We start from the raw sequence: 288,358 nt of genomic DNA, 5'->3' as shown, positions 1-288,358 counted from the left end.
TAGATACTTAAAACGCGGGGGGGGGGCTGTTTGGAATTGAAAGTCTTGGTAACAGAATCCAAAAGAAAAGTAACCATGTTTTTGAAAATACAATGGGCAACATTAGCACAACCATTAACATGTTTATTTCAAATACATTATATCTGTAAATTAGAATTTCTTTATTAATCAAGGAATTTTAAAATAATTATTTCACTAAAACTGAGCCCCACCCCGCCAGGGCTAGAATCGCCTCTGGATATGGTTTTAAATATACTCTACGTTTGTTACTAGTGTGCACGGTAACTCACCGCTCCACTGCTTCCCTTGCTCGCGATACAAGGTTTGCAGGCTGTTGTTGAATGAAACAGTTACAAGAATATAACCGTTTTTCAGTTGCAGTGCGGTGGTGGTGGTGGTGATTATTGTTTTAAGAGGAAGTACAACTAGGCAACCATCCTCTATCTAACTCTAATCAGAGAGAAAAAAATGGAAGGGATCCGACACTTCGAAAAATGAAGGTATCGGCCAAGGAAAGACAAGGCCCACGAAGGGTGTGAAAAATGAAAGACACCATAGGCCTCCTTACGTACTGTAATACCGTCGGGGTCGGCAAAGAACAAGAGTTGACCAAATGTGGTCGGATAGGATAGATGAGAGAAGAGAATATCGTCTACTGCAGCTGGTTATTCAAGGGAAGGTACAAGGCAAAAGAAGACCAGGAAGAAAGCGCATTCCTTGGATTGATAATTTGTAAACTTGGTTCAGCTGTTCCACTATTGAGCAACATGCAAAGCAAGAATCTCTATAATGGTAGCCGATCTTCTGAAAGGAGATGCACCGAGCTCAATAGCTCCAGTCGCTTAAGTGCGGCCAGTATCCAGTATTTGGGAGATAGTAGGTTCGAACCCCACTGTCGGCAGCCTTGAAAATGGTTTTCCGTGGTTTCCCATTTTCACACCAGGCAAATGCTGGGGCTGTACATTCATTAAGGCAATGGCCGCTTCCTTCCCACTCCTAGCCTGTTCCTGTCCCATCGTCGCCATAAGACCTATCTATGTTGGTGCGACGTAAAGCAACTAGCAAAAAAAGGAGATGGCCCTTGAAGAAGGATACCGTAGATGAAAGTGAGGAGCCCGGCACAAGTAAGTGGAAATAAAGCTAGGACTCAGCTAAGGGCTTCGTGGTCGCCAACCCAGACTCCCAAGTTCAGAACTCATTGGGCCCACTTTAGTCACCTCTTACGACAAGCAGGGGATACTGTGGGTGTTATTCTAATACCTTCACCTACAGAGGGAAGTTGCAGTGCTCTTCAGCACCGTTTCAGAGTTTCATAACGGGTGGGTAGGCTATACAATACCGTCCTTTAAAATCCTTGTATTTCTTGGAAACGGGGTTTTCCAACGTAACTACAATAACTCACAGGTCAGATAGAGCAGCGCTGCTATTGGCTAAAGCGCCTGACGTCACCGAGAGCGAGAATGAAGTGGTATTTTTTTTACCTTAGTAGTTACTCTAATTACGCTCCACTCAAGTCAAGAAATACAGAACTAATGGACCTTTAGATGCTGTAACATTTATTATTTAAAACTTATACGAAAACATACGACTTCAAATCCATCTTTGTAAAGACAAAGAGACTCTCACAACGGCTCGAAGGATGGAACGCAGGCATTCTGCCCCTTGGCAGGTTCGATCATGGCTCAGTGCGGTGGTATTGAAATGTGCTCAAATATGTCAGCCTCGTGTCGACACGTTAAAGAACTCTTGCGGGACAACATTCCGGCACCTCTGCCGTCTCCGAAAACACGTTATTTGATCGAATCCAAATTTTAACACAATATGCAATGGGATGTGTTTTACACATTGTTTATATATTTCATAACTGTACGTTTCCAAGGAAGAAACTGTTATAAATTTGTAAGTTAAGGCTTTTTTACTTGAGGTTGTTGGAAAATTCCTTTCTTGGTCGCGTTACAATCTTTATATTATGTCCAATGTATCACTGTGTGACTAATAAATGCGTAAATTAATTCACTTATTTTGTATCAGTTTGTATTTTCTTTTTTTCTTTTCTTTTTTTGCTATTATTTTGCTTTACGTCGCACCGACACAGATAGGTCTTATGGCGACGATGGGATAGGAAAGGCCTAGGAATTGGAAGGAAGCGGCCGTGGCCTTAAGTAAGGTACAGCCCCGGCATTTGCCTGGCGTGAAATGGAAAACGACGGAAAACCGTCTTCAGGGCTGTCGACAGTCGGGCTCGAACCCACTATCTCCCGATTACTGGATACTGTCCGCACTTAAGCCACTGCAGCTATCGAGCTCGGTGTTTGTATTTTCATTGGATAGAATAATTATAATATGTATCACTGACTGGCCGGTACAGGGAAAAACGTGAGGCGGGGACGGGGTTCATGCACTACTTCATTTCAACATCGGAAACAGTGTCCGGTGTGCTGGCCATAATTGGTTAATTTCTCTTGCATGGGGGCTGGGTGTATGTGTCGTCTCCATCATCATTTCATCCTGATCACGACGCGCAAGTCGCCTACGGACGTCAAATCAGAGGACCTGCATTTGGCAAGCCGAACTTGTCTTCCGACACTCCCGGCACTAAAAGCCATACGCCATTATATTTATTTTTGTCGGAAACAGTACGTTATTTTAACTGTTGACGGTTGACTGTTTTGCTCAGCACTAACCCATGCTCAATAATTTCCTGGAATGTTTCGCATTCCGTACAAATGCCAACATCATCAGCTCCGTGCAAGTACTGTATCACAACTTCCCGGTGACACACTATGTAACGCTGGAGGGTGAGAAGGGAATCGCTCGCTTGGCCTTGGCTTTTCTCACTGCCATCTATGCACCCGCGATGTAACTATCAGTGGAGTTAGCTGTCGACAGCAACGAGACTAGTGGCGATATTTTGAAATAAAAGGTGGATCTAGACTTGACTCCAGCCGCCTCTTAAGGTCACAATTGCTTCCTTCTCAGGCCCATTCCATCGTTGCCATAAATCGGTGCTATATAAAACTCATAGCCAAAGGTGGAAAACAAGTGTGTTCAGTTCATGTTCAGTATTGTAATTCAAAATATGCCAAACATATGCATGTTGCAGACTCAATTTGTCTTAATTGCATATTTGCTGAATGGGAAGTGAAAATTGAAATGTGGAGTTATTTTCCAGAAGAGTGAACCTTTCAAACATGTGGTTTGGTGTCCTCATAGTCTGTTCCTTTATATGAGCTCATCATTTCTGTAGAATTGTGCGATAAAAATCAAATACTGAAGTGGAAGTGTCATGTGATATTGTGTGGATGAATTTTGTTAAGAAGTCATAGTTTTGGTTAAGCATCCATTTCTACCAAATAGGTTTCACTGAAAATTGTGTTTTTTTGGAAACAATTTCTCATCAGAACACAAGAAATATGTTAAGCTCTCTTATTTGCAATTTGTATGCACACCCTCCTCTACAGAAGTATGTATTCAATGTCCAAGTAACTAAATTAATATTTGTTAATTTTGTGTTGTTGGTAACTGATACATTTGATGTGATGGTAAAAGTTGTACAAACTTTCCTGATAATAGTTGTCCCCCTGTGGGTGGGGGCAGTAGAATAACACCCAAGACATACCCTGCCTGATGTAAGAGGCGACTAAAAAGGGTCCCATGGGCTCTGAACTTAGGAGCTTGGGTGAATCCTGGCATTGCTTCCGCTTACTTGTGCCAGGCTCCTCAATCAATCAATACTGATCTGCATTTAGGGCAGTCGCCCAGGTGGCAGAGTCCCTATCTGTTGTTTTCCTAGCCTTTTCCTAAATGATTTCAAAGTAATTGGAAATTTATTGAACATAGACGACAGTGCGAGAGATGCCTAGAAGTCTGTTCGTCTCCACATTTGCACAATGAGTCCCCATCATGCACGATGCCCCATTTCATATACACCATCCCTCTTCGTGACCATGTGGCAACATTTTTTTCAATTTCAACACAATCAATCAATCAATACTGATCTGCATTTAGATTTCATCTATCCTATCCGTTCTACCGCGGTCACCACCTGTTCTTTTCTAACCCCGACTGTATTATGTATGGAGGCCTAGGGACGCCATAAACTGTACATAAATTAGCGACCAATTCCTTGGATGTAGATCATAATACATGGGGCTATCTTGTAACGTGCCATGGGAATTTTTTTGTGCTGGATCAGCTGCCATATAGTAGTACGTAGATCCTGATGCTACGTATTTCTTTCCATTTATTGGGACTCCTCTCCTGCGGATGGACTGAAAGGGAGCATTATTTGTACCTCCTGCATGTTGTAACAGGGAACAATCACAGAATCTGTAATCGCTCTTTTGTCTTTTAAGCCCATTAACATATTCATAATTCTATCCTTTTCCGTTTAGCAGAAAAAATTTAAATATATCCTACTGATACATGAAATAAAACATTTTTAAGTACTGTAAATAGTGCAGAACAATAAATACAAAGGATGCATACAATTTGTAGCTTGACATTATTTATAATCTAAATGCAGATGATTGATTGAATGATATGTTGTGTTTTGGTGCAATATGTAGGAACAGAGTACGTGCTACCATGCCTTGGTTTCTTCAAACACTACTCTGCCAGAGACTTGCCATCCTCTGGCAGATACAAAAGAAGTACAAATCTCCATATTTCCCAGTGTGTGGCCCTACGTGCCTCATTTGACAGACTGAAAGATGTACCATATAGTAAGTTCCTTGGGAAAATACAAATGGTGTTGCTGAAAACTTTTGACGTGTCACTGCAACGTTAGACTGCAAAAAGACAGGAAAGTATTATGTTGTAACGTGTCAGTGCAACGTTAGACTGCAAAAAGACAGGAAAGTATTATGTTGCAACGTGTCAGTTCCACACTTTCTTTCATAAATGAATGATTTTGTATTTGTATTGTATTGTTTTCTGGCTGATGATTATATTAATTGATGATTAATACTACTGAATCTAATGTCATGAAATTATGATATACCATGATCACTATAACTTTTGTGGAAATTTCTACACAATTTTTATACCTGTAATACTGTGGATAGTAGGTAGAACATAGCTCTAATAATCACACGATCATGTACCATTTATGTTTACGTTTGAATCCTACAAACTTCCTCCTTAGCATATAAGTTTCCTTTAATCATTTTGGTTCGTGTGGGTGGCACTCTTTCTTACATTGTATTTCAATTTTATACTATTGTCTGTTGAGGTTGGCTTGGATAGTGTTAAGAGGACTGACGTACGAGGTGATGTTAGTGTCTATTTCTGTCGTAGTTGTTAATTCAAGATAAGGATTGCCAATCTCACTCACTTTCTGGTCACTTCTTTCCTTCCTTCCTTCCTCCCTTTGTCAGTTGGCTTCTTTTTCCCGCAGCACAAAAAAGAGCTGCACAGGCCAGACCGGTCACTCCCTTCCTTCATGGCTTTGTAAATTAATAAAAGTAATATATAATAAGCAGCACAGGCTGGTTAACTTTTTTTCTCCAGCAAAATAATAATGAAGCACAGGCAAACCTCCAGGTGTATTCAATGTTCAGAATGAAGTATTTCAGAAAAAGGTAACAGAAAGAAAGAAAAAAGATATGAAAGAAATTGATTTATTTAAGAGTGGGGGGAGAATGAGATCCTGGGGACCTTACGCGCTAAACGATTTAAATCGCCCGCCCGGTAATTTAAGTTGCGGCCTACGACGGTCAGAGGCGCTAGCGTGCAATTCCCAGCAATCTTTGTGGCAGCCGATGAATACAGAAGTGAAAAATAACGTTCAGAGTGGACTCTTACTCATTCTCTATGGCAGTCACTCAGTGATAGTGGTACGGTACACTACTCTACTTGCGCGAGTCAGAGGTGCGCGGTAGTGGTAACCACTTGTGTTTTCGTTCAAGTGTGGTGCGGGAGTGACAAGCAATGGAGACCGACGGTGGAGGAACGTCGGCGGTAACCGGCAATTCCTTACGAATGGAGCGTGAAATTGTCGTACCTATGGATGAGGAACCCATAACTAATTCCTCTAGTAATACGACACGACAGCAAGGTTCTCAGTCAACTGAGTCTGATGTACAGAGGCGTAACACGGAAGTGGTAGACCGTTCTAATTCCGAACAATCTAACAATCAATCCGAGGCGTCCCAAGTGGCTTCTACCCCGGAATATTATAATCGTTTTCATCATGGACCTTTCTTTGTATTTGTTGAATCTATAAACGAGCAAAACATCGGCAATTTACACCCTATGGCACTTGGTCGCCGATTTTACGAAACTAAACTCAATGTCAAATCGATCCAACGTAAAGGACGTAATCGACTACAAGTTACCTTCCATACGGCTTCTCAAGCAAACGCATTTTTGAGTAATCCTATGCTTGAAACCCTCAAAATAAAAGCTTACATTCCATCCTCACAAGTGTTAAGAGTCGGCATTATTCGCGGAGTTGAAAAGGGTTTATCGAATTATGACATATTACAGTACCTGGAATCCGAGGCACCAGTTAAAAGCGTGCAACGACTTAATTGCCGTGCAATTCAAGATGGAGAAACCCAATACCTTCCTACGGGTTCAGTAAAAATTGTTTTCAGATCACAAACATTACCCTTCCATGTCGCCTTATATAAGGTGTACATGGAAGTTGAACCTTACATCTTTTCACCCATTCGCTGTCGCAAATGCCAGCGCTATGGGCATACAATTCGGCAATGTCAAGCGAAAAACGCTCGTTGTGGGAAATGTGCTCAACAACATGAAACCCTGGCATGTACTGAGCAATTTATACAATGTGCGTACTGTAAGAAAAACCATGTCACAGGTTCCTCAATTTGTCCTGAACATAAGTATCAGGTCACCATTAAAAATTAATGAGTACTGAACACATATCTTTTCACGAAGCTAAAGCCCGAATCGCCCTTCCAATTTATCATTCCGAGCAACAAGAACTTCAGTTCCCTCCTCTATCGTCGAATCCCCCATCCCCTTCGACTCCAAACCCGCGTAAGCGTAAGTTCACCCAAGTAATCATGCAATCTCCCCCTCCTACACCTGAACCCGGTTTCGACCGACAAGGATACATGGGCATTCTGCGAAACGAACCTTCGGTTCCAGTACATTCGATCCCGTCAACGAGTGCCATGCAACAACCTCTGCAACTAGCATATCCCTCAAGTGCGCCCACATCTGCTAGGCAGCAACCCTCTGCAACACCTCAAGATATACATTATCCTCCTTCCAAGGAACGCCTACAACAAGAAATCCAGCAATTGCTGGTAATGTTAATTGAAAGTATGGGTCACGAGCCTCAACTGCACCATGTATTATATAAACTACGAGTCTCTATCATGTACATACTAGCATGATTACTTTACTCCAATGGAATTGTCGAAGTGCCGCCTCTAAAAGACATGAGTTACAAATATTGCTGAATGAAACACGAGCTCATTTTATCTGCTTACAAGAAACGTGGTTTCAACCGCATTTCATTTTTCGATTACGAGGTTATCAAGTTTTCCGACATGATGGTAACGGCTGTGATGGAGTTGCCACATGTGTTCATACTTCCTTATCAGTTACACATTTCTCTTTACAATATATCATCCCGCACACTTATGCTGTAGGAACAGTACACCATAATACTTGTTTCATAAACATCTATTGCCCTCCCCACATTTACATTACTCAGAATCAATGGATGCATTTTTTTCAACAATTTGACACATTTCCACATCTTTTCCTTCTTGGTGATTTTAATTGCCACCACACTGAATGGGGATGCATGGTGGATACAATCAAAGGTTCTAATTTACTTACTACTTCAACTCATCAGAATTTGTTCCTTTTAAATGACGGCTCCCCGACCCGTTTAACTCCGCCTGGATCTCCACCCAGCGCAGTAGACCTTACTTTCTGCCGCACAACTATGGCCCCTGTCACCACCTGGCATACATTATCTGATACTCACACTAGTGACCACTTCCCAATTCTCATCACATATGGTATTAACCCACCACATTCCCAGTTTCAGACACCCTCTTGTATAAGTAACGTCCGATCTTATAAACATTTTAATGTTTCTAACTATCAGTCATACCTCAATTATATTTTGCTGCAGAAACACAAGCCCCCTCTTTCCTTTTCCCTCTTACTCCCTTATTTAACCCAATATTTAAACATGTTTCATCCGTGTCGACCATTAAACGTGACGACCCATCCACAGGAATATGAACTAAAATGGTGGGATAAAGAATGTCACGATCTTATTCATAAGCGCAAACAATTATTCAAACAATATCGCCAATCAATGACGCAGCAGCATTATTTTCAATTGCGAAATCATATTGCGAAAACAAAGCTCGTCTTTAATGCAAAAAATCGAAAAGCTTGGCAATCTTTTATTTCTCAATTAACTCCACAACTTCCAGCAACGAAATTTTGGAACGCGATTCGCATGATCACGAGAACTTTCCAATACCAAACTTCTTCTGCTTATCCGCGACAAGTTCTAGAAGATTTTTTATACACCCTTGCCCCTGTTACAGTAAATCCATTCTTTCTACCCACCTCACAGAATAATTCTTGTTCTTTTATTTCCCTTTTGAATCCAATTACATATAATGAATTACACTCTGTATTATGTACCGTTAATAGCTCATCACCAGGACCTGATGCAATTACTTATCAATGCTCAAGGCCTTACCCCCCTCCCCATGTCCAAATTTATTTACTCAAATATTATAATAGTATTTTCGAGACATTACATGTACCAGCATCATGGAGCGAGTTTTTCATCACACCCATTTTGAAACCAACAAAACGACCTACCGAACCTGAAAATTTCCGAGGCATAGTTCTGGGATCGTGTATACGCAAAGTCTTTTGTAAACTCCTTATGAAACGAATGGCGTGGGTATTGGAATATCACTCGCTATTACCCAAGTATCAGTTCGCCTTTCGACGTGGTAATAGTACACAAGACCCTATCATTATTTTCTTACTCGACATCTTATTAGCAAAATGGCGAAAACAATCTATCGTGGCAGTTTTTTTGGATATTAAAGGTGCCTATGATGCTGTGTTATTGCATATCCTCTGGGAGAAATTATTTAGTGCTGGATTCCCCATCCAATTCCTTTCTATTTTAAATCAACTATTTACTAACCGCCGGTTAACTATTAAATCTCCCCAACACACAATTGATAGCCGTTACACATCACAAGGTTTACCACAGGGTTCGATACTCAGTGGAATTTTGTTTGCCCTTTACATGAAAGAGATCGAATCTCTTGTGATTCCACACGCTCGAATTCTAGCTTACGCGGATGATTATGTTATTTATTGTTCTGACTCCCACATTGACCTTTGTTGAGGCACAATATCTCGGGTTTTAAGTTTAGTCTTTCAGTGGCTAACGGCCCATGGACTTTCACTTTCTATACCTAAATGTGCAGCGATGATCTTTACACATAAACGAACCTTTGATAAAAGCTCTATTAACTTTGACACTTATAGCATTCTCTTGGTTTCACAACACTTATATTTAGGAATATATATCGGTCAAAAACTCACATGGCAAACTCATCTACGGCATCTTATTAGGAAATCTGATCGTTATATCACCATCTTACGAACGGTAACGAAGCGTGCATGGGGTGCTGACCCCTTGTCAGCACTACAGCTATATCATGCAACCATTCGGTCCATACTTGATTATAGCGCCCACATTATTGATTTAACCTCTAAACATAGTTTATTAGCTTTGGATCGTCTCCAATTTTCAGCACTACGTATCAGTGTGGGTGCCATCCGCACAACACCAACTAACGCTTTATTAGTAGAAACTACGGAAGAACCACTGTATATTCGCAGGATAAAAATTTCCAAAAAATTCCTATTTAAACATATTAGTAGAACGAACTCCCTTCTTGTCCCTAAATTACAATTATTATATGAATATTATCAACAGCGTCCTCCTCCCAATCATCGGTATCCCGCCATATATATGGCTTATGCTGAAATCCACCATCTTACTGAGACTATACTTCGTACACCACGCGTTAATACGCATTCATACCACTATGATATTCAAACATTCCGTCCTTCTATTATCATTGCCCCTTCTGATGCATCAAACCAATCAATGTCTGCACCTTATCCCACATTATATGCTCATAAGAAATGTAAAAGTCCCATAACCTCATCAGATTACCACCTATTTACCGATGGGTCAAAATCAAATACTGGAGTCGGAGCAGCATTTTACGATCCACAACTACACACTAGCTTTAAATATCCGTTACCTAATAATTTAACTATCTTTACCGCAGAATTATATGCCATATACCAAGCCCTCGTATATGTTCAACAGTTGCAATCCAAAAAAATAAATATATTCAGCGATTCTCAAAGTGTTTTACAAGCTCTGCAATCACTCGCCCCTCATACAAATACATTTTACGAAGTTAAGTCTCTTCTATTTCGACTTGAAACATCCGTTTTTGTTATAACGCTAATATGGATTAAAGGGCATAATCGGCACGTAGGCAACGATATGGCCGATATAGCAGCGAAAGACGCCAGTGCAGATACCGCGAATATATTACAAATCAAAACTCCGATTCCCGACTTCTTTCCACATATCAAAACTGCAGCTCAACACACATGGTGCACACAATGGCGATTATCTGCTCGTACGAAAGGCCAACATTACTATCAAATTCAACCGAGTATTTCCAAACTGCCGTGGTTTGCAAATGATCCGTATACACGACGTCACATTACCAATATCATCCGACTACGTTTTAATCATGCCTTAACCCCAGTACATCTAACTCGATTTCAAATTACGAACGACCCAACTTGTTCCTGCGGAGAATCTCAGGGCGATAGTGACCACTTGTTTTTTCATTGCCCCCAATATGCACATCACCAGGCCATTTTAATGCAGAAATTACTTAAAGTTCACGTACCTTTCCCTACACGACTTTCAGTTTTGTTGCACCAACCTTCGCCTACGATCATTACTATTTTAAACGAATACCTTGATAACACCAAATACAGTACAGACAATACACGACACTGAGCGAGATATCTAGGGACAGCTATTGGAGCTCACTCTAGCGGATAGACCTGAACGGTACTGATTCTGTCATAAGAGCACGTGTATTTTTGTGTGAAGTTTTTGGTGTTATTTATGCGTTTTCAGTGAGTTGGCATAATTAAATAGTAGCGTGTGCCATTCCTTGATATCTCCTCTCAACATGAGGGGAAAGGTATGTGCTGTGTGTGGCTGCAGTAATTACGAAGTAGAGAAAAATGCGCGGTCGTTCTTCAGGTTCCCTCGTGACAAGAACATGTAAGTAATATTGTGTTTGCATATATATTCTTCCAGTGACAGCGATTTTTATAGTACTTCATAATCTTCTGACCTGCTCGACCCATATTTTAACGGGCTTAAAATATAATACGCATATTTTATTGTATAGTGCAGCAGTTAACCTTCAATACCGATGTGTTGTTGTAGGTGTGATCTGTGGGTTTTGAAATGTCACAGAAGCGATTTGAATAAAGTGTACAAGAAAGAAGGGACGTTACGCTTGTATAAGAATTATCTGTTCAGATCATTTCCAGGCCAGCGACTTTAAAAATCCTCGACTATACAGCCAAGGGTATGTTATATTTTTACTCTAATTGTACGTAGATATTCCTCAAAGCATCACTATCGACAACATTATCAAACTTTTCTTTCTTTCTTTTATCCCTCTTCTCAGATTAAAGCCGAGATTTTATAGATTTTCTTTCTGTTAGTAGGCTTCATGTTAAGAGGAAAATTGTCCAGCTCTTAAATGTTAATTCATTGCATCATATGTATAAGGAATGTGCCGATATTTTTTATTGACAAATGTCCTAATGTGATGATACAATGTTTTCAAATGAGGAAAAAAGACAAATCCAACCGTAAGATTTCAGGCAGGTATGCTAAAGCTAAAAAAGTAATGCATAAATGGAAGATCAAGCCATTTCACAGCAGTCCATTTCACACCTTGTTTATATGTCTAATTTCAGTCTTTGAATAATAACTTTTTAAATAATTCTTCATTCATTTATTCAGAATTGCTTTAGCAACTTCGAAGTTAATATCTCAATACCACTTTCTTTCTAGACGTAATTTATTTATCCATTTCCGTATATACATTTCCATTGATATTTGAATTTAGCGCGATTTGTTCAGGTCAAGTCACTAGGAGCGCCACCGTCGAATTGTCTCCCATTTTAGCAAGGCGAAATCCGTAAGTGTCGTGTATTGTCTCTACTGTATTTGATAACACTCACATCAAATTGTAATTATGATCTAGTTTTTCAGTTGTTTTGTTCCGACATGTTTGTGAGGTGGCACTTCTATATGTTCCTGGTGAGTGGATACTGTATCAAGGTTTTTATTACTTTCCGATCTTGTTCAGTGTAACACGTTACTCCTATTACAGCTTACTAAGTTATTTATGTCTCTGCTCAGTACCGAATGTAATACTTCCATGAACCTACTGTACTTATACCCGATATAATATTGCTTCTTTAAGTGCATCTATCTACGTGTGATCATGGTAAAATCGGGCATTAGTGATGTAATCGTGTGCTTTTGTGCCATAAGTGTAATATATTAATGGTCTCGTGACTGGGAAAGAATTTATTGAATCCCAAATAAATATCCGCAAGACAAGACAAGATTCTCTATGGCACACCGTGAACTTTTCAATACAGTTCTCTCTTAGCAGTGATAGTGTGCAGTTGAGTGGACAGTCGCTGTGAAGAGGTAGCATGGACGGTATTGAGTAGTTATTCTACGAGTGTAATTCGTACGTAATGGGGGAGCAAAGTGGTGGTGAGGAGTCTCCTGATCCTTCAACCCTCACAGTTGCTAGGGAAGAGACAATTCAAATGGACCAGGATGAGGATGATAGTTCAAGTGAGAATAGTGGTACAGTGAATAAATCGCATACACCAAATGAGGTGGTGAATAACGAGACTGGTGCTTCGATTTCGAAGACTGAGTCGCAGGAACTTTATCCTAGTACTCATTATGGCCCTTTCATTATTTTTGTGGAGTCCACAGCAACAGGCAATGTCGGTAACGTACATCCTATGACCCTGGGTAGAATTTTCTATGAGAAAAATATTCCAGGCATAAAATCAGTGGCCCGCAAGGGACGAAATAGGGTACAAATAGAATTTGTATATGCCGTACAGGCAAATTCATTTTTGAAACACCCTTTATTAGTTGAGCTTAAGTTACGGGCATACATACCTAGTTCTAATGTATTGCGGGTAGGAGTTATCAGGGGAGTAGAGAAGACATTGAAAGAGGATGCTATTTTAAAGCACTTAAAGTCTCCTGCTACTATCAAATCTGTAAAGCGTTTGAACTGTAGAATTGTTAACGAAGACGGAACACAGTATGTCCCTACTGGATCTATAAAGTGGTTTTTCGTGCGCAGAAACTTCCCCAGTATGTGTCCTTATATCAGGCGCATTTAGAGGTGGAGCCATATGTTTTTGCTCCCATTATCTGTAAAAAATGCCAACGGTACGGTCACGTTGATAAGCATTGCAGAGCGACAGGTCCACGGTGTGGGAAATGTGCATTGCACCATACTACGGCGAACTGTACGGAAACTTTCCTGCAATGCGTGCATTGTCGCGGTACCCATTCAACTGGGGATGTTGACTGTCCAACTCACCAACAGCAAGTCCACATTAAAAAGATAATGAGCCATCAGAACTTATCGTTCAAGGTCGCTGTACAAAAAGTCCAACCTAGTGAATATAATGTAGTAGACAATTCTCAAAATTTCCCCCCTTTAACTGGGGAGGAGCAGACTCCTACACAGTCGAATCCCCGTAAGAGAAAATTCACACAAGTACTTTTAAAATCACCGAGACCAGTACCAGCCCCAGGATATGATAAGGAAGGTTATCAAAATTTGGTTCGGGAGATTCCCCGCATGGAGATGGCAGCTTCAAGAGTTACACCTGTTTCCAATGGCGCAAGCCGGCGGATGGCGGCACCTTTGGACGAACCTGTTGCCACGAGTAGCGCCTCAATGGCGCAACCACTTTCGTCATTTCATAGGCAACGAGAATATCTTCAAAGTTGTCTTTATCAATCTATTCAGCAATTGGTATAATTACTGGGTGATCACCCCGAGTTAGCTCATAATGTATTCCAGTTAAGAGACAGGGTTTGTAGTTTTATTCAATTCTATGATCAGAATCACTCAATGGAACGCTAGAAGTCTCATAAACAAACGTCATGAGCTATTTAAATTAATTCAGGAAACAATACCTAACTTTTTAGCTATACAAGAAGCTTGGTTTAATCTTGAGACTCGCATTAAGTATCCTAATTACAAAGTTTTACGGAATGATGGACCAGGTTACGGTGGAATTGCCTTTTTGGTCCACTCGTCTATACCATATCGAACTCATTCGAATATTCAGGCCGTACCCCATACATATGTTATAGGATTATATTATATGAATATTTTACTTGTAAATATCTACTGTCCTCCTGAAATTTCCATTACTGAGAGACAATGGAACCAATTCTTTCAACAATTTACTACCGAACCATATGTTTTTATCTTTGGGGACTTTAATCTTCATCACACACTGTGGGGAGGAAATTTGGATACTCCTCAAGGTACACAGTTCCTTAATGCAGTAAATAACCATGCTCTTGCTATTTTGAATGACGGCTCTCCTGCGCGTTTGACTGCGCCGTCTGCCCCTCCTAGCGCAGTAGATTTAACACTGTGTAAGCGAAATATGTTGTCTATCACTACGTGGCATACTTTGAGTGATACTTATTCCAGTGATCATTTCCCTATTGTTACTTCTTATGGTGTAGGCAGACCCTTTTCTCCACCGCAACACACATCTCAAAATAACATGATTCGATCTTTGAGGAGATTTAAACCGCAAATATATACCGCTTACATTGAAGATGCGTTACAACAAATACCGGAAAATGATTTTTCATATCACACTTTACTGCAGATTTTAACAGATTATATTAATATTCACCACCCCATCATCGTTTCACCCCCTTTATCTTCTAGGAAACCTGCGCACGTTAAATGGTGGGACGAGGAATGTCATTTGCTGATTCAAACCCGCAAAGTACTTTTTCGACAGTATAGGCAGCACGCAACACCTGAAAATTACTTCCGGCTCAAACGACACATAGCACAAACTCGCCGCATTTTCCATCAAAAACGTCGTGTCGCTTGGAGGGAGTTTATATCGTCCTTCACGCGTCAGGTTCCACTTGCAGACTTGTGGAATGCCATCAGGGCAATCACACGAGTTACGCAGCACTCCCCTGCCACGACCATCCCAGGTCAGGTATTATCTGATTTTCTTGTTAAAGAGACGCCAGATTTGGTTGTTCCACAGTATGTTCATTCCCAAGACCCAATAGACGCACGTTTTTCCGTATTGCTACAACCATGCGATTATCGGGAATTAGAGGCAGTACTCCAATCGTGCTCAAATTCCTCCCCAGGTCCAGATAATATATCATATCAAATGCTCAAATTGTTACCTATTAGAGCAAAGAAGGCATTATTAAACAGGTATAATGATATCTTTCGCAATCATAGTACACCTGTTAGTTGGAATGACTTTTTTCTAATTCCCATTCTTAAAAATAAGCAGTTACCCACTGAGGTTAGTAATTATCGCGGTATCGTCCTTGGTTCGTGCCTCCGTAAAGTATTTCTAAAGATCTTACTTCGAAGAATCATATGGGTATTAGAAAACTATAACTTGACGCCTCGTTATCAATATGCCTTTTTTAAGGGACGCAGTACATCTGATGCATTTAATAGTTTTGTTATCGATTTATTATTAGCTCGTCATAGAAAACATAGTACCATAGCGGTTTTCCTTGATATTCAACGGGCCTATGATTCCGTACCTTTGAACATATTATGGGAAAAACTTGCAACTCTTCACATTCCTGAGGGATTCATTATCATTCTCAGACGACTTCTGACTTATCAAACACTCAGATTTAAATCGACACCTTATACAATCCCGCCCCGGCAGGTAAGTAATGGGTTGCCACAGGGCGATATTCTGAGTGGTATTCTTTTCGCTCTTTTCATGAAAGACTTCGAAACGGTCATTTTACGTCATGCTCGACTACAGGCGTATGCTGACGATTTCTTGCTCTATTATACACACGAAGATTTACAGCTCTGTAGACAACATATTAGTTACACGCTTCATGAAGCTAGAACATGGTTAGAGGCCCATGGGTTAAATCTTTCCATAGCGAAATGTCGAGCGATTATATTTACACATCACCGAACCTATGACCGATCGCCACTTGTTTTTGATCAGTATGAAATACCAGTGGTTAGTCACCATAAATATCTTGGGTTATTTATCGATCAAAAACTTACATGGAAACATCATTTTTTATACTTGCGTTCGAAGAGTGAACGGTATATTCAGGTAATACAAGCTGTAACCCGTAGGCAATGGGGGGCAGATCCCGTTGTGGTGCTTTGTACAAAGCCACTATTCGCTCGATATTGGACTACGGATCGCATATTTTTGACTTGGCATCGTATACTAACTTGAATATTCTTAACACTTGTCAATATAAAGCACTACGCTCCTGTATTGGAGATTTAAAGTCCACACCTACCAATGCACTTTTAGTCGAATCCTGCGAAGCTCCCTTACAAGTACGTAGAAAAATACTTGCGACGACATATTTACTTAAAAAGTTTTCTTTAACAAGTCATCCTTTAATTCCGAAGTTGCAGTTACTTTCGGAGTATTATTCCGTACGGCGGCAGGGTTTACGCAGATTGCCAGTACTGTTTCATGCTTTTGCTACATTGAAGTCGAAACAGTGTACCTTAATACACAGTGTTAATTTCATACCCTATACCTTACCCTATCAGGTTTCTTATTATAAGCCTCAAATAATATGGCCTATCCGTAATGGCTCTACTAACGTTACTTGTCTGCAGGGGACCGAGATTTGTCCTGTTAAAAGAGTGAAATTTTCTAATATTCCACGAAGCATAAACATTTTTACAGATGGGGCAAAGGACATTAATGGAGTTGGTTCCGCTTATTATATACCTTCTCTAAATGTTAAAGAGCAATATGGTTCGCCTAGTGACTGTTCGATTTTTACAGCGGAGTTACTCGCTATACAGCAAGCTTTACTTCTTGTTCAGCGACAGGGATATACGAGAGTTACAATCTATACGGATTCGCTGAGTGCATTGCAATCTTTGGTTTCGTATGAGTTATCCTACAATTGGTATGTATACAATGTCAAGAATCTCCTTTATATGCTTGACAACGTCGGTACTTACATAACTTTAGTATGGGTACCAGGTCATGTAGGTATTGAGGGCAATGAAAAAGTAGATTGTCTTGCAAAACAAGCTTCTCGTCTTCCTGTTCCGAATACTAACAATATTGTTCCAGCTTCTGATTATGTAGTTGTTACCCGACAGGAGGGGCGTCAAGACTGGCAGCATTTTTTTCGACAGACTGCACAAGTCAAAGGTAACTTCTATTATCATTTACAACCAACACTTTTAGTTAAACCTTGGTTTACGCGAGGATCTTATACTAGACGACATATTATTAACATCATTCGGTTACGGTTTAATCATGCCCTTACACCACAATATAGATCACGTTTCCATTTAACGCAGGATACAAACTGTTTGTGTGGTACAAATATCCGTAATGGCGACTCCAACCACATTTTATTTGAATGTTCTTTATGTGCTAACCCCCGTAAAAAACTTTTGACTAATCTTAAGCGACTCAAGCAGGTTTTTCCAACCAGTGTTTCTTGTTTGCTCTGTAATCCTACAGTCGAGATTATTCGAGTGCTAAATTTGTTTCTAGATGAAGCCAATATCGTGTTATAATTCTGTCTGTAATATCGGGTGAGCATTGCTCATGCTTTTGAAGGTTCCATTTGAGTGATTCCTTATAACATTAGTGTATTACTTGCGAGTGCTATTTTGGATTCTTCGTGTGGGTGAAGCTTTAGACACAGTGTGATTGCAAGATTGGAAATTTCCCGTATGCAAACAGTATGCTCTAGCAACATAGGGTTGTTATGTGATATAGTGAAGATCAGTGTTTTGTGTTTTTCTACTTGCAAGCTCAAGCATCCATTACTGCACTGCAGTTTTTCATTTATACCAGTGTGTTTATATGAGTAAGCGAGTATTGACTGGGTGAAATGTCGTAGACACAGCCCATAAGCATCAGCAAGCAAGCAAGCAACTTTTCAATAAGTGTCATATATTCTTAGATGCGCAGGTCGAGTTAATGCAGTTGACGTAATTTTGTCGCGAGGAGTGAAATCGATCTAAAGCTCGCTCTTTGGATTCATTTAAAAATTTACAAGGCATTCGGTGTTCGGCTGTTGTGCAGTGCACACGTCTCGCTCCGGTCACTGGTGCAGCGGCTTTTTCCTGTCTGTAGATAAGTAGAGTGTTTTATGTTTGTGTTTGTATCCTAGTAATTTTCTTTTGTGTTTGTTCCGGTGCTAGTGTAGGGTAATTCCTTTTTGGACTACTATGTCTGTAGATAGTGGCGGTGGCCCTTTAGGACGACCTCCTGATATTGGTAAAGATGCCGTGCGTAAGGATTTACACATGGACGTTAGTAATACAGCTACCCAACGAGACAGTTCTCAAGATACAATACGTGATTCGGATCAGCGTCCGCACGTTCCTGTATCTACCTATTCTAACACTCATCTTGGCCCTTACATAGTATTTGTCGAATCGATTGACTCTACAAATAAAATAGGACATATTCACCCTATGGCTCTGGGACGGATTTTCTACGAGAGGCAAATTGGTGACGTCAAGGCCATCCATAGGAAGGGAAGAAATAGAATTCAAGTTACTTTCATGTCTAGTAAGGCTGCAAACGCCTTTCTTTCTCATCCCATTCTTACAGAAAAGAAATTGACAGCTTTTATTCCGTCTTCGAATATTCAGCGAGTAGGGGTAATACGGGGAGTAGACACTACTATTTCCGAATCCGACATTCTCACCTATTTAGACTCACCATATCCTGTAGTGAAAGTACAACGTCTAAATAGACGTTCATCTAAAGACGGAAAAACTGAATATATCCCTACAGGTACTGTGAAGGTTGTATTCGAAAGTCAACAACTTCCGAAAAGTGTGTCCATTTTTAAAGTCATTTTAGAGGTTCAGGCCTTTATATTCTCTCCTTTATTATGCAAACGATGTCAGCGGTATGGACACACCGCTACTAATTGTCGTTCCAGGGAGCCGAGATGTGGAAAGTGTTCCCTTACTCATTCTACTGAAGATTGCACTCACCAAGTCGTTAAATGTGCTAACTGTGGCGGAAATCATCCTGCGGGAGCAGAACATTGTGAAATCCACAAACAACAAAAAGAAATTAAACGCATTATGAGTGTTGAAAACAAATCATATTTCGAAGTGAAAAACTATTTTGCCCCATTACAGTCCCTATCTAACCCCCTTCTGATGCCCCAACATTTTCCTCCTTTACCCAATAGACCATCTCAATCGGACGAAACTCTCCCTCGAAAGCGTAAATTTACTATGGTGGTTAGTAACCCTTCCCGCCCACCCGTTAAACCAGGTTATGACAGGGCATCATATCTTAATTTGATCAGTAATCCGAAGACGGTTCCAGAACATTCTGGCACTCCAGTCGTGCCTTTGATACCTGCTACTTCTAACGAGCCTGCATCTACATCACGGAAGCCAAGTCCTCAAGGGCAACCTTCGGCTTCCCCCGCGCCAATATCGGCATCTCCCTCTGTCAAGGCTTTACATTGTAAATCAAACGTTAATTCTAATGAACAGTGTCGGAAAATCTTTAACAACTTTGCAGATGTACTCGCAGAAATAGACCCAAACGACCCATGGAAGCCTAAGATACAATCAGTATATGAGGAGATTCTTCTATCCATGGGACTTTCCCCTACTTGCCAAGTAAAACATGCGGATACTGCAATGAAATTGTCGGAACATATTAAATAAGAAACATCATAAAATATTCTGGAATATTAACAGCTCTCATTTGTACTGACTCCTAAAGCACCTTGATGGCTTTAGACAATCCCGAACATACCACTAATTGGTACATTCAAAATTTCCGCAAATTACGTTATGACTTGTCCCTCCGTCATGTTGAAGTATTCTTCGCATGGCTTCCGGGCCATTCTGGAATACACGGCAACGTCACAGCGGATATCCTATCTAAAGAGGCCGCCCAGGGTACTGGATTGGTCTACTATATCGCAGTTTCACACACAGACTTATGGGAACACTGTCGTCACTTCATCCGCGATCAGTGGTGTGCAATGGCGCCGAACTTCCCAGTTGAAAGGTAAGCACTTATTCACGCTTATGCCTGATATTCTTAATAAACCGTGGTTCGCCTTTGGTCACTACACTCGGCGTCATATTACTACAATCATACGGCTCCGCTTAAATCATGTGTGTACGCCTGCTCATCTCTATCGCCTTAATCTTATCGAAAGTAACTTATGTCCATGCGGTCGGGCAGTAGGTACTGTCAATCATATCTTTTTTCAGTGTCAGACATATGAACATCACCGTCGCGAATTCGTAGCTAAGCTTCTTCATGCGGGTTACCAACTGCCGTTAAATGTTTCGTGTTTAGTGTTTCAACCGACTTTTCGCGTTGTAGACTTCATACTTACTTTTTTAGTTACCTGTACCATCCAATTGTAACCTTTCCTTTCCCTATATGTACGCACTTTCGCATCCCAACCCTTATTTGTGGTCCGGTCTAGTTTGTTTGTAGTAAGACGTCGTGGCAGACCACACAGACGTGAAGCATTAGAACCCTGTGTCCCAGTGTTTTTGTGTTATGCCTTGATAGTTTAGCCTCCATATTCTTAGTATATTCCTCAGTTTCATTATTGCCGGCTGTAATTAGCCTCATCACATAGCTAACCCTACTATCTCGTAGTGTACTAATTTCTTCTAATGTTGGTACCTTTCCCAGACATTACTTGTCTCGCAAACCAGTGACTGGACGTAGCGTCTTACGACGATGTCCAAAAACTAACCAAGGAGAAGAAGAAGAAGTGTCATATATTCTGGAGTTGTCACTGGTAATACATCCTTTCCTAAATTCAGCCTCCTTTACTGACTGATACAAATCAAATCCGTTCTTCAAGAGTTTGTTTTAAGTGATTAGCAATGGCAAACTACCTCACTCCTCATCCTGTCTAGTTCGCCTCATTTAGGCTCTGCCATTGGTTTTTGCGGTTTCCCTATAACTGCATAGCCTTTGGTAGTGCTATTTGAGGATCTAACCAGCCTCTGCGCTGATGACCTAACAAACTGTAGAATACATTAAAATGGTATTACCGTTAATAAAATATTATTATTATCAGGTTTTGTCTCGAAGTGTGAGGTATGTTGTTGTATCAGGCGCGTGTTAACCAGTTGTACAGTTTATGCCGTTAATTGTGTTTCAGATTTTCTTCATTGAGGAATTGTGATTTCTATCACTTTACACTTATTGTCGGTAATGTTCAAGTTTCAGTAATTTACTTTTGCCAAACTTATAGATCTCAATTGAGAACCGTTAAAAGTTAATGCTAATGTTTCTCAGTTTCAGCATTATACAAATTTTTAAAATTTTCGTCATTTTATTTTTATTTAAGCATTAAAAATGTATAAGCATATAACTAGCTTTCTTTTTGAAACCTCCTGGCCTTTGCGTTACAAGTACCTGCAAATCGTGTGTTGTAGCAATATATCGGATATCTAAATTTATTGGAATGAGGAATGAGGTGAAGAATTGCGGATATTAGTTTCAGAAAAAAGTGACAAGATAGTGTATCGCCGGGCTGAGTGGCTCAGACAGTTAAGGCGCTGGCCTTCTAACCCCAACTTGGCAGGTTCGATCCTGGCTCAGTCCGGTGGTATTTGAAGGTGCTCAAATACGACAGCCCCGTGTCGGTAGATTTACTGGCACGTAAAAGAACTCCTGCGGGACTAAATTCCGGCACCTCGGCGTCTCCGAAGACCTTAAAAAGTAGTTAGTGGGACGTAAAGCAAATAACATTATTATTATTATTAGATAGTGTATCGGTATCATTTTAATTATTGTGTTGCTGTGTTATTTGCCTCTTTGTGCGATTTAAAAGTGGCGCTATGAATGTTTGGTTGTTCTATACACTGTAGGCTGCGAAAGATTTTAGTACTGGTAGTGTTCGAAATCTTGAGAGTTGTTCTGTGCAGGATATCTGTGAAAATATCTGCATATGTAGATTTCTTAGTATATCAGTGTTGTTATGAAGATTCTTCTGTATCACATCCTTATCCCACAACAGCTATATCCGGTATTTACTCCTGATGTTTTAGTTAACAGTAGGCTGCCTCTCTTTCGTAAGATATTTCCTGATTTATTGGTGTGTAAAAGATCTTCTTCATGGGCGTGTGGCAGTGAGTTTGCATGGGTTCAAATCCCAGGATAGGCAGCCCTGAAAATCGTTTCCGTGGTTTCCCCATTTACTCGTTAATTAACCTTATTTAACGCAGCTACCTTCTTAACCCTAGCACTTTCGCTTTGACTTGTTAGGGCAATATTAAACCAGTAGCAGGAATGGAAGAAAAATCTTCAAGAACATATTGTGGCTCTGGAAACTGTAAAAGGTAGTTACTGTACGCGCACTTTTTAGTGATAGATTTTTGTACTCGGTGAGTAGTAAGAAGGAAGCACTGCCGGTTCCGGTAAATACTGCCAACTGAATGGAAATGAAATCTGAATTGAATCGATAATATGATCGATCGATATGAATTTTCTAAATCTTTATTATCTTAATGCCAACAACTGTGTCACACACACAATATATAATACTATATAATATTTCCCGATGCGAATCTTGTTCCTCGCATGAATTCTATAGTTTGGCTTTGCTATGTAAACAAAACAGTACGAGTACTTTAAGTGTACGCCAGATGTCGCACAGCGATGACAAGCGATTCTTAGTTTGTGTTTCAAAAGTTGCCAATACGAATCTCGAAGATAACCGAAGTCGATCGATTCTGCACTAGCGTGTAAATCTATCGCTAAAAAGTGCGCAGATAGTACTTGAAAGTGAAATCAAGAATATATTAATAGAATAACCAGTGAAGGCCTGAACAAGTAGGCCTAGTGTCCCCTACGTTGCAATATACAAAATACAATTGATCATAGTTTCCTGAATAGATATGTGTTTCCATAGAAATCTGTTACCTGGCAATGAGTAAGAATCAACGCAATTGGCCACAGGAACGAGCTCGTGTTACATGTGTACATTATGTTTACTTTTACAGTAAAATATCACAAAGTGAATAACAAGCACTGTTATTGGCTGAAATGAATTCAGTTAGGCACCACTCGACGTATTCAACACAGACTAGTTTCATACCATGTGGGGAACAAACTGCAAAACATTTAAACCAGTTGTTTGACACAGAACTCCCTTCAAGGGGTGCTGTGTTAAGCAACCCTCGGTTGTGTCATAAGACATGACATGCACAGACAAATAAAGAAAGTGCACTTAAGTAAAGGTTCGATGAAATGAGCTGGTAGAAGTGTTGAATAAATTTTTGTCTTCATTTCAACAGATTCTTCTTCTTCTTTTTCCATTTCCAGTCTTTTGGGTAGAGTTGTGAATTAAGGACCACCTCATCTCATTTTTCTGTCTCCACAACTCCCTTATTTTTTCCAATATTTTTTTTCTACTTTTACTCCTCTCTTCTCTGTACTCTCTTTCCCCGCATTCATCCACCTCTTTCTGGGCATTCCTCGATGTCTTTCTCCTTTTATTTTCTCTGTAATCACTCTCTGGAACTCTACCCTGTCCCATTCTCATCATATGTCCATACCATTTCAGGTTATTGGTCTCTATCATGTCTTGCAGTTTGTAACGTGCTCCCGATATATATGTTTTCTTACCTTGTGCATATTCATTGCTTCCTCCCAGTGACATTGGACTGCTACGCTTACCATCCATCTGTTGCCTTGTCTGCCTCACGACTGTGTGTGTGCTTGCTATCCTCTCCCCGCCATCCCCTGACGTCATCATTGTTCCCGCACATTCCACGCCTGGCTCTCCGGCCTATATAAACTTGCCGTTTCGCCTTGATCGGCGATCAGGTGTGTGCATTATGCTATTGTAAGCAGTGGGAGTTTTATATCGTCCGCGGCTGGTCGTGCTGACTTATTTAACCTGTGTGGAAACCTTCTATGTCTCACTGGGTGAGCAGACTCATGTTTTATTTTACATATTCATGTTGATATTCTTTCTAGCTCCTCACACACTTTGTTACAAATATCAAGCTTGTAAAATTTCGGCCCTTTTTTGGACTTTACTTTCACTATGGAGCACTTCCTTCATTTCTGTGAACTTTGACAACTGTGATTGGGGAGTTTTCCTTGGCGGACCAATAAGCGAGCTGGAACCTTACATCGTGTGTTCAAATGAACTTAACCTTCAACGGGTTTTTGCAGGCTGATCGCTGCCTGTTACCGTAATGCCCTCACCTGTGTTTTGTTTTTTCTTTATCCATTTTCACTACCTCTCCTTCTACCGGTGTATGCCCTTGTTACTTCCTATTCTTCTTCTTCTATGAGAAATTAAAAATGCACTAGAAAGATTAGTAATAGTCTGCAAATTTTCATAGGTGTTCTTTCTATTCAATGGTTTTAAAATTAATGTCAAGTTATTCTTCTAGTTGATGAAATTCGTATTCGGGGGATTAAATATTGTGAAATATCCATGTGGTGGTTTCTATGCATTGCTATCCCAATGTTTACTGAATGTATCATTCCACTAGTAATATTTTTTTGATGTATATTCGGGGTACGTCCTTGTTACGATATTGTTACCATTGTAACTATTTGAATCTAATCATCTGTCCACATTCTCACAAAGTACTTGTACATACGCCTTATTTTCTTAACTTAATCTTCTAACATGTCTACTATTCCAGTACCTGACCAATACCAAAGATTATGAGTTTCATTGCCATGTATCGTGTTTATAAGCATTCTTTTGATGTTGCTACAATATATGTCATGATTCTTAAAACCTGATCCCTTGGGCTTTTTATTTGTTTGGTGTCCCCTTTTTATTCCTATGCTCCTACTACGGAATACCTCTCGGGAAGGGCCTTGGTTTGTGTTCTGTGCGACTAACTGCGCATTGCCTCGTGCACGCTTCCACTCTGTTTGGCCTGACACGTAAACATTGTGCTCTGTCATATGATTGAGGGAGACTCTCCTCTCCTTTTTTTTGAGAAATCGTGTTTTAGAACTGATCTATGCTAAAAACATAAAAGGTAACAAGTTTAGGGAATCCAATTCTTTCCCTGATTTCTATGTTTCTGACTTTATCCCTTCATATCCTCCCTATCATTCCTCTAAGGAATTTCATCTTAGCCTCTTGTGTTCTGCTTTCATCATAGTTTGCTGTTGTCCATGTGCCTGATGCATATGTCAAAATTGGTGTGTAATACATAGGGTGCAACATTTTCTTTCATTCCTTAGGGACGTCCCAGTTCCAGACTATAGATCTCACACATTGATAGAACTCATTGGCTTGTTCAATTCTCTTTCCAATTTCTTAATTTATTTTCCCATCTTCTGCAATTACTCTCCCCAAATACTTGAAGCTTTCCACAACTTCTAATGGTCTTCCATTTACTTCAATATTCCCACTTCCTTCTCTATTACCTCTCATCACCACTGCTATCATATACCTCTCCACACTTATGTGCATTCCATATACCTCTGGCTCCTAATTCTATACAATATCTTGTTCTTGTACTTCCATTTCATCTTCTCTCCATACTACTATGTCGTCTGCAAAGAGTAAGGCCTTTGTTTCTTTGCTTTCCATTTTTTGTTGTATACTCTTGTGGATTTCATCCATGGTTGTAATGTAGAGTAGAGGGGATGATACACATCCTTGTTGAAGTCCTGTTTCTACTTAGAACCAGTTTGTTTGTCCTGTCATAGTCTTCTTACTACTTACTCACTTTTCGTGTATGGGTTTTATAATTGGTTCTTCTCCTGTCCCTCCGTTCTTCTTTATCAATCTATCGAAGACCGCTTGCCCTGGTACACTGTCATATGCCTTCTCAATATCTAAAAATGTCATCACTAAATCCTACCTAAACTCCTATCTTTTCTCCATTGTGTTCTTTAGATTCAATGCATTGAAGAACTTAAAATTGATGTTACACTGAGTGTGGAGTACGGCACTGCATGGAAGTGAAACATGGATAATAACTGGTGCTGAGAAAAACAGAGTTGAAGCCTTTCAAATGCCGTGTTATTGGAAGTTGTTGAAGATCAGATAGATATAACATGTTAGAAATAAAGAGATAGTGAATCAGCTTGATGAGAGGAGAAGAGTTTGAGAGAATTTGATCCTAAGAAGGAAACTTTTGATAGAACAGATCTCAAGGCACTCTGATCTTGTTCAGTTAGTTTTGAATCTAAGTGCAGAAGATAACAATGTTACGAAGATTCCAAGATATGGACCCGGGTCATCAGAATGATATGCAAATGGAATAGTCACTGAATTTTCAAGAAGTTTTGTGCATTTTGATCAAAGTCAATGTAGTTTGATTTTTAACAAGAAAACCCGTCTGCTGTGGTTTCACTTCCATGTAAAACTGTATGTTATATAGCTATGAATACGATATAAGGTGTCATGTAAAACTAGGGATCCTTTGACAATGAACTCGATATTGACAGACATGTTAACTTATATTTCATATGGAAGTGATAACTGTATTTGAAGTCATGTAAAACTGGAGGTTCTTAGCTCTGATCATAGTATCAGTCATAGAAAACTTGTGGTCCTATAGGTATGTTCACAAAATCCACAGGCATGTGAAATTTTTTTGGCTTTTTTGTATGATCATGATATTGAGAGTCATGTAAAATTACAAGCTTGTTGCTTAGTCTGTTGAAAAATAACCTAAGTAACAATAAGGTAATACATTTTTCTGGTCTGTGTTTCAGTGTAACATCATTGGAAGAAATCATAAACCCCAGTACCTTCTAACTGCTTCAGTTGCAGTGTGAAATGGACTTGCAAATAAAGATCAAGGAGGAACCAGCCTGGCTTGAAGGAACAACAAATGCATCACTTGTAAGTCTTATTCCACATAACTTCATGGAGGTCAGAATTTAACCCTTACCGGCTGAATAAGGTTGGCAGGGGCATAATTTACTATGTGCTTCCCCAATATTAACATCAGCAGTCATCTTTTGCTGCTTGGGCATCTAAGTATGGTATGTATCTGTTTTGTTTCTTTGTCTGAGAGTATGCCACAGTGTGCTACACAAAGCTGCCAACACTTACAAACTAGAAATAACAGTATTGATGTACATCTATGAGTCCAGCTAGTGACAAAAGCATTGTTCGTGGGACAAGGAAAGGGCTTCTGGTGGCATAAGCTCCCAGATAATTGCTGCCGAGTGGACAATTGGCCTCTAGCATTTACTAGGGAGATGGCAGTGCATTCTATGTTTGATAGTGGCAAAAAGCTGAATTAATATTGTGGGCTTGATAGTGAAGGAAGCATGGTTAGGTCCAACTAGTGATGAAGTTGTGATAGGCAGTGTCTCAAGATTGAGGCTTCAGGGCATTTCATGTGTTAAGTACCCTTTGACTGACTGTCTATTGTCTGTTGGTTATTTAAATTGATGTATGGAAGGGGTGTGGTAATGTCTTTATTCTGCTTGGTTTGGTAATGGAATCTTTGTGGGATTGACATCATTTCCTATCATATGTCAGCCAATTGCAGTGCTAGTAGTTGCTGAAATGTTGGGAGCTATATTGAATTAAGTTATGGCCAGTAGGTCCATGGCTCTCATGGTGAACATATTTTTCTTCCAAAAGAAATTCCAGGTAAGATTTGCATCATTTAAACTTTTTTATATTGTCACTAATGTTGGGTGAGCACGTATTAAAATTCTGCCTTGGCAGTTTACTGTGAGTATAGCTTGTCTAAAGCAAACACCCTGATGAAGGTGAAGATGCAGTGAAAATTATTTAGAAGAAGCATGATTTTTCATCATTTTTCCTTGCTCTATCTGTTGCTACTCTAGTCACAGTCCATTGCAATCTTCTGAGTGTGTGACTTTCAGTTCTGTGGCTCTTCATCTGATAGCTCAGAGGATAAACTGATGACATACTAATTTCGTGTTAGTGAGTGTGATTCATGTTCGGTCTAGAGGTATTTGAAGAAGCTGAATTATCCCAGCACACGTATGTTGTTATACTGGCAAGAAAGTGAATTCCTGCACATCATTGTTGCACCTCAGAGTCTTTGAAAACCTTGAATGTTGGAAGAGAGATATTCAATGAATAACTGTGATTTGAAAGTAATAATCTATTGCAAACAGTGTGAACTGCTAATTTATAGATCATACATTGCCCAAGAGTTGCTTAAAGCTAAAATTCAGCAACTAATGCACGCTGCTCTCGGAATAATTGTGTGCTTGTTGAGGTTTTCTTTTCTCTCTCTACCTCCTGTGGGTTGGGCTGCAGACGAAGAATACATCCACAGTATCCCCTGCCTGTCGTAAGAGGTGACTAAAAGGGGCAACCAAGGGATGATTGAATTAGAACCATGAAACTACTTGTGATTAGTACCATCACCTGGGAAAGCCATGGGTTGCCTTTACTTGCAAGTAGTACCACTATGTTAGGTACACAATAGGTTTGTGATTAGTAGCAGCAGAGCGTGGCTCACTGTGGGTTTCCAGTGCCTGTGATTAGTACCACTATATGTGGAACATAACGGGCTTATGTTGCCTGTGATTTGTACCAATTTGTAAGAAACACCACGGGTCTGGGCATCGCCTATGCTTAGTACCACTTTATGAGCGTCACTTTTGGTCAACATTGCCTGTGATTTGTACTCATTATTTGTGGAACACCACGGGATAATGCTAGTCCCTGTGATTAGTACACCTATGTGAGGTGCACCATGGGTTTGCTTTGCCTATGAGTGTCGCCATTATGTGAGAAACACCGTAGGTCTATTTTACCTGTACAATGTACATTACTTGTAAGTAGTACCATAAGTTGTTGGAACACCGTGAGTTTACGCTACCTTTGATTAGTACCGCAACTTGAGAAATGCCATGGTTCTACTTTACTAGAATTAAATGCCATTATGAGGGACCGTTGACCTGGATATAGAAACCCTTTATACAACAAGCATCATTGATTCAGGATCGTGCTTTGGTAGGAATCCCTTGGTCGGTAATATTGTTTCTGGGAAGGTGAGGCATTGCAGGTCGGATCCACTAATTGTTTTAAATTCATATTCATCCATTCGTTCTTCATCACGTTTTGAATTCTGGTCATTGGGTGATTATTGTACTTTTAAATTAGAATTTCATTTCGTACCATTACGGGCCGATGACCTAGATGTTATGCCCTTTAAACAACAAGCATCATCATCATCATCAAACTAGTCTACTAAACAGAGTGTTGGGCTGATGACCTTCAATGTTAGGCCCCTTAAAACAAGAAGCATCATCAAACAGGATGTCAACACAGGTGTGATTACTCTGGGTTACTCTCACATCCACAATCTGCTGGAAGATATGTGTGTTAAGGAAAGAGCAGATTTGCGTATGGCATATGAGAGATAAAATAGCTTAAAATCTGAATGTAATTTCTCTCATAATAAGTATTTTGCTCAGACTTTGAATTCATTGAGAAAGGCAGAATAGTGATTAGCTTATTTTATTTCTCACATTCAGGTCTGTGTCTATGTTACTTATAGAACCCTGCATAACTCTAGAATACATGATTTTTTGAGAAAATTTTCTTTAATATGCCTCTTCTTAGAGGGCTCCAACACTCTCAGGATGTAAGGAACATAAAAAATTAACTTTTCTTTCCCTTTGTCATTATTTCATTTTGTCATTTTGTGCATCATTTTTCTTCCTTTCCTTAGTTCAGCCACTGTTCTTTTTCTTCTATATTGAATGGGTTAAGTCGGTATATTCTAGAACTGTATAACTTACTATAATTAATTTTTTTAGTAAATGAACTTATATTAGAACGTCCCTCGCCCACATCTTTATTGCCAACGAGGTTCTATGAATCCAAGTGAGAAATTTCAAGGTCTTATTGTAGATCATGAAGGAGCTCCTGAAACTGCAGATGTACACTCCAACATTGTTGACTCTCTACTGATGGTGTTCTCATACCCACATTTCTTCATGGAACACAACATAACATCCTCTTAGTAGTACAACATTTTATGTGTAGGTGCATTGAGTTTGGGCTACATCTTTCCCTGGTATATGACTGTGATAAGCCTGCTTCTTTCATGTTTGTTTTTTTCTTTTTACACTTGGAAGCATTGAAATATGCTGTTTGAAACAGAACTGTCTCAATGCTTTATGTAGCCCCTGTGAGCTCAGCAAAACCGGAGTAGAGAATGTGATTCAAATATTTCAAATTTTTTAAAAATGTTTCTGTAAACAGACTCTATGCTGAGAAGAAAAATGATTTTGAACAGTTTTAACACCTGGAAGTGGTTCAAACAACCTCTAAGATTTGATTGATATGATTGGACATATGACAACAGTTCATGCGATTTACTTTTTATGTCTGTGGCAGCTTACTCCCAAATTCTGTGCGAGACGACCTCAATTCCATGGCCAGTAGGATATCTTCTGTTATGGCTAGGAAATGTTTCTCATATTATATTTGGTTCTCAGTCTGATCCTTTTTTATAACATAAGGAGTGATCAAGGATATCAGTATCATTCTCAGTACAACCTTTGGTTTTAACAATCCTCTGCTGGTAGAAATCTTCCTTAAACATTAGTGAAATTTTGAAAGTAACTGTCAGGTAATGCTTTATCATGCTCATTTGTTGGTGACTTTATTTGTAGATGTCTGTTATGTGCATACCTAATATATCTAACTTTCCACAGGAAAATATTGAACATGTATCAGGAGTGATAGCTCTGAAGAGCGAAGCCACATCAGAGTTAACAGAGCCAGGGCCAACAGAGGAAAGCTCACTTGAGGTAATGTGCATAATTTGATAACCCGTCATCAGGTAACGAAAATACCGTATTACGCGAATAATCCCCGCCACCGAATAATCCCCGCACCTTCATTTTAGGAAGGATCATTTTGAAAAAATGAAATGAACTAAAATTACTTGCATTGAAGGAGTAACATAGGCACAAACAAAATTTTATATGACTCCTCGAGTTCCACCTGTTTTTTTTTTTTTTTGCTACTTGCTTTACGTCGCACCGACACAGATAGGTCTTATGGCGACGATGACACCTGGTCTTTGTACAAATATGAACATGACGGATGTAGCTACTTTGCCTAAACATATTAGAGTTGATAAAAATGCATAATCACTGCTATAAAATATATATGTCATAAACTAGCATGTAGTCCTTCTTACGTGACAAGTATTTAATTAATCTGAACTTGCATTGGGGTTGATTTTCTGTAGATCGGAAGATTCTTTGTCTCTTTCATTACTAGAATCCTTTCCTAAATTACTTAAAAATTCATCACACTCCACATCTAAAACACTGTACGAAAACTACGTGACCCCGTAGTGTGTTCAAAATCTTGACGCAACTAAAACCTGCACCCAAATTTTGTGCCTAACATTAAAAAAAAAAAAAAAATATGCAGGAATTATTCGCGTAAATACGGTAGTTAGAAAATGGCTCAAGAGATATCAGTGTTTGACTCTTCATTTCAATGCATACAATTGATAGGCTTACGGAAAATATACTTTTTTCATGAGATTCACTGTTTACTTACCTAATATTCACTTTTCCTTCAAGTTGTTCCACGATCTTGCGTTATGTATTGTGTAGCAGTTAGGATTGCTCCAAAGACCTCTACTGTATATCATTTGGGAGCTGGTTTGATTCCTACTGATACTTTTCACTACTTAAATATTTCAAACACAGATTTTCTATAAGATACATTTTTTTGTTACTGGATATTTTATTAGTTGCTTCCAATTGAAATACCTTCGTAATCTTATTGATTATATTTGTTACGGAGTTTTGTGGATATGCAGAGGTGAAAGAAGGTGCTGGGATGAACAGGTCTCAATCTACAAAATTAAAGTTAAGATAAAATTTAACAAGGTTATATTTTCTTTTCAAGATCAATAGATAACAATTATAACAGGTACTCAGTAGCCTAGCAACCCTTCGAGAATGTACAATTACAGAGTTACAGGATTTGGGCTCCGAGAGCCAGACACACAATTCTTGAGCAGGAAGCAACTTTACTTATACATAAGGTTTAACAAAGGGCCAGAAAACCCCAATCATGCCCAGGAGCACTTACTCAGAAAATCCTGCTCGAGGCACACAGAAACCAAATTTCAAAAGAGCAATCCGCTCTCAAAGTTCCGGCCTATAAAAGACCACACCAAACTCGACATTCAAGCTGTCCTCCAAGGACATACACACAGGGGTAAAATACCCAACCTACTGAGGCCTGTTAAGTGAAGAAACAGTTCAATTACATGGCCTCCAAAATACCAACTTGAGAGGAGGCGAAACTGCACTCCTAATATGTTTTACTAAAACCTACCTGGCACTAGGCCGCTTATGCAAGGGCTAATCCCATACTAAAGAGGTGACTTATATAAGAAAATGATTTACATTACATTAGAAGGGAAGAAACGGTTGTGAAAATAAGTTCACCTCAAAGCAATATGAATGAGAGCGTGAGAGGTTTAAGCACTCTCTATCCCGATTTGTAGTTTAAAAAGATAGAATAGATACCAAGTGTCTTTACATTTTAGGGGAAAGTTACATGGTAAAACGCTTCGGACCTGCCCCGAGAGTTAAACTGCTGAGCTAGCAAGAAAAGCAGTTATTAAACGGCCATTACCTGGGTGTAGAACGGCTGCCCGAAGAAAGAGGCGCTTCCCGCCCCCCTGCTACATAATTTACACACTGTTAGCTGTTGCTGAAGTGGCACGGAGACCCGAAAATCAGCAGTTTATATACCCTCGTGGAAGGTTCGAGGCGTTTCAGGAATGAGAACACCCGCCCGCAATCATTTTATTGGTTAATAACGAAAACCCCTACACTAGCTGAAGAAGAAACACATTATTGGTGGAAAATTAATTACAGAAATTCTTGATTGGTCAAATTCAAAACAAGGGGAAAGAAAGGGTTAATATTGCCAGCTTAAACAAGGACTGAAAGAAATTTAACAAAGAACAAACTTTGGAACACAAAATTTCTCCAAAACACAGTTCTTTCACTTCGCACTAGGGTGCACCATTGTAGTTCTTCAGTAGTGTCCTCTAGAAGAGAATGTTCACACTTCTTACTACAGGCAAAACAAAAATACATCGAAAATGACACTGTTCAGAACACTTCAAAATTTACAAGTAGTGACATCTTCTGAAAAACTTGAGAATTAGTACTGTAGTTAAAGTTCAGGCTTCCTCCAGTAGGGGAGTTTCAACTGGCGCAAATTTTAAATTAGCAGCGCCGAGGTGTACCGCCCGGTACAGACCTCCCCCCACAAAAGTTCCTCCAAGGGGTAACACATCAAATTTGTTTGAAAACAAAGTTCAAGTTATGATGTTGATATAGACATTAATTGCAGAAGAGAAAAAAAATTACGTAAATGATCGGATCCAGTTTCAGATTTCTTTGCAGTTATTATTGATGTAATGTCTTTATGCTTGTAGAAGTTGAATTCAGAAGGAAAAACTTTTAACAATTGAAAGTGAAGCAAATTTTCAAAGTCCACCAAATATTGCAGTTGAATTCAAAAATTGTAGTAATTGTTGATATTAAATGTCCATGTAGCTGATTAAATATATCAGTTGCCGATGACTTTGACGGCCAGATTAGCCGCCGCTGCTTGAGTCCAGAGGAGGCCGCTCGGACCCCTCAAGTATCCTGAGATACTGCTCGACCGCACTATGAGAGGAGCCATGGAGTTGAAGGACGCCGCGCCCGCGGCGAACATACAGGTCGCGGGCAAGTTGCAGGATGTGCGCTGCACATCAGCCTTGGCCGGGAGGAGAGCTCCGGCTCGCCGTACACAGGTTGGCCTCACTGAAGAGGAGCGGGCCCATACCCCACCTCAGTGGTGGTACGACGCCGCGCTGCTGCGGGAGCACTGAAACATTAAAGCTCGGCGGCAGAATTTTGTTGGACCAGATGATTCTAGGGTACATTCATTGTGGTGGAACTGAGGGGCCAGCGGCGTGGAGATATTAATTTCAATTCACTCAGCCACTGTTTTATGTAAGCAGGAGATGGGAGCAAGGTAATGGCCATGGCAATCACAGGATGGCAGTTTAGCTGGTCGGGGAAGGTTTACAAAAATGCTTAAATATAAGGAATACTATTGAAAGGGCAGAAGGCCTTAAAGGTGAAACCCCTAAAAAAAAAATATAACCTTCATATTTCTTTCAGAATTATATGAAGCAAGTTAGCACAGAAATTACACCGGTTTCACCTGTGACAGGTGAACCCTAAATATCCTCTCGGTGGCTGGATTGCTTAGCAATAAGGTAACGGGTGTAAGGAAATTGAGAATAGTACACGGCCCATGAAATCTGGGGGCAAGCTTGCCCGCGGGAACAAAATTCTTGACCATCACCTGGTCGCCTACCTTCAAATTGGTGGGTCTCCGTCCACGATCATATCTTTCCCTAACCTTTTCATGAGACACTTTAAGATTGGCTTTAGCCTTCTTCCAACGATCTTTAATGTTATCTGGATCTATTGTCTCAGGTAGAATATCACTCAGAGACCAGATGTTAGAGAGCGGCGTGTTGGGAACAAACTTGAACATCAGCGAAGCTGGAGTAAATTTATGTGATTCATGAACAGCCGAGTTCAAAGCAAAAGCTAACCAATGCAGGGACGTGTCCCACCTAGAATGATCTTCGTGATGATAGGCAATAAGCGCGGACCTGAGATTATGATTAACCCGTTCAGCCAGAGATGGTTGAGGGTCTTTCTTTCTTTATTTGTGTCAGAAGTATCAACTTTACTTATAGACATTTAACAAAAAGCAACAAGATATCTACATTCCTACTATACAAATATACAAGTCTATTATACAATCACAGATAGAGCAACAATATTCGAGAGCTAGACGATGCTTGCCCAGTATTGGGCGACGTCAATAGCGTTGGGGGAGGCTGCAATCAAGTTTTTCATAGTGCACATTGAAGGACATAAAACACACTGATAACCTGTAAGGGGGGGGGGGATATTACGGGGTTCGAATCCGTAACCTCAATTTTGTATTCAGTTAAGTCAGTCACACTTAGATTTTCCGAAAACACGTCGGGAAATGACTGACATAGAGTTAGCCGAAACACATTTTATAGAAGAAGAAACATATTCAGGATATTTACATCAGTACTTCAGGTTGTAATACCATTCTACCGAAATGGTGGACACAATACTTCCTGAATCTAAAAGGGGCGTGACCAGTGCGATATCTCAATTTTGAGGAAGGGCACGAAGCCTGGAGTATAGGAGGCACCTTTGAGGCCGAAGATGGTCTTCCTTCTTGGTTATGTGACGTAGTACCCTCAGGTAATGAGCCTTCAGATGCAGATATGGGTGAGGACGCAGCGAAGCACACTAGTTATAGTAATCGCCAATTTAGGCCCTACACTAAAAGGTATATATCACCACCCTGTTCTCTTTTCTTAAGGCGCATCGTTCTGCCAACATGACTAGTTACATATTAAAATCACCAGACATAACAATATCAAACTATCCTCAATATATACATCCATAGTGAACGTTCTCTTACAGCAGTAAATGACACAATTTATGATGAAATAAATCAAGATATTAATAATTAAGCCCGTTCCCATGCTCAATGAGGAATTAAGAAAATAAACCCACTTTCTCACTCAAATTAATGTTACATATTTCTGCCTTTAATTTGAGACGCATTACAATAACCATATCCTTGAAAAGAGGGGTATCTTAAACGATTTAATAAGTCTTTGCAGTGTGATTTTCGAAAGTTCCAGAAATTACTCAGTACCTTTGCTTTCTTTTGCACGTACGTCAATCAATCAATCAATCAATCAATCAATCAATCAATCAATCAATCAATCAATCACTACTGATCTGCATTAAGGCAGTCGCCCAGGTGACAAATTCCCTACCTGTTATTCTCCTTGCTTTTCTTAAATGATTATTAAGCAATTGGAAATATATTGAACATCTCCCTTGGTAAGTTATTCCAATCCCTGACTCCCCTACCTATAAGCGAAAATTTGCTCCAATTTGTCCTCTTGAATTCCAGCCTTATCTCCATATTTTAATCTTTCCTACTTTTTAGAGACACCACTCAAACTTGTTTGTCTATTGATGTCACTCCACGCCATCTCCCCACTGACAGCTCGGAACATACCACTTAGTCGAGCGGCTCGTCTCCTTTATCCCAAGTCTTCCCAGCCCAAACTTTGCCACATTCTTGTAACGCTATTCTTTTGCCGGATATCACGAAGAACAATTCAAGCTGCTTTTCTTTCGACATTTTCAGTTTCTTTCTCCCTTCAAATACAAGTAAAGGAGAGAGATTATTGAACATATTATCAGTTTGATTATATCTGGTTATAACTTCAAGCTTATCCAGGAAACATAGAGGAGAACTAATGTGCTCAGCTATGTGAACAGAAATGAGGTCGCTTTCAAGCTCACTGCTGAATTGAGAATAATAATGTTATTATTTATACTAACTAATTCTATGGCTTCCATAATCGCCGAGGAGCGAGAATTTCGTCCCGCAAGAATTCTTTTACATACCGGTAGGTCTGCGGACATGAGACTGGCGTATTTGAGCACCCTCAAAAACCGCCGGACTCGAACCCGCCAAACGAGCTAGTCATACATTCTCTCCTTCACCAGCTTAAATTAAATTTAAATGCCTTTATTTTGGTGTAACCGTATTCTCAAAGGGAGGGCGGAGGCAGGAGAAAGAGAGAGAGATCTAGTTTGTATATTTTATTGCAATTTCCGTCAGTTCAAGGGCATACCACGTAGGACTTATCTGTCCTTCCTTTTGCTTGGATGCTACTTTAGTCTTCTTCTTTCTTCAATAAGCAGTAGGGGACGGGGGATCATTTTAAACATATTTTTAGCTTGCAAGTTGGTGTATCTCAAGCTTTCCACATTAGGGAAACCCAGAAAATCTACAGGGGTACTAATGAGTCAATCACAATTACCAGATTTTTATATATATTAGCTTAAATCACACTGATTGAAGACAGGTTGTAAGGCAAGAATGGCATAGGAAAGAGGGCTGGGACTTAAATGAATGAAAGCGGTCTTTGCCTTAATAAAGGTAAAGCCACAGAATTTGCCAATAGTGATAGCGGGGGAACCACAGAGAAACAAAAAGAACATCAGATCTACCGACTGAGGGTTTCGAATCAACCACCCCCCGAAAGCAATCCAATGTGTTCGAACTGCAGAGCCAATTCACTCAGTTTCTTGTGATGCGCAATACCGCATGGGCTTACTCTCTCCCAAATTACCATTTATACCTGTATATGGATCTTCAGTTCTTCAATTATACATGTAAGTAAGAACATATCGTAGTGTAATGAAAGATACTTCCCTTGTCTGTAGTTGGATTGGTGCAGGTATAATAAACCTGATGATGCTTTTTGTTTTAAGCGGCTTAATATCTAGGTCATCAGTCCCTAATGTTATGAAATTAGACGAAATGTAATGACAATTCAAAAGTTCAAAATCATGCACTGACCAAAATAAAAAGCGTGATGATGAAGAATAAATGGGTGGATATGCATTTAAATCAATCGGTGGATCCGACCCAGAAACTATTATAAACGATAGTATTACAGACCAAGGGACTGCTTCTAAAGTACAATTCTGAATCGAGGATGCTTGTTGTCTAAAGGGGTCCAATAATCTGGTCAACGACCCCTATTAAGTACACTTATGGCTAGTAAAGTAGAATCATAGTACTTGTCATCTTGCTGTACTAATCAAAAATAGCGTAGACTCACGGTGTTCCACACATTATGGTACTACACACAAGTATTTTAATAATAATAAAATTGAAACCAAATGAAGGCGTTTCTTAACTTACGCAAGTCTGATAAACAATACTAAAATGAATGTCTAACATGTGATAATCTCAATTTGGGTGTATAATCGCGTGCATTTAAATCTAAGAAGGTTTATTATTCTACCAGTGAACATTTAGGAAATTGTTCAGTTGTGTGTGTGTACTACAAAGTAACGAAATCTTTGAACAGTTGATACATATGAACTTGCGAAACTTGTTTATTGGAATTAAACTTAGCAAATGATCTGGAGCATGAGTGTCACCATTTATCTAGAACATTAACAGATTTACCTGCGACTTGCGTGTAGCACCCCTTTAATGCATGGGACTTCTTAATGATTGAAAGTAACTGGACAGCTAGTGTCATTTAAATGCACTCAATTGTTTTTTACTCAATTCATATATGTTTTGGTTCCTAATTGACTATTGGATTCATCTTGCTGGTGGTGCATAAACTGGGACATGTGATCGGTGGTCATTTTCTTATTCGGACTATTCCATCAAAAACTCAGCTTGTATCCAGACCACTACCTTATGAAAGTCATTATATGTTGTATATGTGGAGCTTCGGGGAGGGAAACTATTACCGGATTAAGAATTTATACTCTCTGTGAATACTTTAGTGCTGGCTGCATGGCCATTGAAATTCGTGTCCTTAATGTGATTTGCCGCTGCGTTATTCATCAAGTGATTCATGGTCACAGATACCATGGCTTTCAATATTTATAAACATTAACTTCCACCGGCTTTAAAGTTATTAATGTGCCCATCTGTGGTGTATGGCCAGACAGTGACTTTTCCAGTATTCTCCTGCACTCTAGTGTCGTCGGTATGAACCATCTCGCCACTCTCCCCCTCCACCGAGCAAGTATGCGCACGTAAATATTGCGACTGTGGTCTGACATGTAGGCTTCTGGCCAGTCGCCATTATGGTTTTGCTAGTGAGCTGTGTTGGAAGGACGGCGTGCTTCTCCACTTGCCGGGATGGATAGAGTGATTATCATGGACCCAGGGTGACGTTCGCTTGATACGGCTTATGCACTCTTGAACTGTGAAAGTTAATTTTAAATTTTATTACCATTTAATGTACCTCGCCTGGAATTTTGGAGTGCACTCTAAGGATTACTTTTACCATACGTAAGTAAGGATATGACGCTGAAGCGAACTCACGACTATGGCAAGATACACTGTAAGTGTTTTTTCAACTCATCTTTAATATGTTCCAACTGGTGAACTAAATATTTCAAAATGTGAAGTGCGTACCACGACAGGATGTAACTTTGCATCAACTTAACTCTACGTTTTAGCCCTGCGGTGTTTGAACATTATTCGAGTCAAAAAACTTATATGTAAACTACTTTTGTTTACCAGGGACTTGCACCTGCTGTGAATTAATATTAATTCTTATTCTTGGAAATTGTAAATTTAATACTCAATGCTTGGTAGCGGCTTTCTAGCCCTAATAAGTAGGGGTTAATGCAATGTTTTGGCAGGGTTATTAACCAAGCGAGTTGCTGCAAGGATGTGGAACAAACGTTCGTTTTCCATCTTAATTTTCCTACTTCTGGGTTATATAATTAAATTAATTTGTTTGGTATTTTCGTGATTTTTCGACGTCCTGTTTTTCTTTTGTCTCTTAATATGTACATGCCTATTGTTTGGTGGCCTATGATTGGCCATTTTCCTTAACTACCTAGCGTGTTTTCGTTGCCATGGGAATATTATGTTAATTGATGGTGATGCTGATTGTTGTTGGATGCTGGTGGAAATGAATTGATTTCCCTGTTATGAATTTAGTATTGTGAGTTGTTTAACCTGTTTTTCTTTTATTTAATTTTGCCATTTTTGTCTCCCTGTTGGCATATTTTCCTACCCTGTGTCGTGGACGTTATTATTATTATTTTGGGGTAAACTAATTCTTGGAAAATTGATCGTAATATTCCACCCTTCCTTGTGGGAGCTCCTTGGAATATACCCCGAATAACGTTTCAGTATCAAGAAAATCACTATTTAAGTACAACTATATTACCATTCTCTAAAAGAGGGGGTGTTTCACTGACATGGACATGACACATATGAAAAAGATTTCAAAGTCTTTTACGACTTACTGGAATCAAAAATGATAACCTCCCTAAAACCAGTAGCTAATAATAATGAAACTGAAGCAAAGATTTATTTAAATCAAGAGAATTGGTCAGACAGACAAAGGTCTGCCTTCCAAAAATTAAAATTACCAAGTTTCGACAGAGACATAATGTTGTGACTATACTTCAAGGGCAATTTTTGAAATAAGATCACTAGAAATTAAGGCCTAACTGGAATCAAAAGTTTCAAAATATCACCTTGTCCCTGAAAGTTTAGACAAAGAAAACCCTAGAAAAACATTGCCATGATTGAACCAAATATAACCATACTGTAGAACTTAATTCATAACCACTACCACTGCCCTAAGCTGATTGCATTGGAGTATGCGAAGCACATCTTTGAATGTATAAATAAGCTCTAGCCCACTTGTAGCATTATAATGAAGTTAGACATTATTATCAGCATCTCGACATGTTCATTAAGGCTCGTCTCCACCCCATTTAATCCTTCTAATCTGAATGGGTTGCATCGACCCAGATTTAATATTCAATTGCTTGTAACTGACAAAATATGAACTGTATATGCCAAAAAACTTGTGTATTTGTTCATCTCCTTTAGTAGGTATTGACATGATTTAAAAATATTTTTCAGTTGCTGACTACTCTACCAATTCAAAAAATTACATATATGATGAATGGATCAAATGGACATATCCATTAATATCAATGCTGCCCTACATGCTGGTCACTACACAAACCATGTTGGACTACCTCCACGACTAGGGAGTGCTGCATTGTTTCTGTGATCAAATATGGCTGGTCATCAGCGGTTAATGAGAAATCTATATGAAATATATTTTACGAAATTAGTGAGAGTATACATGAAGAGGAAGCTGATGATGCATTGGCTGATCCTGAATTTGTGTTTTCCAAAAAACTGATGACGATCACGTTTCTCTGGAGGGAGAAGAAAATGACGAGCTCCAAGTATCTGGTTATAAACTACAAGATGAGACTGACTCTGTACAAAAAGAACTGTACATATCTCAAAATGGGACGGGATGGAGAAAACAACCATATTGACAATCAGGTGTAAGGTATGTTCCACATTCAGCTGAACCCCTATTTAACGTTTTTACAGGGACCTGAATTTTTATTGTTAAATGGGGGTTAACATATATTGTGCCATCATACATTATTTACAAAATGACAGCAATAATAGAAGGAGATATCTACATTATACACTGTACTGTAGTTACAGTTAGTGCTTCATTTTGGCAATTTTCTGTTGGTGAATGCAAATCTCTTCAGTTTAAGGTTTTTCTTATAAGGTTATGCATGATTTTTCATAAAAGGCAGGAAAGATACTGAACTCACACAAACCTATTAAAATTACTACAGAACAGCAATCAGTTTGTTTAAACATTATTGCGGATGTTTTCCAAGCAGCAGCTGACTCATTAGCATGTATTTTCTAATTCCAATAGACTGAACACCCAGATTATATTTCCTTCTTAAGAACTGCAATAGCATCAGTCCATAGGATTGTTGCAAACATTGCCAGTTTCCTATTTCAAGCGGCATCACCTAACCTAGGTATCAATTGCAAGAAATCAGCTTCATTTCCCGTATCGAATCCTATTTACAAAGAAACAGTAACAGTAAAAATTTCCACCTATTTGATACTTATATTTGCGTTAAGCAAATCAATTAATCACACACAGTACATGTTTCATTCCATTCTGAAATATCTTCAGCTGTATTACATTGCTTAGGTGAAAACATTAAGTATTTATCTTTTTAAGAACATCTCAAACAGGTACCTTGTTTTTCTTAAAATCTACATAAATTTAAAATTTGAAATAAATTAAAATCAATGTGGATGGTTGAATGGGGTGGTGAAATGAGAGGGAAATGGATCTGCTTATGGTTAGCCTATTTAAAAAAAAATCTATTCACTTGAACAGATGTTGTAAATAATGTTTCCAGCACTTTTATCACCAAAATATTCTGCTTGTCTTCTAATAAAAAGTTTTTTGAAAATATAACTTTCCTTTGTCACCGTCCTGAATATTACAAGCTGTTCTCTTCGTTTGCTCCTTCAAAGGTGATTGCTATTTGTTTTAAATTTACAAAAATATCTATTGAATTTGGTTAGTTCAGGATCCCTGAAGCTGATTGCTGTTTTACTATTCATTAAAGAGCTTCCCCATAGTCTTGTTGCTAAAATCTACTATGTCCTTGGAGGAGCACAGCTAATGCAGCCTTCGACCCCATTCAACCATCCACATTCATTTTAATTTATTGCAAATTTTAAATTTACGTAGATTTTAAGAAAAACAAGGTACCTGTTTGAGATATTCTTCAAAAGATAAATACTTAGTGTTTTCACCTAAGCAATGTAATACAGCTGGAGATGTTCCAAAATGGAATGAAACATGTACTGTGTATGATTAATTGATTTGCTTAATGCAAATATACATATCAAATAGGTGGAAATTTTTACTGTTATTGTTTCTTTGTAACATAGGTTTACCGTGCACATTTTATAAAAATAAATTTCAAGCTCCCTGTAGAATAATAACAATTTTACTATAAACATACATGGGAACAGCCATTCTGAAATTTAAGAAGATGCGCAAGTACATAACCTAACCTCTGAAATTAGTTATGCACACCATTGTATCTTGAGAAGTATCACATTCTTATTTAATTTCAGAACATAGTAAATTAAGGAATCTTTTACTTCAGCTTTTATTTCTAAGAGTTAACAACTACTGTCATTGCACTTATTGCAAAAATATGTTTTCCCGATGTTTAATACACCAGTCTGTGTTGTGAGAAGACCTCAGACTCACTCAAGATCAATTCACTCATGCGTAGCAATGAATCAACACAGAAGACGATTGATCACATTCAATATAAACCCTGGAGTAGAGTGTATGAATACTGGTAATGGATGAAAACTAACATGCCTGAATTTGCCTGTGATAATGGATGAAACGGTAAAAGGATTCTCATTGTATTGTAACTAAAGGATATTGCACAGATTAATACAGGAATTTTCATAGATTATAATAACATTGTCATTAAAACGGGGGTTCTGTTCTACTACATCGGCCGCGAACAGATGTCAGTCAGAGTCAGACATCTCATTTTAGCTCTAAGTGCCCATGCTCCAAATTGGTCTTCTGCCTTGAATCATCCTTAGCAAGCTTACGACGTCTTTTGCAGTGGTTCTTAATGTCCCATAACCAAAATATAGGAACATTTTAACATTTCCTTAACGCTAAATGCGAGTTTTGCCCTACAGTATTTTGAATTTTGATTTATGTAAAATTGAATATGGTGCTAAATCGAGGTCACACAAAACTGGGGTTGCACTGTATTGTGAACAATGCTATTGCTTCATTTACATCATGGACATATATCTATAGGCCTATATGCTCTTCAATATTTTAGTTGTTTATATTAATAATACTTCAGAGAAACGTAAATTTCAACTATGCGTATTCCAAATTGAGGAACATAATGAGAATTGCACCTGGACCCACGAGATATGCTCTTCAGAGGACAGGTGATCCCAGATGTTGGCAATGAAGTTATTCATCATTTATAAAATGCTGGAAACCACTATATGGGAAACAAATTTTGAAATGAAGAGGGTTTTTGCAGATAAAAGGAAAGCTACAAGCCCATTTCTTTGAAAGAGTTGAAAAACATTTCTAGATATGTACGGTTTACACAATTTGGAAACAATAGCAGTTTCTGTCTTTTGTTAACTGCTAATAATCACAATCAAAAATAACATGCAGTTATCTATATTTGCAGGCTTGATTTTGCTGGAGTCTACAAATCAGTGGGCAAATCACTTCGAGAAGTATGGAATGAAGCAGACGGTCACCCTATCCTTCGAGCTACAATATCTCTTCAATGGTCCCAAATGATAACCCAGTTTTGAGCTTCGATAATAAGGAAGAGAGACCAGCCCAGAGATGTAATGGCAAGTTAACAGCAAGAAGAGATGTTCATGACATGTTCGTTTCACAACTACCTAAAGTGTTTGTGCCATTTGAAAATAATACTGTGGATGAACATCTGGCTTCCTTTAGGGAAAATGCCTCTTTAAGCAGTATTTATCTACCAAACCAAGAGGAAAATATGGAACAAAATTATGCCTCCTCTCGGATTTGGACACGGTTTATGTGTGCGCCTCTGCAGTTGACAATGCTACATCAGTAAACAGAGAGAGAGAAGTGAACAATGGAAGGAATGTGGTATTGAGACTTGTCAAAGATATTGAGGGAACAGGGAAAAGCGTCACTACAGACAATTTCATCACCGACTTTACCCTAGCTAGTGAGCTTCTGAAAAAGAACCACAATTTCAACAATGCCAATTTCCTACTGGAACATTCCTAGAGACTTAACACTTGCTGATCCCATTTTGCATACTCCTCAAATGGACCTATTCATAAGAACTCAAATTTTCATACACCATTTAATAATGTATCAGCAAACTCATAAAAACTAACCAGTTCTCCAAAACACAAAATTGAGATGAATCTCTGATGGACAGGTTAGTACAATTACTTACGAACATCAAAGAGACATATGCACATGCTGGCCAAGAAAGATTATACTATGGATTGTACACAGGGGTAAGATATAAATAATGCACAAGCAGTCAGGAAAATACAAGGACACTAGTGCATGAACAAGAACTGGCTACTTCAGATATATTGCCATGTGCTGTCCAAAGAGAAACCTGCTGACTTAGTGTCTCTATAGAAAAAATATAAGAACAGGTGACTGAATAAAAGATCAGCATTTTCAATTACAAAATCTGGGCATACAGTAAGAATTGAAATGACTAGAAAATATGAGCAAAGCAAGTTCAAGATAAGACTATTATACAGTTCAGGAATGTAAACAAATTTTTAATTCCAGGATTTTTGAGAGAATTGACACACAAAGTTCATTTTCACATAAATTCCAAAAGCATTCCAAATAAAGGAATTACACATGCAGCTGCACCTTTATGGATATGGGACTAATGACCTGTTATGTTCACAATAAATAAATAAATAAATAAATAAATAATCAATTATTACCACTCAAGAGTCTTGATGATGATGATGATGATGACGATGCTTGTTGTTTAAAGGGGTCTAACATCTACGGTCATCGGCTCACTCGAGAATCAAGCGCAGTTTACAATACCTTATGGTCAAGAATAAGTCCCATACCAGTGTGAAAATTTACACCAGCATAAGACTAAGATTTTGCCCTCTGTCCAACAGCCAAAGAGTGCATCAAGGTAACAGGTAAAGACAACATGAAGAGGGGAGGTAGAGGAAAAGCAATGACACATGGCACTAGAAACGCCGAAAACATCCATGAAGAGTGTACAATCTAAAACCGATTATGCCATCCATGTTTGATGCAGGTAATCGGCTGACTGCAGTCCCGTAACTGCAACAGTGTGCGCATGTCAAATGCCAGGAAGAAAGCAGTGGTAAATGACGAATGCGGCAGAGGTGAGTTGACAAGATAAAACCTATGCCTCATCAATCTCTACTCGTATGCAACCTACAAAACAAAATCACTATTTTGGATAACATAAGAGAACAACACCAATGGAAAAACAGCATGAAGCAAACTTCCAGCAACACATGATGACAGACACGTCAGTTAGATACACTGCATAACTCCCTGTGAAGAAATGCTTTAAAACTTCGTTGATCTAAACAAATGGAAATTAAGCATGTCCTGTCCCTGGAAAGAAACATCTGAAAAATAAGAAGTTTTGCCAGGAATATATTAAATTCATGTTAGAATTCAAATCACTTGATAACATGAGAGGAATGTGAAAACCTGCAGGAAGAAAACACTATTAAATTCCACATTACCCTGTCATAAATCATTCAAGTAAAACAGCAAAAACACTTGTTAATATCAACGCTTCAGTCAAGACTGACAATGGCATAAGTCTCAACTACATACACCATGAAGGGTCATCCACTCAAGAACATCTCTTCTCTATAATAATCTGACTGCGGGCTCAACAAATAGCATTTACATGTGTATGTCAGATTGTTTAGCAATAAAATGTTGCTCTGTGTAAAATGCAAGGCAGCAAAGCTTTAAAAAGATTGGTTTTTCATAACTCTCCCTTCAAAGTCTGATATTTGTGGAGCCTTTCTCTTGACAAGACTATTCAAAGAAAACATTAAAGGCTCCCAGTTTGAAGTAGCTAAAGATACAAATGAGTGGCACCATGTGCCATCCAAAGAGAAACCCGCTGACTTAGTGTCCAGACGACCACAAATGAACACAATTGTCAACAATACAGTTTGTTGGCATAGTTCTGGATGGTTGAATCAAGATCCTTTGAGTAGGAATAAATGAAAACGTGAAGTTCGAATTAATCTCCCAGATCAAAAAATGCCACAAATGCTTCTTAGAGACTTGATGATGACTTATTCATAACAAAAGTTTCAACATTAAAAAAGGTACAGAGAGTAGCTGCATATTGTTTTCCATTTATCTCAGATTTTTATAAACAAGAGTGAAATTCAAGTCCACTGTTCATATCGGGGTTGAACCCTCCACTCAAATGTTGCATTAATGTTCTGTAGAAAATATTAAATCATATTGATTATAACAATAATCATAGATCAAGAAGCTATCTCCTTGTCGGAAGAAGACTGCACAATATCTTAATTCTAGTGGGGAGGAAATATTAGACCATTCTGTATATATATCATCATCTCACTAATCTAATTATCATTGCGGAACAACTTCGACTACTTCATCATGGCACTCAACCCTTAATCACATCTCTGAGAGGCAAGTTTCGGATCCCATCAGCAAGGGGAGCGGCAAAGAAGCAACATTTATGCACGTCTCAAGGGTCGTAAGTTGAATGCAGATACTTCTGAACAATTAACGCGAAATACACAAAGTGTGCGTGTACCCATTTCTTAACACTAGAATAGACTATGCTGGCTCAACTCTCATAAACATTGGCGTGAGATGGAACAAGACCAGACTGCCTAGCTAGCAAGTCTCTCTACATAGACATGATACCTGATCTCACAACAACTACATTGCTCGCCTCTCTTTGTTCACTTATTTTCACAGAGGTCTCCCCCTGAACATTTACAGTGATAATGGCACAAACTTCTTCAGAGCAGCTAAGGAAATCGAGGCCTTTCTGAAAAACAATCCTGAGAAAAACCAGCTCTTCCCTGCAACTGCAGGCATGGGACTGATACAGCATTCCATCCCTCCTGCAGCACTACACTTTGATAGAAAACGAGAAGCAGCTGTCAACAGTCTGATATATCACCTTAGAAGAGTGATGAATTCTTATTACTTGACCAACAAAGAATGGACCACTCTTACAACACATACTCACATCTCCTCACTAAAGTTAAATGACGACCCTTTTGACACTTCTTACCTAACTACATCCAATTTCCTTGCAGGAGAGAAAAATACTACACTCCCTGATCATGATTATACTTCCTATCTCATTATCCAGATGGCTGTATATTCAGCAGCCAACCCAGAATTCCTGAAAGAGATTGTCAATTAAATATCCCAATAAATACCCCATAACAACATAGTCACACTAAAAGTAACACATGCTATGCAGTGGACGATGGCAGTGATCCTAATTCATGTAACAAATGTTCAGGTGAGTAATGGGGAACATACAAAGCCTATTCACAAACACTGTCCTTTACCACATATGAAACAGAAAGGCAAGATCACTCTTGAAGGGCTCATTTATTCATTGAAAGTTTAAGTAATATTATAAGTCACCATAGACTAGTATCATCACAGACCACATCAGGAAGGATAAGAATGTTTTCTACTTGCCACAAGATGGCTACAATGTGTGTAGTACGTAAGTGAATTCTGACAGTAAGCAAGCAATCACCTGCAACTTGTATCTACAAATAATTGTATTATCTAGAAGTCTATAATTAATATAATCAACAAGATTACAACGGTGTTTCATTTGGAACAACTAGTAAAATACCCAGCAACAGTAACAAAAAAGTGCTCCTTATAGCAACTCCGTGTTTGAAAATATTCACTAAGTCAAAAATATTAGTAGCAATGATACCATCTCCCAAATGATATACAGTAGAGGTCTTTGGATCTATCCTAACTGCTGCGTGATACATAACGCAAGATCTTAAAGAATATGAAGGAAACGTGTAAATTAGGTATGTAAACAGTCAATCTCATAAAAAAGTGTATCAATCATATGTATTGAAATGATGGGTCAACCATTGATATCTGTTCAGCAATTTTCTATTTTCAGTACCTAACAATGGCTTATCAAATTATGTACATTACCTCAAGTGAGTTTTCCTGCATTGGCCCTGGCTCTGTTAACTCTGATTTGGCTTCTTTTTTCAGTGGTATCATTTCTGATACATTTTCAATATTTTCCTGTGGAAAATAAGATACATAAGTTATGCATGTAACACACATTTACAAATACTGTCACCAACAAATGAGCATGATAATTTACTACTTCCAAGTATTACAGTTACTTTCAAAATTTTACTACTGTTTAAGAGAGATTTCTACCAGCAGAGGATTTCAAAACCAAAGGCTGCACTGAGAATGGTGTTATCATCCTTGTTCAAACCTAATGCCAGAGAAAGCGTGAGACTGAAAACCAAATATAAAGTGAGAGGCATTTTCTAGCCATATCAGAAGATATCCTACCACAGATGGAATTGGGACCATCTTGCACAAAATTTTGGAAGGAATCTGCCAAAGACATAAACACTAAATTATATTAATTGATTTTATGTATCCAATTACGTCTATCAAATCATTGAGGTTGTTTGAATCACATCCAAGTATTAAAACTGTCCTAAATCTCTTGCCATACTGTGAGAAATATTAATACTATACTCTTAACATACATTTTGTTTAGACAGATCAAACCCTGTTTCCTAAAGATATAACCTACTTTTTATGTGTTATTGTTAATGTAGTTGAGAACCAAGTGTGGTGGTTTTCCAGGGACTTTGCTTTTGTTTGTTTAATATTTTATCTACTGTGCCTGGAGGGTGGTTGTCTTCTTTCATGATTTGTTTAAATATTTGTGCCTCTTCATTGAAATCCATTGTGCTCATTGGTATGGAAACAGCTCTGTGTATCATTGTATTCAATCCAGCTATTTTTAGTGTGTATGCATGGTTAGACTCGTCAATAGCATGCAACACCTGAGTGGGCTTTCTGTACACTTTGTAAGACAGGTTGCCATTATTCCTGCTGATTGTGGTGTTATTTTCTTATTAGATTCTTGCTCCATTGTGAAGCTGGTGGAAGTTTGTAAATAATTTAGTGTGTTTAATAACTGGTGTGCATTAGTGAAGTCATTATCATATGCACATGATGTCACCTACATACCTGCTCCAGTATAATATTCCTTTTGAATGCTGATACGTTCAGAAGATATTTTCAAAGTTATTCAAAATAATGTTTGCTATTATACCTTATAATGGTGAGCCCGTGGCTAACCCTTCTTTGTGACAATACATCTTGTCAGTGAATGCAAAGCTATTTTGGTGTAGCATTGTTCTAATAAGGCTAATTATTTCTTTGGTTTCCTGCAGTGAAGTATTTTCTTTATGAAGATTTTCGATAATTTTAATGGATTCATCTATTGTTACGTTGGTGTACATGTTAGTGATGTCAAAGGGTATCTTTAACCCTTTACCACCCACATTTTTTCTCCGCTTATCCCCAGGTTTCAACCTATTAATTAGGAAACATTCAAACAGAGCACACCGTTTCAGAAAAGGTTAAATATTATAAAAAATATTGATCACATTGTATTTACATTTTCAATAATATTAGAAAATATGCCATCATTTACAACATTTAACATACCATCATATCCATTTCTCTATTCATTGAGTCATACGTTTGTCGGTTCAAACCCCCACCCGTGCTGGAGATACTCAACACTGAGGTAGGTTGTATTTGTCACATTCTCATGTTGTCTAAATCCCCCTAAGCCAATAAAGATGAGATTCTGGAGTGTAATGGTGACCTTGTATATCAACTTTCATTTCCTCTAGCAAGTGTCTTCCCATTCTGTTTCTATTTTAATGAAATGCGCCTGTTTGATTGCTGCATTAATATATATGCAATCGGTAATGTCAATGAATAGATTGTCTCCGCCTAACATATGTAAAAATATAACCTATTTCTCATAATACTCTTTTGAAATTATTGATAGGTTCAACATCATCCGTATAATCATTGAATAATGAAACAAAATATTTGTGTTATCTGAATTGCAGCCGCATCATCATCATCAGGTCCGATTTCTAGATATCCGTTTTCACTTATACCACAGTTATCAGTAAAATTATCTTTGTTGATATGTTATTTACTCACTAAAAATTTACCTCCACCCCTGCTCAACAATTCTGTGTCATTTCTTATGCCGTTATTCAGCTCAGTCTCAATATCCGCAGTATTCAATCCCGTCATGTTTACGAACGAAACAGCTGACCAGCTCTCGCGGAAGTTCAAGACCGTTGTCTAGACAACTTCAAGACAAATTCTCACTCTTCTTTTATTTCCTAAGGCTAGTATATTGTACTGCATGTTCATCAATGCCTAATAAACAATTCACCACCAAAAATACAAAACTGTTGCATAGATTGCACACGTATGCAGATAATGCAGCTGGGTGTTTTCGGGCAATAAGAACCGTAAGGCAAAGTGAACAGTCGGGCGCTTTCGGGCGGGAAGGGGTTGATTAGTTCTAGGCTGGTTTTAATTTATCTGTCTTCTTTATGTGAGACTTTCTCTTTTAGGATTTTTTTTAGTTGTTAGCTTAAATTGTAATTTGGCACATCATAATTTACTATTGGTCTAATGGGACATGAGCTTTTGTGTATTTTGGGGATGGTTCTTACTGTGGGGAGTTTGGGATTTTTTGATGGTGAGGCTTTCTTTTCCTTGTTCTGTGAAAATGAAGTCTGTTTGCTGGATAGCTTGTTTTATTTTGTTTTGAAATTTATTTGTAGGGTCACATTGTAGTTCTTGAATTCCGTGGTTGTTGATGACAGCTATTGTTTCTTTCTATATACCCAATAATAGAACATAACAAGAAGTGTCAAGAGTATAGATCTTGAATAGCAGTGCACTCGCATCTCAGATATGTTCAGACAATGTTCTCTTCTGTAGTGTCTGTAATTTAGAACTCAACCAGCAAACATTTATTCAGAGAACAGTGTGCATAAGCTGCAGAATTTTACCTTTAAGCAACTCCTGGACAATATCACATCTATAAATTAGCAGTTCACAGTGTTGGGAGTAGATTTTTGCTGTCGAGTCACAATTATTCATTGAATATCCCTCTTCCAACTCTCAAGGTTTTCAAAGACTCTGAGGTGCAAGAATGATGTGCAGGAATTCAGTTTTATGCCAGTATAACTACAGACTTGTGCTGGGATATTCAGCTTCATCAAATACCTCTAGAATGGACCCAAATTACACTCGCCAACATGAAAGTAGAATGTTATCACATCACCATATAAGCTATCAGATGAAGAGAGACTGAACTGTAAGCCACACATTCAGAAGATTACAATTTACTGTGTTTACAGTAGCAACAGACAGAGCAAGGAAAGATGATGACAATAAGTCGCTTCTCCTCCAAATTTATTTCACAGCTTCTCTGCCAAGGCAGAGTTTTACTATGAGATCACCCAACATTAGTAACATTGTAAAGAAGTTTAAATGATGCAAATCTTACATGGAACTTCTTTTGGAGGAAAAATATGTTCACTATGAGATTCAAAGACCTACTGGCCGTAACCGAATTAAATCCAGCACCCACAATTGTCCTTCAGTTCAGCAGCTACTAGCACTAAAATTGGATAATGTATGATAGGAGATGATGTCAATCCCACAACGATACCATTACCAAACCATGGAAAATAAAAACATAACAATACAGCCTGCAGATATCCATTTCAATAAACGCCAGAGGTAATCAATAAACAATAAACAGTCATTTGATGGGTACTTAGCTCATTAATTGTCCTGATGCCTCAATCTTGAAACGCTGCCAGTCACAACTTCATTGGTAGCTGGACCTAACCAACGTTCCTTCACTATCAAGTGCACAACTTTAATTCAGCTTTTCGCCACTATCAAAGATAGCATGCACTGCCATCTCCCTAGTAAATGCTAGAGGCAAAATGTCCACTTGGCGACCATAATCTGGGGGCATTTGCCACCAGAACCCTTTCCCTTGCCCCATGAACAAAGTTTCTGTCACTAGTTGGACCTATAGATGTATATAAATACTGTTGTTTGTACTTCCTAAGAGTTGGCTGCCTTGCGTAGCACATTATCACATACTCCCAGACAAAGGAACAAAAGAGAGACATACTTTTCCTAGATGCCCATGTAGCAAATGGCGACTGCTGGGGTTAATATTGGGGAAGCACATAGTAAATTATCCCCCTGCCAAACTTATTCAGCTACTTAGGGTTAAATTCTGATCTCTATAAAGTTATTTGCCATGAGACTCACAAGTGATGCATTTGTTGTTCTTTCAAGCCAGGCTGGTTCCTCTTTGATTTTTACTTGCAGGTCCATTTCACACTGCAACTGCAGTAGTTAGAAGGTAGGCCTACTGGGGTTCTTGATTACTTCCAATGATTTTACACTGAAAAAAAGCCCAGAGAAATATATTACCTTATTGCAGTCATTGCTACTTAGGTTATCTGTCAACAGACTAAGCATTATGCTTGAAATTTTACATGACCGTCAATATTATGAACATACCAAAAAGACTCAAAATTTTACATGACTGTTAATATTGTGATCATACCTATTGGACCTCAAGTTTTCTATGACTGATACTATGCAGAACAATCTCCATAACAACACTGATAACCATAACAAGAATTCTACATATGATATCCTAAACGGAAACTTCTCAAAATTTCGAACCCTATTACCATATGTCGCAGCCTACAATGTAAAGAACAACTCAACATTCACAGCGTCACTATTAAATTGCAAACATAGGTAAATAACACAGCAACACAATAATTAAAATTATGCACTACATATTGTAATTTCTTTCTGAAACTAATATCCGCAATTCTTCACCTGCGTAGCCCTTCAGAAAAATTCTTCACAACAAAAAATTTTGATAGGTAAGGTAAGTTACGTTATATTGCTACAACACACGAGGAACAGATTTGCCGGCACTTGTGACACAAAGGCCAGGAATTTCCAAAAAGAATGCCAGTTGTATGTGCATACAGTTTTAATGCTTAAGTAGAAATAAAATTTAAGAAAATTAAAAATATTAAATGTTAAAAATAAGTAGAATGCTGAAACTGAGAAAGATTAGTATTAACTTCTTACTCTTCCCAATTGAGATCTATAATTTTCGCAAAAGTAAATTATGGAACTTGAACCTTACCGACAATAGAGATTGTGGACACAGTGTAAATGATAGAAATCACAATTTCTCAATGAAGAAAATCTGTAGCACAATAAATTAACGGAATAGGCTGTACAAATGGGTAATACGCGTCTTATGTAACACATACCTCACACCTAGAGACAAAACCTGATATTTTAATTCAGTGTAATCACTTAAAACAAACACTTAAAGAACTGATTTGATTTGTATCAGTCAGTAGCACGGGCTGAATTTAGGAAAGGATGAATTACCAGTGAGAACTCCAGAGTACACGACACTTCTTGAAAACAGCACTGGGTGCAATGTCCCGTTATATTTGTAACTATCAACTATCAATACAGTCCTGCTCTAGTGGGCTTTACACCTGGTCATAGAGAATGAGTAAGAGATGACTCTCAACGTTATTTTTCACTTCTGAGCGCAACGGCTGCGCAAAGATCGCCAGGAATTGCACACCAGCGCCTCTAGTGTAAACAGGGCTGAACTAAAATTACCGGGCGGGTGATTTAAATCGTTTAGCGCGCGGAGGGTCCCCAGGTTCTCGTCCCCCCTCCACTTTTAAATATTATATTAAATATATTTTTTCTTTTTTTCTTTTTCTTCTATTTTTCATTCATTTCCTTTTCTTTCTTTCCTTCTTTCTGTTACCTTTTCCTGAAATACTGCATTCTGAACAACAATACACCTGGAGGTTGGGCTGTGCTTTATTATTATTATTAATAAATTTTTTGTTGGAGAAAAGAAGCTTACCACCTTGTGCTGTTTATTATAATTATTTCAATTATGGAGCTATATTTTAGTTTTATTAATTCACAAAGCCTTGAAGGATCGGAGTGACTGGCCTTGTCTGTGCTGCTTTTGTTTGTTTCTGCTGAGGAAGAAGGAAGCTAACTCACAAAGGGAGGAAGGAAGTGACCTGAACGTGAGTGGGATTGGCAATCCTTATCTCAGGTTAAGACCTATGACAGAAATAGACACTAACATCCCCTCGTACATCAGTCCTCTGTAACACTACTTAAGCCAACTGTAACAGTCAATAGTATCAAGATATGCCACTTATGCAGGAAATAAAATATAAATACAATGTAAGAAAGAAAACCATATACAGGAACCAAAATGATGAAAGGAAACTCATATGCTAAGGAGGGAGTTTGTAGCATACAAAGGTAAATTGTAATGAAACATGATCTTTTGATTTATGGAGCTATATTCTACCTACTATCCACAGTGTTACAGGTATAAAATTGTGTAGAAATTATATTCAGCAGTGTTAATCATCAATTAATATTCATCAGCCAGAAAACTATTCAATACAACACAAATACAAGATCATTCATTTATGAAAGAAAGACTGGAACTGACAAGGTACAACATAATACTTTTCTCTCTTATTGCAGTTTAACGTTGCACTGACATTGCAAAAGTTTTCAGCAACACCATTTGTATTTTCCCAAGGAACTTACTATATGATACATCTTTCAGTCTGTCAAAAGAGGCACCTTGGGCCACACACTGAATAATATTGAGATTTGTACTTCTTTTGCATCTACTAGAGGATGACAAATCTCTGGCAGAGTAGTGTTTGAAGAAACCAAGACATGATAGCACATACTCTGTTCCTACATACTACACCAAAACACAACATATCATTCAATCAGTCATCTGCATTTAGATGATAAACAATGTCAAGCTACAAAATTGTATGCATCCCTTGTATTCATTGATCTACACTATTTACAATAAAAATGTTCTATTTTATGTGACAGTAGGATATAAGAAAAATTTTCTGCTACATGGAAAAGGATGGAATCATGAATATATTTGAGGGTTTAAAAGACAAGAGAGAGCTTACAGATTCTGTGATTGCTCGCTCTTACAACATGCAGGAGGTACAAATAATGCTTCCTTTCAGTCCATCCGCAGGATAGCAGTTCTAATAAATTTACAGAAATATGTAGCATCAGGATCTACATACAATAATATGGCAGCTGATCCAGCACAAAACATTCCCATGCCAAGTCACAACATAGCTCCACCTATTAAGAGCTATGTCCAAGGAATTGCTTGCTAATTTAGTACAGTATTTTGAACAATATGCTGCTACTTCCACAACATTACGGTGTGCAAGGGACTTTGCTGTGACCTAGACGAAATGGAAGTTGAAGACAGTGGAAACTCACTTCAGACAGTGCCATTTGTACCTACTGTATATCGAAGGCAGAAATCTATGTTGGTGGTTGCAGAGTAGGCTGATCTGTGGTCTGACAGCATGCACTCCAACTGGCCAACCAAGCAGAGGAGGGGTGGCTATGGTTCCACCGTGTTTCTACACCTCTGCATTTGGGACACAGAAACAGGCTGTTCCCCTACCACCGGCTGTCCTGAGATTGGTTTTTCCTTTCGCCTGCAGTAAAGCAAATGATGGGACAGTTCCTAGTATATGTCATGGCCACCAAATATCTTGCCCTCACCACAAATCTCCTTGCTTAAGATGATGATGCCTGTTGAATAAAAGGGCCTAAAATCTAGTTCATTGTTTTAAGAGAAAGTACAACTAGGCAACCATCCCCTATATATATTAGTAATCGGAGAGAAGAAATGGAAGGGGGCTGACACTAGGAAAAATGATGGTATCAGCTAAGAAGGACCATGCCCTTTCAGGAAAATAAGACTCCCTAGGCCTCCATACATAATACAATCGGGGGCAGAAAAGAACAGGTCGTGATCGAGGTAGATCAGATAGGATAGATGAAAGTGGGGAGCCTGGCACAAGTAAGCGGAAGCAGGGCCAAAATTCGATTAAAGGCTCCGTGGTCGCCTACCCAAGCTCCCAAGTACAGAGCCCACATGGGACCCCTTTTAGTCGTCTCTTACAGCAGGCAGAGGATGCTGTGGCTGTTATTCTACTGCCCCTACCCACAGGGGGACAACTATGATGAGGCTAGTTGCTTAACGTTGCACCGACACAGATAGGTCTTATGACGATGATGGGACAGGAAAGGCCTAGGAATGGGAAGGAAGAAGCCGTGGCCTTAATTAAGGTACAGCCCCAGCATTTGCCTGGCGTGAAAATGGGAAACCACAGAAAACCATTTTCCGGGCTGCCGATAGTGGGGTTCAAACCTATCTTCCGAATACTGGATACTGGCCGCATTTATGTTTCAAATTATCCGAAATTCAATTGCCTTGGTGTGGTATGTTTTCATGTTCTGACCTCAGGAGATTAGTAAAACAAGAACAGTAAGGATGCTTACCTCAAATATCTTGTACGTTTTTTCAAACACGCAAACGAAGATAACAGATATACGCATACAAATCAAAGTAAAGCAAAATGACACAAACGTCAAAAACGTGGTCGTCCTACGTGGTCCAAGTTGTCAAACTCAAATCGACCAATAGCAATCGGGAGATGTTTCTACCAATAGGAGCTGCCGTATTCGTCACGTGGGCTTAGGGTGAGTGACGTGATGTACAACAGCGCGCCCACGCGAGTGGAGGGCTAAAGTATTCAGTCTGAGCCGGGCCCTCGGAAGGGTAGGACCTATGCCGCTGTCAAACCCTTTCACGTGGTAGTGGTGGGGGTGAGGTTCGGCAGTACGGTTCACTGCCGTCTCAATCCTACATATATAGATTGAGACGGCGGTGGTTCGGTTATTGATGTTGGGGAGGAAGGGACGTTATCGTTGAAGGAGGGATTGGATATGGGTGGGGTATAGTAGCCATTACTGAATGAAAACAGCCCATTTGCGAGCTTTAATCTGAAAATGCAACAACCCGACGACATTATAGAGATCACTTTGCAGTTGCTCACAATCTTGTAACTTATTTATTACTCTTTGCAGAATAACATCATCTGCGAAAAGCCTTTTCTCTGATTCCACTTCTTTACACATATCATTGATATATATAAGAAAACATAAAGGTCCAATAATACTGCCATGAGGAATTCCCCTCTTAATTTTTACAGGGCCAAATAAAGCTTCACTTACTATAATTCTCTGAGTTCTATTTTCTAAAAACAGAGCCACCCATTCAGTCACTCTTTTATCTAGTCCAATTGCAATCATTTTTGCCAGTAGTCTCCCATGATCTACCCTATTAAATGCCTTAGAGAGGTCAGTCGCGATACAGTCCAATTGACCTCCTGAATCCAGGATATCTGCTATATCTTGCTGGAATCCTACAAGTTGTGCTTCAGTGGAATAAACTTTGTAACAGTATGGCTTCTCTTCTGTGTGTGTCCGCATATGAACAGTTAGGTCGGACTGCCTTTCTTTGTGAATGATTTGCCACAGACATTGCAGCTGTAATGCTTCACGCCTGTATGGGTCCGCATATGATCGGTTAGTTTGCCTCGCTGTATGACTCGCCTGTATGTCTCCGCATATGTCCGATAAGATTGCCTCTCTTTACGAATGATTTGCCACAGACATTGCAGCTGTTAGACTTCCTGCCTGTATGGGTCAGCATATGATCGGGCAGACTGCCTTTCTTAGTGAATGATTTGCCACAGACATTGCAGCTGTAAGGTTTCTCACCTGTATGGGTCCGCGTATGTTTGGTTAGGTTACATCTCTTTATGAATGATTTGCCACAGACATTGCAGCTGTATGGCTTCTCGCCTGTATGGGTCCGCATATGATTGGTTAGAATGCCTTTCTGTATGAATGATTTGCCACAGACATTGCAGCTGTATGGCTTATCGCCTGTATGAGTCCGCATATGATCGGTCAGAATGCGTTTCGTTGCGAATGAATTGTCACAGACATTGCACCTGAATGGCTTCACGCCCATATGGATACGGATATGATCGGTCAGACCGCATTTCGTTGCGAATGATTTGTCACAGACATTGCAGCTGTATGGCTTCACGCCTGTATGGGTCCGCGTATGTTCGGTTAGTTTACCTCTCTGTATGAATGATTTGCCACAGTAATTGCAGCTGTATGGCTTCTCCTTTGTATGGGTCCGCATATGATCGGTCAGACTGCCTTTCGTTCCGAATGATTTGCCACAGACTTTGCAGCTGTATGGTTTCTCGCCTGCATGGGTACGCATATGACCGGTTAGACTGCCTTTGTGTATGAATGACTCGCTACAGACATTGGATCTCTTTGGCTTCTCTCCTGTTTGAGTCAGATTGTGATAAGATAAACTACTTTTCTTGACAAATGATTTGCAACATACAGTGCAAAAGTGACGCTTGTTGCCTGTGTGAATATCCATGTGACCTGCTAGTTTTTCCCAGCTGAAGGATTTTCCACAGACGTTGCAGCAGTATCGGGCGTGAGACGGCATAACGTCCGGCCTTTTCCTGAAATTTTTATGAGATACTGAGCATTCGTTTGTAATCGCACCTGTATGCAATCGCGTGTCCCCAGTCAGCATTTTCCTCTTTGTAAAGCTTTTATCAGAAAATCCGCACACTTGGAGCGGGTGGATACTGAGATGTTTCGACAAGCTGCATCGGCTACATAACACCTTTCCGCAGTGATCGCACTTGATGGGTCGATCTTCCTTGTGTCTCATCAGATGTTGCAAGAGGTCCAACTTCCTAGCCAGGACTTCACTGCACACACTACACCTAAAACTAGATGATCCGCCGTCCGGAGGTTGATGATCTCTATAGCTCACCTCTGGTCTCGATCTACAGTGACAAATAAAAACCATGTGACAATTAGTTCAACAGCCAAATCCACTACAACTCTCACACAGGGGATTTGCTACTGGACATTCCAATCACTGATATCCAGTGCAGAGAGCTCGTTACTCATAAACATTACATTCCTGAGATTAAACATCATCTGAGGTTAAATTTCAAAAGCTCTCACTTGTTACGAGAATATGTTGCGTCTTTTCTTAATCACGATATCAGGCGCAAGAAACTTGTCACGGTTTAGAAATGTACGAGTTAATAGACAACCTCATTTGAAGAAAGGGTGAGAAGTGGTTCAGTCTAAAAGGGTAAATACTCTTACAAGCTCTTTAATCCAGCACATATTATTCTATCGAAATCCGAGGTCTGTTCTCCTACATAAAGAACGGCATATGCTTTGGAGTTTTGATCTTGTTGAAGCACTCTACGCTTTGTTGCAGGGAAGTAATAATTTTTGTAAAGGATGTGCCGGTTGGCACACGATTTTAGCCTTTCCTTACTACGTTTTAGGCCTGGGCAAAATGCCGTTGGAAAGTGTATCACCTGGGAATTTTATCCCTACTCTGTTTAGTTTTATTTCCTGTGCGACTTACGTCGCTATGTTTTGGTATCTTCTCTGCCCGCGGGGTTGTGCTCCATCGTTCATTTACGTTGTATTCTGCTCTTATCTTTGTTATCTCATGGTCCGGTCTTGCACCGGGTCTGAAGCGAGTATATCGCTCGAGGCTCGTCGGCTGTCCGGCCGAGTTCGGCTTGGCCTAGATTATTGGTGGGTGAGAAGTTGATTGTCGTCCATCATGGAGCTTGGACGTGTTTTGCGTTGGCTCATGGCTAGAGCTTTGAAATACCACAAAATGCCTGGGTAATTCATAAGATATGAGGGGATTATGCCCTCAAAGTTGATCTGATTCTTCTGGGAGTGGACGTCCGCAACATATGTAATATTCTCATTCATTTCGAAAGTTGTGAGTATAAGATCCCGGGCTGACGCCATGCATTATCTAAAGTGCAACAACCAAAAGTAAGTTATGTTTTTCAAAATTATTCTAATCTTCCTTCTCCTGTTTCTGGATTGCCTCGCCTTGAAACTTGGTTAAATTTGGTGGATGTTACTCCGCCCTACGAATTACATTCTGTTTTATCTCCTTCGGAGAGAACTTGGAAATTTGGTATTGTGGAAAGTTCTCGGCTTACTGACTGCACCATTTCAAACTCCGTACCGCAGGAAGATCTCTATCGAACCTTGCATATCTCTCTGCATCTTTCTGGGATAAATAACTTCATTGTAAATCTTAATTTTTTGGATCATGTAATAGATAAGGGTTAGAAATCTTGTAATTTTATGTAATTAATGTTCTGGAAAAACTGTTTACTTTAGATGCTTTCTGTCAGAAGATAATTTTTCAAATTAATTATTTAATTCTTTAATGTTAATTTTAGTTTTTAACTTAGAGGGCGTCTCCCTTCTCAGAGGAAAATATTTGGACTTAATCTTTAATTATATTTAATTAATTTCTACCTTTTAATTTTATCTTGTCATAAACGGTGCACCGTAGGTTTTAAAGAGGAAGAAAAAGGTATGCTTTTTTTTAAAAAAAGGATAATGGTTTTGCAAAGGAATTGTTAATTAAATGATTTAATTGTTTTGAAAGGAATTAAGCAGTGTTTTTCTTTCCTTCATACTTCAAACATTGCCACCGCAAAAACCGCTAGGTTACGGTCCGAATTGCCTCTGTTTTATGGTCCTGTTCCTGATTAGGGTGAGTATCCACGCTTCCTGTTTAATTTTGTCCTTGTTTGAGTTTTTTTGCCTTTGTTTACTTGTACCAGTAATTGCCGGTACGAACTGGTATCAGTAAGTGGTAGCCTCGCGCGGTTTTTGCAATTTTGGTACCGGTAGTGTATTTTTAATATCCTTTCCGTAGCACGGTGGTAAGTGGATGAAGTATTGAAGGAAGGACCTGTTGGTCAAAAGAGAATAATGTAGGGTATTATTGTAAAAGAAATGCATTCGTCTTCTTTATTCTTAATATTCTTGTTTCATGTAATCTCTTCACGGTGTTTCGTGTCTTTCCTGTTCGTGCGAGTTGTGGTGTCCGTTTGGTGTCATGAGTGTACAGTTGGTGATCCTGCGACCAGCTGTTTTGTTCGCTGTAACCTGCTTCCTTGTTTCCTGCCTCTCAGGTGTAGTGTGTCTTTGCTTTCATCTTTCAACATACATTGGTGAGTACAGATAATTTTTGATATTTGGCATTGTGGTACGTAATGGTACCTTTTGAAATGGTAGTGGGTGTCCGTTTGGGATACAAATCGACTAGCCTTGGGCCATAAGCATACTACTGTTAATCGTGTGTTCTCTGTGTTACATATGGCGTAGCTGTTTTAACATTCATTCTACGTACGTGTGTGTACCTTTTCTAGATCGGTGTGCATTAAATTTTAATTACTACTCGGTGAGCTCGTGTGATTTTGTTCACCGCGTAAAGTGCAGTTGTTTTTCTGTGTTTGATGTGTGTTTACATGTGATAGTTCGTGATCTGGGAACGCTTCATTGAATTATTGGTCCTGGTCTTGTGTTTTGATTCCCAGATTTAATATGGTGATTATTATTATTGTTTCCTGGCCTGTGTATTTGTCAAGGTGTGTACCAACATTTAATATGAGAAACTACTGTTTCTAAGCGTGTTCTGATGTGCTAGTACTGGCGTGTGAACCGAGATTTTACTCAACCTAAATTTAGGCCTAAGCATCGTGTGTTATTCATTTGTGCTACTGGTATTGTACCATCATATATCGGAAATTATCTTCTCCTAGCATCGTATTACCTGTGGTCACGTATTTTAATTGTTTCCGGTGTAGTGTGATTTCCCTGGTGGTCGTGTTTTCCGTGTCGTTAGCGAATATTTATCAGAAATACTGGCCTTAGGCTGGTTTGTTTTGGCTTTCATGCTTGGTGTGTTTTTCCTAAGTTTAGTGTAACCTAACTGTGGTGAACTATTCAAGCTGGTTTTGAATTTAATATGCTCTATAGTATACCAGTTATCTTGGCCTTGTAACCTCTTCTCCTATTATTATTTAATATTTTTCCCTGCGGTGACTCTTTGGCTGGTCACGTTATTTACTGGTGCGATAGCTGAGCAAACCTATTATGCTTATATTAACCTGTGTAGCATTTATTTTTGCCATCTATGGGTTGTGGATGTGATGACTCTAACTTTGTTCTGTGTTTGCTGATCTGTGCTGGCTGTGGGGTAGGTGTTTGCAAATTTGCATAAATGAAGTATTTCATTTTTACCCTGTCTCGCAGGTGGTTTTGGTTGGTGAACTGCTGGGCAGAGGTTTGAGTAATTCACATCATCCCTAATATTGTGGAGTTATGGGGAAAGCATCAGTTATGGTGGTATGAGGTTAACCTGTGAGCATTTTGCCTGTATTTCATGTGAATATGTACAGGTGGTACCTACGTTAGGCCTAACTTATATCGTTCTTATGCTCACCTTGCTTCTTTTGAAAATTTATTGAAATCTACTGTTGAAAATTGTTTAACTAACCTTCTATTTGATATGAGCTGCCATGTATTAGTAATTTTTGAGTTATAATTATTTCTGAGTTGCTTGTTTTCCTTTCTGGGCTACTTGGAGTTCGGTCGTGCTTTCTAGTAGTGTCATCTTAACTTGATTTTGAAATTATATCTCCTGTATGATTTATTCTGGTAATCTGGGGCTGTCATTGGTGTTGTGTTCGTGTGCCTGCTGGGCGATTGCTGGCCTATGCTGATTGTGGGACTGGTGTTCGCCTATGGCGTGAATATGTACTATTCTTACCCTGTCTCGCTGTTGGTGTGGGCTGGTGAGTTGGTCAGGGGTCACTCGAGTTATTTCACCAAGGATTCTGTTTGTGTGGGATCACTGGGTAGGCATTCGTTATGGTTGAATTCTGTCTGGCGGTAACCATGTGTGGATGTCTTGTTGACCCTGTGTCTGGACCTATTCAGGTCTTTACTAGTTCATCCGTGCTGGTTATTGGTTGCTGGTAGTCTTCTATTTCTAACGGATCCCGTGCCCTCCTATTAATTTAACGTGTTCCCTTGTTGTAGTGTAGTCGCTTAGTGTGTGGCCTTCCTCAAGTTTCTGGCTCATACATTTTGGTCTTGCTTTAGTTAAGTTAACTTATGATTTCTGAAAAAGTTGTCCTGTTAACCTCCTTGCGGTTAGGTCTGGTTCATGTGTGGATATTCTTAGGTGGCTAGTAGTTCCTTGTACGGTTTGTGGTACTCTGTCGTGGTCATTGTCTTCATAGAATTCATATGTTCTGAAAATTCCTAACCTATTTTTATTTAACTGCATTCCATTTGAGTTGTAGATTCCATCGGCCTCCCTACCATTTCTATTGTATTGGCTTTTGCCGTTGAGCAAGTGTGGTCTGTAGCCTGAGGATGGAAAAGGCTCTTAACCTAATAGGATTGGGTGCAGACCGGTGTTGGGTGATGATATTGGTACCAAGTATTTGTTCTTTGGGATTTATATTTCGGAGTGGGCATGATAGTTTCGCAGCATGTCGTTGAGGGTTGTAAGTGTCCCTTTTCCCCTATTGGGGCTGGCGCATGCATGTTGGAGCTAGTCATGGTTGTTTTACGGTTTTTGTGTTGTGTTTTTGGGTCATTGTGACATGTCAGGTATGGACTGGTTGTTGGTCTTATTATTGTACCTTGTGTCTTCGTAGATTTGGAAATACCCTTCGATGCGGGTCTATTGCTCTGATGGAATGATTTTAACTTGTGTTATGTAACTTGTTGGCTCTGTGTGTCCTGGTTTCTTCACTTTTGGTCTCACTGCGTTACCTGTTGACCCGACGTTATCTTGTGTTCTATTGGCACTTCTTGTTAAAGCTCAGTTAATGTTCACCTGTCACTCTTTGACATTTTTTCTCTTCAGTGGATCTAATTTGTCTTTTGACAAGGTTGTTTGGTCATCTTACCGTTCTGTGGAGTCATTAACTTGGTATGGGACTCGTTAATGGTCTTTAGGCGGTACCGAAGTCGCCCAACTGTTAGATTATGGGGTCCATGTGTTGAGTTCCTTTATTCTTCATTATCATCGAGCATTTGCTAACGACCTGCCATCTTTCTGCCATGTATATTTTATTTTACCTTGTTTCCTGGTTGTATGGAAGGGTACCTGCTTAGCGGTAATGCGGCAGTATGAATCTGCGGATGTCATATATTATTAGCCCGGCTAGCTCCGAGGTCTTGTAAAAGGCAACCGGTAGATTAGGTTGCGTAGGTCATTGCTCTAATTTCCTGAATGTCACTTGGTTTGAGGTGGATTTCATCGCCTTTTCTTACTTAATCAGGTGTCCTGTGTGAAAGCATGTTGTTGTGAATTCAATGAAGTTTGAGGTTTTGTGACTTCGGATTGGTTTTCCCTCCTGAATTTCTTTCATCCATTTTCTATTCCGTTATTCCTATGGTGTTATCGAAGCAATCATTATGTATTTATTATTATCCATTCCTAATATCATTTTGGGCTTGGTATTGTCGTTGCTTGTTCGGTTGTTGATGACAAACATTTTGCGCACCTCACCATCTTATTGAATCAGAAGTCTCCTTCCGTACTGCCAACGTTATCTTGTCTCGATGACTTTTCCTCTAACCCTAGGATATTTTAATTTTCCTAAACTTGCAGTAGGTGTCTGATATTGTTGAGTTGAAGTTCTGTTTCCTCTCAGTTCTCTTGTTCAATCTGGTAATGTGTTGTGATTGGGAATGTTGAACCTGTAATGGGTGCAAATTTTACTTGATGTCTGTGATAGTCGTGGGAAATTTTAAAATGCATTAATTGCTCACCGAGCGGTAGTATTGAGTTGGTTTTGGTTCTAATAATTTGAAATTAAGTGTGCTTCGGAAGGTCAGCATGTGAGATGGTTCTGGTTAGCAAATTGTATCTCTTGATATACGGCGGGTTATATTATCTACACTGTTACGTGGTTGGTTTTGAGGTGGTTTGGTAAGTACATGTGATGTATGCTTTAACTTAGTGTGTCACAAAGTTTAGTCTTCTAGTGGGTACTGTTGTTTAACTTGGGGTTGTGTTGTTGATATTGTGATGAAGTTAACGGGTAACGGACTCTCACCGTGTGGTGAATCTGTAATGGATTATTGCACTGCTGTTTGAAACTGGTGTCGAAAATTCTATTTTCTAAAACTTGGACGTGTGCACTTATTCAAGTGTCGTTCACTCTGTTTTGGTGGAATTTGGAGAGTTACTTATGTTTGTGCGGTTTACTCTTATACTACTCAGTAGCCAACCTATGCTCTTATGTGGTATGTTTTGGCCCAGGTTCAGTCGATGTAAGGTTAAGAATGTAAAATTTGATCTGTTAATTGAATCTTACTTATCCGTTGAATGTATTCACCAATTTATCTTATTCTTCTTGTTTTCTTTCTTGTGCCTTGCGTCTTTATCTCGCGGTGTTGCCAATTTGATTTGTAGTGAAACAAGACGCTGCATTCCTTACTGCTTAAAAACCTGATGAAAAATATATCTGTCGTGAAAATTTAATTTTAAAGTATGGTCAAAGGTATTTAAAAATTATGAACAGCATTTCAGGAAACTGCTATTTAAAATGTGTTGCCAATAATTTTGATGGACATTACAAATTAAGGAATTGTGCAAAGAAAGGCAATGATTATACGTGGTACAGCAATTGAATTGAGAGCTTAATTTTGGATTTTCGTAGATTCCACGTGGTTCCATGTGCTGAGCAGGAAAGTGTGGTTCTAAGTGTGAAAGAACTTCAGGTAATTTATGAATGACAAGGTTCTGGATAAACATTAATTTGGTTCAATTTATCTTTCAATTGGTTTAAAAGAAAAGGGATTATCATCAGTGCATGCAAACATGGGTTTGGATGTAACAGTTGTGTAAGATCATTTATCTACTGTTGTGATCGTGAGGTTCTCCGAACATTGAACTGTTCTGGTCTGTAATCAACTGGTATTAAAATTTAAAAAAGTAATCTAAAGTGGGTATTCTAGATATGTATTAAGATAGTTTTGGTGCTGTGATCATTATCTTATATGGACTCATTATTTGAAATTTAGTTTGTTTCTGCATCACTGCCCATGGAGGAAATTTATCTTGGGTTTTCCAGGGGGAGGCTGTGCCGGTTGGCACACGATTTTAGCCTTTCCTTACTACGTTTTAGGCCTGGGCAAAATGCCGTTGGAAAGTGTATCACCTGGGAATTTTATCCCTACTCTGTTTAGTTTTATTTCCTGTGCGACTTACGTCGCTATGTTTTGGTATCTTCTCTGCCCGCGGGGTTGTGCTCCATCGTACATTTACGTTGTATTTTGCTCTTATCTTTGTTATCTCATGGTCCGGTCTTGCACCGGGTCTGAAGCGAGTATATCGCTCGAGGCTCGTCGGCTGTCCGGCCGAGTTCGGCTTGGCCTAGATTATTGGCGGGTGAGAAGTTGATTGTCGTCCACCATGGAGCTTGGACGTGTTTCGCGTTGGCTCATGGCTAGAGCTTTGAAATACCACAAAATGCCTGGGTAATTCATAAGATATGAGGGGATTATGCCCTCAAAGTTGATCTGATTCTTCTGGGAGTGGACGTCCGCAACATATGTAATATTCTCATTCATTTCGAAAGTTGTGAGTATAAGATCCCGGGCTGACGCCATGCATTATCTAAAGGGCAACAACCAAAAGTAAGTTATGTTTTTCAAGATTATTCTAATCTTCCTTCTCCTGTTTCTGGATTGCCTCGCCTTGAAACTTGGTTAAATTTGGTGGATGTTACTCCGCCCTACGAATTACATTCTGTTTTATCTCCTTCGGAGAGAACTTGGAAATTTGGTATTGTGGAAAGTTCTCGGCTTACTGACTGCACCATTTCAAACTCCGTACCGCAGGAAGATCTCTATCGAACCTTGCATATCTCTCTGCATCTTTCTGGGATAAATAACTTCATTGTAAATCTTAATTTTTTGGATCATGTAATAGATAAGGGCAAGAAATCTTGTAATTTTATATAATTAATGTTCTGGAAAAACTGTTTACTTTAGATGCTTTCTGTCAGAAGATAATTTTTCAAATTAATTATTTAATTCTTTAATGTTAATTTTAGTTTTTAACTTAGAGGGCGTCTCTCTTCTCAGAGGAAAATATTTGGACTTAATCTTTAATTATATTTAATTAATTTCTACCTTTTAATTTTATCTTGTCATAAACGGTGCACCGTAGGTTTTAAAGAGGAAGAAAAAGGTATGCTTTTTTTAAAAAAAGGATAATGGTTTTGCAAAGGAATTGTTAATTAAATGATTTAATTGTTTTGAAAGGAATTAAGCAGTGTTTTTCTTTCCTTCATACTTCAAACATTGCCACCGCAAAAACCGCTAGGTTACGGTCCGAATTACCTCTGTTTTATGGTCCTGTTCCTGATTTGGGTGAGTATCCACGCTTCCTGTTTAATTTTGTCCTTGTTTGAGATTTTTTACCTTTGTTTACTTGTACCAGTAATTGCCGGTACGAACTGGTATCAAGGACCTTGTTCTTGAGGTTGTTTGAGAGAATGTCTGTGCTGTAGATATTAATAAAGTTGAGAACGTTTGCCGACATTCAGCAAGATCTGTTGAAACACGGCTAATCTTTTATGAATGTTATTTTGTCACACAAATATACATATTGTATTTGTACATTGTTATATCACTATAGCATTTTATTATGTCACTGTGTCGCTTTTCCGAAATATGTATCTTTGATGTGCAATCAAACATAGCCAACCTATATACAGGACGGTAGGTTTATACAAGGACGTTCATACTTACTACCATGTACTACATCAGTCTACGTCTTAATTCCTGTATTTAACACGGTAGCCACTAATCCTGATGGAATCCTGGCAAAGCTGAAATATAACAAGTATACGACGGCTCTCTCGCTAACATTGATACTGTCTTTTCTCCTCAAGACACTGCTGTTAAAGACATTATGAAGGCAACACAGAATATGGCATTGGTGGTAGCGTTTTATTACAATGTCCTAATATCCTAATCTTGAAACCAAACGCAACCTACCACGCCCTTGAATATTCTTACAAGTATTACTATAACAATACGGATAGAAGGAGCATGAAAATCAAGGATTGAGCCAAAATTCGACATGACAAGACGTTGAATTGCACCGTAGTGGATATTGCTGCTATGTAAAAGAAGGAATATTATTCTATTTCGTAGTATAATAAGCGGGTTCGGGCGCCTCCTCCCGCGGGAAATTTGAATTCAGGCGGGAAATTTGAATTTTTGGCGGGAAATTTGAATTGTGGCGGGAGATTTGAATTTGTAAACAAAGCCACGTGCTTTTTGACAGCTGTCATCGACAACAACGCATCGCTAACCTCACTGCTGCCATCTTGACGGCCCTAAACCTCAGTGGTACCAACTTAACCTAACTAGCGTGAGGTAAACAAAGCCACGTGCTTTTTGACAGACAACAACGCATCGCTAACCTCAGTACTGCCATCTTGACGAGCCTAAACCTCAGTAGTGCCAACTTAACCTAACTAGTGCGAGGTAAACAAAGCCACGTGTTTGTTTGACAGCCACGTGCGTTTTGACAGACAACAACGCATCGCTAACCTCAGTACTGCCATCTTGACGGGCCTAAACCTTAGTGGTACTAACTTAACCTAACTAGCGTGTGGTAAACAAAGCCACGTGCTTTTTGACAGACAACAACGCATCGCTAACCTCAGTACTGCCATCTTGACGAGCCTAAACCTCAGTAGTGCCAACTTAACCTAACTAGTGCGAGGTAAACAAAGCCACGTGTTTGTTTGACAGCCACGTGCTTTTTGACAGACAACAACGCATCGCTAACCTCAGTACTGCCATCTTGACGGGCCTAAACCTTAGTGGTACCAACTTAACCTAACTAGCGTGTGGTAAACAAAGCCACGTGCTTTTTGACAGCCACATGCTTTGTTGGCAGCTGTCATCCGCCATCTTTAAACCACAGAGCACTGTGCTGCCCTCTTTATCGTAGTAGATGGAAAATTCGTCACCTGTCATCGGCAGTGCTGCCATCTTGGCAGGCCTAAACCTTAGTGCTACCAACTTAACCTCACTAGCTCGAGATAAACAAATCCACGTGCTGTTCTGACAGCTGTCATCCGCCATCTTTAATCTATAGAGCACAGTGCTGCCCTCTTTAGCTACTTACCTTTGAAATGAGGTGGCGGATAATTTGAAAAATGCTTTTTGACAGCAGCCATCTTGCATCGCAAACCTCAGTGCTGCCCTCTTTAGCTAGATACCTGTGGTGGCAGACAATTCTACGTGACAGCAGCCATCTTTGAGCACAGTGCTGCCCCTCTTTGTGGCGGCGGGAAATTCCACGTGCTCTTGTTTGGAAACAAATTCACGTGCTATTTTCTGACAGCTGTCATCCGCCATCTTGCATCACAAACCTCAGTGCTACACTCTTTAGCTAGATACCTTTGAAATGTGGTGGCGGCAAATTCTACATGCTCTTGTTTGGAAACAAACCCATGTGCTTTTCTGACAGCTATCATCCGCCATCTTTAATCCAGAGAGAACCGTGCTGCCCTCTTTAGCTACTTACCTTTGAAATGTGGTGACGGCAAATTCCACGTGCTCTTGTTTGGAAACAAACCCATGTGCTTTTTTGACAGCGATCGTCCGCCATCTTTAATCCAGAGAGAACAGTGCTGCACTCTTTAGTTGAAATGTGGTGGCGGCAAATTCCACGTGCTCTTGTTTGGAAACAAACCTATGCGCTTTTTTTGACAGCTATCATCCGCCATCTTTAATCCAGAGAGCACCGTGCTGCCCTCTTTAGCTACTTACCTTTGAAATGTGGTGGCGACAAATTCTACGTGCTCTTGTTTGGAAACAAATTCTACTCGCTCTTCAGCTGTCATCCACCATCTTTAACCCAGAGAGAACAGTGCTGCCCTCTATGTGGTGGCGGCAAATTCCACGTGCTCTTGTTTGGAAACAAACCCATGTGCTTTTCTGACAGCTGTCATCCACGATCTTTAATCCAGAGAGAACAGTGCTGCACGCTTTAGTTGAAATGTGGTGGTGGCAAATTCCACGAGCTCTTGTTTGGAAACAAACCTATGCGCTTTTCTGACAGCTGTCATCCGCCATCTTTAATCCAGAGAGAACAGTGCTGCACTCTTTAGTTGAAATGTGGTGGCGGCAAATTACACGTGCTCTTGTTTGGAAACAAATTCTACTCGCTCTTCAGCTGTCATCCACCATCTTTAATCAAGAGAGCACCGTGCTGCCCTCTTTGTGCTGGCGGATAATTTGAAAAATTCTTTTCGACAAGCAGCCATCTTTAATCCAGAGAGAACAGTGCTGCCCTCTTTAGCTACTTACCTTTGAGGTGGTTAATTTGAAAAATTCTATTTAACAAGCTGCCATCTTTAATGAAAAGAGCATCGTGGTGCTATCTTGCGGGTAAATTTTACGCCACAGCTGTCATCCACCATCTTGCATTGCTAACCTTAGTGCTGCCCTCTTTAGCTACTTACCTTTGAAAAAAATCTATTTGACAAGCTGTCATCCGCCATCTTGCATCGCAAACCTCAGTGCTGCACTATATGTGGTGGCGGATAATTTGAAAAAATCTTTTTGACAAGCAGCCATCTTTAATCAACAGAGCACCGTGCTGCCATATTTAGCTACCACAATCTTACATCGCTTACCTCGCTGCTGCACTCTTTAGTTGAAATGTGGTGGCGGTAAATTCGAACAAGTTTAATCACGCATCGGGAAAGCTAGAGTAAGCACGTGCTGCAGTGATGACGTTATTGTGCATGTTTAAACCCGTTCGTTGACTAAAAGCTTTAGTCTTCAAGAAACAGTGATAGAGAGTGGAGTGCAAACATGACGAAAACATTAATAGTTGATGTGCAAGGCTTTAAAGTAAACGGAAACTAATTTGTGTTTAAAGAGGTGGCTGTGTTAGATTGCAGTGTGTTGTGGGCACCAAAAGTTGTTAGTTTAGTATTTAGTCCACCGTTCCCTTACTGTTTGCAAACAGATGAAGATAAAAAGCAGACTCAGTGGATTGAAAACAATTTAGGTTTGAAGTGGGAAGAAAAAGGAATACCTTATCGTTTTCTACCTTTAATGATGAATGTACATTTGTCAAGAGCAGATCTTGTTCTTTTAAAGGGTTGTGAAAAGAAAGACTGGTTGCGTGATTTTCTACCATCATCGTGTGAAGTTATCGACATGCATGAATTGGGGTGCCCATCATTTAAAACTCTTCCGAATGAGCATAGTAGAGAAACAAGTAAACAGTCTTTACAACATGTATGCATGCTCTTTGATTAGTTGTGTCGCAGTGCATGCCGGGAAGTGAACAACATAAGTAAACTGCAGTGTCGAAATAACCTTAGTGTAAAAGAAACATTTCTAGAGTAAAGCCATCATGTCATTTCTAACAGATACTAAGTGTAACGCAGTTGAAAAGGCGATCGTAAAGTTTTATGCATGCAAAAAGAAACTGAACACTTTTACAGAAGAAGAGTTAAATGCATTACCAAAGGCATTTTTGGTTAATGTAGCTGCGAATGCTGTAAAGAAGATTTGGGATAAGGTGCCTCGTGAGTGGACTCAAGATCCTGTTTTGTCAGAGCTTCAAACGTGAAGTTTACATCATGAACACGTGAGTTTAGGTAGAAGACCTTCTGTGAGACAGTGCCGTACATGTCAACTAATTAAACTGTATCACGGACCTAAAACTAACGAGTTGTCTTCGCTTATAAACACTTATCATGGCTGTGGAGAGAGTAAACAAGGAAAAGGTGAAGAAACGTGCTGGGAGAAAGATGAGGAAGCATATTGGGCGTGGACTCATCAATAGAGTGATTGATCTTCTTTTCTTCGTGCTTCATCCCCCCTGCGGCCCTAGAACACGTTCGCCTGATACGTAGTTACATGCTGCCTGCATAGAGTATGTCGTGTAGCTGTTAAAATCTGCTTCGTAAAGTTATGCTGTGTGTGTATGTGTTATTACCTAGTGCTTTAGCTGCTCAGAAGATAGCAGCGCTTGTCGTTGTTGGTGCAATAAAACGAAAACTGAGTGTCAAAGACCGTAAAATAAACAAAGGATAAAAATGTATATATATATATATATATTCTAAAATAAATATGAATTGTCAAACCATATTACAGGTGTTGTTTAATCCTACAGCATGTCCTAGTGACTTAGAAGAAAGGAAACGTAGAGGATTAAAAGAAAACACACATAAGATTTAAAGTACATCCTCTTTATTAATCCATGAATTAAAGCTGTTATTAAAACCAAGCCATTTAACATACAGTTTATTGCCTCGACGTCGAATAACACGTTCAACTAAATAGTGATCAGGATATTTTGTTTTCTGCAGTTCTTCGATGTAGAATCCTCCTTCAATAGGCTGTCCTCTGAGATCGCGAAGTAAATACGTAACTGGATTAGTAAGCTTAACACTTCTGATTTGAAAAATTTCAGTGCTCCAGTTAGGTGTGTATCCTTTTGCAAAGATAGACTTGTGTTTGCTGATGCGAACAAAATCACCTTCTTTAAAGCGATGGCGACGTGGATCAGCTGTTTTAATTACAAGATGAATAGCATTTATACGAGGTGTATTCTTTGTAACAAGACGTGGCTTTGTACCGATAGTGCGATGAGGTGTATCGTTGTAGGTAGATAAAAGTCTAGGTAGCAGATCAATCCAACGATATGAACCTTGCGCTGTAAATTCTCGCCACATCATTGTTTTGAGTGTACGATTAAAGCGTTCTACAACACCTGCCTTGAGATTGCTGAACGTAGAGTAGTGTTGAATGCCAAGTAACTTGAGGTAAGAAGAAAAATCCTTGTTGTAAAACTCTTTACCTTGATCAATTTGAAGAAGCCTTGGGCAGCGTTTCGATTCTTCAACAATATATTTAAATGCTTCTTTAACTTGAGCTGCTGTTTTAGAACGCACGGGTTGTGCAAAAGCAAACTTCGAGTACACATCGATAACAGTAAGTAGATACTTATACCCCTTATTACTAGAGGCATATGGAATCATTTCTACTAAGTCTGCTTGCCAGAGATCATCTTTTCCTCGTGTAATAACGCGTCTGCGACAGTAGGTGCGACGTGCTGGTTTATGTAACTCATGTGCGATGTTCACCTTTACAGGTGAGATCTTCTCTTGACGAGCCATTACAAAATAATACCGGCATAACGTAGTTCTCTTTCTATTTCTAGAATTTCTGATCCGTGACCAGTGTGACCAGCCTCTTGCGATGCTCTTAAAAGTTGTAATCGTTCAACGAGTAAGTTTGGGTCATTCCAGTATCTTACATCCACATACGGCAACAAAGGCTTGTAGATAACATCAAGACTACGTGCAGTCGGAAACAGCTTAGAAATAAACTCACGATACTTGTAACTCTTATTCGCATTTACAGCTTCTGTTCTCTTGTAATTACGTCGTGTTGCATCAGTAGCAAAACTTATTGCTTTATATTTTTAAGATCATCTTGTAAAATTATATCCTTGTCAGGTATTCGTGAGAAAAGAAGTTCTAAGAGTCCTTTCGGAGGTTTATAGGTAACACCTTTTACAATGAGTTTATTGCTATTAATCTTAACATTTGAATTTCCTATCCGGAAACAGTCATCTTCGTAGCGAATACCGTAGGTAGTGTCAGTTTGTCCTGTAAAAAGTTTTTCTATATAAGGTGCAAAGAGAGATCCATAGGTATCTTGAATAAAAGTTCTAAACTTATTGCGATACTCTGGTGTAATCATAACCTCAGACAAAGATGGTAGACTTTGCGTCGATGTAGTAGGTGTTTCAGCAATAACATCTGTAGTTAAAAACTCAACACGCTTAGATGGTGATGTATCATTAAGTTCTTCTTCTTCTTCTTCTTCTTCCTTATCTTCCTCTTCTTGATCTACATCCTGCTTCTTCTCTTCCGTATCTTCTTCATGCTTTTCTTCTTCATGCTTCTCTTTATGATATGATGTTTACATAGAAGCAAAACTTGAAGTAGACTGCGGTAATGAAGTAGAATTAAAAATTTCTTTGAGTGGTGTACTTAGTTGTGTTTTTAAAAATAAATCCGTGTCTGCTTGAATACGTTTAAGCTCTTTAAATTTCCGTCGAATATTGTTCCGAGCTTGGATGATATGTTTTGTGATCTCCTTGCTAGATGTTAACATGATGATGGTTTTTAATCAAGTAGTTACTGTAATTCTGTGTTAATGCATATAAAATGATCGAAACCCATGCGATATCGTCCGTGCTGTACATCACTTTCTTTATCAATAACTAAAAAGCTGTAACGGTGTAATGACCAACATTTAGCACACATACGTTTAAAGTCATCGAATGTCATATCAGTGTTAACATGATCGTTATACACATGTCGCATGTTGCGCTCATCTTGCCGAAAAAGCACAATAACATTTGCGTTGTCGCGTATCAACTGCTTAAGCACACGAGAATAGGTTTGGCACAAATAGATGCAATCAACATATTTATGCCGACCCATACTAAAGAATGCACGAATAACGTTTTGCTGTTCTGTTGCGACATCATCAAAGATCATAAGAGAATTAGGAAGCACATCGTCTGGTGATGGTACTTGCTCATGTGAATTAAATTTAAAATATCTTATTCCATCTTTAACTAGATCGTGCATTACAGTTTGTAGAATAGTATATAGCGGCTGATAGAGTGACTGCGAAAACGTAAATATTCTCGAAGCGTACACCATTTACAGAAGTAATAAATGTGAGTAAAAGATTTGTTTTACCACATCCCGACGGACCTGATATAATACATCGAACAGTGAAAGGAAACAACGTTCCATGACGTTTTCTTGTAGTTGTACTAGAACTAGGTAAGAGATGTGGTACAATGTCGGTAACAGGTAGCGTGTCTTGCTGCTTTATAATCTTCATGATAACTGAATCATAAAGTACGTAATAGTAATATATATATTAAACGAAACAAGAGGTAACGGTTAGTTTATGATTTGCTCTTGACTAGTAAAGTCGTGTCCAGCATGGTGAAACAACGATATGCAAACGACATGAAGAAGAAGAAGAAAGTAAAAACTCTTGGATGGAAAGATGTTATAAAGGCTGCGCAAAAAGCTATTCGAGGGGAATACAATCCTCGTGTAGCTATTACTAAAGCGTTACGCGCAGCAAGAGCGAGAATTTCTCCAAAGTGCAGAGCAATATTTAGTAAACGTGCACGAATTATTCCTGTACCTAAACGAGGAGGATTTCTTCCTGCGCTGTTTGCTGGCTTAGCAGCTTTAGGGTCATTGCTAGGTGGTGCTAGTGCTGTAGCGAGAACTGTCAAAGCTGTAGAAGAAGCGAAGCAACAGTTGAAAGAGAGTGAACGTCATAACAAGACGATGGAGGCAATTGCGTTACGAGGCAAAGGTGTGAACATGAAGCTAGCGCCATACAAGAAAGGGCTTGGTATCTACATTTCTCCAAAAAACGTCTACTGAATGCACTGCCATATCGAGCTCTAACGCATGATGAAGTTTTTACGTTTGCTAAACAACTAGGAATTCATTATTTTCGAGGAGTGTATATGCGCGATCAACTACCAGCGCGCCCACGTGAACGTGAAAGTGCCGTAATTAACTTGGACGACAGTCGTGGACCTGGAACTCATTACGTTGCTTATGTAAAACGTAAATCTAAAGTATGGTATTTTGATAGCTATGGAGACTTACCTCCTCCTTTTGAGCTCATACGTTATTTCGGAAGCAGTGCGGACATTGTTTACAATAAAAACCGTGTGCAAAACTTTAATACACGCATGTGCGGACGATTATGTCTTATGTTCTTATATCAAACCCAGAAAGTAGAGAAAGTGCATTAGTGTCTACGTGATGACGAACAGTGAAAGAACGTTTGCTGTACGTGGAGAAGGACCTGAAACAACCGTCTATTTTAATCCACCAATCGAACTTGGTTATCAGCCGCATAGTCTTGGACTAGTATCGTTTGAAAGCTACAATAAAATCTATAATGTGCGTGATGGTTTAAACAAGTTCTATTACGATGAGTATGTGCTAACACTACCCTCAGGTAGTTATACAGCAGACGATATTCACGACTATATTGAAAGTACGTTAATTGATCAGTTTGGGGAAGATAGTTTTAGTAATCATAATTACAAGTTCTCAATCACTATAAGCAACATTACACATAAATGTGTTATTGAATCATCATTTAAGATTGACTTCTAATCACAGCCTGATTAGATTGGACCACTGCTTGGATTTTCATCGAGGGATCTCCTACCGAACGTACGTTACGAGTCTGATCAACCTATAAAACTCTTCGATGATTATAATGTGAACATTACTTGTAATATTATTACAGACTTGAATAGTAATCTACAACCTTCGCACGTCCTGCACGACTTTATTGTTACAGAGGAACGTGGATATACTATTTGTGAGAAACCAGCAGTAGTTCTTTATCATCCTGTGTCTGTAAAACACATTAGCAACATTACCCTTAGACTTGTAAATAAACATAATCAGCTTATTCATTTAGATCAGCACGCGTACGTAGCTTACAAACTACATCTTAAACCAGTATGAAAACCATCTATAAAACACGGTGTACATTCCGAAGACATACTACATGTGTGCAGAGACTCATCGAGTTAACAGATACCCATAAGCAGATACTCCAAGATTTAGGATATACACTACTACAACAGAATGGAAGAAATGCTAGACATTACGAATACAGTAGAAAGTCGTGAAGGTGTAGTACGAAGTGAGCTTCATTCCTATCAACCTTTTACGTTTGGATTAAATAACAATGATGAAATTCATTTTATTATTAATCAGCAAGATGTTTACACCTTACCACACGAAAGCTACCTCTATATTGAAGGACGACTAGAAAAGTCTGATGGAAGTGGACCAAGCACTTCACAACTAAACAACCATGCTCTAGCTTTTCTCTTTTCTGAAGCGCGATATGAAGTAAATAATGTTGAAATAGATCGAACGAAGAATGTTGGTATTACAAGTGCAATGAAACTCTACCCTTCTTTCTATGATGAAGAAAGTAATCTTTTGCGGATGGCTGGATGGTGTCCAAAAGCTACTAACAACTGGATGATTAATGAGGATGGAACTTTTACGGTTATGTTATCACTGAAACATGTTTTTGGATTCGCAGAAGACTTTACACGTATTATAATCAACGCAAAACAAGAGCTTATTCTAATCCGTGATCGAAGTGATTACAATTCTCTTAAAGCAGTAGAAACACCTGTAGAATCGAAAATAACACTGCATCGTATACTGTGGCGGATTCCACATGTAACCTTATCTGAGCGTGAAAAACTTCGATTGCTCAAGATTGTAGAAAATGATACACCATTACCTATACGTTTTAGAAGTTGGGAGCTGCATGAATATCCTGTGTTACCACCTACAAACAAGCATAGCTGGGCTGTTAAAACATCACGTTTTACTGAGAAGCACTTGTACATTATTTTTGGATTTCAAACTAATCGTAAATTCAATCACGAAAAAGATAGCTCACTGTTTGATCACTGCAAATTAAGACACGTTAGACTATATCTCAACGGAATTACGTATCCCTACGAAAACATCGACATTAACTTTGAGAAAAATAAGTTTGGGATGCTCTATGACATGTTTTGTAAATTTCAATCATCGTATTATCAGAAAGAAAATCGTCCGCTATTTACACCTCAAGAATTTAAAAATAAAGCACCGATTGTAGTTATAGACTGCTCTTATCATGAAGAATCTATAAAAGAATCACCAGTTGATATTCGTTTAGAATTTGAAACATCTGAAAACATTCCTGCTAACACAGCAGCCTATTGTCTTATTATTCATATGAGTGATGTTACTTACCATCCGCTAACGAATATTGTTACGAGACTATAAATAAGAATAGATCTTTATCATTTTCATTAGTGTGTGCTTCGACATCGTACGCTATGGAACAAAACTGTAAATGTGCATGCTGTTTGCATGCTCATACGCAACATTTTATTTATCTTTCACGAGTGAGTGAGGCTATTAAGATGTTCTACAAACGTAGATCGTCGATGCCGAAACATCTTATTCAATACTTACCACCAGGATTTTTATATACGTACGCTGCCTCTTACGTACATAATTTTTGGGACATCCTTCCTTTACACAGTAAGTTGTCGATCGAAGTAGCTTTATGCAGAACTTGTGAACGACATTACAAGCATCGAGGAGAAAATGGTGATGATGATTGGGATGGACCAAATCCGAGGATTGAACACTGTACACAGTGTATGAATGAACTTTCTCTAGTACCTCATGATGATGATGATGATTCCGAAAAGGAATAACAGCAAGGTAAGAAGTATATGATCTTCTCTGTAAAGCATAACATAGGCCTACTTAGTATAATATATTTCTAAATGCTTTGTTTAATTTGAATTTTGCAGGAGGCATTTCAGAAGCATACGTTGTTAAGAAGCACACCAACCTTGTCAGCAGCAAAAACGAACACTGTTGTAGTACATTTGTAAATAAATATTGGTCGCATTCAAAAAATGTTGTACTTATTGCATTGCTTTACACCGACTTACTCTTAAGAAAAACGATCAGATCTAAACATGCACAATGACGTCATCACAACAGCACGTGCTTACTCTAGCTTCCCCGATGCATGTTTAAACTTGTTCGAATTTACCGCTACCACATTCCTTTACACCGACTTACTCTTAAGAAAACGGACAAGTCTAAACATGCATGATGACGTCATCACTGCAGCACGTGCTTACTCTAGCTTTCCCGATGCGTGATTAAACTTGTTCGAATTTACCGCCACCACATTTCAACTAAAGAGTGCAGCAGCGAGGTAAGCGATGTAAGATGGTGGTAGCTAAAGATGGCAGCACGGTGCTCTGTTGATTAAAGATGGCTGCTTGTCAAAAATATTTTTTTTCAAAGGTAAGTAGCTAAAGAGGGCAGCACTAAGGTTAGCAATGCAAGATGGTGGATGACAGCTGTGGCGTAAAATTTACCCGCAAGATAGCACCACGATGCTCTTTTCATTAAAGATGGCAGCTTGTTAAATAGAATTTTTCAAATTAACCACCTCAAAGGTAAGTAGCTAAAGAGGGCAGCACTGTTCTCTCTGGATTAAAGATGGCTGCTTGTCGAAAAGAATTTTTCATATTATCCGCCAGCACAAAGAGGGCAGCACGGTGCTCTCTTGATTAAAGATGGTGGATGACAGCTGAAGAGCGAGTAGAATTTGTTTCCAAACAAGAGCACGTGGAATTTGCCGCCACCACATTTCAACTAAAGAGTGCGGCACTGTTCTCTCTGGATTAAAGATGGCGGATGACAGCTGTCAGTAAAGCGCATAGGTTTGTTTCCAAACAAGAGCACGTGGAATTTGCCTCCACCACATTTCAACTAAAGAGTGCAGCACTGTTCTCTCTGGATTAAAGATGGTGGATGACAGCTGTCAGAAAAGCACATGGGTTTGTTTCCAAACAAGAGCACGTGGAATTTGCCGCCACCACATAGAGGGCAGCACTGTTCTCTCTGGATTAAAGATGGTGGATGACAGCTGAAGAGCGAGTAGAATCTGTTTCCAAACAAGAGCACGTAGAATTTGCCGCCACCACATTTCAAAGGTAAGTAGCTAAATAGGGCAGCACGGTGCTCTCTGGATTAAAGATGGCGGATGATAGCTGTCAAGAAAGCGCATAAGTTTGTTTCCAAACAAGAGCACGTGGAATTTGCCGCCACCACATTTCAACTAAAGAGTGCAGCACTGTTCTCTCTGGATTAAAGATGGCGGATGATAGCTGTCAAAAAAGCACATGGGTTTGTTTCCAAACAAGAGCACGTGGAATTTGCCGTCACCACATTTCAAAGGTAAGTAGCTAAAGAGGGCAGCACGGTTCTCTCTGGATTAAAGATGGCGGATGATAGCTGTCAGAAAAGCACATGGGTTTGTTTCCAAACAAGAGCATGTAGAATTTGCCGCCACCACATTTCAAAGGTATCTAGCTAAAGAGTGTAGCACTGAGGTTTGTGATGCAAGATGGCGGATGACAGCTGTCAGAAAATAGCACGTGAATTTGTTTCCAAACAAGAGCACGTGGAATTTCCCGCTGCCACAGAGAGGGGCAGCACTGTGCTCAAAGATGGCTGCTGTCACGTAGAATTGTCTGCCACCACAGGTATCTAGCTAAAGAGGGCAGCACTGAGGTTTGCGATGCAAGATGGCTGCTGTCAAAAAGCATTTTTCAAATTATCCGCCACCACATTTCAAAGGTAAGTAGCTAAAGAGGGCAGCACTGTGCTCTATAGATTAAAGATGACGGATGGCAGCTGTCAGAAAAGCACGTGGATTTGTTTATCTCGAGCTAGTGAGGTTAAGTTGGTAGCACTAAGGTTTAGGCCCGCCAAGATGGCAGCACTGCCGATGACAGGTGACGAATTTTCCATCTACTACGATAAAGAGGGCAGCACAGTGCTCTGTGGTTTAAAGATGGCGGATGACAGCTGTCAAAAAAGCACGTGGCTGTCAAAAAGCACGTGGCTTTGTTTACCACACGCTAGTTAGGTTAAGTTGGTACCACTAAGGTTTAGGCCCGTCAAGATGGCAGTACTGAGGTTAGCGATGCGTTGTTGTCTGTCAAAAAACACGTGGCTGTCAAAAAACACGTGGCATTGTTTACCTCGCACTAGTTAGGTTAAGTTGGCACTACTGCGGTTTAGGCCCGTCAAGATGGCTGTACTGAGGTTAGCGATGCGTTGTTGTCTGTCAAAAAGCACGTGGCTGTCAAAAAAACACGTGGCTGTGTTTACCTCACGCTAGTTAGGTTAAGTTGGTACCACTGAAGTTTAGGCCCGTCAAGATGGCAGCAGTGAGGTTAGCGATGCGTTGTTGTCGATGACAGCTGTCAAAAAGCACGTGGCTTTGTTTACAAATTAAAATCTCCCGCCAAAATTCAAATTTCTCGCCAAAAATTGAAATTTCCCGCCTGAATTCAAATTTCCCGCGGGAGGGGGCGCCCGAACCCGCTTATTATACTACTCTATTTATTTCAAAAGATCACGGGCAACGTGATTATTTTTAGTGGATTCATAACATAGTTAGATAGCATCCAATACTGAGCCTGTCTCCCCACCACAGTGTAGTTCTACATATTCTACGGAAGAAGGGCGGGAAATGCAAATTTCTTGGTTAAAGGTGAGATCCGCTTACAACTGCGACATGGGAAAATCGATCACGCAGGCTAAAATATATCGTAACATGGACTGGTACTTTCCTATTCATGCTGTATGAACTGAATTCACATGGCCCAGTCAAATGCATGACTGGCTCACAAGCAAAGTAATGGGAGGCTCGACCATGTATTGTTACTGCACTCTTTGGAGAAAATAAGTGGGCAAATGAAAGGGGGACATTGATTCCAGATATGACAGACTAAATCTCTTGATCATCAAACAAGATATTGATGTTGACACCACTAGACAACAGGGGGCAGAAAATACGACACTGGATGGTATGTCATGCGTTCTGTGGCATATCACACCAAGCAAAGTTGCAAAAGTCTGTAACCCTTCTTCTTTACGTGAATACTTGATTCCTGCGACAAGTAATTTATCAGGTTCACAATTAGTTTTCAGTAAAATAATGTTTCATTTTGCATTGATAAATATTCTACACCAACCAGCTATATTGCTGTAATACGTGGCGCTTCCCAGGTGACGGATACGGGTTTCCCGCTGGCCTGCCGATGAACTTGAGCAAAATATAAAAGCTCTCGCGTACCAAACATGTACAAAGTCTTTAATGGCAACTTTGGCGGAGATGGAGACGTTCACTAGGGACCAGATGGCGGAAGAGGTACACTAAATTTCTGGAAGTTAATGCAGAAAAGAGGGTAGCGTTTCTTCTCTAGAGGAGTGGCTGCAAAAGGCATCTGTTCTCCATGTCCGGAGCTGCGTTACTCCCTTCTGTCATGAGCTCTGAAATGCTTCAAGACGAGCCGGCCGTAAAATAATACCGTTACATCATTACAGAAATATGTCTCATGGTATCGGAGCCAAGGTTAGTGCAGCCCCTGGAAGGGACGCGCATTGCCAGTGCCCAGTCAGCATGAAAACTATGCTAGGGTTACCGTCGCACGGGCTGTGACGGCTAACCATGCTAGTACCCCCATTTTGTATCCCATCATTGAATTATGCCTAGGTGAAGTAGCGAATACGCCACTGCACTTGAGAGAAGGCTTGTAGGCATCTGAGAGGTGCGGAAAAAAAGATGGAATGGAGAAAAGTCATGTGAAAAGAGGTGTGGTTACTAACGGGTGTACAACAGAAACCGAAGAACAGCTCATGGTGTTGACATTGTCATATCAGCTAAATTTGACGGTTCACTTTCCGAGGTGCAAAAGTTTGACAATCGCTTGATGTAACTCGTCCGCATTGGGGAGAGAAGGAAATTCCAATTTTTCAGCGCAACGCTCCACAAACTGACGTGCGCATGGAAACCAAAGATGCGTTCTGGGCACAGCCTGACAAGACGACCGCTGACTATCTTATCGCTGCCGCTGATCTGAATGGACGTGTCCGACCGAGGAAACAAGAACAAACAGTCCATGGCGTTCATGGATATGGAGAAAAGAACGACGATGCCCAACAAATTCGCGATTATGCAGAAACTGATCACCGCAAACACACGGTTCAAAAAGAGTGATATTCATCTACTCTGTACTACAGTGGCTCCCATCCAATTCGCATTGACTACATCCTTGTGAGAGGGTGAAATCTCGAAGATGTTCTAGAGATAACAGTTGTCCCTTATTAAATCCTTGCGATGCAACAACGACCAGCCATCTAAGCTGCGGACAAAGTCACCAAGAGCCCAATACTTCACAGGAAATAGACAAATTGGGATCAAATGGTTGCCCCTGAAGAAGGAGACTAACGTCGTTGCAAAAGTTACAGAGTCACAAATCACCATAGTTGAAGTGAGCCGGACTAAACTGAAAGACGTCTTTCGCTCAATCCTGGAACAATTAAGTCAGGGCGACGACAACGAAGGATTAAACATGATATATCGCCAAGAAATGAAGATGTTAAATATGCAGTACGGTTGAAGAAGCAGCTGTACCACGAGTTTCTTGCTCGTTGGAATGCCTACAAGGCAGCCACTCGTAAAATGAAGGAGGTATTTGCCGTAACAAAATCAAACCGGTAGGCAGGTCTATATGTGAAACATGTCATGCGCGAATTCGAGCGGAATTTTTAACGACTAGTCCAATCGAGCCATCGCAAAACGTCAGAAGTCCAACGTTTTTACGGCATCAATGAGGAAACAGACGATTTGCTGCTGGACAGGCGGGAAGCGCGAGTACACTGGTGGAACAATTTTGACAATATTTCAATCATGGAATTTCCGTATCTACCAATCGTAATCACCTCCTCTGTTGAAGGTCCAACGAAGGAAAATGACGTCACTAAAGTCCAGACTATGCTGAAGGAAATGAAACCAGGGAAAGCCATCTGTCCCGATTATCTTCCAGCAGAGTTTTGTTTCTCTCAATGGGAGGATGCAGCAGTGTGGCTAAAGCAAGCTTTTCAACCATATCATCAAGGAAGGTCAAAAACAAACAGACTGGCGACGGATTATCAATTCAGAAATAAGGGAAGCCCTGCCAATTTTTCTAATCACGGGCCGAACATACTTCTGAGCCTCGCAAGGAGAAACTTAGAACAAATCTTCGACAAAAGGATTAGCGATTTAGACAAACATACAACAAGCCAAGCTGGATTTGTGTAAAATTGTGGCGCAATAGGAGAAACCCATGCTGCCGGACTATTACTTGAGAGACACTGTGAAAAGAATAAGAGGCTTCATCACAAATTTTTGGACCCTTAGAAGCCCTTCCATCGGGTACTTCATGACCTAATCAGTCAGCCCTACAAGTACATGGCATTCCAGAGCACCTTGCTGAGAGGGTATAATTGCTCTACAAAGAACAAATGAGTTGTGTTCAAGCTGCCGCAGGAGCGTCTGATGACTTCCGCATAACTGTAGGAGTCCATCACGGCCCCGCCTTATCACCACTGCAGCTCATTCTTGTGATGGACATAACTACCACAAACCTGCGCAGTCCAATACCATGGACACTTGTCTAAGCAAATGATATCATTTGGCTGAAGAGAATAAGCTAGACCTGCAGCGTCAAACAGAGGACTGGAACAATCGACTAGCGCAATAAGCCCGCGCCCCAACAAGAAAAAGACAGAATACATTGCATTACATCGTCGAGAAGTTGGAACCATGCATGTTGACGTTGAAGATATTGCACGAGTAGAGATATTTAAGTGTATTGGCTCCACAATCTATGATTATGGCCGACTTACTGATGAAGTCAACTTAAGGATATACAAAGCCTGACTGAAGTGGAGAATGACAACAGGCGCCCTTCCGAACTTTGGACGAAGGGCCATTTCTAAACTAAGTTCTACCGAACTAATATCTGTCCTATCGATATCCATCCTGTCGTTTTCTACGGCAACCCATGCTGCCCACCTCTAGAGGTAGAACGCCAACTAAGCATCATGGATACAAAGTTGCTTAGGTGGAAGGCTGGCATAATTAGGCTAGATCACATTTCAAATGATGTTATTAGAAAACGTTTCGGCATTGCAGCGATCCAGAAGAAAATTGGTAAAAGGCGTGTGCGCTGGTTTGGTCATGTGTTGCGTGTAGAGGACGATACATTGGGAAAGTCAGAGTATTACACAGAAAGTCGGTGAAAAGAGGCGCTAGGGACGAACCAGACAGCAAAGACTTATAAAGTGCACAACGGCCTGAAAGTTGGAAGACTACATGCAGACATGGCCCGAGACCGAACTAACTGGAGTCAATGAACCACAACACCGGACCCTGCCACCAGATGCAGACTGATGAATATTCTGTTACAAAAATTGAATGCAATGGATATTTTACACATCCTAACATTCAAATTAGTTTATTGTATGTTCAAATTTTCTCCCCTAATGTCTATGTCCGATATCTATAAAAACTTATTTTCACAAAATAGTGTTTGAATGTCTGAACGCTTCTGGATTTCGTGTTTAAGTGACTCCTATAAATGCATTGTGAAGAAAAACTTATAACTAAAAAAAATAAAAAATGGGTATATCTGTATTAAATGGGAAGGACAGTTTGAATATCCGGTGAAATTCTACGAGTACCTACAAGAGGGGAGTCCGTCAGTGTATTCTAGCCTGAATAGAATTTTGCAATTCATATTTCTGCTTACATACGTCATAGACAGCAGACGATCATATTAATCAGTTTGTTATTTTCACTCCGATCACGCCTATAAATATGAAGACCATGGAGGAGTGGCACAAAGTGGTCAGCTCAGGGCCATGTGACACTCAACGCTCTAAAGCTGGAAGGAAGCCACATAACTAAGTGGTTAGTTCAGGACCATGTGTCTCTACACAAACGGAAGTAAGCCTCATCACTAATTGGTAATCTCAGAAATACGTGTATTTCCACAAGTCAGCAATTAGGAAATTTTATGAATCTTAAAATCTTTTCTTATGTAATTCAATACCAAACTGGCATGGCAAATAGTTTAGACATTTTAAAGGAAGTAATTTAAGTTGCGGCATGATATTTGTAGACTGCTGAAATGAGAGTGAGGAAACAATAGCGCCTGAGGTGAGATATAAAACAAAGTGGGAAGTAGCAGATAAGATCCGGTCGACTGAATCCTTCAGAAGCATCAAAAATCTATGATGTAAAATGGACTAAGCTACGTAAACAATGGACTGTCCTCTGACATATATGCCAAGAAAAAAGAAGACACATAAAATGCATGTCGCTTTGCTGGTCTCTGCACAAAATATGTTTAGAAAGTAAAAAGGTAATTTAGACTCCATCAAAAATAGAAATATGATTTTGTGTGTGAAAAGGATTCATAAGCAACATTTTTACTGGTGGTCATAATACAAGATTGTTCTCTAACGTAGCCTATTGTGTCCTGTTACACATGAGTTACAAAGAAACAGAGAGTGTGAGCTGGTACTTGGTAGTTCTGAGGACCGACATGCATATTTCTTGCCACTAGTTGAGAAAGTACAGTAGGAACAAGTCAGTGCATCACATAAGAGACGAGAAGACTCTAACCACTCACAAAATCTAATAAACCATTCAGAATTCATAGTTTCCATCACAAATCTGGTTTGAAGTCAAACCTTAGGCTATGACTAGCCATCGCATGACCTGCTGATACAAGGGCTTGGTTAAGAGCACCAATCCGAGACTATACAATCATTTCCCATGGATTATCAAAGATGATTTCACACAGTAACCAACAAAGGTGTGACAGCAAACAATTAATTAGCAATGTCACAATTACAGTTCAAAAACACTACTGCATTAAATGTTTTAAAACAGGACATACACTTGAGGTACTTCGTAAGGTCAGTGACAATAATTACAATTTTGAAAGAATATTATATCACTACGTTATTTACCTATTATTATTATTATTATTATTATTATTATTATTATTATTATTATTATTATTATTATTATTATTATTATTATTATTATTATTATTATTATTATTATTATTATTAGCATAGGCCAACAAGTTAGATACATATATACAAATATATAGTATTTGCAAATGTACACAGACAAGAAACATGTTTTATAGCAGAATGTCCAGTTGAATGATCCTCTGTTGGTTCCAAAAAGTCACTCGGGCTACCTGTGTAGGAACGTCGTGCACATTCACTTACAATATGGGGATCATCTGTCGAGATGCACCACAGTCGCACTCTGTTGATGAGATATATTTCCACTTATAAAAGGCATCCCTGCGTCGTCCATGATTTGTTCTCACCCAATTCAGAATGGTCCAAATCTTACGCGGTAGATGATGTTCACCAGGAAGATGTTGTGTAAGGAACTGTCTGTGGCAACTTTCCAGCGACTTCTCCATTCCTCTAAAGGGTGAGAATTCCCATCAGCCAATGCGACAGCATCATTCAAAGATGGATGCCGTGACTCCAACCTCGTTACCTTGAGAACAGGAATATCATCCAAAACAGGCAGTTGAGGCTTCATTTCTATCTTCCTGAACTCTCGGATGGGAGCATTTTATCTTTTTAAAACAGGTGGCATTATACCTGACAGAATTGGGAGCCAATAAAGGGATGTGGACTGGATAGTACCAGATATTAACCGCAAGCTAACATTCAGTTGAGTACCAATTAGTCTTATATATGGGCTATCCAGCCAAACTGGTGCACAGTACTCACCACACGAGAATACCAGTCCCAAAGCAGATCATAAAGTCTTTGCTGATGAACCCCAACTTGAGCCATACAATTTCTGAAGGATAATATTACGTGTTTTGAGCTTTTTTGACAGATTCATAAGATGTTGTTTGTAAGAGTGTGCGATCGAGTGTAATCCACAAATATTTGGGATAGCTGCTATGCCGAAGTTCTTGGTGACAAAAACGTATGTGAAGTTTAATGCCAGCTTGGCGATTATTCAGGTGAAAACATGACACTTCTGTTTTGTTAGAGTTAGGACACAGTTGCCATTTCTTGAAGTACGTTTCAAGTGAAATCAGGTCTCTTTGTAGCACTTCTTCTGTCACACTAAGGTATCGATTTTGAGTGGCTAGTGTTATGATATCAGCATAACAAAATGTTTGCGATGATGTTTCTGGGAGATCGGAGATATACAAATTGAACAGTAGGGGAGACAGTACCGATCCTTGAGGTAATCCATTTTTGAGCTTCCTTTCTCTACTCATACCATTTCCCATACACACTCGAAATCTTCTGTCATTGAGCATATTGCTTATAACCTGCACGATTGTAATACGGGATGCAATTCGGAGAAGCTTGTAAATTAATCCTTCCCCCCAGACTGCGTCAAATGCTGCTGTAAGATCAATGAATACAGCTGAGGTCTTGAGTTGTTTCTGGAAACCTGCTTCCATGTGGAATGTCAGTGACAGCATTTGATCGCAGCAGCTGCGATTTGGCCTGAATCCAGCTTGATCAACTGTAATACGCTGAAAAATAGTTGCACTGATTCTGTTGTGGAATAGCCTCTCAAAAAGAAGGGCAACTGGTCTATAACTGCTTGGGTCATTGGCAGGCTTACCTGGTTTCAAGATGGAAATCACTTTCGTTCGTTTGAATTCTGCCGGGAGTTGTCTGTTCTGTAGAAGGTCGGTAAAAAACCTTAACAGCCAACTTCTTGCATTCTTCCCTAAATGAATGCGAAATTCTGGATGAATGTCGTCAAAATCTGGAGCTGTACTTGGTTTAATGTCTTTGGGAGCAGCATTGATGCCTTGCACCGTAAGCGGTTGTGAATACCTTGATGAGCGTGGTGTTCTTGGTTCCAGAGTTTGGAGCTGGCGCCGTATGTATTTGGTATGTTTCTTATCTGATGGAGTTTGGGAAGTTGTGACGATGTGAGATGCTACTTCATCCGGAGTAACTCCAGGCTGATGATTCACCAAAGGTGTCCTTCCTCCAAGTTTTCTGCGGTGCCCCCAAGATCTTCTACTGGAATGAGTTAGGTCGATATTTTCCACTGTCTCAATCCACCGTTCTCTCCGGGTAGTATCCATGCTGGAAAGAAGTTCATCAGCTATGTCTTCATCACCAGTATGCCGATATTCGTTATAGAGTGCGTCAGTCTCTACATTCCAACCAGGGATATATTTTTTCCTATGGCATACTCTTCTTAGCCGCCATCATAACTGCATCTACGAAACGCTTGTAATTGTGCTTGGGAGCAATCCATTGAACACATTTATCCAGTTCAGTGGTGAATGTTGACGAATTTGCTTTTCTGAAGTTCCTCCGAGCATGTGGTATTGACCATACAACAGGAATTTTGATGCCAATGTCCACTACAATGGGGCCATGTTGACGGTGGGGAAAATGTCTTAACACTTTATGACTGGTATGTAAGGGCTGTCCTGCATCATTGCAGCTAACAAATCACAAGTCAGGATTGAAATCCCTATTCCATGCAGCTGACTGGAAAGTACCAAGATCTTTTGGGGCAAAAATCAGATTGAGATTGTTCATTTCTGTCTATTCTACGAGTTTCTTTCCACATTCATTGTCATCCGAGTACTTCCATGTGCCACACGCACAGCAACACAATGGATGTCTTCGTCTTCGTTTTCAAAGAGCAGTGAGGCATCTTGGATATTATTACGAACATAAGTAGCTATACCATGTGCACTGTGATATGTTGCACCAAGAGCTGTGTAACCTTTAATGCGGCCCCTTTTCCGAAACTCTTCTTCATTGGCTGTATGGATTTCATGTATACCCACAACATCTATATCATTATTCAGGATAACTTTGGATAGGTAGTCACATTTTGCTCTGCTGATGCTTTCCACGTTAAGCCCAAAAAACATGGATGAAAGGTCCGATGTTTCTCGTCTGGTAGCTCTGAGAAGAGCCATTTCCATGAAATACTTCTGCCATTGCTGGAGGATCTTTAAAAAGATAGGTCCAGCAGCCACAGTTATTGCTTTCTTAGCACCACCCGGGGGTCACGTGTAGGGCACTTCGAGGGTAAACCTACGGACGTGAAGCAATAATGTACCGCCTATTTATCTACTTTTATGAGATAATAAATTCACTTACTTGAAGAATTCTGAATTTCTTTAGGCAACCTGCACAAATTTAAAACTCCACTTGTACCTGTCCATTTTATTAGTTAACACTAATTGTGTAAGTATGTTTGCAATCAACACACTAGAAGCACCTGACTGACAATGAACACTAAAATGAAATAGAAAGTGTGACCACATCACTGGAATGAACATAAATTCAATAGCACAATTTTTTTATGCTTACAACAATGCACAAGTTTTTTTTGAAAACTATGACACCGAAGATGTAGCATAACTGACCTCAAAGTTTCATTTCTACAACACATTATCTGCTTTGGCGTCCACAAATGGAGGAATCTGACTTAACACATAAGCGAACAGAAATGATCAGAAAAAAGGAATCTAACCAAATAATTTCAAAATGACATTCTTCGAGTCATCACATTATTGAACTCAGCCATCATTATATTGATTAATGAAACTGATTATGTTAGTTTTAAATATTTACTGTTTACAATGTATATAAAACTTAACAATTTCGAATCTGTAGATTTAATTTTTAATCTACAAATATCGCTTTTTCTGTGTGTCACTGTTGGCATGAATGAATAAAAATATTACTCAGAATATCTGGAAGCAATAGTTTCATATAGCATTTCAGATGATACGAATGTGATGAACAAATGATGCAGAGAAAGTGAATGAAAGAACACTTTTTCATGGTTGCTTAAAGGTATTGTAAACAAATACACTTCAAAAATATCTAGCTTTACCAGAGATTCTTTTTGAAGATATATTTTGAATAAAACTACGAGTACATGATGGAACATTAAAAATGATCTTAAAGTTCCTGAATATTTTAGATAATCTTAACCAATAGAATTTTCACATATTAGTGTTTAAATGTAACCTTGTAGAGACAGGATTGAACTGATGAAAAAGGCCACTTTTGGAGATAAACCAACAACTACTGAACACAACAGTGAATAGGTACAACATATTCCATATTGTATAGGACTTGTAGTATACGTACTTTGTTTCTTCTTTGATGTATGGCAACAGCTGATCATCAGTTTGTTCCTCTATGAATATTTCCTCCTTAGTATCTTCGGAAGGCTGTCAGTAAGAAATAAGAAAAGTAGAATAAAGAATTAAGGAAATAAAAATATATAGGCCTAAAATAGAAACAGCTGAGAAAATAAATTTCATAGTGGCACAAGAAGAGTATAATTAATTTATCTCCCATTTAAAAAATATATAATGGAAGGGAACAATCAAATGAAAATCCCATTAAATGCAAGAGAGGTGTCTATCTTGGTGGCAAATGGTACACAAAAATACATTATTATCAAGCACTAAATTTTAAAAGAACAGAGAAGAAGACAATTTCCTAAAAACAGTATTATACAATTTTTGCTATTTTTTTCTATTAACCCTGCGTTGCTACTGTATGAAAATGTAACTCTATTGCTACTCTGGGTCTGACAGGCCCAGTTGGCATACTACCCATTTTATATGGGAAAAACAAGAAACTACGATTCAGGATATTAAATTAACATATTTATATAGCGTTAAGACATATTCTGTTTCGGTTTATGATTACTATATTTATCATTTACAGAATAAAATTGCTAATTTACACTACTAAATTTTCCGTATACTTGTTTACAAATTTAGTGGCATACTGCGTATGCAATTCAGTCTCTCACACTCATCAGTTTTAAGGACATCAGAAAACATTATAAATGTCACCCAGAAGAATCTAAAGAATGAAAACCTGTCACAATTGTTACTGTAGGCACTCTCTACAAATGAACTTTGCATGTTTCCTGAGACACATGAACTTCTTGCATTTAACGCATGAAAACTGAGACTAACTGTCGGTACACAAGTAGCATCTTCCTTTCTTTGGATGATCATTGCGTACCACTTTCTCCTTTTCGCGTTCTTCTTCGCCCATCAGTGATCTGGCTCGTTTTCCATTTGTTGAAGCAATATGTTTGTTGTCACCTCTCTTCTGCAAAAGGTTTCTCAGAAGTTCTTTTCCAAGAAACTTCAGAAAGCTTCTTCTGTTTATGTCTTTCTGACCGTTAGATTTATATATTATCAGGATGTTGATGGCGGCAATGTTCAATATGCAGAAGAACAGATCAAGTGGCCAACGATTTGTTGTCCTCGCTACGTCATATAAAGCACTCATTTGGTCGACTACGTCCACTCCACCTTTTGTAGCATTGTAGAGGGTAATCATCTCAGGCTTCTTAGTGTCGCCTGTGCTCTCGTCAATTTTGGCATCGTGGTGCATGGTACTCATTAAAATCACACACTTGTTCTTCTTCGGCACATAGCTGACAATTGTGTAGTCTTTTTGGAATCCAAAAGTACTACTAAAGCATTGCCACCCTCTAGGGTTGCTGAATTCGAGTGGGATTTCTTTCTTGTTCTTTCTTACAGTTCCCAAAGTTGTCAGTTTGTAGCTGGTCAACAATGTGTTTCCTAATTTGTAGCTCGTAAACCAGTTGTCCATCGTAACGTTCCTTGAAGTTCCATGTATAGGACTGGTTAGTCGTATTACTAAGTCATCTGCTTTATTGCTGATACGAAATGGTCCGTCTGGTTGTTCACCCACGTACACTTCTAAATTGCAGCTATACTCTGCCCACGCATCCGTTAAATTGAAGACCTTAATGCCATATTTGGCTGGTTTTGAGGGCATGAACATCCGGAAGGAGCATCGGCCTCTGAATGCAACAAGCATTTCGTCCACGGTTACATACCCTCCCAAACATTAATGGGATTTACAGTTGGAGTTAAATAGCTCAAAATTATGGTGTATTGGGGCTAGTTTATCGAGCTTCTTTCTTTCTTTCTTCTCTTGTTCCCCTTTCATCGAACCGCAGCGATTGCAGGAGAATGCGGAATCTCTGTAATGTCAATGTTACCTGAAATATTTCTAAGCCTGTACCATCATTGTCCCAAAATTCTTCCGCATTCACTCGCCCTGCCTTGAAAACCTCACCTAAATATAATAGTCCCAATAAAGCTCTAATTTCATCAATGTCCGTCTCTCGGACGAAAGACTGAGCAGACGAATATCTCCGAATAGTGCACTTGATGTAAATATTGGTACACCTGGTAATTTCAGTCAACATGTCATCCGTAATAAAAAGGTGTAAGATATCATAAGGGGAATCCACTGTTTTAGCAAATCCTTTCACGCCAGGAATATGTGATATAATATTATGTGATCTGGTTTTAACGCAAGGATTGGGTATCTCTTTCTTCCACTTTGTCACTCTGTCTTTTCCAAGAAATAAAGTACCACTACTTTCTGCTGCGTTATCTTCACTGCCACTTTCCTCACTCTCTGTCTCATGTTCACTGCATATCTGAAAATCGGGATCAGCGTCAGAATCTTCATCTGATTCCATAAGGTCGGTACCCTCAGATCATTCAGCCCATCCAGCATCTCAAGAATACGTAAACTTTCCGTTTCATCCATGTTTCCTGTAAAATGCATGCATACTGTGCTGAAGAAACACACAAGCACGAAGTGAAACTGCATACAATATTACTACCCTGGGCCTAGCGAACCCGTGCTTTACTTACCTGCTTGCTACCGTTGGGTCTGTGGAGCCCTAAACAATTAAAACAAAGCTGGAGGGTAACATCCGACTGGCGCGCACCACCAAACTATTAACAACAATAACATAAGAAGCTAGAAGACAGATGAACATTGTCCACTGTTGCGAACATGTTCAAAAACAAGACTGAATAACGCCATGGGTCTCTCAGACCCAATAGTAGAAATGGAGGGTTAAGCACACAGCTCATCCTTAATAAATGTATAGAATTTACAAACTCTTACTCATAATATTTTCTGTTTCACAATCATAGTCAACACACATACCACTTGTGCAACTACTTCAAATAATACTATACAAATTCTATTAGGTTAAAATTTACATTGCATTTACTTATTTATTTTATTTTTTTACCCTTTTTGGAACCTAACATGCACAATGACCTGCTGTGTTTTAACCTGAGTCCCTTTTGCCAATGCTTTTCAAACAATTGATGAGATATAAGAACATGAAAAGGAACACACTGTTGGACAGCAGTAGACAGAGTAGCATAGAAAGGGAGGACAATTGCAAATTTGTAAATTTAAAATCACGTACATATTTGTGAATATTCAGCAGAGTACATGTACACATACGTGTATGTAAACATGTACAATTTTAGGAAAATAAATAATAGTAAGCAGTATCTCCAAATCATTGCCCAATACCATTCCTTGCTTCTGTTTCTCTTTCTGTTGATCTATAATTCCACAATGACTAGCCATTTTCTTCATCCTCTTATATTCATATTGCCCTGTTCCCATCTTCCTACATATCACTTGACTTGTCACCTCTTTGTACATTTCCATGTTCCTATATACTTTCTTTCCAAAAACACTTCACTGTAATATCACATAATCCCACAGTGCTCCCACCACTTTCCCAACAAGTGGACAATGCTTATATCATAAGCATAGAAATATCCATCATACCCCTCTGTACATCACATTAAGACCAAAAGCATAAATCAGTTAATGTCCCAATAAATGAATGAATCAATCAATGAATCAATCAAACCACAGCAATTAGGGCTGTTGGTTGTTTAAATAGAAAAAGATTGTGGAAATATATGAAACAAATTATTTCAATCACTAAATCATCTTCCTATAAGTGAACATTTGCCAAAATTTGTCCCCTTGAATTCACACTTATCTTCAAGTTGCGACCTTTCCTAGACTTAAAGAACATGATTTGAATGTATTCATCAACTAATGTCATTCCAAGACATCTCTCCAATGACATCTCAGAATATACTGCTTAATCAAACAACTTGTCTCCTTTCTCCAAGTCTCCCCAGCTGAAACTTGGCAACATCTCTGTAACACAACTCTTTTGTTAGAAATCACCCGCAAGAAATGGAGCTATTTCTGTGGATCATTTCCTGTTCTCTACTCAAGTAATACTGGTGATGGTCTCACACTCTCATTGTGGCTTTGCTGGTGATTTATATGCCCTCTCCTTTACAACCCCTAAAAAAACTAATAATCATATTAAGAGATGTGTAAATTTTATTTTCAATATGTTTAAATGATTACAATAATGAAGCTATATCCTTATTATGAATAGCTAGGTACTTACAGAGATCCCCATGAAGAAATTTCACCCATCAATACAATAATAAAACCGGAGAGGACTTTTCCTATTTGTGAAACAAAGAAACTGACTTTTCACCACGTTTACAAATCTAGCATTGCCCGATATCCATCTTACAATATTGTCAAGGTCTTTTTCAGTTACTCATAATCCTGAAGCTTATTTATTACAAAGAGCCTCATCACTTATTTCAGTTCATTATTCATATTGTTTATATATATCAGAGAATAAAGGTCTCATAATAATATCCTGTGGGACCCAATCCCATAATTGTTACAGGATCAAATAAAGCTTCACCTACTCTTATGCTCTGAGTTCTATTTTGTAGAAATACACTAGAAGTGGCCAAATTTTAATGGTAAAAGATATATTTCTACCTTTATGTAAACTACCGACCTTTATAGCCTAATCCTTGAACTTGTTTGGAGACAAAGTTTCCACTTGGGATATCCTGATCCACACTATTGTATTTTTTCATATAGTGGCTGCAGTGAGAACCACAATGTAATTTCATTATTCACATGGTTTTGTGTCATTTTTGTTAGTGAGCATGTTCTGTTGTTTATCTTTATTAACTGCATATTGTTGCTGTTTGGAAGTAAATAATGTGACCTATTGTTAAGACTGTGCATTCTGTAAATTACATGTATTATTGATACTATTCAGGAGTTCAGTTGTATTTCTTAAGAGTGGTTCTAGAGAACTGTCAAATTTTGAGGTTATGGGAAGACGAAGAGACCTCTCGCCAAGAAAGGCACTGTCAGAGAGCTACTTCTTGAGAAACGTCATTCACAACAAGAAATAGATTCTAGATTGCAAATACCACAGCAATCTGTAAGTAAAATTTAAAATGTGAAGATAACGGGAAGACAAAATGTGATGATGATGATGATTGTTGTTTTAAGGGGCCTAACATCGAAGGTCATCGGCCCAAGACAAAATGTCAACAACATGTTGGAAACTGTAGGCAAAAGAAGAAACCAACCCAAGGAGGAAACAAAACTGATTAATTTGTCAGTAAAAAACCGCAAGGTTACTAGTTTGGATTTACGTAAGAAATTAGAAGAGTATGGGTCATTTGTATTAGCCAGGACTCTGAGGCGAGAGCTGTTTAATGCTGGAATGAAAGCAAGATGACCTGAAGGCAAAGCGAAGTTTACCCCTGCTATGGCTGCAAAGAGGTTCCAGTGTGCCAAGACTCTCCAGAATTGGTCATCTGATGAATGGAAACAGGCAAGTCCATGACAATTACTGTAATTCCTAAATTATCATTCATTATTCCATTATAACCCAATCTAAGTGATGTAACAGTACAGCACAGTAAATGTATAAAATTCTTCTTTTAAACCTTACAGCTTATTGCATTTAATGCTAGGCTTATTTGTTTTATTTATTTCAGGTTTGCTTTAGTGACGAATTGGTATTTCCTGTCGAAGAAGAGACAAGTCAATATATCAGAAGATAAGGAGAAGCATTCCATCCAGATTGAGTGAGGCATCCAACTTCCGTGATGGTCTGGAGTGTGTTTTCTTGGTATGGCCGTGGACGATTATATATATATATTGTAGAAGGAACTATCAGACGTGAACAGTATAGTATTAAGAACCCGTTTGGTAGCTCAGGTGCAAAAGTAGTTTGGCCGAAGTGAATTTATTTTTATGCAAGATGGGCCTCCTTGCCACAAAGCCTAGAAACAGTCCAGACAAGAACCCCATAGATTATCCTTAGCCGATAGCAAAGAAAAGTCCAAGGAAAAATAACGACAAAAATTGGCTTGATTGAGAAGCTCGGCCAGATGTGGTGTCATGATGACGATTTAAAGAGTCAGTGTAAAATACTGTTTGAGGGTATGCCCAGTCTAATCAAGTCACTCATGAAAGCTAAGGGGATGCATACCAAGTACTAATGTCATGAAGTTAAAAATTGGTAACATCTCATGTGTTCAATTCTCAAATTTTTAATGTTTAATAATTTGGCCATATCTTTATAGTCACCCATTTAGCCATTGTTTTATCTATCCCAAACGCACTAATTTTTTGTCAGTAGTTTCCCGAGATCTACCCTAAGAAAATCCTTAGATATATCAATCGTGATACATTTGACTTCCTGAATCTAATATATCTGATATATCCTGTTGGAATCCACAAGATGAGCTTCAGTGGAATAATATTTCCTAAACCTGAACTACCTTCTATCGAGCCAGTTGGTAATTTCTTAAATGTGTATAACATAATCAGAAAGAATGCATTCCAAGAGCTTGCATGCAACACAAATCAAGACGACTGTTGTGTAATTACTAGCTTTAAGTTTAGCACATTTTCTCTATACTGAGAGTGCTACTACGCTAAGTATTCATTCATCTGGTATAGCTGTTTCATACATACTCTAATCAATATCTCAATTGAACAACAGATTTCTTAGCCACAGGTTCCTCAAAGACAATTCTTTCCCTGTGTTCTGTGGAGTCTTTTGTGAAAGCCAATTTATATACAGGGAAAGAATTGTCTTTGAGGAACCTGTGACTAAGAAATCTCAATCTGAACTGCATGACCGGAAGTAACAAGGTCACTTTAATTTCCTCAAAAGGAAACATTTCCCTGAGAATCTGACTGCACCATCATTCTCAACATTCCACGAAGAGCATCCCTGATTTCTCTGTCAGTATAGTTCTGATACACCTTGTACACAGGTCATTACAGTGAGTGCGTCTCGATTGAGATTTATATACAGTATGCCTTCGTCTTATCCTACAACTCTTCTTGGACTGCAATCATCCATAGGAACATTAGATATTCAATACAAGAGGAACTAGGTTATATCGTACCCAAGTTTACTGTGATGGTTGCAGTGAAAGATCTGTAGAATGTGTCTACATGTTGTCAAATGCATTAAGATCAACAAGAGGAAAATTTATGTTGTTGCTAGGGTCTCCTCCTAGTCTTTAAGCTTCCACCACTTGATGTTCTCATGGGCATAGAGGTCCTTAAATCCGCTATGCCTACCTTAAGCAGAGGTGGAATACAGTCAGATGATATGACATTCACATCCTTTCTTCGTCGTAGATCACGGTGCTGAACAACGATAAGGTCAATTTGCTTGCTGCAGTCACCACAAGTGAAACCTCAAATATGAGCTCCATCATCATATCAGGTACCGAAAGTATTACCACCATGGCAGCTATAAAAATTCTTAGTGACCATCATGCGCATTAAGGTCATCACAGTGAAGTGGAAACTCATCTTCAGGATACGCTGCAACATGATCTCGTAGTTCCTTCCAATGCTCTTCCTTATCCAGGTCATCACAGCCAGACTGTGACATAGAAAACACAAGTTCGAGAGGATGCAACGTCGAATGTAATTCACATAAGGCTGTCGGAATAGCACTGAACCTCAGCAAATCAATATTGCACGCTTGCGCACACAATGAAATCAACACCATTCCTGCTGGATGTAACCTGGCAGATAAGTTCACAGACATCTTTGATGTCATGAGATTTCTGGCCTTTCCAAAGCGAGCAACTTAAAATCTAATTACATAGCTACACTTCAATTCTAAACCGGACTTACATTATCCAAATTGCAACAGGTTAACAGGAACAATAGAATGAAAAGATTAAGTAATAATAAAGCAAGAATGATATTTACTAATAAAATAATTATTCTACAATAATTCTAAGCCAATTTAGATGTATCCTAACTACAATAGTTTAACTGAAGCAACAAATATTCCTAAAGTATAAATTTATGGAACTTATGCGAATGTAAATATTCATTGACTATGTACATAAAATTTAGTTTCCTTGATTCATCAAAGAGACAAAAACGTGAATAGTTTGAATGTAATTATCAGTCAAAGAACAGTGGCCAGTTATAATCATAAATTTAAGCCATATTAATGAAAGTTAATTGAACATAACCTACGGCATATTGTTTATGTGATGGTTTCTACCATTTCTCTTTCACACCGACACAGATAGGTCATATGGCGATGATGAGCTAAAAATGGCTAGGAATGAGAAGGAAGCAATTATGGCCTTAATTAAGGTACATTCGCACCATTTGTTTGCTGTGAAAATGTGAAACATGCACTTCAGGGCTGTCGACAGTGGGTTCGAGCCCAGCATCTCATAAATGCAGGCCAAGAGCTACATGGCCAGTTATTCAGTACAACAAGGAAGCAATTGCTTGAATTCCTTCTCTTCCAATACTTACTGTGAGAGTATATTAATATGTAATTTCAAACAATACGTTAAAAAGTAAGTTTTTATTTTAGAAATTCAGTTTTCACAGTTCCCCAGATGTACATGCACATTTGGACATAAGTTTTCATATACATGTCCAAAAGTAGTAAAGTAGATTCCCAAAATTCTATGCAGAGCATGCCTTCCTCCCTTGAAATCAAGATGAGCTGCCTACGTATGCTCTTCGGATCTAGGATCGAGGTGGCCCTTACTTCTTCGCAGCTTCTCTGTATGCTCTTCACCAAGAATCCCTTTAAGAGACTTATCAAGCTTATCGGCATTGTAATTACGTTAGACAATGCTTCCAAATTTATGCTTATATTCTTGCAACACATTCCGAAGTAACCCCATGAAAGAACCTTACTCAGAAGAACAGCCAAAGACATGATTCTTGAGGTGATCAAGCTAATGCAAGTTGAACCTAACAGCACTTCAGTTAGAGTAAAACAATTCACTTCAACTAACATTTCTTGACAATGTGAACATTTGGTACCACATGATACAACAAGCAACGTCTCTCACTGAGGGAGAAAGAAAAAGAGACAACAATCAAGAAAAAGGTTTATCACAATAGTTCTATGAACTTTGACTGTCCTACATCAACACAGATCTATCCATATTAAGAAACAAAGTACACATATATGTGAAGATAAACCGACGTCCAGAATTATTGCATGGAATATTTGGAAGAGAAGTGTACGAAAATACTAATCAATTTCAGGGTATATGCTGTAAACGGGAATCATACATCAAAGGTATCTGGGCATAGAGAAATACTCACAGGTCAATTTATCTCCAAAAGTGAGGAGACAGGGTTGGATCAAACACATTTCAATGACACATGGGTGAAATATCAATTAAGAAATAGTAAATGTAATGATTATCATTATTTTACTGTAAAACAAATTATAGTATTAACATTAACAGCTAAAAGATAGCTGGGCATCTCAGAGAAGTTAACTGTTAACAATGTAGAATGACACTACATAAGCACTGTACAAGTCTACAGATAGTTTCACCTTAAAGTTCTACACAACACTTTATACTGAAAATGCAGTTTTCACACCAAAACAGGATTTCTACAAACCAATTTTACTAATTCCGCATCAATATATCGAAATAATACACTTTTAATACCTCTGCATCATTTATACAGCAGTTTATACTGTGGAAAGAAATCTTTCACCTACAACATATTGTAACCGAAGATGGCATAACTGGAGTTAAAATTGAGATTGCCGCAAAAGCCTAATTTAATTCGGTCAGTGGGTCATTTACAACAGCTGTGGTGAAGGCCAGGATCTGATAACACTGGAGAAATTCGCCTTTAGGCTCATTGCTGCATGGCCGTGTGGCGATCCACTCCTTTTTTCTTATTGGTCAGGAGGTTAGCATGCAACAGATATGAACAGTTAACATTTTCAAGGCTAACTCCACCCGGCAAGTTTTCAGAACTCTTCACAAGAACAGTTTTGAACCATGATACTTTAAGACGACGTGAAAAAAATTATGATTGGTTTCCAACTAATCTCACTTTCTAGGCCGAGAACTGATAAAAACAGTGTGTAATCGACGCTCAACTTACTCAGCTCCTACACTACTGATTTCATACTGCTCTACTTTAGAGCACAACTTCACATCGCTTTCCCACTACAATTCTACAAGATATTCTTCGCCAAGAGACGTTTATTAGTCGTGATGTCTCATAAAGGGAACACTTTATTTCGTCTTCTACAAGACATAACCACGACTATATTAATTCCAGAACACGTGTGGTATGCATAAATCATCTGAACCCGCAAGTTAAGTATCGACTGACATTTAAATAGGCATGGTTGGAACACACATCAATGTGCCGCTTCAGTTACAGAGAGAGAGAGAGAGAGAGAGAGAGTGAGAGTGTGTGTGTGTGTGTGTTTGTGTGAGTGTGTGTGTGTGAGAGAGAGAAAGAGAGAGTGTGTGTGTGTGTGTGTGTGTGTGTTTGTGTGTGTTTGTGTAAAAGAGAGAGAGAGAGGAAGCCTACTGTTACGAGAAGCCTGCAAGACAAGGAACAAGGGGAATCATCATGCTGCTTGCAAGAGGAATCTTTACTTTCATCATGGTGCACCTTGCAAGGGATATTTCTTCCAGAATGTCTAACTTAAAGGGAAGATCACACCAAACCCTAAAGGGTGGTAAAGGGACCAATCATGAGACGTTGCCAGCCAGGAATAAGTCAACTTCAATCATAAAATTTTAAGTAATTTTTTAAATATTAATTTCATTTCCAGAGGGACTTCATTCTTGAAATAATAATTTCTATTACTTTCTGCTGTTGCAGATTCTTATCGCTTCTGATGTACTTATTGATGTTGGTAAATTTTGTGAATGATTGAAATACACTCATGTCCATAAAATCCAGAACACCTTGAAAAACTAGAGATAGGAAGTCTATATTCATAGGACATGTGCATTAGTATGTTCTGAAGACAGGTCCACATCGACATCTCTGCGCAACACCGACTGGTAAATTGTGCCTGCTGTGTTTTTAGTCTTAAGGTCAATAAAATGTGCTTAAATGTAGCTGCATATGCTTTTATAGTATACTTTATATTAGGCTTATACCTTGTCAAATTAAGTAATATAGACCTTAAGACTAAAGCAACGCAATATGACAAAGTCTTTCTAGGAACTTGTTTTACTCGTAAAACTTGAATGTTAATGATATAATTCAAGGTCATATGTACATAGCAAAGTTTTATCATATGTTGTGATCCTTTTAATGTGTTCAAAAAGTGGTAACTATTTAATATATAATAGTTTTCTAAACTTAGACATAAAAAACAGTATTATTCACTATGAAACATATTACCGAATGTCAGTCAAATATGAAATGTTTATGGGCAAGGCACAACTATTAAAAAAATGTATTATAATGTGAATGTACATGACACCTGAGGATGACGTGTGAAGAGTCGAAACAGGTCCTGTTGTTATGAAGAAAATTTTAATAAATTAGTATTGATTAGGTGGATCTCTTTCTTTCTATGACATATTTAGTTCATCTATATGCGTTGAGAAACTAAACTCTTGGCACTAAGGTGACATAAGTGAAGTGTGCTTTTATGTCTATTTAGGGCTGACTGGACAATGTGAGTTGTAACTTCAAGGAGGGGGAGATTAGGGTGAATGGACTAGCAGATAGACAGGTTGATGGGATAGGTGGGGAAGAGGAAGTGTGGCAAGGGAAAATATTGCTATGGTCAGAGGGATTATGGCTGTTTGTGGTATGCATTGCCAATTGCTGAAATGAAACTAAAACACAGCATGTGACTACACCCTATTAATGGTCAGCAATTAACATATTTTAGGTAATTAAATTGTCAGTAATAATAATAGTGATAATGTGCAACAGCAGATTAGGCATACAGAATACTCAAGTAGGAACGTTTTTGCTACGTAGTGTTGACGTTAGAGCTATGTACACGTAATATGGAGGCCTGACTTAAAAGAGAACGAGTTAGGAAAATTTTATTAAAGAGTATGTAGATCGACAGGTGGTAGGATAAGAAGACAGATTAAGTGAATAGATATTAGTAGAGTAGAAACAAGAAAGCTGGACCAGCTTTTCGAGGCAAGAAAGCTGGACCAGCTTTTCGAGAGAAGAATTCTGGACCAGCGGCAGCCACTGCGCATGCCCCGTGCGCTTCACTCCCTGAAGGGGCCTCTCACTTGCCAAGGCGTGTGTGGAATGTTAACTACACATACTGCAAGGTCTTAATGTGAGAGGTAATTAATTCTTGAAAGGTGTGGGGGGGCAAGGTGGTGTGACTGGATTTTGCTGGAGTAGCTTTCACTGGCTAAGGGGGTCAACCACATGTAGAATGAGGACAACACACTCAGAGGTCTTTATGTAAGAGGTAATTAATTTTCTTGAAAGGTTACTCTTGTGTCCAAGGTACAGTAACTATGTGGCAACTGGATTTGCTTTAATAGGTCACTTGCTGGTGAAAGCTGAACAGGATGTTAGTTTATGTTAAAAAAAATGATCCCTCACTCCTCTCTTACTGGAGGGGTGAGGGGGAAACACTAAGGAGTGCTACAGTGCAGCTGTTACTAGGCAAGATCCGCTTTCTAACTTGTTGAAGGTTATCTCTGTCACGAACAGGATGTTTTTTGTAGGTTGTAATTTTGAGTGAAGGTGAACTAGTGACAAGTCCAGCCTACTGGTGAGGAGTGAAGGTGGTGGCAGGGAGTATTTAAGGAGCAGAGCGCAACATGAAAACTATCATCTAGTTGGAAGAGTTCTCTACTACTACTACTACTTTTCTTTCCTCTTCAGTAAGTGTAAGTTTATTTAGTTTGTTAATTTTAAAAAGATATAACAGTTTCAACAGAATGGATATGTTAATGAAATTAAACAAAATTGCCAAGGCACCACAATTTCATAATAGAAAGTTAAGTGAGTTGCAACTTAACCATCCATTTAAGGTTAAAGCGCTGAGAGCGGTAGAAACAAGATTTGGGAGGAAAATAATCGTTGATATAGAAGGGGAAGATGAGGAGACTGTGAGTGTTTTCCTGCCGGCGCAATTCTCAAAACTTACAGCAGAAGAAATAGAAGAAATAAATTCTTTAAAAAACAACTTGAAAATGATGTACAGAGGCATGGAGAGGGGCTACCATCAAGTGTGCTTCCTACAGTAGAATGTCATCAGTTACGACATCTATTTTAACTAAGTAAGTATGCAGAGAGTATTTTCGTTCTTAATGTAATTTTTTTCGCCGTATTCGCATAATTGTTTTGTTAATTGAAAATAGTATGTGGTGTTTCTTTTCAGGTCCGAGGTGGTAATATGATGAAGTGGAAGAAAGTTGAGATTAAACCAGGAACTGAACATCAAGCATATCCAAGCATACAGAGTCGTCGTCTTCAAGTACATCGAGAGGAGGATGTGGTCGCTACTTCACAGCCTGTTGAAGATGAAGCGGGACAACTGAGCGCACAACAAGAACAAGAAGTGAGTGCTAATTGTATTGAACTATGGAACAGAGGGGGTTCTCTTTTTAATTATACAGTATATGTGACGAACCTGAGTAAAGCTTACGAAAGCCAGCAGGAAGTGACAGCTGCTGTAGTGCGATTTCTTTTGAGTGAACTTTCAAGTAATGAACATTTTCTACTATTTCTTGGCTATAATACATTCGAAGAAATTTATAAAATTGAATTTTCCTTTTCGTCACAAAATTCAAATAACATTTCCTATTACCGTAATACATTGCTAGGGAAGCTTCAGGAGGAGTTTCCTAGCGAAGCTGTACACTGTTCACGCGATGCAGAAGGTAGTGACCTAGCTCGATGGTTATACTGTGTAATGACGGATTGTACATTCTTGATAAGTCGTTGCTACAGCAACTGCTGGACTTGTCTTGAGATTGCTGAAAAATTTAGCACCAAATCGTAATTTTTTTTTGTAGTCATGGAGTATCCTTCGAGCAGCAAACGTAGAAAGCTAGACATTAATTTACAGACAGATGAAGATGCGGGAAGAATGCAAACTCATTTTGATAGAGCGTTTGAACGCATTCGCGCGTTTATGAGGGAGGTAAATGGATCAATACTAATTTCATATCGGTTCGAACCTAGCGACGAGCGAGAAGAAGCTCAGTTCAAGCTGATTGAAAATCTTAACGAGCTAGAGGAAATGCGTAATCAGATGTTAGAAATTTATTTTCACGCTCGCGCTGTTAATGGACTAACTTTTCAGATAGAAGATTTGTCTGCTTTCCAGTGTAAACAAATCGAGGAAGCTTTTCGGCGCAGAGTGTACACACTAGCGGTGGTAAATGTTAACAATGATTTCTTACTCCCCGAAGAGTTCCTAGATAAATCTTACGTGTGGTTTAATAAATACGTGAAGGAAGCACTCAAGACACAAGAATTAAAAGTAAATACCGTTCTCTGCACACAACATGTGCTTCACGATAAAATCGATAACAATTATTTTCATTCAAGGAACGCTGAAATTACTGAAGGTACTAATTTAAGAGAATGGTACAACGAACATGTAACGATACCGATTCTGAAAAAAATATCAGAGTTCGAGGCTCGTGATTCGGGATGGTCTCTGCTACGAATTCGCGAATTGCGGATAAACATTAATAAAAATGTAGGTTTTCACGTGGGCAAGTCGCCAACTAGTCTAACGTTGCCTACAGCAATTCGAAACAAGAAAGCAGTTATTAATCTGCGGAACACACGAGATGCTTGCTTTGCGTGGAGTGTAGTTGCTGGCTTAGTTCCAGCTAAACATCATGTAGATCGCATTTCTTCTTATCCACATTATAATGCAATTTTAAATTTAAAAGACATACCAATCCCGATGGAAATGAGATACATGAGAAAATTTGAAGATCAAAACGAAATCTCCGTGAATGTATTCGGAGCGCAGTATGACGAGAACAACTGGGTGTGCATAGGACGGAATGATGCCAAAAAAGAGTTTACTCTTGTACCTTTGTACATTTCACATAAAACGTGTGAAAAGATCGTAGATCTTCTAATGCTTCAGATTGGCGACAGTGAGAAGTATCACTTTTGTTTGATTAAGAATCTTCCACGTCTTGTGCGCACATCTCTTACGAAGAACCATAATAGAATTTATATTTGCAGACGCTGTTTGTCTTACTTTTCTAATAAGGAAAAATTAGCTTTGCATACTAATAACTGTATACAATTTCCGGTGGGCAAAAGTATAATGCCTTCGGATAGCGAACGGCTAGTGTACTTTACCGAGTATAAGGTTAAAGAGCCAGTGCCTTTTATTGTGTATGCTGACACAGAATGCATACTGAAACCTGTGTCTACTTGTTTTCCAAGTGATGACACCTCACATTCAACTCCAATTCACGAACATGTGCCATACAGCGTAGCATATTATTTACACTGTAGTTTTGACAGAGATTTGTGCTCTTTCAAACTCTATCGAGGTAGTGATTGTGTAAAATGGTTCGTAGATGAGATGTATAACTTGGTGGACACGCTTGCACCCTATTATTTTGATACGAAACCAATGTTAGCATTAACTGTTGAGCAAGAAAATGAATTTCTTTCGTCTACATTATGTCACATATGTGAGAAGGAAATTGCAGATAATGAAATTAAAGTTCGCGATCATTGTCATTTAACGGGTGTTTACAGGGGATCAGCACATCAATTGTGTAACTTACACTATCGTAAAATTTCTATCTTGCCGGTAGCATTCCATAATTTGACAGCCTATGATGGTCATTTCATAATTAGAGAACTGCATAGGAAGGGAGGGGATGTTGTGACAAATCTCAGAACGAACATTAAACTATTAGCAGTGAACATGGAACGATACAAAGGATTTTCAAACTTTATACGTTATAACCAAAGACAGTGTGTTGAACTAAGATTTATAGACACTTATAACTTTATTCCTTTTTCGCTGGACAAAATGTCCCTATTACTTAGTGACGAGTCAAAGCTTGTAACGAGACGGTATTTCACCGATGATTTACACTTTAAACTCGCTTCTCGGAAAGGGATATTTCCATACGAATATGTTACTAGTATGGAGGTGTTAGACGACACTAGTTTACCGTCAAGGAGTTCATTCTTTAGCTCTTTAAAGGGCGAAACTGTTTCGGAAGAAAACTACGCGTTTGCTCAGCTTATTTGGAATAAGTTTAACTGTAAATCGTTGGGTGAATATTCAGATCTTTACTTGAAAATCGATACTTTACTCTTGGCCGATGTATTTGAAAACTTTAGATTGAGTGGAAAAGAGACATATGGTATTGATGCCGCTCATTTCTACACGGTACCGTCTATGGCATGGAGTGCTATGAAGAAAATAACAGCTGTCCAGCTAGAATTACTTCAGGATATCGACATGCTGCAGTTTTTCGAACGCTCCATACGCGGTGGTAATGTGCAATGCGTTACGCGGCATGCAGTAGCAAATAACAAGTACATGTTAACATACGATGGGTCCAAACCGGAATCATACATAATGTACTTTGACGTGAACAATTTGTATGGATTCGCTATGCAACAATTTCTTCCAACGGGCGGCTTTCAATGGGTCGAAAACGTTGAGAATTTAGACATTATGAATGTAGGAGATGAAGCAGATGTTGGATTTATGGTAGAAGTTGATTTAATCTACCCGCCAGAACTTCATGATAAACATGCCGATTATCCATTGTGTCCTGAAAAATCTACGAAACTAATGAGCACTCTTTACAACAAGGAACGGTATGTTCTTCATTATAGGCTATTAAAACAGTGTGTAGAATTAGGTATGAAAGTAGCTCACATTTACAGAGCGATTCAGTTTAATCAGAGCGCATGGTTAAAATGCTACATTGATTTGAACACAGAGAAACGAAAGTTAGCAAAAAATGAGTTCGAGAAAAGTTTCTATAAATTAATGAATAACGCAATTTTTGGTCGTTCATTAATGAACGTAAGGAAACTGCGCGACGTCAGATGGGTCACACAGTGGAAGGGTCGTTCTGGTGCAGGTACGTTGATCTCAAGAGCAAACTTCAAACGTCGTATTATAGTAGACGAACAGTGTATGGTTATCGAAATGAAGAAACTTCAAATTCATCACAATCAACCGGTTTACCTCGGTGCTACAATTTTAGATTTGTCAAAAATGAAAATGAACGATTTTCACTACAACGTTATTTTGAGAAACACAGAATCAAACTCACAACTACTCTACACTGACACTGACAGTTTGATATACAATTTTTCATTTGATATATATGAGTATATGAAGGAAAATTCAATTTTGTTCGATACAGGAAATTATGATGTAAATAATCCTTTCCAAATTGAAAGAAAAAATTCAGGTGAAATAGGTTTGATGAAGGATGAAAACGGTGGAAGTATTGTTGAAGAATTTGTAGGTTTGAGACCAAAGATGTATGCTATTAAGTTGTGTGAAAAAGAGAAACCTACATGTAAAGCTAAGGGTGTCAAAAAAAATGTTGTCGATCACTTTACAATTGATCAGTATAGACGTTGTCTCTATGAAGGTGAACAAGTGACCAAACTACAAGTGTGCATTACTTCTAATTCTCATTCTGTGTTCACGGTTCGTCAATACAAACTAGCACTCACAGCTAATGATGACAAAAGGTACATCACAGATAACAAAATTAATACATTACCATTTGGACATTACAGTCTTGCAGAGAAAAGAAGTTTAACTAATGTATAGCTATCTTGCAAAGTAGGTTTGCTTTTTTTGTGAACACCTCCTCCACTTTGTCATCAGTTTACTCCTCTGTATGTAAAATAATGTAATTTTCTCTGAAGGTGAATATTAAGTAATAAGAGGAGAAGCTCCTGTGATTACTTTAATCATTTTTATTTTAGAGAAACTTTTGTTTCATTCTGTAATTAATTAAAGAAAAAAAATGTAATCTTATAGAATTTCAAACTAGATAAACATTTCACTCGCTGTTTCTTTCAAAGAAAGAATCTTATAGAATTTCACTCGCTGTTTAAGTACATTGTATACTATTGTACTAACTAGTATTGTACTGTAAGTTAATTTTCTATCATTTACATATTAAAGTGCATTGTAAACCTTTATTTAAACTTTTTCTTTTTCGAAAACAAAAAAATAAAAACTCTACACTAGATGATCAAAAAGTTGATTTCCTTTCAAACTATCCTGCGCAACCTCTCCTTTTATTCCTTGTACTCTTAACTAAAGTAGGAGTAGGAGAATGAAAAAAAAGAGAACATATTTCTTTTTTACAATCAAGTTTATTGAATAGGAAACTACAGAGGTTTTTCAAAATATAAACTTCTGATTGAATTTGTAACTGCAACCACGAGGAGAGATCTGCAGAGACTGAATCTTCCACCGCCACCAGAGGAGAGTCCTGCAGAGGGGAAAATAAAAGAAAGAAAAATTAGTTGATAGCAGCATAAAACAGAAAAAGCAAGCAAGAAAAAAAAGGAAACTAATTTTTTTTCTTTACCTTAATAATTGATGAAATAGTAACTAATATCAATCTCAGACGTCGTTGTTGTTGTTGTTGTTGTTGATGCCACTATGAGGAGACACCTGCAGAGGAGAAAAAATAAATAAATTAGTTAGAAGCAGAATAAAACCGAAAAAACAAGCAAGGAAAAAAGGATGGTATTATATCTATTTTTTTTCACCTTAATAATTGATGTATTAGTAGCTGATATCAAGCTCGAACGATGTCGTTGTTGTTAGCTCCTGAATCCTGACAAGCCTGGTGTAAGTTCGCCTTCAGATGATCTGGTAGATACTGCCAGAGCGCACTTAACTGATGTTGTTCGTAAATAGATAATATGTTTTCAGGGAAGAAAGTCCACTCAAATTTATTGAATCTGCTCACACCTTCTTTCTTAAATTTGTTTATCACTGAACACACTATTCTCATCACACCATCTGACGATTTTAGCCAACTATGAACTGCGTGAACGTTGAACATAGCACAGCTGCCTGAATGTCTTGCAACGTGTGGTAAATGGCGCGGACAGTCAACAGGGAAACACTCGTTACGCATTGTTCTTAAATCAGGTACACCTTCTATAGTGTTCAAGTCAATTATGCATGTACGAGGATACTCTTGCAGTGCTAATAGACGTAACTCATTAACACAGTTGCACACAACCAGATATTGGTATTGTTGTTCACTGAGAAGATTGAAAAACGACGTAAGCGTGAAATCTAAATTAGGTACACTCATACCTAATAGAGCAGTAGATAACACATTTGTAGACGAATCTATATTACAACAGGCTATCTCGTAACCTCCAGTAGGTAACCTCTGAATGTCAACTATCACTCCTCTGGGTTTTGCACTCATGGTGTGCTTGATATCGAAGAACTGAAGCAGAGAATCTTCACTCTCTCGTTTATATACACTATTAGAAAGAAAAAAAAGGAAGAAAAACTCGCGCAAGATTATTGGAAGAAAAATACTTCATTCGTTAGTGGTTTATAATTTATTATGCGATCATGAATAATAATGCAATGCAGAGTAGTGTTGGCTGGAAGAGGTTCGTTTCTTTCAATTTCAACACGAACATCTACAGAGGAAGATTTTATCGATTCAACCTGTTCCATGCAATTAACAACAACAATAGGACAATGCGAGTGAAATTCACTTCGTGATATGTTCGGTTCGGAACGATTATCATCAAGCTGATAGTACGCATTACGAAATTTGATGAACATATCATACAATTCACTGTAGTCGCCATTGTTAAAATTAGCTACAGCCTTTTCATAGGGATAAAAGTTTGAATTTAAGAATACGCCAACGGATCGAATATTACAGTGATCGAACAGAGAAGAAGAAACATTAATTTTCTTACGATCGGTTTGGAAAGCAAGCATAAAAACTCTCGGTTTTTCTATTTGTGACGTAGTCATAACAGTCCAATTAATTTTTGTTGAATTTGGAATAGTAGGTAACTCGTGATAACTCCACGATCGAAATGCTACAGGAATAGAAGGATTTTTTTGGATTAACTTTATGCGTTTAACTTCTTCCTCGTCGGACAGTATTAGAGTTGGTAGCTTTATATACATTTTTCGTACTTTGACCTTAGCTGTATCTTCCGCGTTGGCTGAAAACAGTGCACATTTGTCATCTCTAGAACGAATAAAGATAAATTCAAGTTTACAGTTTATGAATGGTTTCCTGTAGTCTTCAAATAATCCACAACGAAGACTCAGTGGGATAATTGCATGGAACAGCTTTGTAGTTGCGTGGGCAATATTAGCTTCGTTTGGTGGTGTAGAAATTGATGGAAAATAGCCAGCATTTTGCAGCGCTAACATTTCATTTTTAGAATAAGAGGCGAAAGTTTTTATAGCACTAGTCGTGCCTACACGTCGTGTTCTTTCAATCTCTTTCCCATTCAATTCAATACGCATTTCATCGAAGAGATTTGCTGCAAAGTTTTGATCGGGAACGGCTGTAGCTGATGGTGTATTATCTGCGCTTGATCTAACTATTTCACCTTCGATGTGAACATCAGCTTCAGAGGGTAAAAATATATGTTCTTGGTTGTGTACAGGAACTCGAATTTCATCGTTGTTTTCATATTTCGTGCCAGCATATGGATGATAGCTCCTTACTTCCCGCCTAGCAACTCTGTTGTCAAATATAACATTGTCCGTTACGTTGAACATATTTCTCCTTGATGTTAGCGTGATTGTACACAAAAAGAGACTAAAGTAGTTTTTGGTAGAGAATTAGAATTTATATGCTTTATCCTAGGGGGGCAGTCGGTAGCATTGTAAAGTGATTTCACACAAAAAGAGAGTAATGTTACCTTGATTACGCACACGAAAAGAGAGTAAAGTAGTTTCTGTAGGAGAAATAGAACTTATAGTAGTCGGTAGCCTAGCGGTTGTAAAAAGTCTTTATTGTTTGTGGATAATTTTTTCTTGTCGCGTACACGATGAGATTGTTTTTTTAGTTTTACTCTATATTTTACTACTCTAGCTGCTTCCTCTTTTAATCCTCGGTTTTTTGACTGGTTGTTGTAAATTACTACCATGATGTTGTTGATCAACTGTTCCTTACTCGAATGATAGTACATAAGTGTACGCTTTATGTTATATATGATTACTGTATTTTTACTGGACGAATAATTAACTCTACTGTTACATCCTCATTTTGTAAGTCGATTGGGTTTTCGAACTGATCTTCGAGTACGACGGATATATGTTGAATAACACTAGTGTTTACCGGTAAGAAGCTTATAGTTGACGGTTGAACTACGATAGGATAGCCTGCTGGAACAAGAGGTTTAAAATTGTATAACGAATGTGTTTGTTTACCGTTGAGGTAGGAACCGGAACATAACACGAGATTACAACATACACGAATCGAGTTCACGTTATTAATTTTAATAATCTCTCCTGAAATATGTAATTTATTAGCATCATATTTTCGATGTGAAAATCCTAACAAATCAGCAATTGAATCGGAAACATCAAAGTCTACGTCTAGGTTGGATGACATTTTACAGCGAAGATAGGTCTTTTCGTAAGTAATAGTAATAAGTTTACTATCTCCATCTAGAGAGTCATTCTCCTCTTCGAGAATAGGAAAGTTGTTAATTATTGCTTCTTGAACTAGAGCTCCTATTTCCGAAAAAGTGTAACTACCTTCCGGTAATGTGAGTACAGTTGTTTTGTCTCCCTTCATTTTAATACCAATCTGGTTATTTGTGCTATTAACGATTACGTTACCTATTTCATTCAGCTGTGATTCATGGTTAGCATATTTCTCATATACATTTAACAGATAACCTAAGCTAGTGCCAACACTGTTCGGTACATTGAAATCAATGTCAAACGGAGAATGCATAGTAGGTTTGTTGTTAATAGTCGAGATAAAAAAACTAAGTTTTGGAGTGTACTCCCGCAGAAATAGTTTCACATTTTTAATAGTTAGCAAACTTTCTATTTTTGCAACAAGATCTTCGAATTCATAAATGCCTTCTGCTACACTCAAAAGAATTTTTTTACCATTCAAATATATAGCAAACTTATTATTTTTACTAGTGACATTTCGAATACTATTAGATGTAAATAGTGCGGCAAGACCTATTTCATAGAAAGAAGCTCTATTCAAATAAATCGGAGTTTCTAATACTACATCAATCTTCGAGCCTCTACCCTCGAGTGTAATCCGTCTTTCATACGGCATCGTGCACACTGAACACAAATACTAAGGTCTTGCTTTATTTATACAGTATAAAAATAGTAAACACAGATGACCACAAATTGATGAATTAAAAGTTTGATAAGAATGAAAATTATATCGAATGTAACAGTTTCTTAAATATTCTAATACCTCTTTAGGGGGACGTAAATTACCAAAACTATCGAAGTAGTAGACATACGCACCTCGTTTACTGAACGCAACCCAGTGCGAACCAGATTTACTTATCGGATCTAAATTCAAAATACAACTCTCATTTTTACGAGAAATTTTCGGTAACGTATCTCGCATAAACACACCTCTGAAGTAGGGAATTTTTAAACGATATGCCTAACGATATAGATCTATGTTAGTTAATGCTCTATTCGGCAGACCTTCCATTATCTTTTGTATGCTGGAGGATTTAAGTAAATGCCCTTTCCTTTGTTTCGAGTAGAAAGACCTTTCCCACGCATCGCTTCTAGCATTCGATTGTGGCGCTTCATTTCTTTTAATTCTTCCTGTGCGGCTTTCGCCTTGTTTACAGCCGATGCTCTGCCCGCAGCTCCACTTGCTAGACCGCCCAAGCCCGACAAGGCTGCAAATATCGGAAGGAGTGGAAGAAAACCACCTTTCTTTTTTTTACAGCATGTTGTCTTTTTTTTGGTTTTACTCGTTCTCTTCGATGTTTTGATTTTCTTCTTCGTCTACCGCCACCTACTTTAGTTTTCGCTTTCATAATACCCGTAACTGCTAGTGCAGCTGCTCTTTCTCCTAATGATGCGTCCTGAGAGTTTACACGAGACCAAGCCTTAGAGGCTAAGATTTCATCTGCTTCTTTCCTTCTGTTCTGGTCTTTGTATGTAGCGTAAGCGATATCGTGTTCTTTACATGCCTTATCTAATAGATTTATTCCTTGATCACCACGCTTAAGTCGTTTTTCTAACTTTGTCCCAGGTCCACAGAATTCATAACCTGGTATGTGCAATTCTACTGGTAAATTATCTATAGCTTTATTAAGAACTTTGCCTATTATTCCTCCTTTCCCTACTCGTTTACATGGAGCTGCTACAACGTTGCGTCTTCGACGCAGCATACTCAAATAAGAGCTCCTGCTATCAAGTGTGTTATTATATACGAATTACATTTTTACACGATGTGCAACTGTTGAGTACTAAAAATGTATGTAAGTTTTTATTTCTTTTTTTTTATTTCTGAAAGGTAGAAAGATATATATATAAATAAGAGAGATATTTTTCTGCTCTCCTCATTTTACAGCGACATGGCGTACATTCCTCGTCCGTTAAATTTAAAATCTGAGGTAGATCGGATAAGGACTTTCGCTAGATGGCGTGTACCGTGGATAGACCCCGTAAGTTTAGCTAAAGCTGGATTTTACTTCACGGGATACCTAGACGCAGTTAAATGTATTTTTTGCGGAATCGAATTATTTTCGTGGGATAAAAATGATGACCCGTTAACAGAACATAGAAAATGGTCACCGTCTTGTCGGTATATGAGGGGTTGTGAAGTTGGCAACATAGTATTAGATCACTATAACAGGACAGCTCTTCCAGCACTTCTTAATACTACGTGTAGTGTGATGCACGAACCATTTTGGAACTAGATAAGTAAAACAGAAGGTAAAAAAAAGTTCGTGTTTATTTAGTAATCAACAATAACTTTGAGAAAAAAAAGAAATTCACTGTGCACTCGATCGTTGAAAATTATTATCATCAAAAGAAAGTGATGGTGAAGACAATAAAACAATCGATATCTTTACCTGTTGCAAATCTGAACGACACAAAACGTTCAGTAGGAAAGAAAAATAAACATAGTAAACTGTTGCCGGACACAATACGCGGTCTCATATGCGGACCATCGAATGCAGGGAAGACTAATGTAATGATTAATTTGTTATTGCAACCGAACGGGTTACGTTTTGAGAATGTGTATGTTTACTCAAAATCATTGTCGCAGAAGAAATATATTGAGCTAGAGAAGCTTTTAAAATCTATTAAAGAAATAAAATGCGAGTTTTACTCTGATCGTGAGCAAGTAATACCGCCAGAAAAAGCTCAAAGAAATTCCGTGTTTATTTTTGACGATGTAGCAAGCGACAAACAGCAGCACATGAAAGACTACTTTAGTAGAGGTCGACACCATATCGTGGATGTTTTTTACTTATGTCAGACCTATTCCTGCATTCCCAAACAACTTATTAGAGACAACGCTAATTTCATTATTCTGTTTAAACAAGATGCAAGAAATCTTCGGCATGTCTACGACGATCACGTGAACACCGATATGAGTTACAACCAGTTCACTGATTTATGTTATCGTTGTTGGTCGCAGTCGAAATTCAGCTTTCTCGTTATCGATAAGGATAGCGAAATAAGCAAAGGTCGATATCGAAATGGATTCGATATATTTTATGTGATATAAATACGAGAGTGTATACATTAACGAACTCATTTTCGAATTGTTGAGTAGAGAAAGAACATCACGATGGCATCAAACAACAGAACCAGTAACGTGTATGTAACGCGACCATCATCACGTCATGATATTGCTACTAAATCATATGTAGATGAAAAAATGATGGTTAATACAAATTACGTAACATCATCATCTGACGGAAACTTAAGTATTCATGATAAACGTTTAAAGAACGTAGGCAATCCTATAAACATGGAGGATGCTTGTAATAAAAATTATGTGTTAAAAACCGTTAAGGACAGTATTAATAAAGAAGAAATACAACGTGACATTTTAGATCTTGAAAATGAAATACATGACATATGTGAAGTAGAAGAGGATGCAGTTGATTTTATGAACAAAAGGCTGAAAGGAATAGCTCCAGCGATGAATGGAAACGAAGCAGTTTCGCTTGACACAATGCGTACGCACACTAACAATGTGCAGAGAAATTTAGAGAAACGAGTTAACGACGTTTCTGCACGCATAGAATATGTTGATTCTCTTTTACGTGATATTGTGGATGATCACCTTCCTGTAACTGACAATAACCTCAACATGAACAACAAGAGAATATCGGGTGTGGCAGATCCTGAAGAGGAACAAGATGCAATTTCGCTTTTATTTTTAGAAAAGCATACAAAAGGTAGACTACTACAAGTGAATGACGATGGATCGATAGATATGCAAAATAAACGAGTAACAAACATCGGTAAACCTATTCATTCGACGGATGCGATTAATAAAGCATACCTGGAAAAACATTCAGCAGCGCGTGAAGAACTCGAAAAACTGAAGAATGAAATAAGCAATCAACAGAAACTAAACGTTGATGTGGGTGGTACTTTGAGTATGGAAAATAAGCGAATTACTAACGTACATAATCCGTTAAATGAGAAAGATGTTGCAAATAAAATCTTTGTAGAACAGTATGCAGCTGCGCGGAGAGAAGTTGACGAGTTAAAACTTGTCGTATCTAAACTTCAGAAAAATTCTCTACCAGTTGAATCTAACGGAGAATTAAATATGAAGAACAAACGAATTACAAATGTTGATTCACCTCTCCACGAGCAAGATGTTGTTAACAAACAGTATTTAGAAACGTTTGCTACTGCAAAAGAAGAGTTTGAAGTGATGAAAAAGGAACTGCACAAAAAACCAAGAAAAGCTCTTTTTCAAATTAACAGTCTACCGTCAAATCAGTCACCAATATATATGCTACAAAACTGTCGTCTTATGTATAAGCTTCCCTACACGGGTACACTTACACCGTTAACAAGTTCACGTGGTTCTCTGGTATATGCGATGATTAATCACGTGAACAATCCAATCGAATTAGAAGTAGGTACACCAATTGCTGTAAAGGAAGGTGATGAAATTCAATTCCGCCTAAAAGACCCAGAACAATGGAATACTAACGATCTTCCGCTCCATATACTCTTTGAATATACTGTATATGAGTAAAACAATAGACGTTACGCTTCAGTTTAAAAAATGCAGGCGAACATAGTGGAAAAAAGTCGTGTAAAGGATAAACTAGCAAAATTAAGAAAAGATGTAAAAAAAAAAATATAACTCTCTTAAAGCAGATATGGCTTTAAACCAACTAAAGTTAGAAGAAACATTTAAACCAATAACTGCACCATTAAATAAACTACAGCAGCTTACAGTTAACTCGAATGGATTAATTGCAAAGAAATATCGAAAATTAAATAGTTATATAAGTGATGAGGAAGAAGAATCAGAAGAAGAAGAAGAAGAAACTCTGGACAGAAAGGTTACAACTCTCCTGCAAAATTATCTTAACCCACAATTGAGACACAAAGTTGATAGAATATTCGGGGTTCGAGTAGTTCATGGAGAACACTATTTAGGGAGTAAAAAAGTACTGTTTCGCGATAACAATCTTATAATTGACAATTTTAACTATCCTTTAACTGAAGGTCTCCTTGAATTAATATTTCAGAAAGATCCGGACGCACAGTTGTATGATGATAAGGATCTGTCAGCTTACAGTCATATATTAAATTACACTAACGTGCACAGGAAACAGTATGACGCAGCCAAGCCAATGAGAGGCACGAAATCGCTCAAATTTCAAAAAATTATCAAGCCATTAGTAGAAGATGCAAAAGTGAAAAAAGGAAGGAGCACACCAAAATTTGTAAGTGTACACAAATACAAACGTACAGGAAGAGGATCAAAAGTAGCCAAGTGGAAAAATGAACAAAGAAAGAACATCGAATTAGTTCATTGGAATGATCCAAACAGTCTAGTGGAGAGACTGAAAAAGTTAATAGCATCTAGAAGTGCTGGTCATTCGTCACACGAAAACGAAATCTTGTTAATCGAAGAATAACTTTGAAAGTCGAGGTACATCGAATAAATGAACACTGCGCGGTGGGACGAACTTCCGTTCGCAAATATATTTAAAGCGGTTAGATTCTCAAAGGATATTTCAGTAATCTATGAAATTGGATGTGAAGACAGAAGAAGCAACTGGCAACAACTGGCTATAGATCGACTGCGATTCAAGAAACGAATAGACGACACAGAACGAATTCTTTTACCTATACTTTATGAACAATATCAGAGAAGAAATAGCGAAAGAACTCCACGCTCCAGTGCGAAAGAATTTTGAAAGACGGAGCGTTATTAGCCTCGGAAGAGATGATTTACATCAAGCGGATCTTGTTGATATGTCTCTGTTTTCGAAAGTTAATAGTGGATATAAATACATGTTAACTGTTATTGATGTTTATTCAAAGTATGCCTGGGCAGTTCCACTTAAAACAAAAACAGGAAACGAAGTAGTGGAGAATATGGAACGCATCTATTCAAAATGTAAACGCTATCCAAAACATCTGCAAACTGACAGGGGAAAATAATTTTATAATAAGATTTTCAACAGTAGATTACAATAAGAAAAATTAAGCACTATTCGACAGGGAGCAGCTTGAAGGCAAGCGTAGTTGAACGCTTCAATCGAACACTGAAGCAGTGGATGTGGAGGAAATTCTCGGCGTGTGGATCATACCACTGGCTTCGCATGCTACCAAAACTATTAGATGAATATAATAATCGAAAACATCGTACGATTGGTATGAAACCTATAGACGTCACAAATAATCTACAACAACTTGCTACTGTGTACAAATTACGGGAAATGAAGAAAAAGAAGTCACCTTACCCACCAAAATTAAAAGTAGGTGACATAGTACGAATAAGTAAAATTAAGCGATATTTTACAAAGGGCTATACTCCTAATTGGAGTAATGAATTATTTACTGTAAGAAAAGTAAAAGAAACATCACCGAGAACTTACTTGCTTCACGACTATCAAAATAAACCAATATTTGGTGCGTTCTATGAACAAGAACTGCAGAAGACAAAACATCCTAAAATATACCTCATTGATAAAATTTTAAAAAGAAAGAACGACAAAGTTTTTGTATCGTGGCTAGGATTCGACGCCACGCATAATTCATGGATTCCGAAGGAATATGTATTCTAAAAAAAATCAATATTAAGTACGCTAGTATAATATATTTTTAATTTTTTACTCTAATGTCTGATAGATTTACCATCTTATAGTGTCCTCTCTCTATTGTTGCAGACTTCCCTTGCTCAAGAAACTATGCTGTTTGTTTTGTTGATGGCAACGTTGGACATTACCTCAAGCAAGAAGATATTTCCACCTCAACTCTGCATAATTAATTCGAAACATTTGTGTAACGTGTATCTTAATAAATTATATTAAACAAAATTTAACTAAAGATAACCTCTTGTAATTTTTTAATATTAAATTAAACTCCATCCTTTTTCCTACTCCTTTACGTATCTGTGTTAGTGCGACGTAAAAAAATATCTTTAATTAGTTTATCTTCCTAAGAGCAGAAAAGAAAGCAAGATAAATAAAATATATTTTGGCACTCACCTATAACAGTTCAAATAAATTAAATTCTCCTCCTCCTCCAGCCACACATCTTAGTCTTCTCCTATACAGAAAGAAAAAGTTAATGTAAAATTAAAATCTTTCGCAATCCGACAATAGACGAAGTCTTGAAATTTAAAAAAAAAAGTTAAAACTCACCAAAAATATCGCCATCACTTCCGTGATCGTCCATTAGCTCTCTTAGTTCTGCTAACATGGCGTTGCAGGAAAAGAAATTAAATTTGTGAATAAATAATATATGGAAGTTCGGGCTTTCGCGTCGTAACAAAATACGAGTATGTAACCTAACGAGAAGCCGAAACTCTTCGTTAGTCATATGACGTATTCTGTTTACAATCGCTCTTTCAAATGAGCCCTGTACTTCTACTATATTATTTATCTCACACATTTCCATTAATCTAACTATTTCCCGCAGCGCTAGAAGCTTTTCAAAGAGAGTTTCTTGGACGGACGGCATTTCGAAGGCAGTCTGAAACTGTAACGTACCTACAGCAAGCGATCGCAGTATATATACCCGTTCTAACGGCGATATGTAATTTGAAAAAACAACTAGTTTCAAAAAACCTGCCTGGATACAACATCTGCTAGTAAGCTGCGTAGCGACCGGGATTTACGTTCACGCATCCTTTTTTTTTGTAGCCTTGATGAAACCGTGGTCAAAGCACGACCATGACCAGCAATGACCGCGAAAGAAGTAAGGCGTTAACCGGTTTATGCGAAAGCTGCTTGCAGAAAACATCCGGGATAGATATACACTACAAAGGAATGTTCTGCTTCAAACATATGTCTACAAAATAATAATTTTACACACAATAAAGTCGCGTCTGGTAATATAATGTGAGATTATCTTACACCTAGCATTAAAATTTTTATATAAAGCAAGTGAATTCGCTCACATCTAGAAGAGTACAAGTTCGATCCTCCTCGTTGTCAATCATAAAATTATTCTCTCTAGTTCGCTATTTTCACACTAGGCAACTGCTAAGAGAAGTGTACTTTAAAGCTAACTGGAGTATACGCCATGTCAGTGTGACGTAACGTAAACTGTAGCACACTATTTAAAAAAGTGTGTGAATAAATATTAAGGTATTGTCTTTGTTGGCAACAGTGTGTGCGTGTCATCAGTCATGGATAACATCCAGTGTAAATGTGAACTATGTACACCAAGTATTAAACCTGATCCTTTACGTACAATATATTTCTCACTAGTAAGTGAGGCTATTACATCATACTATACACATGGCAGTTTACTTCGAATGCCACAACATCTAATTCGCTATTTACCATCTGGGTTTCTCTCAACATATGCCGCTAAAGATTTGGATGAAGCATGGGAGAAACTACCCTACTATGTAAAAGCAAAACTGGAAATAGCAGACTGCAGCCCATGTGTCAGACATTATTGCTACAGAGGACAAGACGAGGTTGATGGTTTTGACGGAGCGAATCCAATGATTAAAGACTGTGAAGCATGTAAGAAAGAATTTAATCATGTATTTTGAACTAACAGGTAAATAAAACAGTGTGATGATCCACTTATTATTCGAGTTGCTTGAATAAGTCATCCTAACCTATATATGCATACACATATTTTTTTTAAATGTTTTTACACCATCCAAATGCTATAACCTTGAATCCTTTACCAGATTTTATTTTTTCTATCCTCAAATCACCAACCTGTGTAGGTGTGAAAAATTATAGCTTTCACTCACACACTGTCTCAATTCAGAGGTTGATTAAGAAATAGTTCATCATATTTTATTTTAAAATAAACCATGCTTTACAGTTTTTTTCAACCAATATTTCAGCTACGTGGCAGCACGTTCTTTTGTTTTTGTTAAAACACTGTCGTGTTTGATGTCTTTGTTCACTGAAGTTCTTTGCTGTTGTTCTTTGCGGTGAATTCACGCGCCCCTAACTGATTCATTAGACGATTTATTATTTCATCTTCCGTGCTAAACATATATATTCGATATAATTTTTGATGAGATAGCACATCATGTGTTAGCCTAACTAATTTATTAGTTCAGAGATCATAATGCATTTTTTTTTGTGTTAGCCATCTTGGACAAAGATAATAAGAAATCACAGACATGACACCCTCATGTATAGGCTGTTTGACCTCGATGAGTATAAACAGTTGCCGTCATATCCAACAAAAATGGCGAGATGTTTTTGTTTTATTCCGTATGTAAAAATTCATACTATCGCGTTCGTAACAACGGAATGTCTTAATCAACCTCTGATTTCAGACTTTATCCGAGTTTTTTTTCTTTTTTTACCTAGTACAATGATATTTCATTGATGACATTTATTGATGTAAGGTTAGTAAACAATGCGTGTATCTATCGTCAAGAATTACAGCTAGATGTGCATCCAGTCGAAAAAATAATTAAAGGTAAGTAGTCGAGAAAAATATTTTTATTATTTAATTAAACTAAGCACTTTTGTGTTGTCCTTCACTCATCACCAGTTCGTTAGAGTTGTTAGAAGCTAACCTTCAAACAGACAGGTAAGCCATTCTTTTTTACAAAAAAAAAAAAATCTCATATCCTGTTCACCTTTCGCCACCAAGTAACCTTGTGAAGCAAATCCAGTTGCTGCAATTATTTAACATGTAACTGTCTCACCTTGAACAGTGAGAGGAACTCCAGCAAATAACTTTTAGAAGCAAATCTACTCACAGAACCTTGCCTTTCAAGAAATATTTACCTCTTACATAAACACCTCTGGGTAAGTGTAGTTAACATTTCCTACATGCACCCTAACAAGTAAAAAGAACTCTGCAAAAAAAAAAAAATTAGTACCATATCTAACATGATGATTTTTGTCTAAATGTCTTTCCTGTCACCAACATCAACAATTCAAGAGGTAATCACATAGGCAAGTAGGGTAGAATTTTTTTGTTTTTGATAATTGAGCTAAGCAGTTAATTAGACACAATAGAGGATCTTTTTTTTTTTAATCTCTACTAGAAGAGTAAGGTTAATAGTGAACTTGTTTTGCTCTTACAATACCTTTCAGTAAAAAGATACTCAATTACGCACTATAACAAGTGATGTTACCTATCACGCCCACGCATAGCAGTAGTAAGCTAGCGCAAGGAGCGACATTCCACACTTGTGTGTAGCCTTGACAGCGAGAGGCGCCTCCCCGCACGTGCCTTGCCAAGTGAGAGGCCCCTTCAGGGAGTGAAGCGCACGGGGCATGCGCAGTGGCTGCCGCTGGTCCAGAATTCTTCTCTCGAAAAGCTGGTCCAGCTTTCTTGCCTCGAAAAGCTGGTCCAGCTTTCTTGTTTCTACTCTACTGATATTTAGACAGATAGATAAATACAGTAAATGGATAGATAGATAGATACACAAATTTACTTGAAAAAATCAAAAAGCTAGCTCCTCAGCTGTGACTTACGGTAAACGATGGGTTTGGACTCACATAGTCAAGTGATCAAATAGCACTGCAAGAGAAGCTTATGCCATAGGAAGTTCCTTTAACTGACACACTTTTAATTTCATCCCGTCAGCCTTCTTGATTATGATGTCTCCTGAGTCAGTCCAAGTGTTTCTAAGACCAAAACACTGGATTGCTGTCGTCATGATGGACATTCTGGTAGCTGTAAGATCTTCACAGATTGTTGTGGATGAGCCTTTCAGTTTCCTTTTCCTAGTGAAGACATTCTGCCATGAGTGATAAGACACAAATTTGAATAGGATAGGTCTTGTTTTCCATGGTGATCAAGGACCTAGTCTGTGACACCTATCAATATCATTAAGTATAACATATGCACCTACTGCTTTGCACACGCTGAGCACTAGTTCATCTCAGTTTTCGTTCAAACATTCGGGGATGCCGAAAAATCTTACATTATTCCTCCTGCTGTATTGCTCCAATGAATAACATTTGGAGTCCATATCCTCCTTCATTTTGTGGATTTCCACCTCCTTTTCATCAAGATTTTCAGTTAACTCTGAAAATGCTTCGACATTAAATATTAAACTTTTTTCAAGTTCTCTTATAACCATTTCTGTAATGCAGGTCAAAATGGCCCGCACAATTTTTTTAAGGAAGCTGTCCGAGTTAATAAAGTCGTCCAGCGTGCACTTCATGAGGTGGTCTACGTTGGCATCATTGGTAGTGGCTGGGCTTCTAAGTCTGTTGTTTTGGCGGCCCATTTTGTTTACAATGCAAATTTGGAAGAAAAAGAACAATACAGACAAAATGTGTTGGTACGATTGATAAATACAAACGTAACACTGCCGCAAGTTTTTATCACTTCCACTGCTGTATAACATCTCCAAATCACTTGATTACTGAGGAGCCTCACTCACCCACGTACGTGACGAACCATTTCATCAGATAGGTTAGAAACTCAACATGGCGCGGCCCGAATGGTGTCACGATGCATTACTCATTTACACAAGGTTTACCTACAACAGCACATTTAATAATTGTAATCATAATAATAATAATAATAATAATAATAATAATAATAATAATAATAGCAATGAGCACTTGAATGAGTATTAAGTTCAAGTGATTTTCACACTTACCTGCATTCAGTCAGTGTTTTTTGTCTCTTTTTACATTTTACAAGGTAGTGACTATCGCACACGTCATTACATTGTAAACAAACAGAGTCATCTGTTGTCTATGTGCATATTTCGCTGTGGAAGCCATATATTTAAGCTATTAGAAAGCTGAAAATGTAATATAGGCCTCTCCATTCAGCAACAACACAGAATATACAATAGTAAGCAAATCAAAACATTGAAAATTGGATCAACCGATCAGAGCGCTATAGGCTACCCATATAGCTACTGAAGCTAATGGTTACTTCACATTCAATATCACACTTGGTTTTGTTTGAATGTTTATTCAGTTTCCTTTACAATTTATTCCTGGCATAAAAGACATAAGCCTACCCAAGATTAGTGTTATAAAAATTAAAAAATGTGCTTCTATTAAGGGATAAATAAGGTACGTCCATTTTATCTGGCCGAAGAACTAATTTCCAGATATTTTCTGAATTCCCTGACATTTCCTGGTTTTCCCGCTATAAATTGAAGTCTCTGACATTCCCTGATTTGCGGTTTTCCATGCAGGTGGACACCCTGTTAAACCCTTATTTGGGCCGATGACCTTCGATGTTAGGCCCTTAAAACAACAAGCAGCATCAAACCCATATTTGTATGGGGAGGCCACTCACTTTGTATTTTCGTTGAAGTGAAAAAAGGTTCATGATCTTGTGTTGCTATGTATGTTTTTACTAGTTCATGTGGTAACCTCCTTTTGTCGAATTAGTCAAGTGGATACGCTCATGCTTGAAGTTGGCTACAGCTTCAATGTTCAAATCGACTACTGAGGGATGTGTAATGAAGAATCAGTAACGAGAGGAGGGTAGAACGATATTTAAGATCAGAGAAAAAAGGGTTAAATTTTGTGAAAAACACTGTGTATACATTTACCTACACCGTCAACCTTTCTGGTATGAACTAGTTGCCTTTGTAGCGTCAGAACAAATGACACTTGCACTTCTTGTATTGTATCTGTGTGGTACTGAGGCGGGGGAGAGGAGATGGGCAGAGCATTGAGCTTATGCGCTGTTGGCTGTAGGCTGAACATTTACAGCGATAATGGCACAAACTTCTTCAGAGTAGCTAAAGAAATCAAGACTTTTCTGTAAAACAACCTTCAGAAAACCAACTCTTCACACAACTGCAGGCATGGGACTAAGTTTCCTCCTTTTTATAACACATGGTCCTCTATGTAACACTTTGACTAGACTAATCAGGATCGTGATTTTAATCCCTTAGGCATGAGATCACGGCTGATGATGCACATGCAGTGGGCGAAACATGTCCCCTTAAATTACTATGACAAGATGAAATTCTTAATTTTAAGAACCATATGTGTATTGAATACGAGGATTTCAATAAACTTTTGTAACCTCGTTGAATTAATGTACATTTCAATATGGACCAGTCATGAGATTTGTAACATATAATTGTCTGAGATTGTTGTAAACAACCCACGGAGTGAAATTAAAGTCCACTGTTTGTATCGGACTTGAACCCTTTACACAAATATTATATTAATGTTGTGCAGGAAACTAACAACTCATATAAAGACTATTTATCCAATCATAGATCAAGAAGGCCATCTTCTTGACAGAGGATGACTGCACAATACTCCAATACTAGCGGACTGGAAACATTAGAAATTCTGTATCACCTCACAAATACAATTATGATGGCAGAACACCTTGGACTACTTCATCCTGGCACTCAACACTCTGAGAGACAAGTTTAGGATCTCTTCAGAAAGGGGAACAGAAAGAAGCCACACTCATACACATCTCAGGTGTTACATCGTGTCATACTCATTTATGTTTCGCCCATTGCATATGCATCATCAGCCGTGATCTCACGCCTGGGGGAATAAAAATCAGGATCCTGATTACTCTATGCAAAGTGTTACACAGAGGAATAATTAATGATAAATACACAAATGGTGCCTTTAACCCCGACATACCCATTTCTTAAAACTAGAACAGACTATGCTGGCCCAAATCTAATAAAAAAATTGTGTGACATCGAACAAGACCAGACTGCTAGCTAATAAGGCTCTCTACTTAGACATGATACCCGATCTCATCACAACAACATTTCTCTCCGCACTTTATCAACTTAGTTCTCATAGAGGTCAACCCCTAAGCATTTACAGCAATAATGGCACAAACTTCAACGGAGCAGCTATAGAAATCAAGGCCTTCCAGCAAAATAACACTCAGAAAACCAACTCTTCACACAACTGCAGGCATGGGACTGATGTGGCATTTCATCCCTCCTGCAACACCACACTTTGGTGGAATCTAGGAAGCAGCTGTCATGAGTCTGATTTAATGCCCCAGACAAGTGATGGATTCTTATCGCTTCACCAACAAAGAATGTACCATTCTTGAAACACATACATCCTCTCACCAAAGCTAAATGATGAACCTTTTGACACTTCTTACCTAACTACAACCAATTTCCTTATAGGAGAGCCAATTACTACACTCTCTGGTCATGATTATACTTCCTCTCTCATCACAACCTTGCCCACATGGCTATATTTTCAGCAGCTAACCCAGAACTCCTGGATGAGATGGTGAAATGAATATCTCAATAAATGAGCAATGAAATACCCCATAGCAACATAGTCATAGTAAAAGAAGATGACACGCATGCTATGAAGTGGACGATGACAGTGATCAAATGTGCATTCTGGTAATGATGAATTATTCATGTAACGAATGTTCAGGTGAGTAATGGTGAACTTACAAGGTCTATTCACAAACACTATCCCTTACGATGTATGAAACAGAAAGGCAAGATGACACTTGAATGGCTTATTTATTCATTGCATGTTTAAGTAATATTGTTCCGAGATTATCTGTGGAACGCAGAGAGGTGAAAGAAGGTGTCAGCATTAATGGGTCTATCAACGATATCAAAGATTAATTTAAACTTTAAAACAAAGGTTATATTTCTTTTCAGATCTCAAATTTAACAAAATTCTTCACTAGGTCAAGGAACAAAATATCAGGTACAAAATAGCAAACAAGAATAGAAATCCAAGGGTTGGAAATTAAAAGTTTTGAGCTTCTAGCTCCAATTTACAAGTTTACAATGCCACAAATGTTGCGTTTGGTTAGATAACGAGAGATATCTCCCAAGACGCAGTTCCAGAGCACCTTGCTCCAAACGTTACACATACGGCCTTCCAAAGGCCCGACTGAAAATTGCACCAATATCAGACAAGAGTTTACATGCTCTTTAAATTCAGCCAAGGATGCTGTGCTCCCAAGTCCTTACAGCCTACTCCAGGAAACATTACACAAAACTATACAATTTCTGGCATCTCTAGGCACAACCTACAATTCCTTTACACAGCGGTATATTGTACCTATACTACTGGGCCTTCATGGAAGAGAACAACAGGTTATATTACTGGTCCAAACTCAAAATGTATGCAGTCATAAAACTTGCACTCCTTGAAAACCAACTTTTGAAACCCTACTTGGGCTGGTGGCCCGATGATGCAGTGGCTAATTCCACACAACTGAGGTGACTCGAAAGAGAAGTTAATGAGTGATTTACAGAAGAAAAAGGTTACAAGATCGTAGTCACCTCAAGATAAACTGAAGGGGAATTAGAGAGGGTAACACACTCTCTATCCCCAATTTACACTTTAAGTCTGTATGAAATTTTACATTAGCAGAATGAAAGCTTACATTTTTGAAAACAGATGGTTACATAGTTAAACATTAGAAGCTTCCCCTCCTGTGAGTTTAAGAAGATAGCTACAGATATAGAAAACTGGTGGCCATTACCTGAGCTGACGTTCTGCCTGCCAAAGAATTAGGCCTCCTGCCGTAACACACACTCAGAAATTTGACGAGAATAAGACAAGGTAACTAGAAAAAGTCGCGGCTTTTATACCCGATGGGAGGGTTCGAGAAGGCTCTGGGCAAAATCTGACCACACCCTCTCATTTTATATGATACTCAAAAAGTTATAAGAAGTTTATGATTGGCTGAAAAATAAATACAGAAACTTTGGGATTGGCCAGACTTCAAAGCTGGCGAGATGAGAAGGAAGTGTTGCAAAACATTGAAGTATCAAAATAAATGAAAGTAAATTTAGTTGAAAAAACTTATAAACCCAAAACTTCTTTAAATCAGTAATTATTCCACCTTGCTCCAGAGTGCATGACCGTAGCTTTTTGTGGGTATATATATGGAGAAAAATTCAAACTTTCTGATGTACACCAAAACAAAACAAAGAAATCCAGTCAGTTTAGGAAACGTTAAAATAACATACTCAGTTATTCAGTAGTGACATCTTCTGATCAATGTTGCAACTTAATGCATTAGTGGTTTCAAGTTTTGTTCGATAGATAGTGTTCCCTAAGGCGCTTCTTTTCAATGTGCGGGGTTGAGGTGCACCTCCCGGTACAAATATTATAAGTCACATTGGACTAGTACCATCACAGACCACATTAGGGAGAAAAATAATATTTTTCACTTGCCAAGAGATGGCTACAATGTATGTAGTATACAAGCGAACAATCACAGTAAACAAGCATATCACCTGCAACTTGTATCAATAAATTACTGTATTATTTAGAAAACAATAATTAATATAATCAATAAGATAACAAAAGTGTTTCATTTGGAAACGACTAGTAAAATATTCTGTAACAGTAACAAAAGAATGTACCTTTCAGCTACTTTGTGTTCAAAACTAATTAACAAATTCAAAAGTATCAGTAGGAATGATACCAGCTACCAAATGACATAGAGTAGAGTTCTTCGGAATAATCCTAACTGCTGCACAATTCGTAACGCAAGATCGTGGAACAACTTGAAGGAAAAGTGAAAACTAGATATGTAAACAGTCAATCTCATAAAAAAGTATATTACCGGTAGGACTATCAATCATGTGCACTAAAAAGATGGATCAAACCCTGGTATCTGTTGAGCTATTTTCTACCCATTTCCATTATCTGACGATGGATTATCAAATTATATACATTACCTCAAGAGAGTCTTCCTGTGATGACTCTGGCTCGGTTAACTCTGATTTAACTTCTTCTTTCAGAGCTATCACTTCTGATACATGTTCAAAATTTTCCTGTGGAAAATAAGAAATATTAGGTATGCTCATAACACACATCTACAAATACAGTCACAAACAAATGAGCATGTTAAATCATTAATTTCCAGTATTACAGTTACTTTCGTAATTTCACTAATGTTTAAGGAAGATTTCTACCAGCAGAGGATTGTTATAACCAAAGGCTGTACTGAGAATGGTGCTACTATTCTTGCTCACTCCTTATGTCAGAGAAAGGATGAGACTGAGAACAAAATATAAAATGCCAAACGTTTTCTAGCCATACCAGAAGATATAATACCAGAGATGGAATGGGGGCTATCTCACACAGAATTTGATAGGACGCAGCCATAGGCATAAACACTAAATTGTATGAAATGTTTTCATATGTTCAATCATATCAATCAAATGATAAAAGTTGCCTGAACCAATTAGAAGCGTTACATTTCTAAATGATTTTTTGTTCTCGTCATAGAGTTTGTTTATAGACAGATTAATATTACTTGAAATAATGGAATCACATTCTCTACTATGGTTTTGCTGAGATCACAGGGGCTACATAAAACATTAATACAGTTCTGTTTGAAACAGCATATTTCAATGCTTCCAAGTGTAAAATAAAAAACATAAACATGAAAGAAGCAGACTTATCACAGTCATATAACAGTGAAAGATGTGATGTAACCCAAAGTCAAAGCAGCTGGAAATGAAATATTGCACCACTATAAGCATGTTATCTGGTGTTCTGTGAGGAGCTGAGGGGATGAGGACACTGTCAGTGGAGAATCAGCAGTGTTGGAGTTAATATCTGCAGTTTCAGAAGATCTTTTATGATCTACTACGAGACATTTAAATTTCACTCTTAGATTCATAAAATCTTGTCAGCATTACAGGGGGGAGGGACTGTGATTAAAAGCTTATGTTCTCATGTAAATTAAGTAACTAATAAAAGTGAATTAAAGTAACAAGTTCTAGAATATGCCAACTTAACACATTCAATACAGAAGGGAAGAGTAGCTGAACTAAGGAATGGATGAAAAGGATGCACAAAAAGGACAGGGAAATAATGATAAAGAGGAAAGAAAAAAATCTGTTTAATGTGCCTTAAGTCCTTAAAGTGTCAGAGCCCACTAAGAAGGGGCATATAAAAGAAATCATTCTCAGAAATCATACATTCTAGAGCCCTTACACATGGTTCTCTATATAACATAGAATCTGACCTGTATTTGAGGAATAGAATGAACTAATCACTATTCTGTCTTTCTAGAAGAATTCAACATCTGAGAAAGTAATTATTTTGAGAGAACGTACATTCAGATTTTGAGCTATTTCATCCCTCGTATGTCATAGGCAAATCTGCTCATTCCTTAAAACACATAATATCTTCCAGCACATTGTGGATGTGAGGGTAACCCAGAATAATCACACCTGTGTTGACATTTCGTTTAGCAGACTGGTGTATCCAGGCTCAAAAACACTAATGAAAAATTTGTGATTTAACTTCTTCTACACTAATTATGGTAGGAGTAATAATTTTTAACATGTGGTGCTAATACTGGTGCAGTAGTGTAGGAGGATATTAGTTTTCTAAAGTACAATTGGCCAACCATCCTCTATTTTAATCAGAGGGGAAAAATAAAAAAGTGCAACCCCTAAACCAAAGTAATTTCAATACTGACAGTAAAAAGTACAGACTAATCCAAGCCCAACCTTAAGTTCCTAAGAGTTGGCAGCTTTGTGTAGTGCATTGTGGTGTATTCCCAGACAAATAAGCAAAACAAAGTTGTACTACGCATAGATGCTCATTCAGCAATTGGTGACTGCTGGTGTTAATACTGAGGAAGCACATAGAAAATAACGCTCCTGCCAAACTTATTCAGCTATTAGGGGTTAATTTCTGACCTCTATAAAGTTATCTGGAATGAGACTTACAAGTGATGCAGTTGTTTTTCCTTCCAGCCAGACTGGTTCCTCTTTGATCTTTGCTTCCAGGTCCATTTTGCACTGCAAACTGAAGTAGTTAGAAGGTACTGGTATGGTTGATTACTTCCACTGACCTTACACTGAAACATAGGCCAGAAAAATATATTACCTTATTGATGTCATTGATACTTATGGTGTTTGTCAACAAACTAAGCAACAATCGTGTCATTTTATATGACCATCAATATTATGATGATACCAAAAAACCCAAAATTTTACATGAGAGTTGATATTATGATCATACCTATAGGACCTCAAGTTTTCTTTGACTTTTACTTCAATGAAAGCTAAGGACCTGCAGTTTTATATGATTTCTAAAACAGTGATCACTTCCATAGGAAATATAATTTAACTTATCTGTCGATATCAAGATCATAGTCAAAGGACCCCTGGTATTACATGACTGAGCTTGATAGCTGCAGTCGCTTAAGTGCGGACAGTATCCAGTATTCGGGAGATAGTGGGTTCGAACCCCACTGTCGGCAGTCCTGAAGATGTTTTTCCGTGGTTTCCCATTTTCACACCAGGCAAATGCTGGGGCTGTACCTTTATTAAGACCACGGCCGCTTCCGTCCCACTCCCAGCCCTTTTCTGTCCCATCGTCGCCATAAGACATATCTGTATCGGTGCAACATAAAGCCAATAGCAAAAAAAAGCATTACATGACACCTTATATCGTATTAATAGCTAACATACAGTTTTATATGCAATTGAAACCGCAACAAGATGACCTTTCTTGAAAATTCAGTGACTGTACGGTTTGCATATCACTCTGATCACCGGGTTCCATATACTGGAATCTTTCTACCATTTTTATCCTTTGCAATCGGCTTGAAAACTAACTGAACAAGTTCACAGTTCTTTGAGATGTGTTCTATCAAAATTTTCCTTCCCAGGATCAAATTCTCTCAAACCATTCTCCTCTCATTAAGCTTATTCACTATCTCTTTATTTGAGACATGTTCTATCAAAATGATCTTCAAGAACTTCTGATAACACGGCATTTAAAAGGCTTCAAACCCTGTTTTTCTTGGCACCAATTATTATCTGTGTTTCACTTACATATGGTGTCATACTCCTTACTCAGCGTAAACATAATTTTAAAAGTTTTTAATCTGTTCAACCTAAAGAACGTGACGGAGAACAGATGGGAATTTAGGCTGGATTCAGCGATGATATTTATCGATATTGAGAAGGCATATGTCAGTGTACCATGGCAAGTGGTCTCGGATGCATTGATAAAAAAGAAGGCAGGGAGAGGTGAAGAACATATTATAAGAGCCATGAACGAAAAGTGAGTAAGTAGTATGAATACTAAGATAGGACAAACAAACTGGTTCAAAGTAGAAATAGAATTCCAAAATGGATGTGTTTTATCCCCTCCAATCTTAATTACAATCATTGATGAAATCCATAAGAGTATACAACAAAAAACTGGGAACCAAGGAGGCAAAGGCCTCACTCTTTGCAGATAAGACAGTAATATGTGGAGAAGATGAAATATAAGGACAAGAACAAGATAATGTAAGGAATCAGGAGATGGAGGAATATGGAACAAAAATCAGTGTGGAAAACAGTACGATAGTAGTGGTGACAAGAGGTAATAGAGAAGGAATTGGGAATATTGGAGTAAATGGAAGACCATTAGAAGTTGTGGAAAGCTTCAAGTATTCAGGGAGAATAATTGAAGAAGATAGGAAAATAAATTAAGAAACTGGATAGAGACTTGAACAAGCCAATGAGTTTTACCAATGTGTGAGATGTGTAGTCTGTAACTGGGACATCCAACGGAATGCAAGAAAATTTTGCACCCAATGTACACTGAATGACAGAGCAAATGCAACACCAAGGAGGAGTGGTTCGAAAGAGATGAAAGTTGGGGAAAAAACAGAGACGGCACGAACGAATAATTGATGTTTATTTCAAACCGATATGCAGGTTACACAATGCGCACGGCATCGACTCAGTAGGATGTAGGACCACCGCGAGCGGCGATGCACGCAGAAACACGTCGAGGTACAGAGTCAATAAGAGTGCGGATGGTGTCCTGAGGGATGGTTCTCCATTCTCTGTCAACCATTTGCCACAGTTGGTCGTCCGTACGAGGCTGGGGCAGAGTTTGCAAACGGCGTCCAATGAGATCCCACACGTGTTCGATTGGTGAAAGATCCGGAGAGTACGCTGGCCACGGAAGCATCTGTACACCTCGTAGAGCCTGTTGGGAGATGCGAGCAGTGTGTGGGTGGGCATTATCCTGCTGAAACAGAGCATTGGGCAGCCCCTGAAGGTACGGGAGTGCCACCGGCCGCAGCACATGCTGCACGTAGCGGTGGGCATTTAACGTGCCTTGAATACGCACTAGAGGTGACGTGGAATCATACGCAATAGCGCCCCAAACCATGATGCCGCGTTGTCTAGCGGTAGGGCGCTCCACAGTTACGGCCGGATTTGACCTTTCCCCACGCCGACGCCACACGCGTCTGCGGTGACTATATCTGACAGAACAGAAGCGTGACTCATCGGAGAACACGACGTTCCGCCATTCCCTCATCCAAGTCGCTCTAGCCCGGCACCATGCCAGGCGTGCACGTCTATGCTGTGGAGTCAATGGTAGTCTTCTGAGCGGACGCCGGGAGTGCAGGCCTCCTTCAACCAATCGACGGGAAATTGTTCTGGTCGATATTGGAACAGCCAGGATGTCTTGCACATGCTGAAGAATGGCGGTTGACGTGGCGTGCGGGGCTGACACCGCTTGGCGGCGGATGCGCCGATCCTCGCGTGCTGACGTCACTCGGGCTGCGCCTGGACCCCTCGCACGTGCCACATGTCCCTGCGCCAACCATCTTCGCCACAGGCGCTGCACCGTGGACACATCCCTATGGGTATCGGCTGCGATTTGACGAAGCGACCAAGCTGCCCTTCTCAGCCCGATCACCATACCCCTCGTAAAGTCGTCTGTCTGCTGGAAATGCCTCCGTTGACGGCGGCCTGGCATTCTTAGCTATACACGTGTCCTGTGGCACACGACAACATGTTCTACAATGACTGTCGGCTGAGAAATCACGGTACGAAGTGGGCCATTCGCCAAAGCCGTGTCCCATTTATCGTTCGCTACGTGCGCGCACAGCGGCGCATTTCACATCATGAGCATACCTAACTGACGTCAGTCTACCCTGCAATTGGCATAAAGTTCTGACCACTCCTTCTTGGTGTTGCATTTGCTCTGTCAGTCAGTGTATTACACACCATCGACAACAAAAATACATGATCAATGCAGAATGCAAGAGGCCAAGATGAAATTCTTTAGAGAAATAATAGGGAGGGCATAAAGGGATCCCAGAGGCCCCGGGTTCGATTCCTGGCCAGGTCAGGGATTTTTACCTGGACCTGAGGGCTGGTTCGAGGTCCACTCAACCTGCGTGATTAGAATTGAGGAGCTGTCTGACGGTGAGATAGCGGCCCCGGTCTAGAAAGCCAAGAATAACGGCCGAGAGGATTCGTCGTGCTGACCACACGACACCTCGTAATCTGCAGGTCTTCGGGCTGAGCAGCGGTCGCTTGGTAGGCCAAGGCCCTTCAAGGGCTGTAGTGCCATGGTGTTTGGTTTGGTTTGGTCATAAGGGGATAAAGTCAGAAACATAGAAATGAGGGAGTGAATTGGATTCCCTGAACTGAAAGGCAAGATAGAGACACATAAGCTGAAATGGTATGGACACATGATGGGAATGGAAGAGGATAGAGTTCCACAGTAAGTATTTACAGAGAAAGTCATAGGAGAATGACATTGGAGAATGCCCAGAAAGGGGTGAATGGATACGGTAAGGAGAGTACAGAGAAGACTGGAGTAAAATTAGAAAAAATATTTGAGGAAGGAAGGGGGTGGTGGAGAGAGAAAAACTGAGGAGGTTCTTGATTCACATTTCTACCCAGAAGACTGGAAATGGAAAATGAAGAAAATTCTGTTGAAATGAGTACAAAAGTTCATACAATACTGCTATCAGCTCATTTCATCGAACTCCAGCAAACTTTACTTAAGTGCCTTTCCTTTATTTTTCTATGCATGTCATGTCTAATGACACAACCAAGCCCCTTGTAGGGAGTTCCATGTCAAACAAGTGGTTTTTATTGTTTCGCAGGTGATTCGAAAATTGTCTATGTTGAATACACACAATATTAAACAGAAGGAAGGATCCACCTTTCAATACTCCGTTTTAAGTTGAACCAAATAGAGGTTACAACTTGTTCGTTTGGGACCGGTTTCAACACATTTGAAGTGTCATCATCAGCCAATTGGCAAAGCAGTGCAAAAATTAAGTCATAAATGTCTAAAAACAACTAACACAGTGATCATAACTTAACAACGGAGTATTGAAAGGTGGATCCTTCCTTCTGTTTAATATTATGTGTTTCTCTATTCAATACGGGAAAATCATGAAATTTTTAACTTTATATGTTGAATACCTCGAGTAGTGCCCCAGAGAATTCATTTCACCCAATTGCAGTGTTCATTAGTCACTTTGTGATATTTTACTGTAAATGTAAACATACTGCACAAACAATGAATACTACAATTTCTCCTACAGGTAATACAAGCTTCGTCCTGTGGCTAATTTTGTAGATTCTTACACATTGCCAGGGAATACATTTCTATGTCAACACATATCTATTCAGGAAACTATGCTCATTTGTATTTTGTATATTTTAATGCAGGGACAATACTGAAATGTACCGTGTTTACTTGTTCTGACTACCGTTTACAGTTTCTACAGCCAGAATTTATTCCTGAAGATTGTTCTTCCATTCCTGAAAGCAGTTTAATGTTGCACTAACAACTCCAAGGTAAAGGGTTAAGATTAAGTATGCAGTGGCATTAATTAAGGTTAATTAATGATAAAATGGGGAAACCACGGATACGTTTTTCAGGGCTGCAGATACTAGTATTCGACCCCATGCAATCTCACCACCACTCACTCCTGAAAATCTTTTACACAGCAATAAATCAAAAAAGACAGCCGACAGTAACCAAAATCATCACAAAACATACCAGAAATAGCTGCTGTGGGGTATTTTGTGATACAGAAGAATCTCCATAACAAGATACAGATATCCTAAATGGAAACCTCTCAAGAATTTGAACCCTACTTCCATATGTCGCATCATACAGAGTAATGAACAACTCAACATTCAAAGCCTCACTATAAAATTGCACACAGAGGTAAATAACACAGCAAAACAATATCGGTAATTAAAATTACACACTAAATATTGCAATTTTTTGTCTTAACTACCATCCGCATTTCTTCATCTGCGATGCTCTTCAGAAAAAAAAAAAATCCTCATTCCACAAAATTTAGATACATGATAGTTTGCTACTACACACAACTTGCAGGCACTTGCAACGCAAAGGCTGGGAGTTATCTAAAAAGCATGCTAGTTATATGCGTATTCATTTTTAATGCTACATTAAAAATAAAATTTAAGAAAACTAATAACTTTAAATATTAAAAATATGTAGAATGCTGAAACTGAGAAGGATTAATATTAACTTCTAATATTCTCACTTGAGATCTATACATTTAGCAAATGTACATTATTGAACTTGAACATTACCAACAATATGTTAGAGGTTGTGGACGCAGTGTAAAAAGACATCAATCACAATTCCTCAATGAAGAAAATCCGTAACTTTCTTAACGGAATAAGCTGCAGAATTGGCCTTATATAACAACATACCAGCTACTTCAAAACAAAACCGGATATTTGAATGTTGTTCAACCTCTTAAAACCACTGAACTATAGGTAATACTGGAACGCTGACTGTATGGGAGCGAAGTGCGGCTTCCGGTGCGACTAGCTGTACGGCAAGGAGGCATGACTGGCGTATACGTACATGCGACGAGACGCAAGTATTTTAACGAATTTAAACATTTAAGCGGAATATCTCTTGCAAATTTCACGTGATTTACGGCGAAATATATATTTCAGAGGATTAATAGCAATTTGAAACTGAAAATGGCTAATAATATTGGATAAAATGAAAATATAATCTAGGCCTGATTAATCTCAAACATTTTTTTTCTTTAAGAGATCAAAGACAGTAAATGCGTAAACGTACACTAAAAACAAAAAGAACAACCCTTGGTGCAATGGCCTCGAAGGGCCAGGGCATAAGCTACCGCTGCTCACGCCAACGGCCTGCAGATTAGGAGGTGTCGTGGGGTCAGCGCGACGAATTCTCGGCCGTTATTCTTGGCTTTCGACACCGATACATTAAAAAGGCAATAGCATAGATGCCATACAAACACAAGATATGCATAAAAATTATAGCCTAGTGATTTTAGACGAGAAATATCTGTGAATGATGGTCCATTGAAAATACATTGTATTCAGTTTTTGAACCACATTTATTATCAGAACAAAGACAGTATTTGTATTCGTGTGTACATACATACACACACATAATTTAACATTGGAACATACTCTTATTAAACAATATATATATACACTTTACAAAATAATCAGTCACCATTGATCTGCATTTAGTCCACTTACCCAGGTGGCAGATTTCTTATCAGTTGTTTCCCTAGTCTTTTCTGAAATGACTTCAAATAAGTTGAAAATGTATTGAACATCTCAATCCCTAACTCCTCTTCCTATAAATGAATATTTGCACCAATTTGTCCTCTTGAATTCCAACTTTACCTTCATACTGTGATCCTTCCTACTTTTAAAAACACCACTCAACGTTATTCATCTGCTGACATCATTCCACACCATCTCTTCATTGACAGCTCAGAACTTACCCCTTGGTTGAGCTGCTCTTCTCCTTACTCTTAAGTCTTCCCAGCCCAAAGTTTGCAAAATTTTCATAACACTCACCCTTTGTCTGAAATCTCCCAGAACAAATCGTGCTTTCATTTGGAATTTTTCCAGTTCTCAAATCAAGTAATCTTCCTGAGGGTCCCATATACTGGAACCATACTCTAATTGTGGTCTTACCAGTCACTTATGTGCCCTTTTCTATACATCCTTACTACAGCCCTTAAATACCCTCACATTCAACATTCTTCACTGCAGATTGAAATTTTAATCCAACTAAAGACCTTAGAATGTTCTAAACATACCTGTTTACGAGGGGTGGAGGCATATGGGTGAGCAAGGGTGGGGGTGGGGATGGTTCTCACGAGGGTACACATAGGCCCTGATATACGCATTAAAAATTCATGCTACAGTAGTACATTAAATGGATATACTGGCAACAAAATAATCATTACACTTTTTACAACCTCTATAAAATATCATGCATCCTGTTAACTTATCACTGTAATACAGGTGGTGAACAAAAAAGGTGGCACCATTCAACCCATGTTTAGCCTACTCAAGGCTAAAAATTATGTTTGTTCAGTTTTCCTCTAACACTACAAGAGTTGCCATAAGCTCTATACAAGGATTGCTTTTTTGCCATAACTCACTAGCCTAATAAATAGAAGACAGCAATTGTATGTGTGTATGTATAAATACACATACAATATACGTCACACTGAAGTATACCATAGGCTAATGAACAAAATATTGCACTTTACAAAACAACCACACATCTAACATTCTTCAATGCAGTTTGAAATTTTAATCCAACTAAAGACCTTAGAATGTTCTAAACATACCTGTTTACGAGGGGTGGAGGTGTATGTGTGAGCAGGGGTGGGGGTGGGGATGGTTCTCACGAGGGTACGGATAGGCCCTGATGTACGCATTAAAAATTCATGCTACAGTAGTACATTAAATGGATATACTGGCAACAAAATAATCATTAACATTTTTACAACCCCTATACAATACCATGCATCCTGTTAATTTATCACTATAATACAAGTGGTGAATAAAAAAGGTGGCACCATTCAGCCCATGTTTAGCCTAAACATGGCTAAAAATTATAAGTTTGTTCAGCTTTGCTCTAACACTAGAAGAGTTGCCATGAGCTTTATACAATGTTTGTTTTTTGCCATAACTCACTAGCCTAATCAATAGATATATTTCTGCAATTTTCCTGAGGATTTGTAATTCATGCAGCTCTTCACAAAGGTATTCACTATCCACTGGATGTGAGAAATGGAAAGGCAAGTTACCTCCAGTACTTAACTTCATTACCACTGATTGGACAATAATTTTGTCCAGATTGCTGGCATTCATCTGCTCACCTAACACAACTCTTAACCTAAATTCCTTCTCTGTGCACTGAATTATTCTTAGAACATCTGGAGATGGTTCAATTAGTTTACCTCTCAAAACATGCTGCACAAAACTGTAACAAGTTTTATGGGGAACTGCGTAAGAGTGATCAGGGAAACTCTCAGTTTGTCTTATTACCATTGCTCTACAACGAGAGCAAATGAGGGACTTCAAAAGCCTCATCACAATGTACCCTCCAATGTAACACAAAATGTTGTCCTGAAATTCAGACAATTGCATACAAAGCAAATCTGAATATTCTTCTTCTATTCCTGTGTCATTACTCTCATTACATACATTTGAAACTGTTCTTTTCTGCGAACGAAATTCAAAAACAGAACCCAATTGAACTGAGTCAATATTCAAACAATTCCCAGCAGCAGTTACACTGTTTCTGATCAACAACCTTCTTAATGCCCATTTGAACTGCAGAGTATTGGGATTATTATTCCACCCCCCACGAGCTCGAATGCAAGAAAAGAACAGCTCAATATGGTCTTGTGAAAACTTATATGTCAGCACATATTTAAATGGATTTTGTGCTCTAGTGAGCAATATTCTAGCAACTAAACTTATAGAAGTGGCAGCTATAATAAACCCCACACAGAACATTTTACGAGCATGGCACAGAAGTGGTACACCTTCAATCTTTAAGGACCTCAAGTAATCACAGGTTTCTGTGAAGAATTTTGCCCAATACTGTTCCCCCTGAATGAACAATGGCTGTTTGTAACCCTTCTGAAATGGGTTCCTTGAATTAAGCAAATCAAAAAGTCTGTCGATCATGTATATAAATTCTTCAGTTGCTTCACTGTCTGCAAAGAAAGGATGGCCCTGTTTTCTTAAAAATGAAATTGCATCAGCAACACCAGAACTTAATGTCTGCACAGCAAGTTGTACATTCATCTTTTTATTTCCCCATCTAATGTGTGCACCACTAAGATTATTGGCAAAATTTAATCCTTCATTCTCCTGAATTTCATTTAATTTTGCAATGTACTCCCATTTTATATCACCCTTGGAAGAGGATATGATCTTCTTATCAGAGAGGGTATTCCTGGCCAACTTTACCATATGGCATGGGTCAAAAATAAGAAAAACAATACCCATTTTAACATGCTCAAAGCTACAACTATTCACTGTCAAATCTATTGTGCAACCAAGTTGTTTAATTGTTTGTACATTAGTAGAAGTTCCATCACAGGTTAGGCCCCACACTTTAACACCTACTTCATGTAACTTTGTAAGACACACATTTATCATCTGACACTGTATTTCTGCTGATGTTTTGTTAATCAGAAAGTAACCCACAGGACACTTGAAGTTGTGTGTAAGTGACACTAGCATTAATACAAGAGCTTCCGATGCCAGTTCATCCTCAGAACCTAAAATTTTACCACAGTCCACATAGCCGGAATATTTGCCCTCAGCCCGGTCCCATACAGTTTGTGTGCGTAGTGACATTGCATCTATCACAAGGTTACAGTCTTTTAACCAAGGTTTCTCATCAATATTCCCTTTCAGATACAAAAATACCTCTTCTAAATAGCCTGGCTCACAGTTCAATTTGGATGTCCACGCCCTTATTGTTGATGGGTGGGGCAAATGAAACAAATCATGGAACTTTGAACGAACAAACCTAAAAGCCTTCGGTGAATAGAAATACAGTGTTGAGGCAAACTGCTTCATGAGACTTGTGTAATGCCACCTGTGTTTAGCATTACCTTCATTTGTGAAAGCATTCATAAGAACTTCAAGGGGAAAGCCTTCAAACCTTGATTCAAGCACAGAAATGACACTATTTGATGAATTAGTTGATTTCAGTTCTTTGAGGAGCAGTTTCATATTGCTGATCTTCTTGTTCCTTCATCTAAGTTTTTCTTGCAGCAACTTAATTTTTTTCTTCAGAGCTACCTTCTTTGGTGAATCTGGAGGTTTAGGTAACTTAGGAAGAGAATCACATGCAACATGATTTTCTTCAGCACAAAGGTTGGATGCTGAGTTGGTGCGCTGCTTTTGATCCTGTAAAGTAAAATAGGTTTGCATCAAACACAATTTTTTCTACTTTTATTAAACATTCTCCTTCAATAGTATAGGCCTAACTTTCCATCTGTCTGAAAATTTAATGATCGAAGAATGTGTACAATATAACATGAGCATTTCAGCACCTTGCAGAATGGAACTTTTAACATCAAACATGAACATACCGTTGACCATATGTTGGGGTTTAAGGGGATACTTACAGTCTATGATAACATCATATGATATGTCCCCTCAGGTTAAGGTAATACAGAAAAAAATACTCTTTCTAACTAGATGCTGAAATTCTATTTACACTGCAGTGGAAGGTACACTGTAGGCTTACTGCATATTTGAGACGTGAAACTACTACAAAACCTAAAAATATAATAGCAAATAATACCTACCTCAACTGGTACTTGCCGCTGAATAATTCTACGTCTTTTCTTGGGTGGCTGAAGCAGATGATTTGGAAAATTGAAAATTTCACGTACTGCATCATCTTTAAGAAGTGGTTTGTTTCTATCTGTACCAAACATGTAGCAGGTCTCTGAAAAGTGTTCACTACAGATAAAACTGTATTTTGTTGGGGTCCAGTCTTTCCTTCTCACAGCTATAATCCACTTCTTTAATATTTCCGGACGTTTCCATGGAAATCTGCAATTGAAGTTATGAATTCTGTAACTAGATCATTGAGACTATAACCTATAAAACGTAACGTACGACATTTAATATGCCAAAATATCATGTATGATAACTTCATAAACATAGAATACTTAATGGAAAGAGCCAAACCGGAAGAAAATAGTAATTATCGTTGAAAAATACCATATTTATAGCTTTGCAGTGAGGTAGTGCTTTTAGACTCCTTACCTGTGGAAATGAAGCTTTTGTGAATTCACATCTGTTTTCTTCTGCTGTCTGTTAGTGCAACCGTAAGCTACACAAGAAATAGGCATCTTGATTGCATCACAAATTCGATGGACGGTCAAATATTACAAAAAAAAAGTCCATCAAACACAACACATCAGCTAACTTCCAGACTCAGTATCTCGTCAACTTTGCCGCGCTTTGCCGTACACGAGGGGGCGTGACTAGCCAAGGAACAGGAAGCAGATTTCTGCGAGCGCTACCACGGCGGTCAGCATTCCAGTATTACCTATAGTTCAATGCTTAAAACAAACTTTTGAAGTACAAATTTGATTTCTAACAGTCAGTAGAACAGGCTGAATTTAGGAAAGAATGTATTACTTAAGACTTCTTCTTCTTCTGCTTCTTCTGCTTCTTGATACTTATGGACTTTTTGTTACTGTCGTCCAGCCACTATGCGTATAAAAAGGAGATCACACGCCAAATAGAGTCCAAAAAACGTAGGATATGTGCATTTTGCACATATTATAGAGGGTTGAAAAAACTTATGTCTTGAAAGCAGTCTAAGGGTTCACTGTTCATATACAACCAAAACTTGCACTGGATTCAAAGATGGAAGCCAGAACAGCACGCAATAATGATAGGTATAAACTTGTGGAGAGAACAAAATATATGGAGCACCAGTAAATATGATCGAACTGCGAACATGTCATGTAAATTCTTGTATGGAACGTAACAATGTAAAGCAGGTGAGAAGGGGGAAAATAAGGGTGTGTGACACAGAAAAAAGCACAGGGACACAAAGGTACTAAACTTCACGCCGAAGTGGCCACTCTTGGCGACTTGTCTACTACTCAAACACAACACCGGGCTTACAATTGGGATAGACAAACACTTAGAAAAAATGTAGTAGGGAGAAAGGAAAATATTAAAGCTAATGGGAGTATTAATTGAAGGAATATGGAGGAGTTGAGGTATAGTCCTATACCAGAGAATTTAGTGCAGAAATGAGAATACTATCTTAAAAACAGTAGTGCGCAATGTTCTGATTTAGTTGGTGAAAGACGAATGTACCGGAATTACGTATAGTAATGTTTGAAGCACGAGGAACGGGAGTAACAAAAGATTGTAGCTGTGGAACGTAGCAAGACAAGCAGTAGCAACTAAAGTGAAGTATAACGGGAGCCAAATGAAAACTAAGATCAAATGAAAATGAGTGAATAAACGTATATACCAGTGAAATACGTAATTAAAGGACCAAAAGCGTGGAATGATTAGAGGGTCAAATGAGCATCGTCAATAAATTGATTAAGAACTGCAATTATATCAGATGAGAGATCAACTAATAGACAAGTAAGACTTGTAGGAAAGGGAATTTTCATTCGTGTCAGGCTAGCGAGTAACTTACGCCGGGGTGCAGAATAGACAGGACATTGAAAAAAGAGATGGTTACTATCCCCTTCTAATTCACCACATGCACATTTAGGATGATTAACTAAATGAAAACGAAACTTGTATTGCGGCGTAAGGGAATGATTGAAACGTAATCGAATTATGTTAGTGATATGTCGACGTGTGTATGAACCCTTGGCAAACCGGGGTTTTGTGGTAATATGTGGTTGTAGTTGATAATAATACGTGCCTCTAGAACGTGCAGTTTGATTCCAGTCATCTTGCCAGGAGCTGTAGGCCATGTCCTTAAGACTGGGATAGAAATCAAGAGGGGGTATAGCTACTGTGAGAGGGGGCCTGGGGAGTCGACTAGCTTCTTTAGCAGCAGTGTCCGCTAGATCATTACCAAGAATATTGGAATGTCCCGGTATCCATACGAGTGTAATATATATGCCATTTTGTTCAAGGTGATAAAGTAGGGATTTAACAGTATAAATATATAAATTTAAGGATGGAGTAACAGAGGATAATGCCTGTAATACACTTTTTAGCGTCGGTATAAATAGTAGCTTTTGGCAAGGAATGTTGTTGTATGTAAATTAATGCTTGTTGAATGGCAAATAACTCTGCAGAAAAGATGGAGAAAGTAGTCGGAAGATGAAAACATTCAATTGTGTTGGAGTCTCTAATAACAAAAGCAGGACCGACTCCTTGGGGGTGTTTTGCCCCATCTGTGTAAATGTCTACACCGATAACAGAGGGAGATATGCGCATTCTTTTTGACATGGGGTAGGCGCAATCAGCGATAGCTGACGATCCTGTTAATAAAGATGTATGAGAGAAAATTATTGTGGGTGTGTAGTGTAAGCTTGCAAATGGAGTAGAATACATGGGTATGGAAGGAGTTCTAACGATCGAAGTGCAGAATCTGTTTATAATGGTATATGCAGTATATATAGCTGGCGCGCGTCCCGATCTAGGCGGACATTGTTGATAGTAGGCATGTAAGAGCTGTAGCTTTGGAATTAAAGGGGAAGATGAAAAAGCAAGCCTTTTAATCAGATATTTTTGTGAGAGCATTAAACGCCTTATCACAAGTGGGACTTCACTCGTTTCCACTAATAATGCATTGGTTGGGGTAGTCTTAAGTGCTCCAATACAAAGGCGTAAAGCTTGAAATTGGAGGGTATTGAGTGGAATAAGCGAGGTAACTGAAGCGATGTCTATTATGTGAGCTGAATAATCAAAAATGGAGCGTATAGATGCTTTGTATAAGGAAAGAGCAGTATTGGGATCGGCGCCCCAGTTACGACGAACTACAGTTTTAAGAATTTTGATAAATCCATCAACTTTTTGACGTATCAAAGTAATATGACGTTGCCAGGTGAGTTTGTGATCAAAGATTATGCCAAGGTATTTATGATGAGCAGTGAGAGGGATACTATATCCAGTGGCGGTTCGTGCTTAAAGGGCTTTCGGGCGCCGCCCCGCCGCCTTGACTAAAACACGTAACATAATTTCACTCCGGAACTGATTATATAAAGAGATGGACAATGTAGCAAAGTCTAACTTATGGTACTGTGTTATTAAGTTATTCAATGTTATCTTTATTGTTTTGGCTGTAAACGTTTCACTTTTTTTATTTTCAAAGACAAGGCAAAGACTGTCTGACAGTGGCATCCGTTCAGCAAGCACGATGTTTTCTCTTTGGTCCAGCAGAATGTTTTTTCTTTAGACATTAGGTGGTCGGGTGCTGGCAGGAGAGCCCTCAGTAAGCTCCTAGAATTTAACAAGAGTGAGGGGTGCGGGGGGAGCCTTGGAAGACGATTTGGGCTTGTCAGGGGAAGGAAGAGTGCAGGCGGGGTGTATGCTTAGAGCATTTAATACTTGAAGGTTATATGGGCTGTCCGGCAGAGCCCGTAGCAATGTCGCCAACCACTTTACAATGTACCTAGGCCTTTTCCCACACGTCTTACGTTAACTGTTGTTAGAGGTTAATTCCAAAACTGTTTACAAAACAATGGATTCCATTAGACTGACTATTTAAACAATTCAGTTCTCAAAATAAGCTAAAATAAATATTTAAAATCTAATCATAAGGTGACGGCACTATTTGTACGTTGGTCTCATTTCTTTGAGATTTGAGGAAGCCGAAAGGAATTCTGGCGTGCATTGTTTATTTGTTCTCGTGAATGTCATTGTCGTTTGTGATCAGTGAAACAGGAGTAGCCGTGATTGCAGTAGCTGTTAGCTGGCTAATGTGTGTGTGTTTAAATGCCATTGTAGTGTAGTGTTGCTGTGCAAGTGTCCAGTAGATAAAACTACGGTACCATAATAGTTTAAATAACATTGTAAATTCTACCTTCAGTTTTAAGTGTCGTTTTAATATCTTCATTCGTGTGTTTAGGACTTACCTGCCCATTTGAAAACTAAATGTTACAGTCTTAATTTAGGAAGGCAAGGAAGATGAATTCTGAAAATAGTATTTTAAGTAGTGACGGGAATTTAAGTTTTGAACATAGGATAGCATTGAAGAAATTAGGGTCTCCTCGGCCGAATTTAAATATTGCACAAGAACAAAAATGCATATACTAGGAAATTCAGTCCGTCACTTTATAAGCAGGCTGTGCGGATGTGAGATAAAGAATGCGTTCTTCTGTTACTCTTGTTTAGCAATGAATGTCGTTGACGCTCCATGGACATCATTCGGGTATGACATAAAACACCTAGGTGAAAAAGCATAAACTGAGCGCGAAGCGTATAAATGCTGGTATTGAATTTGCTATGCTTGGTGGAGTAGATATTCGATGCCAATTAGACAGCGCATACAGACTTAAAATTAAACAATCAAATGAACAGGTTTCGAAGAATCGATACATTCTTAGTAAATTAATTGATGCTATTAAGTTCTGTGGGAAGTTTAAACTAGCGCTCAGGGACCACGTCTGTCTGATAAACCAGGCATTTTTCGAGGTTTAGTCAATTTAATGTCAGAACTAGACAGCACACTGAAAGAACATATCGAAAGAGCAAATAACAGAGTATTTGTTGGGTTATCTAATACCATACAGAATGAGCTTCTGAATTCAATCTATGCCGTGTGCCATCAAATGATTTCGGAAGAAATCTCTCAGACAAATTTTGTGGCAATTCAAGTTGATGAAACCACCGATTGTTCCACCTTATCTTAACTCGTTTTTGTTGTACGGTACGAGCTGGGTAGCAAAATAAGTGAAACATTCATAAGTTTTGTGTTGCCTGATAATCACTCAGCAGAAGTATTCTGCAGTATTCCAGGAGTTGTAAAAACTTAAGCTGGACCAAACTCCGGACAAAGTCATTGCGCAGACGTACGACGGCCATTCAGTAATGAGTGAAAGGCAGACTGGCGTTCAAGCAAGGGTCAAGGTCGTTTACAAAAACGCTCATTTTGTGCACTGCTACGCGCATCAATTAAATTTAATTGTTGAGCGATGCGCTACTCAGAATAAGCAGGTCAGGATCTTTTTTTCAAAGTAATTTAGAAGTGTCTTCATCATTTTTTTTCAAAATCTGCGAAACGAACTGCTGTTTTGGACGAAGTGGTAAAAAGGCGCATCCCAAGAAATGCCACCAGAAGGTGGAACTTCAAGGCACGATGTGTAAGTACGGTTTTTATGTACAGAAATCTGATTCTCGCTACGTGATCGTTCTGCCTCGGAAGAAGATACATACAGTATTTAGCCAGTGTCATCGGATTATTATTATTATTATTATTATTATTATTATTATTATTATTATTATTATTATTATTATTATTATTATTATTATTATTATTATTATAATATTTCATCTACAATTATCGTGGTGCTGAACAGTGAAAACTGGGCCGTTGGAAGGGGGGGGGGGGAGGAGATGACGGCACAGCCCTGCCAGAGTAAAATGTCACGAACCGCCACTGACTATATCCCTCAAAAGTAAAGGGAGAGTGATCATATGAACGCTTATGAGTAAATATCATTGCCGCACATTTTTCGATGGATAGTTGAAGGCCATTATCTTGAAACCATATATACAGGTGACTCATGACCTGGTTCATCAGCTGTCGGGCAACATCAATGTTGTCTTGCGATGTGTAAAGAACTATATCATCTGCATAAATAAGTACTCGGGCATATTGTGAAATGAGATGTTCCAATTCACTGATATAAAGGGCAAATACAATTCCGCTTAATATATCACCCTGAGGCAAACCATTACAAGCAGAGCGGCTGGGTACGTGATAATACGATGATTTAATATTCAATGAGCGATATGTATATAATTTTCGCAGGATAACAATAAAGGCGGGAGGTATGCCTTTTGCCGCTAATTTTTCCCAAAGACAGTGGAGTCATATGCACCTTTGATATCTAAAAATATAGAAAGAGTACTTTGTTTTCGACGTTTGGCTAGGAGCAGGTCAATAGTAAAAATATTAATAGGATCTTGGGTGCTTTTGCCTTTAAGGAAAGCATATTGATATTTAGGTATTAACCAGTGGCGGTGGGCTCTCTGGAGCACAGGAGCACGTGAACACCCAGTTTTAATACATATTCACGCATTCATGAATAATTTAAAACTTTCCTTTCTTTCGACCTGATTTCGACAATCGATCGAAAACATTCGACTTATATCGAAGCTCCGTTACACCGATAGTTGTTCGTTTTGACTGACAGTGCAGCGAGCACACTGGATAATGCGCTATTGTGCTGAAGACTATACGCATGCGCACAGCAGATGACGTCATGGTTTTCTGTAGGGCTCTTTAAAGACTAGGTATGCTCGCCCGCCATTATGGTTCATTCCTGCACTACGTTGGTAAGGCAGTTGACCGCCACAGCCTTGTATATCCCTCTTTTTTACTGTTCTCCAAGCTAGAAAATAATGCTAAACTATCATACTGTAAAAATACTCACTCTCAGTATTACTCAAACGGTTACTCAACATAAATATTAGTTTATATCGTACATTATTGTGTAATTTTTACTCGAGACGGTGATAGTTAAAGCAAGGTTGTTGATAATTTGCCTTTTAACAAACAAACTAGGCATGTGCTCTCACTGGAGAAATATTAGAAAAAATAGCTTACAAATAAATCGGCATTTTATTATTACATTATTGATAAGTAGAATAGGTTGTTGGCAAGCTATTCGCCGCGGTACCGTCAAATGAAATGAGGGACACCGTGGACCGTGGTATTGATATAGGGTACTGTCATTCTTAAATCGAGGAAATCGGTCAGAGTCGAAGATATATAAATTGTTATAGAAGATTTTGATACCATATGATTTCAGTCGATATTTCATATTTGCGTGAAATTGATTCAGCGCTATTTTCAATGTTGTCGAAATAATAAGAAAAAATATTCTTCGAACAGAAATAACGCTGAAATGTGAGGAACACACCCAAGTATCTGGGATTCTTTATTTCTTTCTTCTAAAATTCAGTCCCTTTTCTTATTTACTAGTATTTTAGAAAATACATTCTATGTGCAAAATAAACTTTAGTGTTATGGATCTCATCAGCTTATGCAGTTACGATTTTAGTTTACTCAACCGAACATTCATGAAACAAATGTTACGTTATTATAAATTACATTCAGGAACAAAATAGGAACAGAGGAACTACTTCCATAGCTGAATCTTCTCTCCCAACCTGAAGTATTGCACTGATAATCAGTTACTAGTCACTTGTAAGGAGAGTGACCCACGAGCTGTGGATAATTTTTTTTACCTTGGCTAAGTTAACAGTACATTTTACCCCTCTGGTTTGAGGAGAAGTAGTATGATTTCTCAACACGACTCACCTTCAGTGGTTAACTTGCTCAGGCAGCACATTTAAGTAACATTTTACAAATGTACTGTCTCCTTTTATTACAGTCCTTGTTTACATTTTCTCTTCTTTTCCGAAGCTGTCCCATACATTTTACCTCGTTTCCGTACATTCTTGTTAAAGTCCACAACAGCATAGGATCGAATTTTGAAGTGTCTAACATTTTTTTCTTTTAAATTATAGCACGTTGGAGAACATGTACTGATACATTGATTATTCAAAAATTTCTCCATTACAAGATTTGCACCATTTTGCATTATACATTATAATGCTTATAGTCCTTATAAAAGACCTTACAGTTACAAATTAATTTCATAAATTCACAATTTGGTGTCTTTGAAAAAGAAAACCTACAACCTGTTTTCCAGTCTTTGACCAGGTCAGGGATGTAATGTATGAACCATATATATGCGCGCGGCTGTGAGCTTGCATCCGGGAGATAGTAGGTTCGAATCCCACTATCGGCAGCCCTGAAGATGGTTTTCCGTAGTTTCCCATTTTCACACCAGGCAAATGCTGGGGCTGTACCTTAATTAAGGCCACGGCCGCTTCCTTCCAACTCCTAGGCCTTTACTATCCCATCGTCGCCATAAGACCTATCTGTGTCGGTGCGACGTAAAGCCCCTAGCAACCCCAAAGTGACTTATGAATGACATAAATCCTATGAAATGAGAATGGAGAGTGTTGCTGGAATTAAAGATGACAGGGAAAACCGGAGTACCCGGAGAAAAAACCTGCCTTGCCCCCGCTTTGACCAGCACAAATCTCACATGGAGTGACCGAGATTTGAACCACGGTATCCAGCGCTGCAGTCTGAGCCACAGAGGCTCCCCTCGGTTTCTTTAGACCACTAAAATTTTAATATTTAATTAAATAAATACGAATGTTTCAGAGCTTGAGTCAGAAAGCTCATAGTTTAAAACCTGTCTGTATATAGCTCTACCACAGACCTTGGAGATGTTCAATAAATTTTCAATTTCTTTGCAATCATTTTAAGAAAAGGCCACGAAAACAACAGATAGGAAATCTGCCACCTGGGCGACTGCCCTAAATGCAGATCAGTAGTGATTGATTGATTGATTGATTGATTGATTTTCAATAATGCATTTATTGTACTACCACCAATGTTAAACAAATTATTTCTGTCATATGAAGTTAGTTTTGTCAAATATTGTAACTGTGGTGCTTGGATGTTGAACTCCTGTTGCCCGACTTTGGCGGCAGAACTGAGTATTGAATGATTAATGTGACTGAATTAAGGGGTGTAGTAATATCGGTGGGAGCTAGATGCAGGTTTAAGCCAGCAGTTGAAGTAGAAGGTGTAGCTGTGGCAGTGGAGGCATAATGCAGATCACGAGGGAATCTAAACAACCTGTACCCCCAGTAGAGATATTACTACAGTTAGGTGGAGAACAACCCACCATTATGTAATAAATATTCAGACAAATATAGCACTATTCTGTCCATGACGCGGTGATTAAAGAAATAGGTTCAATGTTGCGAAGCCAGCGTCCGTAGGAGAAACTAGAGTTAGATCACATGGCCCATTGTGCATGTATGAACCAAAATGGCGACTAAGCATACCCATCTTATAGAGCCTTAGTTTTCTGCACGGATATTCCCATTAGCGAAGAGCACGGTAAGGTACGTGCCTTGTCATCTAGAGCCACCCTCAACCCAGTGGCAGTATTACAGTTGACCACAAGGGTCCGCCACCTCCCCTATTACGGTTAGCCACAGCCTCCCAGGAACTACTATTGCATTACATTACCGGCAGATTTCGCTAGTACCCTAATTCTGAATAGGCATTTTCTAGCTCGTTGTGAACAGGTGTTTGTAATCGCGGGAAGAAGTTTGCTTTACATCAGTGTATTCAATCGTAAAGTGATTGAGAAATTTGCGCGATTGAAGGAGAGAAGGATTGCTTTCCTGTACAAGTAATCAGCATTTACGTGAGTTGCTAATCTAAATGCTATCATTTAAATAAGCTTGATCTATTGTTGTTGGTTGTACTGCATGCTATAAATTGTTTAGAGTTGTGGCTATAATTTGCAAAATGAGAATAATTACCATGGGATACAGTAGAACCCTGACTAACCGAGATAATGTGGAGACTATTGGGGTCAATCCGGAAATAATTATTTTAAAAAATTACCGGTAAATGCGGTACACATTCTTGTCATATCCAGGTGAACTTCGTGCTGTTTAAAAACCAGGAATAGTGCTCGCATCCTTCAGTGTTCGCAGTGCAGTAAAGCTCTTATGAATTTTACTATTGTTCTACACTAAGACAGCCGGCCCGCGGTGTAGGTGTAGCGTGCCTGCCTCTTACCCGGAGGCCCCGGGTTCGCTTCCCGGCCAGGTCCGTGATTTTAACCTGGATCTGAGGGCTGGTTCGAGGTCCACTCATCCTACGGTATTACAATTGAGGAGCTATCTGAAGGTGAGATGGAGGTCAAAAAAGCCAAGAAAACGGCCGAGAGGATTCGTCGTGCTAACCACAGGACACCTCGTAATCTTCAGACCACCGGGCTGAGCAGCAGTCGCTTGGTAGGCCATGGGGTTTGGTATGGTTCTACACTAACACCCAGGTGAACTTCGTGCTGATAAAAAACCAAGAATAGTGCTCGCATCCTTCAATATTCGCAGTGTAGTAAAGTTATTGTGAATTTTACTTTTGTTCTACACTAAGAGATTAGTATCGTATAAATTTTATCCTCGGTTACAGGGGTTCTACCAAATTATTTGTGAAGAAGGAACCGTACAAGAAACTTTTAGTGAAATGATTTATGTACCTATGTTACTTTTTTGCTGATTTGAGACATGAACAGAAATGTTGTTGTGAACCCCCTAAAATTTATTTCACGAGCTGCCACTGGTATTAACTGATAATACTCAATAGTCCATAATAGTCTTTGTAATAATACTTTTAAGAATGTCTTACGAATACTAGATCCAAGTACAATACGACGATAACTGTTTGAATCTGTTGGGGATTTTTGTGGTTTGAGGATCGGTATCAGAAAAAATTCAGTCCAATGCGGTGGAATATGCATATTCAGTAAAATATCATTATAAGCATTTAGAAGTGCATTTTGTGCTCGTAAGGGTAAGAGCCGGAGCATAGTGTATGAAATATAGTCCGGGCCTGGGGTGGATTTAGAGGCGGAATGAAGGACAGCTGATATTTCACTTAATTGAATGGGTTGAATTAGAGTGGAGTACTGTGAGCGAACATTATACGAGGGAAGTTCAAAATAAGGTATCACATAGTCGGGGGTCAGAGAATGCAGAAACTTATTGATGATATCACGTGGGATGATTCGATGTACTTGATGTTGAGAGGCACGCGACAACATACGAATAGCGTTCCATAAATGCAGAGCTGATATATGAGAATTGAGAGAGGAGATGAACGACTTCCACGCAGCACGTCTTTTCTGATTAAAGATAAGTTTAGTTTTGGCAATATGATTCTTTAAACGTAAATAATTATCTCGCGTTAGAGAACGACGATATGTGCGGAATAAAGCCTTGCGGGTTAATATTAATTGGTGACATTCCTTATCCCACCAATGGATATAATGGAACGGGCGAGGAGTAGAAGAGGCGAATGGTGTGGGAGGATGATAGATATCAAGATACTGATGAAGAAGTGACATAAGGGAAGAGTACGTGTTGATGCGCTCGGAGCTATGACGAAGATATTGCCTATAAGATATATATGTCTGTTCATCAAATGATCGTTTTGAACGTACATTGCTGGATGACATTGAAGTGGGCTGGTCTTGTATGGGTCTACCAACCCCATACGTAATCCATATGGGATAATGGTCGCTGGTGTAGGTATCTGAGAGTCTTGACCGCGTAATTATAGGGGTCAAGATTGATCGACAGAGTGTTAAATCAACCGCACTAGGTGGGGATCCAGGTACAGTGAGGCGAGTGGGGGATCATGCTGCTGAGACCCTATGAGGAGATATGAGCCTCGTGGGGTATCACTAATGCCACCCCATGCTGTATGGTGCAGATTGAAGTCGCCAAAGATGATATGAGACAAATGATGAAATTGTTGGAAAAAGCGAGACCAACTCGAACTCGAAATATAAATATCAGGGCGGGCGGCAATGCAGGTTAATAAGGTGTAGTTGCCGATAAGAAATGGCGACAAGAAAAGTATGTGGAATGTAATACTGTATAGGTAATGATTGATATCAGATCGTAGAATGAATAAGAAATGCAGCCCCTCCATACCCCGGGCCATCATGCCGCACAAGATCATATCCGGGAAGTAGAAAATTTGTTTGTTCGGAAAACTATGTTTCCTGTAAAGCAATAACATGTGCATGAGTTTCATTAATTATTTACTGAATATCATTCCTATGAAGGACACTCCTAGCATTCCATTGGACGATATTGATCATATAACGAAAAAATATCACTTAACCTGTCACGTAATTGGTAAATAACATGCTGTAAAGAAGCGTGACCGCCTACCGCCTGCAGTAGGAGGATAAGAATTTTATGTATGTCCTGTTGTAAGCCGTCTTTTTGGCGATAAACGGGACGTTGTGGCTGGTCAGAAGATGGAAAGGGGGAAATTACATTTGCCAAAGGAGCCGGGAATTGCGGCTGTGAAAGGGGGGGGGAGCATTGATGTTCATAGGGACAGTAAGTGGATTAGGGGTATCCCGAAGGATAGCCATGTGTGCGGCTCGATCATACCCCTGAGCGGGTTGCGGTCTGGGTGATTGAGTAATAATCTGAGTAAACTTTCGTTTTCTCGGATTTGAAATAGGAGGAGGGGAGTGTTCAGCAACAAGAGGGGGAAATTGTTGGGGGTGTTGCGCTGGGCAGTAGCTAGGTGGTGAAATCTTGGACTTGGCCTCAAGAAAAGATACATGCTCGGTGCTCATTATTTTCTTAATAAGCTGTTGTTGTTTGTGCTCGGGGCATGACTCATGTCCTGTGGGATGGTCCCCATTATAATGAGCACATTTGATATACTGCTCCGTACACTTATCCGTAGCATGCGACAGGGTGCATTTGCCGCATCGGAACGTTTGCGAACGACACTGACGTATTGTATGGCCGTATCGCTGCCAGTTTTTACAAATTATGGGATTAAAGATAAATGGTTCCACCTCCAGAAAGACACTATATAGAGAGACATATCGTGGCAACTGCTGGGATCGGAAAACTACTTTTACTGGTCCAGTAGGAAGATATTCGATAGCCTCATTAACAACCGCTTTACGTTTTAATCTCTGGACAGATTTAACAATGTAGTCAGATTTGAGATGTTGGAGTATAGATTCCTCAGTCAAATTTTTATCAACCCCTCTTATGATACCAACACGGAATATGCTTGTGCTTGGAATATATGCCCGTGCACAAATAGATTCTAATAACGGGTGACTCAAAAATTTATTTGCTTAAATAGCATGCTCAAATTGCACCTGAAGACGATTTCTGCCCTTACGTATGATGGATTTTACTGGTAAATTTCGATCATAAAATAAACGACCTAAGGTCATAGGATGAAGCTCTCCAACATTTTTGTCCGTTACAGATTCTACTAGAACAATGTAAGGACCAGAATGTTCTCGAGTGTATTCGTCCGAACTAATCAAAGATGTCGACTTTTGAGTATTCTGAGTGGTTTGTTTGTTAGGTATTGGATCTTGAGAACTTTGATTATTAGATTGACTATTTAGAGAAACATCGTCCATTTCCACCTCAATCTCCTTTTCAACTGGTAACTTGGAGATATCCAGAAGGGACCTCCCATCACTGGCGGCAGCCATCACACGCTAACTTCACAAGACACAAAGCACGAACAAACTCCTCGCGACCACCAAGTAAATACCGTGCACACTGTACAACCGAACTGATTCGCAGCACAGCGTAGACTGTATTACTTAAGACAACTACAGAGTATGAGACACTTCTTCCGCTACTTGAAATGAGAATGGGCTTGTTATATCACCCAGTTCCATACTTGTAATAAATCACACTGTAACACTCATATATACTAAAATACACAACTGTGGGGAGAGTTGTAGTTGAACACATCCGTAATGTCTACAATTGTAGTATGAGGCACTTACTGAAAAGTGCACTGTTGGCACTGAGTGAAATGAATAGTGTTTAAGAACCTTGTGTCCCGCTATGTCTAGCTCAAAGAGGATATATAAGGGAGAAGGAACCTCTTCGGGTGAAAGAAAGAGAATACGAAAGCAGGTCCGTAAGTCTAAACGAATGTGGACAGCCATGGAAGGAGGAATCAACTGCCTGAATTTTACGATCCAATTCTTCGTACACTAACGGAAATAAAATCATACGGTTTTAATACATATATACATGCATTATCATTAAAGTCCGTTATGCCATTCAGCGTACAGTCTGCAAGCCTCTGTGAATTTACCAAAACGGCACGTCGCGACAATCCTCTATTTGCAACCAGTGCCGTGGCCTCATTTAGTTCTATACCTCTTATCATTAAATCGTTAAAAACTGAATGAAACCATTGTCATCTTGGTCTCCCTCTACTACTCTTACCCACCATAATAGAGACTATTATTTTTCTAGGTAACCTATCCTCCTGCATTCGTCGCACATGTGCCCAGCACCGAAGACGATTTACGCGTGCAGCTTCATCCATCGAGTTCATTCCTAACTTAGCCTTTATCTGCTAGTTCCGAGTAGGCCTACTCTCCTGCCATTATTCCCACCTGTTTTAAAAGCAACAATTCTCGCTACTTTCGTGTCTGTTACTTCAATTTTATGAATAATATATCCTGAGTCCACCCTGCTTTCGTTCTCGCAAAGCAAAGATGGTCTGGAAACACACCGATGTAAATACAGTTTCGTCCGGGAGATGACTTCCTTCTTACAGAACAATGTTGATCGCAACTGCCAACTCACTACATTGGCTTTACTAGACCTTGATTTAATCTCACTTACTATATTACCATCCTGGGGGAACAACCAACAAAAAACTTAAAATTATCTACCTGTTCCATGTTTGTATCACCAATCTGACATTCACTTCTGTTGACTTTCTTACCTACTGACATCAATTTAGTCTTGGAGAGGCTAATTGTTATTCCATACTCACTGCACCTATTTTCAAGTTCCAGGACATTAGACTGCAGGCTTTCGGCACAATCTGCCATTAAGACGAAGTCGTCAGCAGAGGCCAGACGGCATACTAAATTTCCACCCGCCTGAATCACTCCTTGCCAATTTATACCTTTCAGCAGATGGTCCACGTAAACTACGAAGAGCAAATGAGAAAGGTTACAGCCTTGTCTAACCCCTGTAAGTATCCTGAACCAAGAACCCGTTCTACCATCAATTCTTACTGGAGCCCAATTGTCATCACGAATGCCTTTGATTGATTTTAATAATCTACCCTTAATGTCATCCCCCGCAGTATTGTGAACATCATTTCCCTCGGTACCCTGTCATATGCTTTCTCTAGATCTACTAAACCAAAACACAGCTGCCTATTCATTTCCTAACATTTTACATTCACCTGGTGCGTACTGAAAATTGGATCTTGACAGACCCTCCGTGCTCTGTAACCACACTGGATCTCATGCAACTTCCTCTCTGATCGCACCCTCTCTTCCGAGATGCTGGTGAATACTTTGCTTGGTATAGTAATCATACAGGGAACGGATTTATATGTACTAATATTTATTGAAATATGTGCATATATATTTAGTTATTTTTATTCAAATATGGAATTGTATATATGGACGTAAAATTGCACGTATAACATTCATTTCTATTTTTATCAAAGTTCAAAGAAGCTAAACAAAGTAGATCTACATGCAGCATAATGTTGCACTTCACATTTTAATATATTTGAAGAACACACAATATTGTATTCTCTGTTACCAAAGGAATGGATTACAAAATGTTCTTTTAAGTGCTGCAAAGTGAATCTCCATCTATTATCTGTAAGGACAGTTTTATATTGACTGAAACTGCGTTCAACATCGGAAGACGTAATGGGGGGCATAATTCATCTTCACAATACCTACTGGCGTTAAATTCAGTGTTAATTTTACAGTTAAATCTCCACACAGCATTGCAGCAACCTTTGTCCGGGGTTATTTGAAAGCACAGTTTGCTTCATTTGCAGGATTTAGTTGTTCCACAGTTTTATTCACAATTTCACAACTTTCAGAAAGTGGGAGATGCGAGGATTGGAGCCTTTTCAGTGTTTTTGTGATGCATAAAAAATTATGCTGAATGTAACATAAGTCATTTTTCACATATATGTCGCAAACAACTGTTTTCGCGGCTTCAATTGAGGCTGCATCTTCAGAGTCCATGGTATGTAGAACGTTCTTAATACAGTCTATATATATTCAACATAATATTCAATCGCTTGCAGCCACGTACCCCACCTAGTTAGAATCGGCTTAGGCGGCACTGGAACCTCTGGGTACATTTCTTTCAGAAGATGAACTCTTCTGAGGGGCTTTGAGAAAAACTTTTTCACTGAGGAAATCAATAAATTTACCTTGGGGTAACTGTCCCTTACCGCTTCAGCCACACGATGAAAGGCATGTGCTACACATTTAAATGAGTCATTTTAGGATATACAGCACATAATGCTTCTCCGGCGTTCATCATATAAGGTGCAGAATCGCTAATAAAAAGTAACACTTTATTATACTTAACGCCCTGTGGCCAGAGGTTACTCATAGCCTCACTGAACAGTTTTGCTATAGTTTTGTTATCGCACTTTTCTAGAACATCACAGTGTAAGAGAATCCGTTTACAATAATCTTCGCTTAAAAAGCCAATGATTACGTTGCCAATTAGCCTGCCTTCTTTGTCTGTTGTCTCATCAATGGAAACCGAAATTGGACCGTCTTTTATCTCTTGCCTTATCTTCCGAACAGTTTCATCGCATATGGCTGAACAGTACGTTTTTCTGAACGTTGACTCATCCGGGATGGATCGTTTGGTATATTTCTTGAGGAATTCCCTGAAGCGCTGATTATAAGAGAGGTTTGTCAGCAGAGATGAGAGCACGGCAGAGATCGGTGTTGAACTCGAACGTTACACTGGAAGTTGCTGGTTGTGTCAGAAACAACTGTCTCTGCTTGGAATCTCCTTGTTTGTTAGCCTGGTGTTTACTGGTTGAAACGTGCTGTTGCACTAGGAACATTTGAGTAGATGTCACTGCACAATGACACAAATTACAAAATAATATCTTACTGTAAGTTGATAAACCATCTTCTTTAAATTCTGATACGTAACTTTTTAATTTTAAACTGGTTGACTGAGCTACTTTAGGCACATTGTAACAATGTTAATGTCTTCAATGAATATCAATATACAACTGACCCACTGAACGTACTAGAACACTATGATCCGTCTCACTGCTTATTCAAACTGTGAATGACTGGTAGTGAACTAGATGGAGTTATGAAGCAATCAAAGGGAATGCCCGAATTACGAACTAATCCGGAAACAACTAGCACATCGTCGATGAATGAGATTTCCCTAGTTACGATTTCTTTTTGCTAGGTGCTTTACGTCGCACCGACACAGATAGCTCTTATAGCGACGATGGGATAGGAAAGGCCTAGGAGTTGGAAGGAAGCGGCCGTGGCCTTAATTAAGGTACAGCCCCAGCATTTGCCTGGTGTGAAAATGGGAAACCACGGAAAACCATTTTCAGGGCTGCCGATAGCGGGATTCGAACCTACTATCTCCCGGATGCAGGTTCACAGCCGCGCGCCTCTACGCGCACGGCCAACTCGCCCGGTCCTAGTTACGAAATTATGGCACAGACACAGTCGATGTTATGTAATGCAGCTTATCAGTGCTGTAAGTGTGATTCAGACCTCTCTCTTTCTTCGCACCGCTTATGAGTTATTTTATCAGCCCAGACCTGGACAGGCGTGATAATGACTTGCACACCACTTAAAATATTAATTTTTCGAATATTGATTTTTAATTTATTTCTTCATTATTGAGATGACTGCTAATTTAATATAATTTAATACTTTTTAACCGAAACATGGACTATATTGATTTTAATGACGAAGAATATAGAACATATGTACTAAACTCAAAAATATGGAAAAATATGGAAAAATATGGAAAATAAAAACTCCATTTTTCAACTCCACGCGTCATGATTCGTAAAGATAATGAAAAATATAATTAATTTTATCTTCCTAAAGAGATATGCATTTACATATAAATCCGTTCCCTGCGTAATCAATGAGATACCTCGATAGTTGTTGGAATCCTTCCTGTTCCATTGCTTATAGATAGGTGCAATTACTGCGTTTGTCCAATCTTAAGGTACCTGACCAACACTCCATTCTAATCCTACTACTCTATAAAGCCATTTGATTCCTGCCTTCCCAGTATACTTCACCATTTTGGGTCTAATTTCATCTATTCCTGCTGCTTTATGACAATGGAGTTTATTTACCATCCTTTCCACTTCATCAAGCGTAATTTCACCAACATCACTTTCTTCCTGCCCATTAGTTAGGTTGTTCGCGACATCACCAGGAAGATTTCCCTTTACATTGAGAAGATGTTCAAAATATTCCCTCCACCTCTCCAGTGATTCCCTGGGATCTATTATGAGTTCACCTGAATTACCCAAAACACTGCTCATTTCCTTTTTCCTTTACTTCCTAAGATTCTTTATTACTGTCCGGAAAGGTTTCGCTGCTGCTTGACATAGTCTTTCCAGGTTATTACCAAATTCCTCCCACTGTTTCTTTTTGGATTCAACAAATATTTGTTTCGCTCTGATTCATTCAAGTACGTGCAATTCCCTGTCTGCATCAGCCCTTGTATGGAGCCATTTCTGATAAGCCTTTTTTTTACGTTTACAAGCTACCGTCACTTCATCAATCCACCAAGATGTTCGCTTTTCCCCACCTTTACACATACGCGTTCCTAGGCATTCCCTTATTGTTCCTGCTACAGCATCCCTGTATGCCACCTATTCTTTCTATATCCTGAACCTGCTTACTGTCCACTGTTCGAAGCTTCTCACTAATCATATTCATGTACTTCTGTCTAATCTCCTCGTCCTGGAGATTTTCTACTCTTGTTCGTTTGCAGATAGATTTCATTTTCTGTATCCTAGGCTTAGAGATACTCAGTTCACTACAGATCGGATAGTGGTCTGTATCACCGAAAAATCCCCGTAAAACTGACACATTCCTACCAAATTTCTAGAATATAAAATCGGTTAATATGTAGTATATTTTGTGGATCTGTTACCCTTAGCTCCCCATCTGAATAGCCTTATGCTTGAAGAATATATTCGTAACAGCTAAACACAAACTAGCATAGAAGTCCAACAAACGTTTCCCGTTCCCATTAGCTTCCATGTATTCCCCCCATTTACCAATTACCCTTTCGAATACTTCAGTTCTGTTTCCAACTCTCGCATTGATATCGCCCATCCTTCATCGGCTAGCGTATGCGGCTGTTGGCAGCAAAATGTGAAACCAACTCGCCGTTTCGTCTCGGCGCATCACAGTGTAATGGGAGGAGCCAGTATTCCTAAGTTACACCCTTCCCCATTAGGCGGCACGGTTTCCAAGGAGGCGCCCAGTGTGTCAGATCGGCGGCTGTCTGCCGCACGTTAGCCAGTGTATCTCAGCTCTTGGTCACAATGTAAGTGTATATTATTTTTTATTTATTTTGTGAATTGCTTTGCAAATAGGTGTTTTCAACGACATTAACTATAAAATTATTGTCTAATACAAATAAGTACATACTATAAAACTTTTGTAATAATATAAAATATACGCATCATTACTTAGAAACTTGACCAGCTACTACTACTTCTGTAGCTAACCGCTTGCTGAGCATCTTCTGAAGAATAGCATTACATTCCTTGCGATTCTGCGTGAAGTCTTTGCAGTGTGATTTTCGAAAGTTCCAGAAATTACTTAGTGCCTTTACTTTCCTTTGTACGAGCGTCAATCAATCAATCAATCAATCAATCAATCAATCAATCAATCAATCAATCAATCAATCAATCAATCAATCAATCAATCAATCAATCAATCAATCAATCAATCAATCAATCAATCAATCAATCAATCAATCAATCAATCAATCAATCAATCAATCAATCAATCAATCAATCAGTCAATCAATCAATCATTAAACCAATCAGTCAATCAATCAATACTGATCTGCATTAACAACAGTCGGCCAGGTGGCAAATTCCCTATCTCTTGTTCTCCTAGACTTTTCTCAAATGATTATTAAGAAATTGGAAATTTATCGAACGTTTCCCTTGGTAAGTTATTCCAATCCCTAACTCCACATCCTATGAATGAACATTTGCCCCAATTTTTTCTCTTGAATTTCAGCCTTATCTTCGTATTTTAATCTTTCCTACTTTTAAAGACACCACTCAAACTTATTCGTATACTGATGTCATTCCGCGCTATCTCTCCACTGACAGCTCGGAACATACCACTTAGTCGAGCAGCTCGTCTCCTTTATTCCAATTCTTCCCAGCCCAAACTTTGCAACATTTTTGTAACGCTATTCTTTTGTCACATATCACTCAGAAAAAATCAAGCTGCTTCCTTTTTGATTTTCTCAGTTTCTTTCTCTCATCAATAACCTGTAAGAGAGATTATTCGTCATATTTTCAGTTTACAGGTCGGTTATATCTTAGAGCTTATCCAGGAAACATAGAGGAGGACTAATGTTCTAACCTATGTGAACGGAAATTAGGTCACCTTTCAAGCTCATTTCTGAATTGAGAATAATAATGTTAATACACTGACTGACAGAGCAAATGCAACACCAAGAAGGAGTGGTCAGAACTTTCTGCCAATTGCAGGGTCACTGAGGTATGTTCATGATGTGAAATGCGCCGCTGTGCTGCGCACGTAGCGAACGATAAATGGGACACGGCGTTGGCGAATGGCCCACTTCGTACCGTGATTTCTCAGCCGACAGTCATTGTAGAACGTGTTGTCGTGTGCCACAGGACACGTGTATAGCTAAGAATGCCAGGCCGCCGTCAACGGAGGCATTTCCAGCAGACAGACGACTTTACGAGGGGTATGCTGATCGGGCTGAGAAGGGCAGGTTGCTCGCTTCGTCAAATCGCAGCCGATACCCATAGGGATGTGTCCACGGTGCAGCGCCTGTGGCGAAGATGGTTGGCGCAGGGACATGTGGCACGTGCGAGGGGTCCAGGCGCAGCCCGAGAGACGTCAGCACGCGAGGGTCGGCGCATCCGCCGCCAAGCAGTGTCAGCCCCGCACGCCACGTCAACCGCCATTCTTCAGCATCTGCAAGACACCCTGGCTGTTCCAATATCGACCAGAACAATTTCCCGTCGATTGGTTGAAGGAGGCCTGCACTCCCGGCGTCCGCTCAGAAGACTACCATTGACTCCACAGCATAGACGTGCACGCCTGGCATGGTGCCGGGCTAGAGCGACTTGGATGAGGGAATGGCGGAACGTCGTGTTCTCCGATGAGTCACGCTTCTGTTCTGTCAATGATAGTCACCACAGACGAGTGTGGCGTCGGCGTGGAGAAAGGTCAAATCCGGCAGTAACTGTGGAGCGCCCTACCGCTAGACAACGCGGCATCATGGTTTGGGGCGCTATTGCGTATGATTCCACGTCACCTCTAGTGTGTATTCAAGGCATGTTAAATGCCCACCGCTACGTGCAGCATGTGCTGCGGCCGGTGGCACTCCCGTACCTTCAGGGGCTGCCCAATGCTCTGTTTCAGCAGGATAATGCCCGCCCACACACTGCTCGCATCTCCCAACAGGCTCTACGAGGTGTACAGATGCTTCCGTGGCCAGCGTACTCTCCGGATCTCTCACCAATCGAACACGTGTGGGATCTCATTGGACGCCGTTTGCAAACTCTGCCCCAGCCTCGTACGGACGACCAACTGTGGCAAATGGTTGACAGAGAATGGAGAACCATCCCTCAGGACACCATCCGCACTCTTATTGACTCTGTACCTCGACGTGTTTCTGCGTGCATCGCCGCTCGCGGTGGTCCTACATCCTACTGAGTCGATGCCGTGCGCATTGTGTAACCTGCATATCGGTTTGAAATAAACATCAATTATTCTTCCGTGCCGTCTCTGTTTTTTCCCCAACTTTCATCCCTTTCGAAGCACTCCTCCTTGGTGTTGCATTGTCACTGTCAGTCAGTGTATTTCTACTAACTAAATCTATGGTTTTTATAAAGGACGAGGAGCCAGAATTTCGTCCCACAAGAATTATTTTACGTACCGGTATGTCTGCAGACATGAGACTGGCGTATTTGAACACCCTCAAATACTGCCGGACTCGAACCCGCCAACCCGAACTAGTCATACGTTCCCTCCTTTATCAGCTTAAATTAAATATAATTTAAATATTTCCTGCCTTTATTTTGATTTAGGCATTAGTATAACCGTATTGTCAACGGGAGGGGGGAGCGAGAGAGATCTAGAGTGTATATTTTATTGCAATTTCCATAAGTTCAAGGACTTACCACGTAGGACCTATACATCCTTCCTTTGGCTTGGATGTTTTTTATTCTTCTTCTCTCTTCAATAAGCAGTAGGGGACAGGAGGGTCATTTTAAACATATTTTGAACTTACACTTTGGTGTATCTCAAGCTTACCACATTAGGGGAGCCCAGGAATTCTCCAGGGGCACTAATGAGTCAAACAAAATTACCAGATTTTTTAAATATATTGGCCTAAGTCACACTGATAGAGGACATGTTGTAAGGCAAGAATGGGATTGGAAAGAGGGCTAATACTAAAATGAAAGGAAGCGGTCTTTGCCTTAATAAAGGTACAGCCACAGAATGAGCCTAAAGTGGAAACGAGGGAACCAAGGAAAAAACAAATATAACTTCAGATCTACCGACTGAGGGGTTGGAATCCACCACCTCCTGAAAGCAAGCTCACAGCAGTGTAATCGAACTGCACAGCGAATTCACTCAGTTTCTTGTGACGCGCAATACCACATGGGCTTACTCTCTCCCAAATTACACAGTTTCTATTTATACCAGTTATAACCGTATATGGATCTTCAGATCTTTAATTATACCAATAAGTAAGAACGTTATGTACTGCAATAAAAGGCACTTCCCTAGTCTGTAGTCTAATTGGTGCGGGTATAATTAACCGAGTGATGATGGTGGTACTTTTTGCTTGAAGGGGCCTAACATCTAGGTCATCAGTCCCTAATGGTATGAAATGAGACGAAAGAGAATGACAATTTAAAAATTCAAAATCGTCCACAGAGCAGAATAAAAACGTGATGATGAAGAATAAATGGGTGGATATGAATTTAAAACAATCGGTGGATCCGACCCAGAAACTGTCATAAACGATAGTATTACTGACCAAGGGACTACTTCTAAAGCATAATCCTGAATCGAGGATGCTTGTTGTTTAAAGGGGTCCAAAATGCTGGTCAATGGCCCGTCATAATGACACGTATCGCTAGTAAAGTAAAATCATAGTATTTGTAATGTTGCAGTACTAATAAAAAATAGTGTAGACTCATGGTGTTCCACACATTATGGTATGACTCAAAAGTATTTTACTTAGCACAGGTAACGGAGACCAATGGTGTTTCTCACATTATGACGCTACTTATAGGCAACGCAAACCCATAGTGTTCCTCACCTAGGTGTACTAATCACGGGTTCCAGTATTCCCTTGGTCTTCTTCATATAGTGGGTACTAATTACAGGCAATGCAGACCCACGGTGTCGCTGATATAGTGGTGCTAATCGCAGACAACGCCCAGATCCGTGGTGTTTCGCACAATGGCACCAATCACGGGTAATGGAAAACCCATACAGACTCATCTTATGCTGCTACTAATCACCAACCTTTTGTGTACCTAACATAGTGGTACCACTCGCAAGTAAAGGTGACCCATGGAGTTCCCCGCATGATGCTACTAATCACAATTATATTCATGGCTCTTACACTATCATCCCTTGGTCGTCCCTTATAGTCGCCTCCTATAACAGACAGAGTACATCGTGGGTGTATTCTTCATCTTCGTCCCTCACCCACACGGGGTGTATAACAAATCTATTTGGGAAGAAATACTTTTGTACTGTGTCTACATCATAAAAAAGTCATCTTGCCATAGCGATAACAATATGCAATAAAATAAATGAATCCAAAGAGATAAGCATAATTTACTATATTAAATATTAGTTTATTTACATTTTAAGAGATACCGTATGTAATATTAATAATAATAATAATAATAACAACAAAAGTATGCAATACAAAATACTGTAAATGAACGGTAATTTTCAAAATCAAGAGCCATTCCATGGACACTGAATTACCTACAGAGCAGGGAGTGTGAATAAACAAACATAATAAACATGAGTATTTGTATTTAAAAAGGAAAAAACAAAATCATCTCCGTACAAGCAATGGGGGCCATTGGAATGGTGAAAGGTAAAGGCTTCCACTGTTCATAACTTTGGCACTTGGTGGGGTACAGTGTTAGCTCTACATTCAGCATTAACATTGGAACTTGCTCACTGACCGCAAGTTCTTCCCGCCAAGTGACATTGATTTGTTAATGGGTACAGAACATTTCTTTTCATTATTGAACTTGGTCACAGAACTCGATCACCAGATTATCCTCTTCCTCAAGACACAGAACTAGGATGGATTATTGCTGGACACTACCATCAGGGGGAAGAGAATAATGTCTTACATTAATAACATGTTTCTCGAAGTCAGAGGACAGGTTAGACACGAAGCTACAGCAGTCCAGGGAAATAGAAGAGATTACGTCCCCAGTCATGACAAGAGAAGAGAGAGCAACAGAAAGGCACTTTACAGTACCACTAGGGAAGCTACAAGTAGATTTATAGTTTAGTTACCCCTCAAGCACAAACCTGAGATTCTGGGAAACTCCTTCAGTCATGCCATGTCAAGACTGGCACAACTAGAACTGCATTTCAGTAGGCAGCCCTCACTTGAGCACGAGTTCTGTAACCTTCTTCACTAGTATGAGGCCATGTGGTATATGGATAAGGTCAGGGAATGAAGGTGGAAACTATTATCTACTACATCATCCAGTTTTTAAGCTTAGTAGCTCAACTACAAAAACGAGGTTTGTATTTGATTAACCTGCTAAAACTTCTAACAATATTTCATGGAATGACAATACAAGATGATCATTACTCCATTATTCTAAGATTTAGAATTCATATATTTGCCTTCACTGCAGATATTGCTGAAATGTATCGGCAAGTCATGGTTCATGCAGATGATAGGAACGCTCAGCGTATTATTTGGAGTGAATCTCCTAGGAACCCACCCTGTCATTATGGACTGACAACTGTAGCATATGGTACAGCAGCAGCAGCCTTCCTAGCTACCAGACCACAGAAGCAACTTGCTGAAGATGAAGAATCAAGGTTTCCCCAGAGACGCACAACTTGTTCGCAGAGATTTTTATGCTGATGACCAAGTAAGCGGCTGTGAAAATATAGAGGATGCTCTTCAGTTGCAGTCTCAAACTATTAATTTACTAGAGAGTGGAGGATTTCAACACTAGAAATGGTGTGCAAACCACCCAGTATTACTGGAAGCATTTAGGACAGTCGCCCAGGCGGCAGATGTTACCCAGTAAACAGAATAGAAATCTAAATGAAACCTCGCTGTAATAATACACATGAGCTAGTATACTGCATACACATATCCCGTAAGTCAATAAGAATACACAAAGGCTAGGTCTGCAAACCGCATTAAAATTCGAGACAAGACATGTTTAGGTTAGGTTTGGTTAGGATAGGTTCATAACGAAGTATTTTTCCATTTCAACTGATTCTCATTGTCAGAAACTTATCACAGGAATAAAGTTAAAATTAACACTTGCCCTAATTAATTGTGAAACTCTTGCCATAAAGTCCATATCACTAAGAGTGACAACTCATCGCCTTCCTCTTTCAATACCCCGTAGCACGGTCTGAAGTGTTCTGTGAACGAGGTAACGTTGCTTTCATTTCGTAGGAGTCCTTGATGACATTTCGTGCTCCTTAGACATCCTAACTGATTTCTGTACGTAAGTATTGGACGAAATAAAACCAAATTAATAAACCAAAATTAATAAAATGCTGCGTTCGTCATTTGTCATAAACTACGTTATCAAATGCCACCTGGTATTAGCCAAACAGATTTACAATGACACCCGCAAACGTAAGACTAGTGACTGCAGTGGCAATACGTAATTCAGGCAATTCACGAGATAAATCCTGACTGTATAGTGCCGGACGTCGTATCGGAAAGTAGGGTCCCTAAACTGTATGGTTAGCGACACTGAATAGAAACCCAACAGTTAGAAAGGTAACTATAAATCACTATCTTTACATTACAGGGGAGAAAGAGTACGGTTGCACCCTTAGTGTACGGGCTTACGTGCTCAGGAGTACAACAATGGTCATTTGAGTGTTGCAGCCAATGGCCAGAGATGAAAGTGAAGAAGTGAATGACAACAGGGAAACGATCCAGATTCTCTGCCTGTGTAAGTTGAAAGCTCAAGTGGAGAAGATGTTAATGTTTTCCATCAGGTTTCTCGCAAGAAGAATGCTGTTCGCAGGTTAAAAACAGCGGAAAGGGAAAATCTTACACCACTTTAGAGCCATAGTAATGGAACCACTTAGCGACTATCGATCAAAGTGTAAAGAGAGACTTCGTGAAGACGTACGAGAAACATTATTGAAAGAATATTGGTCTCTTGGCAGCAGAGGTAAGAGAACACCACATGTTGATACTGATAAGGAGACATTTAGAATTGTGTCATGTGTTTCATATCTTAAGACAGATGTAGTATGAGCAAAAGTGCGCATGGGAGAACACCACATGTTGATACAGAACAGGAGATCCTGATGAGGGGACATTTAGAATTGTGTCATATCTTTTATATCTTAAGACAGATGCAGTATGAGTAAAAGTGCGCAGGGGAGAACACCATATGTTGATACAGAACAGGAGATCCTGATGAGAGGACATTTAGAATTGTGTCATATGTTTCATATCTTAAGACAGATGGGGTATGAGTAAACGTGTGCGGAGGATGTTTTATAAACACATCGGCAGTAATTAACAAAAATGTTTCTACATATGGCATAACGCAAGAAGAAAAGAGAGGAAAATCCACAGTACTAGGCCTGTGGCAAGCAACTCAATGCTGAAAATATCCTAGGGATATGAGCTACGACTCTTAAGTAAATAAAATATAATTTACTATGAGAATATATTCTATATTGATTCCTAAAAACTGCAACCATTTGTTTAATCATCGTCACCCGGTCGATTAGTTTAGCAGTTTGCCTTTGTCTACCAGTACGAGCGCTAGTGTGAGCCAGTGCATTGTGTCACTTAAGCACCACTACGAGCGCTAATGTGAGTCTATGCAGAGTTTCACTTAAGCCATCGTCCATATGGCCCCACATGGATCCCGATCTCCCGCGAAACCCGACAACGCTAACGGTATACTCTACCGCGGGGTTCGGTATCGCTGGACCCGCCTGCCGATGGGTCATAGCCTGGTCCCATCCGTCATGCAACGCTGGGTCGTTGCAGTGCAGCAACTTCTGTCCCTTGAGTTCGGTGTTCAGATGATCCCTGGCTCATCCATAGCCCCGATCTCACGGACGCTCTCATGCGCGAGATCGATGTCTATCTTACCCAGATTATTGGCGTCACCCTCAACTATTCCAAGTCGGTGCTGCACCCGACTCCCATACTGACGTATCTTGACGTCACCATCGACATCCCCAGCCAAGAGGTGACCATGCATCATGTCACCCAGCAGCGCGCCCTCTCCCTTGTGCGCGAACTGCCCGACCTGTCCCCACATCAACTCCAACAGGCTGCCGGCTAATTTTCTTGGCTCTGCTGGGTCATGGGGTGGCCGGTATTCCGTGCTAAGCACATCCTTTCAGGCGAGTTCTTCTGGGTACGAGGACTCTTCACCCCTCAGTTCCTGTCGACGCCCCGCCAGATGTCCGGTGGCTCTCTACAGCGACGCCACCCCACAAAGCGTTGCAGCAGTCTGCCCTGCAGTGAACCAGACCTGCGCACAGGCATTCCACCAGCCTCATCGGATCAACGTGGCCGAGACCGCAGCAGTGGTCGTGGCAGTACATCACTTCGTACAGGACTTTGCCCACTTGGGCTATGATCATGTTCTTGTGTATACGGACAGTTCCGTGGCCCGATACACTTTGTAGTCGGGCCGCGGACCTGCCCTCCATTCTAATGTATTTCTTCTTGATCTGTATGTACAAGTTCTCAATAAAGCAGCACAGAGAGGCGTTCGCCTCTCATGGCGGCCCATCGCGACGGCCGATAATCCTGCTGACGCTCCCTCCCGGGAAGTGCTGTCCTCAGTACACGCGAGCCTCAATTCTATATAAGGAGGCTCTCCCCGGGAGGGACATCAGTCGGCTGTCGGTTCGGGGCGATGGGGCGTCACCTTCCCACCGCCGGGAAGCATTCGGCGCAGCCGCGGGCGTCCGGGCGACGGTGGCGAGAGGCTCCGCTGGAGACCTACAATCGGGCGTCCGACCAGAGGGTACTCCCCAAACTCGCTTAGTCGGCACGTCGATTGTGGCGTCAAGTTGGAACCTTCAAGTGCTTTATTAACATGAAAGAATACAGGAGGGCGGTTCGAAGACCTAGTACAAACAAATTATGCATGAGAATACCATTAACAAAAGGATAAGATCAAGGTTGCATAGGCTGTAATGAACAAAACAATACACAGAATCACTCCACAAGTCCATGACACAACTGGTGATGGCTGATGTACGGCGTGCTGGGCGGCAGGCACTTCCCAGACGTCGTCACTAGGTTGTCCCTCCGGATGGCGCCCCACGGGCCCCGCGAGCGTCGCGACCCTGCCGCGACTGACCGCGGGTAGCCTGGTGGGGTTCTGAAACTGGAAACCGGGCGGCAAGTTGACCAGGTCATCAGCGGTGGCGTTGTCCACCTGGACAGCCATCCTCCACCCCTTGGTTAGTGCGTAGTACAGGATCGATGGCCCGGTATAGAAAAACCTGCGTTGGACGTGATCCATTTTTCAAAAACTCAAAGATCCCTGAGAGTGCTGAACCAAGGAACACATTACAGAAAGAATATTTCGGCTAGGATTTGAACAAGGAGGAAAACGAGTAATGAAAAAGCGATTTTAGGCTCGAAGTGATTTTCGAAATTTGCTTTTTTAGTTTGATAGAGCTCTCCAGTGCTCACAACATAACACGTTAGCCCCTCAACTCTCGGCACAATTGAGGATATTCCCTACTTTTATCGTTTTCGCAGTATGGGGACCCTACATTGTCAGATGAGAAATGTTTTCTATATTAAAGTCACCTGGTGATGCGATGTGTGTCTGAGGTTTGTTCGTTTGAATCTCACTATGTACTCCGTGTCGGTCGCACCCTATATTCTAGGGAATATCTTTCAAACTTGTCGCAAGTGTGGAACTCTACAAATGAAATTGAAGCTAGCCAAGGATTAAGGAGAACAAGAGATCAAAAATGAAATTTCTCTTCATCAGGTGAATCCTTCAGTTCGACTGAAATCAGAATACACACTGAATGATGACACAAACCTGTTTGTATCGAATAAACTACAGCCGAATATGTTTACAACACTGCACTTCCTATTTCCAAGGAAAATAACAAGGATCTGTTAGTCCTTTACCGCTGATTGACACAGTCTTCGAAGTTGAAGTCCACTGCGGAAGCTGAAAATACACTTCCTGATATAGATGAATTCACTGAATGTAAGTGTGCCCTGTCAGAAGATGTAATTGTGCAAAATACACTTGCATTCTTATGAAAAGTACGACATACTTGATGTTGTCAAAACAGTTGTCAAGGTTGAAACTTAATTTTCTTATAATACTTCAATTATTTTACGTTATTCTCCGTTCGTTCTCTCAGTATACGGTATACTAAGTCCCATTAATATTAAGAAGGTCAACGACATAAGGAGACTTTTACGGTATATTGGTGGTAAGATGCCAGTTTCTACCATGACACTGTCAACAACTGTCCAATTACTGAGCAGGAAGCTCTGCCTGAAGAAGAATTCTGATCCCCTTAAAGAGAAGCTACTTGCAGTTATTGTTTTATATTCTTAACCTACGGTCAGGGACTGCAATATGTTCATTACAATGGTTACAAGGCCAGTTCTCGATGAGAGAACATGAACCGTATTGAAGAATGTAATGTCCTATAAGACGGAATGAATATGTTCGCTGATTTTTTTGTGAAAACTATAATATGTCCGTTGTTTAGGATCACTTCATAATTCTCTGATTTCTAAATGTTATAGGTTGATTGAAAAACGACATTGTAACGGAAACTCAAATTAAAATCAAAACTAAAGGACAGGGATGAAAATTTCGTTTATATTTTCTAAGAAAATTCAGTTCACATGGAAAACTGTACGCGTCCGGAAAACAAAATTTGATTTTTCTTACCTTCAGGGATGGGATCTAAAAATCCGTATTATAGGAATAAATGGCCCTTTACTAGTTATATGCAAATTCGAAAATTTCGTTTGTTAATTCCATTTTGTATCTCTCCTGTTAAATGCAATATTTTGGACGTGTCCCCTTTTCCAGATGACCGACTCAGTCAGTGCCAATCGCTCAGCTTGACTTATGTCAGGAGAAAGTTGCTGTTCACCACAGGAACTGACTCCAGAGGTGAGAGAACTCAGTTCTTTCTGATAACTACTAGCAGTAGAACTTTGCTGTTCACCACAGGAACTGACTCCAGAGGTGAGAGAACTCAGTTCTTTCTGATAACTACTAGCAGTAGAACTTTGCTGTTCACCACAGGAACTGACTCCAGAGATGAGAGAACTCAGTTCTTTCTGATACCTACTAGCAGTAGAACTTTGTTGTGCACCACAGAAACAGACTCCAGAGGTGAGAGAACTCAGTTCGTTCTGATACCTACTAGCAGTAGAACTTTGCTGTACACAACAGAAACAGGCTCCAGAGATGAGAGAACTCAGTTCGTTCTGATAACTACTAGCAGTAGAACTTTGCTGTGTACCTCAAGAACTGACTCTAGAGATGAGAGAACTCAGTTCGTTCTGATAACTACTAGCAGTAGAACTTTGCTGTACACAACAGAAACAGGCTCCAGAGATGAGAGAACTCAGTTCGTTCTGATAACTACTAGCAGTAGAACTTTGCTGTGTACCTCAAGAACTGACTCCAGAAATGAGAGAACTCAGTTCGTTCTGATAACTACTAGCAGTAGAACTTTGCTGTACACAACAGAAACAGGCTCCAGAGATGAGAGAACTCAGTTCGTTCTGATAACTACTAGCGGTAGAACTTTGCTGTGTACCTCAAGAACTGACTCTAGAGATGAGAGAACTCAGTTCGTTCTGATAACTACTAGCAGTAGAACTTTGCTGTGTACCTCAAGAACTGACTCTAGAGATGAGAGAACTCAGATCGTTCTGATAACTACTAGCAGTAGAACTTTGCTGTGTACCTCAAGAACTGACTCTAGAGATGAGAGAACTCAGTTCGTTCTGATAACTACTAGCCGTAGAACGAGGAACTCTCAGTAACGTTACCAGTTCTAGCCGTTACTAGGAACGTACAACTTACAGGAAGTTCCATGGAAAGGTAAACATCGTCGCGCTAAGAAATGAACAAAGCCAATTACAACGCCTCAGTTCTCTTTGAATGAGAATCCAATTGCTTTTAGATGTTTCCTGTTCGCTGAGATACGAGTATAAATGTCCTCCATCACCAGTGAGAGAAATTTGGCTACAGGTGAACAAAACGCATGCTGCATTCCCTAGTACAGCTACGAGGAAGAACGAAATCACTTTGGGCCCATGAATTAACCTGGTACTCATTTCTGGAGCAGGCTGAGTGAACCTCTGGGTCATGTGCTGCTCCAGAAAATGAAATCTATTTTCTCACGTTTCTCGAACTCACACCCTTCCAGGAGAATGAAGGACGTTTTGACAACCTCGACTATGCAGCCCTTGTTAAATAGAGGTCTTACTGTAAGGGTGAGTCCCAGTTCTGTGAAGACAGGTGACTGGTGTAAATTCAGGATATTTCTCCCTCTCTCGGACGACCAATGAGTTACATCCAAGTGTTAGGCGATTTAATACGCGAGCCTAACGGCAACACAAGTGTTCATAGACAATAAAACTGCATTTTATTCGTCGTAATTTGACATTGAAAGAATGTTTAACTTTACTCTGCGCGTTTAGCAGTTACAAGAGCAAACAGGTGTTTTAGAAAATATCCTCAGCGTTGTCATAAGAAAGGCGTTGGTAATAAACAATTGTACATCGCGGGTGTGATTGTACTTCTTAAACTAGCTGACATTACGGTATCTGTAATGAGAAAATATGTAGATCTGTTTTTATCGTGAGAGGAATGAGAACTACCAAGTATATCCAGATATATTCATGTAACAAACGTTGAAGAAACTGCAACTCAGGTACGTTTTACCGCACGAGCTATTCATCTCATCATACATCACAATGAAAACTTAACAAGATATTCATAGCACAGCGGACATTGAGCAGGTACGGCAATTGCTTGGTTTAACCACTTAGAATATAATTAACTACTTCTAAATCCCGTAATGGTCCACATTGTTTATTTTCGTGTTATATTAGTTATATTACTCGATTGTAAGCACTTCTGATACGAATAATAGAAACACTCACTCGGATCATGAACTTAATAGTGGGCACTAGGAAAGTTTTGCAATACGCAGAACCAGTTGGCTGGACACCGTATTTAAGGTGAGGGATGAAAAGTGGGGTGAAAACCGGTCTAGAAGACAGCAAGGCGCGACCTTCACACCAGTTGTTACCAAGTAGTGGGATTGATAGCATGTTAAGATGTCAGTGTGGTCTAAGGGTGAATATCGCGCAAATATCCGCTACAATTTTGCTCGTGTATTAACTGTTGACCAGTGCCTAGAGGAAATGACTCCGGTGCTGGGGAAAGACTGTCCACATCGGACAACAATTTTCCGCTGGTATAAGGAGTTCCAGAGGGGAAATTTTGGGGTTCAAGGCGATCCTCATTCTGGGCGACCCTTTGAATCAGTGACTGAGGAAAACATTGAAGCTCTGAGGAAAATGTTGAGGCAAGAGGGGCGGATGGCATATCGGCAGGTAGAAGAGACCTTCCACATTCCTGCACCAGCTATTCATTCAATTCTACACGACCATCTCCATGTTAGAGTGGTTTGTTCCCTTTGGGTGCCCCATTCACTTTCAGAGCAAACGGCACATCGAGTGAAATGGTACCGAAAAATGCTTAAACAGTTTGAAAATGAGACTTCGCGTAACGCCAATAGCAACGTTACAGGTGACAAAACTTGACTCTATTGTTACGATGTCCCAACAAAATCCCAGAACAAGGTGTGCCTGTTTGAAGATGAGGGTACTCCTGTGACTGAGCGAAAGTCAAGGTCAGTGAAGAAAAGGATGATTGCAGTATTCTTCACTGAAGGGGTCATCCTGACTCGGGTTGTGCTAGAAACACAAAGGGCAGTTACTGCGAAGTGGTACAGTGAGACTTGTCTGCCTCAGGTCACCCAGGCTCTGAAGCTGCTCCGTCCAAGGTCACGGCTCAACACTTGGCTCTTGCATCACGACAATGCTCCAGCACATACAATTTTCCGTTGGTATAAGGAGTTCCAGAGGGGAAATTTTGGGGTTGAAAACGATCTTCATCCTGGACGACCGTCTGAATCAGTGACTGAGGAAAACATTGAAGCTGTGAGGAAAATGTTGCAGCAAGAGGGACATCGTGCTAATGCAACAATGGATTTTCTTGCCAGATCAGGGTTGTCTGTGCTTGATCGCCGTCCATACAGTCCTGATCTTGCCCTTGTGAATTCGCACTCTTCCCAGAAGTGAAGATGAAACTGGAAGGGCGGCATTTTGCATCCGACTAGGAGCTTCTGGCAGCATGGGATCAAGAGTGCGAAAATGTAATCGAAGAAAAGTGGCAGAGTTGGTTCAGTGACTGGTTTCGACGTATGTAGAAGTAAATTGAGTGGGGTGGAAATTATTTTGAAAAAGTCTAAAGCGTTCACTCACATTGCAAAACTTTCCTAGTGCCCTTTGTATTGGGCATTTGGAAAGAGATCCTCTAGCGAACACCAATCCATGAGCAAGGGAGATGGAGGGAAGATATTTCGTTGATCAGTCAGAGGCAGTGTGTGGGCTGAGAGCACAAGATTGTCAGTATCAGTCAAGTAATTGAACGATAGGAAGAGGTAGTTATGCTCATGGCAGAGCACCAGGAGATCGGGAACAGATTGTTACAGAACTGATGACAACCTTCCTCTCTTAACACCAATCGGAGGACAATGAAGCTATCGGTAAAAGGAAGGGAAGACACAAATCTAATAGCGTCAGAGTCGGAAAAGATTAGGAGTTGAGTAAGGAAGATCGGACAGTGAATACAAAAGTTAGGAGGCTCACAAAAATAACTAGATAGTGTGTTAGACTCAGCTACGAGTTTCGTGGTCACCAAGCGTAGAGTCAAGGAGAGGTTACCTCTTCTTTCTCCTACTTAGGATTATGTGATTCAGAGACGGACGATATTTTCTACAGCTGTCCCCTATCAGTTCAACACGTCTCATCACTAATCAGATAACTTGGTGATTACATAGAGTTAGGCACCCCTGTAAGTCCTTTCTTACGAGCGCGCTCAGGGTGATTCTGTTCAGTCTGGTTGTTTGTATACTACATTTAAAAATGATGAGCTTCGTATTGTAGCCAGAGAAGGGGTGTTAGGTCAGAGTGGCGACCGTGGGATCACGAGCTGGGTACGACAATGTTTCCCCTCTCCCTGTCCGATATCTCTTGGTAAAGTCCTGGTCTCTTCAGACACACAGTGAATCCCTCATTTTCTGTGGACATGTCTTCATTGCATTCTATTTTCTCTTTTGTTTTACCTGCGCGCTGTACCGTCCTGGTCACAATCCATACTTTGTAAGGAGCACGAACACTCGCTTCCAAAATTGGCAAGTTATAGAATTACATGTAAAAATTACTTTATTTGTAATTTTTACTCGTAATTCACTTCTGAAATTAAAACTGTAATCGTTACATTGTAGTAATCGAGATACATCGCAACAAGAGCTTGGTAACTTTGGAGCCCCAGCACTCGCAGCTTGTTGAGATTTAGGTAATCGTGTACTACATTGTTCAGACGGTGGTGGTGATTATTGTTTTAAGAGGAAGTACAACTGGACAACCATCCTCTATTAACACTAAGCAGAGGGAAAATGGAGGAGATACGACATTTAAAGGTATCGGCAAAAGAAAGAGTGGACTCCATAGGACTCGAGCACCTCAAAAAACCGTGGAAGAGACTCACACAAGAGCCAGCTAGCGGAACCTGGGAGGTACCTCACACAAGACTCAACTAGCGGAACCGTGGAGGATCCTCACACAAGACTGAGCTAGCGGAAACGTGGAGGATATTCACACAAGACCGAGCTAGCGGATTCGTGGAAGAGCCTCACACAAGACTGAGCTAGCAGAACCGTGGAGGTGTCTCACACCGTTACCGAGGTAACTTTCTTAGCCTTCCCCATTTGTGTTTTCGACTGGGTATCGCTGTAGAAATTAGTGTCACATCATGCTCATCTTTCAAACTGCTTTTCTACGACTACTTCTAAGTTACTGGGGGCCATACTCTTAACTTATTATTTCTACTTGCCTAAAACACTCTGTTCTATTTTAATTCAAGAACTGTGTTTGTGTTTCGCGTTATTCTGTGCCAGGTATGGACGACTGATGGGCTAATTAATATAAAAATAGGATCAAATAAGTTAAAGTGTGCACTATGGAACAGTTAAATGAACTAAAGTGATGTGCGGGAGAAATGGTCACAAGATTTTGTAACTTTCTATTGTAGTTTAATTTTAGAGTTATCCTTGTAGTATATCGTAATTTTTAACTTTAACTCTCTATTAGAACGTAATTAGTAATATAGTTTACTTTTGCTTGCCGTAGTGGTAGATTGGTGTTAGTAGCAGCAGACTTGGTTCAGTGCCTTATTTTTGTCGTGTTTATTTCCACTTACATTATTGACACATTGCCATTTTCGTATTGATCGCTGTAAATTGTTATTTCCATTCCCATTATTTTCATAATCATCTCCAACGTAACTGAGAACAACGTAAGTTACAGTCCCCCTGATGAAGTTGAGACATACGAACAGGCTCCCCTCTTCCTTGCAAACATTCCCCAAACCTTTAATTTACTCCATCCTCCCCCACTGTCGCTGGAACCAGCTGTGCAGGCAACACACATCTATTGTCTTCTGAGCTTTCTTGCCATTCCAAGTCGACAAGGGACATCATTAACCACCAGCTATCTCCGTACAGTAATGCTTTAAATATTTGCAATATAAACGCTCAAAGCTTCCTTGCGGAGGCGCGAATGGATGAAATAAAAGCCCTATTTATGCCTCCCAGTTTCCACGCAATATTTATCACTGAATCTTGGTTAAAACCACACCACGCAATAGAAAGACTGCAGCTGGCGGCTTATACATTTCTCAGATCCGACAGACTAAGTAATCCCTCCGGGGGTTCTGCCGCATATGTTACGACCAGCTTACGCCCTAAAATAATCTGTAGGTCTCCAGATCCGTACGAGCGAAAACCTGAGTTCATGTTCCTAGAAATAACTGTGAGTGAAGTAAAATGTCTTCTTGGTGTAGTATATAAACCACCGAAAGCGGGTTTTTTTATGTGATCTAGAGACTCAAATACAAGATTAAGTCCCTGATTACTCAAATATAATTATAACCGTTGACTTCAACATAAACCTTCTTGAACATAACTCTCCTCAGACAACCCACCGATTAACTTCTTTTAAAGCTTGCGATTAAACGTTTCTCCCTCTCAACGCTACACATCACACAGACACAACACACACTTTAATAGATCTCATTACCACTAACCAACCTGAATTAGTTCTTCATCGCGGTCAAATTAGTGTCCCAGGCATATCGCGACATGATGCTATATTTATGGCCTATTCTATTAAAAGTCCAAAGTTCACACCGAAAATAATTCCATATAGAGATCTACGAAGAATTGATAAGAATAAACTTTTACAAGACACAGTTGCAGTGCCATGGCATGACATATTTAAACTTAAAAACATAAATGACAAAGTGGCCCTCTTCAATCAACAAATGACTGAACTGTACGATAGATATGCCCATGAAAAAAAGGCTCGAGTTACGCGAAAGCCAGCTCCCTGGCTCTCAGATGAGATTAGAGCACTAATGGCTGAACGCGATGCTGCTTATAGACGAGTTAAGAAACATTGCACTCCTGACAATCTACTGAACTATAAGAGTCTGAGAAACGCTACGACCCAACAGATTAGAAACGCGAATCTACGACACGCTCACAGTTTAATTCAAACAAATGCTTCAACAGCTGTATTGTGGAATTCCATAAAGAGCTTTGGAATTACCAAAGGACGAGACGACGACGAAAAAAATATACCCTTGGAAAAACTGAACGATTATTTTTAATCTAACTGCACATTAAATGCAGCCCTGAAACAGGAAGCTCTAGACGCGAATTATGCAAAGACGCGAACAGATAGAGAAAACTTCTACTTCCGTCCAACAACCCACTCACAAGTCAGGTTTGCTATAAATCGGATAACATCAGCGGCAAAAGGAAATGACAGTATAGGAATAGAGATGATAAAACTTATTCTGGATGTGATATTACCTGCACTAATTAACAAATTTAACTCTTCCCTTGTAGAGAGCACATTTCCCGAAATATGGAAAGTGACCATTAAACGTCCACTAAAAAAGTAGCATCCCCTTCTGAACCATCTGACTACAGAGCCATCTGCATATTTTCTGCTTTATCCAAAGCGCTAGAGTTCATCGCTCATAGACAAATAACAGACTACATGACGACTTACAACATACTTGATCCACTACAATCTGGTTTTCGTCAAGCACACAGTACTACAACGGCACTACTGAAGGTCACAGAAGACATCCGAGAAGCTATGGACAACAAGGAAGTGACAGTTTTAATACTCCTAGACTTGAGCAAAGCTTTTGACTCTGTTGAAATTGACATTTTGCTCTCGAAATTGTATTTCCTCTATTACTCGGACAGCGCCCTCCTTTGGTTGCATTCCTACTTATAAGGCCGTCGGCAGTGTGTTACAGATAGAATAAACAAATCAATTTGACCCCAAGGGTCGGTGTTAGGACCCCTTCCTTTTTCTATTTACATTAATGACGTCTCCCAAATCCTAACACACTGCAAATACCATATTTATGCTGATGGTGTACAAATGTACCTCCATACATCTCCAAATCTAATATTTTTGGCCCTAGACAAAATCAATCAGGATTTAACATCGTTTTCTTCTTGGTCTTTGAGATGTGGTCTTACGTTAAACCCAGCAAAAACGCAAGCCATCATCCTTGGATACCCGAAAATACTCGCGAAGGTCAATCCACCAGAGATTCCATCTATAAGTTTGTGTAATACTAACATACCATTCATGTCATCAGTAAAAGTCCTAGGTGTTACTTTCGATGATGACATGTCATGGAAAACGCATATTACAAACATCACCCAGAAAACATTCTCTGCATTGCACATGCTGCGCGGGTATAAATACTTATTTCCTGAAAAACTCAAAAAATACTGGTAGAAGCTCTGGTTTTCCCTCATTTCGACTATTGTGACGCGATTTATAGAGACACTCGGAACATGTTATTGAACAGATTACAACGTGGTCAAAATGCATGTGTGAGATAGGTCTGTAACCTACGGTACTATGACCACGTAACTCCTTCATATAACCACCTATCTTGGCCCCGACTAGAAATACGTCGCACTGTGCATACCCTATGCCATCTCCATAAAATCCTTAATTGTTCAAAGCCATTTTACCTTATTTCATATTTCAAATACCTATCCTCTTATCATACTCTTAACACCAGATCTGCTAATAATTCCATCCTTGCTTTACCTACCCATAGAACTACCATCTACGATAAATCATTCACAGTAATTTCCTGCCGTGAGTGGAACCGCCTTCCCGAAAGTATCAGGGGGTTAAGCGCTATTCGCACTTTCAAGGAAGCACTTTGGAGACATTTTATGCACTAGTAAGGATCATCTGTAAACTTGATGCTGCTACTTACAACCATTCTCTTGTTATGGATGTCCTGGTAGAGAGTCTAAAATTCTTAACCGATTTGTTTTTAAAATCAAGTTTTATGTACTGCCTCTTTCTTTTACATGTAGATTATTAGTTTGAAGAATTTATCCTTTCATTATATCTGATTTATTTCATATTAATTTAATCTTAATTTATTTCATCTTAATGTAATCTCACCAACCTTGTATTTTTATTAATTTAATTTGTATGAGATCTACTTATTGTAAGTAATACAATGTTATATATGTATATTTCACTTCCTGGTTAGATGGAAGAGGAGGCCTGAGGGCCTTATATATCGTTTTTTTTTTCAATCTGTACCCCTTCTGAATGTTCATTCTTGTTTTCCATGGTTTCGCAAGGCTAAGTTCTTTACCATATTAGATCATAACCAGGCATATAATAAAATACCTCTGGCAGGAGAATCCAAACACCTGACGGCTTTCGCCACGGATTGGAATCTGTATCAATACTACCGCGCCCCTTCGGAATCCACACGTATGCAGCTGTCCTTACTAGACAGCTGGAGAGGGTCTTCTCCGATATCAAATTCGAATATCTGAAACATTACCTCGATGATGTCGTCGTGTTTTCAGTGACCTCCGAAGAGCACTTATATCATCTGACGGACGTCCTCAATCGCCTTCGGAAGCCTGGGTTGACTGTTAAATTATCTAAGGTAGCCTTTGCTAATCCTTCTATGTCGTTCTTAGGGCATACTGTGTCGCCCGATGGTGTTTATATTGACCATTCCAGAACACAGGCTATTCGTGACTTCAAGCCTCCGAAGGACATAAAGGGAATCGCTAGATTCATAGGCATGGTGATTTTTTCGGGAAATGTATTCCTAACTTTTCTATTAGGGCGGCGCCCTTTGAACTTACTTCGCAAGAAAGGTGTAAAATTTGAATGGGGGCCGTCGCAGCCGGCCGCTTTTGAAGACCTTAAATTAGCTCTTTGTAACGTCCCTGTACAAGCCATGCCCGATTTCTTTAAGAAATTCACTGTCCAAAGTGATGTCTGTTCATCTGCTGTGGCTGCTGTCCTTCTTCAGGAAACGGAACTCGGAAGGCGGCATACCTTCTATGCGTCTAGGATCTTATCGGCTCGAGAAGTAAAGTATTCTAGCTATGAATTAGAGGCTCTGCCAGTCATGTTTGCCCTGGAGAAGTTACGCCTTTATCTGGAACATGTCAAGTTTCAATTAGAAATACATAAGCAGCCTTAAGGTGGGTTTTAGCAAGGCCTCGTAGTAACGGACATAACGCCCGTTGAGCTATCAGGATCTCAGCTTTCCTATGTGATGTACGATGCATTAGGGGATCAGAAAATGTAGTTGCTGATGGACTAAGCCACGTGTTTTCTAGTGATATTGAGACCAGTGAACAGGAAGTTAGTTCTTCTCTTTCTATGCCCACACCTCTTAGTATAAATGCTATTTTGACGGATGCCCCTACGCTGTTTCGTGACACTGAGAATTATCAACCAGAAGATCCCGTGCTGGATCCGATAATGGAAACCCTTTCTTCTGGGGAACATGTTGTCCCTTATTTATTGAGTAACGGGGTTTTGTGTTGTCCTTGGAGGCATGATCAGAATGTTATGGTTACAACCTTTCTTGTGCCAATGATCTTCAAATATTATCATGAGACCCCATTAGGGATCAAACACGAACGGGAATAAATTTATTATTGTATGTGTAGACGGCTTCACTAGATTTTCATGGTTGTTTCCCACTAAGCTGACTACCGCTCAGTATACCATTTCTTGTCTTAATACTATCCTTGCTTCTTTTGGTCCCTGTCAGTATATAGTTTCAGGTAATGCAAAGGCTTTCACTTCTAACTTATTCCGGAGATTCTGTTTCAATCTGTCCATATCCCATGTAACAACTTCCGCTTATTACCCTCAACTATCTCTGGCTGAGGGGATCAATCGTAATTTTCGATCTGCGTTGATCGCTTTTCATCATGGAGATCATTCCAAGTGGGATACTTCTCTGCATTAGTTATGTATTGCTTTAAATTCGGCTGTTCATGAGTCCCACAAGTTCATTCCCGCCTCTCTCGTGTTTAAATTTATTCCCAACACGCCGCTGTCTAATCTTTCGCCACTCAATGACAGATTACCAGAGACAATAGGTCCTGATAATATCAGAGACCTATGGAAGAAGGCTGAAAGTAATCTGAAGGCTTCTCATGAGAAGGTTCGAGAGAGATATTATCGTGGACGTAGGCCCACCAATTAAAAGGTTGGAGATCAAGTTATGGTTAAGAATTTCGTACCTGCAGGAAAATTTGCCCCCAGATTTCATGGGCCTTATATTTTTTGGACTTCTTAACTCCCGTCACTCTTTTGGTCAGTTACTCAGCCACTGAGAGGATATTTAGAGCACACTTTCGCAGATTAAACCGGTATAATCTTTTGTTTTGCAGTATAGGCCACTAAGTCATGGCAATAAGAAAACTGTTATCTTTCTTCGGCGTCAGTTCTGTAACAAAAGTTTTTAAATATCACTTTGTAAGGTATATGGGGACGCCTTCTGCCTAGTTGTACTTCCTCTTAAAACAATAATCACCACCACCACCACCATCCCATATCCACCTAACGGCAGTATCCTATGCATATACTTAATGCTATACATCGTTCCCCTCTAGTGAGGTTTATTTTATCCCGTTGCCCGCCTCTAAGCCCAAGCCTGCTAGTCACACATGCACCCCGCCTGATCTGAAACTCCAACTTAGAAAAATACACAACTCTCGCTCCCCACAAAGACAATTTTTGTTGCCAAATAAATGACAGCTTCATCTGGCGAGGGACGCTGGCGTGTGGTAACGGCCCACTCTGCTCTGGCCCAGTCTCCTGCATAACGGCGTACTGGAACACCATCCTTTCCGGCGAGGGCTGTGGTGCCTACCCATCTTGCAGCATTATCACTATATCTGGTCTGTGGTGACCATCACCATAGCTACCCCTCTCAAGGTAGCGGGAGAGATGTATCTGAGAGTACTTGGGAATCCAGGCGACCCCACCAGGCAACAGGTTGCGGCGGCTGCTCTTGCCGTCAAAACTTGAACTGTATATCTTGTACTGGTACGATTGAAAGAAGACTTCAAGACTTGTTTTTAACGTAATTTCTTAAGAATGAACTTTTTCAAGAAAATTCCTGTCTGTAAAATACAACTTGGTATATTTTCCTCTAACAAGTAAAATGTCAAACTTTAACTGTGAGGAGAGACTTTAAGGGAGGGGAGGTCCATACCGCGAGGTACACCCGCCCCGTTCATTTAAATGAAGCGCCTTGAAGAATGCCATCTGATATATGAATGTCGCAACTACTAGCGCAAGAAGTTTGGACTTTTATCTACAGATGTCTCTAGCCAAAAACTTATGTTATGCCCTCTAGTGTGAAGAGGAACTATTCAAATCTTAAAGTAATTTTTTATTTTGAGGTTTCCTAAACTGAGTTGATTATGCTTTGTTTTTGGTGTATTCCAGTTTTCAACACTTCTATCTCTGTCCACTAATTTCAAATATCGGCCAATATATTTTTTTTCTTTTTCTTTTTAGGGAATAGGATCCGTCTTGTACCTTTTTGATTATCTAATAAAATTTGGAGGTGTATTGGGCCTTACCCCAGAGCTCTTTACAACCTTCCTCTCGGGTATAAAATCTGGTACCTTTTCGAGCTACCTTGCCTTATTGATCGTCCAGTCTACTGAGTGTGTGCTAATAGATGAGGCGGCGGCGTCTCGCCCTTCATTAATGTAATGACAGCCCTTTAATAACTATGTGATAGCCTCTGAAAGCTAATTCGAGGGGAGGGTTTCCGATCTTTAACAATGTAACATTAAATTTCCAGTCTTCTAAAATGTAAATTCCTACTTCAAATGTAAATTTTAAACGAGCCGAGAAGCACTTAGTTAAAATTCGGGACTAGAGAGTTTGACACCTCTTGAGTTCCCTATCAACTTGACTTGGAGGTGACTATGACTTTGTAACCGTTTCCTGTCTGTAGCTTTTCTCCATCTAGTCACCTCAGTAGTATAGGCTCAGCCTCTGTAACTTCGGGCCGAAGCCCAAATAGGGTTTTAATGTTTTTATTGCAAATTTCAAGGAGTGGAAGTGTTCGCCTCCACATCATTTTAATTTTTGGGCCAGTAACTTTAATCTGTGATTTTTGTCTCCCAACAAGTTCCGGTAGAATGGGTATTCTATACTCCTGTAAAATTGATTATTTATGTTAAGATGTTAGACTGTTGAGTGTGTAAGACAGTGAATACGGTTTGAATTGTAAAATGTAGGTTGTGCCTCGAGAGGCCTGGAAAGTGTTAATTTTATTGGGCAAGGATGGACTGGTTGTAAATATAAAAGTTGCAGGTTGCCTTGAGAAGGCAGTAAGGATATAAAGTTCGGAGCGCAGCCTCCTAGATAAATTCGTAGAGCATAGACGTTCTTTCTATTCTTGTAGAGGTGTTAGTGTAAATATTGAATGGTGCCTTTTGGAAGGCGGTAACGTTGTGGAGCAAAAGGTGCTCTCGGAAGATTGTACGTTGTGAGTACTCTGTAAATGAATTTGGGAGACCTGTCTCCTTGACCACTGAGTGGATGGAGCAACAGTGCTCAAGTAACATTTGTAAAATTGGGAGACCAGTCTCCTTGACCACTGAGTGGTTGGAGCAACAGTGCTCAAGTAACATTTGTAAAGTTGGGAGACCAGTCTCCTTGACCACTGAGTGGTTGGAGCAACAGTGCTCAAGTAACATTTGTAAAATTGGGAGATCTGTCTCCTTGACCACTGAGTGGATGGAGCAGTAGTGCTCAAGTAACATTTGTAAAATTGGGAGACCTGTCTCCTTGACCACTGAGTGGATGGAGCAATAGTGCTCAAGTAACATTTGTAAAATTGGGAGACCTGTCTCCTGGACCACTGAGTGGATGGAGCAACAGTGCTCAAGTAGCATTTGTAAAATTGGGAGGCCTGTCTCCTGGACCACTGAGTGGATGGAGCAACAGTGCTCAAGTACATTTGTAAAATTGGGAGCTTTAAGCTCGTATTGTTAATTAGAACTTTGGTTTATTTTCTGATTTCTCCTATCTTGTATCTAAGCTAACGAGCTAGTTCTGTACCTGAAATCTTGTTCTGTTGCTGAGCGACTTGTTTTGTTAAAAACAGCCAAAAAATTAATATACCTCTAATTTTTAAGCTTTTAATTAATCTTTTGATTGTCATAGATAGACCCATTCATGCCCGCACTTTCTCTGTCTACCACGGTCTCACCGTAACAGAAATAAATGATGAAAAGTTTACATTTTCTATGATGCCCCTCACTTGATTAAATCACTCAAAACTATCTAAAGAAGTATGATTTAAATGTAGGAGGGAAAATTTGTAGCTAGTCTCATACTGAAGAATTTTATAACTAGGATTCAACCATTGTTCCCAGACTAGCCCCAAAATTTATAAAACAATGTATTTCACTTCCCTCCTTTCAGCAATGAGAGTGTGTTTAGCTGTTCGAACTGTGAGTCATTCTGTTGCTTGTGGCATAAAGGTGCATGTTCTATTTAATTCACTACCACCCTCTGCAGCTATTAGAGCTGATTTAATTGAGATATGTGACATACTATTTGACATCTTGAATTCCTCAAAATGTAGTATCACAGGCCCTAAGCAGTATAGACAACACCATTGCAGTAATTCTAAACATTTAGAACATAATGGTAGAAACTGAAAATATCTGAGGCAGATCATTGTGTTAAACAGAGGTGCTAATAGTAAACTCAACCAATGTGTATTCAATGTTGGGTAGATAATATCACTGCTCTTAAGATTTTGTGGTCAGAATTGATGGAGCAATGGATTTTCAATTTCTCTTCACTAGAAGACTGACACAAGATTGTCTGGAAAATTCATTTGCCATTGTCAGAAGTAAAGAGAGCAATAATACAGCTCCAGGTGCACCTAATATTCACAGTGCATTAAGAACTGTTAGATAAATAACTTACTATCCCCATCAGAAGATAGCATTTGTGAGGCTGATGCTGCAGTATTCCTAAACAAATACAATTATTTGAAAATTAGTTACGCTGTGAACGAAAGATTAAATATTAGTGATAAGTGATCTAATTGTAATGAAAAAGTGGGATCATCGACTGTAATGTGCAAACTACACAGGCAAATGTAGACAATTATGTTATTGTTTGGGCAATCACAAGACTGCCACACAATGAGTGTAAAAATGTTTTGATGTCCCTTGACCTTAATTCCAATGACCCAGAAAACTTCCTCTTACTAGTGAAGAAATATGAATCAAGTAACATGATTTTCCCCAATGATTGTTCTCACATGTTGTGTTCTAAAATGTATCGTGTTTTTCAGAATAATCTAAATTAATTCATATGTGAAATCACTCAGGATGTCAAGAACAAGTTAGCGAAGACCTTAATGAATGAATATGTTAGTGTAGAAGGTATGTGTGACAGTTGTTATTCCTTGCTGGCACATAAATACTTTGCAGTCCTCAATACAGCTTTTGTAAATAAAAAAATGCTTTATACACATATCAGCAGAGTCCGGCTCCATGGCAAAATGGCTAGCGTGCTGGCCTTTGGTCACAGGGGTCCTGGGTTCGATTCACGGCAGCGTCGGGAATTTTAACCATCATTGGTTAATTTCTCTGACACGGGAGCTGGGTGTATGTGTCGTCTTCATCACCATTTCTTCCTCATCACGACGCGCAGGTCGCCTACGGGAGTCAAATGAAAAGACCTGCACCTGGCGAGCCGAACTTGTCCTTGGACACTCCAGGCACTAAAAGCCATACTCCATTTCTTTATCTCAGCACTGATATGTACATAATATAGTATATAATTATGGTATGTGCATGGTTTTCAGTACATATGGTTGCCTGGCCTGTAGTTGTATGGAAATTGTTACATAAATTTGTCATGACTAAACTTCAATTTGAGGAAAATAGCATGTGTACAGTAGGAAAATATATTTTTGAATGTACATGACATATGTGAAAATTGTAGACAGTAGGCCATCACATGAGAAATCAAGTTGTTTTGGTCTCGGTGTAGCCGTAAAATTGATGTTACTTTTCATGCCTTATTTCGTGACTAATAAAATGTTATAACCGCAGATCAATCATTTTGTACTTGAAAAGCTATTCCATAATTCGTTTACAACATAAAATCAATACAATACAATACAATTTCGAGACCTCTGATTCAGGTGTTATGTCATAGCAGCCACAAGGAGCAGTCGACAGCTGTTCGTTCTTACACTGCGAGCCGCTAGATAGTGGTAGTGGCTGCACTTTGGAGAGTGTTTCTGCTATTATCGTTATAACCTGCTTGGTGTGGCCATGTAATGCGTAGAGAGGGCACTTCACATCACACCGTCTGTAAACAGGCCACGTGGTCGGTCCTAGAAACACCTTCAAGAAGACATGAGGGATGTTCATCTTGTTTCAACTGATGCTCATATAGAACAAAGTGAAGACTGGCTTACAAGAGACAGCAGACCCTGCTCAGCTGCGGGACAAGCGCTAAGACGATGATGATGGAATCCGTAGATCAGGTATTACTTGCCTATGATGTGCTCTGTAACAATCAGGATGTAAAAATACTGTACTCTGGTCCGACATCAGTACCGTTAACACGTGGTAATACGAGCTTGTGTCATGAGCACGAATATCTTACTTACAGAGTTGGCAAGTAATTGAATTATTTGTAACGACTACTGTCTTAGTAACTTTTACTCGTAATTTACTTCTGAAAATAAAATTGCAATCGATACATTGTAGTAATCGATATACATCGCATCGAGAGCTTGGTAACTTTGGAGCCCCAGCACTGGTTCATTTACTCACAGCTTGTTGAGATTGAAGTAATCGTGAGACGGTGGTAGTGATTATTGTTCTAAGAGGAAGTACAACTGGGCAACCATCCTCCATTAACACTAATCAGAGGGAAAATGGAGGAGAAGTGAAGGTATCGGCAAAAGTGAGGGAGGACTCGAGCACCTCAAACCGTGGAGGAGCCTAATACCAGACTCAGCTAGCGGAACCGTGGTCACCAAACGACACTCCCAAGTTGACAGTCCATGGTCCCCCTTAAGATCGCCTCATACTACAGGCAGGGAATACCGCCCCCACGTCGTGCAGAATAGAACCGGAATAAACACGTGACAGTAAACAGGATAAGGCATTTGGACCCCTCTATTTGAATAAGTTACCCCGAAAACTCGAAAGTGACATTCTAATTTCGCTCGAGAGCTATCATTTTGATTGTCTGTTTAGTCTCACGCAGCAATGATAGCCACTTAATGTCCTTATACTAAAAGGTACAAAACAGACTAATGTATTTCCCTCTGACATACCCATGTAATAAAAACTCAGTGGTTCTCTGAAGACTCGCGTTCTACGATGATTGTAGCTTTACTGATTATATTCAGAAATTAATTTTTGCTTGGTAATTAATTGAGCCCAATCATTTTTTTTGCACTTTTCCCATCACAGCTTAGTTACAGCATAACTAAAATGTTTCCACAGAGCGAGTGACCACATCACTGTCGGGAGAAAGTGGGATCAAACCCCACCTCAGCAAACTTGAATATTTATTTCTGTGGTTTCCAAATTCCACACCAGGCAAACTAAGGCCTGAGTAACTTCCTTCCCTATCTCATTGTCGCCGTAAGACCTGTGCACGTCGGTTTGAGAAAATACTGGGTGAACATCTAGTAGTGAACCTGCCACCTGGTGACTGCCCTAAATGCAGATCAGAGACGACTGACTGAAGTCTGAACCCTCCTTCCCCAATACCACGGTTAAATGCATCAAGGAATCAAATGAGACATTTCTTGTGGGAAGACTCGCAAATGATTTATTGGAAGTAAGAGTTAAAATGTTTAGATTGAATTGTATAATATCGCGTAGTGCAACTAGTGACCCACTCGAGCTTCCTATGGGATCAATAGTTTCTTTGTAGCGACAGCCCTCTTATGTCATTGGGCGTTCTCCCCCTGTGCATAGCTGAGTATGACAGCCCTCAGCTCCCTCCTTTCAACCTGTGTTATGTTCAAACCCATTCCACCATTTCAATGAAACCACGGCAGCATGACATTTAGCTTGGGTTCGATTCCAGGTAAGTGGTTAAAAAGTCCTATGCGGCTCCATTGGGGGGTGCACCTGAAATTAGCTGGCACTGATTCAGAGTGAGGACGCGAGTTTACTGAGACAACGGCTTTTCAAACCAAATATTCACTGCAAAAGATATTTTTATCGTCGTAAGTTAATTGAGATCATTAATTATTATTTTTTATAATTACTATGTAATTAATATCAGAATATGGTTTCTAATTTCAAGCCTGACTTTATGCCCTGGTAAATTCGCATTTCAAGCACTGGGATAAGTGGATCATTAGTCTGCCTCATTCTCCGCTGACACAGCCACTTGCATCGACTCTCACTTTCATCCCTGTTTAAAAATAATTCAAATACTTCTGCAGGGATCAATGCACGAACTACTGAAAGCATAAATGTAGTGGTGAGGAGTGAAAACATGAAAATTATAAGACGACTGATGTGCTCATCATCTGTATGATGGGAAAATTACGTACATTACTTCAAGTTTCCCATCTGTGACACATCTGAAGGCCACCTACCTATGTGAGATCATGCTACATATTTCTTTGCCAGTGTCTTCAACGGAAACGTTTCTCGAGGTCACTTACCTGGATGATCTATGGTGCTGACTATCCACACTGTCTACAGCTTCAACCACTTAATTCGAGGATACTGTGCTAGTATATTACTCTACCAACTCCCAATTAGAGAGCGTCATATGGTCCGCAACCCTGGGGAACAAAGGAAGATGGTTCTGGGGCCAACACTAACTCATATTTAACAGTTTTATTACCTTGAAACAATTTATTTACGTTGCTACAAGCCTTAGCACAGAATACCACTCGCTTCCAGGCAACGACACAACACAGAGTTCTTTGTAACCGGCAGGATCCCTCACTGTTGTAGCACTGAATCTCCGAGAGGAGGAAGGGCTCCTCCTCACCTCCAAGGCGCAGGTAAGGATCGTACTACGGATAGAGGGAGACACACTAGATTACTGTCGTGTCCAAGTAACTTACTTATTCAATGAGCACTGCTCTAGGAAGCGTACCACCTCATAGTGCCTTCCCCCTCCGTTTGACAAGGGTCAGAGCTGTGCAACTATTAGTCTTAGCATTGAGACTAGTGGGGTCTAGTGTGGTGAGGTACTTCACTACTTCAAAGTGACCTCCACGTGCAGCCCAGTGTAATGGTGTGTAACCACCACTAGTCTTAACATTGAGACTAGTGTGGTCTAGTGTGGTGAGGTACACAATTACTTCAAGGCAACCTTCACATGCAGCCACATGTAGTGGAGTGTAATCATTAGTAGTCTTAACATTGAGACTAGAGGGGTCTGGTGCGGTGAGATACTTCATTACTTCAAGGTGACCTCCCTAAGAATCCATCTGTAGTGAAGTGTGACCATAAATAATCTTTGCATTGAAACTAGTGAGGTCTTGTGTTGTGAGGTACTCCATTACTTCAAAGTGACCTTCATGTGCAGCCAGGTGCAGTGCCGTGTAACCACCACTGGTCTTAACGCTGAGACTAGTAGGGTCTAGTGTGGTGAGGTACCTCACTATATCGAGGTGCCCCCACTGAGCAGCTTGTACACGAGAAGTACCCGGCAACTCCCCAGTAATACCTCCCTCCTCCGCCAGGGACATCACCACCTGCACGTGGCCCTGTACGGCTGACAAGGAAAGTGCAGGCACTTGTCTGTGGGTACCAATGTTTACATAAATGTCACTCCTTAAAAAGGAGAGACAGTCCTCTCGACCTCGATTTTCTCCTTTCCTACCAGATCCTCCACAACATGCAGCTGTCCCCTTCTGCAGTATGATTCAAATCGGTACGCTTCGAGTCCACACAGGGATTTCTTTCAAGAAGGAAATTCACCACATTGATATATCCCTGATCAGCGGCCCAATATAGAATTTGCTGAAGGATTTCGTGACCTGGTTCGTACTGGACGAGCAGTTCGCGCCACCGTGGACCTTCCTCTCTGTTCTGCCACTCCCACTCTCTCTGGAGAGGAAGTTCCTCTCTCATTTCGCACGCTAGCTCTCTCTTCTCAACAACCTTCTCTCCGTCCTTACATGCTCTTTCCTTTTCCTCCTCTCTCTTCTTACATGCTCTCTCCAACTCCTCTTCTCTCTCCTTACGTGCTTTCTCCACATCCTTTGTTTTCTTCTCGAATGCCTCCTCCCTCTGTTCTATCACCATCTCCCTCTTTTTCAGCACATCTTCCCATGAACTCGCGCTGTTCTCTGTCTCCTTAGGGGTTCTCCCCAATTATTCCACCACTCTGGTGTCATCTTCCAGCTGCAATTCCCTAATCTCCTCATGTTCTGCCAGTGACCCATAGAGTGCCTCACACAGTCGCACCGAGGCTGGAACACACAATAACACCACAAATTAACAGATAGTCCTCCTTAAGGCCGGTTTACATGGGATCATGTTAATGAAACTGGCCACCATGAGAATTACCTGAAAGGAAATTGATTAAGTTACGAAGTGCTGCAGATATGGCAACCCTATTATAATGTTCTAGAAACTTACTTTATCAGCTGAATGGCACTGTAGCCAGGTTGCGAACAAAGAAAGAAGGAAAAAATTGCACGCTAAAAGGATGATTTAAACACTGAATTTATTTTGTAATGTAGAGCCTCACCTGCCACACATTTTATAATAAACTTCCTGTATTTCTCAATGTTGACGGTTGAATATCTACTTCTAGGATTGTTACGACCTGTCAATTAACGATGATGTGAATTTGATGTGATCGCTATCAGACGAGCAGAGGCAACAAGGCCTAGAGGCAAAAGCTCGTGGATGGCTCTGATCCACCATGATCCTTCTGTTTATCAGTGTAAGCTGTCATGTATAGGGGAGCTATTTCCAGCGTAGATCGGTTTCATTAAATAACGAGCTTCACCTCTTCTCAAAATCTCTATGAAGCATATACACTGGCACGAGTTTGCCGAAGGGAGAGTTTTTACTTATAAAATTGTTAAGTCTTGTTACATGTAAATAACATATAATATTGGTATGATATGGAAAAGGAGGACATTTGAGTGATACATGATACATATATATTACATACCTTCATGATTTGTCTTCTTTGTGGCACTGAATCCGTAGACGAGGATATGGAAATGTAAGTTAAGACAATAAACTTCATGACTGATTGTATTTTACCATACGAGATTATTGAGTAGACTTCTAAAAACTCACAATGCATGTCATATTAATTTAAGTTAATTTGTTTATACACACTTCTTTATTCCAAACACATTTTTGATACTGCGGGAAAGGTTATATTCATTAATTAAACTAAGTTAACGCAAAAATTATAATCAATTCATTTTGAAAATTAAAACAAAAGTTGAATCACACCTAAAATACCCACTTAATGCCGTCTTGTTTTCTAAAACAGGATAATTCACAGTTAACTTTCAGGATTCCAAATACAATGAGTAAGGAGCCAAGCTCAGACAGTCTATAAAAAAATGAGCCTTAAAGCAGCGTTATTCAGTATAACAAAAGTAAATTATAACCTGTGGTTCAGCTTCTTCCTGTGTTGCAAAGTTACTAAAGGACAACACTCATTCTGCGCCAACTACATATCATTCATACAAGAACTGAGATGATATGCCATCTGGAGAAACGCAATTTATGAAGCAACTTTTGCAAAATTCAATACAGCCAATATTTACTGGTAGGCTGCATGCCATCCTCGATCAATGTAGTTTGAAGAACACTTCCATCTTCCTTCCGACGAAAGTCACAAGATAATTTACAACAACAAGATGAATGGGTTTATTTTATACAGCCCAATGAATATATTAAGATGGTTATGTGTAAACACATCTCCACTTCCACCACTCACGAACAGGTCCAATATGGCGTGGCTCGAACAGTGGCAACACAAGGCTGCCAATTTAGGAAATTTACAATACCGTTTGGCTGGATGGGTTAGGTCCGGCTGGTGAGGAAAGCTTAGGGATGACTGCTCACCAAGGCGGCCTGGGGAGGGGATGGGGGGCATACCACAAGTTTAAAGCCGCGAAGCTGCCCCCAGGATTGTAGTACCCTACGTTGCATCACCACTGGTCTGGATAGTGACAAGACCACTGGTCTGGATAGTGACAAGACCACTGGTCTGGATAGTGACAAGACCACTGGTCTGCCTAGTGACGAGACCACTAGTCTGACTAATGACAAGACCACTGATCTAGATAGTGACATGACCACTGGTCTGCCTAGTGCCAAAGACCACTGGTCTGCCTAGAGACGAGACCAGTGGTCTGCCTAGTGACGAGAGCACTGGTCTGCCTAGAGACGAGACCACTGGTCTGCCTAGTGACGAGACCACTGGTCTGCCTAGTGACGAGAGCACTAGTCTAGCTAATGACATGATCACTGGTCTGACTAATGACAAGACCACTGGTCTGCCTAGAGACGAGACCACTGGTCTGGATAGTGACAAGACCACTGGTCTGCCTAGAGACGACACCACTGGTCTGCCTAGAGACGAGACCACTGGTCTGGATAGTGACAAGACCACTGGTCTGCCTAGAGACGACACCACTGGTCTGCCTAGTGACGAGAGCACTAGTCTAGCTAATGACATGATCACTGGTCTGACTAATGACAAGACCACTGGTCTGCCTAGAGACGAGACCACTGGTCTGGATAGTGACAAGACCACTGGTCTGCCTAGTGACGAGAGCACTAGTCTAGCTAATGACATGATCACTGGTCTGACTAATGACAAGACCACTGGTCTGCCTAGAGACGAGACCACTGGTCTGGATAGTGACAAGATCACTGGTCTGACTAGTGACGAGACCACTGGTTTGACTAGTGACGAGACCACTGGTCTGACTAGTGACGAGACCATCGGTCTGGATAGAGACAAGGCCACTAGTCTGACTAATGACAAGACCACTGGTCTGCCTTGTGACGAGAGCTCTAGTCTGACTAGAGACGAGACCACTGGTCTGCCTAGAGACGAGACCGCTGGTCTGGCTAATAACAAGACCAATGGTCTGGATGGCTAGGGCCCGGGCAGTCATCAAACCATTGGGATAGAGTCCTCCATAATTTCTGAAAATTGTCACCTCTACTTTTGAACACATTTACCGACAATTCTGCGATGTCGTTCTACATTTGTTGTTGTTTTTGTCTGTGTCATCAGCCCACAGACTGGTTTGATGCAGCTCTCCATGTCATCCTATTCTGTACCAACCTTTTAATTGTACATAAGTCCTTCACCCTATTTCTGCTCTAACCTGCTTGTCATATTCACACCTTGGCTTTCCCCTACCGTTCTTACTGGCTACACACGCTGAACATGTGCTGGGTGTCTATCATTTTATCTCTCCCTCTCATCAAATTTAGCCAAATCGATCTCTTCTCACCAATTCGATTTAGGGTGATGATGATAGTCTTCTACGTATCTTATTGCTTTTGGTGAAGGGAGTGATATCCTTGAGAGCTACAGATTTATGTCTGTTTCATACAACACGTACACGATTTTTCATTTAAGAATTCTTAGATCATTCAGGCCTCCTCTGCGAACAATTAGACCTTGCCGCGGTGGGGAGGCTTTCGTGTCCCAATGATGCAGATAGCCGAGCCGCAGGTGCAACCATATCGGATGGGTATCTGTTGAGAGACCAGACTAACGAATGGTTCATCGAAGGGGGGGTAGCAGCCTTTCGGTAGTTGCAAGGACGGCAGTCTAGATGATTGACTGATACGGGCTTGTAATAATACTCAACATGGATTAGCTGTATTGATACTGCTACACGGCTGAAAGCAATGGGAAACTACAACCGTAACTACCTCCCAAGGACATGCAGCTCTCTCTGTATGAATGATGTACTGATGACTTCCTCCCGGGTAAAATATTCTGGAGGTAAACTAGTCCCCCATTCGGATCTCCGGGTGAGGACTACACGAGAGGGGGCGATCATCAGGAAGATGGATACTGACATTCTGCGAGTCGGAGCGTGGAATGTTAGAAGTTTGAATCATTGTGCTAGGTTAGAGAATCTGAAAAGGGAGATGGATAGGCTAAAGTTAGATGTAGTTGGTATAAGTGAAGTACGTTGGCAGGAAGAACAAGATTTTTGGTCAGGCGACTACCGAGTTATCAACACAAAATCAAACAGGGGAAATGCAGGAGTTGGTTTAATAATGAATGAGACAATAGGGCAACGGGTAAGCTACTACGACCAGCATAGTGAAAGAATTATTGTCGTCAAGATAGACACCAAACCAATGCCCACCACAATAGTGCAGGTCTATATGCCTACTAGTTCAGCGGATGATGAAGAAATCGAAATATATGAGGGAATAGAAGATTTAATACAATATGTAAAAGGTGACGAGAATCTAATTGTGATGGGAGACTGGAATGCAGTGGTAGGCCAAGGAAGAGAAGGTAGTACAGTAGGAGAATTTGGATTGGGACAAAGGAATGAAAGAGGAAGTCGGCTGGTTGAATTCTGCACTGATCATAATTTAGTCCTTGCCAATACTTGGTTCAAACACCACAAACGACGGCTGTATACGTGGACGAGACCTGGAGACACTGGAAGGTATCAAATAGACTTCATTATGATTAGGCAGAGATTCAGAAACCAGGTTTTGGATTGCAAAACTTTCCCAGGAGCAGACGTGGACTCTGACCACAACCTGTTGGTCATGAAATGCCATCTGAAGTTGAAGAAATTGAAGAAAGGAAAGAATGCAAAAAGTAGGGATCTAGACAAGTTGAAAGAAAAGAGTGTGAGGGATTGTTTCAAGGAACATGTTGCACAACGACTAAATGAAAAGGCTGAAGGAAACAGTATAGAGGAAGAGTGGATAGTCATGAAAAATGAAGTCAGTAGGGCTGCTGAAGAAATGTTAGGAAGGAAGAAAAGATCAACTAAGGATCAGTGGATAACTCAGGAGATACTAGACCTGATTGATGAACGACGAAAATACAAGAGTGCTAGAAATGAAGAGTGCAGAAAAGAATACAGGCGATTAAAGAATGAAGTGGATAGTAAGTGCAAGGTAGCTAAGGAAGAATGGCTGAAGGAGAAGTGCAAGCATGTCGAAGGCTGTATGGTTCTGGGAAAGGTAGATGCTGCATACAGGAAAATGAAGGAAACCTTTGGAGAAAGGAAATCTAGGTGTATGAATATTAAGAGCTCAGATGGAAAGCCACTTCTAGGGAAAAAAGACAAAGCAAAAAGATGGCAGGAGCATATCCAACAGTTGTATCAAGGTACAGATGTAGATAATTTGGTTCTGGAGCATGAAGAGGCTGTTGATGCTGATGAAATGGGAGACCCAATTTTGAGGCCAGAGTTTGACAGAGCTGTGAGTGACCTCAATAGGAACAAGGCACCTGGAATTGATGACATTCCCTTGAATTACTGACTGCCTTAGGAGAAACCAGCATGGCAAGGTTATTTCATTTAGTGTGCAAAATGTATGAGATAGGAGATGTCCCATCCGATTTTCGGAAGAATGTTGTTATACCTATTCCCAAGAAAGCCGGTGCTGACAGGTGTGAAAACTACCGCACCATTAGTTTCGTATCTCATGCCTGCAAAATTTTAACACGTATTATTTACAGAAGAATGGAAAAACAAGTTGAAGCTGAGTTGGGAGAAGATCAATTTGGCTTCAGAAGAAATGTACTAACACGTGAAGCAATCCTGACTTTACGTCTGATCTTAGAGGATCGAATCAAGAAGGACAAGCCAACGTACATGGCATTCGTAGATCTAGAAAAGGCATTCGATAATGTTGATTGGACCAAGCTATTGATGATTCTGAAGATGATAGGGATCAGATACCGAGAACGAAGAATTATCTACAATCTGTATAAAAATCAGTCTGCAGTGATAAGAATCAAGGGCTTTGAAAAAGAAGCAGCAATCCAGAAAGGAGTGAGGCAAGGCTGCAGTTTGTCCCCTCTCCTTTTCAATGTTTACATAGAACAGGCAGTAAAGGAACTCAAAGGGAAATTTGGAAAGGGAATCACAGTCCAAGGAGAGGAAATCAAAACCTTGAGATTTGCCGATGATATTGTTATTTTATCTGTGACTGCAGAAGATCTCGAAAAGTTGCTGAATGGTATGGAAGAAGTCTTGGGTAAGGATTACAAGATGAAAATAAATAAGTCCAAAACAAAAGTAATGGAGTGCAGTCGAACGAAGGCAGGTGATGTAGGAAATATTAGATTAGGAAATGAAATCTTAAAGGAAGTGGATGAATATTGTTACTTGGGTAGTAAAATAACTAACGATGGCAGAAGTAAGGAGGACATAAAATGCAGTCTAGCACAAGCAAGGAAGAGCATTCTCAAGAAAAGAAATTTGCTCACTTCAAACATTGATATCGGAATTAGAAAGATGTTTTCGAAGACTTTCGTGTGGAGCGTGGCATTGTATGGAAGTGAAACATGGACAATAACTAGCTCAGAAAGAAAGAGAATAGAAGCTTTTGAAATGTGGTGTTACAGAAGAATGCCGAAGGTGAGATGGATAGATCGAATCACGAATGAAGGGATACTGAAACGAATTGGTGAGAGGAGATCAATTTGGCTAAATTTGAAGAGAAGAAGAGATGGAATGATAGGACACATCTTAAGACACCCAGGACTTGTTCAGTTGGTTTTTGAAGGAAGTGTAGGCGGTAAGAACGGTAGGGGTAGACCAAGGTATGCATATGACAAGCAGATTAGTAGTTACGTAGAAATGAAATGGTTAGCACAGGATAGGGTGATATGGAGAGCTGCATCAAACAAGTCTATGGACTGATGACTCAAACAACAACAGATCATTCAGGAAAATGCATTTTTCTTTGTGGAATGACGAAGCTGAAATCCTTTCTTAACCTGTCAAAACCCAATGTCACCTACAGGTTGCACCTAATATTAATCAAATTTCCTGCTTGAACTTCTCTGCCTGTTGGAAGTACTCAAAGAAAGGTCTTGGAATTTGAAATGCACTGGTCAGTCAGCTCACGCTCAAGTACAAGAGGAAACTGACTGGATTGAAATGGAGAAGCAACTGCGCGTAATTATGTCATGGAAAGCGTGTGATAAAAGGTAATTACATTTTGAAGTTTGTATATCGCTTAAATAATCAGAAATGAATGTGATACATTCTTAAGCATAATATTATAATTTAAACATTTGTTATTGACATGAAAAGCTTGATGTTACCTGTATGTGTCATTGGTCACATAAAGTAGGCCTTTTTGTCCAGTTTCAGTTATGGATAGTATCTGATATTCATTTAATGTTTTCTCTCCCTTTTCAGTCTGACATTGAATGAGGTACTAGAAATGTTGGAAGATCTATAGATCTATAGATGATATTACTATGTTTCTACAAAATGACAGGTATATTACAGATGAGAGAAGTGGCGATGAGGCAACTAATTCTGTCGATCTCAATCCCCTTCCCGGTAGAATGTTGAGATTGACAGTGGAACAGCAGATGGTGGTACGCCGGTACCTTCTAATGAAATGAAGTAGGCGCCTGGTTTTTCTGGGGCAAATAAACGAGCACCTTCTAAGGAAAAATACAACAAGTTGTGGGCAGCTACGCGGGAGAATTTTATTTTCCGATTGGGTGAGGGACGGGCATGAGGAACCTTCAGAATATGACGGACCGCAACTGCCTCCAGTTGAGTGTTTTGAGTTACTGTTCATTGCAGAAGAAGAATCTCATTGTGAAAATGTCAAAATTATACGTTGTGCACTGGAACCATATGTTGGACATGAATTCAGATGACTTAAGAGTTTATATCACTGTACTATTTTTGACTGGCAAAACGCATCTGGAAGACATAAGAAAGTTTTTTGAAAAAAAATCAGATGTTTACAATAACTTAGTTTCCAAAGCATGAGAAGAAATACACTTCCAAAAATTAATCAGTATTTGTACCCTTCAGAAAATATGAATCTTTTCCTCTATAACGAACTTAGCAAGGTACAAAAATACTTGACATTTCTTAATCAAAACTTTGGGCAGTAATTTGAGGGAATCGGTTCAAGTGATCTTGCAGTGGACGAAGCAATGGTTTCCTATTACAGCCGTCACAACGCCAAGCAAGGGGAAACTTCTAAGGTTCGGCCTTAAACTATGGTCAGTTCCTACGCGATTTGTTTACCTCGTAGCCTTTGAGCCTTACAAGGATCTAAACCGGCCCAGCATCCGCGACAGTCCAATATGCGTTAGGAGCAGCAGTTGTCTTCGCAATTGGAAGTAGGCTACCAGCAGGCTGCAAACTGTAACTAAACTGACCAATGTAACCTACAGGTGGCATCCCTGTATTTCATGTTTTTTTTATTTGGAACACTTTGCCTTTAGATTTTTACTTTTGCTTTGTTTTTCGTAATGTAGCTAACCTAATCTAAAATGAAATACATAGATCTATTCCGTACATTGTATTTGGGCTTTGACGGGTTAACCTGGGGTGTATGTGTGTGTGTGTGTGTGTGTGTGTGTGTGTGTGTGTGTGGTAACTATCGCAGACTCAACGAGTGTACTATACCTCACACTGATGACTTCAGTTACTTTCTTCAAGGAAAAAGAGTGTTTTTTCTTAATTAGACATGTGACAAGCCTTCTCCCTGGCATGGTTAGCAGATGAAGATAAAAAAATCTCAGCCGTAACCACCCCTTTTGGACTATTTCCATTCAACTACATGCCGTATGGGCTTAAAAGAAATCGCATTTATTGTAATGTTTTGAGAAGATTGAAACCGAGGTTTCGTTTGTCTCCTTTCCACCAACGTTTTGAGTTTGCCTATTACGGTGTAGAAAACTGTATTCTAATTTTCTTCTGCTTTCAACGGTGTTCTCACAATATTTCATGTTTAACTCAGCGAGCGCATGTGAGCTCTGATCGTTACCGCCATCTACGGCTATGATGTGAACTATTTGTCGCTTTCTTCTTGAAGCTGCTCCGGCCAATCAGCGCTTGGTGTCAGCCATCTTGATGTAGTCACTCTCTCTGGGGCGAGAGAGAGGGAAGCAAAGCGAGCAGGCAGTTGCGGCTTGGTAAACATGGCTAAAGGTCGTTGGCGTTCTGTACTCAAGGCGATGCTTTGGGATATCATCATGGACGGTGGATAGTAAATCGTAAGGATGTGGGGATGTGCCCCACACCCTAAAAATATTTTCTTTTTCCTGTATTTGTAACCTCGTAGTGAGTGATTGTTTTAAAAAGCTGCAAGGAAGATCTCCAACTTGGTAAAGTACACATGGCCGAGCCATGAATTATCATTCTACTGATTGAAGAACCAACCAACCGTAAGTCAACCTTGTTATTTTAGTATTTTCATCAACGGAAAACTGTTCGTGTGATTTCTTCGGAGGAAACTTATTAATTATCAACTTGTGCGTTTCGATTATAATGATGCGGACCTTTTCACTGTTGGGAAAAATTATTGTGCTCTTCCAAAACCAAGTATCGGGTTGAAAAGTCCTTGTTAATTCAGTTACCTAGTGTATAACATTTCTTGTAATGGAATTTAAGTGTTACTTGGGGTAATTTCCAAAGAAAAGCAGTGGTGTAAAATTTTCATTATTATTATTATTATTATTATCATCACTCCGTAAAGATGTTACTGCTGCTCTGAAATTTATTTTGGTTTGTTAAAAGTAGAGTAATACGTGGGAGATCCAGTAGGGATTATTTGTGCTATGCTGGTTTATTTTAATTTATTTTCCTTATTTTTTTGGGGGGGGCTTTAATCGTGTTTTGCGTTTGATCTTTGCCCTTCTGGCCTCCATTGTTTTGGTGCCATTGTTGGTTCTTCCTTCGGGATTGGTTCTCCCATGGTTTAACAATTGCTTTTGTTGCCGGGGTAATGGATGTTGATTTTTGAAATGGATTGATGTTGGTGATGATTTTTATGTTGGGAGACTACCCTGTCTGATGTTGTTTCAGTATTTTTGTCACCCCGTTGCGCATTTACCGTTTCTCGGGCACCCCAGTTGATTTCTTTCCTTTTCCTTCTACGTTTGTTGTGGTGGCTTTCTTTCCCTTGGTAAATTTTTACGTAAAGCACTTAGCATCCCATGACTGGAACTCCCACCGTATTAATGGTACCAGTTTGTTGATGTGAAACGGATAGAGAGTTGGTATCTCTCATGGAATAACGGTGAACCAAGAAGGTTGTATTTTCTAATTTTTAACATGGTATCTTTTCATATGGAATCCACTGATAATTGATTTGGTGGTTGTTACTAAGTAAACAGGTTGAGGTGTTTGTAATACTTCCTGCAGACTATATCTTTCTTGCCGACTGGCGTTTGGTGTTTTAATTCCTTAATTTTGGTCTTTTTCAAGCTCTAGGTACCAATTTATTTACTCTCATTACTTTCTTACCGTCCGGCGGTTTTTAAATAATTTTTCTTTAATTTTATCTTTTGGTGTTTCTTGAGTTTAACTGTGTTTTTCCTGTGGTTTTAAGTGAGGTCTGTTTCCCTTATTTTACCTAACTTAAATTAATCTTTTAAAATTCTAAAGGCCTCCTTATTTTAAACCTATGTCACCTAATTTTATTTGGTTTCTGGTACCTAGTTTTTTTTTAATATTACTAACTACGAGGATGTCATTTATTTAACATTTGTTAATCTGAGTTTCATGAATTATATATTTTCTTTTTTTAAAAAAAGAAAGTTTGGTCTTTATTTCCACGCAACATTTATTTGACACACTGTCGGTTGGTAGCTTGATCCACCTGTTTTTTTTCTACCACCTGGAGGTAAGTTTGCCTTTTACTATGTTCTTTTGGTGTTTTCTGGGTGTGTAGTGTTTATCACGCTTCCGTTTTGTTCCTTTCTACTGGATCTTTGTCCTGTGTTGTGTTTTTACTGCCAATCAGTTTAGTTTGACACCGGGTAACCTAACTGGTGGGGCAGTAAGTGGTAGCAGAGCGTGGTTACTAAGTTGACTACGCTCGTGCTAGTGTTAATTTCTTGTAGGTAGGTCGTATCCCCCTTTCTTGAAAACCGTACAGTGTGTCAAATAGTTGAGTGGTGGAAAAAAGGCGAATGGTCTTAAAGGTTACTTACTTTTGTGAAAAGAAGCGCATTTATCTTGATTAATTCGTTGGAATTTTGTTTCATGTACCTCCACGATGTCTCGAGCGGTCCTGTTTCCCCACAAGCTCCGTAAGGCAGAGTTAACCTATGAGCTAGCGATACGTGGAGCTAGTCCTGCTGGTTCTGTTGCTGATTGTGCTAATCTTCTTTCCGAGCTTATTCAGGTGCCCATTAATCCATCCCGTGTTCGCCCCAGCAATGTTGGTGAGTCACTTCATTTCATCACTGAGGCCTTGACTGAGATAGAAGTAATAAGGGAAGAGTTCTTGGAATTGTCTCCTTCTAAAGCACAAATTGACCGTTTAAAGGCCAGAGTATATCACTACTTGGGAAGGATCCATGATTTATTGTCGCTTAAACCTGAACCCGAGTTTATCTCCCAGTGCACCAAATTGTTGGCTATTGCCTCTAGCATTTCCGCTGAGCTGGACCTGATGATTGCCAGCAGAGATATGGATAACCTAAAAATCAGTCAAAAATGTAATCCTTCTGACCCTATTCCTCAGTGTTCCTCAAACCATGTAGTTACCCCTCCTAATAACCAAGGCTTATGTTGTGCTGCCTCTCCCGTCCTGGAAAGTTTGTTGTCTAAGATGAGCCTTACTCCCACCTACTACCCTTTAAAGGAGCTTTTCCATGGGGTGAAAAATTTCTCAGTAGATTCGATTGAGGAAAGCATTCGTTTTCTGCGGTTTCTAGTAGAAATGAAGGATTCCGGTAAAGTTTATTCTATCGATGATTTGGGTATCCTTCGTGCTCTTTTCTCCCATTGTGAAGGTATTCTGAAACGGGAAATCTCAGAGGCCATTTCATCAAAACTTAAGGTTGATGAATTTCATGAATCGGTGTTAAAACAATTCATTCCCTCCTTGGCGTTACAGAGCTTAATTCCTCAACATTGTTTTCGGATGCAGTTCCTTCATGAAAATTTACTTTCGTATATCCTTGACCTCAGATTTTTCTGTAAAGTTTTCAAAATTACTGTTCCCGAGGAAGAAATGGTGGCAAGAATTTTAAAAGGGATCTCTCCTTCATACAGGTCCTACCTTTCCCTGAGTAAGTGCCCCACTAATTTTGATGAACTGGAGGTTGCATGCTCCTTCGCTGAAGACGTCAAGCATGGAGATGCCTCCAGAACTGTAAGTTTACCTCCTCCTGCCAAACCTGTTCCTCCTGTCCACTCTTCTATGTATAATGATGCCAATGCCAAGAAGTGTTTTAACTGTGGTTCTAGGAATCACCTCAGGAATGCTTGTACTGTAGTTAAGCGCAACTCTAGGGGTTGTTGCTATACTTGTGGATCTGCTCAGCATCTTAAGAATAATTGCCCCTTGTCTGCTCCAAAATCAGGTCAATGACTAGGAGTTTCCCAAATAAAGTATAAAAATTCTAATTTTGGAAGGTCTCCGGGCTCTGCTAAGGTTATCTGTCCCCAAAGGTGTAATAAGATTTCTACCTGTGGTGTTTCCCAGGGTACCTTTGCTGAAGTGGAAGTAAATAACGAACCCCTGTTAGCTTTGATTGATTCTGGCAGTATTGTCAACGTGATCAATTTTGGATGGTATTCCAAGCTGAAGAGTGCTTGTAAACTGGATGAATTATTACCTGTTGGTGTGAAGTGTGTGGCTGCTAATGGGAACAAGTTGGAAATTCTGGGGGCTGTAAAGGTAAAAGTAAGAATTGGGAATTTCACCTGGAAAATCACGTGCCTTGTGGCACCTAACCTGTCTTGCAACATGATTTTAGGGACAGGTTTCTTGTCGAAAACGGGACTAGTTATGGATCTTCAAGCTAGAATGTTTTTCTTTAAATTTTCTCCTGATTCTAAATTTAATTTTAGGGATCTTTCCTCGTGTGCAATCAAGGTTTCCTGTGTAGACGAGTCAGTGCCGGAAGGAGTTGGTGAAATTGATAAATTGGATCTCAGCCATTTGAGTGAGGAGGAAGCTGAATGTATTCGTGTTCTATGTAATGATTTCCCCGATGTGTTTACTAGCAAGCTAGGAGTTACTGATGTTCTCGAGTATCAGATTGAGTTATCAGATAACACTCCTGTCAGATCCCCTCCTTACCGCCTCTCACCTCCTCGTATGCTCGAACTTAAAAAGATTATTGACCAAATGTTAGCTGACGGAGTGATCCGTCCATCTACCTCTCCCTATGCATCCCCGGTCTTCCTGGTACCTAAACCCTCTGGAGGTTTCAGGGCTGTTATCGATTACAGGGCTTTAAACCGCAAGGTCATCTTGCAATCCATCCCTTTACCCGATCTGCACACTTGTTTTGGGTGGTTCTCGGGTGCCAAGTTTTTCACCGTGTTAGATCTCAATCAGGCATATTACCAAGTCCCATTGTCTAAGTCTTCCATTCCACTGACCGCCTTCATCACTGATTGGAACCTCTATGAATTTCTGAGACTTCCGTTTGGCATATCTTGTGGCGCGGCTGTTCTCACGAGGCTGTTAGACACCATTCTCTCTGACATTAAGTTTAGGTTCGTCTTTAATTACCTTGACGACCTGGTTATATTCTCAAAAACCTTCGAAGAACATGTCGAACATGTTAGAGAAGTCCTGGATCGCTTGAGGAAAGCTGGACTGACTGTCAAGTTGTCAAAGGTAGCGTTTGCTAAGCCGAGTATGTCTTTCCTTGGTCATGTAGTTTCCTCCGATGGTATCTCCATCGACCACTCTAGGACTCAGGCTATTAGGGACTTTCGTCCCCCTAAAGATGTCAAAGGCATCGCACGGTTCGTAGGCATGGTCAATTTTTTCAGGAAGTTCATTCCTAATTTTGCAGAGATAGCTGCTCCGTTAAATCATCTTAGACGTAAAGACGTGAAGTTCTTCTGGGGTCGTCCTCAGCAAGAAGCCTTTGAAGCTTTGAAATCCGCTCTGATGAATGCTCCCGTTTTGGCTATTCCAAATTTTAATAAAAGGTTCATTGTGCAAACCGACGCTTCTGGCAAAGCGGTTGCTGGTGTTCTTCTACAAGAGTACGAGGATGGGCGTAGGCCCGTAGCTTACGTGTCCAGGACTCTTACCAACTTAGAAAACAAGTACTCCATTTATGAGTTGGAATCTCTGGCCGTGTTGTTTGCCCTGGAAAAATTCAGACCCTTCATCGAGCATGTTAATTTTGATCTCGAGACTGACAACCAAGCTCTTTCTTGGGTATTAAACCGACCCAAGAGAACTGGTCGTATCACTAGATGGGCTTTGAGGATTTCATCTTTCAATTTCAATGTCAGGCATATCAGGGGTTCTGAGAACGTCATCGCCGACGGCCTAAGTAGGATGTTTGAAGATAATTTTGGCACCGATGTAAATCCTGATGATAAAGAAGTTGTAACTAACGTCTTTGGAGTTAATGCCATTCTTTCGGATCTTCCTCTACTATATCATGAAATTGCTGATCATCAGAAAACTGATCCAGATTTGAAGGATATCATTGATAAGCTTAACGGAGGATCTGTAGTAAAGCCATACTCTCTTGTTAAGGGTGTTCTTTGTTGTAAAGGTCGAAAGAGTCGGAATTTCAAAATTGTTGTCCCTAGGGTCCTTGTCCCGGAAATTTTCAAATATTATCACTGCTCTCCCATTGGGGGACATTTGGGTACGTTCAAGACTAGGGAAAAGATTAGACAGATCTTCATTTGGAAAAGGATGGATAATGACATTAGAAACATGGCGAAATCTTGTCAAGCCTGTGCTATTAGTAAACCGAGTTTGAACAACCGTGTGGGATTTTTATCTTCTTCTCAAGCCTCTCGCCCCAATGGAACGGCTCTTCATCGATTTCTTGGGTCCACTCCCCCGTTCTACCTTAGGAAACACCCACATCTTCGTGTGCATTGATGCCTTTTCTCGATTCAGCTGGATTATCCCTACGAGATCTACTGACACTCGAACGACTATCAGTTGTTTGAACTCTATCTTTGCATCCTTTGGTCCTCCCAAGTTTTTAGTTTCCGACAATGCCAGTTCTTTCACCAGCCATTCATTCAGAAAATATTTATTTGAGTTGTGCATCTCACATGTAACTACTACTCCATACTATCCTAACCCATCTTACGCTGAGAGAATGAACAGGAATCTAAAGTCCGCCTTGATTGCGTTTCATCATAACAATCAGTCCAAGTGGGATTCTTGCCTGCACTGGTTGGCCCATGCGTTCAACTCAGCCTTACACGAAACTCATGGTAAGACGCCTATGTCTCTGATGTTTGGTTACCCTCCGTATTCGCCCATGTCCAACCTACTTGGAATCGATGACCTTCTTCCTGACCTGTCTAAGCCCAATGATCTTCAGAAAATTTGGGATGAAGCGAGGAAAAATCTGTCTGTATCGTACGAGAAGGCTAAGAAACGGTACAACAAGGGTAGAAAAACAACAAGGTTGAAGGTTGGAGACCAAGTCTTCATTAAATGCTACCCAATTAGTAAAGCTATCAAAAAATTTACTGCTAAACTGGCTCCCAGGTACCAAGGACCTTGTACCATTTTGCAGTTCTTGTCCCCTGTATCAGTGTTAGTTAGTGATCCCATCGCTAAGAGAATTAGGCGGGTTCGTCTGTCTCAAATCAAATCTGGTTAAGGTGTAGTTTCCCTTTTGGTTTCCCTTTAATTTTGGTGTTTGGTACAACCTTTGGTAGGATGTGGTGTACGGTTTAAAGATGCGCCTAAGAACTACCTTTAGTGGGCTAATTAGGGTTAAATCTTGGGTGGTGTGTAAACCGTGTAATATTTTCTGATTTTTAATCTCTGTATTGATTCCCTGGCTTATGATGGTTTCCTGTGTGAGTTTTTCCTTTGATAGGTCTGGGAAAATTATCCTGTAAGGTCTCTTGTTGATTTTTCGTGATGAAACGGACTTGGCATGTGAAGCTTATTATCTTATGCAGACCTTGTAGCTCCGCTATATGGTGAATTTCTAGTCTATCTACCCGTGTTAAGTTAAAACTTGTTGGTTAAAATCGTTCTGCTTGTGCTATCTTTCCGTGCCCTGCTAGGTTCTATTTCTTGTTCCCATTCTAGGGTAGCTTGGGTTTGTCTACAACCCTGGATTGTTCTCCCAAAAAAAATTAAGTCTGCATAATCTGTAGCTATTGATTTTCATCGTGATTTGCCTATGCAATGTGGGGTTAGGGCTCCCTTTCGAGATGTTGTACATTATCATTATCTCTGGTTTCTCTGGTTCTTCTGTCTCTGGGCTGTTTGTTTCATTTCTACTGTAAGATTGCTCTTTCCTGCTGATAGTAAGGGGTCATCCCAAGACTTGGTTTCCCTTGTAATATCATTTGTTAAATGGTGTAGGTTGAAAAACCCTTCTAATGTCAGTGAAGCCTTCTTTATGTTAAATCTTTGGCGGATGTGATTAGTTGTGAAGGAGCTCTGTTGATTGGTGTTGAGAGTGGTAACCTGTTTGCCTTGTGCATGGACTTGCGTCTTCCTGGTTCTCCACTGCCTGACGGTTGGTAATAGGTGCTCCTCCCTTGCTAATTCATCTAATGTCCTGTTCCTTACTATTCCCATGTCTTTGGGAGTTGTGAATTCCTTTTGAGATTGGCTCGTAGCTAGCTCGTTGTTCCTAATAGTTCTTCGTACTCAATTTGATAACTGTTGGAAATTCCCTTTTCATTATTGTTTTCTGTTGCCCCACGATCATCTTTTAGTTCTGTGCTCCTCTGGAAGCTTTCTTCGCCAGGTTCTTTGTTTCAAATTATTTGGTCTGTTTCCTGTTCTGTGCTGTTCTATGGGAGTTGTGTGCTCTTGTAGTATGTCGAGTATCCTACCTTATCTACCTGTTGTTGTAGCGTTTGGTTGTCAAAGTAAGGTCCTTAACCTGAGAATTCTTCTTCTTTAGCCGCGATAGGTTTGGTGTTGGGCCTGTATCTGGTGGTGTTATTTCGGTACCGAAGTGTTGTTTGATGTGTAAAATTTTGATGGTCGCATGTTGACTTCTTAACATGGTGTTGAAGATTGTGAAATCTTTTAATCCCTGATGGGCTGGCACATGTTTTTGGAAGTTATTGTCGTTTTGATGTTGTGTAGTCGTTATTGGGTAGTTATGACACTTGATGGAAGATTGTTCGGCCTTCTGATTTCTCCTGTGTCCTGGTAGATTTGGGAATTGTTGTTTTTAGGTTGCACGCAACTCTTGTAGTATTGTATGAAGGTAGATTTAGGTAACTGGTTTCCTGTTGTATTTTGTTTCTGCCATTCCCTTGTTTTCATGCATAACCTGTTTCTCTGACGTCATCATGTATTCCTTTATTATTGCTATAAGTTCATTTTATGTCGACCTACCGCTCTAGGTGTTGCTTGGTGGATTTCGATGCTTGTCGATATGGTCGTTTTAACATCTATCGTTCGGTGTTTCTCCGAATAAGTATGGGATTATTTGAGGAAACTCTGGATGTATGCTAGCGTCCTTCCGCTAAAGGATCATGAGGTTTGTGGGTAGCCTTCCTTCCTTCTTCCTAGTCTTATGGAATATTTTTTTCTATCGTCCTGCCTCGTCTCTGCCATTTATTCTTTTATTTACCTCATCTCCTTGGGAAATGGAGATAGGTACCTGTCTGCTGTTGAGCAACAGGGTGATGTCACTTATCTTTAGTCCGATTTGTGTCGAGGTCCTGACGGGCTACTGGTAGGTTATGTTGTGTAGGACATGGTTCCCCTTCTTCCTGCTGGTCAACTGATCTGAGGCGTATTTCACGTTCCTTTTAATTTGATTAGCTGTCCGGGTGGGAAATAACTGGAGTTAGCGGACGTTGGTTGGTCTTTGGGTTGTGCTTGTCTCTAAACTCGTGAAATTTTATTTTCTCAAAACCTCTCCTGTTATGTTTTTCCCATGGTACTGCTATGGTCTTGTGAAATTTAATTCTGTCCATCCCGGTTACTCGTTACCTGATGCTGTTGATAGTTTGGTCGTTGATGACCAACTTGAACGCGTGCCCTCCATCTATTTGAGCTCTAGATGTCTCCGTCCGTTCTATCAATTTGCTCTTTCTGAGTAAACCTTTACCCTGTAGCCATGGATTTGTTTTTTGCTAAACTTGTCATTCTGGTGTACTTATTCTGATCGCTATACTGTTTCATATTTTCCTTCTACTGGGTTATGTATGTGATTTCTTGTGTGGCACTGTAAACCTGAGTATTACTAATTTTCGGGAAGATTTCTGTAGTATATTTAGTAAGCTAGCCTTTAGTTGGCCCCACTGTGGGTGGTTCTGCGGCGTTCCTGTGGCAGTTCTGTGGAATTGCATGGTCATGTTGCCTATTTCCTAAACTGTATTTTTCGAGGTACGTGGTACTTTCTTTTTTTTGCTATCATGTATCTACCGTCTCCTCATCTTGTTGGAACTCCCTAAAGTGAGTAATTGGGGTTCGTTTAGTTTTCCTTTCCTAGGTTAAGCTGTGTCTGTGCGTAGCCTACTACCGTGTTGTATTTAATGTGTAAGTGTGCTCCTTCGTTGAGGGCTTTAATTCCCCTTAATTGATTTGTGTAAATTTTAATTGACCTTATTTAAGGTGGTTTCCTTCTGATATCGGAAACTTTGATTGTGCTCCGATTGTATGCTTGTGACTTTTCTGTTATTGTAATTTTGCTCCTTGCTATTTTTTTTTGGGGAGTATATTCTGTTTAGTAAGGTTCCCTTCCTTTTCTTTTCCTTTTTTTCCTTTTCCTTGCTCTTGGTACCTTCTCAAGCCAAAGATATACACTAGTGCCAACCTAATTTATCACGTGACCTGGATATTTTGGATTTTATCACCTTATGTATGATTACTCACCAACGTTGCATTTTTCTTCCCTCCCTTTGGTCCTTGTTTTTTCTTTTACGGGCCATTTCACTGTAATTGAAACAATCTTGATGGTGCGTTTCTTTATTAGCAACCCGATTTAATAAAGAAAATTGGTTTAAAGGTTGGAAGGGTATTGTAAGAAATGTTAGGTGATCTACCCTGGACTGTAGTGGACTTAAAATACTGGTTTCTAAAGGTCCATTGAACTTCTCTTGTAAACAAGGTGTGTTTGGTGATTGAAGTCTGCAAGCGAAGAACATTGATTCTGGTTATGTGAAAATTTTTAAAAACTTCCAGATTCCACATGAACTCAGGAATGGTTATGGTAAAGCGTTTGCTATGAAACTGTATGTGAAAGGTAATCTAAAGCGAACTTGGTGTAAAACATGTAGGAAAATTGAATCCTTAAACTGTTTGGAGATGGTGAATTTCAAAAGAAAAACTGTGTTGTGGCGCTGTGTAAGTTTATCGTATCCTATAACTTCCGGACCTTGAACGGTGTTTAATGAACTTAATGGTTGATTGGTGCTGAGCTATGTACATTGCCCGTTTTGGAATGCTTTAAACTTCTGCATGCTATGACAATCTGGAGATGGACTTGGTACCAGTGACTTTTATTTGTTGTGGACTGAAACACTTAAAATCTAGCTTAATTTCATACACTGGACTTCGTCATGGAGTGATGTAAGAAGATATGTAACCCTTAAAGGGGGGGAGGCTGAAACCGAGGTTTCGTTTGTCTCCTTTCCACCAACGTTTTGAGTTTGCCTATTACGGTGTAGAAAACTGTATTCTAATTTTCTTCTGCTTTCAACGGTGTTCTCACAATATTTCATGTTTAACTCAGCGAGCGCATGTGAGCTCTGATCGTTACCGCCATCTACGGCTATGATGTGAACTATTTGTCGCTTTCTTCTTGAAGCTGCTCCGGCCAATCAGCGCTTGGTGTCAGCCATCTTGATGTAGTCACTCTCTCTGGGGCGAGAGAGAGGGAAGCAAAGCGAGCAGGCAGTTGCGGCTTGGTAAACATGGCTAAAGGTCGTTGGCGTTCTGTACTCAAGGCGATGCTTTGGGATATCATCATGGACGGTGGATAGTAAATCGTAAGGATGTGGGGATGTGCCCCACACCCTAAAAATATTTTCTTTTTCCTGTATTTGTAACCTCGTAGTGAGTGATTGTTTTAAAAAGCTGCAAGGAAGATCTCCAACTTGGTAAAGTACACATGGCCGAGCCATGAATTATCATTCTACTGATTGAAGAACCAACCAACCGTAAGTCAACCTTGTTATTTTAGTATTTTCATCAACGGAAAACTGTTCGTGTGATTTCTTCGGAGGAAACTTATTAATTATCAACTTGTGCGTTTCGATTATAATGATGCGGACCTTTTCACTGTTGGGAAAAATTATTGTGCTCTTCCAAAACCAAGTATCGGGTTGAAAAGTCCTTGTTAATTCAGTTACCTAGTGTATAACATTTCTTGTAATGGAATTTAAGTGTTACTTGGGGTAATTTCCAAAGAAAAGCAGTGGTGTAAAATTTTCATTATTATTATTATTATTATTATCATCACTCCGTAAAGATGTTACTGCTGCTCTGAAATTTATTTTGGTTTGTTAAAAGTAGAGTAATACGTGGGAGATCCAGTAGGGATTATTTGTGCTATGCTGGTTTATTTTAATTTATTTTCCTTATTTTTTTTGGGGGGGCTTTAATCGTGTTTTGCGTTTGATCTTTGCCCTTCTGGCCTCCATTGTTTTGGTGCCATTGTTGGTTCTTCCTTCGGGATTGGTTCTCCCATGGTTTAACAATTGCTTTTGTTGCCGGGGTAATGGATGTTGATTTTTGAAATGGATTGATGTTGGTGATGATTTTTATGTTGGGAGACTACCCTGTCTGATGTTGTTTCAGTATTTTTGTCACCCCGTTGCGCATTTACCGTTTCTCGGGCACCCCAGTTGATTTCTTTCCTTTTCCTTCTACGTTTGTTGTGGTGGCTTTCTTTCCCTTGGTAAATTTTTACGTAAAGCACTTAGCATCCCATGACTGGAACTCCCACCGTATTAATGGTACCAGTTTGTTGATGTGAAACGGATAGAGAGTTGGTATCTCTCATGGAATAACGGTGAACCAAGAAGGTTGTATTTTCTAATTTTTAACATGGTATCTTTTCATATGGAATCCACTGATAATTGATTTGGTGGTTGTTACTAAGTAAACAGGTTGAGGTGTTTGTAATACTTCCTGCAGACTATATCTTTCTTGCCGACTGGCGTTTGGTGTTTTAATTCCTTAATTTTGGTCTTTTTCAAGCTCTAGGTACCAATTTATTTACTCTCATTACTTTCTTACCGTCCGGCGGTTTTTAAATAATTTTTCTTTAATTTTATCTTTTGGTGTTTCTTGAGTTTAACTGTGTTTTTCCTGTGGTTTTAAGTGAGGTCTGTTTCCCTTATTTTACCTAACTTAAATTAATCTTTTAAAATTCTAAAGGCCTCCTTATTTTAAACCTATGTCACCTAATTTTATTTGGTTTCTGGTACCTAGTTTTTTTTTAATATTACTAACTACGAGGATGTCATTTATTTAACATTTGTTAATCTGAGTTTCATGAATTATATATTTTCTTTTTTTAAAAAAAGAAAGTTTGGTCTTTATTTCCACGCAACATTTATTTGACACACTGTCGGTTGGTAGCTTGATCCACCTGTTTTTTTTCTACCACCTGGAGGTAAGTTTGCCTTTTACTATGTTCTTTTGGTGTTTTCTGGGTGTGTAGTGTTTATCACGCTTCCGTTTTGTTCCTTTCTACTGGATCTTTGTCCTGTGTTGTGTTTTTACTGCCAATCAGTTTAGTTTGACACCGGGTAACCTAACTGGTGGGGCAAGATTGAGAACGAATATGGTAGGGGTGATGTAACAATAAAGGAGTGTTTTGGTTAAAATATTACTTTAACAATTCAGAATTTTTTTCTGGAATTCTTCTTTGAGACTATAACACGATTGCGATGCAGAGTGCCAGAGCAGTTACCTACGCAACGCATTACAACATTTTGTAACAGTTGTTTCAGAAATAAGAGAAAATAATGAGAGGTATCAGGTAGATGAAAATGATTGTTCTCCTCCAACAACAAGAAGCTCTAAATAGAGTTCTGGTTTAAATCTGATTGTAGAAGCCAACGAAGTGTGGGATATAGCGATCAACCAAATGAAAGACCGATTACCACAGTCTCATATATTTAGTAGTTTCGAAATTTTGTTCCGAAAAGTTTGCTACTCTCAGAGAAATTTTCCCAACGAATTTAGTCAATACTTTTTCATTAAGTTGCAGTCTATTTATTGACCAAGATAAACTGAGAAATGAACCTTCAGTGATTTATCGCAATTATACTTTAAGGATATTTCCTTTTGCTTGTGATTTGTTTACATACTTCATGAAGCATTCCTCCGAAGAATCGTTCTCTGAAGTACACAAAACTCTACAAATTGCACTAACTACGCCAGTTTCAACAGTGAAAGAACAGCGAAGTTACAGCACATTAAAAAGAGTCAATGACTATCTTTGAATAATATTGGTCAAAACAGACTGAATTCACTCACTGTTTGTTCAGTTCATAAGGAGGAATCTGGTGGATGCCAATAAGTAATGTGCCATTTGTTGAGTTAAATGCCATTTCTTCATTATTAACCATTTAGTGTATATATGTAGGCCGATATATTTTGCTATACGTACTCTCCTTTGGAGTTTTGTGGTACGGTATAGATACCCATGTTTCAAAAATACCTGCAATCCCATTTCCACGGCCGAAAACTCTATATAGGGCCCCACTGGCGGAATAGATCTCGAGCCGCCACTGTATGCATTCAGTTCTGATAAAATTGTAACTGGTCTTGATTCACGCTCGGGGACTGGGTGTTTGTGTTTGTCCCAGGATTTTCCTCTTCATATTTATGCAACACTAGCAACACGTAATAGTGATTACTTCCCATCACGTAGGCTTGATGCCGGGAAGAGCATCAGGTCGTAAAACAGAGTCAAATCCACATGTGCGACACATCTCGCACCCACTGGTGAGCTAGAACATAACAGATCCATGCCATGGTTACGGTACCGGAGGTACACCCGCACCAGCGCCTTGTAGATCATGAAACCTGAAACTCATTTTGGAAATAGTGTGGAACATTTCTCGACAGATGTCACTATTATCATGTTGCGCCTCTGAGGTGGAGATGAACTACTATATTTCGAATAAATTTTGTGTGTTAAGTTTTCCTAAACTGGAATATTTAGTGTTTGTTTTTGATGTTCAAAAATTATCAAAAATTCAATCTCTTCCCACCAACTGAAGACGTTGGCCAGTGAAAATTTGTGTACATTTATGTATCGACCAATCAGAAATTTCTCATATTTAATAAATTAACCAATAAGAATGGGGGTGTGTCAGAGCCTTGGTCCAGAGTTTCCTGGAACTTTCCTCTCCGCTATAAAAGCCGAGACCTGGTGATCGCTCCAGTCTAGAGCGTGTACGTAACGGAGGCAGGGGGAAAGGCTCCCTCGTCCATCATATGGATGTCCACCAGCTCAAGGTAATGGCAGTCTCGGTCTAACTACGTAATAGTATTTGAGAGCTAGCTCGAGGGGAAGGTTTCAAATATTTAGTACTGTAACTTTTATTTTCTCAAATGTTAATTTCAAACTTTAAATGTAAATTTCAAACAAGTCACAAGAACTTAACCGAAATCAGGGAATAGAGGGTGATTAACTCTCTTGTGTTCCCTCTCAACTTGATATTGAGATGGCTATGATTTTATAACCGTTAAAATCCACCAGGCATTACTGTAACTTAAATGTTTTCTCCATGCAGTCACCTCTCTAACGTCGGGCCGTAATCCCAAATAGGGTTTTAAGAATTTCATGTAAATATCAAGGAGTGCAAGTGTTTGCCTCCTTACTTTTTGCTTTTACCAAAGGCCAGGTATGATGGGTACTTGTTACAGTTAACACCATTCATTTCATTTTAGGCAATTAGACTGCTGAGCTGTTAGGGCAGTGACTACTGTTTAATTTTGTTAAATGTAGGTTGTGCCTGAATAGGTCTCTGAACTTGTAACTTTCGAGAATAGTCCACTAAAATGTGAATTTGTAGAACGAAAAGCTCTTCCACTGATGTAGAAATTGGGAGATCCGCCTCCTTGACTGTTGAGTGAAAGGATCAGTAGCGCTCATGTAAAAATTGTAATTAGAGAGTTTCATGCTCATATTGTTAATTTACTATTATCCGATTTTTCCAACATTGTACCAAAGATAACGAGCTAGTGCTGTACCTGAATCGTTATTTGTTTAGCAAAGTGTAAAATTTAAAATTTGAAAAGGAAAAGTAGAACAGAAAGAAATATAGCTCCAATTTTAAAGCGGCTGCCATCGTGTTGTGAGGGGATTGCCGTAATATTTCTGTACTTATCTATGACGAAACACTTCGAGGTACAGTCATGCGCCCCGTGTTCCGAGCTATTAACGAGGTGGATATCTGCCAACACTCCTGCGTGACGGTACAAGCTACAGGGATGTATGAACATCTGCCATCGACTCTGAATGTTCATAAGCGAAAAAATTGCATTTATATTTCAGAGGAGACGTCTCTAGATCACCTTACATTTATACCATAGGCCCAGTAGGCTTCGAAACGCTGTGCCGGCGCAATCAACACATCAAAGCTCCACTGTTTCGAAGCACTGAAATTACTTCGTGTGTCGTGTCGAGTGAACAGGAACCATCGATGCTTCGGAACAGCAGAGCTTTGAAACAGTGACGGTGCATTGTTCATCTACTCGCCACAATAGAAACACTCCGCGTGACATTGCCCTGAAGAGAAGCCGAGACTCTTTATATTCCGAATCGCGAGTCAAGTGATTAAAATAACAATGCACTCCAAAATGTAAGGTCTTTCACAAGGAAAAATGACATTATTGTTCTCAAAGGAGGGTCACATTATAACAAAGAAGTGCAAAAGTTTCTAGAATTATGTTTTAAAACTTTAATTTGAAGTAAAATTTTAAACTACAATAGACCAAGTCTGTTACTATACACATAATACCGACCTTGGGCTCTTCCGATATTTTATTACTCAGTTTGTAATTATTCAAGTTGAAATAATAATGATAATAAACATGTTATTTGCTTTACGTTCTACTGACTACTTTTACGGTCTTAGGAGACGCCGAGGTGCCGGAATTTAGTGCCGCAGGAGTTCTCTTACGTGCCAGTAAATCTACCGACACGAGGCTGTCGTACTTGAGCACCTTCAAATACCACCGGACTGAGCCACGATCGAACCTGCCAAGTTGGGGTTAAAAGGCCAGCGCCTTAACCGTCTGAGCCACTCAGGTACCGCATGCTTTAGGTATACATACAATAACTATTTTAAACTGTTTTTAAGTTTCGTTAATCATTTTATATTATTCACATTAGTTGCTGTTTAATGTGCATTTAACGGCTTTTATTACCATTGTAAGCGCGTAATGAAGAAGGAAACGTTGTATATTACCGGTACTGTATACTGCTACTACAATACTGTGCATCATATATTTATCATACTGTACGTTGTACATCTGCTCATTAAATATTTCATGAACCTCATATTTTATCTGTATCAGAACGTCGAACATTTTAGTCAGTGAATTAGACTTAGCTATGAAACGTGGTTCATGTTCCACCACGCCATCGCGAAGCACTGTTTCTCTTGCATTCCGAGACGGAAGAGCGCCGTGTGTCGAAATGCGCTGCCGTATGAAACATTCAGCAGTGACATGTCTGTTACTAAAGCAGTATTTAAGCCACACGAGGCGGAATAATTCAGGCTTATCGCATTCTAAGTTGTACAGATATTTTCACAATATAAAACTAGCAATTACTCATCTTCTTCTCTTCTACAATATCCTCATCGTATGTCAGTTGCCATCGGGGCGATCTGACCCTTGTCCTCAGTAAGTTGGAAAAGCGTGGGGGTACCGAGTCCATACCATTCTTGCACAGTCCGTAGCCAAGATTTTCTCCTTCTTCCCCTACACCTCTTTCTTTATAGTGTATATTTGAGATAAACGGAAGGAGGTCGTTTATTTATTTGCGTCAGTCGCAAAATATAGTAAAAATTACAAGAAAGATTACACATATTACAGTGGTGCTGCCTAGTGCCAGATATGAGCACTAGTATCAGGTAGATGTTCTTCTTTACGTTGTCCCAATTCGCAGTCTGTTTAAAGACATCCACGTCGTCCAGGGCTCTTCGTAGTCACGGAGCAACTTCTATTGAAGTTTCACAAGTTCCAGGCGATCTGGATGAGCAGCCCTACCTGATCATGTCGAAGCATCGTGAGAGAGGACTTCTGCCTCGGAGTTGGCGCAGTGATACCTGCAAAGTGTGGCCACAGGTATATAGGTGTATCACTGTGCTCCAGTACTTCTCCCATCCACTTGACCTGCAAGTTTGAAGATGCTTCTTCATTCCTCACGTGAAGAGCATGGATCTGGGTTTTTGATGGATTTGGTTTTAACTTATTATTCTCTAAAGGTATAAACCACTGCACTACCACATAATTTCGAATGATATTGTTCTGATATTGTACGTGAGTACTGTAACCCCACATCTCAAAGGATGGTGTTCAGGCCTCACCAACATTAAGACAGGAGATACACAATACCGAAGAAAACATGCACAGAGAAAATGAAGTCCCCGTGGCAGAGGATTTAAATAATTCTCTTGAAGGCAGTCCTTGGGACCCAGTTTCAACAGGACTGCTCAAGCTGTGATCAAGTACGCAGGTCAGAGACCTAAAGTACTGGACTTGCTTTAGTGACGTGCCAGCTACTCTCAACTTTATAGGTTGAATGACATGTTTTCATACGATCATTAAGTTAGTGTTTTCGTGTTTAAGCGCACAACTCTGTTTGACCACAGAGTTCGCTAATATCTCTGGACCTTCAGCACTTATTGCGAACCGAAAGATATCATCCGCATATGGCAGATTAATTATTACGATTCCTTTAACAATACTGATATCAGAAAAGCACCCTTTCATAGAAGTTATTGAAGAGGAGTGGAGTTATAACAGAGCCTTGCCTCATCCCTTGCTTTATTTCAATAGCACAGACGTTGATGTTATCAAACTTAAGAGATGCGGACTGATTTTAATATACAGTGGGTTGTCAACGGTTCGTATATCTTTTCCATCCAGACCAATACCATATAGTATAGCCTATTTACTATGTAACCAAAGAAGTCTCTGGACAACTGGGAATAAAGCAACACCAAGATGAATTAGTCTCTTCTGTAATGAAACTTCCTGTCTTTCATGAACATATACTATATACCTTGATCATGACCAAAGGTTTCTAGTGTAATGTGGAATCCGAACCAGAGGATGCCTTCATTTCATAACTCCCAAAATCCGTGGCCAGAACTCCAACCGAAGCCAGCTCAGCGACAATGATACTAGGCTATCATGCCCCCTGATCTTTATCGTCAGATTAAGTCAGCAATACCCTTATGATAGGAATATCGGTCCTGGTCGAAACGGGCCTTTACTTTGTGTCAAAGTTGGATGTCTTCACTTAAGGTACCATTTGGATGGTCCACTGACAGAACACTAGCAACGGAGACGTGGAGCTACAGGAGGAGACCAAAAGAATTTAGAGTTTTGTGTAAATGTGTTGGAAGGAAGATATTTTAAGATGTCCTTGGTGATGCGGGTAGTCACTTCACCACTGCCCACTCCTTAAGCTCGAAAGCTTCCTGAACTCTTTGAGATTCTCGGTTTTGTCTTTCACGGCCGTTGTCTTGGCTGTATGCTGTGGTCGAATTGCGTTAGTAGTTGCCAATTTACCACCGGAAACTGAGCGAGGCATTCCAGTGAATCCGCTCCGTATGAAGGTCAGTAGTGTACTGAAGGTGTGGCATTTAGTAAATGGAAGAGCAACCCGAAGCGGCAAGAAATTTCTCTGAAAGGAAACATAAAACACTTTGTTGGTGTAGCTCTGAAGATGTAGCAAAATGAAACTGCCGTGAAAGTGGGTATCTGGCAACGCTTGTGGCCGTCGAGTGGAATGACGTGTTCCTACAAGCTATGGCTCAGCTTACCTCGCCTTTCCGTTGTGTATAACAGAGGGAGGACTGTTTACTACTCGGCCATGTGTACATATTTCAAACTGCACTCAACATACAACAACCACACCCAGAAATCTCCTGACCTGTATTACCTTCATCATGACAGAACTGCAACGTGAGTAACAATTAGCCAAGTCTACTCCATCTCTTCGAGATGTGATGATGATGATGGTGATGATGGTTGTTTAAAGTGGCCTAGCATCTAGCTCCTCGGCCCCTAATGATACGAAATGTGAGAACAATTTAAAAATCCAAATATTCAACCTCTGACCAGAATTCATACCTTGATTGTGAATAATGAATGAACGAATACGAAAGCAAGATAATCAGCGGATCCAACTCACAATATTAAACATTAAATGAATTCCAATGATCAATCCTCCGAATGCAATTATAAACACGACGATGAACAATTATTACGAACTTAAAACAATCAGCGCATCCGGTCAGCAATGGGCCACCTTCCCAGAAGCTAATTTATAACAATGGCATATACTGACCAAGGAGCTGCTTCCAAAGCACATCTCTGAATCGATGATGCTTTTTGTCTAAAGAGGTCGAAAATCTAGGTGAACGGCCCCACATAAAGGTACCTATCGCTAGTAAAGAAGAACCATGGTATTTCTCAAAAGTAACGTAAATTTTCGGTGCTCCACACATAAGAGCGCAACCCATAGGCAACTCAAACCAATGTGTTCACCACATAGTGGGTACTATTCACAGGGACCCGTTCTACCCCGCGGTATTCCTGACATAGTGGATAGCAGTCACAGTGACTCGTACTATACAGTAGTGTTACCCACATAGTCGGTACTAATCACCGGGACCCGTATTATCCCGCGGTGTTCCTCCCACTGTGGTACTCATGACAGGTAAAACCGTCACACGTGGTGTACCTCACATAATGGGCACTAATGAGAAGCAAAACCCAGATCCGTAATGTTCCTCGGAGGCAAACCCAAGTTGTTCCACATATAGTTGTAAAAATCTCAGGAAACAGTACTATACGTAGTGTTGTTCACATAGTTGTACGAATCACAGGTAAAGCCCAGACTCGTGGTGTTCCTCGGAACGCAAAGCCATTGTGATCATCACATAGTTGTACTAATCACAGGGACCCGTACTATCCCGTTGTGTTCCTCACATAGTGGGTACTAAAGACAGGTATATCTCAGACACGTGATGTTTCTCGGAACGCAAACCTATGGTGTTCCTCACATTGTGGTACTAATGACAGGCAAAAGGCAGACCTGTGGCTTTCCTCGAAACGCAAACCCATGTTATTCATCACATAATGGCACTAATCACAGAGACACTTACTATACCGTGGTACCCTCGGAAAGAATACCATGCTGTTCCTCACATAATTGTAAAAATCTCAGGGACCCGCCCTATACCGTAGTGTTCCTCATATAGTGGTACTAATCACAGGGACCCATAGTACTGCGTGGTGTTCATCAAACAATGGAAACTAATTACAGGGACCCGTACTATTCCGTGATGATCCTCACATTGTGGTATTATTCACAGGCAAACCACAGACCGGTGGTGTTCCTGAAAACGCGAACTCATGGTGTTCATCACATAGGTGTACAAATGTCAGGGACCCGTACTATCCGTGGTGTTCGTCACATAGTGGGTATTAATCACAGGTAAAACGCAGACCGGTGGTGTTCCTCAGAACGCAAACCTATGGTGTTCGTCACATAGCTGTACAAGTCTCAGGGACCCATAATGTCCCGTGGAGTTCCTCACATAGTGCGAACTAATCACAGGGTCCCGTATTATCCCGTGGTGTTCCTCACATTGTGGTACTAATCACAGGGACCTTTACTATCCCGTGGTGTTCCTCACATAGTGGGTACTAATGACAGGGAAACTCCATACCCGTGGGGTTCCTGAGAACGTGCAGCCATGGTGTTCATCACATATTTGTACAAGTGTCACGGACCCGTAGTATCCCGTAGTGTTCCTCACATAGTGAGTACTAATGGCAGGTAAATCCCAGACCCATGGTGTTCCTCGGAACGCAAACCTATGGTGTTCCTCACATTGTGGCACTAATGACAGGCAAACGGCAGACCTGTGACTTTCCTCAAAACGCAAACCCATGGAATTCATCACATAGTGGTACTAATCACAGGGACCCGAACGAACCCGTGGTGTTCCTCACGTACGGGTACTAACGACAGGTAAAACCCAGATCCGTGGTTTTCCTCGAAACGCAAACCCATTGTCTACTTCACATTGTGGTACAAATCCCAGGGACCCGTACTATCCCGTGGTGTTCCTCGGAACGCACACCCATGGTTTCCACAACCAGATGCTGAAACACCAGAGCGAGGTTAACTCTTTTTATCTCCCTGGGATCCTCTAACCGAGTCTAGGCAAAGGGTTAGCCTCCATCATAGTACATGGGTACTGTAAACACACAGTGATCCTCTAAGAGACACATTGTATCCCTCAGTTTGTGGTGGTTAATCACAAGGATAGTGGAACTAAGCATAAGTCATTTGATACAAATTCAGCCTCCCTTGGTCTCGTCCCCCACCCACAGAGATCTGTGTGTTTGGTCCGCGAGAACTGTATTATTTCGCTCATGTCAACCGGAAAGCCAGGTAAGACCCCATACACGCCACTTGGGACGCAGCACGTGGGAGCAACACCTCTCCCCATGCTACGACGATAATCTGCTGTTATCTGATGTCATCTACCTCACCCTGCCTTACCGCTCTTACAACTGCCAATGGCTCCCATAAAGAAAAGCCGCATAAGATGACTAGACTCTAATTCTTCTGAACGTAAAATTTTGAAGTCTGCTGTTGAGGTTTACCATTTTCCACGAGCTGATCGGCAATCTGTTTAGCCGTTACATTCGCATGACCCTCTCTAGCTACTGGGTTACAGCTCAGACGTATAACAAACCCCCCGCCTTTTTGGTTACCCTTCCTTAGATCAGTCTCCTCCATAGCTCCTGTTGTTAGATATCGCTTATAAGAAATCTTCCCCAGCTTGGACGGTATCGGATCTCAAATGATCGTTGTCAAAGAGATCACGATAGTTTCTCAATATTTCAATAGTTTTTGTATGTAGTGTTCACCGTCAGCGAATTGAGATACGAGAAAAATTTCACGATATTTACATAATCATCACATTAAGGAAAACGCTCCATATTCAAAATGTTCTCGTGCAGTGAAATAATACATTTCCCCCAATCAGCCTTCTTAAAATGACATCATCTTCGAAAAGGCACTCAGATTCTAACGATTTAAAGGTAAGATGTATTGAACTAAGACGAGGCCACAGAACTAGTTGCAAATAGAGGATTGTGGTGGCGTTTAGTAAATACACATAGGGTCGCAGCCTGAACGCTGAGAGGCATAAAAGTCTGTAATGAAGATGTATGTATGAAAAGAAACTGTCTGTGGTCAGATTGCAGCATATATCTGGCATATAACAGGACGATGAGGGATTGTTTGCCCCACTGATTTCGCTGAAAACTGAGATATGTATTTGCTTACGCAGATACTGTAATTTAATATCTGGATAATATCCATCCTCCATCTCGCACTGTTGAATGATACTGGAAGTTTGTTATCATGCTGTAGAATTAGATTGCACGAATCTGTCCATTCTACGCCAGCCTCTCCTCTTTCGTCGGTACCTGGGTAGCCCCATGTTGTATTATGACTGTTGGTGTCTCCACCCACAAATTTCACATTATGATGCCGGAAGGCTCCACAAGTCTAAATACAGTACCTGGTAGCTTATTAATTGAGATCTACTGTGAGAGTCACGGGAGATGATCTGGATGTTGGATAGCACTGAGGGTGTTCAACCACTAAAAGCATGACCTTGATTTTGGGACGGCGAAGATACTATTTTCGGCGAGTTTCCTGAATGCATGTTATTAGAGCGTCGATTAAATTGCAAAGCTATACATTTTGTGTTGTTTTTCAGATTCTTAGAATTAAGAATTAGAATTAAGTAAATAATAGAAATAAAATAAAGTCCAAAATATTATTATGAAAACTTGCGTATGATAAACCAGTAAAACCATAAATACAGAGGACGACGATGAGCAGAAAATGGGAGCTGATAAGAGTTAAATATAGTCTGTGTATTCCAGTAACTGCTACAACGTAGTCCGGTGTATTTTGCTATGTGTAGGTGTGATTTCACCTTAGAATATTTTAGCGAATGTTTATCAGAGTTTCAGCTATTAATTTTTTGTGCTGACAAGACGCAAGTAGAAATTTACTATACTTGCTTGTATTAGAAGTGTCACTCTGTTATAACCGATATTTAGTCATATTTTTCTTCAGGATGGGACGTTATATTGAGTGCATTTCTCATAAAATTTGTTCAGACGTAATGCGGAATATGTTTGCAGTATAGCAGTGAAATTTAGAGGAATTATAAGTATGTTAATTTGTGAGATCTCATATCCACAGACATAGTATCAGTTGTGTATGCAAATTGGATAGTTCTGGTCAACTTCTAATTCGTAAATGTCAGTAACAACAATATTTATTTATTTATTTATTTATTTGGCGTGCGGCTACATCACGAAAACAAATAATATTTACAAATATTATCCCATACTAATAACGATAATTGATTTCATCACACTAATAAGATGAAAACAGGGGGAAATTCGATTTTAATCTATCTCAGCAGTATAACTAAACCTGAGGTTGCCTCAAGACATTTTCTGGCAAGCTAGTTAATCATAAAATTCATATCAATTGCTCCGCCTTCACAAAGGGTCTCATTATTTTTATCCAACAATAGGCAGGAATGAATTCAGTCCTTGGAAAACTTTATGAAATTGCATCTAAAACGAACCTTTCAGTCGTGGTGCCAGCTACCACATAAAGGAAAAGGAGTAGTATTATATTCAGACTGCCCGAAAGCAAACTCCTGGATGACTCGTAAATCACCTCTGTCCTCTTCTGAATACATAAACGCAGTCAAGATGACATGCAACCTCACCGCAGTCAGGTCGGTTCCCGGTAGGTCATTCAACACAACCCGTTGCCGCCAAAATGGCTGCAACGAGACAGAAACCCTTGGACATGTGTTGGGATTCTGCCGGAGTACTGAGCTAATGCGCAACCATCGCCACCATCGTGTAAGAACGTCGATTGCTCGAGGCTTGAGACAGCGTGGATGGGAGGTGCACGAGGAGGTTCACTGCATCTCTACTGATGACTCTAATCGGAGGGCGGACATCGTAGCCATCAACAGAGAGGACATGAAAGCGATGGTCTTAGATCCCACCATTCGCTTTGAAAGAGACCTTAATCAGGCTCGGGATGTGGATCTAGAAAAGCAAGCTATTTATGTTCCGTGCTTGCCTTACCTTTCATCTAAGTATAAAATACCTATTGATCGGTGGACTGTCACAGGCCTGCTTTTCGGAGCAAGAGGCACCCTCCCTAGTCAGACATCGAACTTCCTACAAAATTTGAAAGTTCCATTCTGCGAGTTAGAAAAAATAGTAATACAGATACTGAGGGACTCACTGCAAATCATTCATTTCCACCTATACCTGAGAACGTGAGTTACATTCCTCCCCCGCTAACCGTGGTAAAAAAGAAGATAACAGCATTAACGTTTAAATGTTCATCTTTTGATATTTTTAAACCATTGAAATTGAAAATGTATTCCGGATCCAAATGGTCACCCTCATTGGAGGACGGATGATTTATTTCTTTAATAAATCTCTCTCTCATTAGAAAACCCAATACATGGAAGGATCTATTCGATAATTACACAAACAAAATCTGGTAACTCTGTTTGACAAAATTACTCAGGTAAATAATTTCAAATACTTGGGGAAGTCATCCAACCATCTGCATTAAATCATGAAGCAAACAGAGAGAGATTTCTATATTACAAGTAGGCCATAGAATCACATGGAAAAGGTACGACAAAAATCAGTATCCCGGAACGCTAAATTAAAATATTATAACACCGTAATTAAGCCTCAAACATTACACACGTCAGAAACCTTGATCAGTGGAGAAAGAACATTATCTAAAATGATGGAAAAACAAGAAAGAGAAGTCCTCAGAGAAAACATGGCCCAGTATACATAGGAGTGTGGATGAATAGGAGGTCTCCGAAATTATATCAACATACTGAGAAAATATCAGACACAATATTTGCGAAAGGTAATTGAAGTTTGATTGCCATATTCAAAGAATCGATGATGAAAGACTCACTAAAAATATATTTAATAATGCCTCCTCGCTAAAAGTCAGAATAACTGGATAATCGAAATTGAAGGGGACCTTCAAGAAATCAACATACCAGATGAAATTATATGGGACACGCCTAGCTTTAGAACGTTGGTGAACAAACATCATTTTGCTGAGAACCCAAGATGAGAACACAGTTACACAGAAGGAAGAACAGATGATAAAGAACAAAGAGGGAGGAAACTCTGGCAGGAGAAGAAACCACAACCATCGGCAAAATAAGTACAATCGCGCTCCTTAGTGGGGCAAAATATTTTGAAATAATAATAATGGAATGAGTAATAGTTACCAGCCACGTGGTATGCTTTTTTGTGAAGTATCAGTCTGCGATACATTTGTCAGGAAGTGATAGCTCGAGGTTTGGTCTATTGAGGTTTGGGGTCTATGTTGACGTCAGTGTCATATGCGTCTGGACTATTGTATTTCCAAGTGAAGTGAGAAACTTCGTAACTGTCCATAACTGTCGGTGGTAGATAAGTTCTATTTGTCCATGTAGTTATGAAACCATGCGACTCAGTTTGTGAGACATGCTCCTAGTAGATACTCCAGAGGTAATAGTGTAGATAATGCCGAGGTTTCTTTGTAAAAAATGCTCCAGTTTCTTCCCTCTTTGTGTTTATCATCTGGATCATCAGGATGGAGTGTTTTAAAATATGGTAAGGTCCATTGTTTGAACATTGAATAAGATCCTATATCCAGAGGGATTCTTTGTTCATCCAATAACTCCATTAGTACCAGTATAAAGCATATCAAATTGCACAGATCCCATTAGACTTGAAATCATTCGTGATGGCAATAATGTTGAGCGATAAATTCTGATAATACAAGGTTTTGGACGAAGATTTGTGCTGTAGTAAAAGGTCATCCATGGCGAGGTTTGTTTGCTCACTTGTAAACCAGTGTAACGCGGCAGATATAAACCTGTTTGACGAGATAACAGGTGTTCACGGTTGTATGAGGCGGAACCTCTTTGGAAATAGAGGGCCGTGTTACAACATTATTGATGTTGAAATAAATGGGGAGTAAATTGAATTTCAATTCTACTGCATAACAAATGATAGAGTGGATTCTCAGTAACATTCCCGAACACTTGACTATGTATTCTAGTTTCGATGTTTCCATAACACAGTCATAGTTCGTATTGCCACTGAGCGTTTAAATAATTACTTTGGTGTCAGAAGGTTGTCCTTAGATATTAAGATTTCCATTTCTTGATATATTCGTGGTGCAGCCAGGTATTATGACTGCCGATGGCGTGTCCTTCAGTGGAAAGCAGGATGGTGGTTGAAGTGCATGGAAGGGATTCCTGGGATTGCTCGGCCATGCTAGGATCGTGAAAATATGTAGCTAGCCAACTGCACCTAGTTGAGAGGTGAGTATTGTAGTTTGACACGAAGAGTCGGTACCACCTAGTATTCCATAGGATGTAGTAGCACCCTGCCATTAGTCCATGTGCTACCCATGATTTATGGCCAAGTTGTTCACAAAGGAGTTGTAATATTGTGTGTTTATATTTTAGTAGGACTATATAAGTGGATGTAGTTGAACTCCGTGACCTAAAATATGTAAGGGTTACACATGAGTCGAGTTTATTTTGAGTTTGACTGAAGGTTATAACTAAATGTTAACAGTAGTTTTCATGAATTTATTTCAATCACTGACTTCAACCTGTTCTTGTGGTTCATCGAAAATCATTTTTAATAAAAATAATAACACTATTTTATGTTGTGTAATTTTACGCTATTATTCACTGGCACTTGAAGTCCACTTGTTTTGGAGGGTCACTTTGGTCATCAGGCACGTTTACTCAACCTTACACATTAATAAAGTGCGTGACCATGATAGCTCAGTCATGTGCATTTGAAGTTACTCAGATTCCACTGAGTGTCCAGGTATCTCGTCTTATGCTGATGGACAGTTAGTGGATGGATTAAATTAAAAAGGTATGGAAAACACTTCCTGATATTTAGACGATCGAGAAATCGGAAGCATAATGCACAGTTGTTTATGGAGCTGAGCAGGTTGAATCTCATGTTGTTTTCTAGTTAACCATAAACTGGTTTTCCGTAAATAGCCCTTCAGGCTTTCTTTTGTGGTGGATATTAATTTCAACCCGAAATCGTCCAGCCGCAGCGTTATATTAATGTCACTGACCGCAGACCACTGTTTATTGCCATATTTGTAAACACACCCGCCATCATACTTCATTGTCTTTTATTGAATAAACATAGTCAGATTATGTAAGCTTTCAATTTATATAGGCCTTCCTTGATACCAAATAGTCGTGTTTGGCAGTGACAAAGAGCCATTAACACTCCCTGAAACACAAGAGTTAACAATTCATGCTGAAGACCTGGAACAGGCAAACATCAGTTTGACATGAGAAAAAGGGTTTAGTATTCAGTATGTCCCTTCAACACATGCAACGTTGAGATATAAGAGATTTTTAGCAACTTCCTTTTGGCTCCATTAGAGAAAAGAGAGAGGCCGATTCTCTGCCACCAGGTAAACAAAAATGGAGAAAAGTATACTGCAGCTGTCGACATACGAGTCCCTTTGAAGACGCACCTCGAGAATTACGTGATCTTCATGAATAGCTGCGGGCACTGAAGTAGAACTTTCAATCTGCATTCAGAACCGGCTAACAGACACAATATTGTCGTACAAGTGCCGAGGGAACATGTACAATTTTGAGGTACTGGTCTATTCACAATTAAAGGAACGCACGACATGTAGGAAGGAGGAGCACAGGTGTGCTCAGGTTTCAGCAACAATTTCTTCCAGATTCCATTGAGGGTCCAGGTTTCTCGTCCTATGCAGATGGACAGTTAGTGGATGGCCTAAATTAAAAAGGTATGGAAAACACTTCCTGATATTTAGACGATCAGGAAATCGGAAGGATAATGCACAGTTGTTTATGGAGCTGACACTTATGTAGTAGTTAGTGGGACGTTAAGCAAAATAACATTATTATTATTAAACTACGTGCGGCTTAGTCACTTACGAATTCCCTTGAATTATTTATTCAAATGTGTGACTACTTCTTTCCTGCGCTTCTAGTCTTTTACCACTTTTCTTTGCCATATGATTCTTTTGTGTTCATCCGGATTACTTCTTATCCTCGCATCTGGACGGCTCCCCAACGATTGTTGATGAGCACACTTCCATTTTAGTCCGAAAACAGAAAAATAGTCGTCCATGGTTGAGAAGAAAGCGGTAATTCATGAAATGTCCTTTGCACTTTTTGCACACGGACCTGGCATTATGTTACCTGAAAATATTCTCTCAGAGAAAATGACACAAATGGATGGAGCGCTCTCCGGTGTACATTATGAAGTGTGCAGAAAAGGTGCCGTTCTAGCTGAAGAACTTATTACTTCTCTGCTGTGTGCGACCGCATGTGCCTCGCTACATCTCCGGAATTGGAGAAGGTCTTGTGGAACTCCGGACACTTATGTAGTAGTTGGTGGGACGTTAAGCAAAATAACGTTATTAAATCAAGTGCGGCTTAATCACGCCGTGACGTAACGCTCGTGCGCCGTCTCGCCCGTGTGAACAGACAGCGTAGTGCTGCGTGCCAACGATTTGCCAAGAAACACGTAGAAGTGCAGCATCTCTCCAGTGTGGTTCACATGTGCGTGGTTAACCCTGCATGATTCTCTGAATATTTTATAGCACTACAGAGCACTCGTGTGTGTTCTGTTCTGAGCGGCTAGAGTGACCTTCTTGGCTGAATATTCGTCACAGACATTACACCAGTATAGTTTCCTGCCTGTGTGAGTCCGCATGTGAACTGGTAGGCCACTTTTATGGATTAGGTATTTGCAACAGATATTGCGGCAGTGCGCCTTACGCCCATGCGAGTCCGAATACGACGTGCTAGGTGGGATCTCCTGCTAAATACCCTGCATCAGACATTGCATGAGATGGCTTCTTGCCTGTGTGAGTCAGCATATGAACTACTAGGCTGACTCTGATGGTAAAGAATAAGCTACAGATATTGCACCAGTATGGCATCTCGACTACGTGTGTCCGCATGTGAACTCCTATGTCGCGTTTCTGGATGAATGATTTGCCGAACACATTTCTACAGTGTGGCTTTACGCATGTGTGAGTAGGCATGTGACCTGTTAGATGGACGATCTGGCACAAAAAATTCCCACATACGTTGCAGCAGTATGGCTTCTCATCTCTGTGTGTCCGTCCGTGACCTGCTTGACGGCTGAATTTCTTGCAACGGACATTGCAACACTACGGCTTCTCACCTGTGTGTCTCCGCACGTGAATAGCTTGATTGGCTTTAGTGCTAAAGGATTTGCCACAGACATTGCAGCTGTATTGCTTCTCTCCTGTGTGAGTAAGAATATGTTTTTTTAAATGACTTCTCTGGCTAAAAGATCTCGCACAGACGTTACAACAGTATGGCTTCTCACCTGTGTGTCTCCGCACGTGAATAACTTGATGGGCTTTGGTGCTAAAGGATTTGCCACAGACATTGCATTTGTATGGCTTCTCTCCTGTGTGAGTACGAATATGTTTTTTTAAATGACTTTTCTGGCTAAAAGATCTCGCACAGACGTTACAACAGTGTGGCTTCTCACCTGTGTGTGTCCGCATGTGAATAGCTTGATAGGCTTTACGGTTGAAGGATTTGCCACAGACATTGCAGATGTGTTGCTTCTCTCCTGTGTGAGTACGAGTATGGTCTGTTAAATTAACCCTCCGGATAAAAGATCGCCCACAGACGTTACAGCAGTGTGGCCTCTCGTCTGTATGCGTCAGTAAATGATAAGTTAGAGTGCTTTTCTGACTGAATGAAATCCCACAGACATTACAGCAGTGTGGCTTATCACCTGTATGAGTACGCATGTGATCAGTTAGATTCCCCTTCTGGCTGAAGGATTTCCCGCAGACGTTGCAACAGTTTGGCCTATCACCAGTGTGAATACGAATGTGATCTGCTAGGTGACTTTTCCGGCTGAAGAACTTTCCACAGACGTTGCAACAGTATGGCTTCTCGCCCGTGTGAGACCGCATAAGGTCAGTACGTTTCCTGAACTTTTCGTGACATACGCAGCATTCGTTTATAATCCCACCTGTATTCAATCGCGTGTCCTCCGTCAGCATTTTCCTCCTTGTAAAGCATTTATCAGAAATTCCGCACACTTGGAGCGGGTGGATCCTGAGGTGTTCCGACAAGCTGCTTCGGCTACATAACACCTTTCCGCAGTAATCGCACTTGAAGGGTCGATCATCCTTGTGTCTCTTAAGATATCGCAAGGGGCCCAACTTCCCAGCCAGGACTACACTGCACACACTGCACCTAAAACTAGGTGATCCGTCATCCGGAGGTTGATGATCTCTACAGCTCACCTCGGGTCTCGATCTAAAGTGAAAAATTAAAACCATGTGACCAATAGTTCAACAGCCAACTCCACTAAGACTCTCATAAAAGGGATTTCCTACTGGACATTCCAATCACTGATATCCAGTGCAGAGAGCTCGTTACTCATAAATATTGCAGTCCTGAGAGTAAACATCGTCTGAGGTGAAATTTCAAAAGCTCTCACTTGTTACGAGAATGTGTTGTGTATTTTGTTAATCACGATACCACGCGCAATAAACTTGTCACGATTTAGAAATGTACGAGTTAATAGACCTCATTTAAAAAAAACATGACAACTGGTCCAGCCTAAAAGGAGAAATACAAGCTCTTTAATCCAGCACATATTATTCTATTGAAAACCGTTGTCTGTTCTCCTACATAAAGGACGGCATATGCTTCGGAGTTTTGATCTTGTTGAACCACACAGCGCTTTGTGGCAGGCAAGCAATAATTTTTGTAAAGGACCTTGTTGTTGAGGTTGCTTGAGGGAATGTCAGTGTTGTAGATATTAATAAAGTTGAGAACATCGTTTGCCGACATTCAGCAAGATCTGATGAACCATGGCTAATCTTTTATGAATGTTATTTTGTGACACAAATATACATATTGTATTTGTACATTGTTATCATATCACATTAGCATTCTCTTATGTCACTGTGCGCTTTTCCGAAATATGTATCTTTGATATGCAATCACACAGAGCCAATATATATAGAAGACGGTATGTTTATACAAGGACGTTCATACTTACTACCATGTAGTACATCAGTCTACGTCTTAATTGCTGTATTTAACACAATCCGTATGCAACACGGAAACCACTAATCCTGATGAAATTCTGGAAAAGCTGAAATATAACAAGTATACGGCGGCTCTCTCCCTAGCATTGATACTGTCCTTTCTCCTCCAGATACTGCTGTTATAGACATTATGAAGGCAACACAGAATATGGCTTTGGTAGTAGCGTTTTATTACTATGTTCTATTATCCTGAATTTGAAATCAAACGCAACCTATCAAGCCCTTGAATATCCTTACAACTATTACTTTAACAATATAGCTAGAAAGAGCATGAAAATCAAGGCTTGAGCCAAAATTCGAGATAACAAGATGTTGAATTGCACCGTAGTGTATATTGCTGTAATGAAAAGGAAGAAATGAGATTTCATTCACTTCAAAAGATCACGGACAACGTGATTATTTTTAGTGGATTGATAACATAGTTGGATAGCATCCAATTCTGTGCCTGTCTTCCCACCGCAGAGTAGTTCTACATATTCTAGGAAAGAAGGGCGAGAAATACAAATTTATTGGTTAAAGATGAGATCCGCTTACAGATGGCACATGGGAAAATCGGTCACGCAGGCTACAATATATCGTAACATGAACTGGTACTTTCCAATTCATGCTGTATGCACTGAATTCACATGGCCCAGTCGAATACCTGACTGGCAAACAAGCAAAGTAATGGGAGGGTCGACAACGTATTGTTACTGCACTCTTAGGAGAAAATAAGTGGAAAAATAAAAGGGGGACATTGATTCCAGATATGACAGGCTAGACCTCTTGATCATCTCACAAGATATTACTGTTGACACCACTAGAAAACAGGGGGCAGAAAATACGACACTGTATTATATGCCATACGTTTTGTGGCATTTCACGCCAAGCAAAAGTGCAAAGGTCTGCAACCGTTCTTCTTTACGTGATTACGTGATTCTTGTGACAAGTCAGGTTCACAATTAGTTCTTCAGTAAAATAATGTTTCATTTTGCAGTGATAAATATTCTCCACGAACCAGCTATATTGCTGTAACACGTGGTACGTCCCAGGTGACGGATACGGGTTCCCCACTGGCCTGCCTATGAACTTAAGCAAAACATAATAGCTCTCGCGTACCAAACACGTACAAAGTCTTAAGTGGCAATTTTGGCGGAGATGGAAACTTTCGCTAAGGAGCAGCTGGCAGAAGAAGTACCCTAAATTTCTGTAAGTTAATGCAAAAAAGAGCTTAGCGGTTCTTCTCTAGAAGAGCGGCTGCAAAATGAGTCTGATCCCCATGTCCGAAGCTGCGTTACTATCTTATATCATGAGCTCTAAAATGCTACAAGACAAGCCGGCCGTAAAATAATACCGTCACATCATTACAGAAATATGTCTCATGGTATCGGAACCAAAGTTAGTGCAGCCTCTGGAAGGGATGCGCGTTGGCAGGGCCCAGCCAGCATGAAAAGTATCCAAGGGTTACCGTCACACGGGCTGTGACGGCTAACCAAGCGAGTACCCCCATTCTGTATTCCATAATTGAATTATGCCTGGATGAAGTAGCAAATAAGCCACTGCACTTGAGAGAACGCTTATAGGCATCTGTGAGATGCGGGAAAAAAGATGGAGTGGAGAAAAGGCATGGGAAAGGGGTGCGGTTACTAACTGATGTACAACAGAAGCCGAAGAACAGCTCATCGTGTTGACATTGTCATATCAGCAAAACTTGACGGTTCAGTCTCCGAGATGCAAAAGTTTGACAATCGCTTGATGTAACTCGTCCACATTGGGGAGAGAAGGAAATTCTATTTTTTCAGCGCAACGCTCCACAAACTGACGTGCTCACGGAACCAAAGATGCGTTCTGGGCACTGCCTGACAAGAAGACCGCTGACTATCTCATCGCTGCCGATGATCTGAATGGACGTGTCGGACGGAGGAAAGAAGAACAAATAGTCCATGGCGTTCATGGACATGGAGAAAAGGACAACGATGCCCAACAAATTCGCGATTATGCAGAAACTGATCATCGGAAACACACGGTTCAAAAAGATTGATATTCATCTACTCAGTACTACAGTGGCTCCCATCCAATTAGCATTGACTACATCCTTGTGAGAGGATGAAATCTCGAAGATGTTCTAGAGATAACAGTTGTCCCTTATTAAATCCTTGCGCTGCAACACCGACCAGTCATCTAATGTGCGGATAAAGTCACCTAGAGCCCAATACCTCACAGCAAATAGACAAATTGGCATCAAATGGTGGCCCCTTAAGAAGGAGACTACCGTTGTTGCAAAAGTAACAGAGTCACAAATCACCATAGTTGAAGTGAGCCGGACTAAAGTGAAAGACGCCGTTCGCTCTATCCTGGAACAATTAAGTCAGGGCGATGACAACGAAGGATTAACCATGACATATGGCTAAGGAAAGAAGATGTTAAATATGCAGTACGGTTGAAGAAGCAGCTGTACCACGAGTTTGATGCTCGTTGGAATGCCTACAAGGCAGCCACTCCTAAAATGAAGGAGGACTTTGCCGTAACAAAATCAAACCGGTAGGCAGGTCTATATGTGAAACTTGACATGCGCGAATTCGAGCGGAATTCTTAACGGCTAGTCCAATCGAGCAATCGCAAAATGGCAGAAGTCCGACGTTTTTACGGTATCAATGAGGAAACAGACGATTTGCTACTGGACTGGCGAGAAGCGCGAGTACACTGGCGGAACTATTTTGACTAAATTTCAATCATGGAATTTCCGTATCTACCAATCCTAATCTCGTCCACTGTTGAAGGTCCAATGTAGGAAAATGACGTCACTAAAGTCCAGGATATGCTGAAGGAAATGAAACCAGGGAAAGCCATCTGTCCCGATTATCTTCCGGCAGAGTTTTGTTTCTCTCAATGGGGGGGGATGTAGCAGTGTGGCTAAAGCAAGCTTTTCAACCATATCATGAAAGACGGTCAAAAACAAGCAGACTGGCGACGGAGTATCCATTCAGAAATAAAGGAAGCCCTGCCGATTTTTCTCATCACGGCCCGATCATACTTCTGAGCCACGCAATGGGAGACTTAGAACAAATCTTCGACAAAAGGATTAGCGATTTGGCCGAACATACAACAAGCCAAGCTAGATTTGTGTAAAATTGTGGCGCAATAGGAGAAACCCGCGCTTCCGGGCTGTTGCTTGAGAGACACTGCGAAAAGAATAAGAGTCTTCATCACAAATTTCTGGACCCTGAGAAGGCCTTCCATCGGGTACTTCATGACCTAATCAGTCAGCCTTACACGTACATGGCATTCCAGAGCACCTTGCTGAGAGGGTATAATTGCTCTACAAAGAACAAGTGAGTTGTGTTCAAGCTGCCGCAGCAGCGTCTGATGACTTTCGTATAACCATTGGAGTCTATAAAGACCTCGCCTTATCACCACTGCTGTTCATTCTTGTGATGGACAAAATTACCTCAAACCTGCACAGTCCAATACCATGGACACTTCTCTAAGCAAATTACATCATTTTGGCTGAAGAGCTTGATCTGCAGCGTCAAACAGAAGACTGGAACAATCGACTAGCGCAATAAGCCCCGTGCCTCAACAAGAACAAGACAGAATACATTGCATTACATCGTCAAGAAGTTGGAACCATGCATGTCGACGTTGAAGATATAGCACGAGTAGGGATATTTAAGTATATTGGCTCCACAATCTATGACGATGGCCGACTTACTGATGAAGTCAACTTGAGGATATACAAAGCCTGACTGAAGTGGAGAATGACAACAGGCGAACTTCCGAACTTTGGACGAAGGGCCATCTCTAAAATAAGTTCTAACGAACTGATATCTGTCCTATCGTTATACATCCTGTCGTTTTCTTTGGCAACGAATGCTGGCCAGCTGTAGAGGTAGAACGCCAACTAAGCATCATGGATATGAAGTTGCTTAGGTGGAAGGCTGGCACAACTAGACTGAATCACATTTCAAATGATTTTATTAGAAAACGTTTTGGCATTGCACCGATCCAGAAGAAAATTGGGGAAAGGCGTGTGCGCTGGTTTGGGCATGTGTTGCGTGCAGAGGATGATATATTTGAAAAAGTTAGATTATACACAGAAAGTCGGTGAAAAGAGGCGCTAGGGACGAACCGGACAGCATAGACTGATAAAGTGCACAACGGCCTGAAAGTTGGAAGGTATGGCCCGAGACTGAACTAACTGGAGTCTATGAATCACAACACCGGATCCTGCCTCCAGGCAAGACTAACACTAAGGAAGCAGAATAACAAGAAGCAGATTGATGAATATTCGGTGATAAAAATGGAATGCAATGGATATTTTACACATCCTAACATTCAAATTAGTTTATTTTATGTTCAAATTTTTTCCCCTAAAGCCTATGTCCAATATCTATAAAAACTTATTTTCACAAAATAATGTTTGAAACGCTGAACGCTTCTGGATTTCGTGTATAAGTGACTCCTATAGATGCACTGTAAGGAAAAACATATAACTCAACAAAATAAAAAATTTGGGTATAACTGTGTTAAATGGGAGGGACAGTTTGAATATCCGGTGAAATTCTATAAGTTCCAAAAAGAGGGGAGTCCGTCAGTGTATTCTAGCCTGAATAGAATTTTGCAATTCATATTTCTGCTTACATACGTCATAGACAGCAGACGATGATATTAATCAGTTTGTTATTTTCGCTCCGATCACGTCTATAAATATGAAGACCATGGAGGAGTGGCACAAAGTGGTCAGCTCAGGGCCATGTGACACTCAACGCTCTAAAGCTGGAAGGAAACCGCATAACTAAGTGGTTAGTTCAGGACGATGTGTCTCTACCCAAACGGAAGAAAGCCTCATCACTAAATATTTATATCAGGACCATGTGTCTCTCCACAAATGGAAGGTAATCTCATCACTAATTCGTAACCTCAGAAATGCGTGTATTTCCACAAGTCAGCAATTAGGAAATTTTATGAATCTTAAACTCTTTTCTTATCTTCTTCAATACCAAAATGGCATGGCAAATATTTTAGACATTTTAAAGGAAGTCATTGAAGTTGCGGCATGATATTTGTAGACTGCTGAAATGAGAGTGAGGAAAAAATAGCGCCTGAGGTGAGATGTACAACAAAGTGGAGAGTAGCAGATAAGATCCTGTCGACAAAATCCGTCAGAAGCATCTAAAATCTATGATGTAAGGTGGTCTAAGCTACGCAGACAATGGACTGTTCTCCGCCATATATGCCAAGGAAAAAGAAGACACATACAATGCATGTCGCTTTGCTGGTCCGAGGGTGCCTCTGCACAAAATATGTTTAGAAATTAGAAAGCTAATTTAGACTCCATCAAAAATTAGAAATATGCATTTTGTGTGTGAAAAGCATTCATAAGCAACATTTTTACTGGTGATCATAATACAAAATTGTCCTCTAACGCAGCCTATTGTGTCCTGTTAAACATGAATTAAAAAGAAACAAAGAGTGTGAGCTGGTACTGGGTAGTTCTGAGTAGTTCTGAGGACCGACATGAATATTTCTTGCTACTTGTTGTGAATGTACAGTAGGAACAAGTCAATGTGTCGCATAACAGCCGAGTAGACACTAACCACCCATAAAATCAAATAAACCTTTCAGAATTCTTAGTTTCCATCACAAATCTGGTCTGAAGTCAAACCTTAGGCTATGACTAGCCATTGCAGGACGTCCCGATACAGGGGCTCGGGTAAGAGCACCAATCCGAGACTATACAATCATTTCCCAGGGAGTATCAAAGTTCATTTCACACAGTAACCAACAAAGGTGTGACAGCTAGAAATTAATTAGCAATGTCACAATTACAATTCAAAAACACTACGGTGAGAATAATTAAGTGTATTACAACAGGATATACACTTGTGCTACTTTGTAAGAACATTATATCACTACGTCATTTACCTATTATTATTATTATTATTATTATTATTATTAGCATAGGGCAACACATTGGATATATATGTACAAGTATATAATATTTACAAATATACACAGACAAGAATCATGTTTTATAGCAGTTCTGTCCAGTTGGGTGATCCACTGTATGGCTTCCTCTGTTGGTTCCAAAAAGTCACTCGGGCTACCTGTGTAGGAACGTCGTGTACATTCACTTACAATATGGGGATCGTCTGCCGAGATGCGCCACAGTCGCACTCTGGTGATGAGATAAATTTCCACGTATGAAGGGCATCCCTGCATCGTCCATGATTTGTTCTCACCCGATTCAGAGTGGTCCAAATCTTACGTGTTAGATGATGTTCACCAGGAAGATGCTCACCAGAAAAGATGTTGTGTAAGGAACTGTCTGTAGCAACTTTCCAGCGACTTCTCCATTCTTCTAAAGGGTGAAAATTCCCATCAGCCAATGTGACAGCATCATGCAAAGATGGATGTCGTGACTAGAACCTCGTTATCTTGAGAACTGGAATATCATCCAGTTGAGGGTTCATTTCTATCTTCTTGAACTGTCGAATGGGAGCATTTGATCTTCTTAAATCAGGCGGCATTATGCCTGAGAGAATTGGGAGCCAATAAAGGGGTGTGGACTGGACAGTACCAGATATTAACCGCATGCTAGCATTCAGCTGAGTATCAATGAGTCTTGTATATGGGCTATCCAGCCAAATTGGTGCACAGAACTCAGCACACGAGAAAAGACGTCCCAAAGCAGAAGATCAAAAAGTCTTTGCTGATGAACCCCAACTTGAGCCATACAATTTCTGAAGGATAGTATTACGTGTTTTGAGCTTTTTGGACAGATTCATAAGATGTTGTTTGCAAGATAGTGTGCGATCAAGTGTAATCCCCAAATATTTTATTTGGGATAGCTGCTGTGCCGAAGTTCATGATGACAAAAACGTATTATACCCGTAACACGGTTCTCAGTTATAGTCCCCGATGTGTGTGGAGTTATGTTACCCGCCGAAAACGCTTCCCCTAAGAGCATGTCAACTGCGAGCAGCGGGGAAGTGAGACATCACATCTGGAGAACTTGGTCAAGGTTGTACTACGTCAGACGACGGAATGTTCTATTCTTTTCCAGCATTAATGTCTTCTAAACGAATTAGGATATGAAGAAATGAACTACATCGTCGCGTAGCCTAATTTTTTACAATCATGATTCCTAAGTTTCAAAGAGATCTGTTGAAAATTACGGAAGATATTAGCCATTACAATTTCTTGGGGATACCGAATAAATAGGCAGGCATTTCGCTTGTCAAGGCAGTTCACCTTGTACCACAGCCGAGATCGCATCCCCCTGTGCCGAGTCTTGTGTTCAGATAGCCATCGAAACAAACTTTTACGGCACCCCAGACGTATAGGGGCCGATCTGAATAGCATGTTAGGGCACATAAGAATAAATGACAATAAGATGTGATAGGAATCAATCTGAATCTAGAGTGAAGAAGTATAAAATCAATCAGCATAAAAGACATTTAGATGATGCTCAGACTTTCAGAACTTGACCTGAATAAGTGTACAAATAGATCTTATAATTATTCTAAACTGAAGTACAGGAATTTTCATATTCAGGTCGTACTAATTTAAATGCAGTGATAGAAATATCAACATCGATCGTGTGCTATTTAATCAGAGTAATCTCGAATCAACAGACTAATTCTGAACTTAGTTGAATTCATTTAAAAATAATACTTGGTAATTTAAAGTTAATGAACTACCACACATATTTCTTTCAAAGTGCTACAATTGGACTATTTTGATTTTTGATGTTGTATGTGAAATATTTGCCAGTGTCTTAAGTGATTATTTTACAAACTGTCTACCATTGAACATTAATGGTGATATTTGCTAGTTTTCAAAGTGCTTGATTATTACTTGTATATGGTATTTTGGTCAATTATAATATTGCCAAAATGGAAAACATATTAGCAGCCATTGAAGCTCTAAAAATTAGCCTAAATGAAGAAATAACAGAATCTAACACCAATTGAGGACGACGTATTCAGGAATCCAACACTAACTTGGAAGCTCGCATTAATGAGGCAAACGCGGCTACTAATCAACTCGGCGTTAACTTGGAAGCACGTATCAACGAGTCCAATACCGATTTTGAAACTCGCATTACTCAGATGGCGGAAAATATAGATCGTAAGTTTTCTGAGATAAATACGAACCTTGAACATATACTCGCCAAGGCTGGTTCAGAGATCGAAAAAAGATTCTCAGATACCAATGCTAAAACTAATTCTCAATTTACCGAGATTACTGAACGCCTTACTCGTGATTTAGACGCAGTAAAAGATGACATAAGGAAACAAGTTGTTGCGGATTTAAAGACTGCTTTTCCTACATCGCAACAATGAACTGATCAAGTAGGGAGTTTAAAAGCAGAATTCCAAGAATCACATTCACATCTTTCGCAAGCACAAGCTAAGGTCACGTCAATACAGGATAACATTCGTTAGTCTTTTCTAAGAGTGGTATGCACAAGTTAACTAGTGAAGTAGACTTGCTAAAAACTAAACAAGAAGAGACTGACAAACATGTTAAAATCCAACTGAATAACGCACGTACAAATAGGGCCTGCATAAGTCGCGACGTTGCCGAAGTCAACAAGAACCTCGAAAAAGAAGCTAAGAACGTAGAAACTTCCATTAGTGGTCAGGTCAAAATCATTAAATTAGATCTGCAAGGTAAAATTGAGAAACTCAGTGATAAAGTTCCCCAAATGGAAAAGGACGGGGCAGTATCAAGTGTTCTAGATACTAGCGGGAATACTTCTCAGATTTCTCAAATTATACGAATGTCGGATGACAAACCTGCGAAGTTCTCCGCAAAGGAAGCATATACCGCGAAGAAATTTCTTCTTAATGTTGATGAATATTTTTAGAGAGTCAAGTGAGATCTGGTTGTAAATTAAGAATAGCTTCCCGATTTCTAGAAGTAAGAGCGCTAACATGGTACTCAGCGTTCAAGATTAATATTAAAACTTACGATGACTTTTAAAAACCACTACTGAAAAGGTTTTGGAACTCAGAAATTCAACACTTAATTAAGTTGCAATTATATTCAAGAAAGTACAACACAACAATTAATTCCTCAGGTCATTCAGATTTTTTACTCTCGCAATTAAAAAAAATGGAATTTTTGATCCACCTCTACCCGATCATGAATTAATTCAGGTAGTGACACTTCTGTTTCCTGCCCATGTTCAAGAGATTCTCATAGCAGCTAATGTCCAAGATTTAGAGCAGCTTGACGACGTTCTTAGGAGGTTGGAAAACGCTCACACACAGAATCCCATTAAGACTAACAAACCGACAAATGTCACGAATAATCACGTGGAAATAAGGTCACAACAGAAACCGAATCCCGAACCGCGCGTGGAAACGGAACAGAGAAGAGATACACCCTCTCTCTTCTGTACATTTCGAAGACGCTCATATGATGATAAAACACCTTATGAGCGTAATCAAAATTGGAAGAAGCCCACTGAATCGGCTGACGAGACCGAGGTACACAGAGGGCCGAACTCTCGAAAATATGGACGGACACACGTTAATACATCCAACTTATGAATCAGTACGAAGGATTACCAGGCGCCGCTTCATTGGAATATCAGGAGAATGTTGGTAGACGGAATGAGATGTCCGAGCCAAATACTGAATCAAAGGGCGAGATAAAAGAATAATTTTCCCAGCAATAAGATTGCCTGAAAACCAATATGAAGAATTAGTTTCTTGCACCACAAACATTAACTATTGTCACCTAGATGATAGTGAATTATTGTACGAAGATCAAACTATTGCCAACACCAGGATACAACGTAGTCTCCCATTCATTAACATTAAGCTAGGCCATGTCATTACATCTGCCTTGGTCGACTCCGGAGCTCAAGCCTCATTAGTTTCAGACAGATTAATTGATGAATTAAAAAAGAGAGGGGAGATACTCTTAATGCCAGTCGCCCAACTTAAAGATAAGGGGATTGTACCTGAAAAATTCATCAAATGTTAGACACAGGCATTCTTGACAATTAAAATCGAAGGTGTCTACTTTGAACACGTATTCTTGGTAATTACACCAATGAAGTTTAACATTATTATAGGGTCTAATTTTCTGGTCAAGCATGGCGGTGTTATCGACTATCCTGCCAGTACCTTAAAATTTTCAAATGCTAACTCTGTAGAGTTACAGCTGTTATATAGTGAAGCTATGAAGTGCCAGGGTCTGAATGCCCCTATAGTTGATTCCGAAGGCAATAAGAGCGATGACCGGGCGAGTTGGCCGTGCGCGTAGAGGCGCGCGGCGGTGAGCTTGCATCCGGGAGATAGTAGGTTCGAATCCCACTGTCGGCAGCCCTGAAGATGGTTTTCCGTGGTTTCCCATTTTCACACCAGGCAAATGCTGGGGCTGTACCTTAATTAAGGCCACGGCCGCTTCCTTCCAACTCCTAGGCCTTTCCTATCCTATCGTCGCCATAAGACCTATGTGTGTCGGTGCGACGTAAAGCCCCTAACAAAAAAATAAAAAATAAGAGCGATGCTCCGCCTATCGAGGAAGAGGGTAGACCCGATGAAGTGGGACTAGTCGAGGGCCAATAAATGCCCATCATTGAGGATGATTTCGACTTGGGTAGTAATGACTTCATATTTTTCAACAGTGTAACTGAATGCCCAGAGTTCAGTTCTCAGGTGGCAGAGGCGACACAAAAATTGTTCGAGGAATACTCAGACGTGTTCAATGATAATCCTGGTGTGATTGAGAATTTTCAATATTGTCTGAATGTCAGGGATACTTCATTACGTACGACCTTACAGGATTACAGCAGTCTTTCATAATGGGGCTTATGAAGTGAGTAAACTAAATGGAAACCAGGAAGGAATTTACAACTCCGCCAATTTGAAGAAATACTATCATCGGGAACACTAGAGAAGAAAAGAAAACCCTGATCAGATTTTCTTTTTTATGGAGAGAGGTGAATATACACCCTAACACGGTTCTCAGTTAAAGTCACCGATGTGTGTGGAGTTATGTTACCCGCCGAACACGCTTCCCCTGCGAGCATGTCAGCAGCGAGCAGCGGGGAAGTGAGACGGCACAGCTGGAGAACTCGGACAAGGCTGTATTACGTCAGACGACGAAGTGTTCTATTCTTTTCCATTATTAATGTCTTCTAAACGAATTAAGATATGAAAAAATGAACTGCATCATCATGTAGCCTAATTTTTTACAATCATGACTGCCAAGATTCAAAGAGATCTGTAGAAAATTACGGAAGATATTAGCCATTAATTTTCTTGGGGATACCGAAAAATAGGCAAGCATTTCGCTTGTCAAGACAGTTCACCTTGTACCACAGCCGAGATCGGACGGCCGGTGTTTGGGTATTCTGTGGTCACAATGAAAGTCGTCAGTTATCATTTACGAGAACAGTGTAACTGAAACTTACATGTTCTCACCAATACGATGTTACGCTAATATAATATGATGTACGTACATGAATGAGAGTGATTAACTTTACATTGAATACCGAGAGTGTTGAAACGTGATCGTCAGTGAGACGTCAAACTGTCCATGATTTTCCATTTGATCTTGACAAATGATAAACTGTGCTAGTAGTGGAATATAATCCAATATTTTCAGACTGTTCAGTTTATTGAATTTACGGTAGTGAAGCATCACAGTGCATAGTTGTTATACGAAAAGTGTTAGAACATTTTTCAAACTGTACGTCACGTTACGAACAACTGATATAACTTATCATATTTAACATTGTCGTCGAACATTGATTCTTTATTACAAGTGCCCAGATTCCTAAGTGAGCATAAACTCAGTACTATATTTAAAAGATCTGGTGCATTTAACATTCATTAGTAAGACTTGCGTCGAACGCAGGACGGTTCCAGGAAGGACAGTGTTTTCTTTTTCCAATTTTTGATAGTGAAAGGGACTAAATTCGCGGAACTTATTCCTTTCATTTGATGTTGTGTGAAGTGTTAACGGGATATCTTGTTTTCTACATCGTTATTCGAGCAATATTCTCACACTTAACTTTAACAAGGTGACTTTTGTTTTACGTGGTTAATACGTCACAAGTTTAATTTTCAGTTCAATTTTGACTGTGTTCTTCTAACTAATCAGTGCAATCCCACTGTGAAGACAATTGAGTGCAGCTTGTGACTTGTTAAAGATCGCTACTAAGCATTATCTCATTTGTACAGACCAGTTGCTTTGAATCCATGTCATACCCCAGTGTCACATTACAGCCAGGACTACGAGTGCTCCTAGACTATCCAGACCTCCGAGACATTCGAGACCTTCCAAATATTCGAGACCGGCTCGTAAGACGGTGGCACCATGAGCAAAATTTGCAACCCCGCAACGTATCAGGACCAGTTCAACCCAAGGAGAAGTACTCGTTGTAACTGTTGTGCTGAGGTGATGTTAATTTCTGATTTTATTTCATGAATAAACAATTTTTTAATTAGTGTGCCATTATACTTATCTTGCTTCCCTCTCCTCTGTATCAAGTCAGATAAGGACCGGTCACTCCTGTGCCGAGTCTTGTGTTCGGTTAGCCATCGAAACAAACTTTTACGGTTACAGTTCGTGAAGTTAAGTGCCAACTTGGCGATTATTCAGGTGAAAACATGACACTTCTGTTTTGTTAGGGTTAGGATTCAGTTACCATTTCTTGAAGTACGTTTCGAGTGAAATCAAGTCTCCTCTCTTCTTCTGACACACTAAGGTCTCGATGTTGAGTGGCTAGTGTCATGTCATCACCATAACAAAATTTTCATGATGATGTTTCCGGGAGATCGGAGATATACAAATTGAACAGTAGGGGAGACAGTACCGATCCATGAGGTAATCCATTTTTGATCTTCCTTTCTCTACTCATACTATTTCCCATACACACTCGAAATCTTCTGTCATTGAGCATACTGCTTACGACCTGCACGATGGACCTACAGGGTACAATGCGGAGAAGCTTGTGAATTAATCCTTCCCTCCAGACTGCGTCAAATGCTGCTGTAAGATCAATGAATGCAGCTGAGGTCTTGAGTTGTTTCTGGATACCTGCTTCCATGTGGAATGTCAGTGAAAGCACTTGATCGCAGCAGCTGCGGTTGGGCCTGAATCCGGCTTGATCAACTGGAATATGCTGGAAAATAGTTGCGCAGATTCCGTTGTAGATTAGCCTCTCTAAAAGAAGGGCGATTGGTCTACAACTGCTTGGGTCATTGGCAGGCTTCCCTGATTCCAAGGCGGAAATTCCTTTCGTTCGTTTGAATTCTGCCGGGAGTTGGCTGTTCTGTAGAAGATCGGTAAAAAAACTTGCCAGCCAACTTCTTGCATTCTTCCTTAATTAATGAATGCGAAATTCTGGATGAATGTTATCAAAATCTGGAGCTGTACTTGGTTTAACGTCCTTGAGATCAGCATTGATGTCTTGCACCGTAAGCGGTTGTGAATACCTTGACGTGCGTGGTGTTCTTGATATCAGAGTTTGGAGCTGGCGCCGTATGTATTTGGTTTCTTACCTGATGGAGTTTGGGAAGTTGTGACGATGTGAGATGCTACTTCATCCGGAATAACTCCAGGCTCTTGCTTCACAAAAGGTGTCCTTCCTCCAAGTTTTCTGAGGAGACCCTAAGCTCTTCTACTGGAATGAGTTAAGTCGATATTCTCTACTGTTTCAATTCACCGTTCTCTCCTGGTAGTATCCATGCTGGAAGGAAGTTCATCAGCTATGTCTTCATCACCAGTTTGCAGATATTCGTTATAGAGCGCATTAGTCTCAACATTCCAACCAGGGATATATTCTTTTTTATGGCCTCCAGGCATACTCTTCTTAGCCGCCATCATAACTGCACCTACGAAACGCTTGTAACTGTTGTGCTTGGGAGCAATCCACCGAACGCATTCATCCCGTTCAGTGGTGAATGATGACCAATTTTCTTTTCTGAAGTTCCACCGAGCATGTGGTATTGTACGTACAACTGGAATTTTGATGCCAATATCCGCTATAATGGGACGATGTTGACTGTGGGGAAAATGTATTACCACTTTACGACTGGTTTGTAAGGGCTGTCCTCCCTCATTGCAGCTAACAAAACACAGGTCAGGATTGAAATCCCTATTCCATGCAGCTGACTGGAAAGTACCAAGATCTTTTGTGTCAAAAATCAGATGGAGATTGTTCATCCCTGTCCATTCTACGAGTTTCGTTCCACATTCACTGTTTTTCGAGTACTTCCATAGTTCGTGATGGCTGTTGAAGTCGCCTATATAAACTGCAGGGTGTTGAGCATTAGGTAGTACTGTACTTGGCCACTGTGCGTTTGGGGGTTTATAAATGTTAAAAATAGTAACATCTGTCACTCGCACAGCAACACAATGGATGTCTTCGTCTTCGTTTTGAAAGAGCAGTGAGACATTTTGGACATTATTACGAACATAAGTAGCTATATCATGTGCACTGTGATATGTTGCACCAAGAGCTGTGTAACCATTAATGCGGCCCCTCTTCCGAAACTCTTCTTCATTGGCTGTATGGGTTTCATGTATAGCCACAACATCTATATTATTATCCAGGATAACCTTGGATAGGTAGTCACATTTTGCTTTGCTGTTGCTTTCTACATTAAGCTGGAAGACATGGATGAAAAGTCCAATGTTTCTTGTCTGGTAGCTATGAGAAAAGCGATTTCCATGAAATAACTTTGTCATTGTTGGGCCATCTTTAAAAAGGCAGGTCCAGCAGCCACAGTTATTGCTTTCTTAGCACCACCCGGGGGTCACGTGTAGGGCACTTTGAGGTTAAACCTACGGACGTGAAGCAATAATGTACCCCCTGTTTATCTAATTTTATGAGGTAATAAATTCACTTACTTAAAGAATTCTGAATTCTTTAGGCAAGCTGCGCAAATTTAAAACTCCACTTGTAGCTGTCCATTTTATTTCTTTATACTAATTGTGTAAGTATGTTTGCAATCAACACACAACAAGCACCCGACTGACAATGATGACTAAAATGAATCAACAAGTGTGACCACAACACTGGAATGAACATAAATTCAATACCACATATTTTGCGCTTACAACAATGCACAAATTTATTTGAAAACTATGATATCAAAGATGTAGCATTACTGACCTGAACGTTTCATTTCTACAACACATTATCTGCTTTGGCGTTCACAAATGGAGAAATCTGACATAACACACAAGAGACCAGAAATGATCATAAAAAAAGGAATCTAACGAAATAGTTTAAAATGACATTCTTTGAGTTATAACATAATTGAACTCAGCCATCATTATATTGATTAATGAAACTGATTATGTTAGTTCGAAATATTACAATGTACATAAAACTTTACAATTTTGAATTTGTAGATTTCATTTATAACCTACAAACGTCACTTTTTCTGTGTGTCACTGTTGGTGTGAACGTACAAAAACTTACTCAGAATATCTGGAGGCAATAGTTTCAGATGGCATTTCAGACGATAAGAATAAGATGAATAAATGGTGCAGAGACAGTGAAAGAAAGAACACTCTCTTCATAGTTGCTTAAAGGTATTGTAAACAAATACACTTCAAAATATCTAGCTTTACCAGAGATTCTTTTTGTAGATATATATTCAATAAAACTACATGATGGTACATTAAATATGATCTTAAAGTTCTTGAATATTTAAGCTGATTTTAACCAATAGAATTTTAAGATATTTTTTTTAATGAAACCTTGTAAAGAAAGGATTCAACTGACGAAAATGGCCAGTTTTTGGAGATAAACCAACCAACACTGAACACAACTGTGAATAGGTACAACATATTCTATATTATATAGGATTTTTAGTGTACTTACTTTGTTTCTTCTTTGATGTACGGCAACAGCTGATCATCGGTATGTTCTTCTATGAATATTTCCTCCTTAGTATCTTCGGAAGGCTATAAGTAAGAAATAAGAAAAGTAGAGTAAAGAAGTAAAGGAATACAAATATATAGGCCTAAACAAGAAACAGCTGAGAAAATAAATTTCACAGTGGCACAATAAAGATTAAAATTAATATACCTCTCATTTTAAAAATATAAGAATGGAAAGGAACAATCAATTCAAAATCAATGTAAATACAATACAGGAGTCTACCTTGGTGGCAAATGGTACACAAAAATACATTATTATCAAGCACTAAATTTTAAAAGAACAGAGAAGACAACTTCACAAAATACAGTATTATAAAATTTACACTTTCTTTTCTATTAAGCATGTATATAATTTACAAAATTTTACTCATAATATCTTCTGTATTACAAACATAATCAACACATGTACCACTTGTTCAACTACTTCAAATAACAGTAGTACAACTTCTATTAGATCAAAATTTGCATTGCATTTATTTATTTTATTCTTTACCCTTTTTGGAACCTAACTTGAATAATGACCTGCTGCGTTTTAATCCGGTCCCTTTTGTCACTGCTCTTCAGACAAATGTTAAGAGAGATAAGAACATGAAAAGGAATACTGTGTAGGATACCAGTAGACAAGGTAGCATAGGAAAGGATGATCATTTGCAAATATGTAAATTTAAAATTACCTACATATTTGTGAATATTCACCAGAGTATGTGTACACATACAGGTGTGGGTGGAGGCACTTCTGTGTATGTGTACATGTACAATTTAAGGAAAATAAATAATAATAATAATAAACACTAGAGCCTCCGTGGCTCAGGCGGCAGCGCGCTGGCCTCTCACCGCTGGGTTCCGTGGTTCAAATCCCGGTCACTCCATGTGAGATTTGTGCTCGACAAAGCGGAGGCGGGACAGGTTTTTCTCCGGGTACTCCGGTTTTCCCTGTCATATTTCATTCCAGCAACACACTCCAATATCATTTCATTTCATCTGTCATTCATTAATCATTGCCCCAGAGGAGTGCGACAGGCATCGGCAGCCGGCACGATTCCAACCCTCGCCGCTAGATAGGGGCTTCATTCATTCCATCCCTGACCCGGTCGAATGACTGGAAACAGGCTGTGGATTTTCAAATAATAATAAACACTATCTCCAAATCACTACCCAATAACATTCCTTGCTTGTGTCTCTCTTTCTGTTGATCCCTAATTCCACAATGACTAGCTATTTTCTTCATCCTTTTATGTTCACATTCCCCTGTTCCCATCCTTCTATACCGACTTGACTTGTAACTTTTTTGTTCATTTCCATGTTCCTATACACTTTCTTTCCGAAAACACTTCACTGTAATATCAAATAATCCCACATTGTTCCCACTACTTTCCCAACAAGTGGACAATGCTTAAATCATAAGCATAGAAATATCCATCATTCCTCTCTGTACATCACATTAAGACCAAAAATATAAATCAATCAATGTCCCAATCAATGAATGAATCAAACAACAGCATTTAGGGCTATTGGTTGTTTATATAGAGAAAGATTGTGGAAATATATGAAACAACTCCCATGGTAGATTATTTCAATCACTAAATCATCTTCATATAAGTGAACATTTGCCAAAATTTGTCCCCGTGAATTCCAACTTATCTTCATGTTGTGACCTTTCCTACACTTGAAGAACATGACTTAAATGTATTCATCAACTAATGTCATTCCAAGCCATCTCTCCAATGACATCTCAGAATATACTGCTTAATCGAACAGCTTGTCTCCTTTCTCCAAGTCTTCCCAGCTGAAACTTTGCAACATCTCTGTAACACAACTTTTTGTTAGAAATCACCCACAAGAAATGGAACTATTTCTGTGGATTATTTCCTGTTCTCCACTTAAGTAATATACTGCTGATGGTCTCATACTCTCATTGTGGTTTTTCTGGAGATTTAAATGCCCTCTCCTTTAAAACCCCTAAATAACCTCATAAACATATTAAGGGACCTGTAAATTTTATTTTCAATATGTTTATATGATTACCAGAATGAAGATATATACTTATTATGAATAACTAGGTACTTACAGAGGTCCCCATGAATAACTTTCACCCCATCAACACAATAATTAAACCAGAGAGGTCTCTTTCTATTTGTGAAACACATAACCTGACTTTCCACCCCGTTTACCAATATAACATTGCCCAATGTCCTTCTTAAATTATTGTCAAGGTCCTTTTTGCAGTTACTCACAATCCTGAAACTTATTTATTACAAAGAGCCTCATCACTTTTTTCAGTTCATTATTGATATTGTTTATATATATCAGAATATAAAGGTTTCATAATCCTGCCCTGTGGGACCCAATCCCATAATTGTTACAGGATCAAATGAAGCTTAACTTAATCTAATGCTCTGAGTTCTATCTTTTAGAAATACACCAAACGAGGCCACATTTTAATGGTAAAACGTATATTTCTATCTTTATGTAAATTATTGTCCTTTATAGCCTTTGGTGGTAAAGTTACCACTTGGGATATCCCTGTCCACACTATTGTACTTTTTCATACAGTGGCTACAGTGAGAACCACAATGTAATTTCATTATTCATATGGTTTTGTGCCATTTTTGTTAGTGAACATGTTCTGTTGTTTATCATCTATATCTGCATATTGTTGCTGTATGAAAGTAAATAATTTGACCAATTATTAATACTGTGCGTTCTGTAAGTTACATACATTATTGATACTATTCATGAGATCAGTTGATATTTCTTAAGAGTGATTCTTGAGAACGGTCAAATTTTGAGGTTATGGGGAGACGAAAGGACCTTTCGCCAAGAAAGGCATTGTCAGAGAGCTACTTGTTGAGAAACGTTATTCACAGCAAGACATAGATTCTAGATTGCATCCATCACAGCAATCTGTAAGTAGATTTTTAAAATGTGAAGATAAGGGGAAGACAAATTGTCAACAACGTGTTGGAAAATGTGGGCGAAAGAAGAAACTAACCCCAAGGAGGAAGCAAAACTGATTAATTTGTCAGTAAAACACCTCAAGGTTACTAGTTTGTATTTAAGTAAGAAATTAGAAGAGTATGGGTCATTGGTACCAGCCAGAACTGTGAGACGAGAGCTGTTTAATGATACAATGAGAGCAAGACGACCTCAAAGAAAAGCGAAGATTACTCCTACTATGACTGCCAAGAGGAACCAGTGGGCCAAGACTCTCCAGAGTTGGTCATCTGATGAATGGAAACAGGCAAGTCCATGACAATTACTGTAATTCCTAAATTATCATTCATTATTCCATTTTTAACCCAAACTAAGTGGTGTAACTGTACAGTACAGTAATTGTATGAAATTTTCCTTTCAAACTGTACAGCTTATTGCATTTAATGCTAGGCTTATTTGTTTTATTTATTTCAGGTTTGTTTTACTGACGAATCTGTAATTCCTCTCGAAGAAGAGACAAGTCAATGTGTCAGAAGAAGTGGAGGAGAAGCATTCCATCCACACTGAGTGAAGCATCCATCTTCAGTGATGGTCTGGAGTGTATTTTCTTGGTACGACTGTGGACGATTATATATTGTAGAAGGAACTATGAGACGTGAACAATATAGCATTAAGAACCCGTTTGATAGCTCAGGTGCAAGAGTGGTTCGGCCAAAGTGAATTTATTTTTATGCAAGATGGGCCTCCTTGCCACAAAGCCTAGAAACAGTCCACACATGAACCCCATAGAACATTCTTGAGCGACAGAAAAGAAAACTCCGAAAAACGAATATAACGACAAAAATTGTATTTACTGAGAAGCTCGTTCAGATCTGGTGTCAAGATGACGATTTAAAGAGTCAGTGTAAAATACTGTTTGAGGGTATACCCAGTCTAATCAAGTCACTCATGAAAGCTAAGGGGGTGCATACCAAGCACTAAAGTCATCAACTTAAAAGAGGTAACATCTTATGTTTTCAATTCTCAATTTTTAATAATTTGGCCACGTCTTTATAGTCACCCATTTGCCACTATTTTATCTATCCCAACCACACTAATTTTTGTCAGTAGTTTACCGACATCTACCCCATGATATGTCAATCGTGTCACATTTGACCACGTGAATCTAATTTATCTGCTATACCCTGCTGGAATCTACAAGCTGAGCTTCAGTGGAATAATGTTTCCGAAACCTTAACTACCTTCTTTCGATCCAGCTGGTAATTTCGCAAATGTGTATAATATAATCAGAAAGAATGCATTCCAAGAGCTTGCATGCCACACCAGCCAAGACGACTAGTGTGTAGTTATTGACTTTATGTTTAGCATATTTTCTTTATACACAGGGTGCTACTACACTAGTTATTCATTCATCTGGTATAGCTGCTTCACACATACACTAATCAATAACTCAAAGAAGTGACTTTCGTATATGCCCAGAAATTTTACCAATCGCAGTAGCGTTTCTAGTTTTAAAAATTTTGTATAATACTTTTAATGTCTTTTTAGAGTAGGTCCACGTGGACGTTGCAAAGTAATTTCAAAAGATTGGATGAAATTGCAAACTGCGTCAGGTGCTGCAAAAGGACACGGCCATACCATTGGTGACATATCCTATGCCTCACGAGCGACGGCTGCGATGCTCATTTGCTGGTGAATGGTGTCTTTTTTACGTGATGCAGGACTGCAATGCCCATTGACTATAGGCGTATACACATTTCTATGTTGTGTAATTGCTACTCCATACCTTTCTCAGTCTGTCGAGATTCAACACAGTACACAGGAACACGACGTAGTAACATGCAGTATATTCTGGACTTCAGACGTAGTGTTATACATCAGTCACATTGTGTGCCTGTGATTTCCCTTCATCTCATCCATGCTGCCTTTATCATAATTCGCACTTCAACATCTACCCCACTACCAGTCTCTAGGCAAGATTCTAGGTACCTGAATCAATTTGGACGGAGCTTTTAGATGGTTCGGATGACTCCAAGTATTCACTCTTCCTTTTATTTATTCTAAAGTTGCATTTGAAAAACAGGTATTCAATCTTCAACTTGATGCCGCAGTCCCATTCTGGGTCCATCAGCAAGTGCAACATCATCTGCATATACGAGAGTCCTACAAACACTCCTTTGCAGGTGCTATGTGGTGGTGTCCATGCTGAGGACAAAGGGCAATGGGGACAGAGTGGAACATTGGTGTACACACCAATTTTCACTGAGAAGCTCCCAGAGACGTTGACAGCCCAACACACATAACCTCTGGTATTCCTGTGTAGCGTCTTGATCCGAATTATAAGCATTTCTGGTACACGATGGTCACGACTGCAGACCAGATCACACGGTGTGGAACACGGTCGAAAGTCATTTCAATATCAAGGAAGGCAATGTACACTGCCTGCTGATGCTCTCAGTGCTTTTCAATTAGCATTCTGGCAGTGAAAATTGCATAAGTTGTTCCAACACCCTTAATGAAGATGCATTGGTTAGCAATAATGCCGACGATTTCACCCAGTCAATAATGAAGGATACTCTCAAAGATCTTCTCATGTACAATTGGGTGCAATTAGGACGATAATTTGCACATTCTGCTGGATCGTCATTTTGGTTCAAAATAGGCACAAAGATGTTTACAGCCCAATGACTGGGAACAGAGCCAGAGTCAACTCTTTCAATTAACAAGCTTGTCAGCCAGTTGATAATTTCTTTAAATTGCTATAATTTCCAGAAGTTTGTAGGAAAGTTATCTGGTCCTGGCGCTTTTTGGTTCTTCACACTCCTAACGGCATTCTCTACTTCCTTTGATGTAATGCATAAGATGGGACTTACCATGAGGAATAGGGTGAGGTGGTAATTATTCCATGGAATATTTGGAAGCTAACACTCAGAGAAGTGTTTCTCTCATGGGTCAGTTTATATCCAAAGGGAAGAGATTGGGTTGGATCAAAAACATTTCAATGACACTTGGATGAATTCTCAATTAACAAATAGTAAATGAAATGATTATCACTATTTTACTGTAAAACCAGTTACAGTATTAAAATTAACAGCTCAGAAAACTGTTAATAATGTAGAATGACACTGCGTAAACACTGTACAAATCTACAGACAGTTTAACTTTAAAGCTCTACACAACAATTTAATCCAGAAATGCAATTATCACATCACACATAGGATTTCTACAAAATATCAACCCATCAAAATATCAAAATAATACACTTTTAATACTTCTGTATAATTTATACAGTAGTATATATTGTGGAAAGAAATTCTTCATCTACAACATATTGTATCCGAATATGGCATAATTATAGTTAACATTGAGATTGCCGCAAAAGCCAAATTTAATTCGGCCATTTATAACACCTATGGTGAGGCCCAGAATCTGATAACCTTAGAGCACGTCGCCTTTATGCTCATAGCTGCATACAACTATCGAGCTCGGTGAGGAAGTTGCAAAGAATACTGCATTATGGAGAGTATATTATTGAGCACATGAGGCGACAAGCGCAGTTTAAGGTAATAATCACCCTCTGTGCTCAGTCAACTAAAACACCTAGCTTTAGCGTTACAAGATTCAAAGGAAAAATCACCAACAGAACTAGGATTTGAACATGGAGCTCACTTGTACCCAAAGCTGAAGTGCTATTCAAATATCTAACACCAAAAATTAAAACTTTTAATTCTGAGCAATGAAAACAATCGCTGAATTGGGTTCTCAAACCCGGAGCTAACTTCGACTCAGAACTAAAAGTCTTAAGTTCACGAGAAGAAAAAATGTTAAAAGTACTCAATCCTGTAATGGAGTTTGAATAACTACTCGTCATGGTACTATGTTGTCTCTATTACATTCATGCTTTCACATCATTTGTCTGCATCTCCGCGTGTTGAATATCGTAACTGTATGGGCTTTTCATTAAATTGCTGATGGTGAGCCATCTAGTGGTGGATTTAGTACTAACAATTCGAATGTGAGTAGTTGGTGCTGCTATCTGGCCGCCAAGAAGATAAGCTTGCTCGGTTGTGAACCGTGGCTCTAACAATCAGCGTGAGCAGTTGTTCTGATTCTTGGCTTTTTAACTGGAAGACGCGTTGAGCTAATCTCTGCTGGTTGTGCTTTAAAGATACAAAATTATCTTACAAGAAGGGAAGATGGTGTGGATATTTGATCCCGGCTGATGGATTCTCCATCTGGCATAAGTGCCGAAGATGTGTTGTTTTTTTTAAAAGGATTTTATTTCTTGTAAACACCGACCTCGTAAGTAGCTTCATTGGATCTCATGACTGTTTTAACTGAAGAACTAAGCCTGTTATTTAATGGTGTTAAAACGCTGAGTACTTAGGTCTACGATATGTGAGAATTTCTAAAGGTGATGTTCGGATCATTTGTGGGTTTAAAAAAATTTAGAGTCGAAAACAGGTCATTGTCGTTAACTTGTAATGTGAAAATAGTTGGGGTTTCAATTTAATTTAAGAAGATTATTATATGTTAATTTTTGCTTCTGCATTCAATTATATTAGGTTTCGTGCACGAAAGGAATAATTATGTTCAAGGAGCTCCGACAAGATGGTGCACGAATTAATTGTATAACCTTAAAGGGCTGGTTTTATTTCATTTCTTGTTTTAAAACATAATCAAATATTTATTATTTAAAAATTTTTCAAGCCATTTCGGGCTGTTAAAAAGAAAACTAGTGCTTTAAATGAAAGCTGATCTAATGACTTACTCGGTACATCGTGTTCTCATTTGATCATGGCGGTTGTCCTGTGTAACACAGCAAGTCGGCCGTGAACACAGCTGTGTAATAGAATGCAAACGCAATGGGGGGGCGTTGCTGTGTTGAATCTGACATTTGAGTGTCTGCTTATTATTGTGGTATTGACGTTCATCTGTATTGGGAATAGTTGCGTGCATTGGATCATTTCTGCTGTATTTGACTTACTCCTTCGATTTTTGTTATCGTCTCTGGGGAATATTGGATTATTTAATCCTACTTCTGTTTTTGATTGCATATTCGTGAATTATTTCTTCGATTTCTGATATTGTGTGTTTGGTTGGTCCTTACTGTTTTCACGCAACCTCCGAAAACCGAGATTGTCTATTAGATAGGTTTTCATTCTCCATTCTATAATGGTGGATTTAATTATTTAACTTTCAATTGAACCTCGTTCATTTATTATTCTAAAGTTCTTATGTTTTCATTCAATAATTATTGATGTAAGGATTTTATTTTCTACTGGGTTGTTCTTTTAATTGATCAAAATAGAATTCAGTATTTATCGTATTATTAAAACAATTAAAAAATATATTAATTTTGAGGTCGGTAAATTATAAATGTTTTGGTATTATTAAAGTTTTCTTAAATGAATCAAGGAATTATTATTTCAGTCAATTAGCTAAGCTTATTTTAAGTTGATTCGCTTGGCCTCTTGAGTCCAGTGCTTCCTCAATCAGCGACGGCCTTTTCGTTGGGATAATTGTAAGTATTTCCTTTAATTTGTTTATTTATCCCTGGTCGTGCTAACACTCTTGACCTTAACTTACGTTGTGAGAACCCGACCAGGAATCGATGACGGGCATTTCATTCACTGAAGACTAAGTGTGAACGATTAGCACAAATTATGTCAATTGAATGTGGAAAGAGAATGCAACAAATTCTGTACTAAGTGAGGTCGTGACATATGTGCGTCTTAGCAAAAAAAAAAAGATTGATTCCAAGAACATTCTGATTAGACATGGAAATATCTGCTGAAGTACAAAGGTCATTGTTTTTGCAATTAGCCTAGTATGCACATCTCAGCAAAAGAACATTGGCGGTACGAGCAAGTTGACTAGACTCCGAAGTAACTTATTTGGTAAGACAGGGAATACAAAGTTTATTGTTCGCGCATTGAGCCTAGGCTACAGATTTAAACCCTGGAGACGTGTAATTGCCTGCTGGTTTACATCACTTGGTAACTAACATTAGAGAAGCGAGCAGATAAAAAATCATCAGGCCGCCTGGGAATCAAACTAACATAACAGCTAAAGGAATCAAAACCCACAACCTTCGAGCTAAAATAAATTGAAAAACCACCGACCAGACTAGGAATCGAACCAGTGGCTTCTTTACACGTGCATGAAACGAGCATGCTAACTAAATGACTGTACATTAAAAGCTTGTGTGTTTAATTGAAACACATCAAGTTCGACTTCCTTTCACGGGGTGGTCGACAACAACAAAATTCGCTTTACGTCTTAATAACTACACTCGAACGTTTGAAATAATAATTTTGAAGATCCAAGCTGCTGTCGTACTGAATACTCAACATTCATGCACAATAAGAAAGATTAGGCCAGCACTTTAACCGCCTGAGCTACTCAGCTAGACAATTAAACTATTAAGTGCCAAAACACACACACACTAGTAATGATACCGGGAGGTACACCTCAACCCCGAGCATTTAAATGAAGCGCATTGAAGAATGCTACCTACCACATAAAAATTGAAACAACTAGTGCAAGAAGTTAGGACGTTGGTCAACAGATGTCACTACTAAAGTGATAGATTAATGTGTTATATTTAGGTGTCCTAAACAGACTGCATTTCTTTTGTTCCTTTTTTGGTGTACCATAGTTGGCAACAGCTATTTCAAGAAGTTCGGATATTTCTCCACAGACGTCTCTATTAAACTGATGGCATGCACTCTGGTGTAAAGTGGAACAACTAGAAATTTATAAAAATTTTGTGTTTATAGGTTTCCTGAACTGAACGGACTTTCTTTGGTTTTGACACTACTAGGTTTTCAACACTTCTTACTCATCCCGCCAGCCTTGGAGTCTGGCAAATCAAAAATTTTGTGTATTTATTTTCTGCCAATCCTAGGCTTCTTGTAACTTTTCGACTGTCCAATAAAAATGATGGGGTGTGTCTGGTCTTATCCCAGAGCCTTCTCGAACCTTCCTCTCGGCTATAAAAGCTTACGCTTTTTCGAGTTAACTTGTTTTACTGATCATCGTGCTATTGAGTGTGTGGGTTAAGAAAGGAGGCGGGGGCCTCATCCCTCGGCAGGCAGAATATCAGCTAAGGTAATGGCCACCATTTTTCATTTCAGTAGTTATGTATACTTCTCTTTCTTCTCATGTAAAAGTTCGAGTAAATCAAGTGTACCTAACTAAAATTCGAGAATAGAGAGTGTGACACCCTCTCGAGTTTGTTTTTGAGGTGTTTTTGTAACCATATTCTATCTGTAGTCTTGTAACTTAAATTTCGTCCATCTAGTCACTTCAGTTGTGTGGGATTAGCCTCTGAATCGTCGGGCCACTTGCCCAAGTAGAGATTTAATATTCGATTTCAAGGAGCACAAGTTTCCGCCTCCATACTTTTTGATTTTTGGGCCAGCGTAATCAATTGAAATGGTCTTGTCAAATGTAGGTTATGCCTAGAGAGGCCAGAAAGTGTAAATATGATTGAGTAAGACACTCTTATCACTAGTGTAAAAGTTAAAGGCTGTAAGGCTTTGGGAGTGTAGTCTCCTCAGTAGAATTGTAGAGCAGTGAGGCTATTTTATTCAAATGTATACATATTTATGTGATATTGAATGGTTTCTTTGGAAGGCGATAATTGGTAACCTTTGGAGCAAACCGCTCTTGAAAATTGTGATTTAAAATTTCATGTAAAACATACTGGGAGATTCATCTGCTTGCCTATCTAACTAAACGCAAGAGTAGTGGCGTAAGGACCTTGTAAATAGGGAGATGGAAGCTCGAATTTTGTAACTGAACTTTTGTAGGTTTTTCTGTTTTTATTTTTTTCAACTACCTCTGTTGTTTGTTAAAATTTAATATCTGAAAAGAAATATAACCTTTATTTTATAGTTTTAAATTAATCTTTGACTATCGTAGATAGACGCATTCAAACCAACACTTTCTTTCACCTCTCTGTGATCCACGAAAACTCGGTGACAATAATAATAATAATTTAGGGGATCCTACTCACCTTCATACTGAACACTTAAGATGCAAACCCAATAAGAAAAAAAGCTGGTGACGAAATTTAGTCCAGCAGGAGTCTGCGTCTTATCAGAATCGCCTACCTGGTAATAAATAATAAAATCCCTGACCCAGCTGCGAATTACCAAATTTAATAAACTTAAAGTAGCGTGCATTACACACACACACACACACACACACACACAAAAATAAGAAATAAAAGGATCCAACCCACCTTTGTACTGAATATTCTACACGTATACCTAATAAGAAAAAAGAAATCTAGTGCCGGAATGTAGACCTGCAGGAGTTTGCATCTTGTCAGAATTACCCTATCAAGAATAAAACCCCAACCTAACTGAGAATTACAACAACTAGAATATTTAAATCTGCCTGGATTAAAACTACGTGCACATTATTCCTGTAATATTCAATCATAACCAAGCAAAATGCTTATCCAGAACCACAGACACGTTCCACATTCAGTTGTCAGAGACAAAAAAGGGGTTACTCTACTCTAGTTTCTAACAACTAGGCTCACAGGAACACAATTTTTCATGCAGCATTTAATAATGGATCAGAAAACTCATGAAACCTAACCAGTTCTTAAAAAAAATTGAGGTGAATCTGTGATGGATAGGTTAGTATAATTACATACGAAAGGTAAAAGATGATCGTCGAAGAGAAATATGCAAGTGCCGGCCAACAAGCGGTATACCAAGGATGGTACACGGGGGGGGTTAGTGTTACAATCTCCGCTACATGCTACGTATATTTCCTACCTTCGCATGCTGCTTTTCTCTGACCACAACGCCACTGCTTCACTCACTCTACTGCTCTGCTCACCTGCCGCCTCCGTCCATCCCGTGTCTCTCCCATTCCTCTCCACACATCGCCTTCTCCGCTTGCTGTGTGTGTTTGTGTTATCTTGATTATGACGTTCATATTTCTGGAACATGCTGGCTTTCAGCTTCTCTATTCATCTCGACGCTTCCATACCGCTATATATTCTCTCCTCCACCGCTCTAAAATTGAGCCTGCCTTCGTCTCGGAGTGGTGGAGCACCGAACAACTGTGCTACATTTATATTGTCATTACCATCTGGACTATAATTCTTCGCATTATTTGGTGAGCAAGACTTATCATGATGTTATTTGGCATTAGATTCTTCTTTGGGCCATCTGCCCCGGTTTGAACTTTGCTTTCGCCAGCTTATTTCGAGATATTATTCATACTTAATATTTTTAAACACGAACTGTACTACGGACAATGGCACTTTGATCTCACAGTATCTGCTTCATAGGAGCAATGCTACCTTCTGCACTAATATTAATTAAACATCCTGAAGTGTAACTACACCCAGCGAAGAGAATCCCTTCCAAGTTCGATCCCTACTTCCATTCCCATTTTCCCTTCTGTTTGCATCTTCTCTTCTTCTCATTTTTTTAGGTTGTTCGAGTTTATCACTTTTTATTCTATGTTTATACTTATTCATACGGTTTTTGCTGTATTTCTGATATTCTTTATTGTAAATGCGGCACATTTTCCTTGTCTTCTGAGGTTTCCTTTATATGCTTTATTGTCTGCAAAGCTCCTGTCGGGCATTTACTATCTTGTTGAGAAATGTTTTTATTTTTTTTATTTGCTAGTTGTTTTACGTCGCACCGACACAGATAGGTATTACGGCGACGATGGGACAGGAAAGGGCTAGGAGTGGGAAGGAAGCGGCCGTGGCCTTAATTGAGGTACAGCCCCAGCATTTGCCTGGTGTGAAAATGGGAAACCACGGAAAACCATTTTCAGGGCTGCCGACAGTGGGGTACGAACCTGAGAAATGTTTAAGTACTAATTTATCGTTAAATATATATCTTATTTACGTTGTTAACCTTTGGTTTTCTCTTGTCCCTAGTTCCTTCTCACTGCGCGTTTCTGTCGTTATTTTTCAATTATTATTATTATTGTTATTATTATTATTATTATTATTATCATTATTATTTATTGTGTTTCTTCTTCTACTACTTCTATGCTTAATCTAATCTATCTATTAACTACTATATTATGTCAGCACCGTGCGTACATAACGATGATAGCGGGGCAACAGAAGATATAAATAATGCACAAGCAGTCACAGAAATAAAAGGACACAAGTGTATGAATAAGAATTGGCTAGAAACACAAGACACAACAAGTTACAAATAGTACTGCACAAAAAAATTTAAAAATATTTCAAAACTAATCATTTACAATTAGTTCACTAAAAAGAACAGATGTTTCCTAACCAACTGTACAGTGAGAAATGACAAACAATAGGGAGAATACCGAAGTAAAAGAATAGGGGTAACCTATTGACTTAGTGTCCAGATGACTACAAATGAACATAATCGTCAACAATAGAGTTTGTTGCCATGGTCCTAGATGGTTGAATCAAGAACCCTTGAGTAGCCCAAAATGAAAAAGTAATGTTCAAATTAATCTCCCAATTCAAAAAATGCCACTAATGCTTCTTACAGTCATGCATGGTGATCTGTTCATAATAAAAATTGCAAGATTAAACAAGGTACAGAGAGTAGCTTTATATTGTTTGTGAATTATCTCACATTAATTCAACAACGGAACAAATGTTTATTGAGATCCACCTATTCAATACACATAGGGTTCTTAAAATTAAGATTTACATCTTGTCATACTAATTTAACGGGACATGTTCCGCCCATTGCATGGTTATCATCACGCGTGATCTCATGCCTAAAGAATAAAAATGAGGATCCTGATTACTCTAGTAAAAGTGTTACATAGAGAAACATGTGTGTTATAAAAGTAAGGAAACTTGTAAGTTCACATATGATAATTTACACAATTAAGGCATGTCTAAAAAATGTGTGAGAATAGTGGTTAATGTTTATGGAGTTTTACATTGATATCTTTAAAACATTTTTAAAAACAGCCTATCAGTCTATATTTAGTTGAACAATAACAATGTCTATGGCTAAAATTATGACCTGAAGTTAAAAGTTCGAAGTAGGAATGGAATCTGGTTTAATGCAACTTAGTTTGAGTTCATAGAATGGTTACTATGAACCTCAAGTAGTTTTAGTACTGAAAGATGACATTGAATATTCTTGTACGAAGCTTGTAGTGTTATCAGAGAGTATACCTGTGTGACTGATGTAGTTGTTATTGTTGAAGCTAGTCTACGTTTGTTCCCTGTAATGTTTTCAGACTCTGAAATCACTTTGAAAGTTCAACTGCACAGAACAAAAGTTCATATACAATCATTCATGGTTTGGCTCCCTATTTTCATAATCAAGTTCTTGAGATGTGTAGTAAGTGCATACATTTCACCATTGGTTTTGATGAGTCAATGAATAAAGTTTCACAGATGGGCCAAATGGATCCTGTAGTTCGTTGTTTCAATCCTGATACTAATGAGGTATGCACTTCTTATTTTGATTTTGTGTTTCCTGTTCACTCTACCTCCTAGGATTTGCTAAATGGTTTTTGCAAGCACTGCAAGGACTCAATCTAAAAGAACTCCTAACAAATTTCAATGGATGGTCCAATTGCTAATAAAAAGTTCCTTCAGGATATTGGTCATTTATTAAATGATGATCTGCATGCTCCTATTTTGGTGGACATTGGACATTGTGGCTTGCATACTGTGCACAATTCATATAAAATGCCAGTAAAATAAACCCAGTGGAATATTGCAGAGTTTCTTCGTGCTCTTCATTTCTTGTTGTGCTATGTTCCTGCGATACATTATTCAGGTTCAAATGTATTCCTTTGAAATACTGTGCTATAAGATGGCTTAAAAATTCAAAAGTCACCGAACATGCTATAGATAACCTACCTAATGTTGACAAATATGTGGAAGGGAAGAACAGAGGCAAAAATAATCCCAAACTGTAACAGCTTCAAAGTAGTATCCACTTCACCATCACTAAGATAGTGTATGCAATTCCTAATAATATCCAACGCTAAAAAAAGGAATACATACATTATTATTACGAATAAAAGAAATAAATTATTTGCAGCTAATGACTGGCATAGGAAGGATGTTTTGGCTGATTGAGACCATGGTGCCAATTTTCGCAGTCATATTCTTGCCACTTGTTTTTCATGAACTATACTGAGGTATGGTACACAGATGAACAGTATACTAACCAACACATGGACATAAATAAAATTACATCTACACTGAAGACTATGAAACCTACACCGCAAACGCCAAGCCAGGTAGCTTAACCACGAGGCAATGTATTGTAGACAATACAGTTGACAACCAGGTTTTAAGATTGCACTCAATCTACATAAATCGATATGAATGGCAGCTTGGGATTGGTTGGATCAAGACCGAATACACAGAATTATAGTTCACAAACTCAAAAACTACAAACCAACAAACAACTTTCATCTTACAATATGCTGTCACTTTATTTTAAATCTTGTTCTGTATTCACAAAATTACACGTGATATTACACGCTACTACTCATGCCTCAAGCTTCCGAACACCTTGCATGAATGATATAGATAGATAGTTAGATAGATAGACATATAGATAATAGATATGGTTTATTTTAACTGGCAAATATAGGGACACGTGTCCCTGTCTTACACTTAACCAGTGCAATATATAAATAACATAAAATAAAAACATTTGAATACTGAATTAGAAAAAGAGACAAACAAATTACTATGCTACTGTGCTCTCCTACTGTATAAAAAATATCTATTATAAAACACAATATAAATTAACATTTTACTTCCTAAGTATAATAATATAATACCTGCAAAAAATAAACATACAACGAATTGCAATAATAATAATTGTACCAGGCAGTACACCTCCACGCCGCTAATTCAAATATTGCGCCAATTTAAACTCCTCTACAGGAGAAGTTTGGAACCTTGAAAACTGAACTAATTGTACTATTTCTTAAAATATGTCACTACAGTAAATGGTGTAATTTTGAAGTATTCTGAACTGTGCCTATTTCGATTTGTGTTTGTTTATTCCATATCAAGAAGTGTGGACATTCTCTTCTAGATGTCTCTACAGAAAAAAAAAAACTATGATTACGCACTCTGTTGCAAAGGAATGAACCTTCTTGAAGAAGTTTTGTGTTGATAAGTTTTTGACCTTACTAAATTTTGTTCTGTGGTTTGTGGGTTGGCAAAATTAATTATTTCTACTCGCCTGTTTTGAATTTAGCCAATCCCGAATTTCTCTAATTAATTTTTGACCAATAACATAGGTCTTCTCCGATATGGGTATGTTGCTTTAAGCTATCCAATAAAGTTGAGGGGGGTGTGTGTACTCACTCTTGAAAGATCTCAAATGTTCCACGAGGGTATATAAACTGCTGATTTTCTTGTTTGCGGGGCCACTTCATCGACATCTTGCTTAGTTTGTGATTATGTAGCAGGGGGCGGGAAGCACCTCTTTCCTCGGGCAGCAGTTCATCCACAAGGTAATGGCCGTTTAATAACTTTATTTCTTGCTAGCTCAGCAGTTTAACCCTCGGGGCAGGTTCGAAACTTTTCTCATGTAACCTATCTTTAAAATGTAAAAGACATTTGGTAAAAATTCCGTCTCTTTAACTACAAATTGGGATAGAGAGTGCCTAACCCTCTCGAGCTCCCACTCATATTGTTTTGAGGTGACTACATTTTCATAACCGTTTTCCTTCTCTTCGTAATGTAATAAAGTTTTCTTATCGTGTCACCTCCTTAGTATGGGATTAGCCCTTGCATAAGCGGCCTAGTGCCGAGTAGGTTTTAAAAGTGTATTAGGAGTGCAAGCTTCGCCTCCATTCTATTTTGTATTATGGGCCAGTAACTTAACCTGATGTTTTATTTTCCTCATGTAAAGGCCCTGTAGGTTGGGTATCAAATACCCTTGTTTCTTGATGTGCCTTAAGGGCAGATAGAAATGAAGTTTGTTGTAGCCTTTGATAGGCTTGTAAAATTGAGAGCGGGTCTGCTCTTTTTCTTAACACTGTAATTAGGAGCAAGTGCTCCTTGTACTTAGGGGTTTTCTGCCCTTCTGCAATGGTGGTTGGGAGCTGAGAGCTCAGGAATTATACTTGGGGCTTGAAGCCCAGATCTTGTAATAACCCCCCGAAATCTTGTAATTTCTTTGTACCTGATTTTGGCTTGTTGCTGACTTGTTACTTGTTGAGTTTTGAAAGACTATATGAAAATTGTTAAACTTTGTTGTCTGTTGAAAATATAACCTTTGTTAAAGTTTTAAATTAACTTTAATTTTGTAGTTGAGACCTATTCCCGCCCGCACCTTCTTTCACCTCTGCTGTTCCACAGATACCTCGGAACAATAATAATACAGACAAACCTAATATTTACAATTAATTTGTCCAATTCCAGAAATATATTACACTGACGAATGTTACAATTTTCGTGTTTTTTGTCGGCAAAAAACATTACAAAATGGAGATCAGGATATGGTTACCTATGCAGGGAACCACAGTTGAGTACTCTCTAACACTACGGATGAATGATATAATAATAAGAAGAAGACAAAGAAGAACGGCCAGGATGAGAATGAGAAGAAGAAGATGAAGGAAAATAAATCTGTCGCACTATGAGCTCATTTCATAGAGATATTTTGAACACATACTTTTAAATCTTCCGTGGTTTGATATCCCTCTGACTGCCTGCGGAAGGAAGTTCCATTCACAGCTGGCCACAACAGTGAAGGAACTGTTGTAGGTTCAGGATTTATGCTTAGGAATAGGGAGCAATGTTGAGCTCGGCACTTTGGTGTTTCTATCATGGTGTTCAGAAAGGCTATGAAATTGTTCATACAGGTAAGATGGGGATTGTAAGGTGCAATGAAGTCAGGGTATGCAGCTTGAATCTGTCTTCAAGGCGTAGCCATCCGAGATCGACGTAAGACTGGGTAACATGATCTGAAAATTTCAGATTACATATGAATCTCACACAGGCATTCTGTGTACATTGTAGTTTATCTCAAAGCTCAGTTTTCATGTCTTTGTAAACTACGTCAAAATACTAGAATATTGGAAGAACGAGGGTTTCAACTAGTTTCATATTTAAACTGAACGGGAAAGTAAATTTGAAATTGTTTAACATGTGCAGCATCGTGAAAACTCGTCTACTCACAGATATTGTCTGATCCAACCACGAGAAGTGCTGGTCCATGAATACTCGAGGATTTTTTACGCTCTTGCAAAAGGGTAAAGCTTGGTTTTGAAGTCATATGTCAGAGATGAACGTGCAGTAATAGCTAGAAATAAGTGTACGGTGGGCAAGTGCTATTGCTTGGGATTATTTTGGGTTTAAAATAAGCCCATGCTGGGAAGACCATTTGTTTATGGCCTCTAGATCCATGTTAATTTGCTTGATTGCTTTCCAAATGTATGTTGGTTTTGCATGGATGTACAATTGTACGTCAGCATAAATCTGACATTTACAATGTGTCAGCTGTTTAACTAAGTCACTGACATAGACAGAAAATAGTAAGGAAGCTAGGGTTAACCCTTTTGGGAAACCTGTTTTCACATATTGCCAAGAAGGAAAGGTACCCTGACCGACGAAACATTGTTGACGTTCGTGTAAATAGGCTCCCATCCATCTCAGAGTAGTGTAGGAGAATCCTAGGTGATAAAGTTTGGATAGGAGCAACTCATGGTCTACAGAGTCAAATACTTTGCTGAAGTCCAATAAGACTAGAATTGTCAGTCTTTGCACATCAATAGCCTGTCTTATATTGTAAGCAATTCTTAGTAACACAGTACATGTACTGTGATTTCGTCGGAAGTCTCACTGGTGTGGGTCTAGTATATTGTGGTCGTTGAGATAGTTTGTGTTTTGATTATGCACCATTGGCTATTATAGACAGTATATTAATAGGTCTGAAGTTACAGTTTAGTGTAGGTGATATTATTTTCGGTAAAGGATGCACCAGGGCCATTTTCCAGACATTTGGAAATACACTGTTTTGAAGGGAGAGAAGTTGAGTATGAATGTCAATACTGGAATAATGGTGTCAATAATTTTCTTTAGCATTATAATACATATAATGTCTACCCCTGTGGATTTAGTTTTAATTCACAAGATAGCTACTTTCACTTGCAGGGGTGAGACGTAACTACAGTAAAATTTGTCTCTGCCTATGGTGGTGTGTTGTTATTTGCCCTCAAGAGATTTTCCTTTGCTTCTTCATTTAATTGAATATGGGAGGATACAAAGTGATCATTCCGTTCATCAAGAGAAATCTCTGTTCGCACCCCACTGTCCGCAGCCCTGAAGATGGTATTCCATGGTTTCCCATTTTCACACCAGGCAAATGCCGGGGCTGTACATTAATTAAGGCCAAGGCCGCTTCCTTCCCATTCCTAGGCCTTTCCCATCCCATCATCGCCATAAGACATCTGTGTCCGTGCGACGTAAAGCAAATACAAAAAAAAAGAGAAATCTCCAAATCGTCTACCTCGTCCAGTTTATTTAAGCCAAATAGTCGGACTGACTTCCATAAGGTAGTGGGTCTTACGTCAGGTTTTATAAGGTAATATTTGGTTTTTGCTATTTGCTTTACTCGCACTGACACAGATATGTCTCATGGCGACGATGGGATAGGAAAGGCCTAGGAAGTGGAAGAAAGTGGCCGAGGCCTTAATTAAGGTACAGCCCCGGCATTTGCCTGGTGTGAAAATGAGAAACCACGGAAAACCGTGCCGACAGTGGGGCTCGAACCCACTATCTCCCGATTACTGGATACTGGCTGCACTGAAGTGACTGCAGCTATTGAGGTTGGTTTTATAAGGTCATGGGCGTACAATGGTCAAGAGTTTCTTACTGTCCAAGTCGTTTTATTACGTAGTCATTTGTAATAGATAGGTTTTTCTCCATCAGGTAATATTTATATTTCCTATGAGCTGCATCCAGCTGAGGCATCATTTAACCATGGGGAGAGTCTTTTACAGATACGTGCTGTTCATATAGGGGCGTGTTTGTCAAAAATATGTAGTATCATGTTACTGAAAGTGGTCACCATGTACTTAATATTAGTTTTATGAGTTATATCCTGCCATGGCATTGAAAAAGTGTGTTCCAATAATTCTTCATTGACAATACAGCTATAGTCTCTGTATGGCACGTACATAGGTTTATGTCTGGGGCATTGCAGTGTGTAAGACATAAGGATAATGTCATGTGCTGACAGTCCGGAGCAGATGTCTGGCCATGATGTAATATTCTGTCAGGGTTGTTTGTTACTATCAGGTCCAGTAATGTGTGGGGTTTTAGTGTGCTGAGTGGGGGGGAGAGTGGGAGGATCGCTATACCGCATGCCTGAAACGTATTCAATAGACGGTTGGTTTCAGAAATAACTGGATCTAGAAGGTTTGTATTGAAGTCTCCCATCATTATAACATGTTCGTACATAGGTAACAGTCTGTTAAAATCAGTCTCTAAGTCATTCAGATGGCGAGCTTTAGGTGCCTTGTATACAGTACCTACTAAGCCTTTCACAGTAGAGACCTATATCTCTATGAAAATGTACTCAGGTTTTTGCTCATACTGTTAAGGCGACTGACAGTTAAATTTTAAGTTTCAAGCGCGAAGAGACAAAAGCACAGACCCCAACTACCCCTTTGCCAAGTCTGTCATTCCTCAGAAGGCAGTAGCCAGTTAATTCCAGATTCTTAGCCTGATGTTTGACTTTCAACCAACTTTCACTGCATAAGATTATATCAAAGGACAGTGGTATGAAAATTGTTTTTAGTTAATCTATACGAGTTTGAGAAACTTAACTCTGGGCATTAAGGTGACATATGTCATGTGCGCCTTTCTGTCTATTTAGGGTTGACTGGAGAACGTGTTGTAGCTTCAAGAGGTGGGGTTCAGGTCAATGGACTAGCAGGTGGACAGGTTGAAGGGATGGGTGCAGAATGGGAAGTGTGACAAGGCAAAGTATTGCTATGGTCACAGGGATTACTGCTGTTTGTGGTATGCAATACCAATTGCTAAAATGAAACTAACTAGAACACAGCATGCAGCTACATCCTATGAATGGACAGCAATTAACATAATTTAGATAATTAAATTGTCAGTAATAATAATTGTAATAATAATAATAATAATAGTGGTAACGTACAACAGGCGATTAGGCATACAGAATACTCAAGTAGGAGCTTATTCTATGTAGTGTTGATGTTAGATCTATGTAGACGTAATATAGAGGCCTGACTTAAATTAGATCCAGTTAGGAAGTTTTTCTTAAAGAGTAAGTACAAGGTTTGTCCGGAAAATACATGTAAATCCGTCGGGGTGACGTATCACATATCGTGGAGGCGCCGCCAGGTGGCACTGCTGTTGTCGCCAATCTTCTCAACGCTCAGTTCGAGTCGGAGAGCTCTGCGTGTCAGTAGCAGTGTGCGGCTGCTTGCTGAAAGTTACCCGTTTTCACCTGCCGTCGGTATGGAGCTCTCTCTGATTGAGGAACAGCGCATCAACATCAAGTCTCAGAGCTCGTGTGGCCCGAGTTTGACTGGATTTGGCACAAGGGGCAGGTGGATCCTTCATCACAACAATGCGCCCGCTCACACGTCGCTCGTTGTGCGTGAGTTTTTGGCCCGAAGCTCAATCACCGTGACAGACCACCCGCCTTATTCACCCGATTTAGCCCCTTGTGACTTCTTCCTGTTCCTGAAATACAAAATGGTGCTTTGGGGGCGGCACTTGGGTGATGTGGAAGCCATCAAGGGAGAAACGACACAGCAACTGAACAGCATCAGAACTGAAGACTTTCAACAATGTTATCAACAGTGGAAACGGCGTTGGCAGAAGTGCAACTTGTCTCAGGGAGAGTACTTTGAAGGAGACCATATTGTAATACCTGAATAATTGTCAAATAAAGTTATTATTCAACTTTTATACGTATCTTCCGGACAAACCTCGTAGATTGACAGGTGGTAGGATAAGAAGACAGATAAGCGAATAGATATTTAGATAAATAAATTCGATAAATGGATAAATACAGAGATGGATAGATAAGGTTACTTGAAGAAAAAAGAAGCTAGCTTCTCAGCTGTGACTTACAGTAAAGGTTGAGAGTTGACTCATATTGTCAAGTGATAAGGCAGCACTGCAACAGAAGCTTATGCAATAGGAAGTTCCTCTGACACACTCTTAATTCCATCCTGTCCACCTTCTTGATTACGATGTCTCCTGAGTCAGTCCAAGTGTTTCCAAGAACAAAACGCTAGATTGGTGTCTTCAAGATGGACATTCTGATATGTCTCAAATATTATTACAATATTCTGATATCCGTTACACCTTCATGGATTGTCGTGGATAAGCCTTTCAGTTTCGTTTTCCTAGTGAAGACATCCTGCTGTGACCAATAAGACAAAAATTTCACTAGGATAGGTCTTGTTTTCTCTAGTAATCGAGGTCCTACTCTGTGACACCTACCAATGTCATTAAGTCTAACATCTGCACCTACTGCTTTGCACACGTTGAGCACTAGTTCATCACAGTTCTCGTTCAAAGATTCAAGGATGCTGAAAATTCTTAAATTACAGTATCTTTCCTTCTGTATTGCTGCAATGAATTGCACTTGGCATCCATACCCTCCTTCAGTTTGTGGATTTCCGCCTCCTTCTTATCAAGTTTTTCAGTTAACTCTGAAAATGCTTCAATATTAAATTTAAAACTCTTTTCAAGATCTTTTATAACCACTTCTGTCATGTGGGTCAAAATGGCCTGCACAATTCTTTTCAAGGAAACTGTTCGAGTTAATAAAGTCCTCCAGCACGCACTTCACGAGGCGGTCTACGTTGGCAGCACTAGTAGTGGCTGGGCTTCCAACTCCATTGTTTCGACAGTCCATTTTCTTTACAATGCAAATTTGGAAGAAAAAGAAGATCAGTACCGACAAAACATGTGGGTATATGGATTCGTAAATACAAACGTAACACTTCTGCAAGTTTCTCTCACTTCCACTGATGTATAACACCTTCAAATCACTTGATTACTGTAGAGCCTCAATCAATGACGTCCATCACCAACCATTTCATCAGATAGGTTAGAAACTCAACATGGCACGACCCGAAAAGTGTCATGGTGCATTACACACACAAGGTTTACCTACATCAGCACATTTAAGAATTGTAATAATAATAATAATAATAATAATAATAATAATAATAATAATAATAATAATAATAATAAGCACTCGAATGAGTATTAAGTTTAAGCGAATTTCACACTTTCCTGCATTTAGTCAGTGTATTTTGTCTCTTTTTACATTTTACGAGGTAGTGAATATTGCACACGTCATTACATAATAAACAAACACAGTCATCCATTGGGTAGTGGAATTTTGTCTATATGCATATTTTGCTGTGGAAGCCATACATTTAACACTTTGAAGATGATGTCACCCCATGTGGGGTGACGGACCCTCATACAAAATATAGTATGTCACCCCTCGTGGGGTGACAAGGTAGTGTGTCCAGGCCTCTAAACTTTAGGCTGTCGCACGAAACTAGCGCTACCATTCGCTGTTGTATTGCATTGCTTGTTCATGTAAGGTGATCATAGAGTGCAGCGCAGTGCCCATTCCTTTCTCAGATCGCTGTGTATTGCGCAACAGACAGTGGAATTTCTCTATGCAACCATCAGAATCCAATTATTAATGGCAAGGAAAATAATGTGGATTGGAGTTTATTATTTTTGTATTCTTACATACTGGTTGAGATTTAGCACTCAGGTGAAATTTTAAACCAGGGCTACGTGTGAATAAAAAATATTTCTGCAAATCTGAGAATGTTCCCCAGTAATTGTCACTGGCTGGTGATTTGGCTGAATCAACGCCCAATGCAGCACCGGAATCTTTGCTAGTGTCCTCACTACACAAACTACTGTTGAATTCCGACTCAGAAAATGTGGCATCACATTGCAAATCCTAAAAGTCAACATCTCTTGTTTCAACATTCGAACCCTTTTCAAGTAGTTCTTCTATCTCTCTATCGGTAATCATGGCTTACTCAACACAGAAACACATAACATGAATTAAATTCTTGTCACAAAACTGTAAACTCGTTGAAAGGCATGTAAATCAACAGCTCACAACACAGAGCACAGTGTTCCACAACAACAAAGGTAAAAAGGCTGTCACCTGGAAGAAGAACGAATTTTCAGATTATTTTCTGAATTCCCTGACATATCCTGGTTTTTCTCTGTTGCATAGTCAACCTAATAACCATATGTCACCCCAATGGGGGGACACAAAAATAGAAACTTTGAACATAAATTATGTCTTTGATTATCATCCACGAATGAAATTACAAACATCGTTAGCCCACAACAACCTGAAAAATGTATATCGCATTTCAGCACTTTACCAAGAAAAAAGCAAATGTACACGTCGACGCTTAAGTGTTAAGCGATTAGAAAACTGAGAACGCAATATACGCCTCGCCATTCCCCAACAACACAGAATATACAATAGCAAGCGGATCAAAACATTGAAAATTCGATCGATCAATCGACTGATCATAGTCGCTACTGTCTGCTCTATGGTATTCATATAGCTATTGAAGATATTGGTTACTTCACATTCGTGATCACACTTGGTTTTGTTATTGTTTATTCAGGTTTCTTTACAATTTATTCCTGGCATAAAAGACATGAACAAGATTAATCTTACAAGAATTGAAAAATGTGCTTCTATTAACGGACAAATATGGTATGTCCATTTTATCTGGAAGAAGAACGAATTTCCAGATTATTTTCTGAATTCCCTGACATTTCCTGGTTTTCCCACTATTTCTGGAATACACTGACATTTCCCGGTTTCCGGTATTCCATACGGGTGGAAACCCTGTTAATCTCATATTTGTACGGTGAGACCACAGTCTTCTTATTTTTACTGAAGAAGTGAAAAAAGGTTCACGACTGTGTGTTGCAGTGTGTGTCTTTACCAACTGATGTGATAGCCTCCTCTTGTCCTGTTAGTCAAATGGGGATGCTTGTGCTTGAAGTTGGCTACAAAACCATATACTAATGAAAAACCGTGTGAAATCGAACAATCGAATATTGGGGGATGTGTGGTGAAGAATCTGTAACGAGAGGAGGCTAAAAGGATTTTTAAGATTACAGCAAAAAAGGGTACAATTTGACGAAAAACGCTGGGTATAAAATTACTTACCCTGTCGACCTTTCTGGTGTGAACTAGTTGCTTTTGCAGCATCAGAACGAATGACAGTTGCAATTCTTGTATTGTATCTCTGTGGTATTGAGGGAAGGGGGTGTGGCAGAGGAGAGGAGATGGGTGGAACATTGAGTTTATGCGCTGTTGGCTGTAGGCTGAACATTTACAGTGATAATGGCACAAACTTCTTCAGAGCAGCTAAAGAAATCAAGGCCTTTCTGCAAAACAACCCTCAGAAAACCAACTCTTCACACAACTGCAGGCATGGGACTGACATGGCATTTCATCCCTCCTGCAGCACCACACTTTGGTGGAATCTGGGAAACAGCTGCCAAGAGTCTGATATATCACTTCAGAAGAGTGATGGATTCTTATCGCTTCACCAACAAAGAAAGTACCACTCTAACACCTCATACTCACATCCTCTCACCAAATTTTTTTTAGACGAGTCTTAATTGTGTAAATTGTCATCTGTGAACTTACAACAAGTTTCCTCATTTTTATTACATACATTCTTCTATGTAGCACTTCGACTAGAGTAACCAGGATCCTGATTTTTATCCCTTAAGCATGAGATCACGGCTGATGATGCCCATGCAATGGGCGAAAAATGTCCCCTTAAATTAGTATTCCAAGATATAAATCTTAATTTTAAGAACCCAATGTGTATTGAATACATGGATTTCAATAAACTTTTATAACATTGCTGAATTAATGTACATTTCAATACGGACCAGTCATGAGATTTGTAAGGTATAATTAGCTGAGATTGTCATAAACAACCCACGGAGTGAAAATAAAGTTCATTGTCCGTATAGGAGTTGAACCGTCTACACAAATGTTAGATTGTTGTGCAGGAAATTATCAACACCTATACAGACTATAAATCCAATCACAAAAGAAGGCCATCTTCTTGTTGGCAGAAGACTGCACAATACTCCAATACTAGTGGAGTGAAAAATCTATAAATTCTGTATCATCTTACAAATGTAATTATGATATCGGAACACCTTCGACTACTTCATCCTGACACTCAACTCTCTGAGAGACAAGTTTAGGATCTCATCAGAAAGGGGGACAGAAAGAAGCCATACTCATACACATATCAAGTGTTCTAAGATGAATGCAGATACTTCAGAACAATTAATGCGAAATACACAAATGATGCCCGTAACCCAGAATTACCCATTCCTTAAAACTGCTGGCCAAATTCTAATGAAATATCGTGTGAAATCGAACAAGACCAGACTGCCTAGCTACCAAGGCTGTCTACACAGACATGATATCTGATCTCACCACAACATTTGTCTCCGCACTTTATAGACTTAGTTCTCATAGAGGTCAACCCCTGAACATTTACAGCAATTACGGCACAAACTTCTTCAGAGCAGCTACAGAAATCAAGGCCTTCTTGCAGAACAACCATCACAAAACCAACTTTTCACATAACTGCAGGCATGGGACTAACGTGGCATTTCATCCCTTGTGCAGCATCACACTTTGGTGGAATCTGGGAAGCAGCTGTCAAGAGTCTGATATAACACCTCAGATGAGTGATGGATTCTTATTGCTTCACCAACAAAGAATGGACCATTCTTAGAACACATACTCACATCCTTTCACCAAAGCTAAATGATGACCCTTTTGACACTTCTTACCTAACAACATTCCATTTCCTTATAGAAAAGCCAATTACTACACTCCCTGATCATGATTATACTTCCCCTCTCATCAAAACCATGCCCACATAGCTACATTTTCAGCAGCTAACCCAGAACTCCTAGAAGAGATGGTGAAATCAATATCTCAATAAATGGGCAATGAAATACCCTATAGCAACATAGTCATACTGAAAGAAGATGACACTCGTGCCATGAAGTGGACATAGACAGTGATCAAGTGTGTATCCTGGTAATGACGAATTCATTCATGCAACGAATTTTCAGGTGAGTAATGGTGAATATATAAGGCCTATCACAAACACTATCTCTTATGAAGTACGAAACAGAAAGGCAAGATAACTCTTGAATTGCTTATATATACCATTGTATGTTTAAGTAATATTATCAGTCACAATGGACAAGTAACACCACAGACCACATTAGGTAACTTGCCATGAGATGGCTACAATGTGTGTAGTATATAAGCGAACGCTCACAGTAAACAAGCATATCACCTGCAAGTTGTACCAACAAATTACAGTGTTATCTAGAAATCAATAATTAATATAATGAATAAGATAACAAAGGTGTTTCATTTGGAAGCAACTAGTAAAATATCCTGTAACAGTAACAAAACAATGTACCTTATACATACATTTTGTTCAAAACTATTTACGAATTCAAAAGTATTAGTAGGATTGATACCAGCTCCCAAATGATATACAGTAGAGGTCTTTGGAATAATCCTAACTGCTGTACAATTCATAATGCAAGATCATGGAACAACTTGAAGGAAAAGTGAAAATAGGTAAGTAAACATTCAATCTCATAAAAAATTATATTTTCTGAAGGACTATAATTTATGTGCACTGAAATGAAGGATCAAACCCTGGTATCTGTGGAGCCATATCCTAACCATTTCAATTACCTGACGATAGCTTATCAAATTATGTACATTACCTCAAGAGAATTTTCCTGCGTCGACCCTGGCTCTGTTAACTCTGATTTAACTTCTTCTTTCAGAGCTATCACTTCTGATACATGTTCAATATTTTCCTGTGGAAAATTAAATATATTAGACATACTCATAACACACATCTACAAATATAGTCACCAGCAAATGAGCATGTTAATTCTATCATTTCTAGTATTACAGTTACTTTCAGAATTTCACTAATGTTTAAGGAAGCAGAGGATTGTTATAACCAAAGGCTGTACTGAGAATGGTCTCACTATTCTTCTTCACTCCTTACGTCACGGAAAGGATGAGACTGAGAACAAAATATAAAATGCAAAACAATTTCTAGTCATATCAGAAGATATACTCCCAAGGGTGGAATTGGGGCCATCTCACACAGAATTTGGAAGGAAGCAGCCATAGGCATAAACACTAAATTGTATTAACTGTTTTCATATGTATAATCATATCAATCAAATCTTAAAAGTTGTTTGAACCAATTACAAGTGTTACAACTGTTCTAAATAATTTTTTGTTCTCAGCTTAGTGTTTGTTTACAGACAGATTAAAATACCTTGAAATATTGGAATCACATTCTCTACTCTGGTTTTGCCAAGCTTACGTTGGGTACATAAACCATTAGAACAGTTATGTTTCAAACAGCATATTTCAATGCTTCCAAGTGTAAAATAAAAAAACAAACAGGAAGGAAGCAGGCTTATTACAGTCTTATACCAGCGAAAGATGTGATGTAGCCCAAACACAAAGCAACTAGAAATTAAATATTTTACTACTACAAGCATGTTATGTAGTGTTCTGTGAAGAACTGTGGGGATGAAGACACTGTCATGGAGTGTCAGCAGTGTTGGAGTGTACATCTGCAGCTTCAGAATATCTTTTATGATCTACTATGAGACATTTAAATTTCTCACTTGGATTCATAAAACCTTGTTGGCACTAAACGGGGGGAGAGTCTGTGATCAAAAGCTGATGTTCTAATATAAGTTATCAAGTTATAGAATATAATGACTTAACCCATTCAATAGAGAAGGGAACAGTAGCTGAACTAAGGAATGGATGAAAAGGATGCACACAAAGGAGAGAGAAATAATGACAAAGAGGAAAGAAAAACTTTTGTTTAATATGTCTTGAGTCCATAAAGTGTCAGAGCCCACTAAGAACGGGCATATTAAAGAAATTTTTCTCAGAAATCCTGCATTCTAGAGCCCTTAGACATAGTTCTCTATATAACATAGAATCTAACCTGTATTTGAGGAATAACATGAGCTAATCACTATTCTGCCTTTCTAAATGAATTCTATGTCTGAGCATAATACTTATTTTAGAGTGAATGTACATTCAGATTTTGAGCTATTTTATTCCTTGTATGCCATAGACAAATCTGCTCTTTCTTTAATATACTTATCTTCCAACACATTGCAGATGTGAGGGTAACCCAGAATAATCACACCTGTGTTGACATTTTTTTTAGCAGACTGGTGTATCCAGTCTCAAAAAACACTGACAAAAGATTTGTGTTTTAGCTTCTTCTACACTAATTATGATAGGAGTAATTACTTTTAACATGTGGAACTAATAGTGGTGCAGTAGTGTTGGAAGACATTAGTTTTTTTTTTAAAAAGTACTATGGACCAACCATCCTATATTACAATCAGAGGGGAAAAACTCAATAGGTGCAACCCCTAAACCTAAGTAATTTTGATACTGACAATAAAAAGTACAGACTAATCCAAACCCAACCTTAAGTTCCTAAGAGTTGGCAGCTTTCTGTAGTGCTCTGTGGTGTATTCCCAGACAAAGGAACAAAACAACTACGCATAGATGCTCATGCAGCAAATGTTGACTGCTGGTGTTAATACTGAGGAAGATCATAGAAAATTATGGCTCTGTCTAACTTATTCAGCTATTAAGGGTTAATTTCTGACCTCTATAAAGTTATCTAGAATGAGACTTACAAGTGATGCAGTTGTTGTTCCTTCAAGCCAGGCTGGTTCCTCTTTGATCTTTACTTCCAGGTCCATTTCGCACTGCAGATGAAGTAGTTAGAAGGTACTGGGATCGTTGATTACGTCCAATGACCTTGCACTGAAACATAGGCCAGAAAAGTATATTATCACATTGCTGCCATTGCTACTTACGTTGTTTGTCAACAGATTAAGCTACAAGCTTGTAATTTTACATGACCGTCAATATTATGATCATACTGAAAAACTTGAAATTTACATGACTGTTGATATTGTGATCATACCTATGGGACCTCAAGTTTCCTATGACTGATACTATGAGCCAGAAACACCTCACGATTTCAAAACCTACTACCATATGTCGCAGCATACAGTGTAAAGAAGAACTCAACATTCACAGCGTCACTATAAAATTGCACATAGAAGTAAATAAACAGCAAAACAACATTCACAGCGTCACTATAAAACAATAATTTAAACTACACACTACATTTGGCAATTTCTTTCTGAAACTACCATCCGCATTTCTTCGCCTGCGTAGCTCTTCAGAAAAACTCTTCACTTCACTAAATTTACATATACCGTACCTACGATATATTGCTACTGCACACAACTTGCCGGCTCTTGCAACGCGAAGGCTGGCAGTTTTCTAAAAAGCAAGCTAGTTATATGCGTAATAATTTTTAATGCTTAATTAAAATTTTAAAATTTAAGAAACTTAATAACATTAAATATTAAAAATATGTAGAATGCTGAAACTGAGGAAGATTAGTATTAACTTCTAATATTCTCAGTTGAGATCTATACATTTCGCAAAAGTAAATTATTGAACTTGAACATTACCGACAATATGTCAGACGTTGTGGACACAATGTAAAATGATAGAAGTCACAATTCCGCAATGAAGAAAATCCGAAAATCACTCAACGGAATAATCTGCAGAATTCGCTAATACGCGCTTTGTATAACTAACTAGCCACTTCGAAACGAAACCCGATTTTTGAATGTTGTTTAATCACTTAAAACACACTTTTGAAGAATAAGAATAAATTTGATTTATAACAGTCAGTAGAACAGGCTGAATGTAGGAATCTAGGAAAAGATGTATTGCCAATGACAACTACAGAGTATACAACAAATAGCCTACTAAAAAGAGCACTGGAGGCACTGGGTGCAATGTCCCACTATGTCTGGCTCAAAGATAGAGTGGAACATGGAATATTATTAAAGAAATTGGAGGGAATAGGATTGGACGTAAGGGTTACACGTTGGATAAAAACATCTAAATTCAAGGGTTCAGAAAGTCAAAGTGGGAAATAATGTATCGTAGGAAGAGAAAGTTTGTAAGGGAATTATACAGGGTAGTATAATCGGTCCGTTACTTTTCTTAATATACGTAAATGATTTAGGGAACAATATAACATCAAAAAATAAGATTGTATGCAGATGACATAATTGTTTATAAGGAAATAAATAACATTGAGGATTGTTCAGAATTACAAAGGGACCTCGAGAGTATCCAACAATGGGTTGAAGAGAATAATATGAAGGTTAATGGAGGCAAATCAACTGTTACAACATTTACAAACATGAGTTTTAAAACTGAATTTGAATATACTTTGGATGAGGTAGTTATCCCAAAAGATGGCAAGTGCAAATACTTAGGTGTGAGATTTTAAAGTAATTTGCACTGAAGGGTCATGTGGATGACATTGTAGGGAAAGCATACAGATCGTTACATGTCATAATGAGGCTACTTAAAGGATTCAACAAAGAATTCAAAGAGAAAAATTACTTAGGCCTAAGTATGATTCGTCCATTATTGGAATATGCAAACAGTGTTTGGGATCCTGACCAACAATACCTAATAAAAGAAATAGATAGAGGAAAGCAGCAAGTTTTGTAACAGGGGATTTCAGGAGAAAGAGTAGTGTATCAGAAATGTTAAAGGAACTTGGGTGGGAAACTTTAAGTAAAAGAAGGGAGAAAACTAGACTTATAGGATTATATAGAGCCTATACAGGAGAAGAAGCATGGGGATATATCCGTGAGAGGCTTCAGTTAGAAAATAATTCTATCGGCAGGACTAACCACAAATATAAAATTAGAAGGAATTATAGCAGAAGCGATTGGGGTAAATTTTCATTCATTGGGAAGGGCGTGAAGGAGTGGAACAGTTTACCAGGAGTAGTGTTTGATCCTTTTCCAAAATCTGTGCAGATATTCAAGAAGAGAATAAACAGGACCAGAGAAAATAAATGAAATGTTAGTGGGCATTCGACCAGTGCAGGTTAATGTAAATAAAAATGTGTGTGAATAAATTAATTCCATCCCCTGGTCTGTGGAGTTTGGACAGCCAAAGTAGGGGATTGCCTGTAGGGGTGAAGTACAATGGGGACTTCGAGGGCCCTGGGACCGCTACGGTAGCTGTGAAGGCCCTTCAGGAATTCGGAAAAGTGGTGGCAAAAGGGGCTCTGGTTAAGACGCAGCACGTCGTTATGCTACTTAGGTTCCAGAACGGGTTACAAAAAGTAAATAAATACAATGTAAATTTTAATCTTATACCAGTTGTATAGTATTATTTGAAGTAATTCCACATACTGTATATGAGGTGACTGTGTAAGTATAGGAGATATTATAAGTAGAATTTTGTAAACAATATATAAGTTTATTAAGGATGAGCTGTGTGTTTAATAGAAGAAATTGTTATTGAAAATTGTATAATACTGTATTATAGGAAAATTTTCTTCTCTTGTTAATTTATTATTTAATGCTTGACAATAATGTATTTTAGTGTACCATTTGCCACCGAGGTAGACACCTCATTTGCAAATAAAGAGATTTTGATTTTATTTGATTTGATTTGATTTGAAGAGGATGTATAAAGGAGAACGAACCTCGCCGAAAAAAAAAAAATACGAATTCAGGTCCATAAGTCATAACGTATGTGAACAGTCATGGAAAGAGGGGTCAACTGACTGAACTTTACGATCCAATTCTTCGTACACTAACGGTTATAAAATCGTACGGTTTTTTATACATATATACATGCATCATCATTATAGCCCGTTATGCCTTTCAGCGTTCATTCTGCAGGCCTCTACGAATTTACTATAACGGCACGTCGCAACAATCCTTTATTTGCAACTAGTGTCGTGGGCTCATTTCGCTCTATACATCTTATCCTTAAATCTTTAGAAACTGAGTCAAACCATTGTCATTTTGGTCTCCCTCTACTCCTCTTACCCTCCATAATACAGACTGTTTTTCTCCTAGGTAACCTATCCTCCTCCATTCGTCACACATGTCCCCACCACCGAAGACGGTTTACACGTACAGCTTCATCCATCGTGTTCATTCTTAACATAGTCTTTATCCCCTCCTTCCGAGTACCTTACTCTTTTGTGAAAGCAATAATTCTCGCTACTTTCATGTCTGTTACTTCTAACTTATGAATAACATATCCTGAGACCAACCAGCTTCCGCTCTCGTAAATACACCGATATAAAGACAGTTTCGTCCGGGAGCTGACTTCCTTCTTACAGAACATTGTTGATCGCAACTGTCAGCTCTCTGCATTAGCTTTACTGCACCTTGATTACAGCTTTGTCTAACCCCTGTAAATATCCTGAACCAAGAATTCATTCTACCGTCAATTCTCACTGTAGCCCAATTGCCATTGTTACGGAGTTACCCTTGGTGCAGAAGAGGTGAAAGAAGGTGCCGGGATGTATGGGTCTAACTACAATGTTAAGAAAAGAATTTAAAAATTTAAACTGAAGGTTATATTTTCGAAAAACAACAAACATAACAACTTTTCACTTAGTAAGATAACAATGACATTTCAGGTACGAAATTTAGAAAAATCCAAGATTTCAGAACCTTAACACTCTCGGGCTACAAGCCCCTAGTTTTACAATTTTTTGAGCTCCCAGCTAAAATTTTACAGAGGAGCATAAATTTGTTGAAAGGGCAGAAATCCCCTAAATTCATGGAGCACTTGTTCCAAAAATTGCAATAGTAAGCCTCCCAGAAGCACTTTTACAACTCATGAAAAAGAGCTAACGTGCTCTCAGTTCTCAAGCCTACTCAAGGCAACACAAAAAATATCTTACACCTTTTGGCCTTCGATGGCCCAACTTACAAATTTAAACAGGGGTGTCTCGTACCCAACCTATAGGGCCTTCGTGTAAAAAGAAATAACAGTTAAGTAAATGGCCCGAACACAAAATGAAAGGAGGCGAATGCTTGCACTCCTAGATACGAATACTTGAAACCTAAGGGGCACTAGCAGTGGCGGTGGGTTCTTAGGGGCACAGGGGTACGTGCCCTGTCAAGTTTTTGCACTCAGATTTTCAATAAATAATTTATAATTTAGTTGGGCTACAGCCGAACAACAGAATTATTTCTACAAATATTATCACGGCAAAATGTCATATTCTTAACTGGATTACGGATTTTGGTAGGTTACTTAAACCCACGATGTCTTTAGGCACGAAGAGAGGATACCTTTTGTACTTAAAGAGACAAGATGTTTCTGTCAGCGCGACAATGACTGCAGGAGCCTTGCGAGGCGAGTAGCAGGCGATCTGTGGAGCTCTGGGCACTAGACCGTCTTGTGCCCAAACTACGCACCTGCTCATTAGAACACAGTATTTGGAGTTGGTGAACGTCCATGACAGCTGTGGGCATGTGCGGGGAGCGGGCGATGGGGAGGGCTTCTCGTTGGGCACTCAGATCATTGAGGCCTTCTGCAGCGCATGCGCATAGAGCAAATTACAGATCACGAGAAATATCCACGCTTTACAAACATCAGTGTAGCCAATTCACCAATTCTGTAACTTTAGTAAATCTAATAATATTTTAGTCTTGTTCAGTTAAAAAATGCGATCATATCGCTCCTGCAGGGATTTAGTTATTTTCAGATGTTTGAATTATTAAAATAAGTTATCTTAAATGATGTTACCTTGTTTCTATACCTGATATAAGTTATAACCAAGTGACCAATAATTAGCAATAGTAACATTTTGTTCCGGCACTCACACGCGTTCTCTTTTGCTCGAGGTGCTACTGATAACACTGGGTGTGACGTGAATTCTCTTCAGTGTTATATTTTGTGTATTTTTGAGCTTGTTTATTTCAAAATGAATAAAGTCAGCGAGCTAACTGGAAAGCAATTACATTTTGAGACCAGAGTTCGTGCCAAGAGTTTAGGACCACCAGGACCTGATATGATTATTGTGCAGCAGACGGAAGGAAAAAACAGGAATTTCAACAGAAAATTTAATAGTGGTATGTATGCTAAAACGAAATGGTTATGTGGATGCGAAGAGAGAAATTCATTTTTTTGCTTTCCTTGCGTTCTATTTGGTGGTGACGATGCGTGGTGCACAACTGGTGTCAAAGATTTAAAGCATTTGAACGAAAAACTGAAAAAACACAGTGAATCGAAAAAACATTTAAACAACGAAATGGATCTCGCACTTCTAGGTGAGCTGGACATAAGAATGCAACTTGATAGTGGGTACAGACTTTCACTTCGTAAACAGCATGAACAGGTCGACAAAAATAGATATATTTTATCTCGTCTGATTGACTGTGTGAAATTCTGCTGTGTGTTTGAACTTGCGCTCCGCGGTCATGATGAACCAACCGATTCAAACAAACCTGGGATATTTCGCGGTTTAGTTGACTTTGTAGCAAGCCTGGATATCGCAATGAAGGAACATTTAGAATCTGCAACAGTTTTTAAGGGTACGTCGAAGACGATACAGAACGATTTACTAGATGCTATGCTCGAAGTATGTCATACTTCTATAATGAAAGAAATTAGTGCAGTAATTACTTAGCCATCCAAGCAGATGAAACAATCGACAATGCAACGAAAATGCAGGTGGTGCTCATATTTCGCTATCATATAAATGACGAAATACATGAGCCGTTTTGGGGTTTCTTTCTGGCATCCGGTCATACAGCTGAAGGTATAAGCTCTGTGATTTTTAGTGAACTAAGTAAGTTGGGTATTGACAAAACCCCTGAAAAACTAATTTGTCAAACATTTGATGGGGCTGGTGTAATGAGCGGTGCGCAGACTTGTGTACAAGCACGCATAAAGGAAGTAAATAATGAAGCTACTTTTGTTCATTGTTATGCTCAAGTAGGTTGATTATGCAGAAAGCCACGGCCGATATAAAAGAAGTGAAGATATTTTTCAGTGATATTCAGGGAATTTCCTCCTTTTTCAGTCGCTCTAGTAAACGCACCGAACTACTAGATACACTTGTAATACGCCGTTTGCCGAAAGCAGCTCCAACGCGTTGGAACTTTCAGACCCGCATTGTCAACACAGTGTTTGAAAACAGAGACGTCCTGACTGAATGCTTCCAAACAATATGCGAAATAGAGACAGATCAAAGCACTGTAGGCAAGCTTCTGGATTTATCAGATTACTGAACGACGCTGACTTCATATATTGGCTGAATTTCTTCCATAGAGTGATGCCTCATGTTGATATACTGTTCTCCCAAATTCAAATGCGTAATATTGACCCTGTCTTGGTATCTGAATTCCTAGCGAACTTTGTTCGTAACATCAGAAGTATTCGCTCTGATTTAGAGGAAACTGATAACTACGAAGCTCCTAAGCGGCAGCGAACTTTCCAGCAACGAAAACGAATCGCTGCTTTGGAAACATGTGATACTATTTTACTACATGCAGAAGAAAGATTTCGTTTCACAGGCCATTTAGCAGCTGCCAACCTTTTTCGGGTATCAAGTTTTGGAGAATTTTGTACTCGCTTTCCGGAAAAAGATTTCGCGTCAACCGTCAACACGTACCCGAAAGTGAACAAAGCCAGGCTCAGGACCGAACTTTAAGTGTTATATTCCAGGGTAGATGTGCGTGCGGCAGATGGTGCTGCGGCGCTTTTGCAACTTTTCCTGCGCAACAATATGCAAGACACGTTCAATGAATGCATTAGGTTACTGAGCATCATTGTTACAATCCCGATGTCGACAGTGGAAAGTGAAAGGTGTTTCTCTACTCTAAATCGAATAAAGACCTTCTTGAGGAATACGATGAGCCAAGACGGACTAACGGCCATGGCGATGCTTTCAATTGAAAGTAAAATGGTACGTTCGATTCCCGACTTCAGTCAGCGAGTTATCGAAGTATTTGCTCAAGCAAAGGATCGAAGAATGGACTTCATCTATAAATAAGAAGTTTAGTGTATTCATTATTACTTGACTTGTAGGGGAACCGGTTATAAATGAAATGTGGATCAGCTTATCCCTGGCCATTCAGCTCAGTGAAATAACACTTGACCGGAAATGGAGAGGTCACGGGTTCGTGTCCCGGTTCCTTTGACCCCACCTTTCACTGTCATTTTCCTTGGTGTTAATATCTAACTGGCACCAACTGTAAACAGGATAAGCTGATCTAGAAGTCAGTTGTAAGTGTATTTATTCACATGCGCATTAGTGTTATATTTTGCAACCGATACCTTAAGCTTCTACTTGAGTGTCCATATTATTTTATAAGTTGTGCCCCGCCGGATTATCTGGCCACGGGCCGCCACTGGGCACTAGGCCGATGAAATAGGGGCTATTCACAAACTATGGAGGTGACTCGTATAAGAATAAATTGGAACATTACGGAAAGAAAGAAAACCAGTTACAAAACGTAGTCACCTCAGCCCAATATGAAGGGGAGCTCGAGAGGGTACATTACTCTCTATCCCCAATTTACAGTTAAAGATTTTGTGAAGTTTTACATAAGCCGGCAGAAGTTACATTTTTAGGAAAAGTATATTACATAGTTAATGGTCCGGACATTTCCCTCAGGTTAAACTGCGGAGCTAGCAAGAAATAAAGATGTTATGTGGCCATTACCTTGTTGGTGTACTGCTGCCTGATGAAAGAGGCGCCGCCCGCCTCCTGCTTTGACATACACACTTAGTAGGCTGACAATCTATTGGCCAAGAGACGAGAAAATCCGGAGTTTATAAACCCTCGGGGAAAGTTCAAGACCATTCCAGATTAAACTAGCAACACCCTCTCGAAGAAGCAGAAGCAGAAGAAGAAGAAGACTGTGATTGGTAGGAAATTAATTACAGAAATTCTTGATTGGTTGGATTCAAAACTGGTGGAAAGAAAAGATCAATATTTCCACCCCAAAAGTAAATGAACATCAATTAGTAAACAAACTTATGGATACAAAATTTCTTTAAATCAAAAGTTCCTTCACTTCGCACCAGCGTGCATGATCATAGTTTTTCAGCAGTGACATCTATGGAAGAAAGTCCAAATTTCTTGAACAATGAGAAACAAAACAAGTAAAAATACAGTCAGTTCAGGAAACTTCAAAATTCCATCAGATTTTAGTGGTGACATCTTGTGAGTAAAATTTTAAGTAGGTCTAGTTTCAAGTTCACGGTTTCTCCAGTAGAGGAGTTCTTTTAGGCGCTCATTTTGAACGCGCGGCGTAGAGGTGTACCTCCAGGTACAGACCTCCTCCCCCAAATATCCTTCAAAGGGTGACACAGAGAATTTTGAAAAAAAAATTCCCGTTGGAGAAAATTTTCTAAGTTTTTTTTTGAAGTAGATAGGTAGATGGTAGTTTCATTCCAGCTTTAGAGTGCCTTTGTTATAGTAGAATGTGAAATACATGTTGGTAAATTTGACGGAAAGTACTGCCGCCGCTGCCGACGTCCAGTTGAGGTCTTCCGGACCCCTCAAGTACCCTCCGATGCAACTCTCCCACTACTATGAGAGGGGTAGTCGTATTGATGGATGCCGCAGATTAGAAGTATACATACAGTCCCCAGATGAGTTGGCGGTATGGGCACCGCACTTCAGCCTTTGCCGGGAAGATGCACTCAGGCGCGCTATTCAGAAGGAGGCCTTACTAGAGCGAAGAGGGCTCTTTCTTCTACCCGGTTTCACTTACAAGATGTTAAGATACGGCGGTGACCAGCTGAGGGGACACTGAAACATTAAGATCTCGGCGACAGAAAGGTGTTGTTGTAGACTTGAGATTAGAGGGTACGATCTTTATTGGTGATGCTGAGGGCCGGGCGTGGGTATGCAGGAGACGGGGACTTGGTAATGGCCACAAAGGAATTGACAGCAGGAAAACAAGAGGGGAAGATCGTACATACACATAAAGAAATAAAACCAAAAGGCAGAAGGCCTTAGATTATAAAAAATATAACCTTGTAAGATGCTGCTAAATATTAGCAGATGTGAATATCAACAAAATTTCATTACACAGGTTTGAACTGAGAGATGTGGACTCTAAAGATCCTCTCTGTGGCTGGGTTGCTCACTAATAACGTAACGGGAGTCAGGAAATCCAATATGATGCACGGCCCATGAAATCTGGGGGCAAGCTTGCCCGCGGGAACAAAGTTTCTAACAATGACATGATCTCTTACTTTTAAATTGGTGGGCCTCTGTCCACGATCATACCTTTGCCTAACCTTAAGATTGGCCTTAGCCTTCTTCCATAGATCTCTAACATTGTCGGGATCTATTGTCTCTGGTAGAATATCATTAAGTGACCAAAGGTTAGAGAGCGGCGTGTTAGGCACAAATTTAAACATCAGAGAAGCTGGAGTAAACTTATGGTACTCATGAACCGCCGAATGCAAAGCGAAGGCTAACCAATGCAGGGTCGTATCCCACCTGGAATGATCATCATGATGATATGCAATGAGAGCTGATCTAAGATTACGGTTGACCCATTCAGCCAGAGATGGTTGAGGATAATACGCCGAAGTAGTTACATGTGATATAGACGGGTCAAAACAAAATTTACGGAAGAGGTTGGATGTAAATGCCTTAGCATTATCAGAAA

General features: G+C 39.5%; 1 long non-coding RNA gene across 1 annotated transcript; it reads left to right on the top strand.

The window, feature by feature from the left end:
* Nucleotides 1-21,128: 21,128 nt before the first annotated feature.
* Nucleotides 21,129-31,163, top strand: LOC137503169 (uncharacterized). Its single transcript, XR_011019083.1, has 3 exons — nucleotides 21,129-21,211; nucleotides 27,130-27,259; nucleotides 31,078-31,163. It is a non-coding gene; the product is annotated as an uncharacterized lncRNA (long non-coding RNA).
* Nucleotides 31,164-288,358: the final 257,195 nt, after the last annotated feature.

Source organism: Anabrus simplex, chromosome X, assembly GCF_040414725.1.
Source record: "Anabrus simplex isolate iqAnaSimp1 chromosome X, ASM4041472v1, whole genome shotgun sequence".
In the NCBI taxonomy this organism is placed as follows: Eukaryota; Metazoa; Arthropoda; class Insecta; order Orthoptera; family Tettigoniidae; genus Anabrus; species Anabrus simplex.
Note: the sequence above shows the minus strand (reverse complement) of the source record. Positions and strands in the feature narration are given on the sequence as shown.